The 238,755-nt window shown below is 42.0% G+C and overlaps 11 protein-coding genes and 18 non-coding genes across 74 annotated transcripts; 12 read left to right on the top strand and 17 right to left on the bottom strand.

The window, feature by feature from the left end:
* The first annotated feature begins 5,051 nt into the window (after positions 1 to 5,051).
* Positions 5,052 to 26,632, top strand: exoc3l4 (exocyst complex component 3-like 4). 2 transcript variants are annotated; one of them, XM_030443088.1, is made up of 14 exons: positions 5,052 to 5,251; positions 6,946 to 7,201; positions 9,356 to 9,439; positions 9,520 to 9,759; positions 10,302 to 10,920; positions 11,845 to 11,962; positions 12,640 to 12,768; positions 12,975 to 13,075; positions 14,873 to 14,971; positions 17,269 to 17,392; positions 18,555 to 18,677; positions 19,286 to 19,438; positions 20,602 to 20,723; positions 25,446 to 26,632. In XM_030443088.1, exons 2-14 carry the CDS (start codon positions 6,970 to 6,972, stop codon positions 25,666 to 25,668), a joined length of 2,367 nt encoding a protein of 788 aa, XP_030298948.1. In that variant the 5' UTR covers positions 5,052 to 5,251; positions 6,946 to 6,969; the 3' UTR covers positions 25,669 to 26,632. The 2 variants fall into 2 exon arrangements, with proteins under 2 accessions (XP_030298948.1, XP_030298949.1); XM_030443089.1 differs by lacking the exon at positions 5,052 to 5,251 and having other exon boundaries at positions 6,841 to 7,201.
* Positions 24,391 to 24,596, top strand: LOC115566531 (small nucleolar RNA U3). The gene has a single exon (XR_003981018.1). It is a non-coding gene; the product is annotated as a small nucleolar RNA U3 (small nucleolar RNA).
* Positions 25,043 to 25,248, bottom strand: LOC115566525 (small nucleolar RNA U3). Its single transcript, XR_003981012.1, has one exon. It is a non-coding gene; the product is annotated as a small nucleolar RNA U3 (small nucleolar RNA).
* A 111-nt stretch (positions 26,633 to 26,743) lies between the features above and the next one.
* On the bottom strand, positions 26,744 to 26,949 carry LOC115566524 (small nucleolar RNA U3). The gene has a single exon (XR_003981011.1). It is a non-coding gene; the product is annotated as a small nucleolar RNA U3 (small nucleolar RNA).
* A 582-nt stretch (positions 26,950 to 27,531) lies between these two features.
* Positions 27,532 to 27,737, top strand: LOC115566532 (small nucleolar RNA U3). The gene has a single exon (XR_003981019.1). It is a non-coding gene; the product is annotated as a small nucleolar RNA U3 (small nucleolar RNA).
* A 442-nt stretch (positions 27,738 to 28,179) lies between these two features.
* On the bottom strand, positions 28,180 to 28,385 carry LOC115566530 (small nucleolar RNA U3). Its single transcript, XR_003981017.1, has one exon. It is a non-coding gene; the product is annotated as a small nucleolar RNA U3 (small nucleolar RNA).
* Positions 28,386 to 29,031: 646 nt separating this feature from the next.
* On the bottom strand, positions 29,032 to 29,237 carry LOC115566523 (small nucleolar RNA U3). Its single transcript, XR_003981010.1, has one exon. It is a non-coding gene; the product is annotated as a small nucleolar RNA U3 (small nucleolar RNA).
* A 743-nt stretch (positions 29,238 to 29,980) lies between these two features.
* LOC115566522 (small nucleolar RNA U3) lies at positions 29,981 to 30,186 on the top strand. The gene has a single exon (XR_003981009.1). It is a non-coding gene; the product is annotated as a small nucleolar RNA U3 (small nucleolar RNA).
* Positions 30,187 to 30,632: 446 nt separating this feature from the next.
* Positions 30,633 to 30,838, bottom strand: LOC115566508 (small nucleolar RNA U3). Its single transcript, XR_003980997.1, has one exon. It is a non-coding gene; the product is annotated as a small nucleolar RNA U3 (small nucleolar RNA).
* Positions 30,839 to 31,578: 740 nt separating this feature from the next.
* Positions 31,579 to 31,784, top strand: LOC115566527 (small nucleolar RNA U3). The gene has a single exon (XR_003981014.1). It is a non-coding gene; the product is annotated as a small nucleolar RNA U3 (small nucleolar RNA).
* Positions 31,785 to 32,229: 445 nt separating this feature from the next.
* On the bottom strand, positions 32,230 to 32,435 carry LOC115566528 (small nucleolar RNA U3). The gene has a single exon (XR_003981015.1). It is a non-coding gene; the product is annotated as a small nucleolar RNA U3 (small nucleolar RNA).
* A 663-nt stretch (positions 32,436 to 33,098) lies between these two features.
* On the bottom strand, positions 33,099 to 33,304 carry LOC115566526 (small nucleolar RNA U3). Its single transcript, XR_003981013.1, has one exon. It is a non-coding gene; the product is annotated as a small nucleolar RNA U3 (small nucleolar RNA).
* Positions 33,305 to 34,038: 734 nt separating this feature from the next.
* On the top strand, positions 34,039 to 34,244 carry LOC115566535 (small nucleolar RNA U3). The gene has a single exon (XR_003981021.1). It is a non-coding gene; the product is annotated as a small nucleolar RNA U3 (small nucleolar RNA).
* A 443-nt stretch (positions 34,245 to 34,687) lies between these two features.
* Positions 34,688 to 34,893, bottom strand: LOC115566515 (small nucleolar RNA U3). The gene has a single exon (XR_003981002.1). It is a non-coding gene; the product is annotated as a small nucleolar RNA U3 (small nucleolar RNA).
* Positions 34,894 to 35,542: 649 nt separating this feature from the next.
* LOC115566566 (small nucleolar RNA U3) lies at positions 35,543 to 35,748 on the bottom strand. The gene has a single exon (XR_003981051.1). It is a non-coding gene; the product is annotated as a small nucleolar RNA U3 (small nucleolar RNA).
* Positions 35,749 to 36,488: 740 nt separating this feature from the next.
* LOC115566554 (small nucleolar RNA U3) lies at positions 36,489 to 36,694 on the top strand. Its single transcript, XR_003981040.1, has one exon. It is a non-coding gene; the product is annotated as a small nucleolar RNA U3 (small nucleolar RNA).
* Positions 36,695 to 37,140: 446 nt separating this feature from the next.
* On the bottom strand, positions 37,141 to 37,346 carry LOC115566543 (small nucleolar RNA U3). Its single transcript, XR_003981029.1, has one exon. It is a non-coding gene; the product is annotated as a small nucleolar RNA U3 (small nucleolar RNA).
* Positions 37,347 to 37,919: 573 nt separating this feature from the next.
* LOC115566534 (small nucleolar RNA U3) lies at positions 37,920 to 38,125 on the top strand. Its single transcript, XR_003981020.1, has one exon. It is a non-coding gene; the product is annotated as a small nucleolar RNA U3 (small nucleolar RNA).
* A 447-nt stretch (positions 38,126 to 38,572) lies between these two features.
* LOC115566529 (small nucleolar RNA U3) lies at positions 38,573 to 38,778 on the bottom strand. Its single transcript, XR_003981016.1, has one exon. It is a non-coding gene; the product is annotated as a small nucleolar RNA U3 (small nucleolar RNA).
* Positions 38,779 to 40,663: 1,885 nt separating this feature from the next.
* On the top strand, positions 40,664 to 48,657 carry LOC115597278 (tumor necrosis factor alpha-induced protein 2). 2 transcript variants are annotated; one of them, XM_030443058.1, is made up of 12 exons: positions 40,664 to 40,771; positions 43,486 to 43,629; positions 43,840 to 44,479; positions 45,034 to 45,145; positions 45,245 to 45,367; positions 45,993 to 46,087; positions 46,183 to 46,275; positions 46,384 to 46,510; positions 46,599 to 46,715; positions 47,137 to 47,292; positions 47,381 to 47,502; positions 48,122 to 48,657. In XM_030443058.1, the coding sequence occupies exons 1-12, from the start codon at positions 40,720 to 40,722 to the stop codon at positions 48,264 to 48,266; spliced, it is 1,926 nt and encodes a 641-aa protein (XP_030298918.1). In that variant the 5' UTR covers positions 40,664 to 40,719; the 3' UTR covers positions 48,267 to 48,657. The 2 variants fall into 2 exon arrangements, with proteins under 2 accessions (XP_030298918.1, XP_030298919.1); XM_030443059.1 differs by lacking the exon at positions 40,664 to 40,771 and adding an exon at positions 42,591 to 42,714.
* A 2,614-nt stretch (positions 48,658 to 51,271) lies between these two features.
* Positions 51,272 to 62,679, bottom strand: zfyve21 (zinc finger, FYVE domain containing 21). 3 transcript variants are annotated; one of them, XM_030391583.1, is made up of 8 exons: positions 62,490 to 62,679; positions 59,741 to 59,791; positions 58,911 to 59,079; positions 57,526 to 57,601; positions 57,065 to 57,156; positions 56,781 to 56,834; positions 54,743 to 54,873; positions 51,272 to 54,651 (listed from the first exon to the last, which is right to left on the bottom strand). In XM_030391583.1, exons 1-8 carry the CDS (start codon positions 62,613 to 62,615, stop codon positions 54,616 to 54,618), a joined length of 735 nt encoding a protein of 244 aa, XP_030247443.1. In that variant the 5' UTR covers positions 62,616 to 62,679; the 3' UTR covers positions 51,272 to 54,615. The 3 variants fall into 3 exon arrangements, with proteins under 3 accessions (XP_030247443.1, XP_030247445.1, XP_030247444.1); XM_030391585.1 differs by lacking the exon at positions 62,490 to 62,679 and adding an exon at positions 61,218 to 61,358; XM_030391584.1 differs by lacking the exon at positions 56,781 to 56,834.
* A 538-nt stretch (positions 62,680 to 63,217) lies between these two features.
* On the bottom strand, positions 63,218 to 108,555 carry klc1a (kinesin light chain 1a). Of its 6 annotated transcripts, none has more exons than XM_030392381.1 (16): positions 108,033 to 108,555; positions 100,606 to 100,873; positions 98,670 to 98,900; positions 97,636 to 97,714; positions 91,219 to 91,447; positions 90,119 to 90,206; positions 87,044 to 87,145; positions 82,626 to 82,799; positions 82,416 to 82,515; positions 82,067 to 82,119; positions 81,438 to 81,505; positions 81,050 to 81,158; positions 79,396 to 79,557; positions 72,142 to 72,275; positions 69,157 to 69,223; positions 63,218 to 67,861 (listed from the first exon to the last, which is right to left on the bottom strand). In XM_030392381.1, the coding sequence occupies exons 2-16, from the start codon at positions 100,870 to 100,872 to the stop codon at positions 67,796 to 67,798; spliced, it is 1,929 nt and encodes a 642-aa protein (XP_030248241.1). In that variant the 5' UTR covers position 100,873; positions 108,033 to 108,555; the 3' UTR covers positions 63,218 to 67,795. The 6 variants fall into 6 exon arrangements, with proteins under 6 accessions (XP_030248241.1, XP_030248243.1, XP_030248242.1 ...); XM_030392383.1 differs by having other exon boundaries at positions 79,423 to 79,557; XM_030392382.1 differs by lacking the exon at positions 108,033 to 108,555 and adding an exon at positions 102,761 to 102,892.
* A 1,759-nt stretch (positions 108,556 to 110,314) lies between these two features.
* Positions 110,315 to 115,935, bottom strand: coa8 (cytochrome c oxidase assembly factor 8). Its single transcript, XM_030443821.1, has 5 exons — positions 115,627 to 115,935; positions 114,235 to 114,432; positions 112,879 to 112,942; positions 112,449 to 112,539; positions 110,315 to 111,006 (listed from the first exon to the last, which is right to left on the bottom strand). Exons 1-5 carry the CDS (start codon positions 115,765 to 115,767, stop codon positions 110,886 to 110,888), a joined length of 615 nt encoding a protein of 204 aa, XP_030299681.1. The 5' UTR covers positions 115,768 to 115,935; the 3' UTR covers positions 110,315 to 110,885.
* A 1,044-nt stretch (positions 115,936 to 116,979) lies between these two features.
* On the top strand, positions 116,980 to 133,314 carry bag5 (BCL2 associated athanogene 5). Of its 4 annotated transcripts, XM_030443818.1 has the most exons (4): positions 117,936 to 118,306; positions 118,725 to 118,834; positions 123,227 to 124,138; positions 126,052 to 133,314. In XM_030443818.1, the coding sequence occupies exons 2-4, from the start codon at positions 118,803 to 118,805 to the stop codon at positions 126,590 to 126,592; spliced, it is 1,485 nt and encodes a 494-aa protein (XP_030299678.1). In that variant the 5' UTR covers positions 117,936 to 118,306; positions 118,725 to 118,802; the 3' UTR covers positions 126,593 to 133,314. The 4 variants fall into 4 exon arrangements, with proteins under 4 accessions (XP_030299680.1, XP_030299678.1, XP_030299679.1 ...); XM_030443820.1 differs by lacking the exons at positions 117,936 to 118,306; positions 118,725 to 118,834 and adding an exon at positions 116,980 to 117,107; XM_030443819.1 differs by lacking the exon at positions 118,725 to 118,834 and having other exon boundaries at positions 117,937 to 118,306.
* A 20,706-nt stretch (positions 133,315 to 154,020) lies between these two features.
* trmt61a (tRNA methyltransferase 61A) lies at positions 154,021 to 168,682 on the bottom strand. Its single transcript, XM_030443478.1, has 4 exons — positions 168,483 to 168,682; positions 166,628 to 166,968; positions 160,323 to 160,589; positions 154,021 to 154,752 (listed from the first exon to the last, which is right to left on the bottom strand). Exons 2-4 carry the CDS (start codon positions 166,956 to 166,958, stop codon positions 154,439 to 154,441), a joined length of 912 nt encoding a protein of 303 aa, XP_030299338.1. The 5' UTR covers positions 166,959 to 166,968; positions 168,483 to 168,682; the 3' UTR covers positions 154,021 to 154,438.
* ckba (creatine kinase, brain a) lies at positions 167,515 to 173,356 on the top strand. 2 transcript variants are annotated; one of them, XM_030443476.1, is made up of 8 exons: positions 167,515 to 167,666; positions 171,024 to 171,211; positions 171,322 to 171,476; positions 171,554 to 171,686; positions 172,054 to 172,225; positions 172,317 to 172,440; positions 172,635 to 172,824; positions 172,989 to 173,356. In XM_030443476.1, the coding sequence occupies exons 1-8, from the start codon at positions 167,644 to 167,646 to the stop codon at positions 173,165 to 173,167; spliced, it is 1,164 nt and encodes a 387-aa protein (XP_030299336.1). In that variant the 5' UTR covers positions 167,515 to 167,643; the 3' UTR covers positions 173,168 to 173,356. The 2 variants fall into 2 exon arrangements, with proteins under 2 accessions (XP_030299336.1, XP_030299337.1); XM_030443477.1 differs by lacking the exons at positions 167,515 to 167,666; positions 171,024 to 171,211 and adding exons at positions 169,901 to 170,053; positions 170,426 to 170,627.
* Positions 173,357 to 174,432: 1,076 nt separating this feature from the next.
* mark3a (MAP/microtubule affinity-regulating kinase 3a) lies at positions 174,433 to 221,787 on the bottom strand. Of its 30 annotated transcripts, XM_030443459.1 has the most exons (21): positions 221,140 to 221,787; positions 214,873 to 215,055; positions 213,607 to 213,660; positions 206,098 to 206,146; positions 203,237 to 203,302; positions 200,668 to 200,738; positions 199,217 to 199,273; positions 196,950 to 197,186; positions 196,663 to 196,803; positions 194,402 to 194,501; positions 190,955 to 191,067; positions 190,637 to 190,784; positions 189,523 to 189,740; positions 189,325 to 189,428; positions 188,546 to 188,722; positions 186,026 to 186,298; positions 184,280 to 184,306; positions 179,839 to 179,918; positions 179,553 to 179,600; positions 176,918 to 176,962; positions 175,222 to 175,315 (listed from the first exon to the last, which is right to left on the bottom strand). In XM_030443459.1, the coding sequence occupies exons 1-19, from the start codon at positions 221,188 to 221,190 to the stop codon at positions 179,554 to 179,556; spliced, it is 2,196 nt and encodes a 731-aa protein (XP_030299319.1). In that variant the 5' UTR covers positions 221,191 to 221,787; the 3' UTR covers positions 175,222 to 175,315; positions 176,918 to 176,962; position 179,553. The 30 variants fall into 30 exon arrangements, 28 of the variants coding, with proteins under 28 accessions (XP_030299309.1, XP_030299315.1, XP_030299299.1 ...); XM_030443449.1 differs by lacking the exon at positions 179,553 to 179,600 and having other exon boundaries at positions 174,433 to 175,315; positions 221,140 to 221,786; XR_003987112.1 differs by lacking the exon at positions 179,839 to 179,918.
* A 2,750-nt stretch (positions 221,788 to 224,537) lies between these two features.
* On the bottom strand, positions 224,538 to 231,132 carry eif5 (eukaryotic translation initiation factor 5). Of its 3 annotated transcripts, none has more exons than XM_030443473.1 (12): positions 230,985 to 231,132; positions 230,113 to 230,337; positions 228,346 to 228,625; positions 228,070 to 228,151; positions 227,665 to 227,837; positions 227,360 to 227,471; positions 227,124 to 227,254; positions 226,232 to 226,393; positions 225,961 to 226,122; positions 225,701 to 225,865; positions 225,442 to 225,582; positions 224,538 to 224,991 (listed from the first exon to the last, which is right to left on the bottom strand). In XM_030443473.1, the coding sequence occupies exons 3-12, from the start codon at positions 228,415 to 228,417 to the stop codon at positions 224,893 to 224,895; spliced, it is 1,299 nt and encodes a 432-aa protein (XP_030299333.1). In that variant the 5' UTR covers positions 228,418 to 228,625; positions 230,113 to 230,337; positions 230,985 to 231,132; the 3' UTR covers positions 224,538 to 224,892. The 3 variants fall into 3 exon arrangements, with proteins under 3 accessions (XP_030299333.1, XP_030299335.1, XP_030299334.1); XM_030443475.1 differs by having other exon boundaries at positions 230,980 to 231,118; XM_030443474.1 differs by lacking the exon at positions 230,985 to 231,132 and adding an exon at positions 230,641 to 230,967.
* A 136-nt stretch (positions 231,133 to 231,268) lies between these two features.
* On the top strand, positions 231,269 to 236,201 carry vps29 (VPS29 retromer complex component). 2 transcript variants are annotated; one of them, XM_030443480.1, is made up of 5 exons: positions 231,285 to 231,418; positions 232,420 to 232,431; positions 234,183 to 234,374; positions 234,833 to 235,068; positions 235,672 to 236,201. In XM_030443480.1, exons 1-5 carry the CDS (start codon positions 231,416 to 231,418, stop codon positions 235,787 to 235,789), a joined length of 561 nt encoding a protein of 186 aa, XP_030299340.1. In that variant the 5' UTR covers positions 231,285 to 231,415; the 3' UTR covers positions 235,790 to 236,201. The 2 variants fall into 2 exon arrangements, with proteins under 2 accessions (XP_030299341.1, XP_030299340.1); XM_030443481.1 differs by lacking the exon at positions 232,420 to 232,431 and having other exon boundaries at positions 231,269 to 231,418.
* The last annotated feature ends 2,554 nt before the right edge of the window (positions 236,202 to 238,755 follow it).

Here is a 238,755-nt window from a genome sequence, read left to right as displayed (position 1 = left end):
GTAACGTTAGCATTGTCCTGTTCTTAATTTAATTCAGAAGTAACCTGAGTTTGTACATTTGCCAAAGAAATTGTTTAAACATATTAGTAATTTGCAATCTTGGAAGTCAAACAGGGTCAGGCCTTAATTAACTGTGTATTTTTTTATTTTTCACTTGATGTCTGAACTCTGGATTACAGTTTGGTGAGCAGATGCACACATAAAATCCTCGAGTCTGTCACTGTCACAGATAATGAAAGAATAAACAAGCTCTGCAGCGGTGACGCTGATAGACAGACTGACAGCTCGAGACACAGCAGATATTCACCTGGGGCAAGATTACGGGAAGGTTGGTTGGGCACTTTTTTTTTTAATCAAGGCATTCTGGGAAAACGAATATAAAGCCTCTAAACAATGGTGGTAGACACACGCTGGATTTAAAACAATCTGTCACTTACACTGAATTTACTACAGCCATGAAGGCACGACAGGGACAAGGAAAGTGACACTTAACCCCAAATATACACAGTTAAAAGGTTCTCCCAGGATACTTTAACGGATGGACAGGCGGACAGAGCAAGGCTTTGTTCAGTTGATTATCCCGGTTCAGTTATCTCCAAAGAGCAGAGTTCAAACCTGATGTGCCGTATCTGGATAAGACAGAGCTCCGTCTGCGGTGAAGCATTGACGAGGACTGAGCGGTCTACAGATGTCGGATGATTTCCTGTCTGGCGTTACCGTTTGATTGACAAAAAGAAAACCTTCTGAGCCGTCTAGGTCACCTGACGACCGGAGGACTGACAGGCGTGAATGCATCCAATTTCCCATGTATAATTTTCACACTGCTAAATGTAATATTTTATCCAAATAACATGACTATGTGTTATATCAGTGCTGGAGCTGTATCAGCACTGAGTTATCAGTGTCAGAGCATGTAAATGAGGAATAACAGCATCAAGATGTCTCTTTACTCGAGGGCCGCCCGTGGGTACAAGGTGACACAGCATATGAGGTGGGTGGTATATGTTTCTGTGTGCTCAACAGGGACTATGACACGGAGAATATAACAGCTAAAGAATTGCAGCATAGATTAGCAAAGGAAATTATAGCATTTTCTACAGTAACACATGTCACTTACATAAAAATGTGACATAGCGTGACAGAACAAAATAAATACGACATATAACGATAAAAAAAGGGACTGTACAAACAAAATAGCGCCGCTTAAAATATGCCGAATTAGATATTTGTAGTTCCTCTTTGCATAAATCATGTATGTACAGATAACTATCACTACATTACATTGATACTGAAGAAAACTTAAAAATGTGCATTTTCTAAGGCAAGTTCTGTAGAACTGGAGTTGATTATCATGTCTGTGTGATCAGATGGTATACACACACTCTGTAACAACCGACAGATTGACATTGTACTGTCCAAACTCACTGTATCTCAGACTCATGCGATTTAAAGCAACAGTATAGGGCATTTTTTATATAAAATAACAGCAACTGAATGTTCATTCCAAGATACAACAACGTGTGTGTCGAGCTGGACCTGCACTTCCAGGTAGATTCTTATAAACCCGGCTGTTCCAGTAAAAGGTGTGACACAATTTATTCTTTCATTTCCACCTGTTGTTGTTCAGTCTTTGTTTCTATTCTTCCCCACAGCCGTCTCCACTATGATACGACATTACGACCAGTTCTGCCGGCAGTGCAGGGATTTCCACCGCGCTGTTTAACTCAGCAGCCGCTCCGCCGCCACACAATGGCTGCTTTTGAGCTTCAGATTAGTGTTGCATAATGAAAGAATGGTGTGTGTGTATGTGTGTCTGTGTGTGCACAGATGTCCAAGAGCTTAGAGCATGTTGAATGTTCAATTACACTGCCGCCGCACTATAAAATCCTTATTGTCAAACAGAGGAAATGCAATTGAGATTATTTGATAAAAGTCTGTTTTGTTGTTGAACTGTGTGAACAAAGGAGGTAAATTACCAGCATGTTATCCCCGACGTCACAGAGGTTTTTACTCATCCAGATCGCATTCAGTTATTTAATTGGCACCAGCATGAGGGTGAAATTCAGCCCAGTCTCCAGGATACGATGAAGTCATGGCAGAACCACGGAAACAACAAATGTTGATATGTGTAGAAAAAAGTGGCGTATCATGTTCACATTATGTGTTTATTACATGACGCTGGTGGTGTTCCATGTTAAACCATCTTCATCCGTGATCTAAGTGAACAAAACATGCATTTTATGCCAAACTATGATGTTTTCCTAACCCTAACCAAACTGCTTTTTGTGCCTAAACCTGACCAGAGCATGAACGCAGCATCGTGTCAAGAAAGACATTGAAAAATGTAACCTAAAATGTTGCAGAGACGTCGTTAACTAACATTATTCTGGCAATGTTAAGTTTTGCTACATGCATTCATGTCTCCCTGGTAGAAGTTCAACTAAACGTATATGCTAATTAGCTAATGATAGCATGCTGACAGGTTAAGATGGTGCACATGGTCAACTTTACACCCGCTGAGCATCAGCATGTTAGCATTAACATTGTGAGCATTGTGGCATGTGGAACAAGTGGTTTGTAGACTAAGTTTTGCATTACAGCCGTCGCCATCTTGTTTTTCTGGAGCAAGAAGTGACCATATTTGGACGAGAGAGGGCCGAGCTAGGAACAAGAACCCAAATGGGACGATGATTTAAAAAATTAACATCATGTTGTGTTGAAGAAGACTTGAAACAAGTTTACTGAGGTAATAAATCAAGTGAGAAGTTGGGTAATTTTCTCATAAACCTACATACAATGAGACCTCTTTTTGAAACCAGTGGAAAGAGTGCGTGATTAAGGCACTTCTGAGTTAGCTTCACATTTCAGCCCCTCAAGAAGTGGAAAATATTACTTTAAATGTGTTATCTTTCACCTTCAGCTGTTATTTCTGAAGAATTTTGTGTTTAGAAGAAGAAAAGACATCATGGAAGGAAAAAACATGGTGTGATGTTGTTGTGTTAAGCTCATGCTGACACTATAGACAGCAGCTCGGTAAGACTTTCATTTCCGTACTGTATATCTGTAATCCTCTATAGGTCACACACACACACACACACACACACACACACACACACACACACACACACACACAAGATGCAGCAGTTGGTCACGACTCCACTCATCTGGACCGGAAACATTCGATTGTGATCTCCTCTGATGCAGCAGATGTCTGACCTCTTAGAAAAAGAAAAAAAACATCAGCTGAATACAAATCTCAGTGTTTTTTTTTATCCACATATTTTGAGCTTAATCTAAACTTCCATCTCCTGTAAATACAAAACAAACTGAAGTGAACTGCACAAGAAGAAGACCAGGAGCCAAAGTGTCTCATATATATCGCCATCCAGTGGTGGATAAAGAGCACAGCAGCCCCTGAAATGAGTGTTATTGTGTGTCATTACAACTTTGGCACACTTTGAGCTGAACTAACAAAGTGCACATGGAGGTTTTATCACCAACTGAGGGTGTGTTTAAGGTCTGTATGCAGCTCGACATATAAAAGATTAACAGGAAAAATAAGCAATAAGATTCATCACGTTTGTCCATTCTGATGTTTTCTCGTCTTTAAAATTGTTTTGGACACTTTTCCCTCATAAATTCTTTAAAAATCCTACAAATTAAGTGTCACAAGAAAACATTTCACAAGCCAGTAAGGTTGAGAGCGAGTGCAGCAGATGACTGATCAGGTTTTATGACATCTAACTGCAAAAAAGAAACAAGAGACCCTGAACGCACCACAAGCATCTGAACCTCACTGTTTTTAACAATTATTAAATAAATGTGGTTATTTGTTTGGTGTTTCATCACTTTCATTCAATGGTGGAATGTAACTACATATATTTACTCAAGTAATGCACAATTTTGAGGTACTTTAAAGTCAAATATTGTCCAAATATTTTTCTTTTACTTAACTGCATTAATTTGACAACTTTCGTATCAAGTTACTTTGCAGATAACATATTACAGACTCTAACTCTGTGGACACGGGGCCTAAATCTTACTGTTTGGATTCTCTAACTGCACGGCTAACTGTGCTAACTGGCTAACAGCAGCTCCAGTTACTAGTAAGGCGAGGTGAGACACAAGGCAACTCTAAGTGCTTTACAAGGGCGTGAAACTACACTGAAAGACATTAAAAACAAGTGACCTTCCTATTAACAGCTCACCTTGAAACTGGACTTTACAGGGGGGTACTTAAACGCACCACTGTCGCCGTGTTCAGACACAGATACGAGACAAAATAATGTACCTGTGATCAGATCACAGATTACAGACACTAACCCTGTGGACACGGGGCCTAAATCTTACTGTTTGGATTCGCTAACTGCACGGCTAACTGTGCTAACTGGCTAATAGCAGCTCCAGTTACCAAGTAAGGTGAGGCGAGACACAAGGCAACTCAAAGTCCTTTACAAGGGCGTGAAACTACATTGAAAGACATTAAAAACAAATGACCTTCCTATTTACAGCTCACCTTGAAACTGGACTTTACAGGGGTGTACTTAAACGCACCACTGTCGCCACGTTCAGACACAGGTACGAGAAAAAAATAATGTCGCTGAGATCAGATCACAGATTACAGACCCTAACCCTGTGGACACGGGCCCCAAATCTAACTGTTAGGATTTGCTAACTGCACGGCTAACTGTGCTAACTGGCTAACAGCAGCCCCAGTCACTGGTAAGGTGAGGCGAGACACAAGGTAATTCAAAGTGCTTTACAGGGGCATGAAACTACATTGAAAGACATTAAAAACAAGTAGGAAGACATCAAGACACAAGTGACCTTCCTATCAACAGCTCACCTTGAAACTGGACTTTACAGGGGGGTACTTAAACGCACCACTGTCGCCACGTTCAGACACAGGTACGAGATAAACTAATGTACCAGGTGACCTCAGACTGTGTAGTTAGAACCAGGCTGTGCTGATCAATGTGACCTCTGCGGACAAACACGCCTCCAGTTTATAAACGTGTCTAATCATTCACTCATGGTGAGTTCACGGGACGCAGATCCTCGAGCCGGCCAGCAGCAGCAGCTGGCTCACCTGATCTCACCTTCACGATAAAAAAGGGGGAATTTATCTTTCACTCCTCCTTTAGTACATATCCAAACCAGTTTAACCCGCAGAGAGAAAGTGAAAGTTGAGAGTTGGGAAAATAAAAACAGCGGAGGTGGAAAAGCTGCTGGGGATTTCACACCTGAGCAGGTAAGAGACACGTTACCTGTTTTCTCTCAACGTACAGTCAGTAACTGTTTAACTCGCAGCACAGTTTCTATGCATCAGTCAAATGTTGGAGCTTTATTTCACAGACATGTCGGCTGTTGAGTGGAAACAAAAGGCGCTTTGTGTGGATTTAAAGGTTATTGTGTGTTTGTTTGAGCGCCAGACTCTTATCAGCACTCTGGAGACTTTTTAATCTGCTGAGCCTGAAACTGTTTAAAAGGTAAAGATTAGTAAAAAACAAGGCTGTGAAATATAAATCCTGATGTTAAGGCCTTATATTGAGAGTTTAAAGTGACAGGGTGATGTTTTATTACAGGGGATTATGGTTTTATTATGATGTTATATAATCTCTGCAGGGAATTAGACTTATGTTGTGTGTCGGGTGAGTTCTGTATAGAAAGTCTGTTATATTTATATCAATTTGTGGAGAAAAATACGAAAAAAATGTAGAATAAAACCAGTTTTTCTTGCAGATTATTATCTCGAAAAGGCGACAAAACACCTACAAGCCTCAAGTTTCATCCTCTGTTATCAAATCTTTTACAAACACGGAAGCACACTGTGTTTTAACGTTGGTTACAGCTGATTTAAACTCCCTTTTATACATTTAAAAGAGAGTTCAACCCCTGCAGAGCACTTGTAGTTGCACTGTGACCCTCTGGTTACAGATAATGAAAGTCAATATTGTTTTATTGGTGTTTATTCGTTGTGTGCTGGTGCAGAGAAGCAGCAGTTTTGAGTTTTTTGTTTTTATATGTCGGTCTGTTCGGGGACGGTTTTATCAGGAAGTGTTACAGGTGTGTGGTCAAGATCCAAAATGGCTACGGAGTTTGAGGATGGGGGTGGACAAGAGGAAGTAATGGAAAGGGCACAGTGCCAAGCGTAAACAAATACATCTGGCTGTCCGTAATAAAATGATGTTTCTATGGCAGCTCGACCTGCGATTGAACCCTCAGCAGTTCAGGTTTTTGCATTTTACTTAACGGCAACTTTGTACTTTAAAATATACGTTAATATTCCAGACGAGTCCCCCCTCGTGAAGTCGGGGGAGATGGTTTTGCCCGGAGACATCAGGTAATACAGGGATATTATGTAAATATGTGTTTAAAGAGGAAAATAAGGTCCCAGAACACTGTTTGAAGCTAGAAAGGTGGCAGGGTCCGCCACATAAACACATATTGCGTTGTCCTTTACGGTCACTTTGCTTATTCAGTCATGAAAACAAAGAGAGTTTGTTTGTTTATTTAGTTTGTTGAGACAGAAAACAGTCAGTTTTTATTATTTTCTGATTAAGATGTATTCCCATAAAACTACATAATGCACCTTTAATGCTGCTGTGTGTCACCTGAGAGGAACAAACGTCTTCTTTCAGGCGGCGGCTGATTAAGTCTCCAGCTCCCTGATCAACATTTTTAATCAATAGAGATTTTAAAATCAATCTGTAAAAGTGTCGATGACGTCCTCGGGGTTTGGTTTCCCTCCTGGACTCTTTCCGTCATACGTGTGAACAAGAACTAAACAACAGTCTGCTGTGTTTTGTGTAAACAGAACTGCTCGTCCTGTCCTCGTCACCTGAACCACGATTACCAAAAACACACCTGAGCTCCTCAGCAGAGTGCAGACACACATCTCCTCCTGCTCCTTCAACCTTTTTATCTCCTGTCATTTCTTCTCAGTTGGACGTCATTTAACGGGATGAGATGTCGCACATGATGGATAAACCCGCTGAAAACCCCGAAGAGGACACAGTGTCCCTCAGGAGCAACGGGAAGACGGACGGCGCCGTGAAGGAGACGCTGGGCATGCTGAAGACGTTCAGAAACAGCATCCGGCGAGCGGCGGAGAAGAGCCCACTGTCGTCGTCCGGAGGGAAGGGGTCAAAGGTCACGGCTAAAGGAGACGAGTCGGGGCTTAAACCGCCTCCATCACCAAGTGAGTAACAGGAGTAACAGGAGGTAATATGGCTCCTCAAGGTCAGAGGACGAGGAAGGTGAGAGGCAACAAACTCCACAGAATGAGGAAGTATCAATGATCCATTTATCTTTATTCTTCTGGATCCAGCTTATTGTTTTAGTGAGCTGACTTTCCCTCATCCTGCCATCCTCGCATACATTTCCCAGAATCCCCTTCACCGCCCACCCCTGCGCGAGCTCGCTGCACTCGAGTGTGGGTTGATTCTGCGTGCGTAGGCGTAAAAAGAGCAGCAGTGTGGGAATAAAGTTCAGAAAAGAGCAAGACGGGCGGTTTCTCCAGCTGAGAACACAAACAGACATCATTAGAATAAGACTGAAAACACAAAAACCTGTTGTGGTCGCAAGAAACGTGTTGACGAGAGATTTAATTATGATGTTTGTTAAACATCGGGGTGAAACGGTAATTATGTTTGAACCTGATGGACTCGTGAACGTAAACAGAGAGGAGACTCACTCAGTGTTTAGGATTAGGAATATTAGGAATATTTCTTCTTTTGTGAAGATTTTATAGTCTTACGTAACTACAAATTGATAAATTCTGGGGGATTGTAGAGTTGATCTGACCCGAACACACTTTTCTTTATATTCTTTTTAACGCTGGCTCGTTAAACGTAAAATCTAATGTCTGTTTCACACTTTTATCTTGTTTTTCTGTGACATTTTCATACAAAAGCAGTTGACTTTAGGCCCTCAGGGACGATTACGTTCACTCTACTACCAACTGTGAATACATGATGTACAGATTTCCTTCACAGTCGTAATCATTAGCTGTGAAAGAGAAGAAAATGCCGGACGAACCAGTGCGATGTTCTGTAGGCTCGTCGGACTCTTTCAGGGTTTTTCCCCTTTTGGAAATCATGTAAACAAACATCTCAGTCATTTAGTTTGTCCTTTAAGCTTTGTGACGTCGGCTTGTTTTGAAAATTGAAGCTCGTTTGTGTTGAACCCTGTTGGATTAAAGTACATGTCTGGTTCAGTTTGAGGACGTGTGAGTTTGTGTTTCTGGATTTGAAGGTGTGTCTCGTCCATGGGTTTAAAAAGGGTCTTCATCTCTACAACACGTCTGTAAACATGACACTGAGATATAACGTCTCCTGCCATGTATGTTTTCAGTTTCTCTGCTCCAACACGCCTGATTCTGATAATCAGCTCGTCATCTGCTGTCTGATAACGACCTCGTTCATGTGAAACAGAGCAGGGAAACACCCAAAACTTGCAGGGCAGGATTTGACCAACAACCTCATTTTCATTCACTCACCTCTTGTCACAAACACAAACTCTGAGGTGACACACTTCCGTTCGTGTTCTCGCCTTTAAATCACGATGTTACAACAGGACTCTGAAGTCGATCAAACGTCGCTGATGGACAGAAAACCATCCATCCTTTAAATGAATAAGAGTCAGGAGGCCGAACAGATGATTGACAGCATGAACTCTTCCCGGAGAATTTACGAAGCTGCCTTCAGTTTTCACTTTTGATTTTCAATCATGGCTGTTTATTACTTCCGCCGAGGAGGTTTCTGGTTTTGCCAGCGGCCAGATGACTCAAAACAATCCACAGTTTCACAGGAAATCAGAACTTACAGACATTTCTAATAAATACTCGTGTGAAGAAGTTGTTTCTGTTCGTTGTTCTTTGTGTTTTTCTCCACGAATTTGTCTTTTCGATGCTTCATTTAGAGCCACATTGTCTTGTTTTAATACCCCCAAACAAAGTTCAGCACAAACTGATCCTGTGGAGAGTTAAATATTCAGAACATGAAGGTTTCTGCCGTGTTTTTACGGTTACGTTCGTCCATTTAGAGAAAGTCACGTTGATTCTTTTAAATCGAATCGAGTCGAACAGCTTTTTCCCAAACACAGACTCTGACTTTCACTTTTGTATCCTGGAGCTGAGCCTGTTCTCATCACGACTTAATCTTCGCATTCCTCCGTTGATTTAATTGTAGGTCACCGTGAGGGTGAAAAACATTGCCCAGTCATGCACTGCACATAAATGCAGGTATGCAACCGTGAGAAACTGAAAGCGTGTTCAGATTGATTTCTTTTCACGCTGACAAAGAGACGTGATTGTGAAACTCTTATCAGGCGTCTGTTTGTGCCTCCCTGTCAGGTCTGAGCTCAGGTTCTCCTGCGTTGTCGGAGGAGGCTGAGGGCTCCTCGCAGAAAAGCAAAGGTCTGGCACGCTCAAAGACAGGTAAGTAATTAATTTGTTTTATCCACATGATTCTAGAAGACCAGTTTCACGTCTGTTAACTGCGTGTTCTCCGTCCTCAGATCCCAACATGACCAGGTTCGGTGACTCTCTCCTACAGAGAGGAGAGTCAATCCGACGGAGCCTGAAATTCAGCAAGAGGAACAAGGATAAAAACGGCAATAAGGAGCTTGTCACCGTCGCTGAGGGCTTGAAGGAGGAGAAGGAGGTGGTTAAAGAAGAGGAGGAGGTGTTGGAGGAGGTGGAGGAGGAGGTGGAGGAGGCGTACACGCTGCCAGAAATACCACACACGCCGCTGTCAGGTACAGTCGCGCTCACACGTGGTTAGTTTACTGATTCATCCAGGAAAGGTTTAGCTTAAAGGCCGTCAATTACCTTCCCTCTCTCTTCTCTTTAGTCTCCAAATGACTGAACTTTCTCCAGACTTCTTTCTCTCTCGTGTTCGTCTGTCCTTCGGGTTTATTCTGATTTGATTCTCGGTTGCTTTTATTTGCATTTAGTTGTCAGATTGCGTCGAGACGTTACAGTGTGTCCTTCCAAGTCGGCTGCCAACCTTGCGAGTGTTGAAAGACGTTCGTGCCTGCGAGCTATGAAAATGCAACCTTTTTTTTCCCAAACAGCCTCCGGTCTCTGTCTCTGTCTGTACGTTCAACCTTTTTCCTTATCTCGCTCTGTTTTGGCAACAAAAGCAGCTGAAGAAAGGAAACACACAGCAGAGCCGGCGTCTGAATCCTGCCTCAAAGAAGAGTTGTTGCTTTAAACTTGTCTTTACTGGAACATTAAACCTCTGCAACTGTATTAAACCGTTTGAAGAGACTCACCATCTTCTCCATGTCCTTCCCAGTGATGCAGATCAATAAGCTGATCGAGATGGAGGTGCTGGAGGAGGCTCACCTGAACCTGCTCGCCCTGCGGCGGGAGTTCCAGCAGGAGCGGGAACGGTGCGGCGACGACTCGCCGATGGAGCTCGCCAAGAAGGAGAAAGACCTCAGCCTCCTGTACGGAGGCCTGAGGAACAAGATCAACACCATAGTGCGCGACTCCAACTCTCTTCCCTCCAGGAACAAGGCGCTCCTGGTTCCCGTTGCCAGGATCATCCAAGAGGAGGAGAGGAGATCCGAGGAGCCGGGCGGGCTTCCGGACAGCTGGATGGAGTCCTGGAGGGAGGCGGTGGGCGAGGGGGTGCAGGTGAAGGTGGAGAGCGTCCACCTGGAGAAGAGGGAGCAGAACGCCTCCTGGCTGGCGGTTCACCTGGGTCTGCTGGGTCAGGCCATCGTGGAAGACCTGGAGAAGGTGAAGAAGGAGCTGCGGTGGTCGTACCCGCCCAGCTTCAATGTGTTCAGCACCTACGTGAGGAGCTACCACCGAGTCGTCGGGCAGCACCTGAAGAAGCTGGAGGGGCAGGTGACGGAGCTGAAGGACCTGTTCGCTCTGCTGGACTGGATCATCAACCGCTACAAGAGGTCAGTGAACGCAACTGAAGCTCACGGCATATTAATATCATTCAATTCACTGTTAAAGTCAAAGGTAGAAGCAGTAGGATTTTGTCCCAGCTGTTCCTGAACTCACCACAAAGACAGTTGATTGTCTGTTTACGTCTTCTTACGTCTTTTACGTCTTTGTCTCGTCTCGCTGCGTCTGAAATGTGAGGAGAAAATTCTGATATTTAAGGTAGAATCAGTGGGATTTTGTCCAAGCTGTTCCTGAACGCACCACGAAGACAATCTATTGTTGAGTCTCATTTCCAGGATGTCAAATAGACACATGTTGGGTTGGTAAATCGTCCCGAGCACGAGTAAACAACAGACACCTGAACAATCTACAAGTACAGCACATTAATATTTGTATTTGTTTTAATCTTCCCGCATGAACGGTGCAGACGGAGATGTTTTTAAAGATACCAAACAACCCACGACAGCCTCGGAGTGAGCAGGAGAGACGGGATGCTGACATTATTTGTCGAATCAGGCCAAACCAAACATCAAAAAACTGCTCCAGACAACATTTGGGAGACCAAAAATAAACAGCTGATCTGATAAAAAAAAGGAAACGAGGCACGACACTCTCTGGAGGCCGAAACGGAAAAATTGAAATGAGGTCGTGTTCACATTTCTGACGGATTATTTAAAGTAGCATCCTAAAAAAAGACGTCTTCATTCAGTATATCACACATACGCTGCTGCAGAAGTACAAATCCTCCCCCGTCATCACAGTTTGCACTGATTTCAATCAGCTGCAGCATTTTTGGGAGAACAATGTGCCGCTGAAAACCTGATTTCTTCTTCCTCCCGACGTGAAGCAACACGTCCTCCTCAGCGTTTCTTTAGTGCCACCTGATCGCAGCACCGTGACATTGTTGTTAAACGTATCCTGTTTCACCTCCGCAGCGAGAAGATCATGGGAAGTCCCTCCCTGCAGCCGGACATGAAGGATGAGAGCGCCGACCTGCAGCTGGAGGACGGCCTCCTGAGGCAGCTCAAAGACAAGTACTGCTGCAGAGTGAAGGTCAGGAGCTCCGAGGACGCCGCAGTCTGTCATTTGTCATATAATATGAGACAATTCTGCACTGAAACACCATCATTCATTAGGTCGCCTGTTGCTAAAATATCCCCAAAACCCTGAGCGCCAGGAATTACCGAATGTCTTTGAAGCTAACAGGCCCTTTAACTCTCAGTCCCTTCTAGTCCTTCATGTTGGGAGACAAAATGTTTATTTTCTGCACAGCGTCGATCAATATTTCCCTGATTTATTCACATCTTTGTTCCTCAAGATGTTACCGGATAGAAGGGGCAGGATGTTTGGAAGGTTTCATGGTACAGGAAGGTTGTTAAAGTTGTTTTCTATAAGATAAAAAACAAAAAAGGAGAATAAAAAAAGGAATGTAGTTTAGAAAACCAGATGTAACTGAAGAAAAACATCAAGAATGATATTTTTATTTGCTGAATTAGTCATAAAACTACAACATAACTATAAAATATTGCTGGAAAGGTTTTTAAGAAGGTGAGTTTTGACTCTGACCTACAAAATAAAAGCATGAAAGCCTCAGATTTGGAGACAGTGCGCCAACATTTGTGACTCACTTTACAGTTCTCCTGATTAAAAATAAGAACGTTGCTTCTCGTCTTGTTACTGAGGCTGAAGGATGTATTAATTTTTTTACAAACCGTTGTGTGTCGCTGCAGGACGACGTGAGAGCTTCACTGGACAGACTGATTGAAATTGAAAACAAGGAAGTCTGGACGGAGAAACGGACTCCTGAGAAGGACGACGAAGGTCTCCTGACGGCGCACATCGACATGGACATCTGGACGGTACGACGCTGCACAAACACATCCGTCAAAGTGTCTCTGAAGCATGTAGACAAGATTAATAAGACAGTGAAACACAACAAAATAATGAATAGTGAATCTCATCCACTTGTTGCAGTGTGGCGCTGCGGCCATGAAGGGGCAGCAGACGGCTTCACATTCGTCTCGCTGCTCACTTGTGTGACTGTTTGCGTCGTCTCTCTCTGCAGAACGTTAAAGGAACCATCATGAATTCCCGACGAATCGATGGCGAGCTGGAGCAGAGAGTGATCTCGTCCTGCCTCCAAGAGCTGAAACTGTTTCCCGGCAGGTTTGTAAAGACGGAGACACACAAGCTCAACGTGTTGATATAGATATGTAGCTGGCTTCATTTCCCCTCATAGGAAACACTTCAACTCATCTGAAGAGCCTCAACATGAGACTCAGGATGTTAACAACGTATATTTACTCATACAAAACTTTAGGTACAAGTTACTTTTTAGATTAAATGCTGCATCAGAGCCGAAGAAAAGCCATGTATTTTATCTGCAGTCAAATTAAAAAGAAAATATCTCATCGAATATCAGATCTACATTCATTTATTATATGTATACTTTACTTTTACTTGTACTTCTGTTACTTAAGTAAGTTTAATATCAGACACTTGTTGATACTTTGACACAAGTGATATTCTAAACAACATCTTTACTTTTACTTGAATAACTTCTGCAGCTCTACAGTGATTTTTAGCCTGTTTTAACTCATTATTTAGGTTTTTTTTAGGCATCAAGTCTCACATTTATCATCTGTTTTATCACCTGACGAGTCTCTAAATCTGTGTGGGCAGCATTGTGCAAACTCACACACTTTATGGGGAGGAGAATAAACACTCTTTCCACAATAAAAGTCGAAAGTATTTGATATAAAGGAATAAAATGAGGAAGACAGACGTGTTACGGGGAGCCCACACGCTGAAAACAAACTAAAATAAGCCTAAAAACAGGATCCTGACCTCCCGTTGTGTAATCTGAGAATGTTTCCCTCCCTGATTGTGACTAATACTGTTTTTAACCCAACAACGTAACCCCGCTGTGGACACAGTTTCACATTCGGCCTCTGAAGGCCGCGTGTTCGAGTCCCCTCCTTTGTTTCCTTTTTATCCTCACGGACAGGAAAAATATACGATTCATCGTGACTCTTTTTGTCTGGAGGCGTTTTTATCTCTGCAGCAGCAGGAAAACAGAAACAACACATTAACTGTGTGCACATAACACTCTGATGTTAGAGTCTTTATTCAAGTATCTGAGTTATTCATGTGTTCGTCTTGTTATTTCTTACTCTTCCTCTTTAAATGCTGTTTTTCTTTAGTTTTTTATTTGCGCATTTGTATCTGTTTTTATTCTAATTATCTGTTTTATTCTAATTTATCTGTTTTTATTCTTATTTATCTGCTTTTTACTCCTCTTATTTATCTATTTTAATTCTTATTCTTATTCTTATCTGCTTTTATTCTTATTTAACTGTTTTTTATTCTTATTTATCTGCTTTTATTCTTATTTAACTGTTCTTATTCTTATTTATCTGTTTTTATTCTTATTCTTATCTGCTTTTATTCTTTTTTATCTGTTTTTTATTCTTATTTATCTGTTTTTATTCTTATTTATTCTTATTTAACTGTTCTTATTCTTATTTATCTGTTTTTATTCTTATTCTTATTCTTATCTGCTTTTATTCTTATTTATCTGTTTTTATTCTCATTTATCTGCTTTTATTCTTATTTATCCCTTTTTTATTCTTATTTATTCTTACTTAACTGTTCTTATTTTTATTTATCTGTTTTTATTCTCATTTATCTGTTTTTATTCTTATTTGTTCTTATTCTTATTTATCTGTTTTTATTCTCATTTATCTGTTTTTATTCTTATTTTTCTGCTTTTTCTTTTATTCTTGTGTCCACCCTCTGAACTGAAGGATTATTCCTTAGAAAGTGTTTTGCAGATAAGATAAACTTCACGACATATTTATGTCTCTGAGGTGAAAAGGTCGAGTAAACACAGGAAGTCTGTTTGGAGTTTGATTCCCTCCTTTTCGTCTGACAGGCTGAATCATCTCTTCTTCTTCTCTGCAGGTTTGAGACCGAGTTCAGACGTCACTGCAGCGCTCTCAGACCGCAGCCTCTGTGGACCGAGTATCAGATAACCTACATCAACAGCTTCACTGCTTTACAGTAAGTCACCTGACTTCCTGAAGTTACCCACAATGCACCGCGATAAAACTGACTCGCTCTGCCAGAGCCACAAGTTGGGCAGCCAGCCAAAAAAATCTGCCAACACACACGTTCACTCAGAGAAGATCTGCTGCGTTTTAAAGGTTGTTTGCTGCAGAAATAAAAGTTAACAGCTTTAAATCTTGTCGAGGTGCCTTAGGTGTGTTGATTTAAACATTTTTATTTGTGTAAAGAGTAAGACATACAACTTTATTGTCCATAAAACTGGAATATTATCTTGTAACGTGAAGAACAAACACGGCAACAAGTCAAACGGTGGCTCTAATCAAAATCTCTGAAAGTCCAGAGAACCCCAGATGGATTTGGGAGGACATTATTTATACCCTGAGCTGAGCCAGTTATTCAGGACAAGGCTGCAAAACATTCACACTGACCCCTCCGTCGGTATTTAGGAGTCTATATTTTGGCTACTTGCATCCCTGTTTCTGTTTCTGTATCTTTATAATCAAACTTCAGTGCAGAAAACAGATGAAGAGACGGATTCAAGGAGGAAGATGTGAGAATCGATGTTAGCGTGACTCATGAGCTATTTTGGACCCGACTGGGAGATCCCGACCACTCGTGCCAGCAGAGTTTTAATGACTACATCCTTTACCCTGCAGTTGTGTGGGATGCTGTTTCTTTAATGAGCACAGCAGACGTTATTAACATCATGCCATTCAGAACCGGGCCAGCTGCAGAGCAAATGCCACCTCACGTGATTTCAGAGAAGCAGAGCTGCGAGAGAGAAATGCTGCCGAGTTGCGGGGGGGGGAAAAGAGAAAGCACAGCGTGGAGCTTCTGAACCCTCCAAGCTGCTTCTGTCAGTCACAACAAAGCAGATGGGTGTTGGCGTGATGCCTTCGAGGACATCCATACTGAAAAATCAATGTCTGCTTTGTGCAAGACTGAGTTCTGATCCAACTTCTTCCCTCCAGTAGACATTTCTACTGGCCATTTCTGTGCAAAAGCTAACTGCAGCTCAAGAAAGACTATTAAAGTTTAAAGTTAGAATCAGTAGGATTTGTCTAAGCTGTTCCTAAACGCACCACAAAGACAGATAGGACGTCAAATAGACACATGTTGGGTTGGTAAAGCGTCCCGAGCAGCAACAAAGAGAGAGAATCAGAAACTCTCTGCAGATACGAGACACTAACACGCCTTTTCTCCACATTCCAGTCTCCCTCTCTGGCTGTTTACGGCTTCTTATTCGTCACGCTGCGTCTGAAATCTGTCGTCATGCATCAAACTAAAGTAATGAGCCTGTTTTGAAAATGCGAGGAGAAAGTTCAGATATTTGCGTGCTCTGATGACTCGGGGCCCAAAGGAGACGCTGCATTTACGTGACCATTTGTATCATATTTGATACCTTAAGTTTCTGAGACCTCTATCTTATCAACATACTCAAACCTGTTGTATATCACCTGATACATGTATTCTGCCCAATAGTGGATAATCATTCCACTGCAGGCGGTGGAAGGACTGTTTTTTGGCTTTTTCAAAATGGCCTCTGTCATTAAATCATTCTCACACTTTTGGCAGGAAAATCTTTGCAAATTTTCAAGAAGTTCCAGTAGGAATAACATTTATATTGTAACTTATTTTTTCAAGTAAATATGTTCTGTATTGAATCAATGCATAATTACCCAATGATTCATTCTTTATATTACAGTTAAACTGTGTTAAAAATGTGTGTATCATATTTGATACTGCAGGTATTTATGCCTGAATGGTCATGTCACATTTTTGTACTGTAATCTACATCAGTCCTACCACAATACAACCACACGCTATTTTACAAGCACTGCACCAGCAGTCGCCTCTCACACGTCTACTGTGAAGGTGTAAGGTGCATCTTTGCCTGAACAAAGACCGAAACTGTTTTTGTGTCGACCACAAAGTGAAAAAAAATAGGCTGTGAAAAGTTTTATGTATAAAAAACAATGAGAGAAACTGCCTAAGATGTTCTATATTTGATTTGTATCTAAAATCAACATTGTTGTGAGCAAAAAGTTGCCAAAATTGCCCAATGTATCAAATGTGATACAAAAAATATCTCATAAACAAAATGATATAGACATTTTTTTTTTAACTGATTTGGTTAAAAGGTTTTATAAACATCTCAGTTCCAAAAAATTGGAATTTTCTGACAGTGTTTTTATGTGTCAAGCTTTACAGGGTTAAGAGTCACAGATCTTTCAAGGGAACAGCTGGTTTAATAATGTTCTTTATGTTTCCTTCTGTTTCTCGTCCTGCAGGCAGCACATGGAGGAACACCGGGCCGCCTGCCCGGACGAGGTGGAAGCTTTCAAAAAGGAGGTGAAGTTGCTGACTGTTCGGCTCGGTCAGGACCTGGAGGACCAGTTCAAAGAGGAGGTGAAGGTACGAAGGCCAGACGGGTTGTTTTAGGTGAAAGCTCAGTTCTAGTTTTCATTGATCCGTTTCCTCTCTTTTGGTTTGTAAAAGAGGAATCGTAAAAAAAAAAAATAGAAGGGACAATCCCTTCCTGAAACTCTGTTGAGGAACAATACGGAGATGCTTTCAAGTTCAATCCCACATGACCAAAGAAATGACTGAATGGACTGTTTGGTCACTTTCATGCACAAAAGCCAGTTGTTTAAGGACAGATCGTGGTCGCAGTCACAAGAAAACCAACGCTGACTGTTTGCAGGAAACAGGACACAAGCAGCGGTTTCTATTTCTGTCTGATGATCTGCTCCTTCTTCCATGAGAGGTTTTCCGAGTGCTTTTATCTTCATCATCGCACCGCTTCCCCCTGAGGTCCCGAGCAAAAACAAGCAGCCGTCATTAATTAATTCTGCTCGTGCAGAAGAAAAACATAAACACACTGAAGGTCGTTTTTAAGTGTTTCAAGAAACAGACGCAAAACAAACTCGAGGAGCTCTGCCGGCCTTAAATAACAATCAGCGTCACCGCGCTGACAAACGGTGATCAAGTTAGAATTTACAACAGGGACGCAACTAAATATTCTGTTTATTATTAATGAATTTGGGGAGTAGAGGACAGTCAATTTTACAGAAAACAGAAAATTTGTACAATTTAGAAGCTGAAATGTGTCAATTTGGGGCACTTTTGCAAGAAAAATGGCAAAATAATTGTAAGATTTAGTTCATCTTTTCTGTTTCTGTTACCTTCAACCCACAATTTATGGACGACGGCACAATGTTTCCAGGATGTCCATCTCATTCTTGTAAACACAATTTCTCAAGAACGTCTTGAGGGAACATCGTCAAATTTGGAAAAAAAGGCCACATGAGGTCAAGGTCACATCCGCTCCGTGGATGGGCCTCCATGGATTGAATTTGTTGCAGCACGTCCGATAAACACTCGATCAGACTGGGATTTGGAGGCCGGGAATATGGAGGCCGAGTCAAGCTCTGTGTCACATTCTCGGGCCGTCCTGGACAGTTTTCATCGGTGTTTTGATAATTGATATTCACTTCAACCCGTCTGGCTGATCGGTTTAATCGAGCCTCGTGTATTAAGTGTTTAAAAAAATGTGTTTTTCCGTGCTGTTTTCCAGCCGTACCTGAGGAGGATGATGACGAGGAAGTGGCTCACCAGCGACGAAGACTTTAAGCAGCTTCTCTGTCGGACGGAGCTGCTCTCTGATCACTGCTCCGTCATGAGGCCTCCACACGCCCAGGTGAGGAGGAGGAGGAGGAGGAGGAGGAGGAGGAGGAGGAGATGGAGACGGCTTGTTGGGGCATTCCAGCCACATTGTTGAACTGACCAGCCAAATCTCACTTTCAGGAAACAGCCCACCCCCTTGTGATGATTTGTGACATGCCAGTTAGTCAGCGCCAAAGATTTACTGGCATTTATCTGATCCTCAAACACGAGTAACTGAGACTTTGAACAAACAGGATTTATTGTTGTGTTTTTAGGGTTGAGAGTTGATTTACTGGGACTAAACATGAGGAAGATCAGCTATGATTGACTTTTTATTTTAAGGATTGGGAGGTCAGGACAGGAAATCCTCATCGTCAATCCTTTTGGAAGTTCCAGTGAATCAATTCGGGGCACCATTGTTGTCGGCCGGATGCTGCCACTGCAGGAAAGTTTTAAGTGAGAGTAATAAACGTTGGTACCAGGCAGACATGAATAGGTGGAAGTGGAGGTGTTAGCTCAGATGATCTGTTGGCGGCTGGTCATGTGACGGACTTTTCCCCTTTTTTTTCTCCTGGCCATCCTGTTGTTCTGCGACATCACTCCCTCTGTTTGTGCGTCTGTCTGTGTGTTTCCCCGCAACAGGAGTTTGCGAGCCGGCTTCACCTCCACGTGGCGAGGGAATACGTCGGCCAGCTGATGAAGAGCAACTACTCGTGCAAGAACCGGAAACACGAGAAGGCGGCCGGAAAGATCCGCAAGGAGTGGGGCAAACTGAGGGATCTGTTTGTGGAGATGGTAATAAAAACAGTTTAACTTCCCCCGACAACAAAAATAACAGCCGCTTTGTTTGGCTCGTGGTGAAATATCGGGGAAAAAAGTGATTTATTTCACAATATGTGAGCACGAGTCTTGATGCAGAAAACCACAGACCTGCAGCGGAAAGCAACCAAGTTCATTAATTCATACAGTCAAAATATGAATCAAAAAGGTCTCGATTTATTAATTTACTCATTTTCAGAATGCTTTCTATCGTTTTTTTGCAGATGAAACTCTTCTCACAACATTAATTTGACAGATGCGGCAAAAGATCTGCTGGGAAAAAACTAAGAAACGTGATAAATATCAGAACCGAACACACGTTCCACCCTTCTAAACTTCTCTGATGATTCAATCGCAAAACGTAAATATTTCTCAAAGAATTAAAGATTAGAAAGTCTAGAAAAAGGACGTCTGACTCTTAAGTGTGGAGGTAAAACTCCTCGAACACTTGACACCAACGTGACTAACGTCCACATGACTCTGCAGCGATCACGGGTACAGATGGAAACACAACCACTCGGGTCGACGCGCTAATTTCCGCCTCTTTTATAGGAAAATACTGTGACGTACATCAAACTAAAGGATCACTCAAACTTTCCATTCTCTCTCTGTTCAAGCAGCTAAGTTTGCTAATTTTAATGTAAAAATTACAAAGCAAAATACAAAGAAGCTCCAACTTGAGCAGCTAATATTGAAGCATCTGTATTTAAAATCTAATGGATCTAAAACAGGGAGTTGAACTCAGCAGATTAAGCTGTTTAAAGGGTCACTTCGAAGAATTAGCTTTGCTCTGTCTCAGGAGGAGTTTGGGGAAGTCCGCCGAGTGGAGCTCCAAAAAATTCTGCAGCCTACTTTTCTGATGATGCAACTCGAGAAGATCGAAGTCCCCGTGACTCGTTAACGGACGTGTTTGTGTAAAAACTGGCGGAGTTCCCTCTTTAGTGGGTGATCATGTGAGAATGTATAAATGTTTATTTTGATTGTGAATGATTGACGTCAAGGTCACGGGGAAAAAAAAGCCTTCATGTCATCGATTACAATGAATAAATGTCTTGAAAATAAATGTAAGAACTTGATCTGGGTCGGTGAAAATCTCCACACGTAACCTTTGTTATGTCTTTGTTGTTCTTCTGATGTAGAAGTCGACTAACGAGTGGCTCGACCCCGTCGGAGACGACCTGAGCGACATCATCACGCAGAAGAACAAGTCGGACATAAAGGAGCACCTGCAGCCGATCGTGGAGCATTACCCCGACTTCAGGTGGGCGTCTTCTAAGAAATCCCATTCGTTCTCAAACATGTGATCTTAAAGCTAGGGTCTACAATCCTGGAGAGCTAGCAAGAGAGCTAGCAAGATTTGAAAGTGGCACCTCCTCTAAGTTCCACCCCCCCTCCCCATCCCGCAAGTGCTCCGTCCAAAGCCACGCCCCCCCAAACTTGAACGCGCATCTGTTAGTAAGACTCAGCAGGGAGAAGGAGATGCCGGAGCAAGACGCAGCAATTCAGCTGAATTTAGCACGGAGCAGACAGGAAGTCAAGCGCCAAAATAACAAACTACATCCGGTTACTTTTCCAAAATAAAACCCTCCGTGTTGACACCAGCACACATCGTGAGGGAGCTGTCTACCGTACTGCGCCGTTGCGGACTCAAATCGCAACGGGACTGCCGGACGGCGGAGCAAAACCGGATCGGAGCCGCAACGCAGCAGACCCGTACCCCCAATTTCCACTGGATACGTCTCCGCTGCGTTGCGTCTCCGCCACGCCAGCGGAGCAAATACGTTTCACTTTAGTCAATGTGTCAATCTCCACCAGGTCCGCTGCGCTGCGTATCCGCTCCGTCCCAGCTCCGGCAGTCCGGCGCCCTCCGGCACAGATACGCAGGACTCCTATATCTGGCGGATGCCGGAGTGCAACGCAGCAATTCAGCTGAATTTAGCACCGAGCAGACAGGAAGTCAAGCGCTAAAATAACAAACAGCATCCGGTTACCTTTAAAAATAAAACACTCGGCGTTGACACCAGTACATAAATCTCAAAAAAAGAGACAAACACAAGCTTTTCTGCTAATCCCTCGGTCGGGAACACTTCGTGTCATTGATTTTAATAACACAGACCTATAACTGCGGTCGTGAGTGATTATGCGATTATCGCGGGAACTCCTCTGCCTCGTGAGCCAGCTGTCTACCGTACTGCGCCGCAGCGGACTCAAACCGCAACTGGTGGGGATTGCCGGACGGTGGACGGCGGAGCAAAACCGGATCGGAGCTGCAACGCAGCGGACACGTATCCAGTGGAAATTAGGGGGTATCCAGTGGAAATTGGGCCGACTAAACAACACACAAAGAAGCAAACGTTAGCATTGGGCTAAAACGAGCTACAAACGTAGCCAAGTTGGCAAACCTCACATATTTCATGAAAATAACAAATCCCCCTGAAACAAAACAAATAATTACCTGTCCAACAGAAAGAGAGCAACCTCTGCATCACTTTTCAAGCCCTTCACATGCCCCAGTTGTCTCCACCGCTCAAACGCAGCACCGATGTTGACTCGGTCCGACTTCTTTCTTTATCCAGAGCCTTTTTCGTAGCAGCCTTTTCTGCCTCAGGCTTTCTTTTCCTTTCTCTGCCATTGTAACCAAATGAAGTCTTCTCCTGCTGCTCCGTATTTCTGCAGCGGAGTGGGCTGAGTATTTCCGGCATCAGTGAAACGTAACGTAACGTAACGTGTGCGCGCGCGGAGGAGGGAGGGACAGAACGAGACATGAAGGCATCTGACCAATCCCTGCTGTCCGGCCCGGACAGCACAGATTGGTCAGATGCCTTCATGTCTCGTTCTGTCCCTCCCTCCTCCGCGCGCGCACACGTTACGTTAGGTTACGTTACGTTACGTTTCACTGATGATTTTTCTCAGTCCTACAGCTGCCACAGAGGTCCGATTATTTTCGTTCCTTTTTCTGAATACATAATGTATTGACTACTCTCAGGATAGCAGGATCATTTCACCCAGTATAACAAAATGTGTTTCTGAACAACATTACAGACCCGAGCTTTAAACTGACTAAACTCACAGCTGCACAAATGGGAGTTCAGTCGTTTGCATAATGAGACAGAAATAAAAACGTTTGTCGGCCATCTTTAGTAACTTGTAGTTGTGGTTTAACTGTGTTTAACTTGCAGATAAAAGCTTTTCCTCTGCACGTATTCATGGTTTAATGTTTTATGGACTGGACTTTGAAGCAGAACTGCAGCACAGAGACCCTTGATGCGTGTTTGCAGGCTGGTTTATTGTGTTTGTTTGTCGATTGTATCTCACTGATGTGGTTTCTGACAAAGCTTGGCATCGACTACACACGTTCATTGAGGTGTATAGTCACTTAATGTTCGAGTGTTTGTATCGTTAATGATCCATCCCCTTCATCCGGACCTGCACCAAAAGTTAATCCAGTTATTTTCCATCCAGTTTTAGTGGGAATTGAGTTTTTTCTGTGTAATCATGCTGACAGACGAGCGATGGATCATTGTTTTGATTGTGACAGTGTCCGTCCTCCCTACAGTGGGAGTTTAGATCATAATGCGAAATATTCTCTGATTAGCCGAGGTTTGTTTTGATCCGGCGACCCGGCTCAGAGCCCGGAGAGGTCACGCCGGGTGATGAGGGGGAATTTTTTCCTCCTAGTTCAGTTCAGTTTCTTATAAACCAGGCGGCTTCGTTAAAGTGAAACACACACTGAGGTTTAGCTGTGGTGACAGAACTAGTCGAAAGCCCAAAATGAGGACATTTAACCAACATCCTGATTTTAATTTCGAGTGGAAGTTCTTAGAAAGTGTTAGAGTTTCTCTTGTGTAATTATGGGTGTGTGTAATGTGTAAATGGGGATGAAGGAGAAGGATGTCAGCAGATTAAAGATTTGCAGAAACCCCCAAGTTTTGTATTAAAATAAACCCTCCTGCACCAGATTGAATATCAAACTAACAATGAGGAAGTGATGATGAAATAACGTCAACGAAAGTCAGTTTCAGTTAGAGATTGACCCAAAAAACAGAAGTGGTGTGTGTTGACATCGTCGTGGATTCAGACCGGTACAGGTGACGGTCAAAGCTCACGTACCACGTTTCTGTATTAACCAGAGTTCACGTGAGACGACGTCGACCTCTGAAGCTGAAGTCACGCGTACGAACATTTGAGTGGAATCAAATCAACGAGTCAGTCGAGCGATGGCCAAACGATGAGCTGAGATTTTAGTTTGAGCGCTTAGAAATAAGTTATCATGAAGAAAAACACTGATTAATCTTCAGTTTGTGAAAGTTAAAGTCTTACGTGATTGAAGTTTGAGGCTGCAGATTGAAGAAGTCATGCTGAGAATTTAAACTGCACGTTCTGGTGAAGACTGAAGGTGTTAAACTCAAACATTTGCAGCTCACACACACCTGAGAAGACGTCTGATCAGACCTCATAAATAAAAAACACCTGTGCAGGAGTCTGAACGTTGAACATGGAGCTTTAAAGCAGGACGTCCTTTTGTCTGTTTCCAGGTTTGATGTTGGAAAATTAAGCTGAGATTTTGTGTCAAAACAGGATTCAGAGTTTCTGAACTTCAGGTGAACAAACTTCAGTCGATGCAAGAAGATTAATTTAAAGAAACTGAAGCTGTGAGACAAAAATAACAATGAGTTTGTTTCCATCCGTCTACAGAAGTCACATGTTTGTGTCGTCTTGTTGCGTCTTCTTCTTCTTCTGCTGATGTGATTTATAAGCAGCTGACTGGAGGATTACTGACTCTGACTGTGTTGGATGGAAACACTTTGATTTTATAGAAGTTCAGGTGGATTCAGGCTGCAGGAGGAGTGTCTGATCCACAGGAGGCCACCAGGACCAGGAGAGCTCGTCTCCAGACGTAAGACTCTGAGAAACATCCAGAACAAACCAAGACTTTACTTTCAGGGATCATTTCTTTAGTTGCTGACTTGAGGAATGTGTTTCTAAAGAGTTTGGTCTCGCTCCCCACGATGAAGAGTTGAGATGTTTCCTTCAGAGCAGGAAACTGGTGGAAGACTTTGTTTCTCCTCCACTGTTGAAGATTGTTCAGAGTTTCTGACTGAAGCTCTGATGGAGGAAACATGATCTGAGTGGAACTTTTATCCTGTTTAATAAAAAACCTTATAATTAAAGTTTCAGCTGCTGCAGAAAAACTCAACTTGTTGGTTTTTTTTAGCTAATAATCAATAACTGAACCAACTTTCACACGTCGGTCTCTTTACACTCAGTGTTTGGAGTTTGGTGACTTGTTATTTCCAGCACAGCTCCGTCTTCAACCTGAGCAGAGGTCCAATCAGACGCAGTCGTTACAAACACCTGTGCAGGTGAGCAGGACCTGTGAAGACCCGCCCACACAGGTGTTTCCACTCAGTGGTGTCTGATTGGACGTCCTCTCAGGACGCCTCCTTCTTTCTCCTGCTGGTTTAGTTGCAGGATTTTAGAGACGGAGGTTAACTTCAACACAAACAGACATCTGTTTCTGCTGGAAGACGTGTTAAAAGAATTTAATTATAAAGTTTTATATTAAACAGTATAAAAAGCTCCACTCAGATCATGTTTCCTCCATCAGAGCTTCAGTCAGAAACTCTGAACAATCTTCAACAGTGGAGGAGAAACAAAGTCTTCCACCAGTTTCCTGCTCTGAAGGAAACATCTCAACTCTTCATCGTGGGCAGCGAGACCAAACTCTTTAGAAACACATTCCTCAAGTCAGCAACTAAAGAAATGATCCCTGAAAGTAAAGTCTTGGTTTGTTCTGGATGTTTCTCAGAGTCTTACGTCTGGAGACGAGCTCTCCTGGTCCTGGTGGCCTCCTGTGGATCAGACACTCCTCCTTCTATCAGTAATCTGCTCTTGTTGATACTTCTTCTTGCAAATCTTGGTGAACGATGAATGAGGCTGAAACGACTCAGTATGTTTCCTCTTCTTTTTCCTCCACCTGCAGCAAGAAACACCTGGTTGCCGTCCTGTATTTCCGAGGCCTGCTGAGAGGACGAGAACACCAGCAGATCCTCCAGAGACTCTCGGAGCTGAAGAAGAAGCTGGGCGATGGCGACGCCGGCGACAGGAGCCGAGTTTTATTCGGCGACATGCAGGTCACCGTCAACACGGACTGCCTGTCCAACCTGCCGTTCTCCTGCCTCAGCTTCCTGCTGCCCGACAACTAGAGCGACGACGGCGGACGCGGAGTTTAACAGTTACATCTTTTCGAAAACTCAAACCAGCTGCACCTTTTTGTACAGAATCAAACCGACTTGTCATTTCACCTCCAGAATATTAAGTTACCTTCTTCTAAGAGCAAATATCTGTGCAACATGTTCGTTAATATCTCCTCCAGCAACATCTGTGATCATTTAGAAAGCTTTAATTGGACGTGACGCACGTTTGTGTGTTACATATTAGAGAGTTTACGGCATTTCTGGGAAGAAAAGAGTAAAAAGATTGAGAAACCTTCTGTGAGAAGCTTTCTGGGAGGATGACAACGAAGCTCTCGGCAGATGTGATGAATACAAAGGCCGGTGTTCGCTGCCAGGAGGATTTCTCAGCAAAGTGGATTTTAAGATATTTATGTTGGAGCTCGGTTTGAGTTCAAACGGTCAGATCGGTTAATAAAACTGTAAGATACTGAAAGTATTCGCGTGCCGTGAGTGCGTCAGGTGCTGTCGGTGGAGGAACTGATAACCACTGAATGAGGAATCGACCCGAGACCAAAAGAAACGTACTTTTCCTTTGCGTGAGTTTGTGTTTTTCTCGTCCTTTCGGTTGAACTTTTGATTTCAGATCACAGATGCGGGAAACTCTGCAAAACCAGCTCCATATTGTTTTCTCTGCGTGCCGTTAATCACTCAATTGTCCTGTTTGTTTTTGTAAATAGTTTAAATGTTTGTTTGTCATCAGCTGGGAGTTAAAAGTAAAGTTTGTTTTAAATATCTCAGGATGGTTTATCAGGGTTTTCATCTTTATTTGATCTGTTTTAGGAACCAAACTTGTCTTGAATCCTGAGAATCTGAAACTGATTTAAATGAAATGTTTGTGTGTTAAATTCTGAACTGTGCCAATGGATGAAACAGAAATATGTTGAAATTTCAAACCTATTTAATCTTTTTTTAATAAAACATGTCGAACAAATGATTCACCTGAGTTTCCCACAAACTCATCTGCATGTTATGAAACACTGTTGAGCAAGAAGTGTTTCAAAACTCTAATGAGAAACACATTTTTGTTTAACAAGAACTCAAACAATCCACTCAGATCATGTTTCCTCCATCAGAGCTTCAGTCAGAAACTCTGAACAATCTTCAACAGTGGAGGAGAAACAAAGTCTTCCACCAGTTTCCTGCTCTGAAGGAAACATCTCAACTCTTCATCGTGGGCAGCGAGACCAAACTCTTTAGAAACACATTCCTCAAGTCAGCAACTAAAGAAATGATCCCTGAAAGTAAAGTCTTGGTTTGTTCTGGATGTTTGTCAGAGTCTTACGTCTGGAGACGAGCTCTCCTGGTCCTGGTGGCCTCCTGTGGATCAGACTCTCCTCCTACAATCACAGCATTCTCACGATATGTTGTGTAACTTCTTTGCTGTGTCTCAATTCAGAGTCTGCATCCTTCAGAGGAGCATTTAAAGGGCAATTACGTCACAACTCCGTATGAAGGCTGTCCCAGTCTGAAGACTCCTCCAGATGCTCCTTCTTTTCCCTGTTTTTGGAGGATGCACCTCTACGATCCTTCGTGGCCTTACATATCCCAAGATTCTTTGTGCACCCGAAAAAGAAGAAAGAAAGAGAGAAAATAGTGACGTCGCGTGACGTAGATCGACACTTTTCCTTCGAAGGATGCAGACCCTGAACTGAGACACGGCAACTGTTCCTGAGTCGTTGATGCTTCATTGATCACCAAGACGTCCAATTTGCAAGAAGTTTCAACAAGAGCAAGTTACTGATTGTAGGAGGAGTGTCTGATCCACAGGAGGCCACCAGGACCAGAGGAGCTCGTCTCCAGACGTAAGACTCTGAGAAACATCCAGAACAAACCAAGACTTTACTTTCAGGGATCGTTTCTTTAGTTGCTGACTTGAGGAATGTGTTTCTAAAGAGTTTGGTCTCGCTGCCCACGATGAAGAGTTGAGATGTTTCCTTCAGAGCAGGAAACTGGTGGAAGACTTTGTTTCTCCTCCACTGTTGAAGATTGTTCAGAGTTTCTGACTGAAGCTCTAATGGAGGAAACATGATCTGAGTGGAGCCTTTTATACTGTGTTATATAAAACCTTATTAAAGTTTCAACTGCTGCAGAAACACTCAACTTGTTGGGTTTTTTAGCTAATAATCAATAACTGAACCAACTTTCACACGTCGGTCTCTTTACACTCAGTGTTTGGAGTTTGGTGACTTGTTATTTCCAGCACAGCTCCATCTTCAACCTGAGCAGAGGTCCAATCAGACGCAGTCGTTACAAACACCTGTGCAGGTGAGCAGGACCTGTGAAGACCCGCCCACACAGGTGTTTCCACTCAGTGGTGTCTGATTGGCAACCTCTCAGGACGCCTCCTTCTTTCTCCTGCTGGTTTAGTTGCAGGATTTTAGAGACGGAGGTTAACTTCAACACAAACAGACGTCTGTTTCTGCTGGAATATGTGTTGAAAGACTTTAAATGTTAAGTTTTATATTAAACAGTATAAAAAGCTCTACTCAGATCATGTTTCCTCCATCAGAGCTTCAGTCAGAAACTCTGAACAATCTTCAACAGTGGAGGAGAAACAAAGTCTTCCACCAGTTTCCTGCTCTGAAGGAAACATCTCAACTCTTCATCGTGGGCAGCGAGACCAAACTCTTTAGAAACACATTCCTCAAGTCAGCAACTAAAGAAATGATCCCTGAAAGTAAAGTCTTGGTTTGTTCTGGATGTTTGTCAGAGTCTTACGTCTGGAGACGAGCTCTCCTGGTCCTGGTGGCCTCCTGTGGATCAGACACTCCTCCTGCAGCCTGAATCCACCTGAACTTCTATAAAATCAAAGTGTTTCCATCCAACACAGTCAGAGTCAGTAATCCTCCAGTCAGCTGCTTATAAATCACATCAGCAGAAGAAGAAGAAGACACAACAAGACGACACAAACATGTGACTTCTGTAGACGGATGGAAACAAACTCATTGTTATTTTTGTCTCACAGCTTCAGTTACTTTAAATTAATCTTCTTGCATCGACTGAAGTTTGTTCACCTGAAGTTCAGAAACTCTGAATCCTGTTTTGACACAAAATCTCAGCTTCATTTTCCAAATCTACAAACATCAAACCTGGAAACAGACAAAAGGACGTCCTGCTTTAAAGCTCCATGTTCAACGATCGGGCTCCTGCACAGGTGTTTTTTATTTATGAGGTCTGATCAGACATCTTTCTCAGGTGTGTGTGGGCTGCAAATGTTTGAGTTTAACACCTTCAGTCTTCATCACTTTCACCAGAACATGTTGTTAAGTAAAACATTTAAATCTAACTCACTGACTAGAAGCTTGAATTTTCTTTTACAAATGTATAAAAAGCTCCACTCAGATCATGTTTCCTCCATCAGAGCTTCAGTCAGAAACTCTGAACAATCTTCAACAGTGGAGGAGAAACAAAGTCTTCCACCAGTTTCCTGCTCTGAAGGAAACATCTCAACTCTTCATCGTGGGCAGCGAGACCAAACTCTTTAGAAACACATTCCTCAAGTCAGCAACTAAAGAAATGATCCCTGAAAGTAAAGTCTTGGTTTGTTCTGGATGTTTCTCAGAGTCTTACGTCTGGAGACGAGCTCTCCTGGTCCTGGTGGCCTCCTGTGGATCAGACACTCCTCCTACAATCACAGCATTCTCACGATATGTTGTGTAACTTCTTTGCTGTGTCTCAGTTCAGAGTCTGCATCCTTCAGAGGAGCATTTAAAGGGCAATTACGTCACAACTCCGTATGAAGGCTGTCCCAGTCTGAAGACTCCTCCAGATGCTCCTTCTTTTCCCTGTTTTTGGAGGATGCACCGCTACGATCCTTCGTGGCCTTACATATCCCAAGATTCTTTGCGCAACCGAAGAAGAAGGAAGAAAGAGAGAAACAGGCGACATCGTGTGCCGTAGATCGACACTTTCGCGGGCCTGGGCGGCAGAAATCGTGACATAAGGGTAAAACATCTGGTGACGCAACCAGGAAATGCTCCAAAGGCTAGACCGTCACATTTAACAACGGCTGACGAGGTTAACAAGGTCTCTCTGAAGGACTCGGCCTTCGAAGACCGCAAAGGCCGAGTCCTTCAGAGGATGCAGACCCTGAACTGAGACACAGCACCTGTTCCTGAGTCGTTGATGCTTCATTGATCACCAAGATGTCCGATTTGCAAGAAGAAGTTTCAACAAGAGCAGGTTACTGATTGTAGGAGGAGTGTCTGATCCACAGGAGGACACCAGGACCAGGAGAGCTCGTCTCCAGACGTAAGACTCTGAGAAACATCCAGAACAAACCAAGACTTTACTTTCAGGGATCATTTCTTTAGTTGCTGACTTGAGGAATGTGTTTCTAAAGAGTTTGGTCTCGCTGCCCACGATGAAGAGTTGAGATGTTTCCTTCAGAGCAGGAAACTGGTGGAAGACTTTGTTTCTCCTCCACTGTTGAAGATTGTTCAGAGTTTCTGACTGAAGCTCTGATGGAGGAAACATGATCTGAGTGGAGCCTTTTATACTGTTTAATATCAAATCTTATAATTAAAAGCTTTTAACACGTATTCCAGCAGAAACAGACGTCTGTTTGTGTTGAAGTTAACCTCCGTCTCTAAAATCCTGCAACTAAACCAGCAGGAGAAAGAAGGAGGCGTCCTGAGAGGACGTCCAATCAGACACCACTGAGTGGAAACACCTGTGTGGGCGGGTCTTCACAGGTCCTGCTCACCTGCACAGGTGTTTGTAACGACTGCGTCTGATTGGACCTCTGCTCAGGTTGAAGACGGAGCTGTGCTGCAAATAACAAGTCACCAAACTCCAAACACTGAGTGTAAAGAGACTGAGGTGTGAAAGTTGGTTCAGTTATTGATTATTAGCTAAAAAACCTGACAAGTTGAGAGTTTCTGCAGCAGCTGAAATTTTAATTATAAGATTTTACATTAAACAGTATCAAAAGCTCCACTCAGATCATGTTTCCTCCATCAGAGCTTCAGTCAGAAACTCTGAACAATCTTCAACAGTGGAGGAGAAACAAAGTCTTCCACCAGTTTCCTGCTCTGAAGGAAACATCTCAACTCTTCATCGTGGGCACCGAGACCAAACTCTTTAGAAACACATTCCTCAAGTCAGCAACTAAAGAAATGATCCCTGAAAGTAAAGTCTTGGTTTGTTCTGGATGTTTCTCAGAGTCTTACGTCTGGAGACGAGCTCTCCTGGTCCTGGTGGCCTCCTGTGGATCAGACACTCCTACAATCACAGCATTCTCACGATATGTTGTGTAACTTCTTTGCTGTGTCTCAGTTCAGGGTCTGCATCCTTCAGAGGAGCATTTAAAGGCCAATTACGTTGCAATGCTGCACGAAGTCTGTCCCGATCTGAAGGCTCCTCCAGATGCTCCTTCTTCTCCCTGTTTTTGGAGGATGCACCGCTACGATCCTTCGTGGCCTCACATATCCCAAGATTTTTTGTGCACCCTAAAAAGAAGAAAGAAAGAGAGAAACAGGCGACATCGCGTGCCGTAGATCGACACTTTTGTGGGCCTGGGCAGCAGAAATCGTGACGTAAGGGTAAAACATCTGGTGACGCAACCAGGAAATGCTCCAAAGGCTAGACCGTCATATTTAACAACGACTGACGAGGTTAACAAGGTCTCTCTGAAGGACTCGGCCTTCAAAGACCACAAAGGCCGAGTCCTTCAGAGGATGCAGACCCTGAACTGAGACACAGCAACTGTTCCTGAGTCGTTGATGCTTCATTGATCACCAAGATGTCCGATTTGCAAGAAGAAGTTTCAACAAGAGCAGATTACTGATTGTAGGAGGAGTGTCTGATTCACAGGAGGCCACCAGGACCAGGAGAGCTCGTCTCCAGACGTAAGACTCTGAGAAACATCCAGAACAAACCAAGACTTTACTTTCAGGGATCATTTCTTTAGTTGCTGACTTGAGGAATGTGTTTCTAAAGAGTTTGGTCTCGCTGCCCACGATGAAGAGTTGAGATGTTTCCTTCAGAGCAGGAAACTGGTGGAAGACTTTGTTTCTCCTCCACTGTTGAAGATTGTTCAGAGTTTCTGACTGAAGCTCTAATGGAGGAAACATGATCTGAGTGGAGCCTTTTATCCTGTTTAATATAAAACCTTGTATTTAAAGTCTTTCAACACATATTCCAGCAGAAACAGACGTCTGTTTGTGTTGAAGTTAACCTCCAACTCTAAAATCCTGCAACTAAACCAGCAGGAGAAAGAAGGAGGCGTCCTGAGAGGACGTCCAATCAGACACCACTGAGTGGAAACACCTGTGTGGGCGGGTCTTCACAGGTCCTGCTCACCTGCACAGGTGTTTGTAACGACTGCGTCTGATTGGACCTCTGCTCAGGTTGAAGACGGAGCTGTGCTGGAAATAACAAGTCACCAAACTCCAAACACTGAGTGTAAAGAGACCGAGGTGTGAAAGTTGGTTCAGTTATTGATTATTAGCTAAAACACAGACAAGTTGAGAGTTTCTGCAGCAGCTGAAACTTTAATTATAAGGTTTTATATTAAACAGTATAAAAAGCTCCACTCAGATCATGTTTCCTCCATCAGAGCTTCAGTCAGAAACTCTGAACAATCTTCAACAGTGGAGGAGAAACAAAGTCTTCCACCAGTTTCCTGCTCTGAAGGAAACATCTCAACTCTTCATTGTGGGCAGCGAGACCAAACTCTTTAGAAACACATTCCTCAAGTCAGCAACTAAAGAAATGATCCCTGAAAGTAAAGTCTTGGTTTGTTCTGGATGTTTGTCAGAGTCTTACGTCTGGAGACGAGCTCTCCTGGTCCTGGTGGCCTCCTGTGGATCAGACACTCCTCCTGCAGCCTGAATCCACCTGAACTTCTATAAAATCAAAGTGTTTCCATCCAACACAGTCAGAGTCAGTAATCCTCCAGTCAGCTGCTTATAAATCACATCAGCAGAAGAAGAAGAAGACACAACAAGACGACACAAACATGTGACTTCTGTAGACGGATGGAAACAAACTCATTGTTATTTTTGTCTCACAGCTTCAGTTTCTTTAAATTAATCTTCTTGCATCGACTGAAGTTTGTTCACCTGAAGTTCAGAAACTCTGAATCCTGTTTGACACAAAATCTCAGCTTCATTTTCCAAATCTACAAACATCAAACCTGGAAACAGACAAAAGGACGTCCTGCTTTAAAGCTCCATGTTCAACGTTCAGGCTCCTGCACAGGTGTTTTTTATTTATGAGGTCTGATCAGACGTCTACTCAGGTGTGTGTGAGCTGTAAATGTTTGAGTTTAACACCTTCAGTCTTCATCACTTTCACCAGAACATGTTTTTTAAGTGAAACATTTAAATCCACCTCAAACATAATATTTAACTCACTGTCTAGAAACTTGAATTGTCTTTTACACATGTATAAAAGGCTCCACTCAGATCATGTTTCCTCCATCAGAGCTTCAGTCAGAAACTCTGAACAATCTTCAACAGTGGAGGAGAAACAAAGTCTTCCACCAGTTTCCTGCTCTGAAGGAAACATCTCAACTCTTCATCGTGGGCAGCGAGATCAAACTCTTTAGAAACACATTCCTCAAGTCAGCAACTAAAGAAATGATCCCTGAAAGTAAAGTCTTGGTTTGTTCTGGATGTTTCTCAGAGTCTTACGTCTGGAGACGAGCTCTCCTGGTCCTGGTGGCCTCCTGTGAATCAGACACTCCTCCTACAATCACAGCATTCTCACGATATGTTGTGTAACTTCTTTGCTGCGTCTCAGTTCAGAGTCTGCATCCTTCAGAGGAGCATTTAAAGGGCAATTACGTCACAACGCCGTAAGTAGGCTGTCCCAATCTGAAGGCTCCTCCAGATGCTCCTTCTTTTCCCTGTTTTTGGAGGATGCACCGCTACGATCCTTCGTGGCCTCACATATCTTTGCATGCCTGAAAAAGAAGAAAGAAAGAGAGAAACAGGCGACATCGCGTGACGTAGATCGACACTTTTGTGGGCCTGGGCAGCAGAAATCGTGACTTAAGGGTAAAACATCTGGTGACGCAACCAGGAAATGCTCCAAAGGCTAGACCATCACATTTAACAACGACTGACGAGGTTAACAAGGTCTCTCTGAAGGACTCGGCCTTCAAAGACCGCAAAGGCCGAGTCCTTCAGAGGATGCAGATCCTGAACTGAGACACAGCAACTGTTCCTAAGTCGTTGATGCTTCATTGATCACCAAGACGTCCAATTTGCAAGAAGAAGTATCAACAAGAGCAGGTTACTGATTGTAGGAGGAGAGTCTGATCCACAGGAGGCCACCAGGACCAGGAGAGCTCGTCTCCAGACGTAAGACTCTGAGAAACATCCAGAACAAACCAAGACTTTACTTTCAGGGATCATTTCTTTAGTTGCTGACTTGAGGAATGTGTTTCTAAAGAGTTTGGTCTCGCTCCCCACGATGAAGAGTTGAGATTTTTCCTTCAGAGCAGGAAACTGGTGGAAGACTTTGTTTCTCCTCCACTGTTGAAGATTGTTCAGAGTTTCTGACTGAAGCTCTGATGGAGGAAACATGATCTGAGTAGAGCTTTTTATACTGTTTAATATAAAACCTTATTAAAGTTTCAGCTGCTGCAGAAACTCTCAACTTGTCAGGTTTTTTTAGTTAAAATCAACAACTGAACCAACTTTCACACCTCGCTCTCTTTACACTCAGTGTTTGGAGTTTGGTGACTTGTTATTTCCAGCACAGCTCCGTCTTCAACCTGAGCAGAGGTCCAATCAGACGCAGTCGTTACAAACACCTGTGCAGGTGAGCAGGACCTGTGAAGACCCGCCCATACAGGTGTTTCCACTCAGTGGTGTCTGATTGGACGTCCTCTCAGGACGCCTCCTTCTTTCTCCTGCTGGTTTAGTTGCAGGATTTTAGAGACGGAGGTTAACTTCAACACAAACAGACGTCTGTTTCTGCGGGAATATGTGTTGAAAGACTTTAAATGTTAAGTTTTATATTAAACAGTATAAAAAGCTCCACTCAGATCATGTTTCCTCCATCAGAGCTTCAGTCAGAAACTCTGAACAATCTTCAACAGTGGAGGAGAAACAAAGTCTTCCACCAGTTTCCTGCTCTGAAGGAAACATCTCAACTCTTCATCGTGGGCAGCGAGACCAAACTCTTTAGAAACACATTCCTCAAGTCAGCAACTAAAGAAATGATCCCTGAAAGTAAAGTCTTGGTTTGTTCTGGATGTTTCTCAGAGTCTTACGTCTGGAGACGAGCTCTCCTGGTCCTGGTGGCCTCCTGGGGATCAGACACTCCTCCTGCAGCCTGAATCCACCTGAACTTCTATAAAATCAAAGTGTTTCCATCCAACACAGTCAGAGTCAGTAATCCTCCAGTCAGCTGCTTATAAATCACATCAGCAGAAGAAGAAGAAGACACAACAAGACGACACAAACATGTGACTTCTGTAGACGGATGGAAACAAACTCATTGTTATTTTTGTCTCACAGCTTCAGTTTCTTTAAATTAATCTTCTTGCATCGACTGAAGTTTGTTCACCTGAAGTTCAGAAACTCTGAATCCTGTTTTGACACAAAATCTCAGCTTCATTTTCCAACATCAAACCTGGAAACAGACAAAAGGACGTCCTGCTTTAAAGCTCCATGTTCAACGATCGGGCTCCTGCACAGGTGTTTTTTATTTATGAGGTCTGATCAGACGTCTTCTCAGGTGTGTGGGCTGCAAATGTTTGAGTTTAACACCTTCAGTCTTCATCACTTTCACCAGAACATGTTAAGAGAAACATTTAAATCCACCTCAAACATAACATCTAACTCACTGACAAGAAACTTGAATTTTCTCTTACAAATGTATAAAAAGCTCCACTCAGATCATGTTTCCTCCATCAGAGCTTCAGTCAGAAACTCTGAACAATCTTCAACAGTGGAGGAGAAACAAAGTCTTCCACCAGTTTCCTGCTCTGAAGGAAACATCTCAACTCTTCATCGTGGGCAGCGAGACCAAACTCTTTAGAAACACATTCCTCAAGTCAGCAACTAAAGAAATGATCCCTGAAAGTAAAGTCTTGGTCTGTTCTGGATGTTTCTCAGAGTCTTACGTCTGGAGACGAGCTCTCCTGGTCCTGGTGGCCTCCTGTGGATCAGACACTCCTCCTGCAATCACAGCATCCTCACGATATGTTGTGTAACTTCTTTGCTGTGTCTCAGTTCAGAGTCTGCATCCTTCAGAGGAGCATTTAAAGGCCAATTACGTCACAACTCCGTATGAAGGCTGTCCCAGTCTGAAGGCTCCTCCAGATGCTCCTTCTTTTCCCTGTTTTTGGAGGACGCACCGCTACGATCCTTCAGCCTCACATATCCCAAGATTCTTTGCGCAACCGAAGAAGAAGGAAGAAAGAGAGAAACAGGCGACATCGCGTGCCGTAGATCGTCACTTTTGCGGGCCTGGGTGGCAGAAATCGTGACATAAGGGTAAAACATCTGGTGACGCAACCAGGAAATGCTCCAAAGGCTAGACCGTCATATTTAACAACGACTGACAAGGTTAACAAGGTCTCTCTGAAGGACTCGCCTTCAAAGACCGCAAAGGCCGAGTCCTTCAGAGGATGCAGACCCTGAACTGAGACACAGCACCTGTTCCTGAGTCGTTGATGCTTCATTGATCACCAAGACGTCCAATTTGCAAGAAGAAGTTTCAACAAGAGCAGATTACTGATTGTAGGAGGAGTGTCTGATTCACAGGAGGCCACCAGTACCAGGAGAGCTCGTCTCCAGACGTAAGACTCTGAGAAACATCCAGAACAAACCAAGACTTTACTTTCAGGGATCATTTCTTTAGTTGCTGACTTGAGGAATGTGTTTCTAAAGAGTTTGGTCTCGCTGCCCACGATGAAGAGTTGAGATGTTTCCTTCAGAGCAGGAAACTGGTGGAAGACTTTGTTTCTCCTCCACTGTTGAAGATTGTTCAGAGTTTCTGACTGAAGCTCTGATGGAGGAAACATGATCTGAGTGGAGCCTTTTATGCTGTTTAATATAAAACCTTGTATTTAAAGTCTTTCAACACATATTCCAGCAGAAACAGACGTCTGTTTGTGTTGAAGTTAACCTCCGTCTCTAAAATCCTGCAACTAAACCAGCAGGAGAAAGAAGGAGGCGTCCTGAGAGGACGTCCAATCAGAGACCACTGAGAGGAAACACCTGTGTGGGCGGGTCTTCACAGGTCCTGCTCACCTGCACAGGTGTTTGTAACGACTGCGTCTGATTGGACCTCTGCTCAGGTTGAAGACGGAGCTGTGCTGGAAATAACAAGTCACCAAACTCCAAACACTGAGTGTAAAGAGACTGAGGTGTGAAAGTTGGTACAGTTATTGATTATTAGCTAAAAAACCCGACAAGTTGAGAGTTTCTGCAGCAGCTGAAACTTTAATTATAAGGTTTTATATTAAACAGTATAAAAAGCTCCACTCAGATCATGTTTCCTCCATCAGAGCTTCAGTCAGAAACTCTGAACAATCTTCAACAGTGGAGGAGAAACAAAGTCTTCCACCAGTTTCCTGCTCTGAAGGAAACATCTCAACTCTTCATCGTGGGCAGCGAGACCAAACTCTTTAGAAACACATTCCTCAAGTCAGCAACTAAAGAAATGATCCCTGAAAGTAAAGTCTTGGTTTGTTCTGGATGTTTCTCAGAGTCTTACGTCTGGAGACGAGCTCTCCTGGTCCTGGTGGCCTCCTGTGGATCAGACAATCCTCCTACAATCACAGCATTCTCACGATATGTTGTGTAGCTTCTTTGCTGTGTCTCAGTTCAGAGTCTGCATCCTTCAGAGGAGCATTTAAAGGCCAATTATGTGACAATGCTGGACGAAGTCTGTCCCAATCTGAAGGCTCCTTCTTTTCCCTGTTTTTGGAGGATGCACCGCTACGATCCTTCGTGGCCTCACATATCTCAAGATTTTTTGTGCACCCGAAAAAGAAGAAAGAAAGAGAGAAAATAGTGACATCGCGTGCCGTAGATCGTCACTTTTCCTTCGAAGGATGCAGACCCTGAACTGAGACACAGCACCTGTTCCTGAGTCGTTGATGCTTCATTGATCACCAAGACGTCCGATTTGCAAGAAGAAGTTTCAACAAGAGCAGGTTACTGATTGTAGGAGGAGTGTCTGATCCACAGGAGGCCACCAGGACCAGGAGAGCTCGTCTCCAGACGTAAGATTCTGAGAAACATCCAGAACAAACCAAGACTTTACTTTCAGGGATCATTTCTTTAGTTGCTGACTTGAGGAATGTGTTTCTAAAGAGTTTGGTCTCGCTGCCCAAGATGAAGAGTTGAGATGTTTCCTTCAGAGCAGGAAACTGGTGGAAGACTTTGTTTCTCCTCCACTGTTGAAGATTGTTCAGAGTTTCTGACTGAAGCTCTGATGGAGGAAACATGATCTGAGTGGAGCTTTTTATACTGTTTAATGTAAAATCTTATAATTAAAAGCTTTTAACACGTATTCCAGCAGAAACAGACGTCTGTTTGTGTTGAAGTTAACCTCCGTCTCTAAAATCCTGCAACTAAACCAGCAGGAGAAAGAAGGAGGCGTCCTGAGAGGACGTCCAATCAGACACCACTGAGTGGAAACACCTGTGTGGGCGGGTCTTCACAGGTCCTGCTCACCTGCACAGGCGTTACAAACGCCTGCGTCTGATTGGACCTCTGCTCAGGTTGAAGGCGGAGCTGTGCTGGAAATAACAAGTCACCAAACTCCAAACACTGAGTGTAAAGAGAGCGAGGTGTGAAAGTTTGTTCAGTTATTGATTATTAGCTTAAAAAACCCAACAAGTTTAGTGTTTCTGCAGCAGCTGAAACTTTAATTATAAGGTTTTATATTAAACAGTATAAAAGGCTCCACTCAGATCATGTTTCCTCCATCAGAGCTTCAGTCAGAAACTCTGAACAATCTTCAACAGTGGAGGTGAAACAAAGTCTTCCACCAGTTTCCTGCTCTGAAGGAAACATCTCAACTCTTCACCGTGGGCAGCGAGACCAAACTCTTTAGAAACACATTCCTCAAGTCAGCAACTAAAGAAATGATCCCTGAAAGTAAAGTCTTGGTTTGTTCTGGATGTTTCTCAGAGTCTTACGTCTGGAGACGAGCTCTCCTGGTCCTGGTGGCCTCCTGTGGATCAGACTCTCCTCCTGCAGACTAATAAATGTGTCACTGCAAGAAATATTTGTATTATCCGCGACTACAAATCATGAATCATGATTGTTTGACACACACTGTAAATTCTGAGGTTTCCCCTTTTTTATAAAATCGTCTGATATCATTCAGACTTTTTAATCCTCGATCGTGACTTGTACAAAAGACTATTCGAGGAGGATACAGAGAACATTATTCATCGAGTCCACTCTTCCCTTCATTGTGCCAAACAGGAAATTGTCCAGTGAGGGAACACACACACACACACACACACACACACACACACACACACACACACACACACACGCACAGTCATTGTGTATTTACTGTAAATCACTCTGTTATTACACAACGTCTGTACTGAGATGTTGAAATCCCGAAGTTGAGATTCTTGCAGAAGTGGTCCAGTTTTTAAATGCATCTTTTTCCAGTGTTCACTTCGGGTTCAGAGAGCATCAAACGGACGATGACTGAAACTTCTGCGGCCTTTTAACTGACACAGAAAACATCTGGAGCTGGTGGGAGCAGAAGATGAACGCCTCGTTTCCTCTAAAAAGCTCTCTTTGTTATAAACGTTTCCACCGCTTCTACCTGTGGTCGTCGTGGCGGTTTCACATGAGGCGCCTGCTGTCGTCTTTGGGTGCTGATGCAAATTTTTGTAAAGACGCTTTCACTTTTCATTTGAGCTTCACATATGTTGTCATGTCGCCAGTGCAGTGCTGGAAATTTCAGACTGGGCAATACGCTGCTTGTGACATTATGGAAGTGAAATGAACCGCAAGAAACTCTTTTACCTTTTAGAGAAAACATGAAAATGCAAAATTCCCCTCGTGAGAACGGACGAGAACCTGTGATTTAACTGTGAACAGCCTCAAACTCTTGCTGTCAGAGAGTTTCCCAGGTTGATGCCTGGATGGAGACAATCACAACTTCTCCTCAGAGGTTTGTTCAGTGGATGGATGAACAGTTCCTGTCTGCAAATCGATGAAAGTTGAGATGTTGGACCTCGTTTTGCAACCACTGACATCTCAGAAAAAGCTGGTTAGCTTGTGAGAGCCGACCTTCGGTTTGGAGGGATTAAAAAAACATCAATAAACATTCAATCCACTTCTCTAACTTCATGCTAAGCTAAGGGAAGCTAATCACATCATGACACACACGCAAACACAAAAGTGGCATTTTACCATCTCAGTCTTAGACGTGAAACCCAAAATATTGAGCTACTGATCAACAACCCTGTCACATCTATCAGATCTGATCATAACTCTCTCTTTCAGGGAGTAATGAAATGTTCTGCTGAAGGTAAAGTGCTGGAAACAACACTTCTTATTTATAAAGCTGCGTGCAACACTTCAACGTATTAAAAATAACGGCGGTGCAAACAAAGACTTCTCTGTTTTCTAGAGAAGTGAAAACTGTTCCCCCACATTTATCAGAGCTTTTAAAATTAAAAAAAGCTCATGATTGATCTCGTGTGATTTGAAGTTGTATTGTTGGTTTTAAGGAGGATGAAAATTCACAGAATCTGTCCTGGTTTGGAATGAAACCCTGACAGAAAGCTGAAGTTGACTCGTTTCCCCCATTTTGGGATTTTACCTTATAACACCTTTCCAACAGTGTGAGACACTCATGACCAGTTTCTCACAGCTTCAGCGTCGGTTCTCAGAGGAAACGTGCATAGGTGCTGTTATTTACATAAATGAAAGGCAGAGCAGACTTTCTTCCCCCGCACGTCACTTAACCAACATCCTGACATGAAACGTTTGCAGTCTGCATCTGATAATCTGCTCAGTGTTTCATCGACCTGCAGCAGAGACGGATGAACTTCACACACCTGTGAGTCCGACAGTGATGACTTCGACGCTTCGCAGCTGTTTTTCGTGCAGGTTGTGGAGAGAAGAAGGTAAAAAAATAAACAGCTTTTAACACAGAATCAGGCAGAAGTGGAAGTTATCAGCAGGATTTATGGATGTCAGATGTTAATATTGACCAGAGGAGTGATGGTTCACCTTTATATTCACCTTTAATGTGTGTAAAAATGTGTGAAATCGATATAATAAGTTGCCATTATCATGCGCACTTAAAGAAATATAACTTATAGCTCTGCAAGCTGCATGCACGTTGCATTTTGGGCAAGGTAGGCAGCAGATTTGGAAAGCAAAGATAGCAAAAGATGCAGCAGAACCAGAAATATCACCTTTTTATTTTTTTAATCCACATGTTAATTTTCTCCCTTTTATTTTCAAAAACGTGGCGCTGACATGACCCGCAAAAAGTCGCCGTCTTGTTTTGAAATTTAAAAACAGAAACATAAAAATGGCGGCATCCAAGTCTCCCGAACCCACACGAGGCCGAGCGATGTATAATTTTAGACTTCTTGTAAACCTCAGTTACAGACGTCTGAAGAACTTCTGGTGGTTCGAAATTAAAGTTTTTGCTTCAGCCTCAGTCGTCTGCATGAGGTTCACCAAGATGTCTAAAATTACACTGTGAGAAACTTTCATTTTGATCCTGAACGTCACAAGTGAATGTTGAAGAGACGTAAGAAAAAAAAGGCATCATTTGGATGTTTTCGGCAGTCGAGCGAGTTACGAGCACCCACTTTTAGATTCGCAGCTACCGTGAAGATTTCCAGCTCATAAAGAGTGTGAATAACGTCTTTCCTGATCAGTTTGGGATCTCGTGGCTTCCAGAGACTTGGATGGAAGTCTCCGGCGACTTCAGCTGCAACAATGCTTCGCCGTGAAGCTCCAGAAGAGGAAAACAAAGTTCAAGAAAGGTCGTTTGTGAAACGCCACCATAACCAGAGTCACCAGAGCGTCTGTGGTTGTTATTTCCTCTAACCGATCTTAACAACAATCGTGTTTGTCAGTGCCATCTAACCCGAGTGTTTCCTAATCTGCCCTCTGTGGTTAACGACGGTCATGCTGCCGCGAAGCCGCTTGGCGGAGGTGTAAAAAAGGGGCGTGGTCACGGTCAGAAAAACAAAGCTGACAGGAGGTCGGACGACGGGCGTCTTCGCCGTTATTCACACGACCACAGGAGGTAGAAACTGTGTCAGATGAAGACAAATACATTTAAAGTGTGAAACAAACAAACAAACAAACAATGCAGCTGGTCTCTCCTCTTAGCCCCGTGCTAATCATCGTCATGCTAATCAATTAATCAACGACACAAACTGATCTGCAGCTCTTTGGATTGAACATTTGACGCTTCCAGCTTCTCAAATCTGATCATTTGCTCATTTTCTTGTTGTAAATGAAACGTCTTCGGGCTCTAGGAGACGGTGACGGGCAGTTTTCACAGTTTTCTGATGTTTAATAGACCGATTGATTGCTTGATTGATTGATTGATTGCTTGATTGATTGATTGATCAACTGGGGAAACAACCTGTAACAGAAGCAGGCGTGCACACACGATGAAAACAAACTTCTTCAGCTTGTTTGTATGTTAACATCAGTCTCTGAGAGGCGTCAAGTGTTTTGTGGTTATCGGCTCCTGAGCTGAATCTCTGACCTGTTGGTGGCGGTACCGGAACCAATAAGTGGGTCAGAACAGACGTTAGGATTCATGTCTGAACACAGTCCTTTCAAATCGTTGGGATATTTAACGAGGGACCGAAGTTGCCTCGGCGCTGGAGTTTCTAAATAAAGGACAGCTCAAGTGTGTGTGTGTGTGTGTGTGTGTGTGTGTGTGTGTGTGTGTGTGTGTGTGCGGACTTTCCAAGCCTGTGGGGTGAGGACAGAGGGAGGAGGAGGGCGGAGCCTGTCACCCCTCTTTATAAAAACCATCCTGACTCAGAGCAGCTGCAGTGTTTTCTAACCCAGCAGCGACTGAGAGATCAGGGTGAGTAACAGATAATAAACACAGACGTTTATCTGCGTGTCTGAACCCGTCAATCGCGTGTTGAACAGCAGGAAAGTTTGTTTTTCTAGCCTTAACATGTCGGGACACGAGAGATTTGCTTTTGTGTTTCACCTCTGGGATTTGTTTTTCCATCAAAGAAGATAAAAGTGAATTAATTGTATCACTTTAATGTTATAATTCATTCCATTTGTAGTCGTTTCCATGTGTTTTTCTTTTGTTCATGTGGCTTTTTCTCAGGACTTAACTACTTTGGCCCTTATCCTCTTCTGTACTTGGTGTTTTTCTATTTGTATATCATTTTTAACCACTTTTAAAACTATATTTTACTCTGATGAGGATGATTTTCTGTAAATGTGTGTTGTGATGGTATTTATTTGTTTGTCTGTCGAGTAAAAGCAAAGCTAATGTCGTCTTACAGCTCCAAAAAACAAACAAAAAGAAGTGAAATGTGCCTTTATTTTGAAAAAATACACAGATTAAGTTACGTTTGCAGCTGTTTGGGTAACTTTTAATGTTTCCTATTAGGAAACATAAGAAAAAAGCTTGAGCAGTTATTCAAAAACATAACTTACATTTAAAAATAGTCAATTTAAATGTAAAGAAATGTCATGTTGGGTCAGAAAGTGATGTGTTAAAGTGTGTTTTGGTGTTTTTCTGACATTTCCAATTCGTCTGAGTCCTTTGCTGACAGTGTTGATGAGCCATGCTGCTCGGCTTCTCACTAACTTCTGGTCGGTTCTGCCTCCACAGCCCGTTCCTGTTGGTCCCGTTGCTCCGCTTGGATAACGATGCGGCTCCCTAACGTCAGGTTGTTTCGAGGCCAGAGAGCTCAGGCCACCACCAACGCCACGATTGATGGACACCACCCACCCGGAGAGGAGGGGCCACAAAGAGGTCAGCGAGCGGCTAACGCTGAGCTAAAATGTTAAGATGGAGACTAAAACTCTTTCTTATAAACAACGAAAAAAGGATAAACATTTGATGCTGCAGACCTCCTTTTTTGTTTTCCCCTCCTCAGCCCAGGAAGTTTGGATGACTCATTTCATTGTTAACATCTGCAACATTTTAAAAAGGAGGCGTGCTTTTTCTCCCTCTCTTCCACAGAAGTCCTCACATTTCAGCAAGCTCTTGAGTCACAGCTCTTCAGCGAGGCCAGCCAGATGCTGATTCAGAGAGAGGAGCGTCTGTTCGGGGAGATAACGGAAGCCGAGGTGCTCGTACATCACGAGGAGGAAAAAGAAAAGCTTGCTGTCGACTACGCAGAGCTGGAAGGCCGCGTGCTGCAGACGCTGGAGGTTTCTCTCATCCCGGAAGAGGTCAGCTCCGAGGCCCTGACGTCTGCCGTGAAGGCCATCATCCAAGAGGTGGATCAAGACCTGCGGTGGAAACAGAGGACCTGGATACCTCCTGCCTGGAGGCCCAGATGCTGGAAGAAGCTCCACGATGAGAAGCTTCGCAGCTTGGTGGAGCAGCGCATGGACAACCCCTCCACACCTCCGCCCAGTGGGAAGTGGTCGTCTATCCAGGCGGACATCCAAAGCCTGGGCAGGCAGCTGAAGGAGGATCTGCTGTGGGTGGTGGAGGTGGTGAAGATCTGCTACCCACATCAGCTGGACATCTGTAACTTCTACGCCAAGTTGTACCACCAGAACCTCAGCAGCCGACTCAGAAAGATTGCAGAGTTCATGCTGGACAATAGAGACTGCATTTTCCTCCTGCGCTGGGTGAACGAGTACTATCCAGAGTAAGTTCTGACTTTGAAGACATCAGCGCCTCATATTTCTGTCCTGTGCTGGTGTATTTTTATCCCGGTGGCAGCAGGTGTTATCTGTCAGTGTGTTGATCCGTAAGTCCAGCACGTCCTCAGATGTGGATACGTTCTGGTTTCTCAGAGATTTTATGTCAGCGTGCACACAACTTTGACTAAACTCCACTTCTAGAATATCCGAAAGACTCCAATCTGTCTCCCTCCCATCCGTTTTCACCTGAAGTCAGTCCTGCATGATTTTACTATGTGAAACCAGATACACGAATGAGGAAGCATCACTTCCACCCTCAACTGCTTCAGTTGATGGATGGAAGTAGTGCAACTGTATAAAAGGTTTTGAAATTCATTGCAGGAGTGGCACAAATCCACAATACAGCAGAAAGCATTGCAGTGAAAAGACGGATTAGTTGCAGCCTGTCTGTGGTTTGAGTAGAAGAAGTATATGAGAAAACAGTTTAACGGGAAAGTGAGATGTGGATGCTTAAAACGTCTTGAGGTGTTAATAATAAAAGTTCTGTTCTCTGCGTCAGAATCCTTCAGAAGCCGGAGCTCGCTGGTGAGATCGACGCTGCAGCGTTGGGAAAGCTGCTGCCAGATGACTTACTGGAACCTCTGGAGGAACAATTCCTGAGCAAACAGCAGGTAACCTGAGCTGCTGCTGCTGCTGCTGCTGCTGCTGCAGAAGCTAAAGACATTAGCTGAATGTTGAAAGTGACAGCAGCATGTCGTTTTTCTTTGCAGGATGAGCTGACGACTTGCGTCGGTCGTGTCCTGGAGGGAGCGAAGGAGAAGTGGACCAAAGGAGAGGAGCCGACGAGAGAGGACAACTGCTTCGTCAGCCCGGTCGCCTACGACATCATTCAGGTACAGAATCAAGAAGACAACATGACGTTAAAGCGGCTACAGTCATAATAATGTAAAAACAATCACTCGTGGTGATGAAGATCTGATGAATCTGAAGCTTCAGAGCTTCATAGCGAAAATCGGCTGATCTGTTCTGAAGAAAAAGCTCTCAAAAGACAGACACGGTCAGAGACGAGCTGGTGAACGTAGCGTAGCATTTAGCAGCTAAAGAGGCAGATATTTCCCTTCAGGAGGTGGAGGAGACCAAAAACGGAGCTAAAAGAGAGCGAAGACTGGACTCCAAACGATTGATCAGAGTCAGAGTTTTATTAAAGATCGAACGTGACGATATCGGACACTAAACGGAGACAGACGACGTGTTTTAGTCGCTCTTGGCTTTAATCGCAAAATACGTCCGTCACAGTTGAACAAACGTCAAAAAGTCACTGATTCGGAAAAAAAAGCCATGTCAACCAGGAAGTGTCAGATCACAATATTTTCCAGACTGTTTCACATATTAACTAAAGAATTCAACCGGAGAGGAGAACAACAGGCTGTCCAGTCAAAAGATTAACTCACAAGGAGAACAAGGTCACGCTGTTAAAGGTTCAGTTTTTCACCGACTGTTTCCTCTTCCTGTCCTCAGGTCGTCCACGGCATGGTGACCTCGGCTGCAAAGATCATTGGAGACCTGCCCAAAGCCCAGATCATCACTAACCCACTGAAAGAGCTCATGCAAAGGTCAAAAAAATGATTTCCTTTTAGATAATAAATCTTTAGACGGTCTCATGCTTCACAACAACGACACGACTGACGTGTTCCTTTGACTCCTGCAGGTTCAGGAGCTTCCACAACGACATCATTAAGCAAAACAAGCCGAACAGCCGCTCGTTCATCAAGGCCAACCTGGGCTGCATCGAACAGTTCAGGTACGTTTCTGACTGGTGATGATGATGATGATGATGATGATGATGATGATGATGATGAAGAGACCTCTGTGATGACCTCTAATGTGAACTTCTCCGGTGTTTGTGCAGCGACGTCTTCCAGAAGAAGAGTCATCTGTTCCCGGAGGACGTTCAGACGTCGTGCGTGCTCATTCTGAATGAGATGAAACAATCCGGCCACACGTTTTTGTTAAAGCCCGTGCACGACGCCCTCAAGGTACGTTTACCTGACTAACATATGTTGTGTTTGCTCCTGTGGATGGAAGCGTGTCGCGTCTAATGCGTCGTGTTTGTACGTCACACAGCCGCAGTATCGCAAGTTGGGAACCAGCTGGCTGAATAAAACGACGTTCGAGACGCTGCATGACAGCATCGTGGAAAAGGTTCAAGATCTTAAGGGTTCAACGGAAGCCAGCCACGAGGTAAACTGAAGGAAGAGTTCAGCTCAAATCCAACACATGCTCATCATCAGTTAATTGGCTGAGTAATTCCTTAATCAATCGATTAGCTGTTGGTTGAAAAATGTCCAGATGTCGTCTTCAAATGTCTTGTTTTGTCCACATCCCAAAAATATTCAGTTTACTCTCACAGAAGAGGAACAAAAACAGAAAATATTCACATTTAGGAAGCTGGAATCAGAGAATTCTTCGTCCCCGATTAGCAAAATTATTGCTGAATAATTTAATAGCTGAAAACTAATCGATTCATCAATTCAAACACTGCCTTAATGTGAGAGAAGATGCATTCAAATCTTTAAAACACCACAAACAATCGTAGAAAAATCTTAGAAATTGACAACCTAATTGACAAACGTTTCTGATTGGTTGATTGGTTTGATTGCAGAAGCTGATTGGCCAGCTGCACCAGGAAGTGACAGCAGAATACGTGAAGCGGCTCCTGAAGGGAGAAGTGAAGCTGAAGGACCGCGAGCAGCAGCTGAAGGCCTTCAACACCGTGAAGAGCGACGCGGAGAGCCTCCACGAGTTGTTCTCCAAGTTGGTGAGCGTCCGTCACTGAACTCAGGAAGAAATCCAGCGCGAGAGTAAATAAAATCGTGTGTGGATGAGTAACTGTTGCGTCTCCGCAGGGATCGAAGGAGGACTGGTTGAAGGAAATCCTGATCAAGATCGGAGAAGTGCTGAAACTCCAAGACTGCGCCTCCATTCAGATGGAAGTCGTGTCGCTTGGGACGGCTTTTCCCGACCTCAGGTGACCTTCCAGCTCTGAGACAAATATTTACAGCGTATTATTCCACAGATGTCGTTGTTTACGTCTGTCGTCTGAAGTGTAACGACTAATAAGGACGGGATAGCATCACGATGTGAGAGGTTTACATGAGCGGAGGATAAACAGACTCCACATTTCAAGAGAAGAGAGAGAGAGAGAGAGAAGAGCTGAAGGACAACAGGAAGTTAAAGTATGGTCGGATGTTTCCTGGCAGCAGGACGAGATAAAAAGCTAAAAGCAGACTCTGATAGAGTTACACTGAAACTCACACGAGTACTGTAGTCGAAATGAAAAGATTGGAAACTAGAGAAGTAGCAGGAGGAAATGTTGTAGAGGAAATACTTTCTCCTCCTCACACATTCAAAACAGGCTCGTTACTACTTCCCTTAATTTGCAGAAGAAGAAGATGTAAGAAGACGTAAACAGAGAATGTGGAGAAAAGGCGTGTTAGTTAGAGTTTCTTATTTTCTTTCTTTGTTTCTAACTACCTCTGTGGTGCGTTCAGGAACAGCTGAGACAAAACCTACTGATTCTACCTTTAACTGTAATAGTCTTTTACATGAAACTGAAGTTTGTTTTCTTTTCCTTCTCTCACCGACAGTGAGAGACACGTTTCGGCGCTGCTCAAGCTCAAGACAAACTTCTCGAGGAGCAACAGGAGAGCCGTGAAAGAGACGCTGAAGGAGGCGCTGGAGGTCACCAGCTGCACCAACAACCACCCGTTTTTCCGCAGCGTTCAGGTCTAATGAGCCGCACGCTCTTTGTTTTTAAAAATGCTGGATCGCACAGTTTCATGTATTATTGCGTCAGTGTGACGAGTCAGGCGATCAATCGTCTGCAGGCCGACTGTGAATCAATGAACTCGGTGTTGTCGTCGCTGTGTGATGAATGTTTGATATTCGATTCACGTTGTTGTTGGTTAATAAGGTGCTTTTCTACTTTCTCCTGCTGTGTGTGTGTGTGTGTGTGTGTGTGTGTGTGTGTGTGATAGTGAAAAAATATGAAATCAGTGTTAATACTTACATGTGCAATAAGAGCGAGATCAAGCTGTAATTTTATACTTTTACATGTTTGTTTGTACAGAATGTTTCAAATGTAAGTTAAGTTTTTTAAAATAAATCTGGTGACGGAAACAACGATTTCTACTGGACGTTACTTTAAATAGACGACGTACACGTGCATGTAGACAACTTTGCATGTTAGTGAACGAAGAGACATGAATATTTTTGTTTGAGTTGTGTCATGAATCACACAGATGATGTTTGAGAATGAAGAAGATCATTTTTCAAGTCAGAAAAGGTTTCCTTTTGTCGTAAATATCATCTCGTTCTGCGTCACACGTCGCCAACACCAACATGGCCGCCGATAAAGTTCCTTAAAGATATGAAAATCACGACAAATCTGCTCGTATTGACGACTGCAGTCATTGGAGTAGTAAACTAATATACAGGAGCACCTCTACAATGTTTAACGTGTTTTCATTTTTATATTTCGTCAGTTTTGCGACTTTCTCAAGATGGAAAATGATCTTTTTAAGTTGACGGACATCATGTGTGTGATTCAAGGCACAATCAATCAATTAAACCACTTGATTTTTTAATTCTAATGCATTTTAAATCTTCAAGGTTAGTGTCGACATTTGGTGATTAGCACCAAGTTTTGGGGAGGAAAGGAAAGTTAAAGGATTAAAGGTTAAAGTATTTAATACTTCGAATAGTTGGTGAGATTTTTTATCCCAAATGACAAATGTGAACCTCGTGGTAGCGATGCTGAAGGAAGTTAGCATCCTCTGGTGACCATGAATGTCTGTTCAATCCACCCAGAGGAGGTTGAGATATTCAACGTGGGGATATAAATAAAAAATAAAAAAAGTTTTTGAGATATTCTTTGGCTCAAAACAACAGCAGGCTGAAGAAAGACATCTGCAGAGTCTGTCTGAGAGTCACACTTCATCAGGGGAGCGTTAAAATCACCGCCTGAGTTCAAAGACTATTAAAGCGTTCAACATCGCCAGCAGCCAGAAATGAAACGAACAAACAATTGCGGGAAATCATCAAGCGCCTCGTGTGGGAATAGAAGCTGCACGCGATGAGCTGATGCTCTCCAGTTTATTATCCGTACACCTTCTCAAAGCGGGAGGAAGGATGTGAGTGTGTAGAAAGGAAGGTGCTGCAGTTTTCTGTCAGCGGGCAGAATTTTTCCTGAAAGTCCGTCTGTGTTTACGCAGCGCTTGGTGTTGATGAGAGGGAGGAAGAGGGAGGTCAGAGCTCCAGGTGAAGGGAGTGAAGCTCATTAAAGACTTCGCCAGTAAACCGCACAGGGAGTTAATCCGGCTGAGCGGGAACTTGGAAATGGAAGCTCGTAACTGGAAGCTCGCCGGTGGAAAAATCCGCGGTGGTTTCCTCCTGAGAGTCACCGACCGGAGACGGTGACGGTATCACTTCCACAACCAACACTGCCAAGGTGTCTGAATCACCGCTTTGGGTCCATCAGCCTGATTGTTTCTGGTTTTACTATCAGTTTGAATCTTCATGTGGTTGTGAAAGCTGGCGTGAAATGAAACTGCAAACCGCGTCCCAACGAAGGTCGTGAGACAGCGATGAAATCAGTCGACCTCTCGTGTCTGAACCCACGATTGTCTCCTCCTGTCCTGCATGTTCTTGATGTTTGCAAATGTTTTTTTTGTCTTGTGACCCCTGAAACTAAACTAAAGTCTTCTCCTGGCTCGTCATTACAAGTGGCCTGCGTTTTGGGAATTTAAAGTATTTTTGGGGGGGCTGAAGAGGTCAAAGTTTCCAGTATCGCCAAATAAACATGAACAAAAATAACATAAAATATGTCGTCTTACTCTCATATCTTGACCTTTGACCCCTCGAGAGGTCTGATCCTCCAGAGTGAGATAAACTGTTCTGTTTTCTGTTTTCTGTCAGTGTTGTGGAGCTTCTTCCCTTTCAGTCTTGGTTAAGATGATGTTGGACTCCATCTAGTGGTGAATCAATGAAGCCAAACTCGCCTTTTCACTGAATCACACTGGAGTTTATTCACGTCACCGCTGACAGAAAGAGACGAGGACCGACACGACGTACAGTAAAAGACTCACAACAAAATAAACATTTAGATGATAAAAATTAATTAACTGAAAGCGCACCTCGTACTGAGGTTGAAGAGGGAATTACTCCAGGTTTTATTAGACATCAACATGTAAATAACAAATGATATCGCACATCTCCAGACGTCTAAAGAATAATTCAGACGTGTTTGTTTAGGAACTAAAACAGAAGATTCTTTGTTTTGAACCCTGAAAAGTTTAAATCAAATCAAAACATAATAATATTAAATACAAACAAGTTGAAGTTTGAATCCCTCAATGTTTTTTACGTCGTACACAAAGCAAAAGACGGTAAACTTAAGTTCCTTTAAAAATTCGTACTGTTTTAGAAACTCACACTTAACCTATCTACGAGTCTTTACTGTTAACGGTGTGTAAACGTCCTGAGACATCAGAGAACTTCCCTCTGAAATATCTATAAAAACATACAAACAACTTTGACTTTGCTTGTTTTGATGCACAGATCAGCTTCTAGTTGCTTTGTGTAAGAAAAAGCAAATGTTTCTAACCGTTATTTACCAAAAGTTCTTGTTTCTTTAGATGCACAAACAGTAAAATACTAAATAAAATCAACAATTGACATCAGCTGGACTTCATTAAAAAGATGTTCCGGTTCCCGAATGACACAAACGACACCACAGATTGTATAAACACTTGATTTTATTCTCAACAGAATAATCCAACAAAGGGGTGTAGTAGAGTATCTTCAGCGTAATAAATGCAGCGGAGGGATATAAAGGATGTAATCAAGGCATAAAGTGCGGATACAAACACTGGCTGAGTCGTGACTTGGTGACGATCACACGTAATTCAGACGAACGACACGAAAACTCGACGTTCACTTATAAAAACAGGACGATCAGAGACGGCTGCACGGAGAATCCAACAGTCTTTACTCAGATTAACTCACTTAAAGGATCGTTTTTGTTATGAAATCCAGAACTAATGTGTGTTTTTTTAACAAATCTGGAAGAATTAAAGATTATTATAGTCTACCGACTGTGCAGCCGTCTCATCCGTCGTCACAACAAACAGCTCTACAATGGAAGAACAGTGTCGTTGGTGTGAACGTACAAAAACAAAAAAACACCTCGAAGACAACAAAAACCTCTCCGTCCTCCTCCGTCTCGAAACCAGAACGACAACTTGTGATTTTGTTTTTTTAATTCTTAGGTGAGCAGCGTATAAAAATAAAACTTTATGTCACAAAGTGAAGTGGAGGCGGCGAACACGACAACTTTAATCACAAGAAAACGTCGACGATCGACCCGTTTCTGTGCTCCGTTTGAACCACCTGAGGTTTCTTTCTTCGAGCTGCGAAAAAACAGGGAAGACTCACAGATGTCTCTAATCATCGTGGAGCCAAATCGTACTTGGTAATATCAGCGAAATATAGTGTCAACGACTGGAGAGAATCGAGGTCAAGCATGCAAAGTCTTCTCTCAGGGTCCGCTGAAGAGTGTAAGAGGACGCCGAGTCGAGACTTCTGCGTCACAAATCTTTAAATTCACAAAAACACTTCACGCTTCTGCGAAATAATAAAAGTGTTAAAGAGAAACACATCTTAAGTTTGTTATTAAAACCCAACAGCGCCACAAATTCACTTCATTTTCCTTCAAGTTACAAGACTTAACGAATGAGCTCGAAGGGAAATCAGGGACTCGTGGGAACTTTAACGACATTGGGAAGCAACACGGCGTCACATACTTGGATCAGGGCTAAATTAGAAATGTTAAAATGTCAGAAACCTTTTTTAACGCGGTAAACGTCGATCAGGAGATTATATTCACTCAACACTTCCTTACTTTTTTTCAACAATAGGTCCTCGGAAGCACAACTAACTACCTGCAAAAACTGACGAACCAAACCAGAAGCGGACAGCGTTTGGTTGATGGAAGGAGGCGATTCCACGTCTCCGGACAGCGAGAAGAATATAAAATAAAGTAAAATAAAATAAAAAGGGGGAGAAGACGACTGCGTTTAGGTCCGACAGGAAGGATAAAAGGAATTACCGTTTACAAATGTTACAAAAAACTATACGTCATACTTCAGCTGTGTACGAACACGCCTCGTGTTAAAGTAGGAAGAGTAAACAAAATAGCTTATACAAAACCTCAATACATGAAACTACATTTAAAGCATTTATCTGTGTGTGTGTGTGTGTTAATGCTTCACTAGAATCAGTGAATAGTCTGTAGTTTCCTTAGACGACGACGACGTCTAAAGATTTAAATCTTGCAGCAGAGAGCAGAGTTATTAAAACAATCCACAGAGAAGGAACAGAAACACGTCGCCTGGACTCTCAAAAGAAAAAATCTGACAGTTTTGTTTACGTGTGAATAAAATCTGTGATGTTCTTTGCATTTCAGGAAAAGTATTCTTCATCCTGTGAGTGTATAAAATGCTCTCTGAGGCTCTTCGGATGTTTTTAGTCCTGTGAGAATCTGTTACCGCAGCAAGACGACTTTAAACTAAACGTAAACGCGGCGGCTGAAGAACGAACAGACGCAGCCGGAGATGAAACATCGCTGAGATTATTTTAAATTACACCAAAGTGGCCGTGAAATGCAAAGAACATCACACACAGCTGCTTTTCCGTCTGTGTTAAAGGGTTTTATGGTGGATTTATCTTTTAAAGGAACAGTTCACCTCAAAAATGACAACCGCTCCGTTCCACAAAACTTTTCTGGAGCTTCACATCAAAACAGCCGCCAACGTGTTGTTCAAACGCTCGGAGAGATAAAAAGCAAAACAACTTCTTTTTGGCGTTCATGTTCTTCAAAGTCAGAAGAATGATTTCCTAATGTGGGGAAATGGGAACATCCACGGTGCACCTGAATGCAGCATTACGCTGGTCTCAGTCGTGACTTGGTTTCGATTTAGAGATTATTGATTTACACCCTCGACACTAAAACTCTTCAGACGAGGCGCATGCTAACGCTGCTAGCTTTCTGGCTACTGAACAGTGAAGATTTGGGCTTAAAAGGGTGTAAAAAACATCTTTAAAATTCAGTTTGGGATCTCAGTCCTTCAGCAGACTTGGATTAATCCAGACGGGCTGTATGGAGCCATTTCATTTTTTTATTTGGTCTCCAGCTTCTTCTGTTGTTTAGAAGAAAGCTGCAACGATGTTTTGCTGTGAAGCTCCAGAAATGTTTTGTCGACTACAAACTTGAGTAAATGAATTCAAATTTTTGGGCGAACTGTTCCTTTAACTTTCTTTCTCTGGAAGTTCTGAGTTCAACCATCAGATATCCGTCCTGCTGCAGCGAGACGTTCGGTCTCTACTTGGTGCCGTTCAGCTGACGTCTGTGGAAGAAGTGTCGGCAAAATGACAAATTAAAAAAAAAGCAAAAACGTCCCTACAGGGATCCGTAAAGTGTCTCATCGCTTCTTCCAGAAAATAAAATTCAAAAAGTATAAAAGTACTGTGTTGCCACGGAAACAGCTGTGCCTGTATCTGAAGGTTTACTGCATCTCTGACGGTATGAAAAACGGTTTCACGGATGTTAAAATGTCAAACTTCAATTTCTGTTACGATACAAAAAAACGTCTCGCAGGATCACGTGGCAAAAAATTTAAATAAATCTTAACAATCCTCAAATGTGAGAGAGAAAATGAACCGTGTTTAAAAGAAGGAGCCTCCGACAATCGACAGGTGCTAACTCGTGTCGGGAAGCTTCCAAAAGTATTAAATCATAAAGATTAAAGATGTAAAATGTAAAAAAAAAAAATTAGAAGGACAATCAGCCTACGGGTGGTAAACATGGTGTACAAAGTACGAGTTATAGAGGTAATAAATTGTTTTTGTTTTATAGAAACGTTTCTTGCAGAAGTTACCGTGATAAGAACTGGTATCAAGAACTGACGAGGGATCAGACGGATTAAGCAGAATCGGAACTGGCGTTAATAAAAAATCCAAACGGACCCCAGAGAGAGTCGGGGTACGAAACACTTGGGTGTGTGCTGCCCGGACGTTCGGTCCGTCACTGGTCCCGAGCTTCATACAGCAGTTTGGCCGCCTGACGGACAAACATAAAGAACACGTGAATCCAGGAACTCTTTAATAATAAATGTTTGTGCAGCGACAGAACGGGCGTCTGGTCGTCGTACCTTGTGCATTGCAGCCAGCCACAACGACGCCACCTTCTTGTCGTCCGCCGCCTCCATGCGGAGCTGCTGGGCGTCCTGCGAGCCCATCGGCTTGTAGTGGAGCAGCATGCCGCTGGCCCGCGACGTCCCGCCTGAACACAAACACACTCAGTAAGTAAAGAAAACGTCTGATGATACAGAAGATTCACTTCTTCAGTTCAGACTGGACGACTAAATCTGTTACTTCACTTGAAAGTTTCCTCACTAAGACTTTGGAAAACAAGTTTAAGACGTTTGACACACTCGATTATCCAGGACTGTAAATTCATTAAAAACAGCTGCAGGTTGTTTAAAGGGATATTCCGGTGTAAGTTTAATCCATGGTCTAAATCACCGTGAAACTGTGTTAGACTCCCTCTCAAGAGATCAAGTTAGCAGACCGCTAATTTACGGAGTTTTATCAACCTCAGAAACGACCGCACGACAACAATACACTGCAGTAAATGGATCCAAATATAAACCGCCACCAAAAAGCCACAAATAATGCTCAGAACAGCACCAAACTTCAGCAACAGTACAAATAGGGTCTCAGCACATAGTCCGGGGCATCTAACCTCCGCTAGCTTAGCTGGATTTCTATTGTGAAGCTAAAAACAGATTTCAACTCTCCTCCATCAGCTTCCGGGTCGGGTAAGTCCCGACGCGACGATTACCGAGTGCGGTTAGAAATGCTCAGTTCCGTTCTTTTCCCTGTCCGCTCTCGATAATAACTGTTATAAACTGGCAGGTAAGACACATATGAACTTTGATTGCTTTTCCATGGAGTCATAATCATACATTTTCATCCATGAGCCGCGGAACTCTACTGCACTCGGTAATCGACTCGTCGGGACTTCCCGTCAACAGGAAGCTGCTGCAGAAGAGTGGTAAATTTAGTCAGCTTTTCAGTAGAAATCCAGCTAAGCTAGCGGAGGTTAGATGCCCCGGACTATGTGCTGAGACCCTATTTGTACTGTTGCTGAAGTTTGGTGCTGTTCTGAGCATTATTTGTGGCTTTTTGGTGGCGGTTTATATTTGGATCCATTTACTGCAGTGTATTGTTGTCGTGCGGTCGTTTCTGAGGTTGATAAAACTCCGTAAATTAGCGGTCTGCTAGCTTGATCTCTCGAGAGGGAGTCTAACACAGTTTCACGGTGTGTTAGACCATGGATAAAACTTACACCGGAATATCCCTTTAATGAAATCACAAACACGAGGTTCAATGTTAGAGGGAAGAGGTTTTACAGTTACATCTCCCGTCACGTTCCTGCAGCTGCATTGGATCAAACTTCTGAACAGTCTCGACAACATCAAATACGGAAGTACAATAAATGATGAGTGCATGCACAAGCGAGATGTCAGAAACACACACTGACAACATGAAGCATCACGTGACGATGAAGAGTTCACACCAAGTAAATCACGTCATGAGAAGATGATGTGAGACACACACATGCAGGAAAACACGACCGTCCCGAAAAGCAACAACATCCTGTTTTGGTTTAAGGCAAGTGTTGGCTGCAGTCTGCCTAATAAATGTGTCATGAAGTCAAATGAATATTAAAATATCAATGATCAAGTATTTACTATTAGAAGTAATTTATTCTTCGTTTGTAGTCGGGGAAATACTTCTTCTTAGTCTCAAAATTGTGATTTTCTGATTTCAAATTGGGCCATTTGATTATTAAGTTTAGGAACGTCTGATTAGAGGAACAGATGACTGGTTGCTCTATAAAATCCATCACAGATCACATATGTGTCAAAACAAGAAGGTTAACCAGACGCTCCGAATATAAGAAACAAACAACAACTTCACTGGTGAAGGAACTAAAACTGTGGCAGATTAAAAAGGACAACATATTTCCTCTGATGTCGTGGAGGAGAAGCAGAAAGTCACACGTTGTTTGTTGTTGTCAGGATGTTTTTGGGACTCAGAGACGTAAAAACACACAGAATCACTGGTTTCATTCTCAGGCAGCTTCATGCACGCAGATGAAAACACTGGAGACAAAACGCTAACCTTCAGAGATATACTGACTGTCCAGCAGACTGGTGTAAGTGTGAATGTCATTCTCTGAGGCCAGAAGAAGAAGAAGAAGCAGAAGAAGAAGACACAGAAGAAGAAGACGAACAAGAAGAGGAGCCAGGACAGAGAGAGGTTGTTAGTGTTGGATTAGAAAAAACAGAACAGGTTTAATTGTTAGTCTCTCAGGAGGTTTGAGGATCCAGTTCAACAGTAAACAACAGAAACAAGCTGTAAATTTGGACTTTAAATGTGATTCATTAGCAGTTTGTGCGTCTCACCTCCTGGACTCGTCCCGTCTGTCAGAATCTGCATGCTGGAGATCCGAGACAACTCAACCTCGAAGTGACTTTCACCGTCCAGGAACAGATACCTGATGATTTATACACCAGTAAATAAATAAATATGTATATCTGTATCAGTTTGTGATGTTTGTGATGGATTTTAACCATCGACCGACTGATACTGACTGATACAATTCACTCAGTATTGTGACGACAGGAATATTATTCATTATATTTCAGTTTCCTCTGAGATACTAAGGTAGTAAATATTTACATTTGCTGCTCTTGAAACGAGAAGTTATATTTAAAACTTCACGTCTGCTCCTGTTCTGATTTTAGTCTTTTTTTAAAAAGCAATGAGTACAATAATCGTATAAGTAAGTGCAGCAGCATCGATAAACTCCTTACAGCAGGATACTCATCCTTTTGATTGGAGACGTGACATTTAAAACGCTCACCTGTGGTTGTTGGAGAGGCGACACGTCATAGTTTCAGACTTCTCTGAGGTTCCCAGAGTGACGACGAAGGAGCCGCCTGCAAACACAAAAACACAAAAAAGTCCAAATCTGATGAAGAGAAAAGAAAAGAAGAAGTTTTTAATCCTGAAGACGGTTTAACAGTTGAAATACTTAAGAAACGGGATTCTCACACTTATATTTCATTTCAGTTTCTTCCACACTGAAGGACAAACAGACGTGGAAATGTCACAGAGAGATTTTCTGTGTTGCATCATCTTTTGTGAGCTGTGCCGAGCGATCGATCATCAATAATACAGCGTGAGGCCGCGGCACGCTGCAGGCAGTCAGCCGGTCGACCCCCCAGCAGCTCCGGGCCGCTGATGGATTTTTCATTAAGAGGCCGAGTGCTGCTGCTGCTGCTGCTGTGTATTTATAGCCACGCACTGACCCACACTCAACAACAACACAATGGATTATCAGGACACGCTGATAGATTATAAAAGAGAGGATTTCTACTGTAGTTCTGCTTCCTGTACACGGTGACGTGAGAGGCTGCAACACTGAGTCACTGAGGAGCTCCAAACGGCTAAATCTGATAATAAACATGCATGAAACTGAATTAAATCAGACCTTTAAATAAGAGAAGAAGATCTGAGACGATCAGGAAATAAATCAATTAGTCAAAACTGAAGTTAAGCAGCAAACAGCAGATGATTCATAGTTTCAGTCCTTCAGATCGTTCCTCAACTAAAACAACTTAATTTTGAATATCTGAACGTCATTTTGGACACAAGGAAGTTAAAATAAAAGATTTTCTGACAATTAATAAACTAGCTGAGAAAAGAATCTGCTGATTATTTGGCTTATCATCATTTGCAGACCGAGAGCAATTAAAAAACATAATTAAAGGAAGGAAAATGAGCACAAATCTCCAAATTCTGCTCTCGATCACTGCTGTGTTGTGCCATTAACCTCCAGAGCTGCAACCATTAATCGATTAGTGGTCAATTATTGAATAAATCTACACCTATTTCCATAATCAATGAATCACTTTCAGTTATTTTTTAAGAAAATAAATACATTTTCTGATTCAAGCTTTTTAATTATGATATTTTTTAGTCCTCTGTGACATTTTTCACAATTTTCTGACGTTTTTCTGACAAACTAATCGTTTCATTGAGCAAATAATCAACAGATTACGCAACAGTGAAAGTAATTGATAGTTGCAGTCCAGCGACTTAACCCCTGAAGTTCTGCATTTGTACTGAATGTATAGTGAAGTAAAAGGTGTTTTAGGGACGAGGAAGTCGAGGTAAAAGCTGGAAAATGTAAATAACATGGACCTTCCAACTCTGACAGGAGGTTAGAATATAAGAACTTCTCACCTCCGAGCAGAACTTTGAGCTGTTTGTCGTAGAACTCCATCTCCTTCTGAGAGACGAGGCTGCACTCGGCACATTGTCGCACCGGATCCACGAAACACATGCGAGGCAGCACGACCTTCTTACTGCAGCACTTATCACAGAAACACCGACCGCACCGCCGGCAGTGATGCTGCAGGAGACAAGACACACGGAAAAAAACATCAACAACTGACAGGACAATGAGTAAAAAATATGTAGGTGGTTTATTTAAAGGAGAATCTGTGCTGCGATGTGAGCAAAAGGAAACGGAAATCACTTAATCTTGTAAAGAATCACTGACACAGAAACACTGAGGTCAGCTGGTGTCTAAAAATCATGAGGACAGCAGTTTTTAAAAAGGCCAGGAAATAAAATCACTTTCAACACATCTCAATCTGCACAGACGAGCCGAGAAGTGACTCAGACGACACAGACTTCTTATTTTAGCTTGAACCAAACAGAGTTTGTACGTAAAGTAAAGCAGTCAGTGTATTTAAAGTCTCCTGTGCTGATTTTACTGTACACATAAAGTATTTTCTCGCAAGTATGCAGAGAAATCGGAGCCAAGCAACAGACGCACATTGTTATTATGTCAGTGAGCAGCGTCAGCACAGAGGCCTCAGTGTGTCTCCACGCCAAAACAAACCAACAGTAGCCAAAGTGTGGAAAAAAACATCGACTCGTGTTTCACTGCAGACGAAATGAAGCCTGAGATTCTTCAGTTTCTACGTGTCGCTCTTCTGCTCACTCAGAGGCAGAGACGGCCGTGATGTGTTGACGTGTTGTCGTGCAGCAACAAAAACAACACAGACCTTTCTTTTGATGAAGTCGAACTTGGTGTCACACTGCATACATCTCGGGCACTGGAAGATGAGGGAAGAGGAAAAACAGGATGTTACACAACGTGCTGAGCTCGGTGGATTCGAGCGCAGCAGCCGCTCGAAAAGTGGACTGACAGATACTTCTTTTTATTTCTTAATACTGTAGATTTCCTACAATAAATCATCTTTAAATGTCCAGAAATCTCAAAGATATTAAGTTTACAATTACGGAGGACAAGGACACAAGAAGGCAATTTTAGACTCTTTGCTGCAGGTTAACTTTGTGCTCATTCACAAATAAATTCATTTTTTAACAAGTTGTTTTGTTTCTGCATGTTTTTACTTATTTGTTGAGTAACTGTTCTGTGATTCAATCTTCTTTCCCTTCGTTTTTACTTGTGGATGACTCTGTTTTGACGTGTTTTTGTTATGTTGCAAGCCAAATTTTCCCACATGCACAAATCCTCACTCCAGTACATTCCCGTTTTGTTGTTTTACACAATGAAATTAAAAAGTTGCATTCTGAATCTTAAATCAAAGAGGTGTTGTTGTTCTAAGTTAATTATGCAAAACTGATGTCTGTAATTTGCCCCAAAACCCCCAAAAGACTGTTTACAACCACAGGAGACTATGAAAAACAACAAATATTAACATTTGAGGAATTAAAAACACTTGTTTTTTGACCATTTTGCTTATAAAATTATGAATGCACCATCAGAATAGCTGCAGATTAACTGTCTGCTGATTTACAGATGAATCTGACACTAGTCGTTTCAGCTCCATCTGTTTTCTGAGTTACTGACACATGTTGTCTTTCGTTTCTCCAGAAGGATGACTCTGTATTGACGTGGTTTTTCTATGTTGCAAGCCAAATTTCCTCCCCGACAGGACAGAAAACAAACTGACCAGATCTGAAACATACACAAATCTTCACTTTGGGATCTGAAATAAACAGACTGAATGCTGCAGAAAAGATTGTTTACAGCCTTTTTTAGTCATTTCTGAGACTGTTTTGCAGGATAATTGCTTGTCATGAAGTGTTTTCCAAGTTTGGTATTATTGATTGCACTTCAAGTTTTGCTAACACTGTTTACAACCCATCATAATCATCCCCTTTCCCCTTGTTTACACATTAAGCAGAAGATAAATGATTAACTCTGCTGGCTGTAGTTCAATGTCAGTCTGAACAAAGTGCCTCTGTGAGCTGCCTCAGCTAATCACTTAAACAGACAGTTGCTGTTTGTCCTCCTGCTGCAGTTTTACACTGACACAAACAGAAAAAGTCACGTCGACAGGCTTTTAACTGAACAGCTAGCTTAGAAGCTCCTGCAGCTAGCTTAAAAAGACAACTACGTGTGGACGTAGATGTCGGCTAGCACCCAGAACAACCGGATGTGTTATCACTTTAACCATCTCTGGTGAAGTTAAACTTCATAACTGCGCCTAACAGCCAGTTCCAGCTCTTAACCTGCGGGTTGTTTTGTTAGCAGGCTTCTGTAGCTGCCAGGCTCGCCGCGTCAGCCTGCAACGCCCAGTCCGGAGGCTAACTGCCATGTCCAGAGCTGCTGAAGCTAGCAACAGTTAGCATGTAAGCCACCGGAAGTGAGGAGACTGTAGCTAGAAAATAAGAGCACTAAACCTAGACATCAACATAAGTAATTCAGTGCACTTAACTGCATATTGTGAGGTATTTGCACATCACCTGTATTTTTCCATGTTCTGCAATTCAGGTTTTTACTTTTTAAAGGAAATATTGTCATTTTACTTCACATTGTAAAATCAACTTTAAAGTTTAAGACATCTTTAAGGTTAATAACACATAATATTATCAACTAGCTAACAAATTATTGTGTCTTATTATGAATTAAGCTACAAATCAATATATTTAGTGATAAAATGTCTTTTGCCGCCAGCAAGATTCATACTCAAGTCTTTTTTTGTGGAGCCGCGACCAAACACATTGAGCTCTATTAGTTTATTGTCTAATAATGTATTGTATTTCATGGGTATCTTATGTGTTTTCTCATATAAACTCTTTTTCTGAAAAGCAACTGCACCTGTAAAATATATGTAATGGATTACAATACTTATCTCTGGAAGAGAGTAAAGTAAAAGTATTAAATATCACATGAAAGAAGAACTCATGCTGTCCTATATTTATAATGCATTGGTACATTTGTGCCGTTGTCTCCTTTTAACTATTTAGTTGAAGTATTATCAGCATATTTAATTATCAAAAAATAGTATTTTCTTTCAACAGGATACCAAAAATGTTGCTTTATTTGCAACATTTTTGTCTTACTAATTTTTCTAATGGAGTTTCATTGATCAAAATTCACAAGTGACATTAACATAAACAGTGTGTGAAAAAGTAAGCTTTTATTAAACTTCAATAATTGTAATCTAATGCCTTAAATGATATGAGTGAAGCTAACTAGCTATATTAGCCACAAAATATATTGTTAAAAAGTATTGAAACACTTTAAAGCTCTTAGAATTGGTTCTGACCGACTTCAAACACAAACAGGTGCCAATTAAAGTTTAATTAAAATTATACTTTCATTATAATTTAGGCCTTTTAGCTTCTAAAGATGAAGTTGATGTGATTGTCGAAGAGCGCCTTTATTTTGACAACATCGACCGGATACGCTAAGGTTAGCATGCTAGCTAGCTTCCCGCTGGTGTCCGCTGCTCTTGTAGCTTCCCGCTGTCAAACAAATCCAACACCGCCTCGGCTCACCTCTTTATCCGGGACCCACTGCGGCTCGTCCAGGGAGAAGGGGCTGTTGAAGGCGCCGTTCTCCGGCACCATGCGGAGGCCGCTCGGGCTCCGGACGAGCTTCTTCCCGTCAGGCACTGCAGACATTTTGCTTTAGCAGCTGTTTCTCCTCTCTGTACAGTAGAGACCAACTCCTGGCTGGACACACCCTCCCACGGTGAGTGACAGGCCGATCAGCCAATCAGCGCACTGGGAGGATGTCACATGGTGCGTTCAGGGGTGTATTGATTTTACAGCTTCCATGAAAACACAGGCTCAAGGAGGGAATACTGAGATTTCCTTTGTTTCTGACTGTTGATACTCATCACAATTCAGTCATATGTTTATTAATTTATTTTTCTGAGTAGCTTAGACGGTTTATTATGTGTTCATACTAATAACACAATGTTAACAGCTGTGTGAAGCTCCCTTGTCTGCTACAAAAATATCATATTCATAAATAAAGAACAATAAACAATGTTAACTTCATTTTTGTTTTTGTTTTGGAAATGCAATAAAAATTTAATGAAATGCAACAGTACATCACCATTATAATATCGGACTACATGAGTACATGAATTGTAATAATCTAAAAATCACAAAGAGGTCAAAACATAATATTTAAATTAAATTATGGGTCAAGACTTTGTGGTTACAACCTCAGAATTTGTTAATCAGATCAAACGTTAAACATCACAGTACAAAAGTCATGAATTCGATCATTTTTATTCAAATTCAGTTTAGCTGTAAAATAATTTGCTGGACAAACGTTTTAATGATCTTTAGTCATTAAAATAAAAGGATGTAGTGGAACATCAGTTCTGCAGACGAACAAGAAGCCTACACGTCTGAGAGAGCAGCAGTTACAGAGGACGAGTAGTTTCATGACAGCCAGTCTCATCCAGGAACATCTTCTGTACGTACAACAACACACGAGGACAGTTTGATTTCATATCCAACACGGAGGGGAATCTTTAAAATAACTGCATCTTATACACATCAAAAAGAAACAAAACGATGGAGGACGAGTTCAACCTGACATTCAAACTTGTGTTTAATATTTGTGACCGGATTTAGGATTAAGGAGAGCGGACAATTTAAAAAGTAGAAATAAAACTACAACCAAAGGACGGACTGTGAAACCTTCACTGCTTCGAGAAGAAAACAAATAAGTTTGTTGTTTCCTTCCTACATTTACATTCACGTCATATTTAAAATCTGATTAAAAGTCGTAGTTTCAGGACGGATCTGAAGTTTTTCCTCGTGTGATCATCAGCATCAGGCTGCTGGAGTTTGTCCTCCGCAACCGGGCGAAAGTTTGAGCAACGCTGACAATTTCTGTGTGAAACGAAACATTAGCGGAAAAATATAGATGCCAATAAGTGTGGACAGAACTGAATGTTCATACAAAAACACAAGAGAAAATTATGTTTAACTTTGGTTGAAATACTTTTAAATCGTTACAAAAATGTAGTGCGAAAAATGACATTTTCCTCTGATAATGACATTAAATCTCATCAAATCATTTCAACTATGGAAGCAAAAACAGGCCAAAATGACTTGATTCTTATAAACAAATGAATCCTTAATTGTGATTTTTAAACACCACTGAACCTTTAATGTGGGAATTTAAATACAGCTAAAATTTCAGGGTTAAAAATATTTTACTTTTGCAGATTTCTATAAATTTATTCCCACAAAAACATGATTTTACGCACAAATTCACAGTAAAATTGTGTCTAATATTGACACAGAACTATATTCAAGTTGCAGAAAAGGAAATAATGATAATTATAAATCAGGTTGCACCAAAAGTCAAGATGATAAATTAAGATTTTTACTGACCAGGAAACGTTCAACGTCAGGTTATGTGCTGTGATCCAACTTCAAACCACATGAACTCAGATTCAGATTTTACGTAATCGTTAGTTAACATATTCATTTTGACCTTTCTTTGCTTCCATATAACTACTTTCCTTTTTATCTTTTGTAAACAACATTACGGACGTCAAAACTTTACATTTGTGTCACTTTGTTGGCAGTTTTTCTGTCTGACGTCGCTCAAAGTGTCGCCCGGTTCATCAGACGTCGTTAAGTTATGTGCCTCGTTACTTTGCGGAGCCTCTTTACAGTGAGACGGTGAGACGATAAAAGGATTAAAGGAGAACAAGCAGGCTGACGATCAGACTGATCAACAGTCAACAAGAAGCTTCAACACTCGACAAAGTCAATAAAATCAACATTATACAGAAAATTCCAAAAATTACTACAACCTATAAGGAAATTATTGCCGGCACGCCAAGTTATCAAATCTATTCAGCGTTTACATATATTTACAGTTCAGGGCTTCGTCTTTTTGCTTTTCATTATTTGGGACAACAGATTTATATCGAGGAAGATGTTTTGGAATGAAAGCTAAAAGTTCAGAATCAGGACGGTCGGATGAGAAGAAACGTCCAACAAAAAGCTTATTACACACAAAAAAAACCTCATTCTGCAGAAAAAGCTTCGTCAGAAAATCTGATTTGAGTAATTCAGCTTTTATTTTTCTTTCCCTCATGACTTTTATGTGACTGAAGCATTTTCTAATCACTGACTGACTCATTTACAACAAGAACTCAGACTTAAATTCAGTTTGTTGATGTTTTTTGGAAAGATTTAAATCATATCGGGCTCTGTGAAGATGTGATATCTGATAGTTTATATTGATTCATTAAAATATTTAGATGAAAAAGGTGCATTATGTAAGAATCGGCTGAGTAAAACCCAACTGCTGCTAACTGTAGCTGCTATTAGCTTGTTAGCTCAGTTAGCCGTGCAGCTAGTAGCCCAGACTGTGGCCAGTAGTGTAATCAATCATCACAATGTGAAGGTAATTGATTACTTTCTGCTACTTGTTCAAATAAGGACAAAATAAATATCAATAAGATGATATTTAATCTTTTCTTTTCGATGTTTTAAACTTAAATTCTTACGTGTTGCACCTTTAAATACATATTTTGCTGTTTACGGACGGTTTGGAAGCGTTCTGGTGCTGATGTTCGACTTTAAACAACATTAAAGATTCAATAAGTGTTTTAAAAATAGATTTAAATTACATTAGATTTAGATTCTCTGACTCTTTGTACTGAAACAACTGAGAACTACATTTTCTAAATGTTAATCAACAGAGTAAAAAACTTCTGTGTCACCAGAATAAAATGATAAATAAACGTTACTCTGTTCCCTTTCAAACAAAAGAGCACGTATGCATAGTGAACATTTAATATAAGATCAATAAAACTAGAAACGTCTCAGAACGACACTCAGTCTGTGTTTTATACAATCAATAAAGACATTTTAGTGATAAATCCTTCAGTATTTATACAAAGTTTATGGTTTTAAACATTCTGATTTGTTTTTTTTATTAGGTTGGTTAATTAATTCCAGTTTAAAAGTGAATCGTAGAGAGATATATCTGTTAAAAACAATATTTAAATAGTCGTAACTATCCGGAGAATATTTTGGTAATAGCAAAAACAATACACATTACATTTGCATCTTAAATCTCAGGCGTGATAATCATTTTTAAATAATTCATAATTTGCACTTTTTTGGTTGGATTCGTTCAACTTTACTCGCGTTGTTAAGTGTTGTCTCGACTGACAGAAGTAAAAAAAAAAAAGTTCTGTAACATTTCTCCGGCCTTCGCTGAACAAATGGCGTTAATGTGTAAAAAATAAAAAAGTTGGAGTGTCGTTAATTCTGCAGTCAGTGTGTGAAACTACAGCTCGGTCCTGAGAAAGTGTCGCCCGGCCTTCACGTGCCGACACGTGTCGTCGTCGTCCCGCCTCGTTTAGGAAACGCAGCGCTGCTAAAATCTCAAGACTTTGTACAGAAGAGAGAGAAACTCTTCAGAGCAGCGCAAGCACACACAAAAAAATACAATATAATACAAAACAAAACCAAATGTAAACAGAGAACTTCATACATCAAAAAAGCTAAATCTTCAATCAACACAGGACGGAACATTTTAAAGAAAAGAGGAAGTTCCCTCGACAGGTTTCCAACGCTTCCTGAAGGTTTCCGTGGGTTAATTCAGAAAATAAGGTCAAAACTTTGCCTCAACAAAATGTGTCGAGTGTCAGGAATCTTATATTTTCTTGATCAATCACAAAAACACAGTTCAGAGCTTTTGTTAGAAATCTGCAGAGTGAACGCAGCGCTGACAGAAACGTCCGGGTCGGCCTGCAGAGAGACGTCATTGCTGGACGAGATATCTGCAGAGCTGGAGGTTAAAAGTTACTCAAACATTTCTCAAGTTGAGTTCAAGTTTAGTGGTTGAAGACGAACAGTTCCGGTGCAAAGTGGCTGAAATATTACCTGGAAGGATTTATTCTCCTGAATTTATTACTTGATAAAGACAAAGATTGACGAGTTGTGAGTAGACGTGAACAACGGGGCAGTTTTTAGTTTCGATCGAACACCAAAACAACTGAACGTGTCGAGTTTCCTGAAGTCGAGGCAAGAAAACGACTTGTTCAGGTTTAAGAAAACATTGTTGTTGGACTTAAACTAACTGCATAACTTACGTAGCTTCAGTTACGTTACTGTACGACATAATGTTAGTTATGAACGTGACGCCAACATCGACTTTCACACCGAATTCAAACAGCAGCCAGTTATTCCACGTCCACTGACTTCCTCCTTTGCTGCTGTAAAAATGACAACGGCCACCAGAGGTCGCCACCGAACAGGAAACATAATAAGCTGCTTTCAAGTCGACTTATAGAAACACGTTTGAGGAATAAATCTGTCTATACAAGTTTCCGGCGTTTGAAAACTTCACCCACAACGATTAAACCGAACTGACGAGTTATTCGAGAGAAATGTTTGAGAAACTTGAAGCTCGTCTCTGCGTCTGCCTTCATTCAAGCGACAGCATTAAATATTAAAACGGGACTTGATTTGAGAAGCGATCACACTCACATACAGTACACGCACATAGAAAAAATAAAAGATATACACACTCAGATCAGAAACACACAACGGGTCGCTGCGTGTTCGTCTTCCTCTTGTTCCTCGATATGTATTGATTAGAAAACAAACACCCATCATCCCCTCTGAGAGCACGAAATCTTCAAAAAGTGCAACGAGACTTTAAACCTGTACAGTGAGCACTTGGCGGCGTGATGCTGAGTTAAATGTGGAGGTGTGACGCGAGGAGGGTCTGATGGTGGTGGACAGGAAGTGGATTCTCGTGACCTCGCAGGTTCCCGCCTTCACCTTCCGACGCTGCACGTCAACCTTCAACGCGCCAGGTCCGTGTGGCTGGCGCTCAGGTCGCGGCTCTTTTTCAGACGATTATTTCGTTCCTGCAGAAAACGCAGCGAGAGAAAAGTGAGATCAGCGACCGACAGCTTCGTCTCGTCTGACTTAAGCTACACACGTTAGCATGCTAACTATTTGAAAGCTCATTTAGGGATTTAAACGTAATTTAATCTGTGTTTTCTTCTTGATAACAAACTATTCTTGAAGCTCAGCTACAAATAAAACATCCTCCCTGTTGATAACGTGTGTTGATTAGTCAAAATGGTGTGAAGTTAGTGTGTGAGTCATCATTAGTGATACAACTAACAAACAGAGCCTCGGCAGATAAAGACATGACAGAGAGGAGTGTAATAAAAGTATCTGCAGAGAAGTTGGTTTGTTTTAACCCTCTTGGTGAACTCGGTGGGTGGAATCACACTTTTATAAAAATGCTAACATCGACTTTTAGTAGTTTACTTGTCTGAAAAGTTTGTGCTGGAGGCCGGTCGTTAGTTTCTGTTCTCTAACTCGATTTCTAAATTAACATTAGCGGCCGTTGTTCTCTAATGAGTCATTCGAAAACGTGCATAAAGTCACGTCCTTATACTGTTGCAGGAAATCTGACCTTCACAAAAAAACTTTATCAAAACTTTATTTATAAAGGTTAAAATCCGTTCACTTGTGACTAACAAAACACAGATTAATATGCGTTAATTGCAACAAAACTGTTAGAGTTCCTTTAATTCAAAAGTAAATTATGTAATTTTTCATTATATTTTTGACGTTTGCATCTTTATTCAGACGTTTTTATGTTTTGAACGTTCTCCAACAATAATCAGAACCTAATAGATTTGTTTTTACACGAAAAAAATCTGTAAAACGCTAATTAAAGTAGCTGTTAGTCTATTTTAATCAGCTGTCAATCAACTCATCTCAGTTGGTTTAGCTGTGCTGTTAAATTTATGTCAAATAATCAGATTTTATAAGCTCTTCATGTGTTTTCTATGCAAAAATGTGATTTTATTCAAGTGATAAAGTAGAAAGTTTGATGAAAAGTCGACTTGAGCAAAGGAAGAACCTCAGTTTACCTCTTAAAGTTAGTTTCTGTCTTGTGTTACTAATTAATTTAACACATTTGCTTCATATTCTGCTGCAAAACGCCCCAAAGAACGTATTAAATCCCTTTAACCTTTAACAAACCTTTTCTTTTTTAAGATCTGAGACTCTCAAACGTTCAGTGAGTTAAAATAACCTGAACTTTGAACTTTGACCTTTCTATAAGAGGTCGTCACCCTCCGGTCACCAGCAGGTTAAAGACAAACCGACTCACTCTCTCTGCAGATACACTCGGTCTCCTTACTTGGTAGTGGTCGATCGCAGCCTTGTCCCCCACGTTAAGAACGCCCAGAGAGCTGGCTCGCTTCATGCTGCACCCAGAGCAGTGACATGCAGGAGGGGAGGAGGTGGAGGAGGAGGAGGTGGTGGAGGAGGAGGTGGTGGGGTCAGAGGTCAGAGGTGAGGGGGGTGGAGAGTCAGGTGTGAGGATTTTTTAGCTCAGTGGAAAATGGTGAAGGTGTGTGTTGGTTAATGACATCCATGATATTCTCACACAAAGTTTATTTTGGTTGCTTAGCAGCTTTTTCTCATCCTGGTTATTAAATCTAGACGGTTAATTATTTAATTTTGGTACCATTTTCCGTTACGACTGCTAAACTTCATGATCTGGGAAACCTTTATTTTTCTCTTAATACTGACTTGAAGTTGATTAAATTCACTTTAAAAACACTATTAAATCTTCCTTATCAGAAAGTGGTACCAACATGTCAATGAGCGTCACCTGAAACAGTCTTTTAATCAGCTGTGAGTGGTGTGAACTGATATTTACAGCCAGTGAAGTTCATGCAAACACCAACATTTCATGCATGAACACAAACTTGAGTAGAGTTCAGTAAGTCAACACTGCAGAAACACGTCCATCCTGATCCGAGCAACATCGAACAAATGTTTCCTTTAAAAAAAACGTGTGAACTTCCTAACTAAACATGATCAAAGGAAGCTAGCAGTCGATCTTGTACGTACGTTTCCCATCTGTATCGTAAGCATCATATGAAGGTAAAACTCCTTTTCTCCAAATATTCACTGTTTTTCTTAAACTATCACGTCTTTTTTCTCAGAATATAACATGTTAATCTTGAAAATATTATATTTATCCTGAGAAATGAAGACTTTCTCATAATACTGCATCTTTTTTCTAGGGATTTTAGTTCTTCTTCCTCAATTTTATTCTCTATATGACATCTTTTTTCTCAACATATTAACACCTTAAAATATTACAAATATGTTCTTGGACTATGATGTTTTTTCAGAGATAACATCTTTATCTTTATTCATAAAATATAAAACTTTTCCTAAAATCCATTACTTCTTGTTTCACAACATATTAAACCTGCTTCTTTCTCGACATATTACCATAATCATCTATATTTTTTGGGAGATATTCATGAGCTAGCGGGATCTTTTGTTGGATGTCATCCCGTTTATTTCTCTCCCCGTATTTCCAACTTATTGCTGCTGCTGTAAACCTTTAAAAAGCAAAAAAAAAGCAATAAATAAAAGTTTTGCAGTGACTTGATCTTTTAAAACAGTGGCTTCTCCTTCCAGGTGATCTCGCCAGTGTTTCTGCTTCTTTTCATTCACCAGATGAAACTATCAGCACACGTAACGCCGCCTTGTGAAAATGGACGTTTCTGCAGTGATGTAACTTTACCGAGACCCGTCAGACCGATCGGGATGATTAAGATGATGACAGCAGTGACATCATCATCGTCATCATCATCATCCGCCACAGAGAAGAGCAGCACACAGAGGAAGATGGAAACCAACCAGTGAGCACACAGATGAGGCATGCAAGTCCACATTCAAATGAAAACAATTTATTCATAAATAAACTTCATCACAGCATAAAATCCTGAACACAAACAGCCATGCAGACGCGTTCGTCTTCCGGAGTCAGATACACAAAGAAAATGAAAACAACAAAAATCCAAAAGCAGAAAGAGTCCGACGGAACTATTCTTCAAAACAAATTGAAAAAAATAGCCCGGAGCCACAAAATGCAATAAATAGTTGTGACTATTAGTGGTTAAAAAAAAAAAAAAAAAAAAAACAGGCAGCAAAACAAGCATGAAGGCCGTTCAGAAGCAGACGTTAGTTTGTGTCTCATTGCAGATGCTTTTCTACGTGTCGCCGTCACAGCGAGAGTGAAGAGTTCCAACTTCATCGATACCGATCTGTTCGTCCACCGCTCTCTGCTCTCTGTTAGCTTTGGTTTTCTGATCAGGTTCCATCAATACGATCTGATATCAGGACCACTGTGAGGAGAAACTCCTCTTCTCAAAACTATAAATATTACAACTTGTGTCTGAAGATTTTGTCTCACAATATTTTTTTTTCTTGAAATATTTTCTAAATATTACATCTCTTTTCTGAAACTGTACAAACTATTTTAGTTTCTCTCAATATTTAATCTATATCTTCGTTCTCAAAATGACTGTTTTTGGTGATATTTTTACTTTGATCTCAAAACTATCACATCTTTTTTTCAGATCATCACATTTTTATCTCTTACGCCTTTTCTCTTTTTCTCAAAATACTGACATTTTCTGTAAATATTACACATTTCTTCTGAAGCTGTACCTCAAAATATTCCCACTGTTCTCTTGAAATATTCAAAAATTCATTTTAAAGATATTACATCTTTATAATCAAGCTGAAAACGTCTACTTCTTGTAATATTTTGACTTTTTACTCAAGAATCTATTACGTCTTAGAATATTAATCTTTATTCTGACGGTATAAATACATACTACATGTTTTTTCTTGAATTATTAGAACTTTTATTCTCTAAATATGAGAACATGTTCTGAAGTTGTAACAACACACTTTCCTCCATTTGTAAATCAAAGTATTAAACCTTTTTTCAAACTCGATATTTCATCTTTAATCAGGACTTTAATCGTCACTCAGAGTCGATCTAACCTCCAGAGAAAGTTGAACAGTGTGCAGAGGCAGTGTGTGAAAACAGAACGGTAAATCAATGAAGTAGGAAATAAAAAGAAACGTGTATATGTGCCAGTAGAAGCTCCCTCAGTTCATGTGCAAACACAGCAGAGTTACACCACTTCACCACCAGCAAAGTAGAGCGAATCCCTTCTTTTATTTTTGGTTAGTACGCCGCCCGTCAAGCTGAAGGCTGCAGCGCCGGCTCGCTCCTCCGGGCCGGCCTGCTGGGCATAAAGTCAGAGTCACCTGTGGCGGGTCAGTCAGGGTCTGTTGGGATAGTTACCCGGGGTTTTTGGGCTCGCTGTCTCGGGTCGAGCCGCCGCCTTTCAGCTTGCGGACGAGTTTCTCGCTGCTGCGGCGGATCGACGCTCGCAGTTTACTGAAGGAGCCGCTCCTCTTCAGAGAGCCGGAGCCGTCCTGATGGGAGACGGCACAAAGTTATTCACACACTCTCTCCTCTAACACACACATGTATGTATATTAGCGTTATACAAATTCTTATAGCTGCTTGTTGTCTGATGCAGATTTTCAAATCAATAAACAGACTCTGCAAAACCTGCATTTTCATTAAGATGCTGAATATGTCGTGTCCAAATTATTCTAAATACTGTATTCAGAAGCTAAAACGGCAAGAGAAGAACATGTATTCTCAATAATTTAAGGGACTTCGGGGCTGTAATATGTCAAATTAAAGTCAAAGGTTTATTGGCAGCACTCTTCAAACGCTAATATACACACACAAGATTACAAGTGCACCATCTTCCATGCAGACTTTCTTTCATGTGCGTACACGATGCTGCAGTGCAGAGACACACTCATGTGCAAACCAGTGAAGCTACAACTCAGTAAATCTGTGCATTTGTAATTCCACACAGGTGAATTCACGCGTTTTGTTGCACATCCAGTGATGTATGTGATCAGCACAGTTCTACCTTCGACATCAGCAGCTCTAATAACACCGGTGTGGTTGTAAAAAGGCTGTAATCAAAAGTTTCCTCCCATCGTCTCTGGAGCCTTTTAGCAGAAAACTACTTTTAACTAGTTTTTCACACTTTGATGTTTAAATGATCTCATCTCTGAGTAAAGTCTAGACTTGATGTGAGGGATTTTCCAGCAGGTGATGTGGAGGTAAAACAGTTTGGGACTGTTGTAAACATTGTGCATCAGTGACACACTCATCAACCCATTATTTAGTCCATCAAATGAGATTGTCTGGCTTCAACCTCCTCTAACATCACCGTAATTATCTTCCTGAAAGTTTAATTTTATCTTCTCCACACCAACTCATCCAGAATTCGTAACTTTCTCCACTTCACGTCATGTTTCTTTTCCAACAAAAGCTAAAATCTGTGTTTTTCTTTCAGGGGGAAAACTCAGTCTGCAGATTCTCTTTCTAATCCTTCTCAAAATATATTTAATACGTAAACTAACTAAGACTGAAGGTTAAATCTGATTTATATCCCTCACTGTTTAATTTAATTAACTAATTTCCCTTCTGTAATCACTTAAGATGATCTAGAAGTAATGAATTAATCATTCTGGAGGATAATTTCTACTCGAAGACAGATGGGTAGTTTACTCCTTCAAGGACAAACATGTGGTCCGACTATATTTCACACAATTTCAATGAAATCTCGTTAGTTTAATGGATTTCTGACTGCGGCTCATTAATCAGTCCTGAGCGTGCTGCTGCTGAGAGGTATTAATGTTTAGAGCTCACTCAGTTACGAAGGCACACACAGAAAAAAGAGAGGGGACACACAAAGAGGCGACAGTCACAGGTTCAGGTGAGCAAAGAGTTTAGGTTTTATTAGAAGTTAAGAAAGACAAACTGGAAGATGCACAAACAGGACAGGACACGCAGAAAGTTATTAAGCAGGAGCCGAGAACAGAGACGAGGAGACTAGTTCACTTCATCGGTTGTTTACAGTAAACCCTCCGCACCCCCCACACCATCCTGACGTCTATATACAGAGATATACAGAAGGTGACCAGGCTGGATGCACGATGTTTAGACTTCTTCTTTAACTCTTAATAACCTCTACTCGGTTACAGGCTCTAATTTGAAGCCCATCGTGCACGAAGCCTGCTCCCTTTAACGTGTCCTCTCGCTGACATCACAACATGGTTTAGTCTGATATCACACAGAGCACAGAGCGACAAGCTAATGACTAAAACTCTAACAGGAGCAGAAACCCACAGAGCCACAATCAACGGTGCTCTCGATCATGCTGACGAGTTACGCTGATGTTATTTACAGCATGTTAGATCACTACGAGCTGTGAGTCACCACGAATGAGTTCAGATGTGAATGTTGAATCGAACTGAATGGACGACTGAGGACAGACGAGAAGCTTCGAACCTCCGTGGACAGGAAGAGGGAGAGCGAAGTTTAAAGCTTTAACTCTGAACATTTCACACCTGGAACGGATCTGTCAGAGGTTGGATTCTAAGTGCTGTTCTGGATTTATAGTTCTGATATCGGCAATTAATGGACTAACTGTTGGAACTTCTACATGCTTGACATCACCTTTTTATTTTGCACATTTGAGCCAGACCTTCTGAAGGAATAAACACCCGAAGACAGGTTAGATTCTGCTCTGATCCGAAGCCGTTTACCGACGGGAGGAGAGCTCAAATATTACTTTTTAACTTTTGAGTGTGCTGCATTGTCAGGTGTTTCTGTTCTGTAAGGTAATGTGCGATGGGAAAAAGAAGAGAACCAGAATCTCAGGTGACTGCTGATTGGACTCATAGTTGACCTGAATTCAGACACATACACCCCTTCGGTACGTGACGCTGCCTGCTAGCTTACGAGTAACGTATTTAAACACAAATGACCGTGTGGTCAAACTTACTTTGCTGGTGGTGAACAAACTATTAAACAACCACCGCTGCTGGCAAAAATCTATCTGACGTAAAAAGTCGAGATATTCACGTGACGTTTAGTCTTGTTCACTGACTTTCTTTCTCACTCTCCTGGAAGTTTGAGCAAAAACTGGTGCTTACTTAACTTAACTTCTATAAGTTTAAACAACTCAACAAACTATCTAACAAAGGTCTAGTTTTTAGACATCTTGATCCAGGAGTCCAGGACAAAATGGACAGAGTTAAGCTTTAAAGGAGAGGTGGGAAACAGAGATTTACTGTCAATCTGTCCTCATAATTCTTTAAACAACCTATTAAATGAGTCTACAGCCAGAATGAAAGTACAGTTTAAAGAGAGTGACAGAGAGAGAGAGAGAAGCAGAGGAAGGTGTTAAAGGACAGCAGAGAGAACATGATAAGAAGCACAAATTTAATGTTGCCATAAAGAAACATCACCCCGGTCCTTTCCCACCCACAGCACATACACACAGTCGAGTACAGAGCTTCAAGACGAGCAGGAAGCAGAAATTTGAATTTAGACAAACAGGCCGTCTCCACATTTCCCCCTAACCCAATAATCGCTCTGGTTCGACCCGGCCCGTGAAGAATCCCACCAGAACCCAGAGGAGGTGGTGGTGGTGGTGGTGGTGCAGGAGGAGAAAGAGAGGGGGAGTCAGAGCTGAAGAAAACTGCAAAGCTGAAGGGGCTGAGGTGAGGCGAGGCGTCCGTCATGCAGAAGACAAGTTTTTAGAACCATTACAAGGCATCTGGAGTTATGCCTGCCGCCGGTCGGACGGAGCAGGAAGAGAGAAGAAGGAGGGAGACAGTGAGACGACAGACAGAGAGTTTGAGAGGAGAAATTCAAGATGGAGGGAGAGAAGATGAAGGGAAACAGAATTAGAGAGACTGACAAGGTTATCGACGGGGTTTCCAGTCAGACACAGTATCTCTACCACCTTGTGCATCACTTAACTTCGTAAATCTTTGCTTGTACTGTATTTTCTGGTCTTGCTGATACTATGCCAATGAAATGTGTACTTTTTGGAGGTTGAAATGTGAATAAGGACTCCCAGAAAGAAAAGCAAACACCATTTGGAAGCTAACTGGAAGAAAAAAGATTAAATAACTTAAAGTTTAAGTCAAAAGTCTGACTGTTATCAGAGCCAAAAAGAGGTAATAAAATTATGGAAAAGCATAAGTTGACCTGCCACAGTAATTCAATTACTCACATATTAAATATGTACATGACCTTGATAATTTAGGTTTTGGCACCAACTATCCCAGAACTAATAACAATTTATTTTAAATCCATTAAAAACTGCAGCAGCTACAAATTCTCATCCAAACAACCCACAAATGGAGGTTCAGCTAAAATATAACTTTCATATCTTTATTTTTGTAGATCAGAACAGCAGAATGTTGTAGCAAAACATGATTTATATCCTAAAAACAGCCCAGAAAGCTTTAAAAACATGTCTGTTCTATGTCTGCTCCAACCTACTTAAGTTTCTGGTAAAACAAAAACACCCAGACTTTAGCTTCTCGGAGCCCGGCAGCCATTTTCCACAGCCCGGTCCAAATGGCCTGAGGTCTCGCCCACTGACTCGTTAAGAGCTCCAAAACCCAGAAAACCAAAACAAACTGAAGAGGAACCGACTGATCTCACAGGGAGATGACAAATGGAGGCAGGAGGGAGTTATAATAAACAAAATATACGCCTGCAAAACTCCAAATCCAGATGTTGTGTGAGTAACCTGATACTTATGCTGACCAACCGTAACACACTGATTTTACCTTTCTTTGATTTTATTTCAGGATCTGTGCATTTAACCATTCAGTGTGAGTGACTGTTGTAATTCATAGACGTTACCACTAGGTGGAGTCTTTGCACTGTTTAAAATGGTGGAGAGATACTACGTCTGCATCTGGATCATTGTTAGAATATCAAGAAGAACAAGATTAAACTCTGTTAGAACACAAAATAAACACAGAGGAGATGCAGGAGGGAGAAACATGAGAGCAGCTGGACAGACACTGAAGGTTTTCTGTCAAACTTTGCATAATACAGACTTCTGACAACGTGTAGGACATGTCTTTCTTTGGCTTCATAGGTCTAAAGCAGGGCTGCAACTCAAGATTGATTACATTATAAATAAATTTTCTGGACTGAAGATGTCAGAAAATAGCAAAAATGTCACAACCTCCATTTGTTTCCTACATTTCGAGCTACTTATTAAAATCTAATCGCTAAAGTTTGATTAAAAGATATTAAACACAAGCTAACTGAATCATAATAAGAGTTTTCTGGGTTTAACATGTAAATGTTTAGCTTGTAGGCCTACTAAACATCCAGTCAACAACTATCCTTCCTGTCTGGCTGCTAACATGCTAATAAAAGAACCAAAGATGAGAAATAAAAGATCAGAAAATTCACACTTTACATTCTCAGGCAGCAGCTCATCACACAAATGCAAAGGGGAGACACATTAACACAGGCAGATAAAGCACAGTGGACACAGATCACAAACATCAACAGTGTCCAGAGGACACAGAAGGAGTACAGTACAGAGCCCGTGTAGAGTCAGATGAACAGACTGATGAGTCACGCTGCCTCTCAGAGGACTTTTTATAAAAAGTAAGAAGGAAGCTGTTGTCACACCTGCCTGTGGAGAGAGCTGCAGTGGAAGTGATGATTTCTTTGACATTTTGGAAAGAAAAATGCAGTCTGATATACTGCAGGGACGCAGCGGAGGGTAAAAATACCCGAAACCATGTTTTTACTCATCTAATGTTCACTTTATATATTTAATACCTGATTATATTCATAATGCAATCATACTTATCTACATATTAATATTCATACCATTTTGGATAACACTAGGGATGTCATGATTTTCCAAAGCCATGATTAAATAGCACTGAAGGCTATGCTATGCTATGCTATGATGAGTGTCTGGAAATTCAGCTGCAGGCTAATGCTAAGCTAGCTGTGTCCTCTATTGTTTATTTGTCTTTGGACTAACAAGTGGGCAGACGTGGACAGACACAAAGTTGCTGGTTTGTCACATATATTTACGCACACTTGGTTCGTGTAATAAACTGCACAGAGTTTTTAAATTCCTCTTATCTGTGTATTTTCTGTTTTTATCACATCTTTTTATTCACTTATCCTGTTTACTGTTTGTATCTACTTCTCTGATGATGCTGTAACGCTACATCTCCCTTCAGGAATCATTAGTTTGATCTTATCTCGACTCAAATCAAAATCCGGAACGCTTTTACGTTTAGTATCCTTGATGACTCACAGTGTAATTTACATATAATCTCCTTCCAGCTGAAGCTCTTTCCAGACATGACAGGCTGCTTTCCTGATATAAATAAATGCAGAGATCAGCTGGTGGTGTGAGATTGTCTGCAGGACACAGTGTGTATACACACTAATGTGTCTCACACCAAACCTCCCGGAGCCACAACAAGACGTACAGGAGAGAGATGCTGATTGGTTGTTCAGGGCACTATGACTACTGTTGCTATGTGAGCAGGCCGGCTCAGAGCAGCGGCAGCAGCAGCAGCCGTTAAGAAATGAAACGATGAGCAGCCTACAGAGACTCTACATCTACATGTTCTGCCACTGCAGTCACCAGAGACTGAGAAAATACTGCAGATACCGTGAAGCTCTCTGCGGCAGAGGATGTTAGGTGGGTGTTGGCAACATGAGCGACCAGAGGGATCTTTACTGCTGCTGTGAAAGCAGTTTTAAGACTTGGAGTTAGTTGGGAAAGCTCTACAGGAGGAAAGTTTAGTGGAAAGGAGTGTTTAATATGAGCAAAGCACTATGTAAATGTAAACCACTAGGACTGGAGCTCAGGCACCTACTGTGAGAGACTGAAGCGTCTCAGCAGAGCAGCTCTCACTTGGTTTTATTAATAAAAGTCAGTCTAACAGCGAAATACAAGCAGAAGCTATTCTAGTAATTCTGACAGTCAATCAGCATTAACAGTGTAGCACAGTATAAATGACCTTTATACTTTGATTTTGCTGAACTGTAAGATTCACTAAGTACTGAACAACCTTAGAGTATCTTTCTTGATAGAAGCCACATTTACATTTTTAATCATAAAATGGAATAAATGAGGATTTCATCTTAACATGTTGCTTAGGTTTTATTAGTCTACTCAGAGAGGACTGTCATCAAAGCTGGAATATTGCAATAGATACTTTTAGGGTGTTTTGAATTGAGCTCTTTGACATCAGGTGCATTAAAAGTGAAATCACACTTTTAGTTTTCCTTGGTGCAAACTAATGCGAAAAACTGAACCAAAAGTTGTAAACAAATGTCAAAAAGACTCAGCAATAGCTGTTTTATTAGAGATTGTTCTCCTCAAACCGTCCTACTGCATTTACTACATATGAATGCCATCAACCTTACTAAGATAAACATTATAAAACAAACCGTTGATGCTCCAAATACTCTGCACCAAACCAGCTTTATATGACTTCGACTTTAAGATGAATCACTCAACAGAGTTCATTGATTCATCAGGACCAGATCACTTTGTAAATATGGCTTCTGTCCAGAAACATACAGGCTGTTTCGTCTTATAACCCTGCCTGTGTTCCTGGTCTGAGGACTCTCAGTAACGTGTCGAGGGCTGTGTACTGTACTTACCCCATTCCACTCCACGCTCATACTCACTTCCTCGCCACCGTCAGGCCCACTCTCGTATTTCACCGTGTCAGAGGTCAAGCTCTCGCGGCTCCGCTGCTTCTCACGGGCCTCGGGCTCGCTCAGGACCTCCGCCACACGCTGCTTATGAACAGTGTCCAGACCCTGACACACACGCACACACACACAAACACACACACAAGGCAGCAATAAATGCCAATTCAACTAATCCAATTAAAGCAAAGCTGAGCACCTCTGCCACCTGCAGCCTGTCACACATATGGACTCTGTACAGCTGACAGGAACAAGCACCAGTTCATCCAATCCAATTAATATTAAAGCTATAGACTTCTACCACCTGCTGCACGGAACACAGGCCGAGGCACACACTCTCACTCACATCAGGACTCATTCAGCAAAGTGAGTCACGAAAGCAAAATGGCGCAAATTCTCAGTGTTTTCAGTAAACAGGAACTTGTTGTTTCCTGCTGCGGATGATGTTGATTCCTTAGTACCATCACCATAGTTACAAATGTTAAAGCTTTCTGACCAGCTGAGCTTACATCTGGTGTAAGTATGCAGCTAGAACTAAAACTAGAACACTGAAAACCTGTGATACGAGGGCTACAACAAACAGTTCTTTTCACAATAGATCATTTCGTCTAAAAAGTGTGAACAATTGTGAAAATGCTCATCACAATTTCCCAGAGCCCGAAGTGACATCTTCAAAATGCTTCTGTTGTCCAAATAACTGTTATTTGTTATAGTAAATGAAGAGTCTTTGTGTTTTGGACTAAGAAAAGCAGCAAATGTTTGACATTGTGCTTCCCCCTTCTTTACCAGATGGATGTAAAAGATGCACGTTCTCCTATGTAAAATTTGCTTATTAAAAAGGTATTTAAAAGGTAAATTCAGCAGGATTTCTCTTTAGAACGAGCTGGCAAAATGAAGCAGCCTCTGGCATAGTTAAAGCTGGACAGACGATAACGTTACACGACGATGCAGACTGATGCCAAGACCGTTTCTTGTGACCCCGTCTGAAGAATGAATTATTCAAGAGGGGAAAAACCCAGACGGACAGGACAACGACCTGTACAATGGTCATGTTGTAAAAGTCTTGCTGGTTTTATATTCATTAACACATTCTACCTCTTAAATTCTATGGATATTGTAAATGTACTGAATCTTTAAAGGTATTTTGGGCAGGGATTGTTTTTCTCAGCAGTATAATTCAGCCCAAACTAACCGCTTGATTTAATAAGAGGCATCTAGACGTGTATTCATAATATGATTAATTACCAAAAGTCTCCACAGCTGTGAATCCAGTTAAAATAGTCTCGTGCTACTTCCCAACTGAGAGATACTTGACATTAAAGCAGGAAATCCTAATTCAGGATAAAAGCTGCAGGGCTTCACCACCGCCTCCACAGGGGACCCCATTAATTCTCAGAAGTAACACACAATCGGAGGAGCTTTAAAAGCTCCTCACCATCCTGAGTGTATCATCTCATCCCTAATTTTACCACTAGATTGAACATTTCTGCCTTTTAATCTGCTGTAAGTGCAGAGTTGTTCTTTCATCTGAGTACTTGTAAGCAGCGAAAGTTTTTAAAACCGACAGCAACGTCTTAATGACCAGATAGGAATCCTGAGTCACCTGCTTTCTGGAACGCATGGCGGCTTCCTCCAGAGTCTCCGCCGCCTCGAACTTGCCCTGCCGCCTGTAGAGGGCGCCCAGATTCTTCAGGGTGGTGGTCACTGTGGGGCTGCAAAAACAAGAAGGAGGAATATTATTTCACATTTACTGAACAACTGATTAAACACACAGTTTATTTTTACCACTAGGGGTCTATCAATCAAAACAAAAGACTAAGTTGCAACTTTTTTCACAAGCTTACATCGTGGAAGACGTGTAAAACGGTGTGTCCATTTCTTTTTAATGTTACAACCCGCACGAAATGATGAACAAACTGACAAAACCGGCACAGAGGCAGAAAAACACGGAAATCTCCAAAAGGTCGGAAAAACACGAAAAACACACTGACCTGTCGACTTTACAGGCTTTGTACCAGCCTCCATATTCTCCGAATGGTGAGCCATCCTTCTGCTTCCCCTACAAGACAAAAGAAAGTTAATAACAAGTCACTTTCATCAGTTTATAACAAAACTGCTCCCGGGACTCTACGGGGGCTTACATGTTGCAAGCCTGTACAAGAAGCATGGACCCATGAATATATAATATGAAGTGATTCATGCGTTCACAGATTAACATTAACCCTTTTCATAACTAGTGGCCTGTTAATACCATCAAAGATAACATGAAGGGTTATTAAGTGGGGGGATTATTGCTGCGTCAGGGCTCCTTCCAGAAATAAACCTTTTAAACCGTGACGAAAATAAACTCTTTGTTGGGAAAGTCGAATACTCGCACCATCAGCATTTGATGGTTACTACTAAGACCTAATCTGCTAATCCAACTCTTTGTGCAGTCAATCTTTCTTATTCCATCTGAAATTGTATCATAGAACTGTCACACACGCGTAGATATCAACAGACTTAAAATTCAAATGTGGTGTGTCAGAGTTTGGGGACAAACATTAAAACAGTTAATTAACAAATTACATTAAACAAACTTGACAATAGCATTTATTAAATACCAACATGTTTCGCTCACCTTGCTTTGTTCCTCTCTCTCCTCAGCATGCATCCATATTGGTTTGTTCTCATCTACAGAGAAACACATGAAAGTCAGAAATACAAACATTCACTCAGATAACCAGCAGGAGAGAAGTTTTAAGAAGTCACTACTTTCTGAAGAAGTATGGTTTTTATTTCTCAGCTGAAAGGTCATTTTTGTTTATAGCCACCAAAATGATAATATTAACCTTTACATTGGAGGGATGTCAGAGCGGTACACATCTGTTTGTTTGTGATATTAAGTCACTCTGCATCGGGGGATGTTAGATAAAATGTCCAAAAATAAACATGTTTGTGTGTGTTTGTCATGCGGTCACATGTCGTACCATCAACAGAGCCGAACTCCCTCTCGTGAGCGCGGGTGAGGATTTCTTTATACAGAGTTTCAGCCTGCTTGAACTTGCCCTGTTTCAGGTAACAGGACGCCTGAGGAACACAGGGAAGCGAATGTTAAGTTTCAGCATGATGCTGTAAAAGAGGTTTTCCTCCCGAACTCAGGAGATACTCCCATCCTCGCCCGCCTCCACCCCTCTCACCAGGTTGTTCTTGGTCTTGGCCACGTTGGGGTCGTCGGGGCCCAGTTTGGTCTGGTAGATCTCCAGCGCTCTCATGTAGTAGTACTCCACCTCTTCATACTTGCCCTGGTTCTGACACAGCAGGGCCAGGTTGTTCAGCTGCTTGGCCACATCTGGGTGGTCCTTCCCCAGCACCTGGGTCGGAAGCAAGTGGAAAGAGGGAGGGGGGTTAAAACGACAGTCAAAACATCAAACTAAATGAGTTTTAGACAACAACCTGTGTGTCCAAACTGTGCCATTTGGTCAACAGCTTTTATCCAGGGCGAGAAAATACCACCATCCTATAAACAGCTGCTGGGGGGGCGTCTCTTGCTGTAGCTGGTTTCCTGGTCATTTTGGCCGTTCTTTAGTCTTCAAGTGATTCTTTAAAAATCGCTTTTAGACTGTAGCTCATCATTATTTTCATTGCTGATGAATTTGTCGATTATTTTTCTCAATTAATCAACACTTAATCTCAATTCTTTCAGTTTCCTTTAGAGTCAACCTTTAGTTTTAAATTTGTACCCACTTTTGATCCTCGCATCTAGTTTTGCCATTTCATGATAAACAGAGCAGTGGAAATCAAAACATACCAATACATACCAAAGAATATTTGAGTTATGTTGACCTTTGTACTGCGTGCTACAGCTCGTCTTAGTAATGCTGCTTTTCTCAGAATTGTGTTTCTAACATTACACACAAATGAAAGAAATGTTTCCCATGTAAAATGCATGAATTCTGGTCCACATCTTGGGATTTGAAACCGTTGTTCACACCCCTTGACAGACCAGTCAACAACGTTTTTTTGCTTGATCAAATAAAATCTAGAAACAGTGTACAAACGCAGCAATGCAGCAACAGACTGCATACCACATACACTATATCCTCCTCTCCTGTCTGCACAGAGCAAAAAGAGGCAGAACAGTGAAAATAAATCTTTAAACATGGAATATGTTTGCATTAATGTGGATATGAGAGTGCTGTAAGCTTCTACTGTGTGCTGAGGCAGCTTAAAGCTATTAGAGACTAATGTAGCGAACATGAAAGAGATGCAGAACGATCATTAGAGACTAGGTATCTATACCTAGAAAACTGCAGCACAGGTTTTTTCGGAGTCTGAATGTCCAGCAAGGAGAGGGAGATCAGAGAGAATGAAAAATACAGAATCGAGGGGGGAAAGAAAAGGAGATGGGCTCAGACTTTGGAAAGCCAGGAAGAAAAAGGAGACTCGAAGAGGATGAAGTCTGAGTTTAAAAGAGAAAAGGATATGAAGCCTGACAAAGCAAGTCCTCTCTCTGCTGCCTGGTAGCTCATTGAGACAACCCCAGGGGAACAGGGACCAGAAACACAAAGAAAAGCATGAGGTGAAAAGTAGTATCAGAGGTAAAAACTAAACAAAGTAGCCTGCCATTTGTCCTTTGAGGGATTTTGGCTTCATATTATTGTGGTATAATTCTCTTTGAGGTCTGAGATCAAACCCCTCCTGAGCACCACAAGATCCTCCTCTCTCCCGCCCTGCTGGAGTCTGACAGTCTCTCGGTTTCTCTGAGCCACAGGATGCTGCAGAGCGATCTGAGCGGTGCCACCTACAGTATTCACTCAGTCCTGGCCTCCCAAACCTCACTCCTCCACCTACTCCTCCGCACAACACATCTGACAGCTTTCCTGTAAACATCGTTAGCTGAAAAAAGGATTGCCATAAGCCACACACGCCGGCAAGCTCTGGGTCGCAGAGGAATTGATCGTGTTTATTGACGGATGTCGTGCTTCCAAATATGAAAAGTGCTGCAGTCTGTGGTGGTTTCCGTGGAGCTCTTAGAAGCACCACCTTCATCTAAAATTAAAGCAGGAAAGCTTCTACTTACAGGGCACAGAATGCATCGATGTTTACCCAAATATTTACTGACTACAGGAGTTTTTGAGAAATTTGAGAGTTTGTTTCTATCCCTTGTAGACAGACATGCATATTTCAACAAAGACATCGGTGGAATGAATCAGACTTCACCTTATTTAGCGCTTTAAAGTTGAGCGACGCTTTGATGCACTGTTCAAAAAGACAACAACAGGAATCTGTGTCTAGAATCTGAGACATCCCAGTGGAAGCTTGGGTTTTCATTTTTGGTTTCATCATAAATAAAATGCCGATGATGCGAATGTCAACTAATTTAATGAAAAGACCAAAACAAACAAGAAAGAAAAGTCTTAAAAACGGGTCAATAATTTCATTTCATAAATAGCTCAGTAATAAATAGAAACCTTTGCTCAGAGTCCTCACCACAAGTGTCCCAGAGTTTGAATACTACCTGTGACCCTTCGCAGCATATCACCCTCCCTCTCTCACCCTGTTTCCTTTCACTCTTCAGCTGTACTAAAAATAATAATGCCACAAAAAACAGCACTGCAGCAGCCACCTTGCACCACCCTGCCTGTGCAGAAAAATCTTGCAGCTTAAGCGAGAGCATTATCATCCGAGTTTAAGCAGCACCGAAAGGGAAATCGTTCAGCTTAACCGAAGCTGGCGTCTCATTCTCAGAACAGTGGGAAGGAGAACGAAGGACAGTTTGTTCAAAAGCAAAGGACAGACACAGAATTAAAAGTGTCTTCTGTACTTTCAGGATTGCTGAGCAGATCTTTGCACTGAACTAGAGGTCAGACAAAGTGACGATGTTCTTCCTGGATACAGATGCTGTCTCGTGATAAACATCTTTCAACAAAGCAAACTAAGCGAGAATGAGCAGAAATGAGTCAAAGGAGAGCAACGTACGCTGAATAAGTCCCAAGTGACAGACGAAGAACATAGGTTAAAAATTAGCTGTATTAAGCTAATTTACTGTTATTAATTGTATGTTATTAATGTTAGAAATATATCTGTGCAGGAATGTAGCATCTACATTAAACATTAGTAACTGCAGACAGTTAATAACAAGCTCTTAGACTTTCTGCATTAGCCTATGCTAGCTAACTAAAGCTAATAAAACCTGGTGACAACAGCAGTCATAAAAACATTAGCAGTCATCATCTGTTTCAAGAAGGTAAATCTGTCACTATTAATGCGAAAATTGAAAGCTTGACAGAGCATAGCAACTTTAAGTGTTTGTCCTTTATAATGCTGCCTTTAAAACCAGTGACTCGTGTGAGCGACCTTGAGTAGAATCCTTTAGTTTAGTGTTTGACTGCTTTGTATCTGAGTAGCACACAGATATCGTCACAAAGTCGAATACACTTTTATTTCGAAAGTTAAGTTTTAATGAAGTATTTTACTGCTGTCTATGCAGTAAAAGACAAATCTGTTTTTGAAATTGTTGCTATAGGACCAGAGAAAAAAGAGAAACTGGGCTGTGGTGCTGTATTTCCTTAGGCTCAAACAACCAGGATGACACTTTCTCGTATAAGAGCTAAATAGGACACCAAAATTATCTTTGTATTTGATCAGAACTGACAGTTTTGTATAGTTTTGTCCTTCTCACCATCTGACTTGTATAACCTTTGTGTCCATGGAGGCCGGTGTACAAAAATGTGGAAGTATGATGAGTAGTTCAAACAACAACCCGAGGGCTCTGCTGCGGGTTGTTTTTTTTATATCAACGTAACATTGTGCCCCATTCATCTATTATGTATGCGGATAACTGCACTAGTGGGAACATTTAAGTGTATAGTTAGTTAATGTTATTATCTGAAGCTTTCAGGTAACATTATCTTACTTTCACTTTTAAAAATTGCGTCCGTCCAATTTTCCTTCGGGCGTCGGTATCAATTTATAGCGGGTCGGCTTTGGTACGGAATGTAATCTGTGCTACTGTCGGATAACGGGTCGGATGCGGTGACCCGTGCAGGACTCTGGTCTAAGTGACCATTTTAATCCTCTAGCCAATTATCAAGCTAAATATCCAACATGCTAGTTAACGTCAAAGACTGCGGTGGAAGACGACGGTAAAATATTTCCACTGGATTTATTTATGCCTGAATTTTTAAGGTGTGGCGGCTTTTATTTTTTGCCGTGGCGGTGCGCCAAAGTCAATTACATGTAGGGGAAACCCTGAATTATATATATATTGATGAGAAATGAACGAGGAGGAGGAGGAGGAAGAAAAAAAGACGTGTAAACGGTTATTGATTTTTCTAAACGGTTATGATTTGTTATCCGTGTATCCGTTTACACGTGTAGACGTTGACACCCCTACTTTCAACAGTTGCATTATTACCCAGATGATAATAATACAAATAAGGTTAAAAAAAATCTGAAAGTCACCCTTTAAATATAGTGAAGAAGAACAAAATGGCCATCTGTTGAAGCACAAGTAGAATCAGCTTTTGTTTGCTGAAGTGTTTCAGCTTAAATAACATGTTTTTAATTATTACTGAATCTGTTTTGTCCTGGTGTTTGATGACCTTTGACCTACCTTTTCTCTGATCTCCAGCGCTCTCTTGCACAGAGGCTCTGCTTCCTTGTACTTCCCTCTCTTCCCATACAGGACAGCCAGGTTATTGAGGGTGGCAGCGACCTGACGGGGACAGAAACACATTCATCATACGTCACATATGTAAAACCTGGCATCTTTACACATGTGTGTGCAACCGCAAGACTCCACCACAGCGACTCAGTGCCTTGATCTGGTGAGAGAGTGATTCATAAGGAGGAAGACGATGTGTGGAAACAGGAAGTGATTAAAGTGGGCTGTAATTTGATCCCAATCATGAATGATGAATCTCCAACACGTGCAGTCAGGAAGAGGGAGGCGCCTGGGAGGTCACCTCTGATCTCTGATTCAGACAGGCTCTGGTGACCATGTGGATAGAGTGGGAGGAAAGGAGGGAGGGCAGAGGGGTGAGGTGACTGGTGGAGGGGGTGCTCATTCAGAAAGGCAGAGTGGAAGGAGTGTAAAAAGATGACTATTCTTCACAGACTCAAATATCAAGACAAATATCTTTCATGTGTCCAGACATATGGCTACAGATCCTCCAGCTACAGACTTGTGGCTACAAAGTCAATAATCCATTACAGCTAAACATCTTCTGGCAACAGAAACACTTCACAGCTTCTCATCCTGGGGTCTGTGGTCCTCTGATACCACTTTTCCACAACAATGAAATCGTAAAGTTGTCTTTGTTAAGTCTAAAACTAGTTTAGAAGTCCAAAAACAGAACACCTCTGGTCCTGATCACACAGGCCGTCACCCTCCTCAAGTTTCTGTGTCAATTCTGAGTGGATTCCCCAGGAGGACCCCACTTCTAGACTCGAGAGGCGGGTACTTCAAAGTGCTCTGCGATGCGTAGGCGGAGACCACAATCAGAAGCTGTTTGTCTCTGACCCTTGTAGTCTCTGGGGAGAACTCCAACACAGCAAAATCAGCTGGGGGTTCTTAAGTATTTCCATGCGTGCCTGACGCCTCTCACAGTGGAAACACTACATCACTCAGGATTTCGGCTCAGTAATGTGAGTTTAACTAACTTCTGCTCGTTCCCGATCAAAAGGTAACAATGCACATTCCCAGAAGCCAGTTTTCCTGGCCAAGAGTCACCATGCCGAGGCCCAACCTTCACCCGCCACCCAACTGGCCAAGTTCCAGACTAACCAATCTGCCATTATGTGAAGACAATATGTGCTGGTACATGCCATGACCGTGGGTGTAGACCGAAGTCCAGCAAGTCTAAACCTGAATTCAAGATAATGTTCCTCTGTGGATACCTTCTCTCACAGATTTGGAACCAGCTCACATTTTGAATACCGAACGTACCAAAACAAGGCAAAGACCAAAAGACAGGAGGGGAGATTGAGAGATTATGAAGATACGAAATAGGAGGGAAAAAAACAAGAGGCATAAGGCTGGATTTAAAAAAACAAATTCGGTGAGAGGAAATCAGTGAATCAGTGTCAGATAACTTGCTATAATCTTGCCAAAACTACGATTTTCTGAGGACAAATCACTGGAAAAAATAATCACTTCCTTGTGGAACAGAAGGATCAGGTGGGAGGGGAGGAGTGGGGAGGGCTAACCTCAGCTTCACAAAGTGGAGGGTGATGGAGGTCCAGAGAGTTGAGACACAGGCCTGCTGAGGTTAACACAGTTAGTCGACCTGCTGTATGTTTACAGTCACACTGACAAACAGACTGAGTCAATTATATATGAAACCTACTGGAATCGATGGTCACAGTCTTTTACAAATACATTACGGCTGTTTAGGGGAAATGTAACTGTGTTTAGGTCGATGTATAACAACAGCAAACATTTCCCCGGAGGCTTTATGGTTTGATGTATTATTGTCTTCCACTGGAAAAGTACCAAAACCTTGTATCAGCAGTTCACAAGTTTTTGTCTGCCTGTGGACAAATACCTCCTCTGACCCTATTACCAGAGTATGAACCAGTTAAGGCCCCTGTTATTTATTCTTTCAAACTCAATGATTAAAAGACAAAACGCCATTTTACAAGGAGTAAATTGGATCTTGGAGCTCTACTTGACAAATCTTTAAGTCACCGGTCGCTTCAATGGCTTTTTAATGATGATAAATGCCTCGAAAGTGTAATTCAAACACTACTTTAGCTGCACGGTTGTTATGGCTGTCTGTGTTGTTATTTGTGTTACCCTAAGGAGAAAGGGTAGAATGGTTTTAAAAGAATCTTATTGATCCCTGAGGGAGAACCGGGACACTGCAGCAGCCAAAAATAGATGTAGAGCAAAGAGCAAAGGGTAACAACAGTGTGAGGACATATAAAACAAAATGATGGTGGATTTAACTCTTATTTTTTCTCCAACAACAGCACTAACTCGTGTAAAAGTGTTTATTTCACTATATCCAGTCATCCATATTTATTGTTCTATAAAAAGAAGTGGCTAACCATTTTAGGAAATACAATAGTGAATGAAAGGAGAAAATCAATACCACTCTCAAATCTGTATTTTAAATAAATGAATCTATAGCCAGCAGGCAGGTAGCTTAGCTTAGCATAAAAACAGGAAACAAGGGTCAAGCTTGCTCAGTCCAAAAGTTAATTAATCATCCTATCAGCGCCCTTAAAGCCACAACTTTGCATTTTTTATCTTTGTTTTCTGGTTTGAATGAATATACAAAGAATAATGTGTTGATTCAAGATCTTTATAGTTGCTGGTAGGCAGAATTTCTTCACCTGTGGATAAAGGCAAGCAAGCTGTTTGTAGCTTACTGCTTATCTGTCCTAACATTTTAAATTATCCCTTCATTGTTGTTAAAGATTGGTTAAGTTGCTAAAATAATCCAATGATTATTGGGTATTTATTTAGTGTTGGAAATGGTACTTAAAGTGATGAAGTACGTTTTTCTGCACTTGACAGCAACAACATCTGTCATAAATTTTGTTGAGATACAGGATAAAATCTCTCTGATAAAGATAGAACTGATTATAGCAGTCATCAAAAGAATATGTCCAACAGTGCAGTGCTATAAAAACAGAGCACAACTTAACAACTTTGATGTAACTCAGACAGAGATGCACTCACAGCTGGATGGTCCCTGCCCAGAGTCTTCTCCCTGATGGCCAGAGCATCATTCAGCAGGTTGGCTGCCTCCTTGTATTTGTTCTGATCCCTGACAGACAGAAGCAAACAGAGTCAGACAGAATAACACAAACACAGATGGACAGAATAACAGACAAGCACACAAAGAAAAGAAACATAAAGTATGCCAACAATTTCAACTAACGGCTCATTATTTTCAGGTGACACGGTCCGAATAGCTTTGCAGTAGTTCCCACAGTCGATGCAACAGTCTGCTGACGACAAGTCGACCCAGTCTGTCATTCCTTTAGAGGAGCCAAACCAAAAAACAGCACTGGCTTTTCAATGGATAAGATTTGTGGAAGATCAACCCCTGTAAAAGCTCTTGTGTGTCCTTCTTTTGTTCTTTTCTCTCGAGCTGGGAAATTAACGCTTCCCCACTTCTGTTACTGTACTGTAAATCTTCAGTTGTGTCTGCTATGTTTGCTATGCTGCACCTATGACGTAGAAAGGCATCCAGCTATCGTTTGGAGGTCTCATAGAGGCCTGTCACCAAAGATTTCAAGGGACATGCCTCTTTGTTGTGAGGGTGACAGAGAGACAACATGCCATAGCTGTTACCACTTCTATGCTATGATCCTGACGGGACACCAACAAGGTTAAAAACATTCCTTTCACTGATAGCTACCAAACACTAACCAAGCATTCACTTAAAGGGCTTCATTCTGAAATACCGGGAGGTCTTGTAAAACGGTCAGAGTGTCTCTGACTTCAAGGATTTACAAGCTAGCGAAGGTTTTTGTTTTCACACTGCTGCCAGTGTGATGTAAGAAACACCAGACCAAACACTGACTGCTGTTTTATGCGTTTAATATATTCTTCATAGAAAAATGATCAAATCTACACCATACTACATATTAATCATCCATTACATATGCCCATGATTCTGAAATATGCATCTGTTTCATTGCACTGTGCATCTTTTCTAAACCACATCTCCAAATCAAACAACATTTATTAAATCTCATATTCCATATTACAGTCAACAGTTACATTTTGCAGATAAACTAGATAAACCAAGATAAAAGATTTGATATACCAACCTGTAAACGAGGGCGAGGATATTGAGCATGGTGGCCACATCTGGGTGATCATGTCCGGAGGTCTTCTCCAGGTCTTCCAGCGCCTGTTTGCAGAGGGGCACAGCCACCTCGTACCTGCCCTGGGAGGCATACTGGATAACCAGGTTGTGGAGGGTCCTCAGGCGGGCCGGGATCTCATAACCTCCTTGCTGAGCGGCAGCTGCTGCAGCACTGCCGTGACTCGGCTGGACTGGAGAGACATGAAGCAAAGAAAAGATCAGTAACAGCTCCGAAAATAGATATATATTTGACAAATTGAGAATGTTTTATTCATGTTTTATCATTTTTTAGTCTCTTGTGATCCCAAAGTACCCAGAACTTTAGTCTCATAAAACACTTTTCAACAAAGTAAAAGGTTCTTTCAAGTGTGCTGTCTGTGTTTTCACTGTAGTCTAGAGACTGAAGACTCTAGAGAGAAAATGCAAACATTTTAAAATGTACGGCTATTTTTACACATCAATTTATGTGCACAACTAAACAATAAGCAGGCCTGAACTTCATCGCCAGTCCATCGGTTGTTAAACTTTCTCTGTAACTCTAAGCACACTGAACAACTGGTGTGGTTTGCTGGCTGTGGTCTGCATCTGCAGTTATTAAAAAAGTAGTGTCTGAAATAAAATGCTGCGAGTACTCGACTTGTCACCGTGTTTAGCCCTGCAAGCCCCACTCGCAGAGTTCCTGTTCTTTTAAAAGTACTATCCCCCCTCTGCTCTGAGCAGGGACTTTTCTGATGTAAAAATATTTCCTTGGAACTTAATTTAGACCCTGGTCCCTGCGGTGAAAATGCACAGAGTTCCTCCAAAGGTTCCTTGTTCTTGGGGAAAGTTCCAGCAGTGGAAATGCAGCCAAAACTCATAATATACAATAATAAACAGTCTGTTACTGCTGATTATGTTCTCCAATAACCAATTGTTTGCTCTATGAAATGTAAAAAATAATGTGAAAAATGACAGAGATGTTAAAATTCATAATCTCATTTTGCCTGAGCAACAGCCCAAAAATTAAAAATAATTACAATGTTAAACATATGTCCTTAGTGTCTAAAAATATGCATGTTACAAACTGATTTATTGTATTGTATATTTTAAGATGAGTCGACTCAAATGTTGGTTCAGATATCACAGACTGTCTCCTGCTTCGTTTTAAGAATACCCTGAAGCTGTTAACATTTGCCCTAAAAACAGGATTATTCACACATAAACAATGTCCTCATTCTGCTATGATGCACAGCAAACGCGCTGCCTTCAGTGCGATATGTTTTACGAGGTCAGGAGGACATGACTGGAATGTCTCTCATGACATGCAGCCTGTCTGTCTGCCTGTCTGTCTTTCAGTCCGTCTCTGTGTATGTATGTGTGTGTAAGAATGTATGAATGTGTGTCTGAGTGAGAGGTCAGGAAACCACCTGATTGGGTTTCTCATTAAAGGCAGCAGCTCTATATTTACTCTGAAGGAGAGCCGCTGGGGTTTGGAGGAGGAACCCGCCTACTGCAGTCATAACATCGACCAAAGTGAAGAGTCCAAGTGGTACCAGGTGTTCAGAACCACTCGCACCACAGCAGCCCATCACTGCCGATACTCGCTCATGGCAGAGGAAATAATGCAACTTCAATACTATAAAGGTTTTATATTCCATTTTGTCTTAAATTAATTATGGCCTTCTTTCCCCATTTCTATGTATCTAATAATAATAAAGGCATATAATAAAATTGGGTTTCATTCAACAAAACGCATGTGTGAATGTGTACTGTTTCATCAGATACTGAAAGTTAAGTTATGACAGGAAAAAAGAAAGATACAACAAAAGTCCCGAGCCAAATTTGAACCAGGCACATTGCGCTTCACGGTTGACCACAAGGTCAGTTTACCAGCCTTGGGGAATACTTGTGCGGCCAAGAAGACGAGAAGTCAAGTTGCATAATGGAAATGTAGGATGCATCAAACTGGATCACTTGAAAATCACATTAATTAATTCTCTAGGTTCAACTAAAACTGCATCCAATTTGTCCAATTAACAAGACACTAAATCATTACTACACTGTGGAGAGGTATCGTCACTGCTCTCGTCCTCCAACCATCATTATTCTCCTTCCTGCTGACAGCAATTTACCAAAACCCCAAAAGCTTCTCGAGCAGTCTGAATAAGCTTGAGGAGGAAAGACATCTAATCTACTCCAGCGTAACACACAAACACAGAGAAAGAGAGAGTCACCGGCAGCTCCGTTTCACACTGAGGGAGGATTAATGCCACTGGAAGCTGCATTCGATGATGTGTTCCTTCTCCATGCACCGGCAGATCCTAAACTCATCCCATTTCTGCATTCAGTTCTTTAAATCCAACCTCCTCATTCATTCAAGATGCACATGGCTGTCAACACAGCCATCATTTTGAGTAATTCGGTGTATTTACATGAGGGAGGGGAGAGATTTAATCTTTTTTCCGCAGTACTTTGGAAACATGAAACAAATGAAGCACTACAAACCTCCAGGCTAATAAATCTTTTAAGGTTTGTATATACCATCATCTAACATAGCTACTTGACTGTATTGACTGAAAACACCGAAGTACGTGTGAGCAGGAATATGTGGGTGTGTGCAGAGTGTAACAATAAGTGTCTAGGACATCTTGTCTGTGAGTAAATGGGTGTGGGTTCATAATTATTGCATAACAACATGAATTTTTAAACCGTATTTATCTCAAACCTCACTTACAATTACCAACAGTTGATGCTTAAAGTGCACTAACCAATTTCACAATAATCTTTTAATCCTGGAACGACTGCCAATCTTATAAATTTAGGCAACAAGAGACAAATCAAACCAGAGGTGTTGATGCCGTGACAGAGCATAATTCGGAGATTACAACCTGGTTGAGTTTCCTGCCTCGACTCAGAGGGTTAATCGTTATGTTGCAAGATTGCCCTGTTGCATGGACTTAATAGCAAATATTTGGATAACCTTAAACTTATGTGTTGGGACATGAGGCACAGAAAACAAAAAACACATCCAGTATTTTGAGAGGAGAGACCTGGGCACAGCTTTAAAGAGCTTTACTGTGAAGCTAAAACTGGACATGACACAAGCTAATCAGCAATGAATCCAGGAGCTACATGTATTTTGACATCCAGCTGTGAGAGATGTGTGCAGCAGAGTCATGTTTGTGATGTTTGACAAATTCAGTGAGTACTTTTGTAGATTACAGCACATTTGTGATGCCCTAAAGACAGTTAAGTCTTGTTTGTGTACTGAGATGGATTGAAAATACTAGCATTGAAAAGATGCACTTTTTTATATTGAAGACTTTTTTCTAAATCAAAAAGGAAGTTAGATTTATGTGACTGCTTGTATTAAATGATGAACTAGATTCACTCGTCATGTTGCTGTTCCTGAGCAGAATATTATGTCACAGAATATTTGACAGGTGAATCATAATTTAATTGTGAGGCCAGTAAAGCTTCACACCTTTAATGACATCTACTGTTATTTTTTAAATCTATAATTACTTTTTCATACGGATATTAATAACTGTGTTGACTGATGCCCATTTTTCCACAAATAACTTCCCTTCTCTTGATATAAAACCACAACAAAATAAATACAATAAAGATTTAAAAAATCGTTCTATTTTCTGTGTTTTCCAGGACTAATTTGATATATATCACACGGACGTGATTATCTCTTAACTCAGAGAAGAAATGTCACATAACTTTATTGTTTTTAATCATTATGCAGTATTGACCTCTAAAGTGTCACCCTTTTATTGAGATTTATGCTGTAGATAGTCAATCTTATGCTCCCCCAAACCAAAGCCCTCCCTCACAGCTATATTCTATTAAAGTCTGCTGTCGAGTCATAATTCATATCCAGCCATGGTGCTGAACACAGCAAAGGCTCTATTAACACTACGAGGGAAAATGCTGAAAATCAGCATAATGAAGTCAGTTTTCCATCTAGAAACATGAAAAAATGTCGTCCTTAAATTCGACACAGTATCCCAAAAACAACCTGCTCTGCTTCCTTTGCTCTACAACCTGAACTGCAGTCAGAATTTGGGCCAAAACTCAGAGGAGTCTGGATCAAAACCTATTTTACACCCATGAAACGCTGTGAGAGAGGGAAAGTACCACTGGCTACATTATAGCCCACACAAAAACAGTGGGACAGCTGGTTTCTTTACCAGCAAAAGCACACAGAGGATAAGTTGCCCAATGTAAAAGTTGAAACACCAGACATGCTGTCTGATGAAGACTCGGACTTACATTTTGCTGCAAATAAGTATCTGACTTTATTGTTTTTGGTCTTTCTGCCCCTTGAGTTGATAGAGCTGGTGAAATATTTTTGTTGTCGTCAACAAATCCCATGAAAAAATAATGCCAATAATGCAATGGTTTATCTTGCCTCATTGGTTCTCAGCCTGAAGCGTATTGGTTCCTCCTGAGGGCATAAACCTTTAAAAACTGCTTCATTTTTTAAGAAACCACGGTAATATCATAAAACAGTCAGACACTGTTGTTTTTAATAAAAGTCACGCAAGCAGGAGTAAATAGAGCATTTGATGGGGAAATTTTCCAGCAGTGGTCTGATCCACATTTGGTGCTCTAGTGAATATTTAGGGCAGCAGGATGGCGTGTGTGAGACTGAGTCAACTCATAAAATCCACAGTATTGACCGGACCTCATTTTTGAACAATCCATACAAATTTGAATAACAGTTCAAGGGCTGCAACTCACAATTATTTTCATTTCATTATTATAATCTGTGGATTCTTTTATTGATTAATCAATACGTTCTTTGGTCTATAAATTGTCTAGCATTTAGGTTTCCAAAGCCCAAGATAACATCCGTAAATATCTTGTTTTGTCTACGACCCAAAAATATTCAGTTTACTGTCATAGAGGAGGAAAGAAACCAGAAAATATTCATATTTTAGAAGCAAGAATCAGAAATTAATCAACTATCAAGTTTATAAGTTGACAACTCTAAATATTAAATTCAATCTTCGCAGATTTAAGTTTGGACATTTATTACTTTCATTAAATGTGATCTGCAGGATAAATTTCCATTGTGACTGGACCTCCGGCTGGTAGGTTAAATTAAAGTTTCACACAGAGGGCTTGAGGGCACAGAGCCGCAGTCTGGCTCACACAGCGATGTGCAGGAGTTGGACTGTGAACCAGTCGGCTGTCCATTCTGTCAGCAATTTATACTGGCTGACAAACTGGTGCGGGGAGCCAAATGGGAATCACCTTGGTGCAAAAGAGAGTTTAGACAACTCTCTAGACGCCAACTTTGGGAACAAACTGACTTTCAAACTTCTGGTCTCCCCCAAAAAACAACAGTTTGTCAGTTGGCCAAAACAAACTCAAAGCTACTGTATATTACTTTAATTCAGCTAATTTAGTGCTGCAGCTTTTCATTGAATTTAACCGTAATTGGTGCCAAATGAGGCTTTTGTTTTATTGGGTTAACAAAGATAAACAGGTTAAGTCAGAATTATATGCTCTCACTTATTTGCTATGGTTTTATGGCACCAAATGTTTAGATTGTATGCATTTCATTCACATTCAGAACCAAAAACAACTGTTCATAACAGCATTACTGTGATCTTTTGCCGGACATTATTTCAGCTGACTACGGCCACACAACAAGAACACTCTGTAGAAATCCTGGGACTATATAACACCAATCTGGTTGGGAGGTTTTCTCCCCATTTGGCATCTGTCCAGCCTGAACTAGGTCCTGACTAATGTGCCTTTACAGCCAACACAGCTTTACTGTCTGGACTACTGAGCTATTGAAAGAGAACCCGATCAAACACTGAGGGAAGGGGTGGACACGAAGAAGAGGAGCCAAGAAAAACTGGGGTGTGCATGTGTGTTAGAGAGTGGAGAGAAGAAGAAACAAAGATTTATGACCCTCAAGAGAAACTCTCCACCATATATAACTGTACGTGATATGTTCTGACTCAGGGGACACCCGCTGACTCGACTATAGTATATTACATGTTGCTGCGAAGATTGAAGTTTTGCTCCAAGAGGAAGAATCAATTCTACAGCAGTGCCATTTTCTAAATTAAGGCCACCATCAAAGGAAAGAATATTTCAATATTTCATCACATATTTCAGCTGTTCCATAACAGATTTCAGGTAACTGACTTTCAGAATAAACAACAGTGCAAACTGTATTTTCTTTTAGAATTAATCTCTTCTTGATCATTGCTTTAATTTAAATCTTAATCTGGGTTGTTTCGTGTCTGTGGACACACGACAAAAGCAGCCTGACTATAACATCCATATCCCAAGGCCGGGAACTACTTTTCATATTTGGATTCAGGACAGAAAATGTCCTGAGAGAGGAAGAGGAAGGTGGAACACTTACTGCCTGGGGCCTGGTCGTCCTGGTCGTCTGGGAAGAGATCGTCCAGAGTCTCTTTACTGGAGTCGGAGTCCTTCTCCTCCTGAGAGGGGAGTGAGGGAGAGGAGGAGAGAGATACACTGACTCAGTGTTTTCTATAGTGGTACCAAATACTTATTTATCTGCTGATGCAGTCGTTCTGTAGCCTGGGTGTGTTAAAATACTTGAGATCGTTTATATTGATAACTTTAAAGTGACTCTGCTGCTGATAAGAAGTCCAGGGAAGTGACTTAAAAGCCCCAAATAGAAGGAATCAGTAGGAGAGAAGGTATAACAGGAAATAGCTCTTTCAAAGGAATGGGAGTTGCATGATGAGACAGTTCTGATAATTCTGGAGAGACAAAACAAACTTGACTTGTTCCTAAACTGAAATTATCAAGAGTTCTCTGTGACATCATGTCTAAACTCGACAAGTCAGGAGTCTGTAACCTTCAAGTGTCAGATCACAAGTCATTTATTTTCTGTCAAGTCAAATTGTAAGTCATAAAAGCAGTGCTTCAATTCTCTCAGTCTATATATTGTCTATCATTTAAACCATTATTGTGACATTCTCATCAGGAGTGTTGGCTAATTGTTTGAATAATAACCTTGATGTTTTGAACATGACACTTTACTGCAGACAGTGAGGCTGTAAATACCCAAGATGGCTTGAATTGCTGCCATAAATCTTGTTCTCACAATCTGTTCTCACTGGTTAAGCACAATATATTATGTCCCATGTTGTTGATGGCCCAAAGTAATGATCCCAAAACAAGTAGTCCCTTTCTTCTAAATTTAAAATCGAATTGATGCAGCAATAAAAATGGAGTCAGTGGCCAACTGTGACTAAACAGATTAACTGATAACAGAATTTTATAATGGCAATACAAAATAAACTACATTCACTTGATAAAGTTCAGTTCCTCTGTTTCTTTGTTGTGATATCCTACTTCTGTCTGAAGATGTCTGGTCAAACATTACACACAAAGGCTTGATAAGACACTCTGAAGAAGACTCACAGATGGGGACAAGTCCTCGTCGTACTTCTTCAGCTGGTTCATGAACTCCAGGTGCTTCTTCTCCTCCTCCAACTGAGCCACGCTCTGCTCGCTCTTCTGCAGCTTCTGCTGCGTCCCGGCCAGCTCGTCCCTCAGCCACTGGTTCTCCTGACAGAGCCGGCGGACCTGAGCCCGCAGCTTCTGCTTCTCTGACTCCACTGAGCTCAGGTGACTCGACAGCGCCATCATCACCTGGACAGAGAGGGACGGGTTTTCTTTACACACAAGAATTGCTTCATAGCTCACATAGTTTGGATGTGGTACTTGTTTAATCTACAAGATCTCATATTGTAAAACCAACATATGATGTCGAGGACAACAGACTGACTGTGCTTTCAATACAAGGAACAAATAACTTCATTATCTTAATACAAAGACATCTTGTAACAGATTTAATGGCTGCGTAATGTTGAGCTAGAACTGCCGGAGAGAAGACTAATCTCCCCATCCATGCTAAAATGTGCACATTACTGTTACTGTGAGGCATCCTGGGTGAGAGCACCCACCTAATAGCATATGTTGCAAGGTGAAAAGCTGGGAGGAGTATAATTAGACAGCCAGTTTGAGGCATACACAAATTAGGGCTGTTATGGCACCAAAACTATGCAGAAAAATATGAATCACTGTACTTCGCCATAACTGCAAGCTATCCAAAAAGCTGAGGGTGGATATTAGAGTCTGCATGGTGCAGTGTTTTGTATATTTAATAGACAAAGCCTGCTGGGAGATGGAGATGAGAGGCTAAAACTTCAACAATGACTCATCAGTGACTCACAGGCAAATCTTTGCCAACTGAATAATGACGTAAACTTCACAGAAAAATCTGCATTTTTCAAATGTCTCATTTTTGAGCTGGAGAAGCGTCTCCCTTTGTTTCTGTTCTTTTTGTTCAGGAGGATTTGAAAAAGACCTTACTCTCTGGAAAACACAGATTTTTACAATACTGTATACATAAAAAAAAAATGTTGTTTGAACTTAACTCTGCATTGTAATATGTGCGTATGCTTTGTTTTCTTGGTCCATTATATGCAACACTACAGCGAAACATATTACTGTGAACTAAAGGACAATCCACAACGGCAGCATTTTTTCCTAACTGTTTCTGGCATCTTTTCTTTCTCATGTGTTTCTACTTAAACAAATGTATGAATCCACACCTGTAACCCCTCTCACTGAGCCTACATGAAAGCATTTTTTCTACATTCCCTGTGTGATAGAAGTCAGCCTGCTGAAGGCTGTTTTTCTGCCTGGTGTCCTTAAAAGCTCCACTGGCTCTGAGCTGCAGACACAACTGATAGTTCTGAGGACAGTGACACCATAACTGGGCTGAATGAATTATCACTTCAGTAGCTTTTTTGCACCACTGATGTCTCACATCTAATGTGAATTTGGGCTGAAAGCCCATGTGCTTTAAACTGTGAAAATGAAAGCACTGCAGTGACACAAACTTTGACAAAAACATTTTACCCATTTTACTGGAGGTGTAAAAATAATACATCACAATACACCATTATTTTCCCATTTAATTTACTGGATGAACCAGACAGGGTGATAGCTACAACCAATTAATGGATGAAGATGCAGTTCCCACCATCTTCTTATCTCATGGTTTTTCACATTACACACAATATTAGATGTTGAAGGCAGCTGCAGCCAAGGCTGCTCAGGATTTCTTTGTTTAGATTCTCAGGTGGACATAAAGTTATTACATCAATCTAGACCTTGGATAGTTTGTTGCAGCCAAAAAAATAAATGCATACAAAAGAATGTCTTGTAGCCTCAATCTTCTGGATATTCAGTACAGATGAACCTCTACATAACAGAACAGCCCTGGTATTTGAGTTGATAATGATTCACCAGTGATTTACAGGCTATGGGAAGCTGTAGACAGACATACCTGTGCCTCGCTCAGCCCGAGCTCCAGCATCTCCAGGGACTTGCGGATCATGTGGGACTTCTCCTCCACCAGGACGCCCTCCTCATCCTGCTTCAGGCAGCGCAGCGTGCCCAGCAGGCCATCCAGGATGGAGTGGTGCTCCTGCTTCAGGGCCTCCAGCCCCTGGATCACCTGCTTGGTCCGGGAGATGATCTCATCCTGGGACAGCTTCTCCCCGGGGTCCTCCTCCTCCTTCACGCACACCATGGTGGACATGTCCTCACGCATCCTGCAGAATTAACAACAGGGAAAAGGAAAGTTAATGTCAAATTGATGTAGAAGTTCGTTTTAGTAAATTACGTTGTTTTATATAGCAATGAAAATTAATCTGATACGGATGTCCTCATAAAACACAAGGGTACAAATTATAGCAAGAGGGCTAAAATGTTCTAGATCCTGACAAAGATGAGCTTGTTGTCATCTAAAGACTTTTGTTTCCACTCGTCTTGTGACTTTCATGCTTGTTTAAGTTCTGACACAACTATAAATGACATTTAACTCAACGAACATTTGATGTGGGTTAACGCTAGCTGCTGTAAAACCATAAAAATGTCCACCTGGAAAAGGGAAAGACTTGGTCTTATTGATTCATATAGAGGAATCATTAATGGGCGAACACGTAACCTTCAGATGTTTCATTCAGAGTGGTATCCTCCTGAACTTTTCTTGTCTCATGGCCACTACATGGCCTTTTAACAGCTCCGCCAGTGATTCATCTCCCTTTACGGTCAATACTCCGCTCAGAGGGAGAAACAACACTGGCTTAAGATTAGACCCATGTGTTTGTTGCTCGACATTTATTGGCTCAGATTGAAAGAATTAATAAGAAATGCTCCCTCTTCTCCCCCCAACGACACTCAAGGTGCCTTTCAGAGAGTCTGACTGCTGTACCGTGTTAGAGCAGCAGAAAAAGTTGGATAAACAAATGTAGTGCTGCATTTGTAAAGTGCTCTAAAAACTTAGGAGTCATCACTTAAGATGCTTTAAAAAAAGCGTACTTTGGTGGAGCTGTGATGAAAGTATAGACCGAACCGCAGACGTTAAACCTGCTGCCTGCTGACAGTTCAAATCCACATCTGAGGCCTGTGAGCTGTGTGGTTCACAGATAACGACAGATATGAGGTGAGGAAACTCTGAAGGGAACTGGAAGAAAAAAAATTAATTGTTCTTAAAGGAACAGTTCACTTTCTCCTCATCCCCACGCTGATGGAAAGTCAGGTGAAGTTTTGTAGTCCACAAAACATTTCTGGAGCTTCACAGCAGAACAGTGTAGCAGCTTTCTACTAAACAACTGAAATGGCTTGGTTTAAAACTTCAAAAACAACCAAAAAAACATAAAAAGGCTCCATACAAATCAACCACCATAATCCAAGTTTTCTGAAGCTCAGATCTCAGAGTGATTTAAAAAGACGTTATCTACATCCTCTCTCAAGCCAAAATATTCACTGCAGCTGCAAAGCTAAAAGCGTCACAAGCCCGACTGCAGTTTGATAAAACTATAACTCCAGTAAAACGTTTTTTCGCCATATTAATCCCCCACTGCAGGACAAAATACTGTCCAGTAAGGTAATGCCAGCCTATTCATATGCATGATTACAGTATCTCCAACTATAATCATCTTCTTAGTGTTGAAATAATGCAGTCATAGCACATAATCAGATCCTGAATCAGCCTTGGTGATTAAAGAGGAATACTATTAGGTGTAGGAGGTAGAAACAGATGTTATTATTATGCACATATTAGCTAAAGGCTGCAGGTTAACATCTGTTCCTCTGACACTGACCTCCCTCAACACATTTCAAATGAACCGCTTCCCACTTTATCCAGACTTCCTTTACTTTGTATTCATTACACACACACACACAAACTTAAGAGGATTATGACTGAGCGCTTCGGCAGCACTTGTAGCGAGCTGCCTAATAAATCTGTGCAAGCACGTTGAACTGAAACTGCACACAGTCTCTCAGCTGAATAATTATAGAAACACTGGAGTTATGTTTTACTGCATGGCTTTCTGGAAAATACAGAAATGAAACCACTCCTGGGTGTGACTGAACTAACATTCGTCTCATCCTTTATGTCGCAATGACACAATGAGTTTATCCAGGTTGCCCACCTCAGTATGAACGCTGCAATGGCACCAGGTGAAAACAGCAGCGTCGTCCTGAACTGCCTCCGATTTCACATTTCAGTTCAAATGTAGATGACAAAACAAAAGAACGATAGCTGAGCAGCCGAGGCATACGGAGGAAGAGCTACAGCCCTGATCGCTCCATGTGACTCAGCAACCAGCCTGCAGCCTATCAGCTGACAGCTGGCCAGGAAACCGACGCTGTGGAGGAGGAGACAGAAAACAGCAGCTCCAGGTGAGCTGAGCTCTGCAGCACGAGAGGGAACCTTCAGCAAAAAAACACAATATACCAACCTTCTCCTGGTGAGCCCAGCTACATTTTAGAAGAATGTTTTTGTTTTGACAAACTGCCAAGAGATCATCATAATAATATATACTATATGTATTGGAGAGGATTTCAACAGCGACAACCCAACACTCACAATAAACCAATTAGTCCATCGACAGCTATTTGGCTAATCAAATAACTTGTGTCTTTAAGTGGAAATGATGAACATATGCTGGTTTGAGCTTGGTAAAGTGAAGATTTGCTGCTTTTCTTTGGGTTTTGGACCGTTTTTCAGACAAAATAAACAATTTCACAATGTCATTTTGGTCTCTGAGAAATTGTGACGAGAATTTCTAACTTTACTTTATCTCTACATTTATTTTTTTTAATTTTGTTGTAGACAGCAGATGGGGTTCTTCAAAAGTGAAACAGGCACATAAAAGCTGGAAACATCTTTCTACAATGGCCAGAGTAATCTTTCAGATGCATATCATATCATTTTCCTTCAAATCTGTTCATCTTCCAGCCCTGTGAGCTGAAAAACTGTGCTTAGTCATAACTTCACTAAAACACACATTCTTTAATATGTAAGAGATTTTAGTTGCTCCTTCAAAAGGGCCCAGCAGTGAATCAGGGAATGAGTCTGCGTTTTACCAACAACACAGAGCAAGGTCAATTTCCTACAATTGGAAAGACCCCAAACAGCGAAGCACGAGTCAGACAACAACTATCACTGGCGGCTGTGTAATACAGAAGTGAAAATGACAGCACGCGCCCTTTCTTCCTGCTGTGATCTAACCATCTTTTATTTCTGGCATCAGATGAGGCTCAGGGAACAAAGACCCAAAGGGAAAGTCAGAGAAATGTATTTCTGATGTTAACTTTTGAAATGTAAATAGCTGGCTTGAAGCAGAGAGCCCGAGGGACGCTGCAGCTTTTTATACCAGCAGGTTAAAGCAGTGATATAAGGCGATGGGAGGCTGAGGATAAAATGTGGTGGAGGGGTAGGGTATGGAGGGTTGTGTTTGGGACCAATGAAGAAGAGGAACAGTAAGTGCTTGATCTGAGCTTCATGTATGAGGATTGAGCTGGCAGCAGGAAGAGCAGTACTGTGGAGAACGGTCTTAGTCAGCGATGTGTGAGCTGATGAGAGCTGTGAATCACATCCACATTCTAAGAGAGAGAAAGTCTGGGACGCTCTGAGATGTCACAAATCACATCTACTGGACAATTTTTAAACTAAAATTACCCACAAAAAAATCAAATATATGTTTGTTTGGCTTCTATCCATGATTTTAAGAATTGTTCTACTTGCATCTTGTTTATGAAAACATTTTCTATTTGCTGCGCTATGAAATTATCTGCCTGTCGTGGCAATAAGATAAGCAATAACTTCCCATTTTTGTATTTTAAAAACAAGTTCATAACCTGTGGTTTATGCACACCTGAGGGTAAGAAAGGCTCAGACATAGTGAGCAAAGAAGGATGATCTAATATTCTGTCAGTCTAATGAGATTTTGTGGTAAAACTCAAAGACCTCTCTCAGCCCTTGAGAAACATAAATTGCAAATTGCGACCATGTTGTCTTCGTCTGCAACTGTAAGAAAAACAAAGCAGCTATGAGCGCTGAGCGTGAAGACAGACAGAGAGAAAAAGTCAGTTGGAAAAATGCAGAAGTATAATGCAACACTCTTAAAGATTCACAACTTGCAGTAACAGACTTTTTGGGCCAATTGGGAGCGCCGTACAGAAGCTGTGAATGCTGACATTTCAAATTTTAAAATTGTAATGTTGCTTACAGTTTCTTATTTACACATTTAACAGATATGGAGCATCATTAGCATTCATTTGGAGTCGTGTCTCCATCCACAAGTGAATTGAAGTCTAGTATTCACCTTCCTTTTCGCTCCATTTTTGTTTATTCACGGCTAAATATTAGGAAAGTACTTCTTCTCATGGACGATACCGATAAGATAGGATCAGATGTAGTGAGCACAAATGGAAGATTTAATAACATTTGGCTCTCTAGTCTACGTGGCCTAGACAACAGAGAGCTTTCCCACTTCTTCTCTGTGTTAACTGAGAACATGCATATCAATTTCAGAAAACCACCACTTACTATATCAATAAGTGCTTAAATGGTGCGCTTGTTATATCATCTTTACTGATACGTAACATTAAATATATACATTTCCAAATATCAGAGGGAACTATATCAGTTACTTTGCCTTTCCTCTGCTTGGTAGTTCAAAATGCATTTATCAAAGCTTTTATGATAAACACTGCTACTGCTGAAAACGACCCTGAGAGAAGTGAAAGTGAACAAAACTTCAAAGCTGCAGTCCAGAAAAGAAACAATAATGAGCTGAAAGAAATGCTGTAAAAACTCTGTAAAGCTGAAGGATCAAGTCAAGTTATCCACAGTTAATATAAATACTGATTAAGGCCTCTTCATAATGATCAAGGCTGTTGCAAGCATTTCTTCTTCAATTACTTTTGCACTTTGTGATCTTGATTTCATAACTTCTGCAAAATGTCAGTCTTGCTGAACTACTAAGCTGTTACTATTACTGTGTCATGTGACGACAGTAGCTATAAGCTTCAGAGACCAAGAGAAGGGTTAACAAATCAGGCAGTAACGAGACATGACACTGCACGGCTGAACCACGGGAAATGACAAGTAAGATTGGTATCACTAATAAACAGATTTGCTCTTCTGTGTCTGGACCTGCTGGCAACAGGACAGAAATGTTCAGGAGGCTGAATATAAATCAATGCAACACAGGAAAAATTATTCTGTATGAATGAATGTGCTGCTGTTATAAACTATGTGTCACCTCCTGAAATTAGTTGCAGGCTCACTTCTGGTAGGTCGCCACATGACAAGAGTCACCAATGAGTTTATTATTTCCATGAGTGGGCCTTGGGGGAGAGATTAAATCTATCACTTGAATCACTGAAGTAGTTTAAGATGTTCTGATCTACAGAGACAGTAGTGACGCTGCTCGTTGCTGCAGCACCCAGCAGGCTGAAAGATACAGACAGAATATACTCGATTCATTTCTTTAACAGACACCGGCTTTGATTTAGATCTTAGTTCAGACTCTCCATAGATTGAGTGGTTTTAAGCGTGTGTCATCAGAACTGTGGTAAAAAAGAGCTCCTGGATATTAAACTGCACAAGTTCCTCCTAACATCACATCAGTCATTTATGTGCCTCTCTAGATATTTGACCAGATTAAATCAAGATAAGCTAACACAGTCCCAGAAAGCATACCCTGCAATGAATCCTCCTTCATGAATATCACAATGCTCAGTTACTGCTGTAGAGTCAACTTTATATTCAGTTTGGAGGATGTAGAAGGACGTGTGATGACTGCCGCACATTTCCTGCATCCATTGGTCCCCAGAAAATAAACACTTTGCACAAAAACTTGAGATACTTAATGACCTTGGAGTGCTGTATTATACTCTGTGTCATACATTGTTTCGTCAGTATTTTCTTTAAGGTATTTATAGCTGAATTTACGTTTGAACTGTCTTTTGCACTTATTTGTTGTCAAGTTTTGTCTTTTAAAAAGAACGAGCAATGCAAACTAGCTCAGAGCTAAAAATGCTTTTGTGTGTTTCATCAATCTATGCTACATACTTGTCTCAATATAAATGAACTCTAAATGACTTATGGGAGGATTTATTGCACAAATGCTACATTAGACTGAATTAGTTTTAGCAACCTCGCCCTAATGCACTGGAAACTCAATTGATTTCAAGAAATGTTTTCCTTTACTGCATCTACCGCCTGCAGACCATGCTGAGGTCTGAATGCTGCTTTAGGCTCATTCTAATTCAAGCACAACCAATACATCAGTCTGCCTTATATATTGATTACTTTATGGCATATATATCACCGCAGCAAGGCAAGTAGTAGTAATTAGAAATTACAGCACAGAGATGCCAAAAGATGTCTAAGATGCTTTAGGAAACAATATGCTTATTACAGGATCAGATTTAAAGAGTCCTTATCTTGTGTTTCTATTAAAAAAACTAGATATCAATGTACTATATCTGCAGTCAGTGTCAGAAAACGCTTTCTGCACTTCTCAGCAGCATTACAGCAAAATCTTCAGTGACAACACATAATTATCATTTCCCACCAATACACAAAACCCCTGTGGGATCTGTGAGCCAACAACAAGCTGTCCCTGGAGAGCAGAGGGGTGTTATCCTGGAGGAGGAGCCCTGCTGCAGGTTGTCATGTACCTCAAACATGCAAGACTGCAGGGCAGGGTAAACACACCTCTCACAGAAACCTCAGGAATAATAATTATGTGTACTCCTGAGATTTCTCTCAAGTGTCCACACAGAGATTGTGGGATTATGTGTCCTAACATCTCAAAATATTCATAGACACCTCTGAGGCTTTCTGGTGTTCAGATCCCAGCTGTGAGTCCCACAGAGATCCACTGTCCCTCTGAGGCAACACAGGCAGCTTTCACAGCTCTCAGCCCCGCTCTGAATATCAATGAAAGGACGGTCCAACACAACTAGCTAACTATCACATGACAAATTCAACATCCCCACTTCAGCGGCCAACAAGTGCATCTTTCCCCCGGCTGACAGGCATGTTTTAGCCCCGTCCTGTGCCTTCACAGTTCCTGCTGCTTTGTCCCAGCTGCCTCCTCTACAAATGGATTAACCTGAAGAACCAGTTAGTGAATACTTTCCTGTCACGGAGCTAACGTGAGCTAGCACTCCCAGTGACATTTAATGTGCTTATGGCGTCTAATTCCTGCAATTAACGTAAACACCAACACATCATATGGAGGAGTATGCTTTTTTTTTTTTTTTTTTAGAAACACGACTTCCCCACATTATTCAACGTTTTAATTCAAATAACTCCTGTTTGAAGGAATGACACTTGAGTAAACATGAAGATATCACTAAGAGGTTAATTAGCTATTTCCAAGAAATACACGGCGCCATTCTTACCGTTCTCTAGGACATCCGTCGCCAATGTAGCCTGACTGTAACGTTCGCCTTCCTCGCTTCTTATCCTTATAAATCACGCCTTATTTTAAAAGATGAGGGCGTTGCTCCTTTATCCGACAACGTTCGCCCACAAGTGTGGGGATATATGCGTGACAAAAAAAAAATAACACAATCTCCAAACCGGGTTACGTCTCGCCGACTGACGCTGCTGGGTTTCACTGCATCAACCGCCGTCCGGTAATGATGACCAGCTAGCTACATAGCTAACGTTAGCCACCTAACTGTCAAAACACTGACTTTAGTCGGAGCCGCTCAACAACAAAAGCCTGTTCTCCGTCGCTTCCATGACAGGAGCAGCTCCCTCACACTAACTCGAGAGCGGCTTCATGGGGCTCTAAATTAAAAGTTGACTAGTCGCCAGTGAAGATGACAGCTCGCTGCTCTACTGGCTGGATGACTGACTGACTGCGCGGTGCGTGAAAATGGCGTTACCCGGCGACCCCCTCCCCTCCTCCTCGCGCTCTTCCTTGGTAATGATGTCATCGCTGGCCGGATTAAAGGGGAAGGAAGCTGCGGGGCGAGCAGAGCAGCCAGATTTATTATTTATCACATAAATACTGAGAACAGGGACTAATTACTGCTGCTGGGACGATTCTGAGGCCTGGTGGGGTAGTTTTACAGGTGGAAAATAAAATAATAATGATTTTAAGGAATTTAGGTCTATACCTGTCATTTACTTGAGTATTTTCTATTATTTGATACTTGTGCACCCCTTTATTCCAGAATAAAATACTGACTTTAAGGATAAATTCAGCCAAAAATTTAATTTAAGTCATTATCTGCTTATTCCTCATATGAATGTATGAATGAAAACATGAACTACTTACTGCTTGTTGGTGTGTTTTTACAGGTAGAAAGTAAAATAATAATTATTTTAAAGAAATCTTACTCTGTATTTGTAATATACTGGTGTATATTCTGTTATTTAATATGTGTATACCCATTTATTTCAGAATAAAATACTGGATTTAAGGATAAATTCAACCAAAAATGTAAATTAAGTCTTCACCTACTCATCCTCATATGAATGTATGAATGAAAACAGTGACTAATTACTGCTGCTGGGACTATTCAGAGGCCTGGTGGAATAGTTTTACCAGTGGAAAGTAAAAAACATGTAGATAAAAATCTAGTTTCTTACTTGTAATTTATTTAATACTTGTACACCCATTTATTCTATAATAAAATATTGTTTATAAGGATAAATTCAACCAAAAGTTTAAATTAAGTCATTATCTATTTATTCCTCATATGAATGAGAACATGACCAACACTGCTGCTGGGACTATTTTGCAGCTTTTACGGGTGGAAAGTAAAATAATAGTCATTTTAAAGATATCTAGTTCTGTATTTGTAATATACTGGTGTATTTTCTGCTATTTAATATATGTGCACCCCTTCATTCCAAAAGAAAATATTGTATTTTCTGCTCTAGAACATTTCAAGTTTAACTTAAAGGATAATTTCAGTCAAAAATTTAAATTAAGTCATTATGTACTCAAAACATGAACTACTTACTGCTGCTGGGACTATTTAGCAGCTTGTTGGTGTATTTTTACAGGTACAAAGTATTTTATGTCACTTAATACTTGTACACACCTTTATTCCAGAAGAAAATATTGTATTTTTTTTTACAGAATTTTAAAGATAATTTCAGCTAAAAATGTAAATTCAGTCGTTACATGATCATCCCCATATGAATGAAAAGCTTTACCCGTATCCAGTCAGTTTCAATTAGGGATTGAGTGATGGAGAAATTGATTAAAATAACAATGTTGCTTTTGTTGTGATGTGTTCCCTCTTATGTGCCAGAGATCCAAAAGAAATCTGCATTATAAAACAAAATAACTCATTGTTTTAAAGGAACATTTCACCCCAAAACAATGGAAATTCAGTTTTTATCTCCTCGTCCCCCAATGATGACGGAAAATCAGGTTTCTGGAGCTTCACAGGATTCTCCTACTTAACTGAAGTAGCTGGGGACTTATCTTAAAATGTTTTAAAAAAAAACATAAAATGGCTCTATACCGTTTATCCAGCGTAAAAAGGTGTGGCTGAGCTCGTGCACCCACATCAGACAGGACGGTTTTGTATTTCTGCTCCTAATTTGACTGACAGCTTTGGTTACTAGTTCCTTCTCAGCTTACAATATATCATCCTCTTCCTTTGCAGCTCATATTCACATTTAGGGATTTTGAATCAACAACACTAAAGCGATAAAGGAACGCTTAATCCTTTAGTTTATTACAAACATCCAAACTCAAAATATTTGTATGTCTTTTTTCTCGTACGTTGCATCAATAACTGAGCGTCATGTACACAAAACTTTAAGACAAATAACAGTTTCTCCTTCATCAGTTGCTGCAATAAACATAAAAACAACACAGCTCCCAGAGAAGTCTCGAGATCTAACTTCAAAACAAACATCTGCAAATCCTCCAAGAATCAGAACAAAATCTACAGAATAATAATGACAGGCAGGTGTTAACAGCCTACATGTGGTGTGTCAGGGGAACATCCTGCTGACGTGAATCTCCTTTCTGACGTATTTTCAGTGCAATCATAAGAAAAGATGTAGAGGCTGAATAATTCAAATCGACAGCTCATATTTCTGTTCGTCTCAAGTGGGCTGTGGAAACGTATTTCAGTTCCGGAGCTGAGATCTGATCAAATCAACCATCAGGCGTCAGAACTAGAAGAAACAGATGAGACTGAAAGTTCAGTAATTCCTGGAAATATCAGAAGAAGCGGTGACAACACAGATCTGTAGGCGGGTGTGTATTTTATTTCTCCTCATGTGTTCGGCGTGTTGTTTTTCTTTCTGCTGAATCGATCGCTGACTGTCTTCCACATGTTGTTGAGGGCGACTCGGGCCATCAGCAGCGTGATGGTGAAGTTACGTCGGTACCATTCTCTATAGAAAGAAGGGAAAAGAATTAACTGAGGTGTTACTATAGATTATACTGCAGCAGTGAGAATCTGAAGTGTGTCATTTTAATTTGTATAAAAACAGTTTTATGTAGAGAAGTTAAGCTCATTAACTGTTGGACTTAATATAAGTTCGTCTGGCTGAGCCCGTCAGCTCAGCGCCTGAAATACACACAGGAAAAAAACATGGCAGAGTATTTCTGAGCCAGCTGGACTTCAGATACTACACTCTCGTCACAGGAAGAGGAGGAGGAGGAGGAAGAAGAATGAAGAAGAAGGAAGAGGTGGAGGAGGAAATGAAGAATATGAAGGTGAAAAAGGAGGAGGACAAAAAGAAGAGGATAAAGAACAAGAAGGAGGAGAAGACGAAGATGATGAAGATGATGAAGAGGAGGAGACAAGATGAAGAAGAAGAAGGTGAAGATGAAGGAGATGATGAAGAAGAAGGAGAAGAAGAAAGTGACGAAGAAGAAGGTGAAGAAGAAAAAGATGATGAAGAAGAAAAAAGATGAAGCAGAAGAAGAAGGAGAAGACCAAGACGAAGATGAAGAAGATGATGAAGAGGAGGAAACAAGATGAAGAAGAAGAAGGTGAAGAAGAAGAAGATGTAGAGAAGAAGCAGATAATGAAGAAGGAGAAGAGGTGAATAAGAAGAAGAAGGTGAAGAAGAAAAAAGATGAAGCAGAAGAAGAAGAAGATGATAAGGAAGTAGCAGATGATGAAGAAGAAGGAGAAGAAAAACACGAAGAAGAAGAAGATGATGAAGAGGAGGAAACAAGATGAAGAAGAAGAAGTAGAGGAAGAAAAAAAAGAAAAAGATGAAGAGAAGAAGAAGCAGATGATGAAGAAGAAATAGTAGAAGAAGTAGAACAAGAAGAAGAAGACGAAGAAGAAGAAGAAGAAGAAGAAGAAGAAGAAGAAGATAAACAGATATTTCACCGCACAGCACGAAGCAATAAAAGCTTTGCTGCGTTGAAGCTCATTTGTTCAGCATAAAGATTTTAAATTGCCGGAGCCAAGAAAGCAATAAGACCCGGGGCGGAGAAGACGGGGAAACATTGCTATCTGTTTGATTCTGATTCTAACCTGACACAATAACAGGAACAACACGGACGCAGTCGAGCAAATCAGAAGTTAGAGTTTCAATCCCACTCGCAGGAAAATAAAGAAAACAAGCAGCTGCGGAGGTGATGTGTGTGGGCAGGAAACGTCTATTTCTGACGCAGGATTCACAAACCTGAAGAACAAGTCGGCCACTTTGCAATTCTAATTCACAGAAAAAGCTCCTCAAAGCCGGCGCTGTTTGTTGTTCTCTGCACACAAGTTTTTTATAACAGCGTCGATTTACAGCCCACAGCTCCAGCGCAGGGAGATGAACCCACCCACCCGGCGGCACCGTGGGACCCACCCAGCTGCAAAACAACTCACTTGTTATAATTTGCATGTCGTATTCTGTTTTTGTCCAGGAAGCTCTTGTAAAACACCGCCATTTCTTCACTGTTCAGGGCCCGCCGCCGTCCTGAGGGGGGGGGGAGAGAAGACCCAGCAGGCAAACATTATACTCTCATTAAGATCCTGTTTAAATCAGCAGCTGCTACACAAAATCTCCTCAGCTCACTGAGGTGTTGAGTCGACGGTGTTAAGTCTTCATTTCTAACATGCTCTGACAGACTGGCTCATCAATTGTGAATGAATTAACAAATTTATGCAAAAGCACCGAGTGAAAATAGAGTTTTTATTGCTGCTCAAGAATTTAATCCTCTTAGAAGAGCTTCAGGAGAGAGTATTTTGGTCTGAAGCTGTGAATAAGACACCAAAGCTTTAAAATGCAGCTTGTTGAGGAGCTGCACGTGCTCACCTTGTTCGTCACGCACAGTCAGGCCTTTCGCTTTCAGCTGTGAAATGATGAATGTCTCTTTTTCCTGCAGAGAGCAGAACAATTATTAATTCATAGGAGTTTACACACACTTACAAACAGAATGCCAAAAATACATAGTGCACCTATGAAATAACAGGTTATTTAGCCAGCTGTCAAGACTTTAGATGCAAAGATACTCGATTGTGACCATCTTTAAATCTGGAGTCCGACCGATATTATCAGTTGGCCAATAATTTTACATATTTTTACAGTTTATAATGCAGAAAAAGATGCTTGGGGTCATTAATAATCGCTAAATTCCCTGTGAAAACGTGTGTATTAGCTGATATGACAATATGGGAAGTATCGGCATCTGCCCCAAATATCGATTATCGACTGGGCTCTGTCTAAAATGAAGGAAAATCTACTTTTATGCAGATGATACAAAGTACAACCGTCATTTTACAGATTTTGAACATACTTCCTTGGACAAGAAAGACAATAAAAATATAAATATATATCAAAGGCATTTGATTATATAGTTATCTCTGTCAGTACAGTTTTGTTGTGCGATGCTGCCCTCTGCTGGTGAACTAAAGGACTTTCAAGCGTAAGGGGGAAGAGTAATCAACGTTCACTGACACCGCAGACTTAATTATGACGGTGATGTCGTGATGCTAATCCACATGAGGGAGCTCGACCTCCGCTGGGAGGTCAGAGGTCAGAGGTCAGAGGTCAGCCTGCAGGGACTCAGAGGAGCATCAGCAGGGAGGATGTTTGCTGATTCAGAGGCTTCACTTCAACACTGTGCCATCCTGCTGCCCACACATGTACACAGTAAACTCAAATGTGAGGATTTGTTGTTTTTTATGTGTTAATTAACCTTATAAATTAAAACATGTTTGGATATTTTATATTTTGGACAGTTGGAGGAAGAGAAAGATCAATTTAAATTGCTGTTTCCTTTACTTTATTCCAGTATATGAAGTATCAGATTAGTTCTGAGGTGAACTCAAGCCTTTGAGACTCAAACTGACATGTAGATGATAATAACCATAATATTATTTAATTCCATTTAGACTTCTGTAACTTACTTTTCAATGTGTAAGAAAAGCAACCCTTGATTGTTTCTAAGCATCAGAAAGACGCTGCAAGTCTTTTCCACAAAAAGCTCTGAAATGATTTTGATATTGAGATTTTTGTGTCAAGTTCATCTTGTTGCATATATTGCTAATAAACTCAAGTTTAACACAACAACAACACAACTTTGTAAACACAATGCTTGAAGTGTCCTGACTGCAGGAGAATCAGGATAAGACCGTTAACAGCACAGTGACACGCTCTTAAAATGTCAACCTTGCTGAAGGTGACGTTCTGCTTGGTCCAGAAGTCGTGGTTCCAGTCCTCCGTCTCCTGCCTCAGGTGTCGCAGGCGTTTCTCCAGCTCCGTTTCGTTCTCAGGGATGTGGTAAACGATCGGCCGCAGGTTGGAGAGAGGGTTCGGTGGGCCGATCCAGTCGTGCGTGGCGCTGGGGACCGGCCTGAAGGGAGACCTCTGCAGCGACACACAAAGTAGAGAAAGAAGAAATCTTTAATTGTAGTGCTACTTCTGAGTATCATTAATGTCAGGTAAACTTTGTTACCTTCAGAGGGAAACAGAAAGTCTTGTACCACCCATTCTGATTGAAACACAGCCAATAAGACCCTAATTTATTGTGCGATGTCATTAAGACTGATAAGATGAAGTGCTCAGAGAGGCAAAACCTGGAGACTACATTACCCACAATGCACCCCCAGCAGTTCTCTCAGAGATTTGGATGTGTTGTGCTACTTTCGCTTGCAGCAGAGACGAGCAGGTGAGCAGCTTGGTCTGGTAAACCACAACAACACACCTTTTCATTTTCAAATTTAAAGTCTTTGGACTCAGCTGACATTTAGGCCGACTGGAGTGACATCACCTGAGGCGACACACGAGTGATGTCACACGGTTCGACAGGAAGCTGGATCACAGGAACCTGCTTATCATGTCTAACCAGAAGGCGCGATGAGGCGAGCAGCGAGGCGCAGGACGCGATCCAACACTCAGAGAGCAGAAAACAGGTAGATACACCTGGAAAACTCTGAACGCCTGAGGAGATATTATACAAAACACAGAACCTGAGAGGATATTTGTGCATAATATGCAGTTTTTGTGCAAATATAGTGAGACTATAATGAAGTACAGATATTTCCAGTGGTGAAGTGACTTTATGGTCTTTATGGATGGAATGAAAAGTATAATTTACTCGAGTACTGATTTAAAGTATAATTTTGAGGAACTTACTAGTTACTTTACAGATTTTAATTAGTTAGAATTTAAAGGGTATTAATTGTGATGTGTTCACAGTCAGATGGTGTTGTAGGTGAGAGGATGTTCAGAGCTGAAGTAGCACATTTATTTTATCGGTATCGATACCGATAACCAGATAAAAGATGGATATCGGCTGATAATCCACCAGGCCTGTCATCGGTGCATCCCTTGTATTTTCTTCCTCTGCTGCTGTAAACCCTGCTGATTTAAAACGATTATACAGTAAATAAAAACCAGAGCAGCAGCAGCAGGAGGAGGAGGAGTATCATCATGTAAACACTCACAGGCTCATTGAAAAGCTTCACCCGAAGCAGCTGTCAGGTCCTTTACAGTCACATAATCTGCTGTAATGGCTGTATTCTGCTCATGCTTCAGAGGATTATGATTTTCTGCACCAACCTTTGGTTTCTTGTCTTGCTGTGTTGTCTGTGTGGAGCTGCACAGCCGACTGCTGCCTGCTGATAAGAGGTGTGGGCGCAGAGGAGCGTGGAGGCTGACAGAGCTGAGGAGCCTCCATGTTGCTGCTGCTGATGACGCCATCTTTAATGGGCCGACACTAACCTGCTGTTAACATCAGATAGTTAGTTCATGTACAGAGAAGCTGATCTTTACATTAACCTACACAACACTACAGAGGAGCTCATGTCCTTCTGTGTCCATAACCACCAGTGTGATCACGTGATTAGTGCAAGGGGTGGGCTCCACAACCTCACCGGAATGAACCAGCAGGGCGGGGTTTAACACGCCACTTCAGCTATATTCAAAATATTCATGACTTTTATTTACTAGAGGTAACTGTACTACAGTGTTAAATATTCTGCATCAAAGTATACATTATACTGCAGCTGGTGAGGGAGGAATTCATTTGAATTACTTTATATAAGATCAACCGCTGGGTGGATTCATTCATACTCATCAGTTGATTTTTATTTTGTATTCATCTGAATCTAAGAGGCTGTTTATATTTGCTGTCACAATGTAGTGGAGTTCAAGTGTAAAGTTGCATTAAATGGAAATATTCATATAAAGTACATTTACAAAAAATAAGACCACAGTTTTAAATTAGTTTAACACTCAAATCATTAATTTGACCTCTACTGAGCTTTTATAGGCACTATATTCAAATTAATAGATTACAACCCACTTTAATGTATTTATAAAGTCCTCTTCAGTGTTAATTGGTGCATTTGTAAAGGAGATAACAACCAGATGCTGGTATACAAACTGATAGTGGTTGACAATATGCTTCTTATTAAAGTGAAACTCTCACCAAATGTAACCTAGGCTTTTTTTGTGAATTTTATAAAAGTCAATCTCGTGTAAAAGCATAATTACCACGAAAGAGCCACAGTTAAGATTTACTGTATTTTTTCGATTTCGACTCAAACTCATTTTCAATCGGAGTGCATGGGGCACTTTTACGCTAGCATCAAAATCTCTATTTTTAAAACAGTAAGAAGTCTCGACACAACATGAAACTTTGCTGGTAGCATCACCAGGGTCTCTACACATGAACACGAGCATTGAGAACATTGTTTGTGTACACAGAGTTTACTAAAAAGAAGGTTTTTGAACAACTCACGTTAGCAGCAGCTTGTTGCGCTCCCAGTCGTCATGGTAGCCGAGAAGTATGATCTCAGAATGTGACGTAACCTGGAGGACAGTTAAGGTGGAACTACTGTCTTCCAGCTTTTTATTTTAGTATTGTTTCTTATATGAGGCTCCTTTTTCTACTTCAAGGTCAATATTGTTTTTCGCTAACGACAAAACAACGAATTATCCTGCATTTATATGGAACTAAGTTTTAGGAATGTTACGTCACATTCATTGACACGTCTCAGCTGTCATGACAACGGCTAGAGGAAAAAGCTGCTGCTAACGTGAGTTGTTCAAAAACTCTCTTTTTAGTAAATTCTGTGTACACAAACAATGTTCTCAGTGCTCGTGTTCATGTGTAGAGACCCTGGTGATACTACGAGCAAAGTTTCATGTTGTGTCGAGTCTTCTTACAGTTTTAAAAATAGAGATTTTGATGCTATCGTAAAAGTGCCCCATGCACTCCCATTGAAAATGAGTTTGACCCGAAAACGAAAATACGGTAAATCTTAAAAGTGCCTCTTTCGTCGTAATTATGCTTTTACACAAAAAGGTTTGACTCATATACAATCACAAAAAAAGCCTCGGTCGCATTTTGCCGAGAGTTTCACTTTAACAAACTGATCAAATGTTTTGTCAGTGTATATTTAAGATACAATACGATATAGTGGAGCACCATAAAAACAAAAAAACATAAACTCTTGAAATGAAAACAACACAATAAAAAAACACTAAAACAAAAGTAACAATGAACGAAAAGGAGTATGTCTAAGTAACACGTATCTATCCCTGTCCATATCGTGTATTATTTCTACAAATTCTTAAATGTATTTACAACAAATGTACAAACAACGATGCCCAGTTTATCAACCATCCAAATATCCACCCACCCAACATTTCTTCTTCCATATACCTGCCAAAAATATCTTATATATTAGAATAATATGATAAATTATAAGATTAAATGTGATAAAATCATAAACTTTAAATATGTATAATATTAAAGAAAGTCTAATATTGAACAAACCAATAAATTAATCTGTAATGTCACCTCTAGTTAGGTTAAAAGCGCAGTATTCCAAGTACTGCCACTCCGCCCTTGCCGGCACGTGAAGAACGGCACGACTGTAATACAAAATGGAGCGCATCCAAAGTTGGTCGACCAAAACTTACACTGCGTTAAAAACAGATCACTCGATAGCGGGCTAAAAAAACTGTTGGTGTGTTTTCTTCTACGCCAGTACGAATTATTTCTACATTAACTAAACACTGATTCGCGCGTTTTATTCGTCAACTCGAGTCAACGTCCGTGAAATAGTTTCATTTCCTCCCAAACATCCGGAGAGAAACTCCGCGTTAGTTCATGTACGGGAGCCGGAAAGTAACTACTAGAAGGTAGCTAGGTAAGCTAATGTTTAGCTTTAATCTGAGGAGCTGCTCACTTTTCCCTGACGGTTCAGATGGCTGTACGCTGGCTATGCAGGTAAGAGTTGAAAGTGTTGAAGTGACAAAGTGATGTTAATGTATAAAGAGATAAATAAATAACACGAAGTTATTGGGCCAAGGTGGGGCAGAGTCAGGTGATCATCCGTTAGCTAGCTTACCGCTCCGACACAGACAATGGTATTCACAGAGGACTGTACGTGGCGGGCAGTGGCTCAGCTTCTGCTTCATCACGCTCGTGTTATGGATCAGAACCAGCTGTGAGCTTCAGTGACATTTCTGTGGGTTAAGTAAGTTGTTTAGAAGCGGGAGGAAGCCCCTCGGATAGTCTGTGGGAGGGGCGACACCAGCCCCGACCGCAGTCAAGGCAGTCAGTCAGTCAGTCAGTGAGCCGAGGCTGACCGGAGCATCATCGCTCCCACACACACACAAACACACACACACCTCTCATCCTGCAGGGATTATCCGACATTTGGATGCCACTCTGCTCCACGAAACCGCCCTGCGTTGGCTGATGGAAACAGACATCCGTAACAATGTGCGCGAATGTGTTCGGAGTTTTGAAAAGGTGAGCTAACGATGCTGTTTGACACGATGCTCTGTGTGTGTGTGTGTGTGGCTGATGACAGCTTCTGGAGATGCATCGAGGTGTGTTGTGAGATCTGCAGGTGTGGTGTGTGTGTCTGTGTGTGTGTGTGCAGCTTCTGCTACAGATGCATATGCTCACAGCTGGATAACATTTTTTATTTTTTTTGCTATGGTGACATAATGCGCAAAGCAGTGCAGGGACCGGTGCAGGCAGCCTGGAGATGCATGAGGAAGGTGCAGATTGAAGCAGAGCTCGATGCATGTTACCTCCAGCTCAGCTAGCTCTTCGTGCTGTGTGGCTCATGTGCGAGGAAGGCTGATCCCACATCAGCCTGGAGCCAGTCCACCCCCTGTTTTTTTCTTCTTCTTGTCTCTCTTGGATCAAATTAAGGGATGAGGTGTTTGCCAGGCTGGAGTGGATTTTGCTGAGATTATCCTAATAAATACTCAGATTTGTAAGCTCTTCATCATCCACTATTCTGGAAATGCCCATCCCCTCGCCCCCCTCTTACATAAAAGTACTTTCGGCAATGCTGATGCATAATCCCGTCTTTTCTAATAAGCGTTATTGATGCCGTGAATAACAAATCATCATATTGCTGGCTCCGGTGTTTCATATGCAACAGTCTCATCTTGCTTACAGGCACCTCGGCGGATAACGACAAGCATGTCTCATGATGCAACCTCTCTCTCCCCCCCCCGAAGCCATGTTCTTTTACAAAAAACTTAAATCTTTCCCTCATCTTAATCCTCGGTATTATCGTTCAGCCTGAAGATATAGAAAGTTCACTTTGATGTGGGCTCAGCGGTTGTTTCCTCCGTCACAGTTTCCTTTTCTTTCCTTTGTCTCTGATTTTTGAAAATCCAAACTTGTTCTTCACTTCAGCGGACTCGAGGCTTGTATTGTGATCATGGATGGATTACTGATCTATTACTTCTGATCCAAAGCCTCCGTTTGAAGCGATTGTTATCACCGTTAATGTTGTAAAGTCACAGAGCTCAGTTAAAAGTAGAATCCTGATCCACGTTTTTAAATGCATATTATTTTCGGCCAACCAAGTCCAATCCTGGTTTTGTTTTTTTATGTCTTCCCCTGATATTTTTTTTAATGTGCTGGAGTTTTTGGTGTACGATCTCTGCTTAGGAGTGTCAGAGTGGATCTGCTGAGGCAAGAGGCTTCGGACAGCTCCTCTTTATCTTCAGTGTGAAGTAAATACTCAAGTTCAGATGCAGTTTTACATCCAACAGCAGCACCAGAGAGATGTGCTTCATCTGCAAAATGTTGCTGAAAGACCCCTGAAAGTACTGAGACCACATTCAGAAAGGACTACAAAAAGACGGGCAATGACAACGAAGAGATGCAAACTAACTACGAAGAGACAGAGCTACAAAGAAATTTAAAAACAACTACAGAGACAAATTGACATCAGTGAGACTGAACTACAAAAAAGATGCAACACAGCAAGAAAAATATGCAAAACATGTGCAAATATATATACTAAATTCACAACTGCAGAGAAATGCAAAATGACTACAAAGAGACACAAACTAGCTACAAAGAGATAATAATAAGAAAAACTAAAGACTACTTCAAAAAAATGATGCAAAACTTCCAAAAGATGACATAAAGATGCAAATTAATGCAAATAAATGCACAACTACAAACAAAGACATCATTACAGGGAGATGCAAAATAAATACAAACTACGCGAGAGACACAACAACCACAAAAAGAATAAAACTGAAAAGATGATAAAGAGGAACGCAGTGACTACAAAGAGACACAAATTGATGCCAATGAGACAAAACTGCAAAGACACACAAAAGACAACATAAAGATGCAAAACAACTGCAAATAAAACTACAAAGAGACGGAAAACAACAACAGAAAGATGCAAATCTATAAAGAGGAGCACCATGACTACAAAGAGACACAACTTCAAAGTAATTTTAAAACAACTACAGAGACACAACTGTATCGAGATTTAAAATGACAAAGAGGAGCACAGTGACTACAAAGAGATGGAAAACAACTACAAAGAGACAAAACAACTACAGAGACACAAATTGACATCAGAGAGACATTTTGCCTCAGAGGTAATTTAACTTTTAAGAAGCTTGTTATTGTTCCGATGACATATTTAAAGTACTGTTGAGCTGGGACTACTCTTCACAGCTCGAGGCACCTGTGACACACTTTATGAGGCCGTTTGACCGAATTCTCCTGCACATGTGTGGAGACGGACTAAAGTGCTTCATATTTTTGGGTGTTGGTCAGCTGCGTTTGTTTCCTCGGCTGTGTTTTCCAGCTTGATGTGCAGGCGGGATCCTTTTTTATGCGGATTAGAGCGCTACAGCATCATCGACATGTCGGCCACCGAGCCCGATAGAAAGGCACAGCAATACTCCGACTGGTTGTCATGTGGGTGTTCTTCTATCCGAGGCGAAATGTAGGTTAACCTCATTCATTTTCTCGCACGATTGTAACGAGAAAAAGGAGAATTTCAAATGAAAATATATCGAGCGGGCATTTTCTGCTTGTGCTGGGATGCGATTTGATTTATTTTTTTTAGATATTCTGATGAGGAATAAGAGCAGATTCAACAAAAGAGGTCAAGGTCAGGATGAGATTTCTCTGTTTGCTGGTTTTGTGCATTTTTATTCTCTCGTATCAAACAAGATCGGGTTGATTTGACGGTAGCAGAGGGACGTCCACGGTATCTAACAAGCGATGCACTATTTATAACACTGTTTATGTGTGTGGGGTCGTTCTGCCACAGTATTCTGCTTATTAATACTAAGTAGTGTTTTGATTTTAAAGGTCAGTCGCTCCAATTAAACAGACCATGCACTTGTATCATCAATTGCATTAAAAAGAAACTCCTCTTCACCTCCTCTGGACACTCTTAAAATCTCGTTGAAGGCTGCAGCTGCAATGATTAGTTGATGAATCGATTAGTCAATCAAAAGACAATTAATTCCCAACTATTTTCATACTTGATTAGTCATTTTAGTCATTTTTTGAGCAGAAATGTTAAATATTTCCTGGTTCCAGCTTCTAAAATGTCACGATTTGCTGCTTTTTTTTTTCTCTGTCATTTATGAAGAAGAGCGTTTGAGTTTGGACAAAAGAAGCAATTTGAAGATGTCGCTCTTGTGTCAATTTTAATAAACTTAACAATGAATCAATTAATTGTAGATGAAGGCGGGATGAAAACAATTGTTAGTTGCAGTGTAACAATTGGTGAAACATCTGGAATTACATAACTGCACCAGGCGGAAACCTTAACAAGTGGAGTTCCACAAAAACAGAAGGACTTTGAGAAGGACTGACTGAAACATTGGTCGATATAAGCTTATTACAGATACATCAGTAGTTGCATGTGTCTGCAAATGATTAACATGAACTTGCAGCAGGCAAATGCAAACGATCCATCCACCCATTCAGATTCCAAAGTCTGATTGATCGATCCATCGACACCAACATGACATAAAAAAAAGGTTTGGTTTCAGTTTTTTAGTGTCCGTATCTGCAGATATCCAAGTTTCGGTATCAGACAGGATCTTTGTATCTGTGGTTAGTTTAACAGAACAGCTTTGGATCAACTCGTCTTTCTCATCTGAACACACAACATCTGATAGATCGCAGGGTCATTTGTTCAGTTTTGTCCCGACCGTTGCCCACAGATAAGCGCCGTCGACAGCGCAGCGGTGGAGCGTCGGCGCTGCTCACACTGAACACGGATTATATTCATGTTTAATGACTCTTTAACCCGCAGGCTGGATTTCCTGACATGTTACACATGACAGAGACGTCTGCAAACTGGAGGTTCAACACGTTATGCTTGGCTGATTCTTCGTCTGTGATTTTTTTTTTTCTTTTTTTTTAGTTTGAGTGGGCGACTGTCTCCAGTGCAGCACAGCAGCCATCGTGTTTTTATGAAAAGGTCATGTTTTATAAAGTATTGTGTGTGTTGGTGCTTTTGTTCTCACTGGAGAGATGTGGACAGAGGTTTTACAAAGATCTCACTCCTGTTTACACATCATTTGCATATTTAATAGCATGTGAGGGCTAACAGGGCTGAAAGCATTAACATCCCACCACACTGCTGTAAATTCCCTTGGAGTTTATGGAGATTTCAGTGTTTGGCGGAGGTTACAGAGATTTGTCTTTATGCCAGCTGCTCTGGCAGAGATCCAGATGTTAGTTGAAGGTCCTGTTCAACCAGAGAGTATCTGAAAAGAAACTTCTGAAGTAATCCACCCATTCTGGCCACCAGACAACAATGTGCACTCTGCTGAGTCTCTTGTTTCTGCTCTGAATCGTCGCTCATTGTTCTGACTTTCCTTTCATGCTGCCTTTCTTTTCCAGCCTGTTTGGGAAGCCCTTTGATGGCGGGAAGAGGATGGACCATGGCGGTCCACAGCAGCAGCAGCAGCAGCAGCATCCAATGGAGCAGCAGTATCATCAGCAGCAGCCCTATCATCCGCAGCACCCCGCCATGATGCGGCTGTACGAGGTCCAGAAGGAGGTGGCGTCTCTGGGGCCTCAGGTGTGCCACTTCAGCGGCCTGCAGAACGACCGAGACTACAAGCGTCTGGAGCGAGATCTGACGCGGCTGCTGCTGGAGGTGGACCAGGTGGACACGGAGGGCAAGCCGGAGCTGCAGGGGGCGCGAAAGAGGGCAGCGCAGGAAGTGGAGGGGCTCCTGCGTTACCTGGAGGAGAACGCCTCTCATCCGTCTCGTCAGGCCATCGAGGAGCTGAGCAACGAGGCTCGGCAGCTGGTGGACGAGCGCGTGGTGGCACCTCAACGTGACGGAGGAGTGGCCGAGATAAACGACGAGCTGGTGGATGCTCTGCAGGAGATCATACTGAGGCTCACCCAAGTCAAGACCGAGGGGAGGGTCCCGCTCCGCAAGGCTCGCTACCGGGCGCTGACACGCCTGTGCGCCGTGCAGGACGTGATCGAGGGGCGCACGCAGCAGCAGACCCTTTCCCTGCCGCTGTCTGGGGACACCCACGAGGCCGTGCACCGCATCAACCAGGTGATGGTGAAGGTGAGCGTGGCGCGCAGTCAGCTGGTGGCGCTGCTGATGGGTCTGAGCGGGAGGGACAGCTGCGCCCACCTGTCTCGAATCCTGACGGAGATGCAGGTGGAGCTGGACGCTCTGGATGTTTCCGGGAACGCAGCGATCAGAAATTACCGGAAACAGGTCGTGGAGGAGATCAACGGGCTGCTGAAACATCTGGACCTGGAGGGGGAGGGAGACGACACTCGCAGGTAAGACACAACTAATGAGTACTTTCATTATTGATTAAAGGTGCACGAAGATCATCACTGATTTTTTTTCTGCCTAAACAAACTAGATAATCAAACTCTCTTTGTTTTCGTGACTGAATACATTTTGAATTGAATTTTTATCCTTAAACTACATATTGCACCTTTAATCTGCTGAGTGTTTTCTCATGAAATCGTGATGATGTGTCATTTTTTGGGCTTCTGGACCAAATAACATGTTTTCTTACATCTGGAGAACAAGATTTGTAGGTCAGGACGTCTCTGAGCACTACGGTACCTCATTATAAAGCTTTTTCTTTCTGATCAAAGAATTATTAGTATTTTGATTGAACGTGCAGCCCTGGTTTTGGCCTGTAAGTCTAAGGGGTTGTTTTGTTGTTTTGTCCAACCAACAGTTAAGAACCAAAGATGTTTAATTTATGCTATAGAAGAAGAGAAGTCAGTTAATTTCTGATACTTTTGCTTTAAGTAGAAACAGACAACTTCAGCCTCCTCTACCGTCTCCAGCTGGTATTATTGTTTCCACCACTGACGCTAAAACATTCAGATTATTCCCTTTTTCCTCAGAGAAACAACTTCCAAAAGCACACAACAAAACATGTTAAGTTTATTAATATTTTTGTCTCCAACGATGACCAATCATTCGTGCCCGGTGGCTGACAGAGTAACATCGTGAAGGTTTGCAGATGGTGTCGTTATTCTATCGCTGTTTCATTGTGCGGTCAACATTTACTTCATAACAATAGTTAAAACAAAAAACATGTCTATCACCAGTTTGCTAAATGTCTTCAGATGATTAATTGTACCTCCTCCCATCAGGAAGTACCACTTGAACATTGTCTATACTACTCATGAGCTGGTGTTACTGTACATCTGCAGCAGCCTCGGTGGTGAATTGAAGGAGGGTAATGTTGGTATTGTTGTCGAATTTTGATTTGAATCGTCCTGTTCTGTCAGGAGTGAATTAGACTCACCAGAGAGGCACTGATAGCAATAATACGCCCACCGAAATACTTCATTATGTATAACAGCGGGCTGGAGCGCCGATTTAAGCACCACTCTGCTCACACGGTTTTCTTTGTGCTGCCTGGTTTTGGCCTTCAGTTGGAGGAAGTCGGCGTTGGATACGGTGCGCTGAAAATAAACATGTTTATGATTCTTCGCTCCGCATTTGAATGTTTGTTTACTTGCAGCTGTGAGGCGAGTCGGAGTAAAAAGATATTATCCGAAAATAGAACTCGAACATATTAGATGATGAGTAATATCACATATCTACCTAAAATAATCCTGAGCAAACCTCGGATGGATTTAAAAGGACATCGCTTGACTTGTGCTTTTATTTTGGTGGTATTAATTATAATGATCTTTCTTCGCCTCCTCCGCTCCAACGCTTTCAGACGCCTCCGTTTGGCGCCACGCTGCAGCTTTATTTCTTCATTGAAATATCAGGAGGTTAAGTTTGCCAATCTGGTAACCTTCATCTGGGGGATAATTCAATAATATGATTATCAAAGATAATTGAAATCATTCTACGCCATCAGAAAAGGACAAAATATGGATTTTACACATTCAGGTTTGTTTACAGGTGTCAGAAAGAACGACTGCACAAGCTGTGATAACTAAACAAAACTAAAACTGGCATCACAAATAAAACAAAAGGATTTATTGACATGTTTTATATCAGAACATTTATAATAATCACCCTAATCAGCATGAATCAGCATCATCATATCCAAAATGTTTAGACTCTAAGAAACATAAACGTACAAACTGTATTAAAAGTTCAGAAAATTACTAGAAGTACCAATAATGGTGCCAGAACCTGCCTGGTTCTGACAGTACAGCTAGTAAAGATGGTTATCGCAGAAAAACTGACTTGTTGTTTGTCTCTTCAGGTACGACTTGGCGCAGAACAACTCCATCCGTGAGATCGAGGCGGTGCGAGCTCACGTCTCCCACCTGCGGGAGGGCGTCCTGCGCCACTGCGTGATGGGCGACCTGAGCTTCAGGCCCAAAGCCGAGCTGCAGAGCCTTCTCACCCACCTGGACGCAGTGGACACGGCCAAGAACCCGTGCATCAGAGAGGCTCGCCGCCGCGCCGTGGTGGAGGTCCAAGCCATCATCACCTTCCTGGACCTCCGCGAGGCCCTGGCCCGCCGCCAGCCGGGCCCCCATGAGCATCCATCGCACCGCTCCGTGTGGCTGGTCCTGGGGAGCCTGTCGGACCTCCAGGCGCAGGTGCTCGGCTTTGACGGTAAGCGGGCCGACAAGAGCTACATGATGCTGGAGGAGCTGCTGACCAAGCAGCTGCTGGCGCTGGACGCCGTGGACCCGCAGGGCGACGAGATGACCAAGATGGCGAGGAAGCAGGCGGTGAAGTTTGCCCAGAACATTCTCAACTACCTGGACATGAAGACGGACGAGTGGGAGTATTGATCCAGTCGAAAACACGGATCACAGTCGGGTGGCCGTGTTTCTAGGCGGGGACACCGGATGGGACCGTCGCTGCAGGAATAGAGGGAGCTGATAATGAGTGTAAATTTAAAAAAAAAAAAAAGAAACGTTGTCATTCCATGGGCTGTATATATTGACTCAAACCCCCAGAATGCACTGCAGCAGCGCTTTTCTTTCGTCTCTTTGTGGTAGTCGTGGCCGAACCCGCTGAGAAGTCAACAACACAGAACTCCTTTTGTGAAACACTTTGACATTTATTTTTTTTTTTGTGCTTTTTGAAGATTTTCTTTTTAACTCTCCCGACGTATGAGTGTGTGTGTGTGAATGTGTGTGTGTGTGAGTAGTCGTCTGTCGTCGTCGTGTTTGGTGTGTGGTCGTCGAAGCCTGCTGCCAAAGCACTAAATAATGCCTGTTATAGTGGTCGTATCCTCCAGACTGCACTTGATATCGATGGATTGCTTAGCTGTGCCCGTCTGGCCTGATTTAATATGAGTGTCAGTGGTGAACGGAGCCAGCCAGTGCATGTGTTAAATACTGTGACCTAATTAGAGAGAGTCGTCTACTGCCGCTGATACCTGTTGACAAAAGTGCTGATTTTGGGTGATAAATATCTAAAAAAAAAAAAAAAGCGCCTCAAACTACAAACTGCAGGAGATTTTTGCATTTATTTCCCTGCAGTTTGTATTAAAATCACATTTGATCCGATTCTTTTTGGCAAAGCAGATGGCGGGAACAAATGTCGAATGGGAAATTAAATTAAATCCGCATTGAAATGTGCTTTTAACACAATCGAGAGGGATTTTTTTGGGAGGGGAAATTTTAGAAGGTGAAACATGAGAGGCTGCGTTCACCAGCATCAGGTTGGTGTTGCAGCCAGGCAATCTGTGTTTAAACAGAGACGTGATTAGAGGGAGAACAGTGGGAGTTTGCATTATTGATGTAAGGTCAGCCTCCACTCCTGCGTGACCCTGTTTATCCCCTCAGCATTTGGTCCGCGGCTCTGGTAGCGCTCCAGTTCACACGACTTTGGCAAACTCTCTCTAAAGCCCGCACGCCACAGCTGTCGCGGGCAACCGGTCAAATAAAAAAGTAAAAAAAAAAAAAAGATAAAAGCAGCCCAGTGGACAGAATGAAACGTCGGCATCTTAGTTTTCTGTAAACCCTGGATTTGTTTCTTTTTGTCTTATCATATCAGCATTTCTACGATTTGTCATATCACGTCCAGACGATGTACGGCAGCTCGGCAAGATCGCTGCCAAGAAAGAGACCGGTGTTTAAGAGGCATTGCCAGCCGTGTTAGTGGTAACGATATTGGATATTTTTGATGAGATGTCTGGAAAAATTCTGAGATGTTAGCGCCAACAAAACTGGATATTTATGATGAGACATCGGGACAATCTCCAGCCATGTTAGACGCAACAAAATCAGATATTTTTGATGATATGTCAGAAGAATTTCTGTTGTGTAAGCGCCAACAACACAAGATATTTGTGAAGAAACATCTGGACAATCTTCAGACGTTTTAGTGGCAACAACATCTGAGATTTTAATGAGATTTGGAGAGAAATTTCCAGCATCGTTAGTTGGATATTTTAAACAAGACGTCAGGAAGAATTCCAGCTGTTTTTGTGGCAAAACATCATCTTTTGCAAACGCTTAACATATGTTTTTTTGTGCCAGATCACAAGCACAGCGTTGTCGCAACATGATATAGAAAATTGATCATTAAAAAAAACAAAGTTTCAACATATCAAACCTAAAGTTTCAACATATCTGTGGTTTGCAGAGACTTGGATCGCCAACATTTATTCTGGTGGCTGGGTTTAAAAGAAAAAGGCGATCCTCGTCACAGAGGCATCGATAACGGATGCAGGAAACTATAAATCTGTGTGGAGACGTTGAGGCAGCCTGCCAGCCAGCGGTGAGCGGGCTGTCTAACAGAACGCAGGATGTTTGAAAAGATAAAAGTCCCCTTCCCCTCGCTGCTTGTGTAGCTGTTAGTCTGTAACGTGCTTCAAATGTTTGTTGTGACTCTGTATGATTGCGCTAGGCTATAAATGGATCAGGTTTGAATTCAGAGATCGAGGAGAGAGAGGAGGCGATATTTTGCTGTTGCTGCTGCTTTAGGTTTTTTTGTTTTCTACCCACTGCTTTCTACTGACGGAGAAGTGCGACTGTGAGAGCTCCCCGGGGAGAGGAAGACGAGGGGAGGCTGAGGCGTAGATATCCACTGGATTGACACATCAAGGCTGAAGCTCACAGGGCCGGCAGTCGGGTCCTGTGCGGTAGAGAGTATTGATGGTGATCGCAGTCGACGGAGCCTTCTAGAAACTTCTCGAAGCTGCTGCTGCTGCTCGAGACGGTGGGAGGGAGGGAGGGAAAGGACTGAAAGAGAAGTCCAAAATCCCTGTGCCTTTATTTTCACCCTTCCCTTTGAGCCGGTTGGTGTAAAAGCAGCCTTGTAGTGCAGAGAGAGAATGAGGAGCAAGCAGCCGCTCATTTCGATAACGCAGAAGCACCGAATGTGTTTACGGAGAGCACCTCGGCCGTTAATCGGCGCGAGGAATTTGCACTACTTTGTCAGAAATCGAGGCATTTTTTCGAATCAGTATTTAGACTAAAGGTGGTGGTGTTCTGGTCAATAATTTGTGGTTACAATCTGACAACGCTCTCGGCAGCAGGCAATAAAATGAGTCACGTCGTGCTTTCGCACTGCAAACAGCCTTTGCTGATGGGACTTCTCTCCGAAATCAGAGAAACAGTAGCTGAAATTCAACGGACAAAAACAGAATAACGAGGCGATTCAATTACCACACAGCTCCCTGCTGACCTCTAAAAACAAACGAACTGCTCCCCGAAGAGACGGTTTCTGTGGCGTTCACTTCTGCAGGAGACTTTTTTTAATTGTAAAGCTGCTTCTTGACTTCAGAATCAATTTCAATCACAACTTATTCAGTAGCTGTTCAGGAGATTCAATCATTTTCACCCTGCTTCCCTTAACTCTACAGGGCATTTTAGCATCTTTCAGCTCTTTGTTTTGGTTTTCCATCACAAGGTCAAGAAGAAACTTTCAACCGTAAATTTTTAGTCCTTGAAGTGTTCAGAAAGATCCGCACCTCACAGCTGCTTAATGAACCTTGAGGTGAGGTTGTTTTGTCAAGAAGTGGAAGATTGAGTGTTTCTGGCTCTAATCAGTTTCTCTTTCGCGTCGCTCGCCAACTTACTCATGACTTAAAAATACCTCAGCAGGAAAAGAGAGGAGCTTTTGGATCGGTATCTTATTGACTGTTGACAGCTTGACGATCCTGTAAAGTTTAACCGAGGCTGACGTTTCTTGGCCGAGGAGACGTTTCATCAGCGGACCGTCGCCGCTCTCAGCTCTGTGGGGACGGTTTTTTTCCTCTGACTTGCAGTGCGAAACGCAAAAAACGTCAAACTTCTCAATAGTTCCCCGGCAACAAGTTACACAAATGTAATTAAAGCAACAAAGCCGAAGCAAATCTTTGTTGCTCATCCGAGCAGGGGGGTTGTCGCGTGTATCACTGCTTTTTTGAAAACACAAAGACGTGTTCCAGTGAACTCCCACAGACCCTTTTTATGTGTATTAAGCTGCTGTTGGAGGCATTTTCTGGCACGTAGCCTGCAGCTCGGCCTCCTGGGTACAGAGCTGACTCATACGGGAGAAAATTAGATTAAACAGCGTTCATTAAACATCGTCAGCCTGCCTGCCGTCCTGCCTGCCTGCCTGCCTGCCTGCCTGCCTGGCTGTTGTTGTTGCAACAGATGCTTTCTCACAGCGAACCTTATGCTCTCTCAGACCAAACCAACCCGAACACACCTTAAGTTCACATGCTCTTTTTTGTATGCAGTAATATATATGAAGATATGTACATTTACTCCTCGCAGTTCGATGCATTTCTGTACATTGCTTCCTCTTTTTAAACACTTGTTTTTGAATAATTTATCAGAAGTTTTACACTATATGGAGAAATGTTACTTAGATCCTTTTCTGTCTTGTCATCTTAGCGTCCTTTTTTATTTTTTATTATTCAGTATTAGCGGCGCCTCCGTGAGTGGGCGTTCTGGCAACCGTACAAATTTATACTCTGTGGTTCGTAAGTACAAATTTAAAGAGGAGGATGGCAGCGTGGTAAAGCACCATTTTCTAAATGTCTAACAGAGAGATGGAGCGAGTTACCCTTTTAGAGATTCCCAAATATCAACACTACTCCCTTTTATTCTGTGATGTAAATAAAAAAAAACGGGCCCTCGTCCCAAAACGATTTTACTTCTGAATAATTTAAAGGTGCAATATGTAAGAATTGACCACCGGTTGAAGGTGGGGGAAGCGTTTTATTAGCTCAGTTAGCGCCGCAGCTAGCAGACGAGACTGGGAGCTTTGGGTAGTAGCACGAGGTTAGCATGCTAACTTCATCGGATCTTTCCGAAACGCAATACGTAAATGTTAAATCTGATGTTACTTCACATTCGCTTGATAATTTCAGTGTCAGAAACAAAATTAAGAAAATAATTGCTAGAGTAATTGCTAACTGCCGCTAACTATTGGTCGGCTATGCAGCTAGCGGTCCGGACTCGCTAGCATAACTGCTTCGGGGCTAGACGTGCCGAGGCTAGCTGGTTAGCATGCTATCGTCCGTAGATATCTCTGCAACACAACATACAGACGTCACGCCAACACAACTGCTATTTCTTCTAAATCTGGTGATGATATTAGTTCATTATTCTTACATATCGCACCTTTTAAGAGCTGGAATTGATCAACAGAGTTGTGATGCATTTTTTTGCGGCCGTTACACAAGAAAGGACAAATCGATTTTATAGGTTTAGAAAAAAAAGGCAAATACATTTCTACTTTAATTAGTATTTCCCTGCATGAGTGTGGAAGTTTGTCAAATGACTGGTTTGTACTTAAAGAAAAGTCTTGGACCAACATTTTAAAGAATAAGGCGGATGATAATTTCTCGTTAATGTCAAGAAATCCCATTAAAAGACATAAACCAACAGCTAATCTATATATAATCCAAGTATTGTGAGGATTTAGTGACTATAAGTTTGGTCTTTTATGGGATTTGTTGAAAAGAAGGGGGAAAAAATATCCTAAATGATTTTAAACCTTTATTTATATACAATTTTTAAAAAGAAGAGGATGATGGGGATGTCAGTTATTCAGAAAAAAAGGCAGGAATATGTTTGTATGATAATTAAATTAATAGGTGGTTTGGATTGATATATTTAAATATTTAAACCTCTCAGTTCGTCCAGCCTTTATCCCCCGTCGTCTCCGCAGAGACGTTCTTTAGTCCCCGACTCTCAGCTGGAGCCGCTAAAAGCAGCTCGGGGTCACGGGGAGTATCTGAACCTGCGCCAGAGTCCATTAGTCAAGAGTTTAAAAGATTCAGAACCAGTGGGGATTGAAAGGTTACAGGACGGTGCATTCACACAGAAGGTGGAGCGAGTGGCTCGCAGACTGTCAAGATTTCATTTTTCCTCTCCCAGATTGAATGTAGTCATTGAGGAATGTCTTGTCTTTGTATTTCATTGAACCAAAGTTGATTTCCAAATTGAACCTTGAATTTAGCGTTATGGTGGCGAAGAGCCTGAAGAAGATGCTGCGTGTGGTGTGAAGTTCGACAAATACTCTGGAGCTTCTGTCGGGTTACAGTTTGACGATCAGAGGCCGGTTGCACCAGCTGAATGCAAGTTTTTATTATAAATTTGAGTTTAAAGTCTGCTCTTTCTTAATTCTTACCATCTGTACTGAGGCTGCAACTACTACTAAACCTCACAACTTATTTATCTGATGGGTTTTCTTGTTGCTAGCCTGATACACGCCACAAAATCGAGGATGTGTGTGTTCTTTAGACATGAGCATTGGCACAAACCACGACCCTAAATTACTGTATTTTTGATGAGCGTCACTCGACAGAAATTATGTATTTTCAAGTGTTTCTCGACACTTTTACTTTCACGTCGTGCACCTTGAAAATTGTCTTTACGCCGATGACACTGTCATATTTGTCACATAGTGTGAACAAGCTGTCAGAAAGATAAATATCCATAAATCTGGATGCTGTCATGTAACCAAACAAGCCATCTGGAGGATATGTGGCCGATCTCCAAGTCTGTCTTCAAACTAAGCTACAGGACGTTTGAACTTACAGATAGCTGGTGCAACTTCCCGCTAGATCCACCAACCAATCGTACAACGCAGGACAAAGATTGATTGATGATATGATTGATGATTGGTGATAAATGACGGCTCAAGAGGTTGGATATGTTTGATCCACCGAGAAAGCGAATATCTTCCTTACTGAGCTTTAGCAAAAAGTTCTTTTATTTAAGCGCACTTTGTTACGTTCCTTAGTCACGGTTTGTTGTAACTGCTTTGCCTTTTTCTTTTTTTTGCAAATGACAGGAATGTGTTCTGTGACTGCAAAGGTGATGCATTCTCTTCTCTTTTTGTTTCCAAATATGTTTTTCTTAAGTCGCCTTTTTAACTGCATTGATTGTGACAGGCTTTAGCTGTTTCTCCTCCGAGACGCGCTTGTACAAAAAAAAAGGAAAAAAAAAGCACACCGAGACTGGAAAAAAAATATAATAAGCTGTGTGAATGCTCCATGGATGGTTGTGTTTTGAATTTGTATTCCCACTGCAAAATAAAGACAATGTGTCTTGATCAGTGTGATGTTCATGTGGTTTTTTTTTTATTTCTCCTCTCCAGAGAACACGTGAGGAACCGGACGAGTTTCTTACAAGATCGACAAACTTTTAGAAATGCACAGTCAGGGTTATTTTTGAGGAGACATCCGGTATCGCCGAGGGACGCTGGATAAAAGACATTTCATGCGCCGCTAACTCGCCCTCCGCTGTGGACGGGCATTAAAATTTAAGCTCTCATCCAGAGCAGGTGAGGCGGTTCAGTGTCTCCTACACAAGGACACTCGCGTCTGCAGCGGGAATCAAACCTGCGACCAGGTTTTTTAAACGCCTGCTGACATTTCTGTGACTCTCAGGTTTTAGTTCAGCCTTTAAATGGACAGGGTGCCATTTCCCCCAGTAGAGGAACGGTCTCTCAATGAAAACAAAACAAAATTGATTTATTCACGATACGTTCAGCTCCTGACTCGCCTGGAATTTATAGCAACAGGCATCGAAATGGAACAAAATGGTTTGTACACGTGGGATAACGTAAGAATGGCACTTTCCCAACATCACAAGACTGATTTCAACCTATCAGAGCACATCAAGCATGATGTAAATAACGTAAGAAGGCGTAAACAGACAGAGAGGGAGACTGGAATGTGGAGAAAAGGCGTGTTAGTGTCTCGTATCTGCAGAGAGTTTCTGATTTTCTCTCTTTGTTGCTGCTCGGGACGCTTTACCAAACCAACATGTGTCTATTTGACGTCCTGGGAATGAGACTCAACAATCAACTGTCTTTGTGGTGCGTTCAGGAACAGCTGGGACAAATCCTACTGATTCTACCTTTAACTTTAATAGTCTTTGAATTCTACTAATATGACGTGAGCTTCAGTTCACAAATGTCCTTCAGAGGGAGACTTTTTGGGGTTGCATCTCTTCTCATCTGCCCTCAAATCAAAAACTAATCAAAGGACTGAAAGACAAATTAAACAGTATTTAACTTCCTTATCATCTGCTGTTGTAGAACTCATCAGGTGTTGTTGCACCTCCAACACTCTGACAGAAAAATCCGTCTCCCTGACGAATCAAAACTTCGTTCCAGGTTTTCTTCCAATCCAGGACTGAGATAAAACTCTGAGTTGTTTTTCTGTTTTTCTGTCCAAGTTGCTGAGTGATTCTGACACAGTCCAGCTGTCCTGAACAAACACGCTCTCCCTGGTGGTGATGGGACGCAGCTCAGTGGTTTGTGGGGGTTTTCCCAGTGATGATAACACCAGGGAGGAGACGGGACCGGGACAAGACCACAGTCACGTTTTTTCCAGCGTTTGACCGGCCGGGCCGCCTCCACAGAGAGACCCTCCATGTGTGGGAGGAGGCGACCTTTCACACTGTTATCGGCCAACTCATGAGTTCCTCTCAGCTCGAGCTCACGTCCGCCCTCCACCACCAGACGGAGTTACCCTGAGGTCAAGTGCATTTACATTTTGTGGATTTAAATGTTGTTTTTCATTCACAGCGGCTGGGAGGCACTGAAACACTAATTTTTTTCAAGACTTTCTGCCAGATGCCACCTTTTCTTTGTCTCTGATGCAGAGCCAGAGTACTTTTCTGCAGGGAAACATAATAAGTGGGCTTTAATCTGCTTAATTTAACTTAAGGGCAGGTTTACAGAGCTGAAACTAAAAGATGGGACTCAAAAATGTAAACGCAACAGTTATAAAACACAAAAATCTCACACGACTCTTTTTAAATTACTCATTTTTTGATGTTTTGAAAGCAACACAAACAGGAAATAGCAACCAAAGGACGTGAGATACTCGAGTATAACTCATGTATATCAGCCGTGTGTTGATATTTGTTTGCACATCTCTCAGCAGATTGTTATTTCCTTTGTCGGTACATCACTGCTCACATAAAAAGGACAGTTAACTATTTAAAAGGGTAAAAATCTGCAGAAGAAAGAAGAGTTTGGATTGTATTTACGTCCTCAACGCTGTGATAAGTCGTAAGAACATTGGACCTGTTATTTCTTCTACTCCAGCTGCTGATGGGAGGTTATTTTGGACAGAGCGGCTTCTCTCTGGTTCGGGGTGTTTTTGTGTCTTCTTCAGAGGAAACCTGTAATTTTCGCTGCCATGAAGGAGATAACGAAGAAGTTTATTTTTGGTACCGAGAGCAGCGGCTCCGAATCTGGCGGAACAAAGTCTCATGAAGTACTGGATAGATTCACTTCTTCTGATGAAACAAGGATTCTAATGATAGGGGAGTAAAAGATCAAGATACTGAACACCTTCACAAAGTTTCTTACGTCGAACATGACAGTCCAAAACTCAACAATATTACAAATACATTAAAATTAATACAAGAAAAAGCAACAAATCTTCACATCAGTGAAGCTGCAAACATGAATATCATCATGTTTTGTCTCCAAGAAACTTGTAACTAAAGTTGTTGTAAAATAAAGTCGATAATCTTAAGTGAGCACAGTACTTCAGTGAACTTTGTCACTTTCTATGACTGAATTTAAAAGGAAAACGCGACACAAAGCATCCGTATTTCACGACCTGGGAACAACACCAGAATCATCTTCTCCTCCCTTTGCTAGATTTATTTGTTTGGTCTATAAAATGTGCCTGTTACGACTTCCCACAGCTCAAAATGACGTCTTCATGACGCGTTTTCTATCCAACAAACGGTCCAAAACCCCCAAAAAAGCAGCAAATCTGCACATTTAAGAAGCCGGAGAACAAAAGTAGGAAGGATGTCAGAAAAGCAGATAAAGACACACCTACTGATCATCATCAGTGTTGTCCTGTGTCTGACCGTGACCTCTGACCTTCCTGTAGAGAAAGAAAGGTCTCATCAGGAATCAGCTTCACATAAACATCCCTGTTTCACATCCGGCCACCAGAGGGCGCCTGCTGCTCAACTCTGCAGGCAGCCAGTCAGGCAGCAGGAGGTGTGAGGGGGGTCATCATATGGATGAATCTGCTCTGGGCGAGGCTCCACACACACACACACACTCTCACACACACTTGGTGTCGATGACAGCAGGCAGAGGCCTGTTTACTCTCTGCGATGCTGCGCTGATTGCATAATCTGCAGCACGAAGGTCATAAACATTTCACCAGATCACCACAGCAACGTCAGAACCCCTCGAGGCTGCGATGGTTTACAGGCATCACCGGTGCCGCCATGTTTTAGAAAAAGATGTGCAAGAAAATGTGAAGAAGAAGAATCTCCCTTCTAGAGGAGTCTGAGTCACCTAATGAGACAATTTTAACCTTAACCAGAGTTTGGAGCTGTGTCCATAAACGCATCACGACTTTCTGCCCACCGGAGCGCCGACACGTTAAGTCGCCTCTCAGTCAGCCACCGTTTCCTGTTAGACAGTATGAGCTACATGACATGTACAAAAACACAGTTAATCTCTTCCTCTTCTCCGGTTGTGTCCAGCTGTGTCTCCAGGTGAGGCAGAGCGGACAGGCCGGGTGGTGGATGCAACCCAGCCACTGATGAAAAGCTCTTCAAGTCATCAAAAATTGTTAAGAGGTTTATTTTGTTCTGATAATCCTGCAATATCTCATTACCAAAAGCAGAATATCAACATTTCTGACAGGAAATATCACCAAAATATATAAAATACTCCGGTCTCTCAGTGTTAAATGAGACCAAACATGCAAAAAAATACATCTGGGAAATGTAGTTTATCACCCGGCAATTGTAGTTCCTGCACACGTAACATACGACAAGATAAGAATTTTCACATTTTACCATTTCTACATGCAAAAATACACATTTCATGGCAGTGCGTGAGCTAGCTCCATGTTAGCTAACGTTAGCTTACCGGGTTGTGTTTCACCAGAATCAAACCCAGCTGAACCATTTTTTCCCGCCCTGCTGCTGCCGCCACACGGGTCAAACAGATTATACACCATTTTTATTTTAACCCCCCTCGGCCCTGCAGGTGCAGCGGGCTTACGCTAATCGATGCGGGCTTTTTCTCACCCGGCAAAAGAGGCTCTGGGAATATTACATAACCTCCTGTGTTTCTGCACCGCTGCACAGCTGACAGGGTCCCTGCTGCACACTGCATGACATAACCCTCCACACATCTGACTGCACACTGTCCTCCCTTCATCTCTGCATGTTTTCCTCTCCGTTTTACCCCCCGAGCGCTTTCCGCAGCTCCTCGCCTCGCTCTCTTGTCAAAGTGATTCCTCTGTGTGACTATTTTTACACAGAAAAAGCAGACGTAACACTCGGTTTATTAATAGGAGTTTAGTATTCATCTTCGGAGGCTCTGCGGCACACACTCACTCGCTCAGTCTCATTCTGTTTCTCGGTAATCCCATTTCTTGGTCTCATTTCCATTCTGGATGCTCGCCATACAGTAAACTCATTGCCCTCGCTGTTAATCTATACGTTCATCCCTCCTCCTGACGCTCTGTTTCCTATAGCTGACATGTTTCAGCTGGAAAGTGGAAATGAGATGTTGAATGTTTGATTCTGATCCTGAGACGACTATTCTGACATGTAACGTGACGTTTTGGTCGGTTTATTTTCTGCCAAAGACACCAAATAATTTCATTTCTCCTAAAGATGACCTTCATGCATTATAGCTAGCAAAAAAAGCTAAAGTATGCTAAAGCTTTAGCTGATTCAAGGTTACTGTTAGCTAATGTTAGCAACCATCTGCTGTTTTTCCCTCGGGGAGCTCGGCTTTGTTCTTTCCTTCATCTCCATCTTTCCACAAAAACTGAGCTGTAATTAATAACATCTGATTTTTTTTCCTGCTCAGTCGTCTCCAAACGCCGCGTCATCTAATCTTTTTACACAGAAAATTAATCTTTAAATGATTAGGATTCAATAATTAAGACTAACAAGTGTGGCTGCTTGTGAGTGCACTCACAGGAGTGTTTATCCTCACAGTAATAAAAAGATTAAATGCTCATTTATTGATTTAATTTGACAAAAGCTCCTCCGTGAAACACAAATGGGAGAAAATCATAATCCCGAAAATAAATGAGCAGTTGAAAGGTTCCTGATTATGAAGAGCCGGCGTCCTGCTGCACCGCGATGAGAAGGAATTAATCCATTTTATATCGGGTCAGTTTCTAAATGAACATAACGAGATAGTTCAGAGAAAAACAAGATTTCCACACAGAGGATCAGGACTTTCCTGCAGTCAGAGGACAAACAGCTGAACTATACAGCGGATTTTAGACTCGTTCTTGCACATATTTGTCTGTCAGAGTTTTGATATAACCACAAAATTGTGTTAACATATTAGAATAAAAACACAGACGTTCATGATCCCCAGAGGATGAACTCTCATGAGTTTGATAATCCTGTGACTTTTCATTTTACTCCATCATGAGGTAAAACATTTTAATTTGTCCCATACCAGAATATTTGGTTCTTAATGCGAAGAAAATTTTCTTTTTTCTGTTTTCACATCGTTTTAAACTGAATGGACTGATGTCTGAGGACACACTTTAGGCATTTTTAAAATTTTATGTATTTATTTATCTAACATGACAGGAACAATACATGTAGACATAGTTACACCTATTTAAAATTCAGTAGCCGTGGCTTATTTGCAAATATAAAACTACTTACTCACATAGTTATCGATATTTTATAGACTAAACATTTAATTCAACGGATAATTGATACGTTAATCAGCAAATACTCGTTAATAAACATAAAACATTCCCATTACTGCTACTTAGCAAATGTTAGCATGCTAACACACAAACTATAGTTGGCATGGTGCTAGATATTCATAAAAGTGTGTTATTGTCAGCGTATAACGAACAATTACCGTTTTTTGTCATCTTAAAATGAGCCTTTTACTTTTACAGAGGAAGCAGCTCCTCTTCTCTGGAGTCCGCCATGTTTCTACAGTAGCCCAGAAGGGACAAACCGAACACAGACTCCAGAGAGGGAGTTTAGCATTTTTTAGCATCCGCCCAGTGGAAGGGGACGCAGGCAGCTGACCGTGGACGATTCCTGTTGGCATCTGTTTTGTTTTTAATGCTACGATAATGCTCCATTAGCATCTCTGCATCTTTTAGTTTCTTTATTTGTTTTATCTCTTCATACATTTGCTCCTTTAAAGCCCCGCCCCCCCCCTCAGGAATGAGACCGACATCATGGTTTAATCTCAGCGACGTCAATATGTCAAACTTCTGTGAAAAAATAATCAAAATCCGAAGAAAAAGTAAAACATTCCAGTCGTGTAAGAGAATCTTTTTGTGTTTGGGGGGTTTTATCGGAGCAGCCCTCTCTGAGTGGAGGTCAGGGGAGGACTGGGGGATTACTGGGAAGCCTCCCAGCGTCTCTGCAGCCGACAGGAAATATTGGCTCCGGGCCGACGTCCATCTGCCTGCTGTTAATGTGGTTATGGTGACTAATGTTGCTGGAAACCTCGACAGATAAACACTCAGGCTGACAGCTGCAGATTCATTTTCACCTCCGGTCGGCCCTGTGAAACACTGAATCTACACACTGTCAGTGAGAAGAGACGGCTGAGGAGATTTTAATTATGATTCCAATTCTGACAAAGTACCTCAGGTCTGCTGCTGCCTTTTCATGTTTTTATGCATAAAATCCAGACATTTCTGATACGACGGCTGGCCAGTAACATCATCCAACAATGACTGATCCAGAATCAGCAACATCTCGGTAAATACGTGTTTTATTGGCTGCATTTGTGACATTTAGAAACATTAATGTAATGAAGCTTCCAGGTCATTAATACTGTGCACTGTTATTGTAAACTTAGCCACAAAATAACTTGTCTTGAAGCATCAAATGTCTTTATATACATTTAAATCTTTCCATTTAACGTGAAGAGGGAAAGAAGGAAAGTGAGTTAAAAATGAGGTGATGGCACCTCATTAATAATAGATAATAATTTCAAATAATTAAATAAATATATCCATGTGTATGAATCAAGTGGTACATCAGTGATTTATCCTCACACATCTTACTCATCACTTCCTCATTGTTTTTTCCTGCCAGATTAGCATCCTCCTCCCTGGTTTCCCCCCCAAACCTAGCTTAGGGATTCAAACTGGCAACCCTCCAGTAACAAACCAACTTCATGTCTTTTTAGAGTGTAGTGACCTGACAGCAGGAGGATGTGAGACATTTGGAGAAAGGACATCACGCTCTAGTTGAGACAGAATTTTACATAATGTCATCCAGTCCAGTCGAGACGAGACTGAACCAAATATATTGTGGATGAAACTGTGCGTTGTGTTTGGACGTCAAGCTAGGCTAGTTAGCAGGACGAGTTTATCAGTGCATCTCCATGATTATTTAGCAACTTCTTCACTTATTTTTTTATGAAATATCTCTGAGCATCAACATTTATATTCAATCACGGGAAGCAGGTCAGTAAAATTTGGATAATTAGCTCGAGCTAACGTTAGCTGTGGAGCACGTTGCCGGCTTGTTTTTGTATTTTATCTTATTTCCTTGAGAAATTACATATTAAGCCAAAGAAAAATCATTTTCAAAGTCAAAAAAAACATCAGATTGCAGCTGAGTTGTTGCGTCCTGACCTCGTCGGGCAGAAAAACAAACAAACCAACAACAAACAAATCAGGCCTCGTTAAAAAACCAACAACGTCAGATTATCTTTAAATCGTCCGTTTAAATTCATCCCAGAGTTTCATTAACATTAAGACATTCTCATTTGGCAGCCAGTGTGGCTTTAAGTGCTTCTTCAGGGGACATTCTCACTTTGAAAGCAATAAAATGTTGGTTAAATTACACATTAAAGTTTATTACGCACATTTAACATCGCCGTAAAGTACGAGATTCAGTCCAAGTCAGCATTTAAATGTATTTAAATGGAAGCCTCTCTCTTTTTCTGATGTGTAATGGATCACTGGTTTTTATCTCCGTGGTACCTGACAGCGATGGCGACGATGGCGGCCATATTTGGCCGGTTGCCACAGCAACAGCAGGACGTGCTCACTCCTCCGTGCGGCAGCTGCCCTGCGTTTGGCCCGCGGATATTACTGTGCGTCTCCACTCCCACGTTTTACATCTGCAGTTCACCACGAGCCTCGGAGTGCAGATCCGAGGAAAAGAGGCAAAGTGCAGAAAAAACAGCGGAGGGGAGTTACCTAACGTGATTTGTGAAAGGGGATCGCATTAGTGTCAGGAAAAGTCAGTTAATGGAGCCGTTGTGGGTTTCAAAGTCGGCTATTTATCCTCCACCACGACAGGAATACACAGGGTTTCCCGGTGTTTGCTCCAAAGCTCTTATGTGGCCAAAAAAAGAGCCACTCACACTGAATGTTTAATGTGCGCCTGAATGTACAGATTCACAGGAGTAGCGTGAGTGCTAAAGGTGGATGAGTGAGAGCTTGAATGTCATGTTTAATTCAGGTCCAATGTAAAGAGCGATGGAGATCTGGGAAAACAATCCATTTAGAGCTGACGTCTCTATTTCAGGAAGTCCTAGGCTGGTACGCCTCTGTCTGAGCTGCAGGGGGCAGCCGATCATCGCACCACGAACCAGGTCCGCCTCACCTTGAACAAGACGAGAGTGCTGCGTTTGTGGGATTTTAGGACAGAGGGAAGCTGTTATTCCTTCTCTTGTAACCCGGTGGGACTCTGAGCTGTTTGTTCCCAACCTGAGCCTCCAAACCTGTGACACAAATGTGTTAATGAGCGAGGAAGACGAGAGGCAAGAGGGATAATGAGCTTTTTCTTTTTCGCACTTGTGCAGGCTGAACAGGAAGTTCACGAGTCCTGCAAAAGGGACAAAAGGTCACCAGTCTGAAACCAATAAGGAAGTAAAACAAGTCGGAACCACACGGCACTTTCTTTGTTCAACCTGCCCTGAAGAGGCAATAAAGAGTGTTTACAGCCTCGTAGAAAAATGGGACAAACTTTCATGTATTGTTTTTTATCATCAGTCAAGGTGCAACACAGATCTTGTGATATAAATGTTACATCACAGCTCCACTGAACGTTGACATATTTCATAACATATGTTGGCATTTTATGTTTCTGCAAAGAAACACAAATACGTCCCGTCCTCATCAGAAAAGCTACGATATAGGTAGACTGTGAAAGCAGCTTATTACGACCCACACTGACGTTTCTCGATGGGCAGCGACCTCCGGTGGTTGTAGTAATTAATACAGCAGCAAAGGAGGAATCGAGCGAGGAAGTCGTCTTCAGGAGGCGACAGGAACGACGAGCACAGAGGACGCTGTTTGTGACAGAGGACGCAAATTTACCTTTGTAACTAAAGCTACACAAGTGACGTACTTATTTAAACCCTAACAATGTTTTCCTCAACCTCACCAAACTGCAAGCGTCCAAGGAAAGTCTGACTGCCGTTCAAGTCGACGTTTCAGCTTTATTAAGCGTGAAACATCTTGATATTTTTAAGGTGAAGTCAGGATACTTTCCAGATGAATTAGTGCCGACAAAACCAAGTATTTTTTAGCAAAAAACATGATCTTTTGTAACGCTAACCACGTAGTTTTAGCGCCTTGACCTAACCGGACTATAATCACCGAGTTGTTACAACATAAAGCTGAAGATTGAACATAAAGAAACATAAAAATGAATAAATAAAGAAGGCTGCAGTGACTCTGCATGTCCGACCTGACATTTCACAGTTTCACACCGTGTACCCAACTTCTGTTTTTGTTTGTGCATGACTCAACAGAAAGCTGCAGCATTAACCAGATAAATATCGATTCATAATCGAACCGTGTGGAGCTGATGGTGTAAAAACGTCAGAGCTGTTTCCTGGCACCGCTGCCGAGCCGCTGCAGTGTTGCCTGTTTTGGCCAAAGTCCAACCTGCGGCTTCACGTCTGCCGTCCTGCTGCGCTGCACGTTCACACAGCAGCGCAGGACCGATGGACTCTGCAGCTCGCAACACCCGCAGGAATGTGACACACCTTCTTCTCTCCGCTCACACTCACACTGTACATACATGAGGGGACAAACAACAGCCGCACCACACACACATACAGACCTGTAAGATAACATACAGGATGTTTCTTTTGTGTTATCCTTTCCTTTTATTTAAGCACACACACCATCCAGATTCCAATATATTAATATTGTACAGATTGTCATTAAATTGGCTACACACGTTCATGATTTAAACGGATTCTATCTTATCTATCAGACGTACCAGCATGTGATTGGTTAAACATTCACGTGAATCGTAAAAACTTCAGTGAGCAATCTCAGCTGAACTTTGTGTTTAGTGCTAATTAGCTAATGTTAGCATGATATAATACTAAACTAGGAGGTGATCATGGTTAGCATGATACTTGCTAAACGTCAGCATGAGTATATGTACAGTATTATCACTGTTAGCATGTTAGCATTTGGCTCAGAGCATTAGCATGGCTAGCATGTAGACTCGTCTTGTTTGCATATATTTGTCTTCTTGCCAATATTATGTTTTATTTGTGTGCTTTTAATTTGTCCTCTTCCTGTTTTCAACCATCTCATTGTTGTGTACTGTAATGACTTCAAATATTAGCATGTTTATGTTAGCATTTAGCTCACAGCCTCAAACAGCTGCTAGCATCTCGGTGTTTTACCTTATTTTCTTTTCTGTTTCATTGTAAAGAAAAGCCGGTTTCTAAATAAAGTTTATTTTCATAGATATTTGTAATTCAGCTGCTGTTTCTGGCAAGAATTGTGTGAAAAAATCGTGGCTTTATCAAACCTTTTTTTTAAAGAGCAGGTTGATAAGTTAAAAGAATCATTCTACATTTACAGAAGTCCCAACACCTAAATGTAAAAACTATTCCTCTAAACTCTTTTTTTCTGGCTTATAAAAGGCAAATATAAAAGTAAAACAATCTTGTTGTTTAGTTCCTGCTCTTTAAAAGCAACACATAATGTTTTATGCTGCCTTTAATAATTGAAAATGCATCAACCATCTCCAGTGTCAGTAAGTGTAGGTGTGATTTGTTCCAGCTACTCGAGACTTCCTGGAGGAATGAAACTCTTCTTCTATGGTTTCTATTGTTAGGCAACACATTCGTCTCCACGTTCCTGTTTTCTGAGAAAAAGCACAACACCGTGGACGCTCGCTGGATGCATCCCATGACACAGTGACTCATACATCGGCTGCACGTACTCACACGGAAAATATAGATCTGATTTTACTCTTGGCTGCTCAGCTGCGACAGCCTGGACGTTGGAGTTTGGTTCAAATAAGATTCAGCGTTTTGTTTTATTACTGGTTTGTAATTTGAGACAGAAAGATGATAGATGTAATGTGAAAGCTGTCAGATGTGCAGGATTCTGTGTTTCTGTAGGAAGAACATGTTTTTATGAGCTCTAACGAGTCTGTTGCCCTTTAAATCGGAGCCGTCGTCCTGTTGTCTTATCACAAGGTTGAGCTCTCTCTCGGTGACCTGTGGCTGTCGGTGTGTTCGCTCGATTAGACCCGGCGCTGCGCCAACATGCAGGTCACTGGGTCCTTGTCTCATATCGCCTCTTTATGGCTTTTAACTTCCTCAATGACGAGCGTTTAAACATGTGACATCACCGGCAGCCAATGAGAGACTCACAGCAGGGTTTTATATTCTCCTGATAAACCGTCGCTCAGCTCAAGTGAACATGTTGTAAAACTGACGACTCAAACCAGCACGAGTTTGTTGAAGTTGATCCTGATACAAGGCCCTTAAATTAAAATGTCTTTCCAGTTTTATTTGTGTTATTGTCCTGAAATATCTGTGATACTCTGAATGTATGTGATAATATGCACTTTGTACAAGTTTATTATCATTTTTACTTGTGTTCCTGCAACAAATACAGAATGTAGAGCTTTAGAAATAGTAATCTTGATACCTGATCCTCTTTGAACGTGACTCAGCCTCGTCTGAAAGGTAAAACGTGTTTTGTCTAAAGGTCACCTTTAAAAGTAAACATGGAGAAAATGACAAAACATGCAAGTGGGATCATGTCAAGAGATACAGACTCGTGCTTTGCTGATTCCACTTCCTGAGTCTCAAGGAAACTGAGAGGAGACACAAGAGTTCCTCTTAAGTTTTGAAATCAGTCTGAGTGCTGACTAACAGAGTTTTAACCTCGCCCAAACGGTCACGTCCACAAGTTGTGTGTGTCTCTCAATCAAAACACTGAAAACAAAGACGTAGTTTTATGACGTGACATCAAATGGGATCATAGGAGCTGTTTTCATTGTTACACTCTGTCCTAACTACAGCTAACAAGGTAAATTATCCGTATAAAGACACAAACGTGTGTAACCTCCGTCCTGCTGCACAAATAAACAAAGTTATTCACGTATAAAATGTTTTGAATCTGCGTCAGAGTGTAAACAGCAGCGACAAGATGGTGAGCATCGATGTCACAAACACAGAGTCCACTTCTGCTCGCGTCTCATTATCCCATTTTTCCTATTTCACTGTCTACAAATTGAATTGAAAAGTCTTTATTTACATACAGAATCTATATCTGTAGCTGCTAATGTCGACTGCACGTCAAGGGTGTAATAAAATCCTTTCTTTTATAATCAATTTTAGATCTTCTGGAGACTTGGAACGAGCCAAACAAGCTGTACGGAGGTGTTTTATTGTTTTTTTGGGCTGTTTACGTTTTAAAAGTGAAGCTGTGAAGCTCCACAAATGTTTTGTGCAAATCAAAACTTCCGTTGACTTTCCATCAGCACTGAGGTATGGATTTAATGACTGTATTTTGATTTTTGGTGGAAAATAACAGCTAGCATACACAACAGTAGCCGCTGTGTTGCCACTAAACAGACAACATGTCACGCACTGAAACTCAAACTGCACACAACAAAGGTTCATCCTGTCGGTGAGCTCACAGACTGTCCGTTCATGTCGCAGCTGTAGGAAAAGTACTGCAGCGTCAGTATCTTATCTGGACGAAGTGTAAATGTGAAGCCAGCTCTTGTGCCTGCAGTCAGAGTACATATGAGAGCAGATACGCTGCAGGAACGCAGGCTGTTATCTGTCATTGTTCGGCAGAGGTAATCACACTCCTGCAGAGGTGACTGTGGAGCCACAGAGGTGATTATAACATGACATCATGGTCTGGAGCAAAACGTCTGAACATTAATTATAAACCTGCAAATCAGCATCAGTGTCGGGTTGAGACTGCTTCTCTCTGTGTCGATGAATTACCTGAGAGAGAATTCATCTTAAGCTCTACGAGCATGTTGCAAAAAAGTAGGAATATTTAATCTGCCGGCTGCTGTAAATCCTCTCAGAGCTCTGCTGCTCGGTGCAGAACACAGGATCCATTTTCAGAGCTGCACAAACTGTAACAAAGACTCGGCTGACGGGTCGGTGACGTCAGAGCGAGGCAGAACAAAAGCGTCGCCACTGACCTCTGAGAAATCACCACTGATAACACACATCGACCACAAGGCAGCCGGAGATACAAAGACTTACAGTACAGCAGCACACACACTCACACACACTCAGACGGACTCTGGACTCATCGGCAGGCGTCCTCACTTCCTGTCTGCAGTTTGAGGGATGTTACAGGAGAGTAATAATACAATAATGCTTCCAAATGCATGAAAGGCAACAACAAATGTTTAGTCTCATTCGTGCTCTGCGAAGTCGAGACACTGACGGAGGCTTCTGGACACTTTTGATATGACTTATCTTCTTCTTTTCCACTTCCTCCACAGTCCAAGAGAGGCAATGTTTAGACATCTTCTCTCCAATTACTTCCTGTAATTTATGCTCGTCTTGTAAAACGAAACCTTTTCTGGAGAAACATAAAGTGTGTGTACTGTATGTCGCTTTGTTTTGTTTTGTTTTGACGATAACAGGAACAATTTTCCTTTCCGTGTTTGCTTCTGTTATTCTAAACCAGCTGCAAAGATCTGAATTAGCATTGCCCTACTTGCTAATGCTAATTAGCAGGAAAATGCAAGACGACCGCACCCACTCAGGAGGACAGGAAGTTTATACCATTTAATACCGTAGACGCGGCTCGTTAACAATCTGTGTTTTGTCGAGCATCTTTGGCTTCACGGTCGTCAAGTGGAAGTTTGGTTTATGGGATTAAAGTCCGTCAAACGTGACTCATACGTGGGGAGAAATGAGAGAAAAGGGTAAATTAATGTAAATACTTAAACAGTTGAATAAATAATGTATGAAAAGTGGGATTAAAGGGTCGTTTCGCTGTTCTCAACTGTCCACTGGGCTTTGAGACTGAGTGGTTCTTACCCTGGGAACCAGACTCATTAAAACACAACCACCAACGTTCCTGCGACAGTTTGGACGGCAGCCAATCGTCTACTTCGCTGAGGTTTGGGGTCGTCCTGCGAGCCGGACAACAATGGAGGGTTAATCAGTGTTTCACTACAGCGGACCGCTCTGCTCGTCTTCATTTAATGGACGAACTGGTTGGCAGGAGTCCACCGTGGAAAATGGGCACAGAGCAGTGGGAACACTGGGGACCATTATGGGCCTCGGGCAGAAAAAAGGGGGTCGTTGTGTGTGTTTGAGGGGAGTTTGATCGAGAGGAGCACACTGGAAAAACCTTGAAAGGGCACAGTGAAGGACGCAGTGTGTTACATCTGAAAAAAGATGCCAATAATAATCTAATAATACAATTAAAGCATAATACATGTCCGTGAAAAGAGGCTGGAGGAAACACTTCATCTAGTAAAAATCTGCTGACCAACAACTTTAAAACTCATTAAAGCATCCAAACATGTCCGGTTTCATTAGAGCTACAGTCGTTTCCTGAAAGGCTGGAGGCCAGCGGAGAGAACAGATACAGGAATTCAATTTTTTTGGACTTTATTTTGCTGCACGTGCACCAAAAATCTACCAACTACATCTTAGCATTTTCATCAGTTGCACAGATGTGACAGAAATTAAGTAGATCAGGTTAAAAGTATAATTTCATCCTGTTTACAATCATTTAAATAACATATTAAAGGAGACCTACTGGTGCTGAGTGTGTTATAAAAGGTTTTTGTGTGTGTAAAAGGTCTTGAAAGGCCTGAAATGCCTCGTCAGTAGTCCTGCTTTGTGTTTACTGGGGCAACTACAGCTCACAATCCCCGTTATTAAAACCTCCGCTAAATTGTGACGTGCACTTATAATTCTGCGGAGGTGCACGTCAGGCTATGAGTCAATTCAACGAAGAAGCATAAATCAAGCTTCAGGCGTGTGCGAGCTGACCAATCAGAGGAGACTGGGTATTTTGGAGGAGGGGCCTTAAAGAGACTGGAGCTTAAACATTGTTTCAGAGTATTGAAGCATTTAAACCTGTTCTAGTAGTAAACCATGAAATAAATACAATTATGAACCCAAAAAAAATTGCTGGTTCCAACCTCAGATTAAGATTTTGTCCATTTTCTATAATCATAAACTGAATATTTTTGGGTTTTTATCTGTTTAACAGACAATGAAGGCATTTCTTTGTAGATATTTTGTACCGACAGCTTCAATCAGACAATAATCATCAGCTGCTGCCTGATACACTCATGATGCTGCTGCCTTCCAAGATGGAAAGTTATTAAATAATTCAGTGACGGACACATGGTGCTCACACAAAAGACATCTTGTAATTTCATCCTCACAGTTTTATCCTGATGATCATTTTCTTGGGATCAGTTATGTAAACCCAGTGTCGTCTTTTGTGCCCCCTGTCAGGACGAAGCAGCATCGGCTTTCCATCCCAAAACTGATCAATTGTAATTTATGAAACCAGTGGAACGGATTCAAAACAAGCTTCTCATCAATGTTTCATACAGTAATTAGACCTCAGAGGAGGCCTGTGGCTCTGAACACTGTGAATCCTCTGCAGGGTGGAAACATTCGTCCCTCGCTGACCGCAACGAGAGGAAAACTGGGTCAGACATTTTCATTTACGACAGATCGTTGCATGCTGGATTATAACAGCATGTTTCTGTCAGTCTGAAGAGGAAGATGTGATCATGTTGTCATCGGTAACGTGTTTCCTTTTCACACACTGTAAACAGAAATCTGATGTTTAATTACTTATATAATTATAATATTTGTGAGTATACGACAAACAGAGCAAAGCAAAAAATGCAGATATTCAGTCCAACTGCGTTTGTTATCGACTCAACATTTCAGGTTTAATATTTCACATTTTTGTTGTCATTTTCATAAAAAACAGACATTTTTCCAACACTAAAATTGGTATTTTTTTACAGAATTCACTAGTAATTGGAAACACTTTACAATGAGGGTATCGATCAGCGTTCAGTATCCAAAAACCAGACTTGAGTAAAAGATATCGTGTTTAAATGTTACGTAGGTAAAAGTGAAAGTTACCTGTGCAACCGTACTCAAGCAACAGTCTTAAAGTATCTGAAATTAAAGGTATCAAGATCGATTACTCGCCTGGACGATTATCAGATACGATATTCAGCGTTTTTCCTGATGATCAGAAAGTGTTTTCTGTAGTTTTGTTTCATAAAAGTACAATATCTGCCTCCAAACTGTATCCGAGTGGAAGTTTAAAGAAGCAGAAAATGTAATAACATTTGTGAATATTGTTCTGATTTACATGAAGTATATGACATACAGAGTAAAGCAACTGCGCTCGGTATCGACTCAACATTTCAGTTTTAACATTTAACATTTCTGTTGTTATTTTCCAAGAAAAGCGTTCAGCGTCCAAAAATCAGACTTGAGTAAAAGATATCGTGTTTAAATGTTACTTAGGTAAAAGTGAAAGTTACCTGTGCAACTGTACTCCAGCAAAAATCTTAAAGTATCTGATATTAAAGGTATCAAGATCGATTACTCGATTACTTGAGTAGGATCGATTACTCGCCTGGACGATTATCAGATACGATATTCAGCGTTTTTCCTGATGATCAGAAAGTGTTTTCTGTAGTTTTGGTTTCATAAAAGTACAATATCTGCCTCCAAACTGTATCCGAGTGGAAGTGTAAAGTAGCAGAAAATGTAAATACTTGAACAAAGTACTGAAGTAAATGTATTTAGTTACATTCCATCACTGGTGTTTACATCAGTTAATGCAGTCAGACTAGAATCTGGAGTTGTTGGACAACCAGGAGCAGAAAAACCGTCACCTCTCCTCGACCTTCGACCTCTGACTTCAATAATCAATAATGGATGTTTCTCATCTTCTTCCTGACGCCTCAAACACTCAGCTGACCTTCAGTCATAATCTGACTCACTTCGACGTTAATAAACGTTGTTATTGTTGTTAATAAAATCTCTTCCAGCGGTCGTTTTCGGCGGCCTTGTGTAAGAGCTTTATGTGAAGCAGCGAGCAGAAACGCAGCTTTGCTCTGCGAGTCTCTTCTCAGCCTCTAATCTCATCATCGCTACTTTTCTCCTCTCGTTCTCCTTTAGTCCCGCCGGGATTAAAGGGTTAAAAGAAAACGACAGACCTGAGAGCAGCCCACTCTTCACGCCCTGTGAGAACACGGTCAGCTGATCTCACACCGACAGTTAAAACTGCTGACTGAGCTCTCGATAATAAACAAGTGATTAAAACTGTAATCTGTTATTTTACAGAAAACAAAACGATGGGAGCGACCGAGCTTTGAACTAAAGACCATCTCAGAACTAAAACACTTGAAGACATCTGAGACTTCTTGTTCTTGAGCCGTGCTGCAGGAAGGGAAACATTTTTTAGCGGCAGATTTTCTCCGTTAAACTCGGGAGAGAAGGCGGAAAGTTCTGCACAAATAATCTGTAATTTAGCAACTGTTTGACCGCTGCAGCTGTACTTCTGGTGTCTTTTAAACCCGTGAGGCCACTCTGTGTGCACGACATGAAAATAAATGTCAAATACAATCAATCATATTAACATTAATATTAGATTAGCTGTTAAGAGTTCATAGACGCTTAGAAACATTATTTAAATCTTGAGTTTCTTGAGTTTCTGTCATTGTTAAACCTTTACTAAGCTTTTGTTTGTTGCGTCATTAATATCAATGCATACTTATTATTGTACCTTACCTATTAACAGTTAACTCTACTTACTAAGAACATTATTAAGGTTAATCAGTTCTATATTATGCATTAATTAAGAACTCACCGACACCAACACACCAACAAAACTTCACCATTTTTCTTCTGTATCTAAATTAGCAGTGTGTTTTTACATCAGTGCTTCCTCTCTCCACTCTATAACCTTGTGACTCTCTGTAGGTCATCTCTCTGTGAGCCATTAGCTCCATTACCAGAACAAATGCCATTATTTTAATACCTCTTTTGTCCTATTCTGAAGCCGAACCACCTAATCCCCCATTAATCCCCTGTATCCAAACCACAGAGTACTTTTAACTGAAAACATATTAGTATAAATCAGAACTAATGTCTCTTCTTTGACATTAAAACCAACCAACCAGCTCAGTTTTAAACGGCTTCTTGTGCCCAGTTTCTGTTCACTGGAGGCCCGACTCGCCCTCTCTCGCCTCGGCTGAGATCCCGTCGCGTGCGGTCGGGTCTCGTGCACGCTCTCCTCGCTCTCTGGCAGCGATGCTATGAGGCCTGAATGTTTCGGCGCTGTCGGCTCAGGAGGGCAGAAGACAAGCTGATTAAACTGCAGGATTTCGAGCAGCTCAGAGAAGCTATTCCCAGCCTCGCTCGGGCCAGATTAGACCCTCTGGAGCTGCAGGCTGCTGCTGCTGCTGCTGCTGGTCTGCGGGTGGGACGATGACTGAGTGCTCTGGAATTATTCCAGCTTACACTCGATAACATGACTCAGTTTTCTGGAAACTAACCAGAGATGCTAGTATTTATTTAACGAGGGGGAGGGTTGAGTAATATTCCCATCATCGTCCGAGTGGTGATTATAAGACAGAAAGAGTCCCCTGTGCTGCATCTTTCTCTCTCAGAGGAGTCGCTTCATTTGCATTTTCGCTGACTGGTTTCAGAAAGCGTGACATGCAGGTTTTGCATTTTCATCTTCGAGCTGACCCTGAGAAGATCATTCATGCTTTTTATTACATCATGCCCTCTATTCTGCTCTTAGTTGACTCTTCCTCGCCTCTCTACGCTGCGTGCCGTCACTTTTCTTTTCTTTGCAAACAGCTCTGCAACGATTGGCCCCCAAATATATACTAACTTGCCGGCCTGCACGTCCCACCTCGCTACATAAGGTGAGCGGGCTTCTGTGCGTGATGCTCGACACCAAAAAAGGCAGAAAACATGGCTGCAGACACACAGAGAGGAGCGTCCTCACAGTCAGCACCACCTTTCATAACCATCTGCTGAGCGTTCCCATTCCCCCTCCCCAAAATCCTTTCTGCTGCATTTAATGTGGACTCATGTGTCCTGGTTCTTCTTTAAGGAGCGGTTTCTTTTACAAATCCACACTGAGAGACGGTTCTCAGGGGTTAAAGTTGACATACTGAATGAGTGCTGCAACACCTGACCAGTCAAAAGTCTTCTGCTGCATTTAGAGTCCATCCGTGTGCAGCGGGGACGTTATGGGCCGGTTAACGGCGTAATCCCGGGCTTACTGTGGGTTATAAAAAGCACCGTGGTCGTTTTAGTCCGCTGTGTTGTTGCACGTGAGCGCGTTTGACCGAGCGGCTGAGTGACAACTGCCAATTTTCCACTTCGGGACGACGCCAAAGACCACCTCCTCCTCCTCACAGCCTGAGAATCTGTTCTTACTATCAGTATCTCTCTTACATTCAGGCACAAACACAACTAGAAAACCAGATTACAGTGTCACACAGTTATTGGGAGTAAAAAAAGGGAAGATCACAGATGATAAATAAGTCACAGCTGGTTTAGTGGAAACAGGGAAGTTGCTGTATTGGAAAAATGACTGTTTGGGTGTGTTGAGTTTTCTGGTTCTTATCCACAGATCAGCAGGGAGTGTGTGTGTGTGTGTGTGTGTGTGTGTGTGTGTGTGTGTGTGTGGAGGAAGTGAGTAACGCTCCCTGACGAGGAGGTGGGTGTAGTTGTGATTAAACATGGAGTCTTGAGATTCTTCTTCATGCTGAGACGGAGAAAACGTTAACAGCTGTGAATCCGACAGATGACTGATCCGCCGGAAGTTAATAAAAATATTCTTCCGTAAATCGTCTTTTTTACCCCCCCTCATCAGGTAAAGTAAATAATCAATTAAAGGCCATTTTTCATTTTCTATATTCTTCCACTTGACTACGTTTTGGATGCAATCAGTGTCACCAGGTACTTTGCAGATTGAACGCCGTGTCGGAGCCAGAGTAGCTTGATTTTAGTTTTGTCTGGTCGGATATTCTGCCAATAATCAGTCAACAAATCAAAAGTTCAACAGTCAGCATTTAAAACTTGCATCACAAAAATTAATGTTAGAGTTTGAGACCCTTGACGAAGCAGAAGAGGAAGAATATACTGATGCGCGAACAGAGTGGAGTGAAACTGAAAGCGTATTTCTTCTTCTTGGGATCTGTTTCATCAGTTTTCACCGCAGACGGAGAACAGTGGCGGTCTTGAACAAGCGCGATGAAGGTAGGGTTGTTTGCGAATGCTCGGGATTTACCGGAGAAAGGATTAAACAGTGTGTTGGCAGGTACGCATCCACCGATGGAGATAAAGGTTACCAAACAAAATGTTAGTGATGTATTCCTTCTGTTGATCGATCTGGTTGATGATCAATTTCTTGCTCAAGGGCACTTTAACAGCTCATAACAGCTTCTAAAAGGGTTTAAACCTCTCACTTTATATTCACAAGACTTTGTTTTCTTTGTCTTTTCGTCAACAAGAAGAAAAACGAGGATAACTTCACACATTTATTGTATTTATCTGAATACAAAAGTGCAAAAAAATGGAGAAAAAAAAACATTTCTTCCCCCCAAACATATGAAAACGTTTAATAAAAGTGATTTTTATAAAAGAGGAGGCATCTTCTCGGTTATAAATCCCATTATTCTCAATTGAAATCACCGTTTGCTTGATTTTTCACTCTTGCTTGATGCAAGCAACGAACCGGTGCCAAGTGACAGGAGCTCAAAATTATGTAACACAAGCCTGTAAATCCTCTTGGCGCTGCAGTGCCAACCGGGACCTGGAGGAACCTGGTACCCCCGCTGGATTATCACAGTCTTATTAATGTACACGGAGAACACACCGCGGCGAGGAAGCAGATTATAAACCACATCCTGTTAACTGCTGGTGGAAATAAATAACTGTGAGCTCTAGGTTCTGGGTTTGGTGGCGAAGGTGAGGTACCCTGTGTGGCCTGGGATTTCTCTGGGCGGGGTGGTGGTCTTCAGGCTGACGGAGGTCTGGACCGGAGCAGAGGCGGGAGGTGCTTTCTCCGCGGCGTCAGGCTCCGTCTGAGCGGAGGAGTCTGGGCCGAAGTCCGGCAGCGGCAGGGAGACGGTTCTCACGTCGTGGACTCTCAGCAGGACCTCCACGGTGTTGATCTCCTCGAAGCCCTGATCCGCCAGAGCCTCGCACGTCCTCTGAACCTGCTCGATGCACGGAGAGAACGAACAGACCCGACCGCCTGGAGACGAACACAGAGAGAGAACAGATGTTTAAATGTCGGTCATCCTGTCCAGCACATATCTCAACGTTTAGATGGATTGCCATGAAATGTTGTGCAGATATTCACGGCCCCCAGAGGTTGAATCACACTGATTTTAATGATCCTCAGTGATCCACATCAACTGGATCGATTGGGACAACATCTTGTGCAGACAGTCGAGATGATTTATCCTGGAGACAAATGTTTTCAGGCTGTAGCGATCCTCTCACTTTCCCCCTGACGCCAACATGAGATTGTCCTGATTGTTCTTGGTTTACGACCAAATGTGAAAGAATTTAATCTAGATATGTGAACATCTTGTGCTCTGTGACTCACCAAATCAGTCTTTTCTCTGAAATGTTCCTTGTTTTGTCAAAATTTCCACGACTCCATGAGGAGCAACTTTCGGACTGTAGTCTTTCTGTATCTTAGAATGACTACAGTCACGACAAGATTGTGAGTTTGGCTAAAATAAGATTGCTAATTATGTCATTGAGAAGCTAAATTATATACATCTCAGTACCAGGAAGCAAGAGATGATGTGGACTTTCATACAGGAGACCAGGGTTAATTTTAAGTCATGATTTCTTTCTCTTGTCTGCCATTCTTAAATATTCCATGATTGTCAGACGAAAACAAAAGTATGGAAACTAATTAGGTGCAGTTAACGTGTTGTAGCCCGAGCTTGGATATCCCAACGTGTCTCTTCTCATGTGAAAAAGTCCAAACAACAGCGTCCAACAACATGAGGAAGTTCTATTAGATTATGTCGGATGTCGGGGAAAATGTCAGCGTGCTTTCTGGTGAATTAATGACAGAAAAGCTGCGACTGCCTGAAGGAGATGGAGTCGGTTGATGATGGAGTTAGTTGGATAGTTAGACCAGAACCTGCCACATTTACCCTTCAATCTTTAACTGTCAATATATACAACAATCAGAAGCAGTAACTTGGTCGTCTGAGGTTATCTGACTCATAATTAGGGATAGATACAGAACCACTAATGGGAGAGAGTCACTAACAGTTTAATTTAATCAACGAATCTCTCAAAGATCAAGATTAGACGGCTGCTGATCCACTTAACCTCGTTCTATGCAGGCCGACACATGTGGAGGCGTGGGAACAAAAGAAGTGACTGTTTGTGAGATTAATCAGAAGTTTTATGAGTCAGGATACTCAGAAATATTGCACAATGTACCGTGGTATCATGGTTGTTACAGCCAGGAAACACATGATCGCGCCTTTGGGCAAATCAAATCTTCCTCAGAGCGTCAGACGAGTCAGACAGGAGAGAGGAGGGTATCTTTATTGTTTTCTCTGCATGTAGTCAGTTAAAACAACAACCACAGACAAAGACAAATAATCTGAACCAGGTTTATAAACCGAATATGGACTCTGGAGAAATGTAAACTCACCCGAGGGAAGCCGGTGATACTATGACTACTATTAATAATCTGTTTTCCTCACACCTAAAAACTCATTGAAAGCAGATTTCTTTCCCAAACACAGCAGTCCTGTGACCCGTGAGGCTCCAGGCTGGAGCTTGCTGATCATCAGGGGATGAGCCGACGCTTTAATGAAACGGAGATCACCTACCAGCGCCGGCCTCTCGTCTCCAAGTGAAAGCCCGCGGTGAATCGCAGCGGGAGGCCCGAGCAACGAGCCAAGAAAACTTTCACCGGCTGACCTGAAGAGGGAAGAATGTGACTCTGAGCGGGACAGCTGGGACGGGAGGGGCGAGGGTTAACGAAACAAACTCAGGCTCTGCAGGTTTTATACTTTAAAATCTGAAATGGGGATAAATAACTGAAATTGTAGCATCTGAATAAGCCTTTTTGACTTTCCTTGCATCAAGTAAATAAATAATCATATCGTTTTAAGAAGAGAAAACACTGAAACATCATCACCTTTACGTTGATGTGCTTAACAAATAGACATATAATCCAGTGTTTCCCACACATAGACTTCACTATGGTATATTATCCAGGTATATCTGACGAGACAGCGACACCTTCTGCGATCGATTAATCATCTTTCTACACCTCCTGTCGACTGACTTCATATACACTTCCTATCAAATAAAGGGATCTGTAATTAGAACAGTTCAGGGGCACAGTTGCTACCTTTTTAGCAAGTTAGCTCTGGTGGAGATGAAGCTAGCGGTTTGGACTGTGAGCTCGGGGAACCAGGGGAGTGTTGGTGCCGAAGCGGCCAGCACGGGAGCTTTGGACCAGGACGCTGTCAGGGGTAGCTGGTTCAGTTCTTCAAGTCCTGCCGATGCTTTTATCTAATTCTTTAATCTAGTTTCCAACTAAATTTCTTACCTATCGCACCTTTGGATAGTTTTTTTTTCTCTAGAAAAATCTGGTGGGCTGATTTGAAGTTATTCCTCTTCAAAAAAAATATATCGCATCAAGTTGTCCTGGTTTGTTTCAGAACCGGAAACAATCAAGCCACCCAATACTGTCAGTTTCTCTGTAGTTTAAATGTACTCTAGGTTTTTACTATAATTCCCACCTGCTCTGCATTTACAACTTCTATAATATACCCGCAAATTTGTGATTAATGAAGTCTTTAACAGTGTACACATGATTTTAAACACATTCATTATAGCTTAAGGTGCTCTTCAGACTATAAAGTGGTTTCTATAGAAGTCCCACTTTGTATTCCAGTCACTCGCAGCAGCAGCAACAAACTCCATCCTTCCTTTCTCCTCTACCTTCCACTCTGCACAGTTTGTTTTCAGTTTCACCCCCTGAGAGCATCACCGGGGTCACAGGACACATCTGTGTTGCAATCTGCCCCCTTTAATCTTACGCACTTAATCTGCCGCAGCGGTGACGGCGTGAGACTTTAAGTTTTTAAATTCTGAAGTCATCAGCATGTAGAGTTAGAGGAACGGGTCTGCAGAGGGCAGCCTTGTTGAAGAACTCTGATCAACATCACGGGACACTTTTTGGGATGTTTCAGATAGCAGTCGTTCCTTCAGCTAACAGGACCGGCGATCTCCCTCGAGACGGCCACAAACACAACCCGATGGTCTCCTAGCAACCAGGACGAACAGGCAGGGAGAGGTCGAGTTGATGATTACACAAGGGCGTCTCGAGTGGTTATTAATAACCCTCGAATGTCAACCATACGTCCACATCTAGGATCTATACATGCGTGAAACTATGATTCCTTATCAGGTGCTTGAGTGTGTGTGTTCATGGGTTCTGTTTGGCTCACGGTTGCATAATAAGAGTGTTTGTGCGAGCGAGGAGGGAGGGTAAGGATTCATGGTGCTACTAAAGAAAGGGCCGGGCTGAGGGCCAGAGCGTTAGAAGAATTACAACTCTGAGGAGGGGAAAAAAAGGAGAAATATTTCACTGGCCCTGTCGAACGCTGCAGCGAAACAGCTCACAGCAACTTTATCTGGAGCCTGAGAAAATATCTGGAGTCCGTCTGTGCAGAAACAGGAACCACGAGTCGATGAGCGCTGTGACAAACTTTGTCGTTAACAGTTTAACATAAAAACCTGCTTCCTATCACGTGTCACACGACTCCTCAGACCTTCCCCAGGTTACATTTTATTCTCTTTTCCATCTTTTAGACTTTTCCTGAAGCAGAGGTGCTCAGCTCGGCGCCGGCTCTCTGGAGAAAACATCCCGTCTGAGCAGTGGGAAGTAAATCAAGCCTGTCCTTATGGAGCCACATTCACCAGCTCTCTCCCTGCAGCATAACCCTGTATGGTCATGGGACTGCTTCTACAATGGCTGCACTCTATTTATCAGTATCTGTATGTGTGTGTGTGTGTGTGTGTGTGTGTGTGTGTGTGTGTGTGTGTGTGCATGAGAGGGTCAACAGCTAATGAAAGGAATATGCAGCAGTGGCACCATAAAAGGGATCCAGAGAGGAGGACAGGGAGCAGCATTCCTCTTCATATTGGGGCTTACTTTATAAAATCACGCTGCATTTATGAGCCTAAGGAATACGAGCGTGTACTCGAACCTTCATGCTCATAAAACACTGATCCTGTGTATATTAAAGATGCAGCATCGCTCTGTTTTTAGAGTCGGTTCATGGGAGAAGTGAGAAATGTTGCTCAGTGCCCAAGATAGTCAGTTTACTGTCACAGAGGAGGAAGTAAGACAGAAAATATTCGCACTTGATGCTGCAAAGCCGGAATATTATAGATTATTTTGACTTTTTCTCCTTAAATAATGACTCAAACATTATCAATTGGTCATTAAAATAGTCGCAGCTCTTATATTTTGCTTGTTTTGCACTGACAGCCGCCTGTACAGCTGTGATGTAATCAGCTTTCCTATTTTATGTCGTTATGTTCTCCATACTTTTGTTAAAAATTAATTATTTTATGGTTGTGATTCTTGACTTTTCCCCTGGAGATAGAGAACAAAAGAGGTAGAGAGTCCAGGGGAGCAGATTTCTTTAATCAGATCAGATGTCTTAACAATCGATGATTGGTTAATCATTAATAATTTATTAAATTTGTTGGATGTTTTTTCATCAGAAAGCCGTTTTAACCACTGACACGTTCTGTGTTTGACACAATAGGAGGTAAAAGAACAAATAAAGTCTTCATCAAGTTAAAACAATAAACCTGTTTTTGCTTTTCAATTGGACCCAGCAAAGCGCGATTAACACTGAAGCTACTTTACAACTTATAGGTTATAAAATCAGTTCTGCAGAATGTCTTTTTGTATTTTCCTTATTTCCTCATTGCAGCATTTTGTGATTTATTTTGATATACTTGATAAAAAAGGGCTTGAAATGTGTAAAAACATACATTTTGATGGATTTGCCCTCGCTTCTGATTGTCGGTCGATACCGTTTTAACCGTTAATCAATCACTGATTAATCATTAACGACCCTATTTGAAAGACTCTTGAGAAAGTACGTTGCTATGTGTTCCTTCTGTGGGATTTAAATATTGACTTTACATCCAAACACTGACCACCTGAGCGAGCTGCCAACCTGTCCGGACATGCTGCTGCTCCCTTTTTGCTTCAACAGCTGAGATTATTCTGTGACCAGGAACAAACAGAGTCACACACACACACACAAACACACACACACAGACACACAGTCACACACTCACGGAAGGGCAAAGTTAATGAGTGCTGCACTGGCGAGGATCGATGGCCGCTCAGGGAGTGCAGGGCAAGCGACACGGCCGGAGGGGAAATCATTTTCAGTGGCTGGTATTTTAAAATGTGTTCAGTCACAGTCATGTTGCTGCCGAGCCACGACGAGTCACGGAGGAGTCAGCGTCAAGTGATGCTGAATGTTCCTCTAAAGCCACTTATACACATACATATTTACATACAAGCAAGTAAGTTAATAGTATTGACTCGACAGGGCGCTCTGTGATGCTACACTTGTGTTTAATACACGAAATTAGATCATACTTTTGGATCTTTGTTGTTTGCAGCTGTGTGAATTATGTAATCTGGGAGTTCTTGCTTCACTGTTGGGTAACCTCACACTGAATCATTCTTGCATCAGGCTAACTGAGGCTCACTGAAGTAAAAGATCTCTGGTGTCCTACCTTGTCTCTTCATGGCGGTCTTGGCGTGCTTCACGGCCTCCCAGGGGCTGGGGATGTCCAGGAAGACGGCGTCTGCCACCCCGCTCACTCCGAACCCGTCCTGGCACACGTCCTGGTTCCTGACGGTGACCAGGTGATCCACGCGGTGCTCCTTGAACTCCTCCGCCGCCTTCTCGGCCCGCTGCTGGTGGAACTCCACCGTGTGGAGGTGACCCGTGGGGGCGATGGTGCGCAGGATGGCGTGGGAGAGCGAGCCGCTGCCCGTCCCTACGACAGAGACACCACAGGGAGAACGAATACAACTTAATTTAGTTGTTTTGCTGCTGTGTGTCTGTGGTAATGATGTTTTTGTTTTGCAGTACAGATTACTGCTATTCTGAGTCATTTCACTGCTGTTCTGGCCTCGACATGTGGCTGATAATTGATTTTTCTTGCCTTATTGATACTGTGTGGGTTCCAATAAAGAAGAGCAGTGACTCAGGGACACGTGATGGTGTAGAGACTCTGCGATTAGTCTTTGTGTGCTCCTGAAATCTATAAAAGGTGATGAAAAATGTAAATTTGTGTTAGCTAATGAAGCCGAATATCGATGCTCCCGAGGTGAAGCCTAAGTTTCCCTCACGCCTTAAAGCTAAGACGGCCTCATGAACCCCCGAGCGGCTTCAATGTAGTGTCAAATTATTGGCATATATTGATTATATCTGATTATTTGAAACCTTTTCAATGCTCATTGTCCGCAGTATCAATAGAGTCGCCTTCTAGTCACTCGTCTTATTAGCTTGCATATCATGAAAGATAACTTTGCATATCGTTGTTGGTTGACAAAGAAAACAGCTGCCCTTTGGACATACTTTGCATTTGGAAAGTAAAGCAAAGGATTCAAGCTTTTCCATATGCTCCACGTTTCTGACGAAAGTTTTTTTTTGGACGTCAGTTCACACGACATTGCACTTTCATGTCTTCAAACCAGATAAAAAAACAGGTCAAAACCTCCTCAACGGTCGTTTGTCCGAGTACAACGTGGACATAACGACATTTAATCTGAGAAAAAACCTCACATGAACATGTTGTTATGTCTGAAATGACGTTTAGAGCTTCCCTCCGCCCTGATGTAGTCTAAACAAAGGCACTCACAGCTGTTACTACAGTACAACACACACCCACATCTTCACACTGCTTCTCTCTCCACTCGGCCTGATAAGTGGATGCTACATTTCTGAGTGGGCCCTCTCTGCCCTGCAGTGCTCGGGCTGCTGCTTAATGCCTGCTAATGTGCAGTTAGCAAAAAGAGGGATGCGAGTGTGTGATTTCTACGGCAACAGAAATAACTCCAGTCATGTGACTTGCTGTTAAGGTGGAGAGAACTGAGCATCGAGAATACAGTTGGCGCCCATCCTCCGCCCCCCTCTTCTTCTTCTCCTCCTGACATTACGTCACCACCGCCTTTGTTAGCGTGGCGACAAAGAGAGCAATGTTTACCCCTCAGCAACACTTTGACTTGCTAAAAACCTCACACTGCTGAGCTGAATGGTGCGTGACGGGAAAACAAGGGTAAATGGGAAACTATGGATGAATGCAGCGGACGTCCGGAATGAGGACACACAGATGTAAATAAGGAGGTTTAAGATGGAGGAAAAAACTAAACCGGAGCAGCAGAGAGAGATAATACTAACTCTTAGATACGCTTTATGCTTGAATCACCTCATTAAGTGATTAAGACATTTTATCGTTATGGGTGAAGGACTGACTTTGCTGATTGTTCTGGATGTTCTGAGTGACAACACAGACATTCAGCAACTATATACAAATATTAAATATGCAAGACAAAAGTCCTGAAACAAAAACACACCAAACAATTGTTGATAATGTGTCATCAAGGACGTTTTATATTTTCAGTCCCTTTTGTTTGTTTTTGTGAGCACGATTTCTCAGAAGCGAGACAGGCTGTTATTTTCCACCTACAAAGTTTTCTCCCTCTCTCTTTCTTTCTTTGAAATAAAACATGTGGATAAAACTAAACAAAGATATTTATTCATGAAATGACAAGTGCACTTCAGGGTTTCATGGAGAGGGAATAAACCCAACGTCTCCATGTCCTGTTTATTATTTTCTGAATAAACCTGCACAGTTCGGTAAATCTAAAATGCTTCGTTAGTGTTTGTGGGTTTCTTTCAATCGTGCTGTTAGTCTAACTTCTTCAGGTCCGTTACAAACATTTAAAGAGCCTTTTACAACCAAGCAAGAGGTTGTATGTCGGTGACGATAGGAGAAAGCTTCCTCGGCTGGCTGAGAGTGGTGATACAGTGGCAAGCCAGCTCCTCACGCCTTACGGCAACTCTGGTGGGACACACTACCTCTAGCACTTTATCTATACGTGGCACTACTTCAGCATGATACATTAAAACGGCTGCATGATCCAATCCAACTACACAAGAAACTGCAGCCTCACACTGTGATAGTCAGGCTGAGCAGATCGATCCCCATCTGCAACGTACAGTTTACTGTTGAGAGGAAATGGCTGTGCGGCTCCAGCAGAGTTCTGTCTGAGTGATGGTGAACCCAGAGCCGCAACTCTGTCTGAATTCGAGCCGCATAAACACACGATCAATCAGCACAGAACCGACTCTGGACCTCAGGCTTCGTGCCAGGGTGCTGCTGACGCATCCGGTTTCCATCCTGGTGTATCAACAGCCAAAACCACCGGAAAATACACTCAACATCAGGAGTTGTGTCTAAACTCACGTCGGAGATTTGTAAACTCAGAATGAAATGTGAAGCTAGAGCACAACTCTTTAACTTTTGTTCGAAAACTGGTTCTTTTATTCATCAGCAGAGGATCTGAAACTGGTCCTAGAGATGAATGATTGCGCTGAACATGCGACAGCAAGTTCTGAAGTCAGACAACATCTTTTCTCTAAACCAGGACGACTTAACTATATGCACCAAGTATTGGTTTGATACGAAGTGACGAATGAGTGAAGAATGAACACATTATCAAAACAGTTGCCTGAAGTCATCGTGTCAGCTGTTTGCAATCAGTGTTAAACTTGGAAACACTCGAGGAGAAAAAAAAACGCTCCGAGCAAAGATGAAACCTTGAAACACAAAGCACAGAGAAAACTGTGGTGAACCTAAACAGTCGGCTATTGAGTCGTATGTGAAGCAGTGAGACTAGTGATATCTGACTGTTTGTGCTTTCGGCTTCATAGAGAGGAAATAAACCTCTGTTTGACCCTTAGACATGAGTCTGATAGAGGATTTGGAGCTGGTGGGCACATTAACTAGCAGCTACATTCTGCTGAAGAGCAGTAATAACAGATGATGATGAAACTGCCCTTTCAAGAAAGCTTTGCTTTGATGCAAATGGTCAAGACGACCCGTGATTCATATCTACATTTGTAATCTCTCAGAACAAGACGTCATGTCAGTGGGAAGCTACTGTATGAGAGGAAGATGTGATACAAGAGGATAAGATGTGGTGGGGGAGGGGGGCTGCTGACCTGGACTGTAGGTCAGCGCTGCTTTTTGTTCTCGGTTAATATCACAGTCAACATTATCTGGATGGAGAACAACAGCGAGGATAGAGGTCAAGGAACTCATTTTCCCAGCAGGCAATCTTAGAGAGTGAATGTTAGAGCGTAACCATTAACCCACTTATGTGTCTGTGTACTGAGTAAAACTCCCAAACACTGAATGTTGCTGTGAATCAGCTTGAAGGCCAAATGTAGGTCGTCTTTTCTGGCAGATCTTGAGAGTGACTGTTTGCTGCTAGTGAGTAAGGTTTGTACATCGGGGACTACAAATCTCTGAAGTGTGGTCTTTCATTTTCTGGGAGCATTTCTTCATCAGAGGTCATATAGATATGTCGGGTTTTAGTGTGTTTCTCCATGCATTTCTGGCACCATAGCAGGATTCAGTGATGTACTGATCTTTCCTTCTTTTTTTGGTTCCTTGATTGTCACCTGGAACTGAACCCTAGGAACTGAAACTAGAATGTGACATTTCAAACTATGACCCAAAGGTGAGTTACACAGAATATCTCCTGAGTATTTGCTGAGTATGCTGGCACTGGAACCTGCCTGATGTGGAGCTCTGATACAGGCAAAAAAAAAAAAGCAACATACAGTTAATAGAAAGCTTTAAACAGCCGGAACAAGCTGCCACCAAGGTGACTCCTCTGCATGACCGCATGCTCCTTCAGCAGACTTGGCATGTAGGCCAAGTGAAACAAAATTATCACCTCTAATCGCTGCATGTTCACACAGCTCGCTCACAAAACGTCTCTCCTCCGCGGGACAGCACACGCCGTTTATAGGCCATCATGCAGAACATTATGAGCCACCACTGCGTCGTACAAGCGTCGATTAGCACCCTCAACGACACTCATGTGCTGTTGTGTGTGGCTAATAAAAAGCTGCATTCAGTAAGTAATTTAATAAACCAGCATTTTATCTGCTGTTCAAACCACTATTTGAATGTGATAAGACTTCCAGAGAGGGAGGGTTTTAATCTGAAGAATGTACGCGGACGCAGAGTGTTAAATATGCATTAAAGGGCCGATGTAACGTGATGCTGATGCAGATAGCGCAGCCCTCCATACTGCTGGTGTGTCTGCTGACTAAACAGATTTCCTACAGCACTCATTCATCACCCTGCAGACCCCTCCAATCTCAACACACACACTCACACACACACACACACACACATACACGCAATACAATCAATAAAGTGTCATGCGCAGGGCTGGCAGCAGTAAAGCATGATGAAGCACTGCAGCACACACACGCTTACATCCTCTCCCATCCCCCACCCTCACCGCCCTACAAATGGAAGAAACCGCACAGAAAACACACTCTGGATTGAGGGCAATTAAACAAATGGAGGGTGGAGGTGAAGACGAGGCAGAGGGAAATATCAGACGGCAACACTGGATTACATAATTGACTTTGACACATCTGTCGCCGTCGCATGATGCTCAATATCAACAGCTGAGGCTCTCAGACTGAAAGGTGTGAACAAGACGACTAAAATCAGCTGCAGTGGTGAAGACATGAAGCTCTGATGGATAATAAAATGAAGGCAGCACGAGAGTCCTTGTGAACATAAAACTAGATTTATACTTGCTGCAACGTTTTCATAGCAGTTCCAGCTGACAGACACATAGAAGGAGAAGATTGTTATGGCCTTAATACGCTTGCCTAAGGCTGTCTCTAGTTTTTGGACACAAACAAACTAGCTGCGATGATCGCTGACTCTCACATAGCCTCATGTCGCCCGTGTCTCTGCCAAAAAGTTGACTTGAAGACACCACAAAGACCACAGCTGATGGCCAAGGGAGGAAATAAGTCTGCATACTGGTGGTACAGAGAGGTGGTATGGCAGTAGTCCTTATTTTTCATTTGAAACAAGACAACTGGAAGACTCTGGACTGTTGATACACAAACCATTGTTATGATATAGCAGCATTTTAGCTAACAGTCACTTTTAATGGAGAACATGTCTGATTAAAATGTCACTGCACCAAGGAGGAGAAACTGCACCAACCGAGTGAAAACATGGATACTGCAGTGACAGGCTCAAGGGGCTTGAACAGCCAATCAGAGTGATTTCTCTCACAGAGGGGCTCCAACACCGATTCCACTTAATCAGACAGCCAGACAAGCACCAACATGAGTCGACTAAATCCAAAGGTGTGGCATACGCTGCACACACTAGAGCCACGGACGCTCAATGATGACCCGACCATAGCTGGGACTTTAAACGATATTCACCAGCAAGAAAACAAATTGACCTACAACCTTCAAGCTCCAATATTTTGGGCAATCTGTTTTTGTTTCAAACTTTTACAATATTTGATATTATTTCCAGTGGTATTTTCTTTTGCTATGTCATTTTCTATTTGTAACTTTGTCCATCATTCCAGCAAAATATTTATTCATATAAAGTCTCACAGGGACTTCCAGGATGTGGTGACTACTAAGATGCCAAGATGAGGATGTTTGAATACATGAGAGGGGAATTTTGAATTACATTCCTGGCAGTCACAGTGAACTATTTTGGGAGTGTCTGTTGCTAAACATGTTCAATAAATATTAGCTACACGACTAATAGCTGTAGCTTCACTGCTTGGTGAAATCCAATTCTTATATAGACGATTCTGTGCATGCAACAAAATTCTTAAATGCGAAAGAAAAATTCAGTGAAGTTGTTTGTTTAAAGCATTGACATCAGTTAACGTGATATTATTCTCTTGACTGAATCTGTATTTGTGTGGCTTTCATTGATCCACTTGAAGTAACCCTCACCTGACTCGCAGACGACGGATCCCGGCTTCAGCTCCAGCATCATGGTGATGGTGGCGATGTCGGTGGTGTAGAGAATCTGTGTGCGGTGCGGCAGGCTGACCGTCCACAGCTCAGGCGTGGGGTGGAGCACGTGGACCCAACCGCCTTTGCTGCAGGTGACCTTCGACCCATAACGCTGACCGATCAGGTCTGTAGAGTGGCGAATGACTCCGTAGCGCGTCTGTGTTTGGGCGCCCTGCTGCACCTTGACCGGCATCAAGGACTCGTGGCCCAGGTAGACGATGGCGACGTCCCCGTCCTGAATGAAGTCCGAGTACTCCACAAAACTCATGGTGAGCTCTCTGTGACAAGGAGGTGAGAGGTTGACACAGAACAATCGTCAGCAGCAAATTATGTTCTTAAAACAGACATGTACAATTCTCCACATTATTCTGAAGGTCCCAGATTCTTGTTTTGAACATTAAATGCCTGCTTTTCTCTGTTTTACAGCCCCAAAACGTAAAATTTGGGTTGACAGAACACATATTTTTCTGAAGGCTCCAACACATCCAACTTGATGTGGTGATGCTGTGCTTTATAATGTCAAAGCATAGTGTTTTGCTCTTCATACAACTAACTCCATACAGCCAACGATCATGGATGCTCTAAATCATATTTGGGAATCTCTACTATCTCTGCCACAGATTATGAGCCCAACTTCTAGCAACTAGGCACCTGAAATGAACACATATCATTTATTCATTAACATCTAGGTTAGCGTCTTTATCAAGCGATTACTGGCCAGTTGCCATGACATTAAATTATTACATTTTACACAATTAAATTGTTAAATCAACAGTCAACCATGATGCATCTGGCCCAGGATGCTGGTGAGCCTCGTTGCCATGGTTACAAGCTCTGCCATGGTTACCAGCTGTCACGTTCAAAAAACAATTATTTCAGTTACAGTAGACTGAGACAGAAAACGGCGGATTTTCTTTGTTTCTTCACGAAAGAAAAAAAAAGGGACGAATAACATGTCGGACAACATTGAGAATATGTGAGTGACATGCATGAATCGTGTCTTTAATCGTTCTAAGTCACATTTTGATGTTTGTTGGAGAAATTTGATTTTCTGTCTACTTATAACGTTCTTCTTTTATCGTGATTGGGATTCATTTGATGGTTAGCTTGATATTTTAACATGATTGTGGTTGAGGGATAAATTTAGCCTCACATTAATGTAAAGAGAAACACAGGTCGATGGAGAAACAGGTGTCCACACAACACAACAAGTTTTCTGTAACGTTACCCAGCTAACTTAGCCATGATATCATCCCAACTGACAGAAACGTTAGCTGTTAGCGACGACTGCTAAGTAGCTACCTTAGCTAACGTTTAAAGCGTTTTGAAGTGTACACCACTGTTTCTAACCTCACACACACATAAAGGTCACAGTGTAAAGCGTCTGTAAGCACATTTTGCTAACAACTGCAACTGAATTGTGTGTTTCAACCGCTGCTTTCACTTGCTAACTAGCTAACATGCAACACATCAAGTTTTCTGGAACGTTACCCAGCTAACTTAGCCATGATATCATCCCAACTGACAGAAACGTTAGCTGTTAGCGACGACTGCTAAGTAGCTACCTTAGCTAACGTTTAAAGCGTTTTGAAGTGTACACCACAGTTTCTAACCTCACACACACATAAAGGTCACAGTTTAAAGCGTCTGTCAGCACATTTTGCTAACAACTGCAACTGAATTGTGTGTTTCAACCGCTGCTTTCACTTGCTAACTAGCTAACATTCTAACGTTAGCCACCATAACCGTTGCGCTTCGAACGTACAAGAACCGTTGACGACGCTCGACCTACCTTCTCTTCAAATGGCGTCCGCTGGCTTCGCAATCAAAACGAACAGAAAAAATGGTCCGAGACCCACAAATTTAGCTTTTAATGCTGAAGAAAGTGCATGTGGAGGCACTGACGGCTGCTCATTCATTCCCCACACATGTGGTTTTGTTTTCACAGGAAGTTGAGTAGAGACGAGCGGATGTTGAGCCGCTTCACGGATTAGTAAACGTGCTCCGCCTTCAAAAGCGATTCAAAGAGGCGCTCCAGATGATTTATACATCTGATAAATCTTCTTTTCAACCCAAGATACCGCAAATCTTAATGCTCACGTATGGAGGCCCTGACTCATGAGCCTTCTATTACTACGAAGCTCATTTATACCATGTTTAAATAGTAGAAAAGAGACTAAACCACGATTATCTTCCCAAATAAATTATATAGTATTAAGTAGTGTAAGTATTTAGATCCTTTGTTTGGTAAAAGAAGCAATACCACACTGTAAAAATACTTTAATACAAGTAAAACAATCTTGTATTTACAATTTTATGTAAGTAAGAGTACATAGGTAGTAGTTGAAAATGTACTAAAAGCTTAAAAAGTGAGAGTTGTGCAGAAAAATAGCTCCTTATATTCAATTATCAGTGAAATATTACGTTTCTTGGTCATGGTGATGATAATTCTACTAGATAATGAACTATGGAGTAAATAAACTGTTGGATTCATACAAATGAGTATAAATACAGGGGCAGAAAGAATGTTTGGTGCATTTAATGTGATTTAATGTCACATTATTACATATTTGATGAGACGATGACGTGTTATATGTAGGTTTTTGGTCTCGTCTGTTATTTATAATGTTATAAATAGCTGACTTAATAAAATGAGGTAAATAAAAACAGAACAGAGACATTCAAAACAGATTTTTCAGTTTCAGTCCTCCATAATGTTATGTAGTTTACAACAAAACATGTATGAGATGATTATATGTTTTGTATGTATGTTTCTGTCACTGAGTTAACATCAGTTTGATTTGTTGTATAACATTCAGTTATTTAAAAGCTTTTCAAGAGTGATATTTGAGTAAAAGTACATTACTTGCCTCCACAATGTAGTGGAAGTAGAGAGTAACACAAAATGGAAATAATAAGCACATAATCTCAAAATTGTACTCAAATGTAGTACTAAAGAAGTAAATGTACTTCAGATTCCATCAGACATCTACAGGGTCCTTGAACGCAACTTAACAGGATATTGGAATAACATGTGATCGATCTTATGAATGCATCTTTTGTTGGATCGGATCGCATAATTTAATTTTATCTGCAGTTTTGCACAGAAAGTAGAGTTAGTGATCGGTGTGCGGAGTCTGTGCTGCACACAGCGGACAAATCAGCGCGTCCAATTGAATGAATGGCCTACAAATACTGACCAATGGGAGCAGAGATGGCTTCCTATAAAGGACGATCTGATCCATCAGACCGAGCGCAGATCTGCTGGGACGCTGCTTGAGATTCGTGAGCTTCTCGGACGGAAAAATAGGGATCTTTGTATCAACCACTGGTAGTAGTAGTCCACAAGTCCGACGACAACAGGTAGGAATGTTATTTAATTCAACGCCAAATTCCGACACACGACAGAATATCTTTGATTTTTAACGGTTAAATGATTCCTGGGCAGTCGAGACAGATTCTGTCGGCCTAATAAATAAATCCTCTTTTCAACACAAAGACTCGTGTTAGCTGCTGTAGTGGATTAATACACTTGTATCATATATAACGATGCATGTTTAATTGATTTCGGCACCTGTCGAAACGCATCCAGAACACTTTGTTCACTGCGGGATATTAATGATCTGAGCTAAAATATTCCATCCATCATAATGTCGCTGTAAATCGCCTCCCGACGCTCTTTGTTCGGTTAATCTGGCTGCTTTTCACCGTCTCTTCCCTCCATCCTCCGCTCAGGGATCAGCCATGCCTTTCGGTGCCACGCACAACCAGATGAAGATGAAGTACTCCTCGGAGGCGGAGTACCCGGACCTCACCAAACACAACAATCATATGGCCAAGGTCCTGACTCCTGCTATGTACGAGAAGCTGAGGAGCAAAGAGACACCCAGTGGATTTACTGTGGATGATGTCATTCAGACCGGGGTTGATAACCCAGGTAAAAACAAAAGCGGCTTTTCGGCCAAACTGCCATCTGTTCTGCCTCATCGACGCGTTTAATGGCCGCAGCGGCGCTCAGCGCTCTGACAGCAGCACTAACAGCTTTTTACACTGTGACCTTGCCGAGGGGATAAACTACGACCAACATGTAGAGACATATGCAGCGCTCAGTCAGTTAGAATGGGCCTCCATTATCACAGTAATATCACACTGCTTTACAGCAAATGGTAAAGATTAGTGTTACATAATGTGTGCAGAGCAGCAGCTGATAATCCACTGCTGCCTTCACCGCCTCACTCAGTCCTCATGTTTAAACCTCAGGAGTAATGTGATGTCCCTGAGGTGTGTCTGCTCAGGTGACCCTGCTCACCTTGTAGACTGTATTTGTGTTCAGTTCTGAGGGTATGGCCCAGCTGACCCTGAAGGGCCTGACAGCAGAGGATGAGTTCCCTGATCTCAGTCAGCACAACAACCACATGGCCAAGTTCTTAACCCTGGACATGTACACGAAGCTGAGAGAGCGGCCTACACCCAACGGCTTCACCATAGATGGTGTCATTCAGACAGGGGTTGATAATCCTGGTACAGTCACACAGTCCATCCTGAGACCTGATGACACTCAGCACATTGATGTAGTCAGGATGTTTGTCTGTCCTGTGTGTTGTCTCCTCTGACTGTGACTCTGTGTGCAGGCCACCCCTTCATCATGACTGTGGGCTGCGTCGCCGGTGATGAGGAGACATACGAGGTCTTCAAGGATCTGCTGGACCCCATCATCGAGGACAGACATGGAGGATACAAACCCACAGACAAGCACAAGACCGACCTCAACTCCGCCAACCTGAAGGTACGCAGCCTTCTGTCAGGCTTCATGGCTGACTGTAACACCTGAGCAGACACTAACATGTATGTGGTTCTCCTCAGGGTGGAGACGACCTGGACCCCAACTACGTCCTGAGCTCCCGCGTCCGAACAGGCCGCAGCGTCCGCGGCTTCTGCCTGCCACCTCACTGCAGCCGAGGAGAGAGGCGTGCTGTGGAGACGCTCTCCATCGAAGGTAAAGATGCTTCTTGAGTTATTGTCGTGCAGGTTGTTTGCATCTGTTATGCTGAATCACTGACTGTACTGATGCCTGCTGCTCAATGGTTGTGTAAACGGCTTTACAGTCGAAGTCTGTAGGCCTGAACCACAGTGATGCTCAGTGAAGTCAGTGTGATGCTGGCTGGGCTCAGTTCTGCAGCAGTAGGGCGCCCTCTAGTGGTAATACAAGAGATGACAGCAGCTGATTTACTTTAGTGCAGTACAGTAAAGGTCAACGTGACTCTGACATTTAAGAGTCCTTCACAGGATGATGTTGATCCAAAATGGCTGCCTGTGTCTCTGTTTTGCATTTTATGTTTGACATTTTTCTCTTCTCCCTGCAGCTCTGGCCTCTCTGAGCGGAGACCTGAAGGGCAAATACTATGCTCTGAAGAACATGACCGACGCTGAGCAGCAGCAGCTCATCGACGACCACTTCCTGTTTGATAAGCCAGTGTCTCCTCTGCTGCTGGCCTCAGGGATGGCCCGCGACTGGCCCGACGCCAGGGGCATCTGGTGAGAACTAATCCTCGCTGACAGTTCTCACAAAACTTTTCTGTTTGAGATTTCATTTTGAAGGAAACTGACCAATATTTTCTGTGTGAAGGCACAACGATAACAAGACATTCCTGGTTTGGGTGAATGAGGAGGACCACCTGCGTGTCATCTCTATGCAGAAAGGTGGAAACATGAAGGAGGTGTTCGACCGCTTCTGCACCGGACTCACCAAGGTTGGAAGAAAATGTTTTGAGTTTGTCTAAATAAGTCTAATTTATTAACTTGTATGATGCATGAACCTGATTAAATCATTTATTATAATAATAATAATAATAATAATAATAATAATAATAATAATAATAATAATAATAATTTCCCAGTCTGGGATCATTAAAGTAATTCTATCTAAACTGGTTGTGTTTTTCAGATTGAGAGCCTGTTCAAGGACAGGGGACACGCTTTCATGTGGAACGAGCACCTGGGCTACGTCCTCACCTGCCCATCTAACCTGGGCACCGGCCTGCGTGCAGGTGTGCACGTGAAGCTGCCCCACATGAGCAAAAACGCCAAGTTCGAGGAGGTTCTCAAGAGGATGAGGCTGCAGAAACGTGGAACTGGTGAGTAAAACTTCTGTGGTCATGTCATCGACATTTAATAATTTATATTAATATTTTGAATGTGTTTGACATAAATCCAATTCTTGCCCTAAAATTTTCTATGTAAGCTCATCTAGACTACGATCATGGCAAATGGAAGTTTAATAATTTGTCTCTCCCATCAGGCGGTGTGGACACAGCCGCTGTGGGCGGAGTGTTTGACATCTCCAACGCTGACAGACTGGGCTTCTCTGAGGTGGAGCTGGTGCAGATGGTGGTGGATGGAGTCAGGCTGCTGGTGGACATGGAGAAGAGGCTGGAGAAGGGCCAGTCCATCGACGACATCATGCCCGCCCAGAAGTAAAGCCGTCCTGACAGCCAACGACCCTCCTGCCCTTTACCGCTCCCTCTCCCAGCGCCCTCTCCTCCCTCCCCATAAATGACTGTTCGACTCTGTCCTGGAATGCACTCTGTATTACAGTTTCAATTTGTTTATTTAAGATGAAAGTTCTTGTACGTTGAGGATGGAATAAAATAAAAAATGTTCTGTTAAGTTCTTTGTCATCTGAGACTGTTTATGATTTAATCTAATTACCCTCATAACATTCAGCCTAAAGCAGCCCACATCTCACTGAAGCTGCTTCTCCTCTGAACAACAAGGTTATAATTCTGGTATTCACACAAGACAAACCTCCACCTGCAGAGCATCCGCCACACCAGACTGCACCACCATGTTGATACAACTTCACACTAACTTAGTCAAACTTGTTTATTTCTATTCAGACTTCAGCTGGAAGACATCTGTCCACAGATCTACACACAGGTTCATGAGACAAACCTCAGTCCCTGAATGCAGCACAGGATGGACGTCTGATGAAACCCGTTTCATTAAAGCTCCAACTCTAACGTAGCACTCTCACTCATGGGGACACTTAAAATTTAACATTTATGAAATGCACCATTTTGGTAGCTTCATTGGCTGAAGATGCTACCGAGCTGCATTGTGGGAAATGTAGGATCCAGTTTCTATTGTAGCATAGACAAAGATCTTTTTCTATTGTTCCATCGAGTTTTCCAACATCATGGTGCAAATAAAGATCTGTCAGCTAATTTAAAAAGTACATTCCAGAAATAATTAGACCAAATATCAGTGTGCAGTAGAAACACTGAGCTCTGAAACTGCTTCTATAACTTAAATCAGATTCATTCAGACTTATTTTGACGTTGATGTATTCAGTCTGCGACTGGGCTGAATCAGGTCGAGGTTTTAGAGTTTCTTGAATTCAGTCTCATCACACAAGAAGTATTTTCATGAGACATAAAAAATACGACATATCCTTCCTGAAGCTGTTAATGAGCTCTTTCTGCTGCATATTTTAATTCTAAAGCAATCCAGAGTTAAAATAAATACAAATAAAGAACAAAAAGGGCCAAAACCTCCACCAACGTATATTAAAGGTTTTAAAATCTTTTGCCTTATATGTTGTTTCAAACAAACAAATAGAAACGCTGGAATGAATCTCCACACAGAAACATGAAAATGGAAGCAAACATCTTTTTTTTTTATATATATATATTTTCATCTCGACTGTGTGTCCGGGTTACAAATGATCAGCGTGAGACGGGACGTTCAAGTTGACAGACACTTTTAATTGAGACATGAGTGACCCTCAAACCATGTGGGCATTTTACACGGACTCCCCATCATCTCTACTCTTTTTAACGAAATACAAAAGAAAAAAAAAAAAAGAAAAACAACAACGAAAAAAAAAAACAAAAAAAAACTTGAGTATTGCAGTGAAGCCGTCTTGAAAGTAAGATACATTATTTACACCGAAAACAAAAACGCTACGTAATTTTTTTCTTTTTCCAGGAGAAAAAAAAAGAAATAAATAAGACTAGAAATGTTTTTTTTTTTTGTCCACATTCACAGCATGACAAATCATATTCAACTCGTTAATGTCGACCCCGTGTGGCCAGAATAGACTGAGATATTAGTAGGTAATTCAGTGATTATTGCCAAAAGCCTTAATCTATACATTATAATATTCAATACATACTCTGTATTTTGTTTAAAAAAAGGAGACATTTGGAAACTGCTACTTGGATGATTGTACAGCTTAAATACTTCTAGATATATATATGTATACTTTTAAACCCTTTTGTTCATAGCTTTAACTCGTTGGCAACTTTGGAAGCAATGTTTTTGAAAGCGATGGATGATCCGGATATCCGTTTGAACCTGACGCCGTTGAGGGAGAGACGGGGCAGCTTGCAAACCTCCATCTCCCACTGGACCAGGTTCTCGGCTCGCCCGTCCCCGTGGACGCAAAGAAGCAGGAAACTCTCTTGCTGTTCGTAGTCGCAGTTGTTGGCATCGAGCACCTTGCGAATCTCCCGCATGATATCACAAGGCTCCATGGAGCTGGTGGTCCTCATACTCCAAGTGAATCTGAGGGAGCGGGGTTTACTGTCTTTATTTTCCCCTTTTTGATCCCCAGGTACATGGCGACTGTCGGGAGGAGGACAAACACAAAGTCGAGTTTTAGTTTAAATCACAAGGTGGATAAAAAAAAAGATTCCACTTTGACTGTTTCATGAAAGAAATGTACGTTTTCATTCTTTGGTACATGAAGACAGTCAAAGCAGCTGGTGGAACAGACAAACCGTCAACATTTAAAGGAATAATTCAACTTTTTGGGGTTTTAGTTGCTTTTTTTTAATAAATAATCAATAATGAAACTGGAGCCAGCAGCCAGTTAGCTTAGCTTAGCATAAAGACTGGAAACAGCTAGCCTGGTAGCTTTAAAGGCTAAAATACTCGTTCTTCCTCTTTGTTGTCATGTTATTCATCCTCCTCTACTGTTTTGGTGGCAGAGATTTAAAGATGTCTGCCTTCTTTGTCATAGAATGGAACAAGATGGCGCTCGGCACACATGATGACCCAGTTACTCAGAATAATCCACAGAAGTCGCTGTGAGCATTTTCTTTCTGCATCACCGGGCAGACGTAAACAAACATCTATACGTCTGTGGATCATCTTGATTGACTGAGTCATGATTTTGTTATTGAGTTTATTAAATGTATTTTTATTCCCAGCACCACAAGTCCAGTGCCATCTTGTTCCAGTATATACGAGGATTAACGACTCGTGCTTTAATGTGCACGTTTAGGTTTCACTGGACTATTTCTTTACCTGCTTCTCTTCTGATTTTCGAGTAAGCATCAATAAGCAAAAATTCCCAAAATGTCGAACTACTCCTTCAAACGATATTCAGCTTGTAGCCGGTGTTTGTTTCCACCAGGACTCATTCTAGCCCCAGTTTGTACGTCTCGTGTATCGTCATTACATTCAAGTCACAAAGCTCGGCATGAGTTTGAAAAACAAAACAAGACACCTGAAGATTTTCTGAAGGTTTTTCCAGATTACTTAATAACTCTTTTTGTTCTGGTTTATTTCAGGTTGAAGAAAATGTCATTAATCATTTTAAGTTTGGTTAAAATCATTGATGTTACTATACTTCATTTAAAAAGGTAAATTCTGTGTTTTTTTGCAAAAATCTGGTACGCTCGTTACGACACTTTTTGTTCATTTATTCATACAAAACATTGCTTCTTTACTTTTTTGGTGCTGCAGAAACCGAACAAGTAAATATTGAACTCTCATGTGAGCAGACGACAACTTCAAAAATCAGAATATGCTGAACTGAATATACAACATGATTGAGTATTTTAAGGAAAACCTTCAGAACAGTTCTTTTTAAAAGTCTGAAAATATCTTCCGTACAATCTCTGTGACTGAATATAATGTAAACTGGGGTTAGACATCCATGCTGCAGGTTTTTTTTGGGGGTATTAGCTCGACAAGAATACATATATGCCATGCCAACAGAGCAGCACACGAGCACAGTGCCATGCAAACATAAAGAAACAAACGGCAAGGCTCAAATACACACCACAGGTTCCAAACACATCCAAACATCCCATGAGAAACAAAGCAGAGAGGGGATTTCCTAAGCAAGCGGGTGGAGCGCCTGGAGACTGCAGACGAGGACAACCTGAAGCCTACGTTTGATAAAAGGTGGGGGGACCGGCACATTAAATAAAACCTCACCTTGAGCCCTCAAGTCTCCCGTTTCTCTCAAACTCGGTTGAGACTCTGAGGCGCATGAGAAGATCGGACAGGGGAGGAGGAAAAAAGAAGGAAAAAAAAAAAAGATGTGGATTGTGCACGACAGAATAAAATAATCTCAGATTCATTTCCAGTAAAAAAAAAAATATGTGTGATAAGAAGGAGAAGCGACATCGACGAGAAACCACCACCGAAAAAACACAAAGAGATGGAAGATTTGTTTTTTTTTTTTCTTCCGGTGAAAAAAAAATCATGAGAAGAAAATATAAAAACCAAAAACAGTGATGAATGTTCAGACCGTGATCCCAAACTGAAACCAAAGCGTTTTATAGATGAAGACAGAAAAAGAAGATGTTTGAACACACAGCAGGACGGAGATGCAGCTCATGAACTGGTGTGAGAGTGTCGACCCAAAACAGCAGAACCACAACATCCACTACAGCCTGCAGGTCCCATTCAGGTCGGATGGGAGGTGACGGTGCAGAGGTACGAGAGGAACCCTCAACTATGATTCTGGTTTCATATTTACTGTTTTTATTGCAGCTTTTATCTCTTCATGACTTTATTTTATTGTTTCTCTGCACCTGTGAATTTTCTTTCCTACGATATTTAACTTCTTAACTTCAACTTTGAATCTGCAAAAAGCTCTAAGGCGACATCTTTGTCTTTCTTTATTTTAACGTAGGGCAGGGTAACGTGGATTCAATTAAAGTTATTGGTGAGCAAATGTTTTCATAAACATGTAGAAATGTTGCATTTAAGTTAATTATCTTAGCTAAAAGACAATTTAATGTGAAACTTTGGAGGAGTTGGAGTTTGTTTAGGGTGAAGGAAGATCATGAGATGTGGTAGAAAGCTCCAGTAAAAGCGAGTTGATGGAAGACTTATACTACTAATAAAATCTTAGTCGCCTTTTTGTCTTCTACTGATAGAAATCATATTGAAATAAACCTAAAATATGCAAAAGAAAACTAATTTAGTTCAATATTTTTTCAAATATTTTGGTTTTCTTTGATTTTATTACGACAGGAAATAATTGGGGGTTTCTTGCAGTCTCAAGACTTCATTAAATAAACTTATTTACGGATCATTAAAAACACATAAAAACTACGCCCACAAACAAAACTAGGCCAACACGAACACAGAAAACTTTTCTGGGTTGAAGCAGATGGGAAACATGAAGCTGGGTGAAACTCCGGCTCTTAAAATAAAACCCAATGTTCCCCGACAACGATTTGTTCCTGTGACTGAAGCAGCGACAGATTCAACGACTCAGCAGAAGAAGTCTACTCTGTGTTTTTTTTCCTTCTTTCTGTTAAATAAAGCTGAGCTGCGGAGGAACTGTGTCAACGTGTGAACACTCGACAGGCGAGAAGTCACGGAGGAAACTTTTTAACGCCTTTCAGTCCGAATCGTTCCTCAATCGTCTCTTTACCAACAAGTCACGTAACGGAGGAGAAGCTGCTGACGGCCACTTAATTTAAAGTTGTCGCAACCAAGATAATATCTGCCGTAAAAACTAGAATAAACGATAAATAAGTGAAGCTTTGGAAGAAGAAAGACTTTTCTAATCTTCAGACAGTTCGTTTCTCTCGCCTGTAAAACGTTTTAGACAATTTAAAACCGGAATTTTGGACAAATCGTCTGATCATCTGATTCAAACATTAAGTATGTCGCATATACAGTATGTTAGCTTAGCTTAGCATAAAGACTGGAAACAGGGGAAGCAGCTCTCAATACAATCCCCGACATCTGCATGTTTCATAATCAATCTGTTGCTTCTTCTCTTGATCTATTAATTAGGTCAATTAAATGTAAAGAATCTTAATCACAACGTCTTTAAATCGCTTATTTTCTCCCACCGACAGTCTAAAACTATTTTATGGCGATATTAAATATAGATTTATAGATTTATGCGTCACATTTTTTGATTATTCAGAAATTTAATTTGTTTAATGAGACAAAAACACAGACTTCTGTTCAGTTTTCCCTGATTAACCGGATTTCCTGATGATTTAAATCAACAGAACTGTGGAAGGATTTTGTCCACAATCGCTCATTTTTTTCCAGATTGCAAGAAAATAATAATTTTCCCCGAGACGACAAACGAACAGAGAGCTGCTGTGTTTCTTTTCAGCGGAGGTGTTAATGTGCGTCTGTGTTCATCTGCTCGTCACGGTGACTCATGAGGACGGGAAACCAGTCTCCCCGAACGACGGCAAACAAAAGAAGAAAATGTCTGACTCTAACAGAAGATTAGATTGAAAAGCAAATAAGCAGTAAGCTCCCTGCTCCCTCTGACAGGACGGGCTCCCAGCATGCACTGCAGCCTGGAGAACAGAAAAAAAAACAGGACGGGTGGAGGAGGAAGTGACTCCGAAACTCCCCGACAGCTCAAGAGACTCGACAACAAGAGGACAAGTGAACAGACAGGACTGACAGCAGGTCCTGGGTCAGTCAGAGAGGCTGTGAAGATCACAAGACCGAGGGAGGGTGAGGGTGGGAGGGTGAGAGGGGTGAGGGCAGAGGGGGAGGAGGGTGAGTTCCTCCACATAACTGACACTCAAGACTTTGGTCTGAGAAGAGAGAGATTGAGGGATTTGAAACAGCCCCTTACTCTAGATCTTCATCTTCCTACAACTCTCTATATCTTCTGCTCGAGAATCTGAAAGAAAAAATGGGAGTCTGAAAAAACGGCGACTTTTCTCAAATGGACACATGACAAAGAAAGAAAAAGAGAGAGGGAAAGAATATTATAAAAATGTCATGACATGAGGACAGGCCAAAAAGGAAGAGTAAAAAACATGGAAGGATGATGAGAAGGAAGGACGGAAGGTAGGAAGGAAGGAAGGACGGAAGGAAGGAAGGACAGGCTGAAAGAGACTGGAGGGCAGAAGACTTACTAAGGGGCTTTCCTCCCTGGGTAGAAGGGATGGCAGGCCCTGTTTTGGCCGTCTGCCGTTTGGCCGGGTCAATACTGACCCTGAGCAGAGAGGAAGAGCAGCAAGAGGTCAAAGGTTAAAGGACACAGGAAGGTTAGGAAGACAAAAAACACACAAAACTGTGAGGAGTGGAGGAGGAGGAGGAGGAGGAGGAGGAGGAGGAGGGAGGTGACTGAACCTAAAAACGTCCTGAGGAGGAGGAAGATGATAAAAAGTTGTTGGTTAAGTCCCGAGATGTGATGAAGATTTCTGACACGTGAAATGTACGAAGGACTGAAGGTGACGAGATGAAGCAGGAAGTGATCAGACGAGCCAAAACACAGCTGAATAAATCATCAAATATTGTGAGTTAAATAATTAAAATTCAGTGATGATTTTATTTTAACCTCCAGTCAGTTGATTTGAGCTAAATGCTAACAACAGCATGCTAATAACAATGTTAACATGCTGATGTGTAGCTGATATTAATGTTGACCATCTAGCATGCTAACATGCGCTAATTAGCACAAAACACAACATACAGCGGAAGCATTTGGTGATACTTTGTCTTCTAGCGCCATCATCAGGTCAAAATTAGGATTTATCCTCTGGGGACCATCAATGTCAACAAAATATTGTGACAAACAACAACAATAATTGTCGAGACGTATCAAAGAATAACTGAAATATCTGACCTCGTGGTGGCGCTAGAAGAAAAGTTGGAGGATCACCAAAGTCAGCAGGAAACAATCATTTTATACTATTTTTTGGGGGTGTTGATCACATTTAATTATTCATCTATTCTCTAGTTTGGCCACGTGACAACTTCTAATGACCCTAAAGATTCTTTGATAAGATAAAATCTTTATAAATTACAGCAACACAAGATTAAAAACAAAAACAAAGAAAAAGTCTAATAAAAATGTCTAAAAAGGAGTTAATGTTGACATTTCATTACCAAATAGAAAATAAGATAATCAAGGAAACTGAAACCAAAATTTTAAAAGTAACAATATTGAGAAGTAATAAAAGGTGATGTTGCACCTGATTTTGTCAAATTAGTCTTATAAATAATGAAAAATGTATCAGTTACACAGAAAACTAAGTCATTTTTCAGATTTTAGCTTCTCAAAAGTGTTTTCTTTTAATTTTTCTCTTTTTATCACACTGTAAAATAATTTATTTTTGGGTTTAGGGAGCTGAAAAATAAAACAACCAACTAAATGACAAAAAAAGGCAGCTAAGTAATAAAATATACACTTTTTGCTGTAGATAAACAGACTGAAGGTTAAATAAACACATTTTTACACCTCATTGCTAATTATTCAACCAACAGTCTTGTTTATTGATTTCCTCAGGTGTATCTTTGACTCGTCTGATGACCTTTCGCTCCATTTCGTCTCTACAGGAATGAGGACAAACACAAAAAAGCAAAGTGAGGTGATCATAGTGAGGACGATGACAGATGACACCAGAGATCACCGACTCGACTCTCCGGATGATGAAGACGCCAGAGGCAGAAGATTATCCACCAATCAGCCACCAGAGGGCGCCGCAGAGCCTTCAGACGGCTCCCTGCGAGGGCCACAAAGCTCCTCCGCTGATCAGAGGAGCTCTCATCATCATCACCACAACTAACTAATCACTTATCAATCACACCTGTGGAGTTTTATTCTGATGTCAGGTCAGTTTCACAGCCTCCTCTCCAAACACCGAACCTCCGTTAAAACAAGGAGCGAGGAGCTGAAACTGACCCGACTCCTAGAAATATTAAATGTTGGGAGAAGAGAAATGTCTGTTCTGGATCTCTTAAAAAGGTTTAAATCTGTTTTTAAAGAACTGTTTTAATCAGACGGACATTTTGTTAAAGGATACGTTCACATTCTTTCAAGTCCATCTGGATATAAACACCAGTTAGTGTATTTGTTGTCGCTTTAACGTGAGTCATTCTTAAAGACATTCCAGTGAGTAATAAAGGACAAAATGCAGTTCTTGTTCAGTGTAATCAAGTAAGGATTATTAATTTTTTTGCCTATTAAATCAACTACATGATCAGCAATAGATAATGTATATTTCTGTATAACATTCTGATCGATAAAACATTTCTTTATCATTTTTACAAGCAAAATAAGCTGAAGGTCTTCAGTTTTGGGCTGATTATAAGATAAAACAAGCCACTAGATGTATAACAGACGTTTATCCTGCTGTTCTAATGATTTATTTAGATAATAATTGTCACAAATCAAAGCTGAGACAAATCTAGAAGTGGAAAGGTCTATAAATTAGAATAATATAGCACCTAATAAGGACCTGGAAACTGTTTTGTCCTCTATCAGTACCTCTGAATCTGCTTTAAGAAGGAATCTCTCGTACATAAGATGATTTAAATGTCGTATTAAGACTTGAAAAAATGTGATTCCATCTTTTACGGTCATCTGCAGATTGACCTTGAAATTATAATAGTTTTATCTATTCATGACTTAAAATTAAAGACTGTATCTGTTAAAAACTGTTCAGAAAAGTTGATTATTTTTTATGTTTTATACTATTTATATTTCCGGTTTTATTCCCCTTTTATTTCTGGATTGTTGTACCGATCTATAGCAGATCACAACCGATCGATGCGTTCAAGGAAAACAACCTCTGAGTCTGACACCACCCTGCTGAAGGCCGGACAGCCTCACACAGCTCTGAAAGTTAGAAAACCGAAACCCAGAAAAATCCTGAACACACCAACCGATCCCAAAAACAAAAACAAGAAAAAAGAGGACAAAAGAGTCGACCGACTGGCCGTTCAGAGGACATTTACTTTAACTTAAGCACCTACAGCTGTAAGGACAGATCAACCCACAAACAACCATCTACACAAACACTTATTTATTTAGCTCTTTATGGCCCAAACGTTTCCTCCTCTGTCTGAAAACAGGAAGAAATCTCATCCACGGTGATTTCTCCTGTTCTGACAGCCACAAGAAATCACGTCTGGGCCAGAGAGAGTTAAAAAAAAAGAGAGAAAATCCTGTTTCTGTGGTGAATAAATGCAGCAGGATAACGTTTAAGGCTTCAACAGCAGAGAGAGAGAGAGAGAGTTCAGTCGTTATCAACAATCATTGTGGTGAGAAAAACAAACCACAAATCAATGGCGGCTGGAAGAAGCGACCCCATGCAGGCATTGGCAATTGATTAGTGGCAAGCTGCTTTGTTGTTGCTGTTGGTTAAATCGACTGATTGTTCGAGGAGCTCCGGTTCTGCTCTCCCAATCAGCCGTCATCCACTCAGACCAACCACAGCCACACCGAGGACGTTTACACGCACGGAAACACCACTTCAAACCAGATTAATGCAGAACAGCTGATGAAAAGATCGTTAAGATTTATAAATCAGGTCTACGGCGCTTTAATATGGATTACATATTGATCTTGTTGCGTTAAATCCATCTAAAAAGGAAAAGTTTGACACTTTGGAGAGCACGCTTATTAGCTATTAGCTTAGCTTAGCATAACGACTGGAAACGAGGGGAAACAGCTAGCCAAACAACTCTAAATCCTCCACAACTGTGTCACACTTACAGCTGCAACTAAGGATTATTTTCATTATCGTTTAATTGAGAAAAGGCTCATCACAATTTCCTAGAACGCAAAGTGACGTCTTCAATTAGCTTTTTTTGCCAGACCAACAGTTCAAAACCACAAAACTCTTAATTTACTGTCAGAAATGACGAAGAAAAGCAGAAAATCTTCACGTTTAAGAAGCTGGAAGCAGCAAATGTTTGACCTAAAAATGACTGAAGCAACAAATCGATTATCAGAATCGCTGGTGATTAATTTCTGTCAATCAGCTGATCGTTGCAGCTCTCATTACACCTCCTGTATTTTACATTTCAGGGGAATTTTAGCGACCATCAACAGCTGATAATAACTGAGTAACATGGTGATATTAATACTGCAGCTCTTCTCCCGGTAACACAGAGAACAAGTTCACCGCCAGCCCTCATTAAAGAAATAAAGTTATCAGTTATCACGTTGCTGTAACGCACTCGGTAACCCCAGGCTAGCTGTTTCCCCTTGTTTCCAGTCTTTATGCTAAGCTAAGCTAACTAGCTCCAGCCTCATATTTACCATCCAGACAGGAGAACGTCATCTAACTTCTCGTGTAACTCTCAAGTTTTTTTCAGAGTGTCACACAATTCCTTTCACAATAAAAAAGCCCTACTGATAAATTAGAAAGATAAATCCGATCACATTAATCTGATTTTGAACTGTGTGCATGTAAATGTACCCAGAGAGTCTTTTCGTTCTGCCAAGCGGTGTGTTAGTTCAGTGCCAGCAGCCCCACGCGTCTGTAGAGTCTCAGAGGAAGTTTTTCAGTGAGATTGTTTTTCGTTATTTTTGGCACAGAGCGAAAGGCAGTACAGGAGTCCTACCTTTTGGTAAACCTGAATGACATGTTTCTACAACAGAATCAGACAAAGAAACAGTGAAAATGGTGAAGGAGGATTGAGAGGAGGAGGAGGAAGAGGAGGAGGAAGAAGAGGAGGAGGAAGAGGGGGAGGGAGGAAGGAAGCAAGGAAGGAAGGGAGAAAGGAGTCTGAATGAGTGAACAAAAATGGGGTGATTGGAATCATCAACAGTGGAGGGGAAGATTAATTTGTTCATTGATTATCAAATGATTTCAATTCCTCATTTCAGGTCAGTCATTGCAGGAGGGATTCCCGTCGCTGGCCTGGCTGCCACGTCCAGGAGCTTTTCATGCAGACAAGATGTGTCGGGACGTTCGGCGTCTATAGATTATTCTATTCTAAACGTCTGTCGCAAAGTCCTGAAGCAAGTGGTGGGAGAAGTACTCGCTGAAAATAACCCTGACCGAGGAATACTCATGAAAGACTCGAGTCATGTTTGCTTCTTTAATTCGTGTCAAGTCGAGTCACTTCTTCCTCCCCGAGATACTGAAGCACTGCACACCAGTCAACCTGCTGGTCCTGAGCTATGACGTCATGTAACATTATGATGTCACACTGCACTTAACCTCTGACCTTCCGGATGTCAAATATCGTTAGACATCGGCGTAAAATTCTTGAGTTACGACCAAAAATGTGATTAGATCGATGTGTTCACGAGAATGGGAAGAACAAACTTTATCTAAACTGTTCAAAAAGTACGACAATTAATGGAATTTGTATTATAATTTTGATATTCAGTCAAATAAATGTATTTAAATAAAAAGAAAATAACTTTTTAATACAAGACAAATAAAGACTAAAAAAATAAACAACTAATAAACGTAAAAGAAGTCGTCTGAGTCATCGTGTCTCAAGTCACGTCCGAGTCGATTTGCGTCTGTGATCAATAAAGTTTTATCTCATCCGACAATAATACATTTATTTATTGATTTGATGTATTATTTATCTGAATCTGCAACTTAACGTTAATGTTGAAAGGAGTAAAAACTCCTTGAGTACTTTTCCACCACCGCCGAAAGTTTAGCCTTCTACAACTTCAGATATTGAAGACAAGCTGCCAATACTCACATTTGAGAATAATTGATTTATAGCCTAATTGATTAACAGAACAGTTGATTGTTTGAACCGAGTTCTCTGGTTTTGCTTGTACCGACAGTCACCACGTGAATTTGATTTACCAACATCTAAAGTCGAGGCGCTGCATGAAAAGATCTCTTCATCACTCTTGAGCCAGAAACTGATCAGCGAACATCTTTACCGAACGACGGGACTGAAAGTATCTGCTGTGTTGTGGCCCTGTGAACTTTCTCGGACCATAAAGTAAAAAAAAAATCTCCAATTTCATTAAAGAGGTCAAATGGTGGCTCGTTCAGAGTGTTCAGCTCTCTGTGGCAGACGTCCAGGCAGCGACGGATAAACAATTTAGGTTTAAGAATAAATCACATCGTACAGGACAGTGAAGTGTTTCCCCCCCCAGCATGTAATTTATCATCCTAACTCTACAAGGCACTGTGTTGATTGGCTTCTAATTCGAACAGACAGAGTCACAGGAGATTAAACTGTACAGAGGCGGGCTGGAGTCTCTCCGCTTTCTAATTCAGTCTCACATAAATTATTATTTCAGGAGTGAATTTAAAATGGACTGAGCAGAAAGGGAGCTCGACTCCAGCCCCTCGGTGCTGAACCGACGCGAGGTGTCTCCTCTCCTACCTGCGGGTGAGTTTGGAGGTCAGTTTGGAGAAAAGGTTGCTGGTTCCACGGCTGCGGGTCTGAGAGAGAGGGGTGGCATCATGGGAGAGGGTGGGCGAGGCCGGCGGCCCGTTGTACGTGGCCGTGCGGCGGTCCCTCAGCTGGCCGCCGTGGAAGGTGCTGCGGCTGGCGGTGCCTCGCGGGAAGCGCAGTCGGTCGGGTGTGGTGGCGTTGGCGATGCTGTGGATCGACGCCACCGGGTTCCTCTGGGTGCCGGGCGACACGGCGACGCTGCTGAGGCGGAGGGAAGGAGGACGAGAGGAAACAGAACAGATCCGACTCAATTTCAACTCCAAGAACACAGAAGGTTAAAAGTCATTCCACTGCAGACTGATCCTGAACCCTGGCAGCTGATATTTAGTCTTTTATTTACATAAACGTGTTATTCGAGGGTCGAGGTCAAACGACCGCAGTGGAAAAACTCTTTAAAACTTCATCACATTTCCCTCCTCAGCTTTAAAATGTCAGTGCTCGTTATTCCTACATGGATCTCTAAAGCGGCCATGGATTTTTTTACTGAATGAGTCTTGCGTGTTAAGATGTCAACAGGGTAGGAAATTAAATTTAATCCTCCAATACGATCAGCTGGTAGATTCAGACAGTGGACAGCTGGTTTCCCTCTGATCCGTCTGTTACACCTGATGTTTATCTGTTGCCATCTTAATAACAAACTTCTCTCAGGAATCTGGAATAAATCAGGTCTTTTTGTTGCTCGTCTATTTCAAATAAATGATATTTGATTGAATGCCACAAAGGAAAATCTGTCTCCACAGTCGTGTATGTCTTTTTATTCCCATCTAGTTTATAACTGCATCGGAACAGTTAGCAGATCAAATTGTGCTCCACCAAACTATAAAACTAGCTTCAAATTTGGAATAATCTAATTTAAACTGGTCTTAAAAAGCTCAGTCATGTTTGTTCTTTGAAGCTTGATTTAATTTAGTTCTGTTGCGGTTCGTGTTTGATGCTCGGAGCTGAAATCTCGGCTCTGAAGGCTCCTGGGTCGTTGGTCATCTACTGTCGACCCTCTGTGGCTCTTTCACACAAAAGGAAATAGTTTGAGTTGCCAAAATAGTTCCTTGACCACTGGAAAAAAGATTATGCTGTGCTAACAAGCTTCAGCTGATGTAACAGGACCAAAACATCAAAACTAAGAGTCCGTGTGGCTGATTTTTGTGGCATAAATTCACCTGCGTTACAAAGAAAGAGTATAAAAGTGACTCCAGCTGATGTTAATTTCCCACCCTGAACATCAAGCCTCTTAACGTGAACAATGAGAAGAGTGAGCTGTGTCCCTGATCAGCTAAAACAAAACAAAAAAACAGACGATGGTCTGAGGGTTGCTGAGGGGGCAGCAGGGTGGAGCTCGGCCATCGTGTCGGACACCAGCAGGTGAGGGATCCAGACGGAGAACATCAGGGGTCAGAGTTTAGACACAGAGGATGGAGGAGAGACCAGGAGCAGAGCTGTGAGAGTTTGTTATTGCTGAAATGTCGGCAGCGGAGACAAAGAGGTCCTCCGGTTCATGGCTGGCGGAGGGATGATGCAAACGCGGAAAAATATTATCACACACAGAGTTTCAGGCCTCGTTCGTCAACGTGTGGCGGCTTGATTCCAGTGTGAGGATACATATTTTTCTCGACTCGTGCCTCCATTTTGATCAGCGTCTGAAATCAACTCCCACCAGGTTCCAGGAAAAGGTAAAGCAGAAGTCTGCTACAGTGATAGAAAACCACCCATGATGGTTTAAATCTGATCATTTAAACATCTAATGTTGTTTTTTAATCCAACCAAAGTTTCCTCTGCGCTTCTGCTGCAACCACATCATCACATCCTGAACATTATTCACAATAATTGCATTTAAATTTGAAGTCAGTGGTCGAGCATCGACTCGAGACCGATTATTACCAAAAGATTTACTTCACGGACAGTTTCCCCTAAAATTAGAGTCATCTTCCACAGCTTTTGAAACATTTGATGAAGCAGACTTCTCAATAACAGCCGTCCTTCACCAACTGGATGTAGAAGAAGCTTTCTGCAGGAGCTACGTTATTAAGTACGTTAGGTTTTAGTTTATAGTTTAAGTCGAGTGGTTTCGTAGACTTTTCGTCTGCTGGGCTGCAACTAATGGTTACTGAAGAGTTGCCGATTAATTTAATAACAAGTAAGATTTATACACAACACAACTAATCCTACATTTTGACTTATGCGTGTTCTCCACTCCTCCATCCCTCATTAATTCGACTGAAATCTTTATCTGTTCGTTCCTGATGAGCGCAGATTTCAGACGCCGACCACAAAAACAAGTCGGCCGCTACACTCTCCTCTCTGATGTCTGCAGGAAATGGTGTCCATGGTTTAGTTGTGGGGTTACAGAGTGTGAAGCTGGCTGGATGTGTGGGTTAGCGAAGGGGCCAAACAGGGGCTGAGACATGAGAGGAGACAGACAGGGTGGGAGGTTTGGAGGCCCTGCCGTCTTACTTGGGCGTGCAGTAGTCCAGAGCGTAGTAGGAGTGGGGCAGCGTGGCCCAGCCTGCCTGGCCAACGTACAACGGGCCGACGGTTTGATACCTCAGCCGCACCGAACTGGACGAGGCACCGAACGCAGCGGCCGCAAAGGCAGAAGAGGGGCTAGTGGCACAAGCCATCTCAGTCATGCTGGTCATGCCACGGCGAAAAAACACCCCACCCACCGCCCGAAACCACAAACAAACAGGTAGAAATGAAAAATAAAGATGATGAGAAAAAAAAAAGAGGGAACGTAAATAAATACAAGAAAAGAAAAGAAGGAATAGAAAGAAAGAAAGTAACGGGATGAAACAACGGAAATCTTTTCTTCTGATTCTGTCTGGATTTTCTTTCAACAGTAAAAAAGAAGAGAGTTCGAGTGTGGAAGGCTGACACTGATAGTTTTGTAGATATTTATATTTACTAGCTTTGAATTTGGCCACATTTGGGTTCATAATGAGGAGTGTTCCATTCTTGTTGGTCTAAAAGAGCATTTATATGTAAAAAACTGGCGAAGAAAAGCACTGACTGATGGTAAAACAATAAAAAATAAACAGTGGGTTTCAAAACATGTTCCCCCAAAAATGTGACTCAGTAATCTGACTAAAAATGCTCTGGAACAAAAAGGGAAAGATCTTCTGTGTGTGTTTTCTGTCCACTGACTCAAACCCAGATTCTTCTCGGTGCTGATGCAGGTTTTTGTGTTTTTTCACGATGAAACCAGGTCAAAGACAACAAACATCCTCTCTCACCTGTTCTCCTTCCCGTTGGGGATGACGGAGAGGCGGTCCGTGTTGTTTCTGTCGCTGCAGACGTACGTGTTCCTCCTGGTCATACCTGCCGACGCGGTGTTATTCTGTAGAGAAACGGACACGATACGATATAAATATGGCCGTTTAAAACATTAGGACACCATGACAATTAAATGTTTTCTTTTCTTATGAACTCACGCTCGGGCCAGTGGTGGCGCCTTTCCTGCGGTCGGGGATGTCGGCCTTGTTGGGGTTGTTGGCGTTGCCCAGCAGAGGGCTGGCGGGTGGAGCCCCGCGGCTGCCCGGGGTGGTGGGTTTACGCAGCTGGACTCCACCTTCCTCCTTGGCGCTGTTCTCGGCCGTGGTGGTCTGACTCCTCTTTGGATGAGACATCCCTGGAGGGACGTTCTGACCGACTACGATGAAGAAAAAACAGACACAGAAGTGTGACGGGTGAGTCAAAGATGTTGTTTGCACCTCTGGCAAAAAGACGTTTTAAACAAAGTGTTTTTATCCAAAATGAGACGACCTACATTTGAAGAATATCTGACACTGACTTAAAGTGACTGAGGACATAATCAAGAGCGCATGAAGGTATTTATAAAGGAAGAAGGCTGATTTAGTTCATAGTTATCAGGAAATATCACTCTCCTGTCTACGTTTAAATGCTAAAATAACGAGGCTGCGGCCTGAACAGAAAATGATTCCATTTCTTTGTTTCCTTAGACTTCTGTGATAGTAAACGTATTCTCTTTGTTTTCTGGACAAAACAAGCAGTTTACATCTTCAACTTGGACCAAACAAACATTTAATCGAGAAATAATCAGCAGATTTATTCATATGTAAAACAACTATTTGTTGCAGGCCCACGTGTCTCAATTAGCGTCTGTTTTGTCGTTGAACTGTGCCACCTGATGTGCCGCGGCTTTCTTTAAAAGTTCAGTGAACGATGGATGTGAATCGCCGCGTTAGAGCCGGAGATTAAAGCTTCTCAGTGCAGCCAAACAAGCTGCGGCTCCAACAGAGAGGAAGCCGTATAAAACGGGAGGTTATTGACAAAGCATTATATCACCGCGGACAGCACTGAGCTGTGCAAATAAGCTAAAGGTTAAAGTGCCTCCACCGTGTGACTGGTCTGATTTAACTGCTTTTATCAGCCTGACAACAAGCTACTGAAAGAAACCAAACTTTATTAGGGGGGAGAAGCACAGCGGGCGCAGGCGGCTGCCACATCCACAGAATTTCAACGGTCGATATTTTGTTTTCAGACGTGATCAGAGCAGAAAGACACAAACTGACGCGTCGCCCTCACCTTGTTCGCTGTAACGTCTCTGTTTGTGGTTGGAGGAGACGCTCCTCTGGACTTTGAGGTGCGAGGGCGACTGGCCGTTGAGCTCGCTGTTGGGTCTGGGTTTGGCCAGAGACAGGTTGCTGCTGGAGGCCGACTCGCTGGGCTCCAGCTGGGGGACAAACAGACAAATAACAGGTTCATGTCTCACCTGCAGAGTATCGAGACTGGCTGTGTTTTTATCTAACTATGAGAGTGAATAAACAAGGCTTTCGGCTGGAGTAGAAGAAGTAGAGGTCGCAAACTGGAAACAAAACCAGTTCCAAAAGCAAAGACTTGTACCTCGGAGGCCTTCCTGCCCAGCAGCAGGTAGGTGGCTGTGATCTCGTCGTACTTCATCTTGGCCAGAGACTCCTGGATCTCCTCCAAGTTGAAGCCCATCCCGACCATCACATCTGCAACAAGACAAGACACAAAACACGTTTAAAAAAAATACACTACAACCAGCAAACTGCTGCCTGATTTGGGGAAATCTAAAGAACATGTAAGCAATCTTTCTAAAACTAAAAACAAGTCATGTTAGCCCCTTTTTTAAAGACAGATGTCAAACTTGGATCGTCGTTGACAAAAACACAATCTTAAGAATAGTTTGTCTGACATGATGTTTATCAAAGTATTTGGATAAAACTCTCTTACGCTCCCTAAAAATTCTTTCTAGTCTCGGTTAGAAAATGACTCATTAAAAGATCGATTAATGCCGTTTCACTTTCTTCCACACAGTGACTCCTCAAAAGCATCTCAGTGTACATCGTCTGCCAACACGCTCACAAGCAACGTGACTCGTTTTGCAGAATAAGGAGCAGCAATATAGACGAGATATCCAACAGCATATGGCAGATTATTAATTTTTCATGTGAGAGTCTCAGTCTGGCTTTTTGCAGACGCTCCTCTGGGATTATTACATGAAGGGTGAACGGGAATAGTGTTTGAGAGGTGAGGAAATCACACAAATCGGTCGTTTTCCTTCCCTCTGGTTCTGCCTCGATCAGTCAGAGTGTTACAGAGAACACGCACACGTGACCGTGACGCACCGCCTCCCCGTCGTCCAGGTCACGTTTGCAGCAGCATGTCAGGTGAAGCAGAGCGGAGTTTCCTGCTGCAGCTTCAGCTCGATCTGCTTCAAACATTTATCCCTGTGTGAGTGTTTCCCTCCCCCAACATGCATTATATGAAGGCTTTCCATCCTTTCATCTCGACGCTACGCCGCACATTAATTTTTAATAGCCGCTCTTCTATCTGAAACACGTCAGAGAGAACACTTCTAATCAAAGCGCAGGCAGGACCGGCTTCTCAGTAAAAGGTGTTAAGATGAGTCACGAGCTTCGCTGATGTGCTCTGATTTCCCGACGGTAACGACTCTGTCGGAGCAGGTTTGCGTCTCCTTTTCTCCGGGCGATGCACCTCACTTCGAGATCAAACTCTGAATACATTCAGGAGGTTTTTTTGTTTTTAAATTTTTTAAAAACAAGCATCTGTTCCCGCAGCCTGAAGCTAATTTGAGCTGCGAGAGGAAGAAGAAGCTTCAATGGGATGTTAACAGTAAAGAGCGTGCGAGTGTCAGAGCATCTCAGTATTTTTAGCAAACGTTAGCTTCTAAAATAAAACGTGTCCTTGGAGGGTTTGTGTGGACAGCCGTTAGAATCTCTGCTGTGGACTCTGATTACTTCTAGAAGGGACATAAAATCTGAAATATAATATCAGTAATTTAAAGATCATCTTACTAGTTTCTGCCTCTGCTAAATGATACTTTGGATGACTTGCAACCTGCGACTGCATCATCTTTAAGAAGCCCAAATCCTCACTCATGACACCTCTTAAGCAGAAACTCCATGTTTACCGCTCTCAAAATACCACAAACTCTATAAATGCACATAATTCATCCTGTCCGACAGAATTTTCTTGCCGTCAGGGAGGAAAAAAGCCTCTCGGGCTGCGTTCTGATCATCACCTCACACTGAACGTCTCCGCTGAGAGCCGCGTTAATGCCATTATGTTCGGTGGGTTTTACGTCTCTTCTGTTCACATTTTTAAACCGACTGACATCTTCTAATTTGGTCGAATTAATTCTTTCCACCCCGACGTGGAGTAATCCAGCCTGGCAGACGTGACAAATCGAAGTAAACTAATACAAAAATAAAAAAAAAAAACACACCCAGGCCATGATTTTCTTCTTTTAAAAGAATCTGTCTTCTATGCCCGGAAACTTTAATCATGTCCGACCTGCAGGGAAACATCGAGCTTCTTGGAAAACTGGCTGAAACGTCAGACTGAGGGTGAGAAACGAGCCCTGCCTCTGTAACCAGGCAGAATCTGAGATAACCATCTTTCATCCATGTCCTCGCTCTCTCTCTCACGTTCAGTCTCCTGCTCCCTCTCAACACGGCTGCTGCCTCCTAATAGTTTATGACTAGGAGACGGCAGTTTAAAGGAAAGGTCGTTTGGTAAAGATTTATCCTGATGGGACAGAAAGAAGAACGATGCCCGTGTGATGTTTGACAGCTGATGTCAGATGTCATGTTATCCAGGAAGATTCAGTGTTGATGTCAAATAAAAACAGTAAATAAATGTCTTGCACAGCATCAAGACCTCAAGTTGTTGACCTCTAAAGTGCAAAAACAAACGTACGCGCACAGAAGACAAAAGAAAAGGTGATTTAATTCATCCTGCACAGACCGGAGGTGGGAAATTATGATATTAATGGTTTGAAAAATGTTTTCCTATTAATCTAGTTGCAGGAAGAGCTGCAACGATCAGCTGAATGACTGAAAACAAAGAAAATTAACCGATTTCTTTATTGAATTGATGAACAGGTTTTCTGTCATATTCATTTTTGTTGTTTTAATGTTTTAAAGCTTTAATTTCACTGTTTTCTTCTTTTATTTTAATCCGTTAAAAATAGAAATATCTCAATCAAATCAGAAAACAACCACATGATTAAATAGAATTATGTTATATAATCATAATTATAATATAGATTATAATAATCTGCACATTAAATTAATTATCTGATTCGATTGGTCGACAGCTTTTATCTCCTCGACAGCTTAAAAGTGGCTCGTCCACAGTGATTTTTGTGTTAATTCTGCGGCATTTGAACACAAACCTGAACAGAAAACGATCAGATTGTTACCACGTCCGACTTTGTGAGTCTACCATTGTGACTTTTACGTAAAAAAAAGTGACTCACATGCCTCCTAAAGTCACGACTGTTTACATCATTGTGCAGTGGGAGACACGATCGCCCCTAAAATATCTTTCTTTGTTCCTTTTGGGGGAAGGTTTACGTAAGTTTCTATATGCATTATTAAGGATTCAGGGATTCCTCTGCAAGATTGAGACGTCTCCCTCTTCTGCGTTCCTTCTCCTGCTCTCACTGGGAGTTTGTACCGGCACATGTGCACCGACAGCCAACCTCAGCTGCTCTTACGCAAGAGCTCCCCCTCGTTTACAGCTTTCATCCAGGGCACGATGGGGAGGCTTCTCTCTCTCGCTCTCTCTCTCTCGTCTCATGCAGCAGCACAGCTCGTGTTTATTTATTCATCCTCACGTTTCATCTTTTTTCGTTAAAGCCTCCTCAGCACAGAAATAATGAGTCTGTGGAGCTCTACGTTTACCCCGCTAACGTTTAACACCTTAGACGTTTTCTCAACATCAAAAACACCATCGAGTTTTACTGTAACAGATGGAGGAGGACAATATTTCACGCAGTCTGGTGTTTTTTTATTTTACCTATTCTCTTCTGGTCCGTGATGTCCAGCTCAGGTTCAGTGTAAGGCTTGAGCTCGTCCTCTTCAAATCCTGCATTGATCCATCGATCCCTCATGATTTGCTGCAAAAGCAAAGTGAGACAATTAGAACCCAAAGACGTGAGAAAGACAGTTTTCTGTAATAATGTGGATGAAAGTTACCTTTTGTTTTTAGGTATACAAGTAGTAGAGACAGCAAGCTAAATAAATAAAGTCTGTCCTGCTCTACAGACGATGACGCCAACGTAGAGAATAACGATGAGTTTATACTTTCACTTTCTAGCTTTCTGTATAAAAAGGATTTCACACGCAATATAACCGCTGCAGAACTTGGATGTGGTTGTATTAAAATACGATCAGACTGTATTGTGCTTTAATTAAACTCCCCATAGAAACTGTGGCTTTTGTGGGCGAGGAGGTTTTTGCAGCGACACACAACGTCGTTCTTTAACTTGTTTCATGTCGTCTTCGCTCTCCACAATGTCCGCTAGCAGTTAGATCAACACTGATGAGACCAGCTACATTTACATCCCCTTTATTCCCTCTGAACAACCTATACAGGAACATCTAAAGGTTGATTTTTAACTAGTGCTCTTTAAATAAAATGCAGAAGATGAAAGTGAACATGCCGCGTGTTGTGTCCTTTCACTGTAGCGTCCGTTCGGTGCTGCGTCTCATCTGTTTGCACCTTTTGTTTTAATTTGCAGCTGATCAATCGGCTCTCTGGGGTTTTAATCACGACAGAGCCAAACTAATTATCACCGATCAGGCTCTGATGTAACCAGACCTTCTGTTATAAACCAGGGCAATCGAGTGTCATATGAGGCCGACACATGTGACCCTCCGAGTCGAGCCAACAGCATTTTGTCAAAATCTCTTATATTCAGCTCGACTGAAAGCAACGAGACGCAAACGAGAAAAGAAAAAAAGATTCCTGCTCTCCAAAAGCAGATAAAAGATGGAAAGCATCTCTTTAATTAAACACAACACTTCCTTTAAAGCTGATCCACTTTAGAGTTCTGTGCCAAAAATACTCCTCAAGAAACAACGTTTAATATGTTAATGATATGCTGCCGAGTGTCAGGCAGGGCTGCACGACTCCAGCGAGAAAAGACGATCATTAACAGTTTCTGACAACGCGATCGCCGGTCTGATTGATCTGTGGAACAATTCTCGCTCCGTCCTTTCTGCCTCTGACATCAAACGCGACTATTTTTAATCTCGGCAGATGCTCCGAGGGAAATGAAATGTCTAAATATTTTCGTCCCCTTATGAATCGCGGAAAATTAAGGAATGATTTGCAGTTCAGGACATTTTGACACAGTTTGACCTTCAGCAAGACAGACGTGTGTTTACACTCAAGAGTTTCCGGCAAACAAATCAAAACACTGGACTTATTTTGATCTCTGCTGCTAATTTATGTTAACTTTACTTAACTAACATAAGCTTATTGGGGGAAATGTTGTTCGTTTTACTTTACTACATTTATCTAACAGCTCTGGTTGTTTGGTTATTTACAAATTCTACAGAGAAAGCATGCTAGCTCCTGAAATCTGATGCTTTAGACGTATATGCCGACTCCACATTTGTTCTTTTGCAGGTTCTTAAAATGCAAAAAGCAGTGGCATAGTGTTTGATTGGAGGATTTGAGCTGGGAGGGGGAAAATTATGCTATTTATTAATAACCAACCTTCATTAACAGGCATACTAGGCAGGATTTGTTGTCGTTTGTAAATGTGTCTACTCCTCAGTTCAACGAGGGATTCAAAAGAGAGCATAAATCATCGTGTGAGCTACAGTGAAGGAAGAGCAGCAGCGTAACATCGACATCTTCCTAACTTGGCTGGCCAAAGAAAAAGGTCTCGGGACTAGCTTTGGCCACAAATTGTACTCAAATCGTACTCGGAGCGGCTTCGACTGAGCTCGTTTAACGAAATGAACACAGAGGTACCGTCGACTCATAGATTAAAAGGCGGAGAAGTGAACAAGAAAGACAATTTTGGTACAAAACAAGAATGACGATGCATTATTCATGGTTACAACATCAGAAAGGAGGAGGAGAGTGTGGGCCGGCGCACACAGAAAACAGGACACCGTGGGCGTCAGAGAAGATGATGCAGGAGGGGATGCAGGAGCCGAGAGGAGGGGAAGGGGGGTTTTGTTGGAGAGGTGGAGGATAGATGGCATTCTCCGATGGTGCAGACGTGCTGTGGGAGTGTGTTTAGAATTGAGAGGTATATTTACATTTTCTGCGTCCTCCCTCACCTCGAGAGTACCCCGCTTGGACGGGTTGAGCACCAGGAAGCGTTTGAGGAGGTTCTCACAGTCTGTGGACATGTAGAAAGGGATGCGGTACTTCCCTCTGAGCACACGCTCCCGCAGCTCCTGCAGGGACGAGGAACGACGAACAGGAAGTCAACAAAACACTTCACAATGCGATGAGTCACATTTTGGATGCTGAACGCTCATGGAAATCATTGCCAGTCAGTAAGTAACATCAGGTCATCCAGACGTCCTCAGCACTGTCCTACCTTGAGGTTCTGTCCATCGAAGGGCAGCGAGCCGCTGACCAGCGTGTACAGAATGACCCCCAGACTCCAGACGTCCACCTCCGGCCCGTCGTACTTCTTCCCCTGGAAAAGCTCCGGCGCTGCGTACGGCGGAGAACCGCAGAACGTGTCCAGCTTGTTGCCCATAGTGAACTCATTACTGAAGCCAAAATCTGCGATCTTGATGTTCATGTCTGCGTCGAGCAGCAGGTTCTCAGCCTGAGGACGAACACATGAAGGTCAGAGGTTACGATGCTGTGATGCAACTTTTACCTCACACATTAATAAAAGAGCTTAAATAACAATTTATAATTTGCTAAATCTGAGTTTGTGTGTTTCCTTGTGCAACACAGAAAGCAAAGAAACTTCTATTACACATTTGTTCTGCAAAGGTTACACAAACAAGAGCCAACAGCCAGGCTAGCTGTTTCCCTTTGTTTCAAGTCTTTATGCTAAGCTATGCTAACTGGCTTCAGAGTAGTTTTAATGTTCTCATCCAACTCTTGAAACAAGCAAAGAAGAGCATTTATTTAGTGTATAAAAAACCAGAGAATGGTGGAAAAAAATACTCATTAAAAGGTTCCTTAAGCCCCAATTTTAGTATAAAACAGAAAAGCTGCACATCTTTTGTTATTTCTGTTGGACAAACGCCTCTGAATGCTTCAATAAACTACCTTTTGTTTTGTTTGCTGCGAGTGAAACAAATGTACCAGCCTTCATCAGCGTGGTGCTGATTCTGCGCCTCGACTAAATCACATCAAGTTTCTGTTGCTTTACCAGCTGATTTATAATTTCTGCTCATATTCATATAAACAGAGTGATCCGGTTTGATATAATCTGATGTAATGAAACTGAAAATCTACTTTGTGAATGAAGATGTTCAAACAAAGAACGGGAGGACTTTAACTCAAACATCTGCTCGCTGCTCACAAGCAGCTGTGGGCGAAAAAACACTCATTAGGAAGCTGAAGCAAAAGAGAGCAGAGAAAAGACTGAACCGCCATCCTGAGCTGCTTTCAGCTGCCGGAGGAGTAAACAACAGTCACCACACCGAGACTGACCATCAACAACAACAACAACAACAGAAGAAAAACTTGTATTCTCAGTGAGTGACATCAGAGTCAGAATAGTGCCAGACGAGCCTGAGGGGTCACGGTTCATTCGCTGGTTAAAATCTAACCTGGATCACACCTGTGACGTATGAACACCTGCCCTCTTTACACACAGGGACAAACACACACACACACACACACACACACACGTGTATCTTGTGCAAACATGGAGCAGACAGAAGAGACCGCGCTCACATCTCCCTCCTCATGGATCATTCATGAAGCTCTACAGAGGAAACAGTTTAGACGTGCAGGAAGATACACGGACCTCTCTCTTCGTCGAGCGACTCCCACTGAGATAAAAATACAGACCCATCAATATTTATACTCGGAGAAGTGGAAGCGCGTCACGGCTCCGAAGTGGAGGAGGTCCATTTACACTACAACGGGTGCTGCGGCGCCGAACATGTGCGCAGTTTAGAGGGACGCCTACTGTGGCGTGATGATACGAATTAAGGTAGAAGTAGGGCTGAGGAGTAAGTCGGAGAAAGGCAGAGCGGAGCCTCATTAGCAGCATATGCTGCTGTTTGCAGTCAGATGTGGTGTGTGTGCGTGTGTCGTCGGAGGGAATATGGGAGTTAAGGAGAGTCATAAAACACGTAACACTGACGTCAGCGCAGTACTCTGACCTTTTCTGTCCAATGAGTCAGGCACAATTAGCCTCAAAAGTAGAGACACTTTGCTAAATTAAACTCTTCGCAGGGATGTAATGATTAACAGGGATACGAAGAAAACGGTGTGTTGATTTTAGTTGTAGAGTGCAAATTAACATCTTAAATATCAAGTTTTCTGCAGCTGTAAATGGGAATAAAACATGCAGAAAATCTCAAGACATAAATACCAACAACTGGCTCACATGTTGTCAGTTTAATAACAAAAAGTTAGGTAAAAAAAAAAGAGTGAATGTATTTTATTTCATACGATCAGCGGTGTGCAACTAAAGGAGATCATTTTGTGTTTTTTGGTTTTCATCTTCATGTGCCAACATTTCCAAAAACTCCTCAGTTTCAGAGAAAGCAGCGATAATGGCTGCACACTCTCCTCTTTTTCATGTGGCTCTGTTGCGTTCTGGTCGACTGAAGCCACCGTCAGCGCACAGAAAGTTCCCACAACCTTCTCGTCCTTCTCTGAACTCACCTTGAGGTCTCTGTGAACAATGTGCTTCTGGTGGCAGTACTGCACCGCCGATACGATCTGTACGAGGAAGAAGACACGCAGAGTTTAGTTAAATGTCTGGTGTTCAGCTCTCAGACTGTGATAAAGGATGTGGTAGAGGAGGAGGAGGAGGAGGAGGAGGAGGAGGAGGTGGAGGAGGAGGGGGAGGAGGAGATGTGGTCGACAGCGACAGGAAAGATAAAACATAACCTAGGTGTGGCTGAAGACACCAGCAGGGTGAGAAAGAGCAGGTTTCCTCTGTGAAGTCAAACTACTGTACATTCATCTCTCTCACAGTCCAGGTCACAGATGATCTGAAGGGTACAAAGGCTTCCTACATTTAGAAATATTAACTTTTTATATCTCGCCTTAGTCTTCTTGCTCATTGGCTTTTTTGCAGCGTCTGTTATTGCAGTGCAATTATTCCTTTTATCCTCTGTTCCATTATCGTTTGGTGCTGCAGGCGATGTTTCCAAATCTACACTGCTGCAGAAAGCTTCATAAAAGTAGAACTGAGAAAACTAAATAAAAGGAATTTTCTTCAATATCTTTTGGCTTCACATTTGTTTGATCCTGCAAGAACCACAGACGCATCTTAAGACTCTCTGAAAACCTTTTTTTCCTGCAGTGTAATCTTACATAAACAGCACTGTTGGAACAGTTTTGCTGATTTCTAGGGACACCGAGAATCGTTGACAGGTGAATCGTAATCGAATCACGACACCTGTGAAGATTCACACCTCTTCTCACCGCGGTGAGAACAAAACGCTACAGTAATGATTTGTCCTTTTCACAATACACAGTGCGTCACCGTTTCTACTGGCTGAGTGGCCACATCCGCTTCGTCAAAGTTCAACAAAGTTGTGAACAAAGAGTGTCCACCACGGCCGACTGAATCAAGCACATCTGAAATCATGAAGGCTTGGGAGACGAAGCAAACATCCCCCGGCTGGAAGTGTAACGTGACCGTACGTTTGAGTGATGACTACCTCTTTATGACACAGTTTTGAGTCAAACTGCAGCCGTGTTCGGTCTTAAAACAGCCGAAAGGGTTTTTACCACAGTAGAACAAATTGTAGTACATTTTTGCCTTCTAAATGTTACTTGGATTCATGTTTGCATGACTCACCGATGTGCAGCTGCTTCGGAAATGTATTAAAAGATCTTCGGTGTCTCTAGAAGTGCTAAAGCTTCCTCGGGCACATAAAATAGTTCTGCCTTTGGCCGGTTTCTTATCATCACACAACACTTAATGACTTTGGACTATGTGAGACAGTTGTTGAGAGGTCTGTGACAGGGACAGAGGCAAGTTTGGACATTTCTAATCTGTCTTCGGAGTCCCAGAAGCAGGACAGAGGACAGCGACCTGTCTGATGCAGAGTCGGGAGCAGAGGTGTGAAACCAGAACACTGCAGGGGGAGAAAGCTGGGTACCTGTCTAAATTTAGCCCTGGCCTCTTTTTCCTTCATTCTTCCATGTGCAACCAGGTAGTCGAAGACTTCTCCTGCAAAAGAGAGACACAGAAAGACAGAATTAGAGAATGACGAGGAGTCTTAGACACGGAGGAAGAGGCAGAAAGCAATGAATGAAAAGTCAGAGATGCGAAGAAGGTAGAAACAAAAAGTGAGTCACAACTTATAAAAATAAGGAGATAAAAATAACTTGAGGGTGAACTTCTCCAAGCAGCTGTCCTGCACCATCACCCATGTGCATGGTTGGAGGGTGTTTCTTGACCATATTGAGGCGAGCGCGGAGCTGCTTCCTCCACACTGAGCCTCTCCTGGAGGCACAAAGCTGCTGCAGCAGACCCTTCCTTTGGCCCACACTTCTGCACACTTCCAGCCAAAACGTGACTACGCTCGCTCGTGCGCTAATTGAACTCGGCGGCTGCCTTGTGTGTGGAGTCCATGTGTGCATGTGTGTGTCCGTATCGAGGCAAAATGAGGAATTAAACGACAAGGAACAAAACAACGCCTCCCCCACTTTTCCTGAATCCTTGAAACCCTCCCACTCTCTCAGCGGTGACCTGCAGAGGCGGCCGGATTGTACATTTCTATACTTTACAGCTCCAGAAATGCAACAATTCATCGCCGCTCTGTGATTCAACTGCTAAAGCCAGAATGTGCCAGATAACACATTTCATGTCGGAGCGAAAGGGCACAACATGAGCTGTACATCGGGAAGAGAACACGGGACAAGACTGGAAAGCAGCAAGACGATCAATATCTCTCTTTAAAAATAAGTCGCGAATGTGCAACGAGAAAAAACTAGACATCTGAAACAGAGGATTTGCTGGTTTATGTCCATCTTTTTTTGAATGATACGATACTAGTTAATAAAATCCAGAGATGGATGTTTAAATAACCACCTTTCTCTCTGGATGTTGGTCCGAATTTAACAAGTTTTTTGTCAAAGTTACGTAGAAGAGTAAGTTCCTGCAGAGATCCTCTCAGCCCAGACGGCGCTGGAGGCCGAGCTGAGGGGGGTTGCCTTGAGATTCCTCTTGAATTCCAAGAAAATCAATCACAAACCCGAGAGAAATATTAGATTTACTTCATTAAGATCGAACGCAACTGGCCGACAATCACAGTCCCGGTCTCAGTCATAATGCGATTTCCTCCTCTACGAACAGATCTCTACAATTTACCGTCTCTACGTGGCGTCCAGAACATGACCTTTCCAAGAAATCGATGTTGAGATGTTGCCATTTATGTCCCGTGTATGTGTGGCGCTGCATTAAATGAGAAATAAAGGAACACTTTCCCAAGAAATGTAAACTCGTGCTGAGACGTTGGAGCTTTCCACTTTGCAAAAAAAAAAGGGCACTTTGACCGACGCTGACAACTGTAAGCAGGATAATAAATACCATTAGTGAATAAAGTCGGTGCTTTTGTGTGTTTCTACACATTAATCCTTTCCTGGAAATGTTTTCTTACATTTCCAACGGTTAACAAGCCTCTCTCTTCATTCTCCTTCATTAGCTTCAATACAAACTCACATAATAGTTAGTCACAATCAGGTTTGTGAAGCTACAGAGGAGGAAGAACGACATGCAACTTCAACTGGGGGAAGTGCAAATGTGTCTCTGTGCGACGCCGACAGACGTGACCACAGCTTTTTGTTTTGGTTTGTGACTCGCCACTCTCTTTTTCCATCAGACCGATTCGTGACTCTACATCGACATATGTCACCATCCCTCCAGCACTGTCGACCTCCAGGGAGCCGCTTTTAATGTTCACACATTTTGAGGACTGTACGAAAGCAAAGTGTTTTTTTCCGAAGACGTTTTCCTGTCAAGAGCAACGTGACTTTACACTTGTTGTGTAACCAAATTCTCACAGTATTGATGAGTTGACATATCTGCCTTTTTCCCCCCCATGTAGAAATTTAAAATGCATGTGAAAACAGGGGGATAGAAACACATTTCAGGGGTGACGCCACACATTTAGTAGCTCCAGAGGAAGCTGCATGTAATCTACTAGTCTACTAGTCTAACATTGCACTTCTGTATCACTTTAGGACGATCAAAATCAATCCAGGAGAACCAGAAATATAATTTTCTTTATTCCACAGATTCTTCTTCCTTTCTAAAACATGTCGCCAACATTACCCACAATGCAGCTTGAGCCAGTGAGTTGAGACACTCTATTTACTCAGTTTTGTGTTCTCCTACGTTGGTCCTTTTCAGACAGAAGTAAGAGTCTGCACACTACATGCCCCTCCTGATGTATCTAAATTATTCACGCACATTTATCACATTTGGTGTTAATAAATCATACTCGGGACCTCGGGAGCAGCACACAGAGCGCACGTTTCTACCAACTCTATCTGATGTTCTGTGCAGGAGTTCAGCTTCATGCACAGTCTCCCCGTCACTGTACGAACACAATCAGTTGTTTCATGTTTGGACCACAGTGTGAGGACGACAGCTTCCTTTACGGGTCGAGGAGAGTCTCGTACGAGGCTCATGAAACCATGTGTTGCGACGGAACGTTATCTCACCTCCGCTGGCGTACTCCATCACTAGGTAGAGCGTCCTCTCCGTCTCAATCACTTCAAAAAGCTTCACTAAAAGGGCGAGAGAGAGACACAGAGAAAGAGAGGAAATGATTAATTATCAATTAAGCCTGAGGTTGGCGGCGTTTCAGACACAGACGGTGATAGATTCATGGAAACAAAAACGCCAAAAATGTTTCCAAGCACACCTAGAGAGAGAAGTTATGTGGATCTGTGTGTGTCGTGACCATGTAAGCACAGCATCGAGCCGAGCCGAGCAGCACTCAATATTTACAGTACAGTCCAAAAGCTGTTTTTTTTTTGTTTTTTTTTACCTCTTCTCCTCGCTGCAGTGTGTCGAGCACGGAGATATAAAAGACTGTGTGATGAGCGGCTGATGCTGCTAAATATAGACAAGGTGGGATGGAAGACAATGAGCGAGAGGGCGGAGAGGTGGCTGATGGAGAGCGAACGGGCTGGTGAGCGCTTACTATCAGCCCGGTAATTATAATCACATTTCTGCAGAGGAAATCATGGAGCGCGAGGAGGGGAAATTAAAAGTAATTAGCGGGGAATCCCGTCTCCGAAACCAAAAACGCACCGCGGCGGGGTGTCTGAGGTGTGTGTGTGTTTTAAAAACAAGTGTGTGTTCTGTGTAGTGATGGAATGTGACTAAGAGCATTTACTCGATAACTGTAATTAAGCACAATTTTGAGATACATGTACTTACTTGAATATCTACTTCAAGTATCTGCTGTGTTATATTTCCACTCTACTACATTTTGGAGGCACAAATAAACCCAAATGATCGCAAAAACGCTGAATACTGACTTTATAAGTACATAAAAATGTAAATATAATTTGCTTTTATTCAAATATCTTCAACTTCTACTAGATTAATATCCACATGGGTGACTAAACTACTATTTTAACACATTATCTTTACTTTTGGGTACTTTTTACAACTCTGCACATACAAAAACACATAATACAATACTGTAAAAACAAGTTTGGTGAATAAGGAGGAAGAAGGAGCCTTGATCTGATGTTTTAAGGTTCATTTTTGTCCTTATGAACAAAATGAAAGCTGAGACGACTGGTTGATTGACATTCATCGTAACTGTGAAGCAAAACAACCCAAATATTTTATGATTCCAGCTTCACATGTCAGCATTTTATCTGCTTCTTTGTGTTACAATGTGCATCTTTACAACCTTTAGTTTATTAAAGTCGGGGTATTTTTTTCCGACACATCAGTGTGCCGATATCGTGGGAATCACAGACATCGTTGCCTGACAGACGATTATGCGAACATGAAAATACTTTCATCCTTCAACAGCTGAGTTTTTCATCATATTTGCTGTTTGTGGTTTACCGTTAGTTGCTATTTCCTGTTGCAGCGTCTGTGTGATGCCAACGTTGCAACAGCTCCAGGCAGTGTATTAATTTACTTATTGATCAGAACTGCTTCACGTTCTGATCCCAAAACAAAGCGGATAGAACGACCCTCCAATTTCTAGTCTCATCAATGGGATGCAGTTAAAGAGGACGGCAGCCTTAAAGTCAATGAAACACTGAAATGTTCCAGATTATTTAAAATCTACATCCACAGTATAAAATCTAAACTGCATCTGAAGCGTTCGTCCCGTCTTCTTACTTAAAATGGCTGCTGTATTTACACAAGCGTGATTTTAAAGAAGTTCCTTCCCAGTAATCCCCTGTGACTTCTGTGTGAACCAAAACAAATGATACAAAAAAAGGAACCAAAAAGCTTCACCAACAGTCTGACTACAAACACGCTGATGAAATACAGGCTGGCAGCATGTCGCTGGTTCATGTGACTGCTTGGTAACATAAAGGTCGAAGGTCAGAGACCTGCAAGTCAAGTGTTCATGAGCAGGCAGACAGCAAACCTTCATAACATCAGCCCAAAATGTGAGAGATTTTTTTATATTAAAGGGATATTCCGGTGTGAGTTTAATCCATGGTCTAAATCACCGTGAAACTGTGTTAGACTCCCTCTCCAGAGATCAAGTTAGCAGACCGCTAATTTACGGAGTTTTATCAACCTCAGAAACGACCGCACGACAACAATACACTGCAGTAAATGGATCCAAATATAAACCGCCACCAAAAAGCCACAAATAATGCTCAGAACAGCACCAAACTTCAGCAACAGTACAAATAGGGTCTCAGCACATAGTCCGGGGCATCTAACCTCCGCTAGCTTAGCTGGATTTCTACTGAAAAGCTGACTAAATTTACCACTCTTCTGCAGCAGCTTCCTGTTGACGGGAAGTCCCGACGAGTCGATTACCGAGTGCAGTAGAGTTCCGCGGCTCATGGATGAAAATGTATGATTATGACTCCATGGAAAAGCAATCAAAGTTCATATGTGTCTTACCTGCCAGTTTATAAGTTATTATCGAGAGCGGACAGGGAAAAGAACGGAATTGAGCATTTCTAACCGCACTCGGTAATCGTCGCGTCAGGACTTCCCCGACCCGGAAGCTGATGGAGGAGAGTTGAAATCTGTTTTTAGCTTCCCAATAGAAATCCAGCTAAGCTAGCGGAGGTTAGATGCCCCGGACTATGTGCTGAGACCCTATTTGTACTGTTGCTGAAGTTTGGTGCTGTTCTGAGCATTATTTGTGGCTTTTTGGTGGCGGTTTATATTTGGATCCATTTACTGCAGTGTATTGTTGTCGTGCGGTCGTTTCTGAGAATGATAAAACTCCGTAAATTAGCGGTCTGCTAACTTGATCTCTCCAGAGGGAGTCTAACACAGTTTCACGGTGATTTAGACCATGGATTAAACTTACACCGGAATATCCCTTTAAGTGTTTATGTGTGTGAGATCCACTTACCTATATTAGGATGATTCAAGATCTTCATTATTCTAACTTCTCTGAAGAGCTGTGAAGGAAGAAAGACAGCCAGGGTTATTATAGTTCCTCTTTGTGGGTTTCTAGATTCAAATATTTTGGTTGAGCTCATAAAAGACATGAAAAAAAAAACAAAGGTCAGGACGGCGCGCCGCTCATACAGGACAGAAACTGCACTGACAAATTAAGGAAGAGGTAAAAGCCACATCATTCAAAATCTGCTGAGTAAAAAACCACAATCTCAAAAAAAAAAGGGGAATAAATCTGACCGACATGAGTTATAACATCTTTTACGTGGTGAACACAGACTTCCTGTTTATCTTAATGAGTAGCTGTTCATCTTTTCAGTCTGGATATTAGCACACGCAGACCAGAGGGAAAGAAATCATCCTCTAAATACGTTTAAAAGCAATTACATAGCATTTACATATTACATGTCATTTCCATCTCACAGAGCAATAATTAATATTTCATTTCTAAGGGTTTTCTCATTAGTGGGCACAGATTATATTAAATTTTTAAACGACATTTCACAGTTCTCCTTCCCTGCGTGTCCTGATGATGAATAAACACTTTCAACACTGCATTTCTTATTTCAGTTCATATCAGGAGATCGCGGGCTCACAAACCCAAACACCGCTCCTCGTGTTGCGCCAACATCAACACATTTTTCTAGGAAATGTGATCGTTTTGTCACCGCCGACACAACAGGATCTCCTGCGGCCCGAGAGGCGCTCATACATCAGCTGAATCCCCCTCGGCCGGGTCAAGACGAGGATCTGAATCACGTTAAACATGCACCATCACATCTCCTCCCTCCGCACTAATAACAAGACACCGTGTCAACACACACTCTCCTCCACCATCAGTGTTCAGAGTGACCAGACAAGCAGATTTGTAGCGGGCCAAAAGTGCTTTCAAGTCTTCCGCTGAAAGAGGCATAAAAAGAACCGGGTGCTATATATTATTGATCCACTGTTAACTACACCTCGCTCTCTCTTCCTCGCTCTCGCCATAAAAATATAAAAAAAGGCATCCATCTTTGATGAGGCGGGAGGAGCCACGGGTTGGTTTGTAGCTTACTGACGAACAAACTGTGAGGCTGTGCAGCCAGAAGCCACACAGAAGAAGAACATCCAATATAAACAAGAGATTATATTACTCATTGCCACTGTTGATTGGCTTGTTCAGGTTTAGCGTGAAGAGTACGACTGGTTTGGGAAAGAGCAGAGAGGCCGTGTCACGCCATCGCCGTCCAAGCTCAAGCTTTCAGAGCTGGAACGCTGTCAGAACGGCTGCTGTTGCATTAATAACGATATAGAACATCAAAATTTTAGAGCATTTACAACCATATGCTTGACATTTTGACTGGCTTACAAGATTAATTATTCAAACTATCTTCTTTCTGTTTGTTTCAGCTGCACTTTGTCCGACAGTTTTAAAAGCTGTCCACATTTATCTTCCTGCTACTGAACTTTCTTTATGAGTGACATCTTAAGTGATTAATGCATCACGATCATGTTGGGATAGAGCGGCTACCAGAATCTGAACTTCTTCTTTGTCTGATTGCTGATTACTGTTTCAGCAGAACTCTTTCTGCTTTACTTCTAACATATTATAAAGCAGACACATCTCGTTTGAATAATGCATCGTTGCTCATTTGTGCATTTTTCCCCATTTATCTCTCAGCGTCAATCTGTCCTCTCAGCGGGGAGTGAAGTAAACAATGGCGGTACAGCGAGCAGGGAGTCGGAGCGACGAACACAAAAGGTTCATTGACAGTTTTGAAACTGCGGCGCCTCAAACGCTGCAGATCCACCGGGACGCCCCGACGGAGCCTCGTGTCCTGAACCCCGGACCTCCGGAGTGTGTGCCTGAGAGGCAAACAGATGGTGACGAACAGCGGGTGATGCTGCACGCCGCGCTGCCTGAACACACACGGTTACATGATACTGTAGAAAAAGTAGAAATTAGATGAAGAGGTACACCGATGATTGTTGTGTCGATGTTTCAGGCTACGGAGGAAAATGTTTTTCCGTTTCTTGTCTCGGTTATTTGAAGTCAAATCCGGTTACAAACTGGCTGAGTTTGCTGTGTTACTCCAATAAATCTCTCTTTCTTGCAAGAGGACTGAATCGAAAAATTGCTTCACGTCAGACTTTGTAATATCTGTAAATATTGCATCCAAAGAAGCAATTTAATATCGTATTGTGGTGAAACTGCTGGTTTATCTCCGTCAGGCAGGACGCCGTCTTTGCATCCTCCTGTTTCTGACTAGAAAGCAGTTTAGAAACAGAAGTTAAATTGTTGTAAAGTTAATAAGTATCACTTCAAAATCACATGACTTCAATATAGTCATTTGAAAAGCTCACATCCTGTGGTGAACGCTGGCTGTGGGAGGAGGAACTGAGACAATAAATCTTCAGTTCAGAGACAACTGAAGGGTTAATTATGAACTCCAGTCAGCGGGGCCTTCAGGACGGAGTCGACCGGTTTGGAAGCCATGTTAACAAACTGAGCCAGGACGAGTCTGGCTGCTGACGAGCATGAGGAGGAGGAGGAGGAGGAGGGGAAGATGAAGGAGAAGAGGAGCTGTGGAGTGAGCCTGAGGTCTCCTCACTGTCATTACAGTCAGCCTGTGATCCCATCATTATACTGAAAATACTCTCCTGAGCTCTGAAAGTACAGAGGAATAAATCTGAGCTGGCTTCTGTGTGACAGGAGAAACACTGCTGCTCGAGAAACAAGAACACACGAATCTGTGCTGATTACTGGAGAGAACCTGCGTCTCTAAACAGACATGTTTAATGTAGTCAGTCTGAGACAACACCTCCTTCTCAAACTCGGTGACTTTATAAAGTCTTTGACACAGTCTCTGCTGCCCTACATACGCGTCTCTCAACACCTGGGGAGGTTGAGAAACAGCAAACCGACCAGTATGTGGGAATACTTTCGCAGGTATGTTATGCAGTAAACAGAATTAGTGGAAAAACACGACGGAGAGCGAGAGCGAGAGATGATTCACCGCATAACACAGCCATTAGGTGGAGGACGCAAACCTGCTGGTGATCCAGTCACACCACCGCGATGATGCACCGCCGTCCTCGTGACGCAATCCGTCTTGTGATCGATACAAAGCACCTCAGAGACGGATGACACGCGGTTTGAGGCTGAGCTCACACCTACGGTCGGTTAGCTGAAGTCCCAATGTTAGTGGAAAACTTCCCCTTCTTGCCTCGATTACAACCGATGTGAGGCTTGTAAACAAAATCCACTGGGCTCAACATTAGATCACTCGCTGCATGTTTGTGATTAGCTTCATCCCACCAGGTCGGAGACTCTGAGGTGAGTCACAACAAATCAGATTACAGGCCCTCCAACATCATCAGACTGATGGAGGTCTGTGCACCTCTCGCTGTGATCGACCCGCGTTGTTTATTTCTGTTAAGAGAAGAAAAAAAAACTGCAGTTTCCCCCCCCCCTCCACGAGTGCATCTTGTTATTCTCAGCTTTCGGAGCAGGAGAGTTTGCTTCTCTGTGCAGTTATTGGGTCTCTGTGAAGCTGCAGTGTTATTGTTCCCATCTGGACAAACAAATCAACCTGGAGGGAATAAACACTCTGGTTCAAATTAACTGCTCCAATCACTCCGAGTTTACAGCGCTGTACAGAAAGGTTAGTCTCTTTTGAAGTTACCAGGCCATGAATGAAGAGAAGCCTGCAGGCGGAAACAGACTGACCAACTTTAGCATCGACTTCTTGAGTTTTCTCTGGCCGGGACGACTTCGTGCAGAGGCTCCTCACTATTTACATTTCGTGGAGCCGTGTTTATTTGTTATCCCTCGTGACCGGCTGGATTTCTTTTGAGTTCAGCTGCAGTTGAATCAAAAGGGAATTTCATGAGATTGCTGAATACCGTTGAGAGGCCTGAAAATGTAAACGATGCTGCAATTCACAAGAAACGGCCACAAATTACGCAAATCAGCACAGTGCAGGTTTCACTGTAAAAAAATGACTCTCATAAACTTCTCAGAGTCCAAAGCGACGTCTTCAATTTGCTTCTTCTGTCCAACAAACAGTCCAAAACCCCAAAGGCTCTTCAGTTACGGTTATAAATGATGAAGAAAAGCAGAAAATCCTCACATCTAAGAAGCTCGGACCAGCAAATGCTTGAAAAATGAAGAACAATTAATCAGTGTGCAATACAGCTGGCGATTAATGTTCTTCCGATTGACTAATCAATTAATTATTGCAGCTCTAGATGTCTGCTCTCAGTAACAAACAATCTGATAACCCACCTCACAGTGTTCAGCATAAATATTTGTCTTTTTAGCGGGTCGAAGCTGTTATCTTTAAATAAGAAGTTAAGAAATCCTCCTGGTCCTGTAAGATTAATGTTTTTTATGAGGCACTGCGGAGTTCCTGCCTCCCAGTTACAAAAAACAAAAAAAAAAGAAATGGGGCTACAAATGACGTGTGAGCCTTTTATAACTGCTCTACAACCACTTAATGAAAAGCAAAACCTCAGCACAGGGAGCGGAGGTTGTCCACAGACACTGACGGACATTGTTTGCATTTAATCAAGTTTGTCAGAGAGCCACTCTCCCTGCCCGACCTTTGACCCGGTGGACGACAGGACAGAACTCAGCAGGTTGAATCGGGACGCGGCGAGAGGAACAGACTGGGAGCCGAGAGCAGTTTGCCAGGAGCCGGTGACAGATGTGAGTGTCGACTCAGCTCCTCCAAACTATTAAGAACAGAGGCTGAAAATAAACATTTCGGCTTCAGAGACGATATCCCCCGCTATCAGCCTCTCGCCAATTCTTCCAGTTACATAAGAGGTCAGCACACAGCGGTGCCGGCTCTGATGCAGGTTGGCCCGTGACAGCAGCTCCGGCTCAGAGGGAAGAGGAGGAAAATAAACACGAGATCCAGTCCCTCAAAACTCAACACAACATCCGATGCACAAACTTCAGTTTCTGGCATCTGTCTACGTTTTTCTAATTGCCATTAAAAGACCAAAAACCAACAGTATGTGATCCGTCTCTAAATACTTCCCCCGGCCTCTCTGTTGTCTGTATGGTTCCTACCGAGGGCGTAAATCTTTGAAAACATGTCACATATATACAGCGTAGAGTCATTTTGAGGCTCAGTAATTTGGGGCACTACAAGTTCAGCAAATGTTACTCAAACGCAACCAACTACAGGATTTGTTGGAGACTTTTTCCAACAAATCAACACACATTTGTTACACTAATGACGGAGTATCTACAGAAATGATGGCTCACTGACTCATCTGGGTTTCTGCAGGTTAAACTGAAGACTTTGAACACTATTATTAATGCATTTAACAAGCATTTCAATGCATATAGGGAATAAAAACAACCTGCTGTCCACAGGTTTCTTACTGGAGTTTGTCACGCTGAGGCAGGCTGATAGCAGCCGGTTAATGTTGGCTTTTTATGATGGACATCAACGTCAGAATCCTACGCGTAATATTCAGTTTATTTAAGTCTTTTTATGACATTAACGACCTACAAAAGCCTTACTCATATAAAGTCATTTCAAGTGAGTGTTCGGAGATCACAGGAGGTTAAAAGGAAATCCTGACATGGATCAGATTTGTGGCTCATTTCAAAAGAAAAGTGCACCATCTTATAAATTAGGTCTATTTGCACGCTTGCCAAGATTTAGATGAGAAGATCAATTCAACTCGCGTATCTGCCCGTCAATATGAAGCTGCAGCCGGTCAGTCCAGAGACTGGGAACAGACGGAGAGAGATAGCATGCTGACAAAATCCTCTGACCGGCACCTCGAAAACATAAATAACAAGGTAATACCCGTGTATTTAATTTATACAACAACTGGAGTGTAAAAGTAAAATTGTATTACATGTGTTAGACTGCTGGTTGGACAAAAGGCTCAATTCAAAGATGTCCTTTTGGGCTTGTGACCCGAAGTCATAAAACCAGCAAAATTGGGAGCCAATTTTAAATGACGAGACATAAATCTAATCCATGTCAGGATTTCCTTCCAACTCTGAATATCTAACGTAACAACCACACGGAGTTAGCCTAAAATTAGAAGCACAGGACAAAAATGGGAACATTTAATGTGTCAGTCATGAAAAAGTATTTAAAAAGTATTCAGATGTCGTTTCTTTTCCAAGTGTGCTCCGACTCCTTAAAATAAACATTAAAAGAGCTCTAAATCCCTGGTGAGCGGCAGGAAAAACAACCTGACAAATTCCTCAAAGAGAGTTTTTTTTCCCCTTTGACTGTGACAAAGCAGTAACCTAAAAACAACAAGGATCGCCGACAAAAGCCTCACGCTTTGTGTCTCCGTGAACAGCGCTGTCATGACTCAGTGTTTTTCTGTCAGCGGAGTGTCACAGCCAACGCCAAAGGGCCCGGGCCTCCGAGATACAAAGGCCAGAATCAATGGAGCTTTGGAAAAACTGATGGAAAACCACTAGCCGATCGCTGAGCGGGACGAGGGAGAGAGGGAGCCGAGCGGCGGGGGCCGGCTGAGCTTCAACACATCATCACCGTCACCGACACCGCCAAGCACCAGCGGCAGCAGTCGCCGCCGCCGCTCTCTTTATCTGCCCCCGTCCCCTTCGTCTGTCTGATGAGCAAAAAAAAAAACCCTCCGGAGCTGCAGCAGCCGAGTCGATATCGCTCTGACTTCCCCGAAACCACTTCCAGGCCGGGACACAGAGCCAAAATGTACAGCGGCACGGATCAAAACAACCACACGCACACACATCTCGTTTGCTAATGAGTGCACACACACACACACACACACACACACACACACACACACACACACACACAAAGAGAGGGGGACGCAGGGTTACGGGCAGCTCATTCTCCCCTCGCTGACTTCAAACTGTAAAAGTGAAACTGCTATTCATTGGGGTTGCAAAAGAAGCTTTTCACTCCCCGCCTCTGAAATTTGCATTTTAAAAAGCCAACCCGCTTCCTGGTTTGGTTGATTTAACAAGGGAAACAAAACCGTCACTCCCAGCTGCACGAGCTGGAGAAAGGTAGAAGAAAAACAACACTTAGTTCCTCTTGCGGGCTGATAAATGTTCAGAGAAACTGCACAACTCTCACTTTTTCAGCAAAAAGCACTCAAATGTGACTAATCTCAATCTTAAAAGTGGCCAAAATACTTCAAGTTACTTTCTTGCTCCTGAATAGTCTGAACAGAAATGATTAAACTCGACACCAACACAGATACTATCTGCTTTTTTCAGGCGTCATGTTCCATTTTAACAAGCTTTACAGTCTAAAAGTGAACAGCTGAATCATCTCCTCCACTGCATCACAGCTCTTTACTCTATATGGAGAGCACACGCTCTGTTCCCAGCATGCCCCGCTTCCCATTTACACAATTAATACTCAATCTGTTGTGCCTCATGAATTTATAAACGAACTCTGCCACAGCGTGAGAGTACAACAGAGGAGAGAGTCGGGGGGTAAATTACCTTCTGAAGGCTGTTTGGGTTCAGCTGCGTCTTGTCTATTATCTTAATTGCCACCTGTGGAGAGAGAGAGAGAGAGAAAATGCATCGAAACCGAGTTAAATGGAACATAATGGCAGAGAAGTGTGAAAAAGAGGAAGTGGAAATCAAAAAGGCACAAAGACATAAACACAGAAAAGAAAACAGCATTGATTTCATGTTTTTAAAAAGGGAAAAACGATTATTTAAAAGAAGACGTGAAAGTTTTAACTTCCTCATCAAGAAAATATGGCAACTACCAAATAATTAAGAGGAGAATCAGGAGGAGGATCGAGGGGAAAAGAGCACCGTCGCTCCCTTAAATGTCGTACGCCTTGTTAAGATGAAGCTCGCGCTTTCTGGTCATCAATTATGAACATATCAAATGTGTGCAGCAGCAGCTCGCCCTGAAAAACATCCATTACTGCCAACAAGGCTTAAAGCGATGAGCTGTTAGAGCTTCACCTGATAGTAGAGCTCACACAACCCACGTTCGAGTGATTTTTCCAATAAATTCTTTATTTTTTACCAAAGAAGAGAAGTTAAGTTGTTGTGTAAGAACTCCGTCTCAACACAATGGACCAAAACTGGCTAAATTCTGAATTAAATCAGGAACTGTTGGATCCGGCTCGAGATTCAACGCCAGCCTTTCGTACTTGAGAGTTTTCTCACTTCGCATTTCTGTCGATACAAAGAGATACGACTTGTAATAAAAACCTGAATGTTTGTCATTTCCCCGCCAAAAACACAGAGACGACCTCGGACGGAGCGAGGCGTAAAACTCTTCACACCTGGCGTTTGTCTTCAGTGTGATCGGGTACGATCGGCATCCACTCACATGTTAATTGACTCTGCGTTAATCACAGGTGCTCGCCGGCTGTGATGGAAAACAGGAAACACCTGAGTGGACGCGCTAATTTTGGCCCCTTGTTAAGTGCGATTCTATGACGCACGTTAAAGTTTAGGACGCCGGCTTGTCGATACTTTCCCATCCGTCCCAGTTTGAGAGCGAGGCTGAAGTAACGACTGTTACATTGTCAGTTGCCAGATGCCCGACGGGTACTGCCAAGTGCAACTCTCAACAGAGATGAGAAAGAAGTGAGATGTCTCACTCCTTAGTGCGAGTCTCATTATTCGTTACTCGTTATTGATTAAGACTTTTTGATACAAGTCTTCGAGATTTAGTTTTCCAAAAAGCCCATTTTCAGTGCGTTTTTTCTGAAACTCTCTCAGCGTTTGTGTCCGTCTCACCTCTCTGCCCGTGAGGATGTGTCGGGCCAGTTTGACCTTGGCGAAGTTGCCCTTCCCGATGGTTTTGAGCAGCCGGTAGTTGCCGACGTGCGGCTGCTGCGGCTCCTCGGAGCTGCGGGAACGCACGCCGGTCCGGGCCGAGCGCGTGCTGATCTCCTGACGGCCATTGCTGTGAGACGTGTGCTGTGGAAAGAAAAAGACACGTTATTTTAGATGAAAGCTGGTCGTTAAATCGTTGTGTGCTGTGGAACATGTGCACGTATCAGCCGTGACTCATGTTGACCTGCTGTGACGTATCCACTCTGGCTCTGCAGGAAGAACTACTGATATTTATAGTTCTGCATCCAGGAGGGAAAGGAAGCTTTTCTTCCATCAGCCACAGACGGATGATAAACTCAGTATTTTCCACAGAAAAATCAGAGCCTCAAAAACTACAGAAAGATATCACATCGATTACACAACTTCTACTTTATGCCTTCCAATCAAGAAGGTAAATATTCTGCAATCAGAGTCTTTTGATGGTCATGATAACATCAGTTAAACCCACAAATACTCAGTTTACCGTCAAGTAGCGCTACAAAAAAAAGCTAAATCCTCACATTTAAGAGCCTGGAACCAGCTAGCTTTCAAATATTATTCTTGAATATCTCATAAAAACTGTTACAGATAATTTTCCTGTTGGTCTACAACAAGTTTCAGCTCGTGCAAACTGCATAAAAACCCTCGAGTTACACTGCTAACATCTGTTTGAACTTAAATCCTCCTGACGACAAACAGAGTTCAGAAGTTGAGGAACATTTTCTACCGTTTATGGATGTGTAAGCGTTTAACATTTGATTAAAATCAGCTTCAGGTTTCCCCACCCACTGAACAGACTCGTGCAGTCCCTGGCTGCCACATGTTAATGAAGGTCACGTTCACGCACAAGTAACCAACAACCAAAGTGAAAAAATGTGACCAGGTTGAAGAGGAGAACAGAGAACACACGTCTGCTTGTTTCCATACATTTGCTTCGACTCTTCCTCATTCTTTCTTTGCCGGGTAGTTTTCTCGCAGCTTATCTACCAGAAACTATTTCTTCTCTTTTGGTCCATTTAATTATACTTCATAAATACTGTGTTCACATTTTATTCTAGCGCCTTATGTGGAGCACCTTTAAAACAACATTTCACCCAAAAATGTAAATTCAGTCATCATCTTTTCAGCCACACGCCAATGAAAAGTCAGGTGAAAGTTTCCACAAAACATTTCTGGAGCTTCACAGCAAAACCACTGCAGCATTTTTTCCTAAACAGCTGAAGTAGCTGGGAATTTATTTTAAATTGGCTCCATGCAGCTCGTCCAATGTCATTACATTCTCCAGGAGCCTCGACATCCCAAATTGACTTAAAAAGATGTTTTTGCACCCTTTAAAAAGCCAAATGTTTAATCAAAAAGTGATTCCAGTCTGAAGTGGGAACACAAGCTCACGCTGGAACGGCTCTTTGGAGAAATACGTTTTATTTTCGTTGTTTTTTCGCATTTTAAAACAAGTCCTCAGCTACTTCCGCTGTGCAGGAGAATGCTGCCACACTTGTTTTGCTGTGAAGCTCTGGAAATGTTTCCATCAGCATGAGTGGATTATTGACTGAATCCATTTTGGGCGAACTTCTCCTTTATGTGCAATAAACAAAAACACAAAACGCTGAATTAAACTGAATCTACAGCTACAATCAATGTGTTATCCCGCGGTGTTAGGCGTGCAAACTTTCTGAAAACGGGAGTTTTAGCAAGAGCACAAAGTGACGAGCGAGGTTTCAAGAGTCTAGCTGAAACGGGTCAATCCATAACAGCAGTCTGGTTCAAACACTGCAGACTGTTAACGCACAATCGGAGTCAAATTGCTGCTGTGTGTCGTGATTTTGTGGTGCACAGCTCTGACAGCAGCACCAATGAAGGGATTGATTTTTTTTGGGTGCCGTGTTCTGAAGCACCCCTCTGTGTCCCGATCAACTAATAAAGAAAAAAAAACATCTGATAGATACTCGGCGCGGCCTCGGTATCGACTGTCCGACCGATGCCTCATTAGCTGTGGTGGTGCCCTCTGCCCCGCCCGGCTCCACACGTCCCCTCCCCTACCCATCCACAAACCTAACTGACCCCTTTCACCCTGAAGGGACGGTGAGAAAGTAGGAAATTAAAACAGGAGTAAAAGACTTTCATGCACAACTCGAATTTTCTATAAAAGCTGAAACCGAGGTCAAACACGATAAGAGAAACTTTATCTGTACTTTTTTGTTTTCACTCCACGGTGCACCAATCCAATTAAAAAGATTTAAAGCAGTCACATTGTTAATTCTGTACAATTCTGTGCAGATAACAGCTAAAATCACATCACTTAAAGTTAATATAAAGACAATATAAAAGGTAGAACAAGGCTGAAATTAAAAGATCTATATTTTAGAGATCGCACAGGAAACACAGAACGTTGTAAAACCACAATAAGGTCACATTAAAGTCTCTACTTGGCAGCACACACACTTTAAGACACTAAAGGAATATTTTAGGACTCCTACACTGATAGCAGAGGAGATAAAAATACCATCAACTAGGATAAGGTCACTGTTGAACACCGCAGACAAACTGCAAGAAAGAAAAGCCTGTGGGAACATTAAACTGTTTTATTTTCCTTCCACTGCTAATCATAAAGGACACAGAAAACATTTTCTCAAAACCGCCGTTTCTATTTTTCCAGCTCAAAACTTCCTGCAAAAGTCAAAAAGAAAAAAGAAAACCTCCCTGTTATCCTTTGCTTTTCAGTGGTTACTCACGAGGCTGCGGTGTCTCCTGGCTCCCTGCGAGCCCGTCATGTTTGAACAGGAAAGCGCTCTGCCCCGCTGATGATGCCCATAGAGATTCCCACAACACCAGATTTTCCCAACTCAGAGCCCAGATAACCACAGAGAGACCAGAGGCAGCAGCAGGGGGGACAGCACTGATCTCCAGTCAAGCCCGGCACAGGCAGACACGCCACAACACCGGAAACCAGACACTGTCCTTTCACATTAAAAGCACTCAGTCAGCTGTTTTCTCTGTGGTGGGGAGAGACAGTCTAGACCTCTGTCTGCCGCTACTAACGGGCATTTTCATCATCAGTCTAATTGTTTGTAACTGTTTTTTCTAATCTGTTTTACACATTAAAAACACTGGAAAACGTCCGTCACTAGAGCTGCAGCCAGTAATACATCAGTTAGTTGCCATGTATTAAATTAAACACAACTATTCTGATAAACGATGATTCAGTTTGAGAGTTTCTGTGATTTCAGTCAAGTATTTTCTGGGTTCTTACCATTTTAGAGATGAAACAACAGATTAATTACGATAATAATCAACAGATTAATCGCATTAGTCGCCACGATATCCGATTAGATCTTTTATGTAATATTTTGTTGAGTTGTGCACTTAAAAGACGAATGAAGTCCGACCGATACTCGATTTTCTGGATGGGAGTAAAGAAAATCCAAGATGAATATATCGGGCGAAACACACACATCTTTGCAATCACGACTAAAATGTGGTTATTAAACGCTTGTGACAAAGTTATGTAATCGGTGCAGGATATTTTAGGACAGTTTAACAATAGACTTTATTGTCCAAAATGACATCAGTAAGCAGAAACGGTAAACCTCAGGGGGGATTTAATAATTCTAACTTTTCTTTTTCTGCATTACGTTCTGCACATTAAGTTCTGACAGTGGCACATAGTGTTTCATTTGTTCGCCTGCTGTTATAACTTCCAGATCAGATGATGCGTCAGAGAGCGAGGAAAGAAGTCAGCGAACAAGACACAACAAACACGAACAGAATTAATAAAACATTATCTCGTCTGTCAACATTTCTGCCTCAGTCACGACACGACAACAACTCCCATGATTCCACTCTACTTCAACAAACGACGTCTTTCGCTTTCATTATTTGGGTTGAGAAAAATGTAATTAGCAAAGAAGCTTTAATAAATTGTCTTTTGATCCACTTATTACTCCTGTTTTCATCATTTCTTCTACACGCCGGGTTTTCTGGCAGCAGACTCTGTGAACATGCAGCTACTGGAATGGCCTACTTTCCCCTGCAGGGATCAATAAAGTTTCACCACATCTTATCACCCTCTGGTCTTTGTTTGTGCTGGATAAGTCTCATCTCCAGCTGACTCTGTGCTGTTAGCGTGATGAGTCATGAGATTCTCATGATATCACATGCATTGGACATTATGAGGCTGCAGTTAAACATACGGGGTAAAGAAAGTATAAAGGAATCTATGGTTGGGATGTAACAGTGGCACAAACCAAAGAGAAACCAAAAGCACACGCGTGGGATTACAGCGTTAAAGGCGTGTACAAGCACTGATACAAGTTTTAGGTAAAGTGCAATTTAAAAGGTAGATTAAGGTAATAAAATATGTATGTGCAGTGTCTCACATGGCTTCATTTCCTGTCAGAGTTAATGTTCTGCAGCACTGAAACAATTAGTCGATCGACAGCAAATCAAAGCCCGACAAATTTTGATGACCACTTACTTGTTCAGGCATTTATCAAACAACAATGCAACAAAGATCGGCTGGTTTCAGCATCTCAACAGTGAGACTTTGCTGCCTTGTACATTTGTAAATTAACATTTGAAGTATTTGGACTTGGATTCTGGAAATATGTACTGAACGTACACTATTATTTTTCTGTTATCTTATAAACTCAACAAAATATGAGAAAATATTTTCCCATTAGAGCTGCAATGATGAATCTGTTCATCAGCTAGATGTCCACTATGAAATGCCAACCAGCTTGATATTGAATTCATCGTTTTTAAGAAATTATTCAAAACAAAAGTCCAAACTCTCTGGTTCCAGCTTCTTAAATGTCAATATGTTCTACGACAGTAAACTGAATATCTTTGGGTTGTGGAAAAATCAAAACATTTGAGGACGTCATCTTGAGCTTTGGGAATCACTGACCAACCTTTTTCCACCATTTTCTGATATTTTACCAAACCACTAATGGATTATAATCAAGAATCTACAGCTCAAGCAGTATGCATAATAGTCTGTGATCCATCTAAACTATTTACTTTACTACTTTACTTGTTGCTGCTCCTCAAAACGTGTGGATGTGTTGCTTTTTTTAAGAGTTAACCAAGTTTTAGTTGGAATTGGAATCAATCTTCAAGTTGTATTGATCATTTCAGTATGCAATTTAGGGCTGCGTGATTTGTGGATTCATTTCTCATCAATAATAAGCAAAAAGACCAACAGTATCTCGTTCCAGCTTCTCAAACGTGACGATTTCTGATTTCCGTGTTGTATATCCTTATTAGTTTAATATAAAAACATTTGAGAATGTCACCTTAGGTTTTCATAAGGCCGGCATTATTTTACGATCTGCTCAGACTTTTCAAATTTATAGAGCGGTTACAGGATAATGAACACAACAGTTGCAGAATTTGATGAAATTAATGAAAAAGAATTAGTGACAGAGTGTAAATATAATCTGTAGTAGCAGATCTGATGTTTATTTGTTTGGTTTTTGGCTTTAACCAGAAAAAGTCATGCTTTTTCAATTTTCAAATATATCTTCTTTACTGAAGTTTATAATCTATATGTTAAAAAGCTTAAACATGACAATAAATAGCGTTGCATGTTAGTTTAATTTTGAAAATCCTGCCCGGAAGCTCCACTCGCGACACCGCAGCCAACTTGACACTTGACAGCGTTCCATCAGACAGGACGTTCTGCTGGTCACGAGGAGGCGGGATTAACGAAGCCCATATTTGGAAGCTGAACGGTGGAAAGCCTTGAGTGACAGCTGGGCGAGCCAATGCCGAGCCCGAACATAAAACTACTGTTGCCTGCCAGAGCCAGCAGGCAAAGTACTGTAGTTTTGTTCGTGGCTGGGCCTAAATATCCTGTCTACATCCTAATTACCGACACAGGTCCAAACGTGCGGATCAAGAATAACAATTTATATGTTTATAAAAAGCCAGAACAGACAGTGAATACGATTAAAAGGGCGTGTTGGACGGAGAGGATATGGTTGTTTACGATTTACCAACAAAGTGGAACCCCCCGTGTGAAACAATCAGCGATCATCCAGTTTAATAATGCAACAAAACGCCTTTAATAAGACACAATTTTCTGTTACACATCCACCTCCGTCTGGTAGAAATCTCACGATATTACACAGCAGAGAGCCGAAGTGCAGCTAGCTAACAAATCCCAACAAACAACCCTTTTATACTTACACTTTCCGTCACCTTCTCGTTGACCGTCGGCAAAGGAGTTTTTGTTGACATCTTTTAATCGTCCGTCTTCTTCCACCAGTCTCCGTCCGAGCTCCAAAAATCCACCAAAGCCTCCTTCAGTCCGACAGCCGAAAAATAAAATGATTGCTTTGCTTTGCAGCTCTCTCCGGGGGAAACAGTCTCAGCATGGATCGTGACAATTTTCAAAAAACCAGACCGGACGTGTTAGAGCCGAGCACCTGAACTGTTAAAGGACTGAGGGGAAGACAAAAAAAACACCCCACTCACTAATGAGCATAATAATCCCGTGTTCAGTATTTACATGGCCTGCGTTCAAACTCGACCGGCGGAGGAAATCAGTGTCCGTCTGTCCGTTTTGGTTGGAGTCAGTGAAGCTAACTAAACTGAGGTTAAGGCGCTGTCGGTCGCCACTTCCAAAAAAAAAAAAAAAAAAAAAAAAAATCGCCCCGGGCTTTTTTTCCACTAAGCAACTCTGTTTAGAAACAAGCCATGGCGTCGAGTGTCACCTGTCGATGTTTCTCAGAGGGATTCAAAAGGTTCTGGTGGCTGAAATACTCGCCGTCGACTCGGTTTCTTCCATCTCCGACGGCCCAAAGTGAAGCTGGTCTGTCTGTTTTAGGTGGGACCAAAATGGCTACTCAGCGGCTGGGCTGGATTAGGCTGCGTTCACGGACCCCTCCCAGGCTCCGACATCAGAGGTTTGTCATCAGCAGAACAACAAACCAACTTGTTTTGCTATCAAATTATATCCTACAGTGGGAGGAATAAGTACTAATTTTCTTCAATGACCATTAAAATATTTTTTAAAGGCCCAGATGTAAGAATTTCAGTTGAAAACGTTCATAAATGTGTTAAAATTCTCAACCAAAGCAGCAGTTTTGACGTTTTGATGTATGCAGGTCATCATGATGTTGAGATATCTACTGGAGTTTGTCAGTCCAACGCTCCCCTTGAGCTCTAGCTGCACGGCTAACTTAGCTAATCAGCTAGTGGCAGTTGTAGCTAGCAGCAGTTAGCGGTTACTTTGATGATATGCTGCCCCCTGTTTGTTGACAGAAGTATCATTACGCTCATTACGAAGAGTCACCCCTTAGAACAGTGGTGAAATTCAACTAAATACATTTACTCGAGTACAAATTCGAGTCACTTGAGTATTTATACTTCAACTACAGTGAATTTTAGAGTTAAAAAATATTCGTTTTACTCCTCTACATTCATCTAAATCGTATGACGGCTCTAATTTGAGATACTTGATCTAATACTTTGATATTTTAGTTCAATTAAAGAACCTTAATCGACTAAAAAATAAAAATGATAGGATAAAGGTTACATTTACTCGAGTACTGTACTAGTACACACACTTGTACTTCACATGAGTATTTCCTCCAGTACATTTTAGAGGCAAATATCGTACTTTTCACTCCACTACATTAATCTGCCAGTTTTAATTTGAGATATGCTACGTGTGTCTACTTGTAAATAAAATAAAGATGAAGAATATTTTGCCTTAATGACTAATTCCTCTAAATAGCTGCAGATTAATTTCCTGCCAACAGACTCATCGTTTTATTGTTGCAGCTCTAATCAGACTCTGTGAGGAAATAAATCAACTTTATGGATAATTCTTCACAATTAAAAAACATTATTACACACAGAGACTGTAATGTGCAACACCTGCGCTCTGTTCTTTTATTTCTTTAGAGGGAAGTTAATGAACCCTGAATTATTGAGATCATTCTTTCTTTTTTAATCAGTAATCAATTTAAATAAACAAAGTAGAGATTTATTGCCATTATTTTTATTGTATCCTCAACAGCCTCTAGACTTCACGCTGACTTGCTGCCATTAAAACACCAATTACATGAATATTATGACAGGATGTTTATGTAGTTTGCAACACACAATGTTGAATTAGTTTTATGGTCAAATTGTGTGTACAAGGGATCTGACTCTGATAATGATGTTCATATTAAAAACATTGTATTAAAATTGATTTATATATGTTTTATATACATATCAATGCAATTCTACTGGGTAAAAAAATACAGAATATGTCATGTTGAGGTAAAATTGAGGTGCAATTTTGTGATGTTTGTGAAATAAGACATGAAGTTTGTTGCGTTCAGAGGTTATTCTTGGCATTTCCGACGGCCCCTGAAGGCAGCGTCAGTGAGTCCAGCTGAACGGGTGGAGGAAGTGAGGAAACCGGCTGACCTCGGTCCCATTGGACCGCAAAGTACTGAGCGGACCGTCATCAGCCGGGAGGAAACGTCTCTGTGGGAACTTCTCCGGCTTCAGAGGAAAATAGTCTGTATTGTTTTAAACATTCACGAATTAAAATATCAAAGAGAGAAAAACAAATGAAGTCAAGAGAAAAACTCCTCTTTCATTCTTTCTGTTAAAGTTAAAGCTGCAAATTTTGTATTTTTACAAAACACTTAACAAATTAAGATGTTATGATACAAAAAATATGAACATATATATATAAATATATGTACAGTTAATTATTAGTTGATTAACCGATTAGTCAATTGACAAACTATTTTGATTGTTTTTTTGTTTAATTCGGTTTCATGATTCCAGCTTCACAAATATGAGTATTTTGCTTGTTTTTCTTCTAATAATTTGACTAAATTTGTGATAATATTGAGGTTTGTGCTATTATAAACATTGTGAAGGTGTCATTTCTCAATATTTTCAGATTATTTTTAATTTTTTTTTACACACATTTGATGGATTAAGAGTAGATCAATCCATAATGAAAATACTGCTAAATTGTAGTCCTGTACAAAATGAGCTGCAGCTGAACCAGCAAACAGTAAAAATGATGCTTCTACATTAAAGCAACATTATGTGAAAATTGGCATTTTGTGTGATTTGGCGCCCCCAACAGGTTCCGAGTGAAACAGCGCTGTTGTAAATACAAATCACAGGTCTGTATTTTATATATTTCACAGCCTAAAACCCCGAAATATTCAGTTTCCTATTATGGAAGACAAAGAAAACCAGCAAATGTTTACAAAATTATTTTTGGCAGATTTTCTTTCAAATGATCTGATCACCTATCAATATCTAATCCCAAGTCTCTGGACAAGCTGCTGGGGGAGATCAGGCAGGTTGGATCAGTTTCTATGAAATATCTTTTAAAAATACTTTTTACATAACTGCTTTTATTGTATTTTGAGCGTTTTAATTATTCTTACCCTGCTTTCTTATATTATTGTGTCAACTGCCCTTTTATTTACCCCATATCTGTAACTTTATGTACTTTAAAACTTGTTTATAAAAAGATAATCTGCAGATGTTCCTGAGCTCGACTGCAGGGTCGTTCATCACATGTGAGAGATAACAGTGATCATGAAACATAAACAATCGAGTGTGGTGGATAGCAAAACATTCATTCTTTATTGACTGGAAAAATACAGGGACCAAAAAAACAAAAGAAAAAAAACAACAAATGTGCAGTCAAAATGATCCCCAGACACCCATGATTAAAATCCCCAAAGCGACTTCATTTCATCTCAAAAAAATTACAGAGTTAATGTGCAGCAAGTAAAGCGCTATGTTAAGTCATGCCACGAAGCAGAGGAGGGCGGGTGAGAGGGGGGAGGCGGAGGGGTGAGGGCGGGTAAGTAAAGGAGGGGAAAGGCCAGCCATTTAGGAGGTACGGGGGCATCGTGAGTCAAAGCCACAACACAAGAGAAGCATCATCGTCATCATTAACCGAGTCTCTCAGATCGCATCAATGTCAATGTCGTCCTCTTCTTTTTCAGGCGTGTCTGGTTTCACAGTCTCCATTTTGAGCTCGCGGGCAGAGGACGAGTACACCACCTGAGGACAGACAACAGAAGTGATGAACAAAGACGACCGGCTTCACGTCGGCCTCGCTGCCCACAGAGGGCTGCGAACAGTTCAGCTGATGTCAGTGTCTCGATTAAAAGGCTGGAGGGATTTAATGTCCAGGTTTTATGTTCCGACACCAGACAAAACTACGATTTCCAAGACTGTTTCTCCTATAAAAACCCTTTATGCTATTTAACAATGAGAACTAAGTTTTCAAATATTTAAAAACACAAGCAGCTGCGGCGCAACTTCGCCTGAGGGGAAAAGAATAAGTCAAGCTGCGTTCGACTTCAAGTGTTATTTTTATTTGGATGCAGATGTCTGAAGGAACATTCTCAAAGTTGCACTCAAAGAACCTTTAACTCCCAAAAAATAAAGATCTGTATCTGTGACGAGAATGGTCTCATGAGGTTTAATGAAAAGTGGGCCGTCTGTTACCTCAACGTTCTCATCTTCCTCCTCCTCTTCTTCTTCGCTGCCCTCGCTCTCCTCCTCTGCCTCCTTCAGCCATTTGACAAAAGGAGCAGCCTTGGCATGGATCTCTTTGGCAAGTTCCTTAGAGACGTACTTCTTAGAAACCTGGTGGACGAAAACAAAGACCAGTTTGATACGGCTCCGATTAAATACAGATGATCGGGTTTCTTCCACACAGAAGTGGAGGTGATGCATATCTACTTAGTCCAACACACACACACACCTTCTCTGCCCAGGCAAATATGACGTCTTCCTCCAGCAGGTCCGCATCGTACAGGTCTTTGAGGATGATGGGAACGCGAGACAGCAGCTGGACTTGATGCAGCTTCACGACGCACTCAAAACCTCCCAACAGATACTTCTGGGCCTTCTTGTTGTTGTGGCAGAACTAAAAATCAGAATTAAGTCATGAGATGATATATAAAGAAGGTATAGGAGACGGTTATGAGGATGAGAACTACAGTGACGCATCGATCAACTCACCCGCAGGAAGTGGCGTTTGTACTTCTTGATCTGGTCGCGGATGTTCTCGTTGAAGAGCAGCTCGCTGAGGATGAGGGGGCCCATGGCCTTCACATCCAGACGCTCCGCCTCCGCCAAGATCTCCTTATCAGCTCCGTCGATGGTTCCACTCTCTTTCTTATGCTGGAAATGGAAAATGTTGTTACTTTTCACCATCAGCCAATATCAATACTAGAAGACGGAGCAAGCAAAACACAGATATTGGGAATAGAATCTCACTAAGAAGTCATACTTTCACAAAGTTGTAGAAGAGGTTGACCCTCTCTTCCAGGGGTTTCTCCAGGTCTTCACTGAGCGTGAGGTTCTTGGCGTGATCGCTGATCTCCTCCATTCGCCGCCTCTGCGCCTCCTCCGTAGTCTCCTCTGCCCAGTCCTCATCGTCGTCATCTCCGTCCTGCCCAACAGACACATTAACAGAGTGAGGTCAGACAAAATTAAAGGGTGGCGGTGATGAAAGGTTTTACAGCAGGCTCTTCCATACAGTGAACACTGTGGCTGTGGACTGCTGCAGTCTGTGCTGCTCCTTTATGTCGTTTCATTTTTATTATTACCACTTTGGAAGAAGCTTTCAGGCACAGCATCTCAAAATGTACCCACAGAGACAATAAATGATATTGTATGGTACCCGTTATTTACAAAGGTTTGGGCAAAAGCAAACTCTAAATGACCTCTGGACCCACGAGCTAAAGTGTTATCATTTATTGCTACTGCACAGGTTTGTTTTTGAAGAGTCCACAGTTAGAAATTTGCTGCAGCTTCCTGATGATGTGTGAGTAATCATAAGGCATCATCTTGCACTACAAGCCTTAAAGAGTACACCGACTTTTGGTTGATGAAGGCTTATCACCACATAGACTACAGAATCAGAAGCAGCTTTGGACTGTGTGATAGGGACTGATTTTTGACGTTGCCGATCTTTGTTTTTGCAGCGAGTTCACAGTCAGCTGCTCACACGGACGTTGAACTCAGCAAACACAAGAGAGTTTGACGTTTCTTAAAGTTCCAACAGTGAGCAAATAACAGCATGTGCCTGACTTACTATCAGGTTGTGTGAAACTCCACATCTGCTCATAGAACAGACAGAGAGCTGAATGATCCTGGACTGGGTAACGGGGGAAACTCACCACTGCCTGAGGAGCATCGAAGTTATCTTGGTTTCCAGCCTCTCCGCTGCCAGAGCCGTTCTCCTTGTCCTTCTTGCGGTTCTTCTTCTCCTTCTCTTTCTTTACAGATGCGGATCCACTATCGGTGCTCTCTGTTATTGGAGAAGAATAATAATTAAAAAAGGTGAAATCTGCACGAGTTCCTTTTATATCCAGAGGGAGCTGAACCTTTATTTCTGCTCGTCTAAAAATCTCACCTGGTGGGTTTTTGAGAATGAACGTGCAGAGTTTGTGTCTGGTGTCTAGCATGCCGCGGTATCCACAGGCCTTACAGGAATTGCCGATGGTTTGTTTCTTGGGATTGACATGCTGGAAGAAAGACAAACATGATCTTGTTGGACCCGAAGGCAAATTCAGTCTCGTCTTATAAACAAATAAGAGATATCCGCTTTACGATACAGTTAAGCAAACAAGTGCTCGTCACCTAATGAGACCTGTCAGTTATCATACTGGCTTGTTAAGCTTCCCTGGAGCTGTGTGACAAAGGCTGTGAAAGACTTACCAGATCAGTTTCAGGGTTGTCACACTCGGGACACAGCACAAATTTTCTGATGAACCCATCAAGCATGTCCTGCAACTTGTTCGCCTCGTGGGATCCGTTGACGATGTAACGGTCGTTTTTGGTATCAAACTGGGTCTGAGCACCGAGTTCACAACCAAAAAACTTGGTCGGGTCTGCGGAGAAGATCAGAAAACGCATCAGAGAACACATCGAAATCAAGGAACTGAATGCCTCCTGGTCGGCTCATTCTGAAACAGTAGTAATCATTGATTTTAATGAATGTCACCATCTTTAAATGTCAAAGATTGTTTTTTTTTTTTAATTCCTGGAGTTGCATTTTCCTTTCTGCATCATCACTGAGTTTTAAGAGTTTTCTTCCTTCGCAGATGTTGCCGTGTTACTTACATGTTGGAGGCCTGTTCAGTGCCTTTGCAACATCAACCATGTTGACAATGACCGTCTTGATTCCATTCCCTTTGCCTTCAACCTGGATGAGATGAAGACAGAACACAGACCATCAACACCCAAACCAAAATGTTATTACAACAGGAAGAAAGTCTACATAAATGATATCTCAGGCTACTTTGGTTTGCATCAATATGATGAAGCCATTCCCTCCACAACATTTAAGACAAGTCGAAAATGTACAATCTTAAAGACCCGCGCACATCGAGCCGTTACCTTGGCAATCAGACGGGGCATCTTGTAGCGGTAGAACTGGTCTGACACGCTGCGGTTGACGTTGACAGACATTTTGGCTGGATGTTAGCACTATCAGTAAGATAAAAGGATCTTGGTTGGGGATTTTTCGGGATCTTCTGTCTGGAAAAGAGGGGATGACATAAACGACTGCAAGCGTGCTCGGTCTCTGACATGAAAAACGCTGTGCCGCTGTGGCCGCAAGCTCCTTGCTTGAAGGCTAGATTTCCACCACACAGGTTCCGACGGCTGCGCAACAGCTCTGAAAGAGGAGAGGGACAAAGATCGATCAATATTTAATAAAGAAAATTATTGAACCGTCACCTCATATGTGTTCCAGACAACTTGACAGAATTGTGAATATCTTAACTAAATGTTTAGGTCACCAATTTTGAAATTGCAAACTGTGCACTGAATGCCAAATGTGGTTTCCCTGTGCCCGATAGATATGAAGTTATCTCAGTTGTCAACACCCAAAAGAAGGGCCGCTCTACTACTCAGCTCACTTTTATCAGGCATCGTCAACGTTTAAGAATTTATGTATGAAATAGCCAATTACATAAAGGCTTTTCTTTTTTTGCCAGAAAAAGTACCTTGAGTTTTTCTTTTTTGAGAAACATAGTTGTGTTGCAACACTTTTTAAGTCTGTACCGGATCTCAGGGAGAACATTTGATATATTTGCTACATTTTGATGATTTATCTTTTGACACTTTGTCACTGGTTTGTGCTTCTATTCTGGTACAAATGTAAATATTTATCAGCTGTCTTTGTGTTGTATGAGAGTTAACTTAATATTTGGGTTTTCAGAGTGTTGGTCTGACAAAATAAGCAATTTGAAGACCTCAATTATGTCTCTGACAGTTTGTAGACTAGATTCATCATAATGACAATGATTATAATTATTTATTTTGTACTTAAAGTGGTCTTGAACTCTTGATTGTTCACAATTCACACAACATAATGAAAATGACTGCTGTGGTGAACAATAATCAGCAATAGAAAGCCCAGAGACTTCCACATTGTCACCCCTTCTACAGAAATGTTTACGCATAAAAAGCTGCATTACCAGACAGATTATAAACATAAAAAGATTGTGTTAAAGCCTCTGCGCTCAGAAAATACAGCCGACAAAATCAAATCCATCAAATATCCATGTGATCACACAGGGAGCAGGCATTATAGATTAAACCCGCAGCAGAAAAATAAAACCCAGCCACTAAACTGGATGCTTTTGTGGCCATATACGTACAAAAATGTTTTTGTCAAAGCCCTTTGTTTTACATGAGGGCCTCTGGCTTTAGTCACATAAGGCCTTCTCTTGTTATTAGGTCAAAAACAGGAGGCCTAGCAGCTGCCAAATAACTCTCCCCCTGCTGACGGCTTTTATACCCACCAGCCAGTCGGTAGCAGCTATTTTCTCGGCCGTGTCCCTGTGATTCGACATGAAATGACTCACAGGTGGTTTGACAGTGTCCTGAGCTGAAGTGTATCAGAAGGGCAGAGGTCAAGTCTATTTCAGAAGGAGGCTAGCTAGCTTAGCTGACTGCTTGGTGCAGAGTGCGTCATACAGCCACTGCACACGAGTGAGGCGACTGGGAGACGCCATTTTGATTCAGATGCACAGAAAACACGTAATATTGCCCAACAGCGCTGACTACAGCCTTCGTAGCTTACATAAAAACAAATCTACGTGTCACACATAATCACCAAACAGTTCAGATAGATCAGAAATCGCCCCCAAATCTTACCGTTTTCGCAAAACAAAGACATAAACACAACGCTGATCGTCCAAGAGCCGCAGTGAACGGTGGTCGATAGCTGGTGCTGGTGTTGTATCGATTGCAGCAGGGTCCTTAATGATTTTTTCCTCTCAAAGATGCACAGTTAAACACCCTAAAGCGTCCAAACAGTGCAGGTGTCAGGTTCAGAGACAGAAAGGTGGCGTATCTGGAACGTCCTCGGGGTTTGGGGACCTTTGGGAGAGGGAGCGTATTGTTATTCATACAAACTGCGGACTAAAACGCTAACGTTAGCATCATCAGCTGTGACAGCAGTTACCGCTCACTGGGTGGGTGGCAATACTGTCACGTATGACCTAAAAGGCTCAAAGAGCTAACAAACAAAGCCACGACCACCCAACAACGCGTTACGACAAGTAATTAACGTTATGTAACCAAGTGAGCAGGTAACGGTCGCCAGCTAACTGAAGCTAAAGTTAACATTACACGTGTTTCATCACCAAATTCCTACAATTGTGAAAAATATCTAAAACATACGTTCATGAAAGTGTTGTCATCCTCAAACCGATAAGAGCTAATTCTACATCTAAATACAGGCTCGCCGTCAGTCATCTCCGTCGTATAAATAGTCACTCATTACGCTAGTAGTCCAGGAAATAGTCGGAGCCCAGATGCTACAGCGAAGCCAACTGACGTCCCGCAGCTAACGCAGTTACTAGCCAAAGCGCTGTCGACGCGGTTGGGGTGAAGATCATATGATTAGGTCGTATTCTTGCCGCTGGGTAGCTAGCTGAATTTTCTATGTGGAATTACGACCGTGGATGTGAAAGCCACGTCAGGATGAGTCGAGGGAAATGTGATGAAAATATTTCGCACCTTACCTCTCGAATGTTCTGCGAAATACTGCTACTCACGTCGCTTTTAGTGACGAACGTCAAGCTAACATATGCGGCTAGGCTAGCAACTTCCGACTGAAGCATGATTTGAAATTAAACGTCCGCTTGAGTCGTACTTGTTTGTGCGGTACATAACCCCTTTAAAATAGTAGAATTTTTGGGTTTCACGTAGCTTCTTTACACGGCTCTTTGACATGTGACTTATCTTCCAGAACAGATCGTAGCTATTAATTGAGTTTCCACCATTTTTCATAGATATATTAAGTTTCGCTTTCTTATTTTGAAAGGACAAACGGAAGTATTATATCTAGCTCGACGCATACGCTGATATTCTCTCTTCTCATTGGCTGACGTCGTGACGCCGTGCGTGCGTAGGCGCTTCCTCAACTTGACTAGCAGCAACAGCAAAATAGAAGATGGTGAGTATGAAATGGCGAAAAGGGCATAATTTAACACATTTACAGGCCAAGTTTCGAACACTATGCTTGCATGATGTTGTCTTTGATTAGCTGTCGACGTAAGGGGAGCGACATCTTGGTTTCAGCGCGTCGCCACGGTCTCAGTTTCAGGGTTTGTAGTGAAGCTTCATTCCGAGATGGAGCAACGATCACATGACAGCTGAACAGTTTAGTCCCCTAAAATTCAACTCAACAAGCTGCATGAACCCCTTAAGTCACTCTTTTCATTTGCAAGGTGGTCTTTTGGTTTCTCATGTTTGTTCACCTGCCATTCTTGTTGTCTGTTTGATTGATAGCACGACATTTTTTGTACTTTTGTAAACTGCTAACCAGCTAGCTAGCTGGGCTAACAGGCTAACAGCTACTTTATCTGTGACACCCTTCCTGTGTAGCGTTAATGATGTTTATCACACAGTTATTAACCCCAACTGTAACTTTAAATGTTAGCTGAGGTTAGCCAACACATTAGACTAAACTCTACATCAGGTCTACAACTACACGTTATTCACTAATGTATTCATTCACCCTCTCTGTGTCCTTCTTCCTCAAAATTTGCATATGTAGTGCAGGAGTTCGGAGCAAGCTATATGCAAAAACTTCAGGTTTAGTTGTACTTTAACTCTTTGTATTTTGTTGATTATATCTAAACTCCAGTCAGCACTTTTATTTGCTTCACCACATGATTTTGCTCACACAAATTCTGTATGTGCTTCATTATTATCATTAACCATCAGTCATTAACAACCGATTAAACCCCATTGTCATTTAACTTTTCTTTTTGTTTTTGAATTATTAATATCTGTCTACTTAATCCATTCACTTTTTAATTTCTAATTTCAGTTTTCCCTTCTTGTCCCACCTCTTTCTTGTCTTTTTGTTTTCGTTGATCATGGCTCATGCCGTTCTCTCCATGCACACCTTTCTCCCTATCTCACCCACTCTGCTCCTCTCCAATCTACCAGGCTGGTCACCGGGTAAGTGCCCTCGCTCTGTGTTGGATCCCTGTTTTCTGCTCGCTCTTCTGCCTGCCACACTAACATGGGATTGGGATTACGCAGCTGCGTGGAGGTCTGCTGTTTCTGCGTTTCAGAGCAACTAGCTGCAGCTGGTTCAGTGATCTGGTGCCCGACAGGCTACGATGCTCTCTGCTGTTGTCGTAAAACAGAAATTATTTTTGACCTGTCTCCCCAAAACAGTCTAGGACAAGTTTATAAATCTACAATGACTCAGGCAGGTTTTAAGATCACGTTCCGAGGGTGTTTCAAAATGTAAAGTAATCCCTTTTTTGGGAATCTGTACTAGTGACTCACCTATTTCTGAATAGGAAGGCATTGTGAAAGGAGGCTTTTCACTTAAGACATGATGAGCTGTCCCTGTTGGCCAAAAGTTTAGAAATTCTTTGGTGAGGAAATCAGATCCTGACCAAGTTTTCTGCTTTTTATTTTCGCGAATGAACATTTTGATGCAGTAACAATAAATATAAAGATTGAAGCGCTACCTGGACTCTTAGGGAGGACATTGAGTCACTCTAAACTACTTAAAAACAGACCAATGTTTTTACAGTGCATGTGTGTTAAGTCACAAAAATATTCCTATAACTTCACACATTTAACTTTTATTTATCATTCACAGTTTGTGTTTTATCAGCTGAACTAATGCAAGCTGCAGGAAAGAACCTTAAAATGTTGGTCGTATCGTAAAGCTACGACAATTAACGTTTACAGCATCTCTCTGCTGTCTGAAGAAGTTTATAAAGATACTTCTGGGTTTCATGTTTTGTATGAACCTTCATCTTTGTTGGTGTTTGATTACTATCGACTCAATGTGTTGTGTGAAAACATATTTATCTTGCTCCTATGTCCTAAATCAGTTTATTGAGTGTCTGAAATCATCTGAGCTGATCCAATTAATATTTTTTCACCGTGGGCTGTTTGGATTATATAAGAAAGAGTAACATTCACTCAGTTTGAATTCAGACACTTAATACACTCAGCTTGTTACTCACAAACACTGCTTATTTACAAGTTGGAGCTTCATGAAAGAAGCCTGTTTATTCGCTGTACTGAATTAATGTGGAGGAGGTTGTTGTTCGGGTGCAATAACATAAAACTTGACAGTGTTTTAAACAAGATACAAGACAATTTAACATTAACATGTAACGGTGTCACGATTCTCCAACTACATGATTCAATTAATGTCAACTTTTTTTTTTTTCCAGCAATGCAACTATACCATTGTTAGACTACCGAGTCTTAATTTGATTGAATGATTAATTCCTTACAAATAGAGCTAATCAAGTTATCTGGAGGGAATTATAATTTTTTTTTACATATTGTTTTTTTCTAATATCGTGCAGCTCTACATGCAGTTCAGTTTCTGAAATCTTTCTGGAGAAAACCCTCTTTCTCAAACAAATCCATAAAGGATAGCTAAAAAAGAAAATAAACCCAACAGCTGAGATGCTGTTTGAGTTTCCTCTGGTACCAATCAGTCGATTGTCTTCCTGCACACAGGAGAAGTATCTTTCCATTTAGAATTGAAATCGTGACACCCCTAATGAAAACTAACTGAGGAGAACAGTAGTTCTGGTGGACTCCTGCAGGGTTCTGTCTTCGGCCCGCTTCCCTTTTCAGTGTTCAGAAGCTACATCACAGTCTAACTCTCTCAAGGCTCACTGAAGTCAGACTAACGTGTCTCTGTCTGTGTGTATGTGCGATGCCATCAGTTGGTCCTGGTGTTAGGTGACCTGCACATCCCCCACCGGTGCAACACTCTGCCAGCCAAGTTCAAGAAGCTGCTGGTCCCGGGGAAGATCCAGCACATCCTCTGCACGGGCAACCTCTGCACCAAGGAGAGCTATGACTACCTGAAGACTCTCGCTGGAGACGTCCACATAGTCCGAGGAGACTTCGACGAGGTCTGCGTGTGTTCGATGAAAGAATCTAGAGCCTTGATAAACACATTTAGAAAAAGAGAAACCTTGAATTAGAGTAAGGGATTCATTAATTCAGTGACATCGACCGTGCTGTCAGTGTGGCTGCAAAAATTAGCTTTTAGCTTCTTGTTCAGTACTTATTTAACTGTGTTGGGGTGCGACATTGTTCGTCAAAGTCCACAGGATTTCTAATAAGAGGCTTTGAATTAAGCACATAATTTATGTGGCTGAATATTTAATTGCAAGGAAGAAGGAAATGGCTGTCTGGCTGCTACTGAAGACTAATTGCAGTGTAGTGAAACTGTAATTGCTCCCTTCTTGCAAATTGAGTTTCACCTGCCCGGTTCTCAATTTTTAGTAACAGCCAAAAGAACGGACATCCTTTTAATATGATTATAACAGCTGATGTCACTGCTTGATGTTCTTATGTTTCCCCTCAGAACCTGAACTACCCGGAGCAGAAGGTGGTCACAGTGGGCCAGTTTAAGATCGGCCTCATCCACGGCCACCAGGTGATCCCCTGGGGCGACATGGCCAGCCTGGCGCTGCTCCAGAGACAGCTGGATGTCGACATCCTCATCTCCGGGCACACGCACAAGTTCGAGGCGTTCGAGAACGAGAACAAGTTCTACATCAACCCCGGCTCGGCCACAGGAGCCTACACCGCACTGGAAAGGTACTGATGAAACCCAGACAGGCCTTTAAAGTTAAGAACTCATTAACGTCATCTGTAGTCCAGATCCAAACTGAGCAGTGATGTCAGATTGCTGATTCCAGCCTCTTCACTGTTTCCTGTATTTACTAGACATTTGAAGTTCAACATTTTCACCATTTTCTAAAAAGAACTCAGCAATTAATTGAGAAAATATCCAACAGATTAATCAACTATGAAAATATTTTTTAGCTGCGGCCCTTGTTTAAAGTAACTGCCTCCTGCAAAGTGCGACAAAAACACATTTCTCTCTCATCATCCATGCTGGTACTTTTGATTCATGTGCTGAGTCAGATATCTGTTTCTGTTTCATCAGCACGGCGGATGTAGCTGATATTTCATTGATGCTGCTGACGGCATTAAAAACAACATTCCACAAATTCAGCAGCACATGAATTGATTTCCTGTAAAGAGATATTTCTATAATGTGGATTTCTTTACATTGAGATGTTCACAGCAGGCGATGATCTCCAGCGTACAGGTGTAACAGTAGAACCAGACCGACTGTCATCACGAGCAGGAAGTAAAACCCTCAACCTAAAACACATCTGTCTTCTCTCCTTACAGCAACATCATCCCCTCTTTTGTATTAATGGACATCCAGGCGTCTACGGTGGTGACATACGTTTATCAGCTGATCGGCGACGACGTCAAAGTCGAGAGAATCGAGTACAAGAAGTCTTAGAGGAGGAGGAGGAGGAGGAAGAACAGTTAACGTGGCTCAGTGTCTCATTTCATTCCTTTCCACCAGGGGGCAGCAGCAGCTTCTCCCCTGCAGTCACCACAATGTTGATGCTGTAACAAACTGTTCAGTAACTTAACTCTAAAAAAGACCTATGTATTATATTGTTTATATGTCATCAGCATTTGCTTGTATCCAAGCTGTCATTGGGTTTCTGTAGAGAATGCAATAATGTCACATGTATTTGTTATCAGAAGAAATATTTGGTGCCATTTTCCTTCTTTTTTTTTTTTTGGTTTTTGTTATTTTCGCCCTCGTCATGTCCTGAACATGTAACCAACAGGCCTGTAGCTTCATGTAGTCGGCCTTTTTTTCATTCATTTCTTCCCAACAATAAAGATCTAATTTCACTCCAGCAGTTGTTTTGTCTTTGATAGCAACAAAAACAAGATTTGACGAGGCAAACCGCTGATTTATCTCCCAGCTCAGCATCGACGTTGGTGAATCTGAAGTAGAGCTGCAACGATTAAGTGTTTACAACTATTTCGGTTATCAATAACACGGCTTGAGTCATTTTATAAGAAAAAAAAGGTATATATTTTCTGATTCCAGCTTCTTAAATGAGAATATTTTCAGGTTTCTTTCCTCCGCTGACAGTAAACTGAATATCTGGGTTGCAGAGAAAAAGAGACATTTGAGGACGTCGTCTTGAGGTTAATTATGGAAACACTGATCAACGTAAACTCTATTTATATAGCACTTTTAAAACAAACAAAAGCAGGAAACTCTGGAAAACAGTATTACAGAATGAACACTCAACAGTCGAGCCCCCTGATCCTTTCTACAGGGCTATTCTGCATTATTTAAGTCCATATTCTAATATTTGTCTATTTTTTTCCCTGGTGTTGTAGAGAAGTCTTTAAAACATAATTTAGACCTTCATATTAGTAAATAAAGTATGTTTTAGCAGCCAAATAAATGTCAAAAATGTGTAATGTGATTGTTTGGTCAGAAAGTGTGTAAGAATCGTCCTGAATGTGACTAAATACAGTACATGAGAAATGATCAGAAATAAATACAAAACAATTTTAGAGAACTTTATATTACACATTTATCAGTATTAGTCAACAATTACATTCCCGGCATTGTAAAGAAGTGTTTGAAACATCATTTATATTTCATGTTGGGAGATAACATTTGTTTAAAGGTCAATGACTGAAGGAAACCTTTCAGAAGTTGAGCTCATGCTTTTCCTCTGAGATAAGAACTGAACACGTGATTTCTTTGAAATGAAATGAACAAAAACTCTCCTCTTGCTGCCACTGGAGGGCGCTAAAGTGTACAACACATGGTGAAGTGTAAACAGAGAAGACTTCTTTATTTAGATCCCCTATTTGACAGATGACGACAGGTTTGTAAGTCTGACCTGCAGCTATGAAGGTGAAGAGAGAGGGGAAGGTGAAGAGAGAGGGGAAGGAAACCTCTTCGATATTGTTCTCAGGTTTCATAAAAATGAGAGTGTGAAATGTCATAAATCTGAGAGGACGTCGTCATCCCACTCTCCTACAGAGAGCGAGCTCAGGCAGTCACTCAGAGAGTCGGTCAGTCCTTCCTCCTCCTCCAACACTCCTGGAAACAGAAACACAAATATGAAACTAAAACATGACATGACTGCTACAATAACATATTTATTCTCGATCTAAGTACTTACTTCTTGGACTTTTCCTTCTCACTGCTGGTGATGTTGTTGTAGATTTCTTCATCGATCTTTGTTTGGTTGCTGATGTGTTGGAAATCCTGCAAAGTGGATCATTAAAGTTGGTTAAGAGTTCTGTTTCATCTTTCTTTCCAAGGAGAGATGTCAGTAAACAAAATTTAAACATGTTCTCCTTCTCCTATAATATCTGTTAAACTCTGAGTCCCACCTGGTTTGTCTGTTGGGGATTTTGGGAAGAAATGATTTCCCAGGATTCTTTGCTCTGGTGTTTATCTTCATGTTTTTCACACGAGAAGAAACCTCAGATCGATGTTTCTCCCCCTCATTAGTCTCTGGTAAGGAAGTCCCGACAGCGTCGTCTCCTTCAGGGTTGCGGCCTCCAAACAGAACCAAAACCAAACACATGTTAAAACTTAGCACCCAGTGTTCAGTGTTACAGGAAGTGAGACAACATTCCTGGATTGTCCCTTTATCTGGATCCGCACCAGAAGTTAACTGGGTCTATTCTGGGCTGAGACCCGTCATCAGTCCACGTTTTGTGGAGATCTGTTCAGTAGTTTTTGTGTAATCCTTCTGACAAACCAACAAACCAACTACAACAGAGGCACGCAGGTGAAAACACATTTAGGGACAAATGTTTTTCCTCACCTGTGCGGACACACCTGTGCAGCACGTTCATGTAGTGTTGTGTGATGAGGTTTCGGACGTGTGTGGTGCTGGAAGAAGCTGCAATGGTGTACAGAAACTCCTTCTGAGCCGGCGTCAGAGCTGAGTGCTGCAGGACAGACGGAGGTCAGGTTTCATTTTACTCTCACACACTGACACAGCTGCTTCTCTTACTCTGACTCACGCTGATGTATCGTGCTCTACTACTGTTTCATTAGAAAGAAAAGCACAGTGATCAGAGGTTCTACCTTCAGGAATGGGGCTCCCTGTCATGGTTTTGGGGATTGTTATGGTCGTCACGTGTTGGAGTTCTGGTTCAGATCTCACAGCTGCTGGTCTGCTGGTTTTCAAACCATTGTTGGAGTTCATGCTGGCATCTTTTAATACTGTTAGACAGACAGACATGGGCAGATTTGTGCCTCAGTGGCCAGTTGACAGTGCTGGGAGGCTGAAGGCTGTGGCTCAGGTAGAGCCAGCGTCTTGTTATCAGAAGGTTCAGTTCCTCTGGTCTGCATGTCAAAGTGTCTTTGGGCAAGATGCTGAACCCCTAACTGCTCCTGATGTGCTGGTTGGCACCTTGCATGGC

This window comes from Sparus aurata, chromosome 16 (assembly GCF_900880675.1).
Source record: "Sparus aurata chromosome 16, fSpaAur1.1, whole genome shotgun sequence".
NCBI lineage: Eukaryota > Metazoa > Chordata > Actinopteri > Spariformes > Sparidae > Sparus > Sparus aurata.
This window is presented reverse-complemented; position numbering and strand designations above follow the sequence as displayed.

Excerpts from the sequence above, each read along its gene's own strand:
- exoc3l4 (XM_030443088.1), top strand. The coding sequence starts at position 6,970 with ATGTCGCACATGATGGATAAACCCGCTGAAAACCCCGAAGAGGACACA. Across the intron at positions 7,202-9,355 it reads TAAACCGCCTCCATCACCAA|GTCTGAGCTCAGGTTCTCCT; the intron begins GTGAGTAACAGG and ends CCTCCCTGTCAG. Across the intron at positions 20,724-25,445 it reads GAGCATTACCCCGACTTCAG|CAAGAAACACCTGGTTGCCG; the intron begins GTGGGCGTCTTC and ends CTCCACCTGCAG.
- trmt61a (XM_030443478.1), bottom strand. The coding sequence starts at position 166,958 with ATGAGTTTTGTGGAGTACTCGGACTTCATTCAGGACGGGGACGTCGCC. Across the intron at positions 160,590-166,627 it reads ATCCGTCGTCTGCGAGTCAG|GGACGGGCAGCGGCTCGCTC; the intron begins GTGAGGGTTACT and ends TCTCTGTCGTAG. Across the intron at positions 154,753-160,322 it reads GACCGCCATGAAGAGACAAG|GCGGTCGGGTCTGTTCGTTC; the intron begins GTAGGACACCAG and ends GTTCGTCTCCAG.
- klc1a (XM_030392381.1), bottom strand. The coding sequence starts at position 100,872 with ATGCGTGAGGACATGTCCACCATGGTGTGCGTGAAGGAGGAGGAGGAC. Across the intron at positions 90,207-91,218 it reads ATCCTCGCCCTCGTTTACAG|GGATCAGAACAAATACAAGG; the intron begins GTTGGTATATCA and ends TCTGTCTGTCAG. Across the intron at positions 82,120-82,415 it reads GGAGTTCGGCTCTGTTGATG|ATGAGAACAAACCAATATGG; the intron begins GTACGACATGTG and ends GTTTCTCTGTAG.
- eif5 (XM_030443473.1), bottom strand. The coding sequence starts at position 228,417 with ATGTCTGTCAACGTCAACCGCAGCGTGTCAGACCAGTTCTACCGCTAC. Across the intron at positions 225,866-225,960 it reads ACAAACGCCACTTCCTGCGG|TTCTGCCACAACAACAAGAA; the intron begins GTGAGTTGATCG and ends TCTGATTTTTAG. Across the intron at positions 224,992-225,441 it reads AGGAAGATGAGAACGTTGAG|GTGGTGTACTCGTCCTCTGC; the intron begins GTAACAGACGGC and ends GTCTGTCCTCAG.
- zfyve21 (XM_030391583.1), bottom strand. The coding sequence starts at position 62,615 with ATGTCTGCAGTGCCTGACGGGAAGAAGCTCGTCCGGAGCCCGAGCGGC. Across the intron at positions 54,874-56,780 it reads CAGTCAGTATATCTCTGAAG|GCGGGACGTCGCGGGCCAGC; the intron begins GTTAGCGTTTTG and ends GTTTGTGTTCAG. Across the intron at positions 54,652-54,742 it reads GGCTGGCTGCAATGCACAAG|GCGGCCAAACTGCTGTATGA; the intron begins GTACGACGACCA and ends TTTGTCCGTCAG.
- ckba (XM_030443476.1), top strand. The coding sequence starts at position 167,644 with ATGTCGGACAACATTGAGAATAT. Across the intron at positions 167,667-171,023 it reads TCGGACAACATTGAGAATAT|TTCTGAGGGTATGGCCCAGC; the intron begins GTGAGTGACATG and ends ATTTGTGTTCAG. Across the intron at positions 171,687-172,053 it reads GGAGACGCTCTCCATCGAAG|CTCTGGCCTCTCTGAGCGGA; the intron begins GTAAAGATGCTT and ends TTCTCCCTGCAG.
- bag5 (XM_030443818.1), top strand. The coding sequence starts at position 118,803 with ATGTGCGCGAATGTGTTCGGAGTTTTGAAAAG. Across the intron at positions 118,835-123,226 it reads GTGTTCGGAGTTTTGAAAAG|CCTGTTTGGGAAGCCCTTTG; the intron begins GTGAGCTAACGA and ends TTTCTTTTCCAG. Across the intron at positions 124,139-126,051 it reads GAGGGAGACGACACTCGCAG|GTACGACTTGGCGCAGAACA; the intron begins GTAAGACACAAC and ends TTGTCTCTTCAG.
- mark3a (XM_030443439.1), bottom strand. The coding sequence starts at position 221,190 with ATGTCAACAAAAACTCCTTTGCCGACGGTCAACGAGAAGGTGACGGAA. Across the intron at positions 196,804-196,949 it reads TCGATGGACAGAACCTCAAG|GAGCTGCGGGAGCGTGTGCT; the intron begins GTAGGACAGTGC and ends TCGTCCCTGCAG. Across the intron at positions 189,429-189,522 it reads GCGCCACCACTGGCCCGAGC|AATAACACCGCGTCGGCAGG; the intron begins GTGAGTTCATAA and ends GTTTCTCTACAG.
- vps29 (XM_030443480.1), top strand. Across the intron at positions 234,375-234,832 it reads TCCGAGGAGACTTCGACGAG|AACCTGAACTACCCGGAGCA; the intron begins GTCTGCGTGTGT and ends GTTTCCCCTCAG. Across the intron at positions 235,069-235,671 it reads GCCTACACCGCACTGGAAAG|CAACATCATCCCCTCTTTTG; the intron begins GTACTGATGAAA and ends CTCTCCTTACAG.
- coa8 (XM_030443821.1), bottom strand. The coding sequence starts at position 115,767 with ATGGCGTCATCAGCAGCAGCAACATGGAGGCTCCTCAGCTCTGTCAGC. Across the intron at positions 114,433-115,626 it reads AGCAAGACAAGAAACCAAAG|AGGTCTCCCTTCAGGCCGGT; the intron begins GTTGGTGCAGAA and ends GTGTCGCTGCAG. Across the intron at positions 112,540-112,878 it reads GACTGTGCGTGACGAACAAG|GACGGCGGCGGGCCCTGAAC; the intron begins GTGAGCACGTGC and ends CCCCCCCCTCAG.
- LOC115597278 (XM_030443058.1), top strand. The coding sequence starts at position 40,720 with ATGACTTCGACGCTTCGCAGCTGTTTTTCGTGCAGGTTGTGGAGAGAA. Across the intron at positions 46,276-46,383 it reads GGCTGCATCGAACAGTTCAG|CGACGTCTTCCAGAAGAAGA; the intron begins GTACGTTTCTGA and ends GTGTTTGTGCAG. Across the intron at positions 47,503-48,121 it reads ACGGCTTTTCCCGACCTCAG|TGAGAGACACGTTTCGGCGC; the intron begins GTGACCTTCCAG and ends TCTCACCGACAG.